This window comes from Urocitellus parryii, chromosome 1, assembly GCF_045843805.1.
Source record: "Urocitellus parryii isolate mUroPar1 chromosome 1, mUroPar1.hap1, whole genome shotgun sequence".
NCBI lineage: Eukaryota > Metazoa > Chordata > Mammalia > Rodentia > Sciuridae > Urocitellus > Urocitellus parryii.
In genome coordinates, this window is record NC_135531.1 from 239,575,119 (window position 1) to 239,863,476 (window position 288,358).

Here is a 288,358-nt window from a genome sequence, read left to right on the forward strand (position 1 = left end):
AAACTTCAGACCAGTATCTCTAATGAACATAGATGCAAAAATTCTCAATAAAATTCTGGCAAATGGAATACAGAAACATATTAGCAAAATAGTGAACCACACAATCAAGTGGGGTTCATCCCTAGGATGCAAGTTTGGTTCAGCATATGGAAATCAATAAAGGTAACTCATCACATCAATAGACTTAAAGATAAAAATCACCTGACCATCTCAATAGATGCAGAAAATGCATTTGACAAAGTACAGAACCCTTTATGTTCAAAAAAACTAGGGATAACAGGAACATATCTCAACATTGTAAAAGCTATCTATGCAAAACCCCAGGCCAACATCATTCTAAATGGAGAAAAATTGGAAGTATTTGCTCTAAACACTGAAACAAGTCAGGAATGCCCTCTTTCACCACTTCTATTTAACATAGTTCCTGAAACTCTAGCCAGAACAATTAGAGAGATGAAAGAAAATAAAGGGATACAGATAGGAAAAAAAGAATTTGAACTATCACTTTTGATAAGGACATGATTCTGCACCTAAAAAAATGTAAAAAATTCCAGAAAACTTCTAGAACTAATAAATGAATTCAGCAAAGTAGCAGGATATAAAATGAACACCCATAAATGAAAGTAATTTCTGTATATAAGTGACAAATACTCTGAAAGAGAAACCAAGAAAACCACCCTGTTTACAATAGCCTCAAAAAATTAAAAACTTGGGAATCAACATAATGAAAGAGGTGAAAGACCTCTACAATGGAAATTACAGAATGCTAAAGAAATAAAATAAAGAAGACCTTAGAAGATGGAAAGATCTCCCTATTCTTGGATAGGCATAATTAATATTGTAAAAATGACCATATTACCAAAAGCACTATACAAATTTAATGCAATTCCAATCAAAATTCCAATGACATTTCTCATAGAAATAGATAAAGCAATCATGAAATTCATCTGGAAGAGATAAGAAACCCAGAATAGCCAAAGCAATCCTTAGCAAGAAGAGTGAAGCAGGTAGCATCACTATACCAGACCTTAAACTATATTACAGAGCAATACTAACATGTCATGGTATTGACACAAAAAGACTTGTAGACCAACGGTACAGAATAGAAGACCCAGAGAAAAACCCACATAAATACAGTTATCTCATACTAGACAAAGACATCAAAAACATTTATTGGAGAAAAAATAGCATCTCAACAACTGGTGCTGAGAAAACTGGAAATCCATATGCAGCAAAATGAAAATATGCCCCTATCTCTCACCATGCACAAAACTCAACTCAAAGTGAATCAAGGACCTAGGAATTAAACTGGAGACCCTGAGCCTAATAGAAGAAAAAGTAGGCTTAAATCTTCATCATGTCAGATTAGGCCCCAACTTCCTTAACAAGACTCTTATAGCATAAGAAATGAAATCAAGAATCTTCACCATTTGTTTTTGGCATCTTTGTCTACTATGAGATAACTAGATAAAGCTTTTCAAACTGAAAAACTTCTTCTCAGCAAAAGAAACAATCAGTGAGGTGAATTGAGAGCCTATAGAATGGGAGCAAATTTTTACTACATGCACATCAGATAGAGCACTAATCCCTATGATATATAAGAAACTCAAAAAACTTAACACAAACAAAACAAAACAAACAACCTAATCAGTAAATGGGCCAAGGAACTGAACAGATACTTCTCAGAAGAGGATATACAATCAATCAAGAAATATATGAAAAACATATTCAACATCTCTAGCAATTAGAGATATGCTAATCAAATCTACTTTAAGATTTCTTCTCATTCCAGTCAGAATGGCAGCTATTAATAATATAAACAATAATAAGTGTTGGCACAGACGTGGGGGAAAAGGCACACTCATACATTGCTGGTGGGACTGCAAATTGTTGTAACCAATATGGAAATCAGTATGGAGATTCCTTAGAAAACTTGGAATGGAACCACCATTTGACCCAACTATCCCACTCCTAAGTTTATACCCCCAAGGACTTAAAAACAGCATACTACAGTGATGCAACCACGTCAGTGTTTATAGCAGCACAATTCACAATAGCTAAATTGTGGAAGCAAACTAGATTCCCTTCAGTAGATGAAAAAAGAAACTGTGGTATATGTACACAATAGAAAATTACTCAGCATTAAAAGAGAATAAAATCATGGCATTAACAGATAAATGGATCAATCTGGAGAATATTATGCTAACTGAAGTAAGCCAATCCCAAAAAACCAAAGGCCAAAAGTTTTCTCTGATATATGGATACTGATCCATAATGGGGCAGGAGGGGAGCATGGGAGGAATGGAGGAACTTTGGATAGGGCAAAGGGGAGAGTGGAGAAGGGAGGAAGCATGGGGGTAGGAAAGATGATGGAATTAGATAGACATCATTACCCTCTGTACATGTATGAAGACACAAATGGTATGAGTCTACTTTATGAACAACCAGAGACATGAAAAATTGTATTCTATATGCGTACTATGAATTGAAATGCATTCTGCTGTCATGTATAAGAAATCAGAGTAAATAAATACATTTTTTTAAAAATTACAATATGATCATGTGTGTTTATTTCAGTGTTTTTTCAGTTCATTAGTTACATCTCTCTTTTCCCATTTATATGGATTTCTTTTTAAAATTATGTTTACATTTCCACATTATATAAAAGTGTATAATCAAGAAAGCCTTTCCCCTTCCACCTAATTCTCTCCTAAGGTCCTCCTGACACTCATCATTTTGAACTATGATAACAATTGGATCCACCTAGTCAGCTATGGCAGCATGCGAATTGATTATTGCTTAGCACCACTCTGATACAATAGGATGATACACACCCTACAGATGACAGCTACATGTTTGTGTGGATATGTATTTATCTCCAAATGAAAACCAAAAAATATTTTTTTTAATCTCAAGGGTATTTCACAGACTTATGAGAATGAATCTGTGAATACAAGTATAAGAAGGATGTATTTTTCCAATTCTGTCTGAGGAGTTGTACCATAATACAAAACAAAGGAAGGAAGAGAGGGAGGGAAGAATGGGAAAGGCTGCCAACTTTATTAGCTTATTATAAACTGTTGTTCTCTGTTCTGAGACAGTAAGTACTTTCAATTGGGTCCACATCTGAAGAGTTATACTTTGAAGAAATAAGAGGTATTTGTAAGTTAAATTATAAACACAAATTATATGCTAAATACAATGTCTATGTGTTCTTCCTGCTGGTATAAAGGTGATTAAATGTAAGGAAAAAAACCCTGAATTTAATTAATATTTTATAAATTCTTCATTTGAATTTTGCTGTATACTCTTTATCTAAGGTTCTTAATTAACTGAAAATGAGTAGAGATTTGATAATAAATTATAAAAATAAATAGTAATTATCCCACCACCTATTTCCCGTGTCTCCTCCTTTCCTCACCTGTACTCCTCTCCAGCCAGCACTTCCAGGTCCTATTTTGCAAACCTACTCAATCCTTTTCTATCTCAAATGCCACCCCTTTGTTCTTCCAACTTACATCATATGTTAATTCCACATTTTTTCCTCTCCTCATATCTAACTTTCAAAATATCAAAACTTATTGATTTCTTCACAAATATTAAAATTACACTACAGTAAACTGACAACTTTGAGGTATATTAATATCCAGCATATTATCAACTCATTTTATTATCTGCAGATCTAACAGCTAAATAGTAAGTACCCAGTATCAGACAATTGACTTCAAATAAAAAAAAATTGACTCTCATTTTCTTAGGTTAGCATTTTATAATATAAGTCCTCTTCCTCACATTTGCTCCTTCCTTCCTTCCTTCCTTCCTTCCTTCCTTCCTTCCTTCCTTCCTTCCTTCCTTCCTTCCTTCCTTCCTTCCTTCCTTTCTCTTTCTTTCTTTCTGGGGGTGAACCAGGGAATGAACTCAGGGGCACTTAACCACTGAGCCACATCTCCAGGCCTTTATTGCATCTTATTTAGATACAGATTCTCAATGAGTTGCTTAGGGCCTTGCTGCTTTCTTTAATTAGAAATCGCTGCTATAGTCCGAGATGTCTTATGTAAACAGAAGAAAAGCATTACTCTAAAATATGATATTGAATATATTGGTTCGGACAAATAAAAAAAATCAAAGCTCAATAAGAAAAGTAAGAATATGTTCCTATGTAATTTTTTTTTGTATTTTAAAAATTGCTTTGGTGTAGTGGTTGTTTTGCTTTGTTTTTTTTTTTGAGTATGAATTTAAGTTTGCCGATGTGGCATGAGAGAGAAATTTCTAGTTAGTAATGTAAGGAAGCTCCTCATCAGCACATTTGCCTTAAGCATGAAAATCGAGTTTAGTTCTCTGACAATACCAGATGGTCTACTATCCTGCTACATGAGCTCATGGTCTGAGGAGAATTGTAACACGTAGCAGACTCAGCTCAGCACAGAGATGGATTCCAAATCCTCAGCAGAGTTCTGAAAGATGGCAATAATATTTTGACAAGGAAAAATGATACACATGATCTTGGAGTCATTTTTGTAAGCTCAAAAGGGTTCCACCCTTTTTGTTCATCTACATTTCCAGCATTGTTTCAAAGAGGTTGTTACAGTTTTGAGAAAAGCAGACAAAAAAAAATGTCTCTTATCAGGCTACAAATCCATGGAGAAGCACTGCTTTCCTTGTCTGAAGCACCACTCCCAGTTCCCCACAGACAGATAAGTAGAAATATTTGCCTCTATGTCTTTGAAAGACACAGGCAGATAAGAAATTTATTATGAGCTAGAGAAAATAAGAGGGGAGGCTAAGAATTTGTTTTTGAGTTGATTGGGAAGTCTGAAAGTATTAGAGGTATTGGGCATCTGAGGAAGCTTTACACACCATTCTACCAATACAAGTAACAATAAATGTTGGTGAGGATGTGGGGGAAAAGGTACACTCATACATTGCTGATGGGACTGAAAATTGGGGCAACCACTCTGGAAAGCAGTACACAGATTCCTCTGAAAACTTGGAATGAAACCACAATTTGACCCAGTTATTCCACTCCTTGGTTTATACACAAAGGACTTAACATCAGCACTATAGTGCCACCACCAAATCAGTATGTATAGCAGCTCAATCCACAATAGTTAAGCCATGGTTCCCTTCAACAATGGATAATGGATAAACAATGGTGACTGGATAAAGAAAATATGGTATATATACACAACGGAATACTACTCAGCCATAAAGAAAAATTAAATTATGGTATTTGCCAAAAGTGGATGGAACTGGAGACTATAATGTTAAGTGAAATAAGCCAATCCCCCCCCAAAACCAAAGGCTGAATATTCTCTCTGATACATGGATGCTAACTCACAATGAGGGGAATGGAAAAACAGAAGTACTTTGGATTAGACAAAGAGGAATGAAGGGAAGGGGTGGAGATGAGAATAGGAAAGATAGTAGACTAAATCAAATATTACTTCCCTATGCACATGTATGATTACACATCCAATGTAATTTTATATCATGTACAACTAGAAGAAAGAGAAGTTATACTTTATGTATATATATTATATGTCAACATTTTACTGTCATGTATAACTAATAAGAACAAATTTTTTAAAAAAGAAAGCCTTACATAGATAATTTTAGAACAATCGAGAACTAGATTAGAACAAGAACTAAAAACTTATAGACCAAGAGTTGATGCTACCTGTGGATGTAAGCAACTGAATAGTGATTGGAAAATAAGTAAGTAAAAATAGTTTAGAATCACTTGGTTAAAACTCAATCATACTGAGAGAACTTCTGTAAGTTTTCACATACATTTCTACTCACAGAGTCAGTCTCCTGGTGAATACCATGCTGGAGGGATCACATTCTGGCCTGCAGGGCATTTTTAGCACTCTCACTAAAATACAGTAAACTTATTTTATTTATTCATTTATTTATTGTGGTGCTGGAGAAAAACCCAGGGCTTCCTCTGTGCTAAGCAAGCACTTTACCGCTGAGCTACTACACTCCCAGCCCCACATATGGTAAATGTATTGATCAAATAATCTGTGTGTATTCACAAGGGTTACCTCTAATCTGATGGCAGCAAGGGAGAGGTGTGCATGTTATTTACAATGTATTTATTTAGTACCAGTTATGGGTTAAGGGGTATTTTGGTTATTGAAACAAGAGAGGGAGTTAAATATAAATTTTGAAATATCTTTGCTGAATTTTAGATATATTATTATTATCCTATTTAAACTTTCATGTCCTATTTATTTTCATGGGTAACCTAAGCTTGTCTTCCTTTAAGGACAGAATAAAGCATCATTCCACAACCCCCACTTCTATTCATTCTTACACATTCTCTCTTTCACTGTTGACAAATATCCAGTAGAGCTGGCCCTCTGTATCCAAATGTTCTGCATTTGCACGTTCAGCCAACGAGGAAATCAAAATATTTTTTAAAAAGTACATCTTTACTAGATATGTGCAGATGTTTTCTTGTCATTATTCCCTAAATAATACAGTATAGCAGGTATTTATACCACATTTATGCTGTATTAAGTACTTCAAGCAATCTAGAGATGACTTAAAGTATACAGAATGGGGGAAGGTTGTTCAGTGGGTATAGTCACAGAGAAAGAAGTTCTGGGGTGCTCAGCATAGTAAGAGGACTACACCTAACAAATTTGTAACTGTATATACTTAAAAGCTATAAGAAAGGATTCTGAATGTTTTCACCATAAAGAAATGATAAAGATATGAAAAATATCTATTTGACCCTACTTAAATATTATATGATGTATGGAACCATTGCATAATATCCCATTAATGTATATAGTTTTTGTTTTCATGTATCAGTTAAGAAAATAAATCTTCAAGATAATGTATACTTGAGGATATGCTTAAGTCATATAAAAATACATAATTTTATATAAGGGAATTGAGTACACCAAACTTTGATATTCACAGGGGTCCTGGAATCAGACTCCCACCTGTAATGAGAGATGTCCCCACATATCATAAGCTATGGGTTATTTAGTAAGCTTTAGGAGTCTGTATGTGAGTAAAACTAACAAGATGACTATTTGCATGACTCTTAGACTCCACCAGAATACAGGGAGAAATAATCACCTTAAATAATGCTTGACGACTGCTTTGAGAAAGGGCAAGTAGTAAGTAGGCACTTACTAGGAACAACTGACATTTTTATGCTTCAGGGAAAACTTCTCAGGGTAGGGCCATTGACAAGGAAAGATGGATTAGAAGCGGTCTGCTACAGTGGGTTCTGAGAAAAGTGAGTTAAGCAGGAAGTGGTGATCATCTGGAGATTAGGAAGAAAACTGGGGAGTTAGAAGAATTCAAAGTAATTTAGGAAGGGCAGAGTGAATCCTGGCATTCTGGGATTTGAGACAGGAAAATGAGATGAAGAAGAACGAGGTAATCCTTCTTCAGGTGTAGGGCTTTTTTCATCCTGAGGGTATGAAGTGCCATTGACAATTCATAAGCTGGCAAACGGCAGGATCAAATTTGGATTTTAGAACAAGTTCTCAAGAAAAGATACAGAAAATAATTGTATAATAAATATTGGAATCAGAACTAGAAACTCAGGATGTTGCAAAAATCTAGGCAAGAGATGGACAGTAGTGATAATCTCTGGAGTGGAGGTGGGGATAGATTTGAAATAATGAATACAATTTTGACAACATAGAATTCAAAGTGCTTGGGAAACCTCCAAATAATGTATTTACTATGTCATTGGATATATTGTTTGGCACTTAGGAGTGAAACCAGAGAATTTGATTTATTTAATCATTCATTCATTTAAATTTTTTTTTATAATCTATTATGTTCAATACTTGAGACTGAGTACTAGGTGCTAGTGCTATAAGAGAGAAAAAGAAACAGAGGAAATCCCTAACATGGAATTTATAATCCAGTTATAGAAATAGAAACATAAAAAGTTAATAAAATATGTGCTATATCAGAGAATTATGGTTGGTTGAGAAGAAAATAAAACAGGAAAGAAAGTGCAGAGAATCAGTAATGATGTGCAAATTTTGTTTATTGTTTTGTTAATTTTAAATTCATTTTTACTAGTGCATTATAGTTATATATAATTGTGGGGTAAATGTTGACACATTCATCAATGCGTAAAGCATAATTTGCTCCATTTCAAGCACTATCTTCACATCCCCCCAGTCCCACCATGCATGATCCCCTTCCTGTACTCTATTGGTCTTTCTTCTATTTACTAATATTTTTATTGATGGGTTATAGTTATACATAAAAGTGCGATCCATTGTGATATATTTATACATGCATATAGCATAGTTCAGTCAATATCATTTTGCAGTTCATCCCCTTTTCCATTTTTCCTTCTTTACTTTCAACCTTCTTCCTTTACACCACTGTTCTCCCAATTATTTTCATGAGATCCCCTTTTAAATTTTGTTATTTCTCTCTATGCATATGGAGAGAACATTGAACCCTTGGCTATCTGGGTCTGGAATATTTCACATAGAATGATGCTTTCCAATTCTATCTACTTACCAACAAATGCCTTAATTCATAATGGAAAAGTCCAATAAATATTCACTAGGGTTGTATTTAAGCAAAAACCTAAAGAAGTTGAAAGAGAAAAATCACACATGTATCAGGAAGAAGTGATCCAGGTGAAGGGACCAAGAAGTGCAAAAGCCCTGAACAGGATAATGCTCATTCTGTACATCATGCTGGTAACCACCACTGCAGACTATGCAAAATAAATGAATAAATAAAGTGATGGAGGAAGAAGAAGAAGGAAGGAAGGAAAGAAAGAGGGGAGAGAGAAAGAAGGAAAGAAAGGGAAGGAAAATACTTCTTTACCTTGGGTATAGGATACCTCAAATCTGCAATTTTGTTTGTGATTTCAGTTACCCATGTTCAGCCATGATCTAAAAATACTAAATGAGAAATTCTAGAAAAAAAACTGTTCATAAATTTTAAATTGTGCTCTATTCTGGATACATGTTAAAATCTCTGTCCTCTTCTGTCCTACCAAGGGCACGAATCATCCATTTTCTCCAGAATATCCATGCTGTGAATTCTACCCAACAATTGTCACTTGGTGGCCCTCTCTCTCACCAGATTGACCACTGTCAAATCACCAAGTTGCAGTGCTTATATTCTAGACATCCTTATTCTACTGAACATTGGTTCTAAAGCACAAGATTAGTATTTCTAGCTATTTGATGGAGATCAACTTTCTGTCCCTCTGATTTACATATGTCACCTTGCTTTCCTGCCTCCAGCCATGGAACAACACCTGGCCCTCAACCACAGCTGAGTAGAGACTATGTCCCTTGCTTTTGACATTCCAGAACTCTGAACTCAAATAGGCCTCTTTCCTTTATAATTTTTCCTATCTCAGGTGTTTACTTATAGCAACAGAAAATAGAGCAAACTTTCTAAGGACAATATAAATGAGATTTGATTGTTGTGTGTGAAAAATATAAAATTTGACAGTTAGATGAAGAATATGCCTGCCATAACTCAACAAAGCAGTTTAGTCACACTGCTCTTGAATTATAAATATTAACAATTTTAAGTTTTGTTAGATGATTACCATTATTTTAAACAACCCTTCATATTCTTATATTCTTAATAATCCAATTTCTTTGGATTCTTGGAATAAAAAAATATTATGGTTGATATGAGAAGGTAAGTTTCTCACTTCTTTTTTCCTGCTAGGCTTACTTCACTAAACTTTAAAAAAAATGGAAAGAAAATGGATGTTAGTCATCATTTAGGAAAATCTATAACTATATTGCCATTCAATATTAAATCCTGTAAATTAATCATGTTATTCCAACAGAAAGTAAACCTGAGCTTATCATAATAAAACAAACAAAAATAAATAATTAATACAGGTATTATAATCCTCTTTGTTTAATTGTTTTAAAAACACATATGAGGCCTACTCTCTCATACTTCCAAATGTAAAGTCATTAACATTGCTAACTTTGAGTACAATTTTTACATCAGATTACTAGAATATTTTTATCATCTCTTTTTGAAAGGACAAAAAAATTTTCACATGACATTTAAGTGGAAAGCATTCATATATCAGTTCCAGAATGAAAAGAATAAAGTGATCCGGTCACTTTCTCATTTCAATGACTTAACAACTGAGAAAACTCTTCATGTGCAATTTTATAAAAAACCAACTCTGGGTCTCTTTATCTGTTTTAACATAATGTGCTCTGGGAAAGGGATGATATTATTTTCAACCCAGAAAACAGACATGTCCATTTCTATGTGTGCTATTCAGAAAACTGAAATTTGACTACAGACATAAAATACATTGTAAGAATAAGAAGAAATTTTGAGGCAATATGTGAATTTTTTTTTATTCAAGGGGAAAATGCTTTTTGGAAAGTTTTTGGAATGTCATAAATATTTGAACTAAAACAAACCATATCAAATTATGTTAATTTTATCACTTCATAAGTGTAAGAATTTGTACCAAGTGGCCAAACAAATTGCTCAATATTAAGTAGATTATGATCTGTTTAAGTTTAAGAGTCGTGTATTACTTTTTTGTTTATGCTCTAACAAACTCAGTGTAATGCTTGATACCAGAGATTGTGTTGTGTTCTTGGCTCTTCTGGTCTTGCATGAGGAAGTTTTAGGCAAGTCATGAGAGTAAGTAAAACTATAGCAAATTTGTTATAAGAGAAAGGAGAAGGGGGGGGGAAGGCATTCTCACCTCTCAGAGAGGAAGCAATGATGTGTCCCCTTTGTTTCCCAGTTTTATTGGGGGTCTTAGGGACGTGTCTATAGAGTCCTACCTAGGTACCACTTCTTCGCTCTTGACTGATAGTATTGTATCAGATTTTTAAGTCCCTACTGAGCATGGTCTTTCCTTTAGGTACCTAAGTGGAAAGGGAACTTTAGTATTACGGTGACATGTTAAAGATCTAAAGGCAACTCTAGGTCACCGGTCCTGCCCCAGTGGGTTCTAACTGAAGCTTGCATTTCTATATGTCTATGGTTGCTGAACTTTGTTTTTAATTAAAATACCCCTGCAGATAACAGATTGTGTGCTGGGAATTAAATTATACCCTATTGACTTAAGCCAGGGCAGGGTCAAAATGGTCCTAGGTAAACTGCTTTTTTAAAAGAAAGCATGGAAAGAAAGTGATAAAGAAAATACCAAGCTGAGAAATGTTGAAAATTTTAGGGAATTGTGTTTTAATAGTAGGCCCAGTGTTCAAAATCATTCCCTTAACTTCATGTTCTTGTTGCTCATTTCCATCTGCTACCTATCAGGGCCTTGTATGCAGTATATATTAGAATAATATAATTAACTGATTAAAACCTGTTTGAAGAATAAATTAGAGGCCATTATCCACCTATAGGCATTTACATGAATTGTTGGAAAGCAATTCAGAGGCAATCTGAGAACTTGAACAACTTGAACGATGTCCTTGAAAACCCAAATCTAAAAATTGAGATCAATCACATCTCTTTCAAATGTGTAATATCAAAAAGTAAATATATAAGTAAAAATTGAAATCTGGTTAGCTGCTTTGATGTATTTAATTGCTAATAATTCTCGGTGTCCCCCTAGTTTTATTTTTTTCATTCCCTTCAACTGCTTTTGGGGCACTGGATAAGGTCTACATCAGAAGTGTTATTTGAAGCAAACATTTTTCTTTAAAGGAACTGGAGATTGATCAAGCTTTTGTTTGAAAAAAATGATAAAGAGAGAAAGTGATAAAGAGAAAACCAAGCTAAGAAATGTTGAAAAGTCTAGGGAATTGGGTTTCAAAGAAAATCCTATGATCCTTTTGGAAATATTTGCCTAAGTATGTCATTTCGGGACAGCTCCCTGCCACATATGTAAGTTTTGTTGGAAACTGTGTTCATTTCTGCACTGTCAGGATGGGATCATTTTGTACAGTTTACAACATGACAGGCCCTGAGGGGAGGGAAAGCCTATTCACTTTCTGCTTTTACTTGGGGAATGCAAGCTTAATATTGACTACAATAAAACTTGTATTATCCTAACAGATTCTGAGAAAGACAAAAAAAAAAGGATTAAAATATGTAAGTTCATAGATTGAGATTCTACTCATTTGGATAATGTCTATATGTCTATATTCTAATTTAAATTTCTGCCATTTCCACTCAAGGCAATATATTTAAGGGACTCTTCCTTAAATCCTACACATACTAAATTTTTTCTCTAATTATTTACTTTTATATTTACAAACACAACATAAAGAATGCATCTTTGACTGGATCCCCACATTGCTTTTTCAAAAAAACATTTTTGGATCTATTTGAAGGGTAGCTTTTAAAATGATTTTATGGAACATTCAAGAAATCAAGATCATTAATTTATGTTCTCATTTTGTTTTTTAAGGCAGTGTTGCACAATTTGTTAAGGCTATTTATACAGTAGAAATGTCAACAAATTGTTTCTGGCATATAATAAAAATCAAGCTTACTCTCAATGTATCTACCAAAAAAAGCATTGAAATGTTTGGGACAAATACATAGCTGATAATAACATTGAACAAAGCATAATAACTATTTTCAAAATTATTCCATTGAAGACAGAACATTAAATATATAGTTTCTGATATGCTTAAAAGCATTTAGAACTACTAAATTCAACATAATATATGAGGATTAAAAGATTGAACTCTGAGCCAGGCATGTGGAGCACACCTGTAATCCCAGCTATATAGGAGACTGAGGCAGGAGGATTGCCAGTTCAAGGACAACCTAGACAATTTAGGGAGACCATATCTCAAAATAAAATAAAAATGACTGAGGATGTAGTTCTCAGAGTTGGAGTAACCCTGGGTTCAAGTCCCATTAGAGAAAAAAGAAAAGAAAAAAAAAAACAGAATGGATTCTGGAACCAGACTTCCTATTTTTATACCTTGATTTTGCCATTCACTAACTGTGTGATCTTAGGCAGGTCAGTTTACTCACCTAAAACAGGTATATATATGAAAAAAAAACAGGTATAAAAGTAATACATGCTCACAGTATTATGGTATAGATTAAAAGAAATATACATATTATGTACATTAGAAATATATAATATATATATATATATTGGATATTTCTGTATTTCTAATCAGGACTATTTTAAATATATATATTTCTAAGATATATTTCATGTGTATGGATATTAGTACTTAGTTGTGTGTGTGTGTGTGTGTGTGAGTGTGTGTGTGTAGTGTTTACTATGTGCCAGCCCTATCCTAAGTTTATATATGTATAAACTTATGATCGAGGCCCATATTTATCATAGACTAGAATTAGTAAATATTAAGTACTCCATAAGAATTTCTATTATTATAATTAAGAGAGGCTTTATCATTTTTAACTATGGAAATTATCTACACTTATTTTTCCATGGCAACAAATTTCAAAACATGTAACCCTAATTCATTCATTAAATAGACATGAATTGAGTACCTTTCATTTCAGGAACTGTATCAGACATTAGATATTTAAAATTGTTCAGATTTTATTTTGGGGTAGTTGAAACTCCTTCAGTAACCATTTTTAGGACTAACTACTTAAACTGCACAATCGAAAACATTTTCTAAAACGATTTTACTTGTGAGAGTCTCTCTTCCTCTTCCTCACTTAATTCTAACTCTTTGTCTTTACTATGCAAGTAACATTTTCTGAGGAAAAAAAAAGTTATCTTTTGGATAGTGATCCAAAATAAACAGTTCAAATAAGATATGCTTTGGGAAAAACGTTAATAAACTTGCCTCCGGCAAATTATTTGAGTTTCCTTGTATTTCTTTCACTTGGCAGGGATTTTATTTTGATATTTAAGAATAAGGAATGAAGCAAAATGGCATGAGACCTAAAGATAGATGCCTTTATTATAAAGTGATGGATTTCTCACAAAAATCACTATTCAAGATTGAGAATTGGGAGTTCTTTAAATTTAAATTACTTAAATTAGACTGAAAAAAATAATGAAATTGCCAGAAAACATTGAATCATCAATATTCAAGTAGAATCTGGGCATGTCCTCAGTCAGCAAGCCCTTTCAAGCCCTGTTCCATCAGAGTGTGTGCTGGGTGCTAGAGAGATGGTGACCCCAGAGCAGATACAGCCCTTTCCCCATGGAACTTATGGTTGTGAAGAAAATACAAAGTAGCAATAGTGATTAAGCAAGTAAATTGTCATCATAAATAAACTCCAACATGTAAATTAGCCACTTTGGGAATGTGGTTATTTAATGGGGTCCATATTTTGGTATTCTTCAGTTTTTAAAATCTTAAGACTTCTTTACCCCAAACTCTTCTTACTCATTTCCTTTAGGTTCTAAACTTTTAAGAGGATGAAATGAGAAATGTTATCTTTCTTTCCCTCCCCAACCCCTACAAAGAGAAGAAGTTAACTCCACCAGTGCGGTTTCTGCAATAAAAACAAAGAAACCAAGCTAGCACTATGACGGATACACACATACAACCCTACAACCCGAGGTGTTGATTGGCTATCACTATTACTGTTGTTTCCTCTTTTTCACTTGTTACCTTATCTTCTTAATAACAATTAGGAAGAATTTTGCTAACTAGTGTAGCTGAAGTCATTAATGATTTGGTGACATTCCAAAATCCACAACCCCTAGGAATTTTCCTGGATCCCCTACTTGGAGAAACATTGCAAGCAACTTACAGCACACTAAATCAGAAAGGTTGGCCTGGAAAACCATTTATGTAATTTCTCTGCTTTCGTTTTGGGGAATCTTCCAAAAGAAGTGTCTAGAGAATCAGATACAATTTGAGCAGGGTATGCTAACGTGGCTTCAACAATGATTTTACTTTTCTTGTAATTTTGTACTCGACAGTCATTTTTTCCAGTGGTGTGTCATGCTGTCCCAGTTGACTGTCTGGCCATATTTTGCTCTGGTGTTTGCTGTAGCAAGAAAGTGCAGATATAAAATTACCTTCTTCAACTTAGTGTGAATTTCAGTGAAATCTCCCATGATGCACCCCTTCCCTTCCCCCCCATTTCTAAATCCATATGATTTCAAACAATTCATCAGTTCTTTATTTTTGAATAAGAAATACTAACACTTAGGTTTTTTAAACTAATCCAAAAGCCTTAGTTTAGCTATTAATTTCTCTTCAATTAGGTAGTCATCATAACAAATAGCTGGCAAACATATTTCTTTCTTCTTCTCTTTCCCTCCTCACCATAAAAGTGTGTTGCTTGTACAACATTAAGTTGGGAGGTAGGAAAAGTCAGGTAATTCTCACATAAGCCTCCCCAGTTTGATTACACATTGAATCCAACTGCTAACCTTCAGCTGTTGACCTCCCAGAGCCAGCCACACCCAAATGAAAAGTTCAGCAGTGATTGTTTCAGCTGGACACCAAGCAGTCATTAGCAGTGACCCAACCCTGATGCTGAATCTAGGTCAATGTGGCTGCCTACTCTGAAGCTAAGTTTTCCCTTACAATCAGAAAATGAATACAATGCCTATACACAGGAGACCTCTCTAAAATGGTATTACCTGATTTGCACGTGTCCTTGGCATACTCAGCCAAACAGACTGAAGTTTCCACAATTCTCCAGGGAACTTAAACCAATAAATCAAGCAACGAAACAAAGCTTTAGACATTTGTCTTACATTATGTGAGGGGTGTCTGTATTTGTGGGAGGGTAAGGACATTTCAGTTTTGACTTATTTTGTATCAGTTTTCTATTTTCAACAATATTAACTAAGCAAGGAAATTGACTCCAGGGGAGTGCAAACAATTTGAATTAAAAGTGTAAGAATTCCTCTTTGAAGCATGTTATTCTCATGATATACCATTATATACCATTTTATAAAATTTTACCTGCAAAATAAATTAAGGTAATGATGCATTTTAGTTAAATTTTTAATTCATCTTTAAATTAGCTTCTGACTGTTCTGTAATACCATCCTTGGTGAATTATTTGTGTTTCTTTTCATTTTACAAATTGAATGCAGTTTTAGTGGTCTCTTACTTGTGATACTGTGATCAACAGAGTTGGACTATTTTCCATTTGTTTGCTAATGTTCCATTGTTATTTTTTCTATTTTAGAAATAAATTTATAACATCTGGTAGTTTTAAAAATTCATTAGAAATCCAAAGATTTCCTATGCTTAAATGAGTGATCTTCCTTTTTCTTACTGATGGAAATACTGGTAATAATTACCTTACTGAAAATTACAAAAATGTTAAAGGATACAAATAAAATAGATCACTTTACATGTGTTTTGCTGAATTAAGTGTTTTATATTTTAAACCACATGTCATTTGATATTTTTTAATTGCCTATTATATGCCAGTCCATGTAATAGGTACTGTGGTTTAAAAATGTCAGTAAAGACCAATCTTGCCCTGTTTTCATTAGATTTCAGTCTAGTAATAGAGATGGAAAACTAAATTGAAAGAAACTAAGAGCCACAGGAAAAGTAAGCGAGATTTATTTCAATATAGATAATCAGAAATATTTTACAGATCAGGTGATTTGGGAGCAGAGTTTTGAAAATAGAGTATGATTTGAACCATAGAAATAATGAAGGATCATTTGAGACAGAAAGGAGAAGTCAAAGCATGAAAATTTCATTAATATAGATTGGGCATTGGAAGAACAGTGCCATTAGATTCATTAAGAAGACTGAATTGTACTTCAGTACAATTGCCTGAATCAGAATGAATTGTACATAGGGGATTACCTAAAACTGTGTTTAGTTTCTTGTTGAGACGGGAATGGGAAATGAAAAGAATAGCTATAGCTAAACATGAAAGAATAGAGTAATATTAATTTATTCAGTATATTCATCCAAATATTAGCACCTTGAATAATCAAGGTAGAATAATTTTTATGTGGAGACTTTCTACTTGGATTATTTCAATTTCATTAGTCAGATATTTTGACTGAATCATTTCATGAAATACATCTAATATCTATTAAAAAAAAAGAGGTTAGGCTAGAGACTGATTCAAGATCTTGATCCCATGATTTTTATAGAAATAATTGTAGTATTAAACATCAAAATATTTAAGATATTTCTATTCCAGTCCAGTCATTTGCTTTTATGTTTACGTGACTATGCATACCAGGAATTGTGCCTACTGCTCTGCATGACTTTAAAAAGCGGGTAGGGGTAGGAAATAAGAAAGGTCTATAAGCAGGAGTAAAATGAGTACACAAATAAATATACATACAAAGCAAAGATAACAACTGAGCATTGTCACATGAATCGTAAGACTCCAGAGAGCAATGTCAATGTCCTTGACACCAAAGAAAGACATTTGAATCAGCCTCTTTCCTCCAAGAGTTTAATGTTGGCATTACACGATAGGCCTATAACATGCACAAATATAGAGCTTCTTTAAAAATTATTTAACATAGAGACAAAAATGAAGTCTGCATACAATTAAGCAGGATGTTGTTTACATGTACAATAATACTAACTTGAAAAAGGCTAACTGTGGAAAATAATAACATGATAAGTTAAATATGAAAAGTTCACATTTACTTCCATTTATTTCTGGAGAGGCAGGCTGAGGAGGCTTTTACTTTTTGTGTTCTTAAGAATTACTTGTTTTAAAAGACCCTCAACATGGGACCCCACTGAGTATCTGAATATAAAGAACATTGATAGGAATTAAAATCAGTTTCTATTTAAAAGCATGCAAATTCAGAAAGTTTAGCAGTGACCTATCTCATTCTTCTATCAGAAGATCGTGATTTGGGCCTTCTTTTTATCTTCACCCAGAATTGGCTACATTTGAAAAGCTATTGCAGCTGTGTTGGATACTGCTGAAAATTCCAAAGTCTGACTCACATGACAAATTATATTTGATAGAGAGTCTAGTGGGATTTGCAGAGTGGAACTTCGATCTCAATAATAATTAAGTTAACTGAAGACCCTACAGGGAACTCCTGAACTCCAACAAGATGCTGCATCCCAGCCTCACTCAATCTTGCAAAATTTATAATGTAATCACACCATTCAAAGATGAGTCATTGTGTTAAGTGGAAAGATGCATTTTAATTTTCTATGATTTTTCAAATTAAAACAATAATGATGATCGCAAAGCTACCAATGAAACACAAGTATATGAAGACTTCGTTCAGGAAAAAACATGCATGTCAGAAAGCTTCACAAATAAAATAATTCAAAATGCCTATCAGTTTTCATTTCAGTGATCAAAAGTCTATGAATTAAATAACAGTTTTCTATCTATATAAGAGGAAACTCAGATGTTTATCCACTTCTGTGAAGGAAGATTGACAAAACAAATACAATTACACTGCAAACATTTAAGGCTATTCCTGAAAATTTTGTTTGCTCAATTTTTGTCAATCTTTAAAATATTTACATGTATATTTATTTATATTATAGCATATAAACACACACACGTACACCAACACATATAAACACATATGCAAACTCTTTCAATTTCCTAAGATTGTACTTCATCACTGAGTATAAATTCATGAGCATTTACTTACAACTACTTAAATTTTACTTAAATATAGCTTTGACAATTATTAAAGATAAACAATAAGACAGAAATCAGGAAAATAGTGATCTTTTAAAAATTGATCATTAACTCTATAGTTTCTATCCACCCTTTTACAATGCCCTGTTAGGAAAAAAAATACTAAATTATGTGCCCAATTTTTAAATTGCATAAAAAATATCATTACCATGATCAGTGACTAATCCAAGTGGAAAATACTGTAAAAAAAAAAAAGGTTTTGGAAAGTGTGCTATTTAATTCTAATTCCAATGAGTAATTTTGAGTGTCTCATAACCTCTTTGAACTTTCTATTCAATGTTGGGGTAATATTCAGCTGTCAACTACAAAGACAGAAATACTGAGTCTTAGGTTTAACAACCTAAAGACCAGATTGGAATAGAGATAGTAAGCATTTCCAAACAGATTGCTTTGTGGCACACAATTTTATAGAAAGTCAAGGAAATGCGTCTCTTGTACAAAAGTGAAATTTCTAGGGTAAAAAGAAATGATTATTAATATAAGAACAAAAATAATAGAACCCTGGGTACTAAGAGGAAAATAAAGAGAAGGGTCTTGAAGATTTGGTCATAGTAATCATTCAAATACTCAATGGTCATGTCCCACAAATTCTTGTTGTCATGTCCCAAAGTCATTTTCACTTAATTAGAAATATCTATGGCTATATAAGTCCCTCAACTACAGCATGATTTTTTTTTCACTTTGCACATACTAGTGTTTGTTTTAATGTTTGTTTAAATTATTTTAAAATGAATACAGCTCTTCACTGGGCGAGGTGGTGCATGCCTGAAATCCCACCCACTAGGGAGACTGAAGTAGGAAGGTCACAAGTTCCAGACCTGCTTGGGCAACTTAGGGAGACCATGTCTCAAAATGAAAAATGAAAAGGGTTGGGGATGCAGCTCATTGTTAAAACGCCCCTGGATTCAATCTCCAGCACAGCAAACAAAAAGAATACAGCTCTCCAAATATGGTTCCACCCATGAAGATTCAACTCCCTAGGAATAACAAAAAAAAAAAAAAAAAGTTTTACACTATATCCTATGATTGTATTGGTAATTATGCTAATCTAGTCTGTAATCATACTATGAATTTATGTATTTTGAAATGAATATAATCACAGGTACATTTTAAAGGACAGTACAGTTACATGAAATATAGGAAATGTCCATAAAAATAAAGCATCTCCTTAGCTTAGGGAAAAAAAGAAAAACAGACATAAAGCAGGCCAACCAAGGAGGAAACTTCTGCTTCATGTGTTTTTCATAGTGGAGATAATTGATTTTCTTATTGCTATTGTAGAGAGCACTGCTGACATTCACTGGCCTACTGAGTTCATCACAGCTGTGCTAATGCAGCTCTCCTAAACTCCACTTTCCACTGAGCTGGAAGACTTGAATTTTTGGTTGATAATCTGCCACACCCTTACTGTGCCTCATCATTTCAGCCACTCTCTTTGTTGAAAAGATAGCTAGATTAAGCAGTGCTTTGGTTGGTGTAGCTATTTAGATTTGTGTTAAACTTTCAGATGCAACCAAGAGATCAAAATGACATGTTTATGAATCCTGGTTAACAGTAGTAAAGTCAAGGAGGTATAGAAAAAATATCTGTGTCTAGATTACATCAGCTGCTGGGTTGCGAAATAGGAATCACCAATGTTCCACCCAGTTGTAACACCAATTCAGATCCACACCCATCAATCACTGTATTAAGAAACACTTTTACAGAGGAGAAGGAATAGAATCTGGGATGCAGAATACCAAGGGCCCCTATGTAGGACATTTAAATATTTTCAAAGTAGTAAAGAATGATAAATCAGAAAATCTGTAGAATGATTTCTCTAGCTCCCCACTATAAACCTTAACAATACAACAATGCTTCCATCTGCAAAATATCAGCTAACTTTCCTTAATGAGCATATCAATCAGGAATTTTACTTGTATATATAAAGCTTTTAGTTAAATGGCTAGACAAAGGAAGACATTTGGGAAAAACTAAACATGGAATAGTAAGTTTATATGCCATACCTGCAATAAAGTATAAAAGGTATATTTTTTAAGTGGCATTTATGATTTTTCACACTGGAAAATTTCATTGGCCATCTAACCAAAACAGAAAAATCTCTTTAATATAGATCTATGACATTTTTATTCAGATAGCAGACTCCATAAGAAAAAGTAATCACATTTCTGAATTTGAACACAAGAGAAATTTATCAAAGTATCGGATGGAGATGATCGGATGATGCTTATGACAATCTTTTCTCCCAATATCTCTACCATGATCCAGTAAAAAAGCTTATGTTTATGACCATTTCAATAGTTACTGTATTTCCCCTCAAGCAGCAACCCTCTAATTTAAAAACAGAATATGCACAAGAGTTGGTTTTGTTCTAGATATCTCCATGTAGATCATGTCATCTACATTGGCATATCTTGGTTTGTGCTCCCCACGACAAAAATATAAGGAAGCAAGTGTACTGTTGCCCATGCTTATAAAATTTATGGTGTCTGTATGTGTCTGTGTGTATATTAAAAATTGAGTAAATATCAAGTACCATGAATTAGGAGAAAGAGATGAAAAGAGATTTAAAAGACATGGTTTCCCTAAGGAAGAAATTTTTGAGCTGGGTCACTGTGAATTGACTTCCCTGAGTTGGTGTAAGATAGGAAGAATTTCATGTGCTCATGCATGGATGTGGGCATGGTTAAGTTAACATGAAAATTAAATGCAGATGACTTTGATGAGAGTTGAAATGCCCAGTATAGATTACAGAGATGAATTAAGGAATAATGGACTGAGTATTACGGTGTCAATAAACATCTTGATTATTTAGAAATATCTTAATACTGTAAACAAGCATATCTTTTCCTTCAGAAATTTATCAAAGATCTATAAATGGTGTTTACCCATCTTTAAAGTACATTTCAGAAATTACTCCTTAGGCAGATTCAGAAATATATTAAAAAATCTATGTTATTAGGACCTGGAAAGTATACATATAATAATCTAAATCTTGAAATATATGTATATATATATATATATATATATATATATATATATATATACACTAAACTTTATACCAATGCAGGCAAAATGAGAATTTTTTCTTGTACTCTTACTATTCCATGTGATAAACTCTTTCTTTTTCAGTTTTTTTAGAAAGTCAAGACATGAAAAGTCTGAATTTTTCTCAAGAAAAATTTGTTCTAGCTTTCCCCAAACAGCATATAAATTGGAAATCTCACAAAAAAGCACTCAGACTTGCTAAAGAAATTTGTGAGAACTAAAAACTGCTGTAGATTAGTATCTAGCTGTTAGGATTCCCTTCAAACATAGTTCAGATACTTAGTCCTTTGACAGGGTGGGTGGATGAGTGAAAAAAAGCAAACAGATGCATTTCTTCTAGCTAATCTCTTACAGTTCCCTATTTAAATTGAGTTAGGGTAGATTCTGGCAAAATCTCAATATCAAAATCTTCTAGGAAGATAAAGTTTGCAAAATTATTCATGCCTGAGAATGTTTCAGGCAATTTCTCAAAAATTTGCAGTTGTTAATGTTAAAAGGAGGAATAAACATACAGTGAGAATTCTCATACTATAAACACAAAGCAAAGCATTTCCATATATGTTCATAAGTTCACAAACGTGTATGTAAGGCTAAAGTATGTAACATACATAAGCAGATGCACACGAGCTCCAGATGTGCTATTTTTCTAACTCTGTGGGTTCTGTCCTCTATAAGAGAAAAAGAAATATTAATCATTTCTTTTACTGCTAAGGGGATGGGTGCTGCTCTCATATTTCAGAAAGGGGCTGGAAAGTGAGGGAAGCCAAACTTTTTCCTATTTAAGGCCAGAGCAAAGGAATCTCAGTGGCTGAGTTTTATGACGGGCCTGGTGCTGAAGGGCAGGGAACAACTGATGGTGCTACTTTGAACTGCTTTTCTTTTCTCCTTTTTGCACAAAGAGTCTCATGTCTGATATTTAGACATGATGAGCTTTGTGCAAAAGGGAACCTGGTTACTTCTCGCTCTGCTTCATCCCACTGTTATTTTGGCGCAACAGGAATCGGGTGAGTAGGTATTGATTCCAAGAAACTTTCTGAGGTTTTCGTCTTTATTTCTTACAAAGAAGTATAAAGGGGAAAATCAGCCTCCTGAAAGATTTCTCTATGAACTCTCAATTGTGACATGTTAACCTGAGCATAATTTTGCTTTTTACATTTGTTCAAAAGAATAACATCATGTTTGTATTTAGAAGTTCTCTATGCATAAAATAAAGATTTTCTTGTACTAACTTGTTTTCATGTTTAAGGTACTGGAAACTTTTAAAAATGGTTTTAAAAGGCTTTCCTCCTGGACTGTTAATGGCTTGGAATGCTTCCCTCTGCAGTCTGGAAGTTATTGGTTTCTTGTAATAATTTTATGTTCTCCTTTGTATGCTGGATTCTTTGTAAGGATAGAATGTTGAGTATTGTTTCCTCAATAAGATAAGACACTTTAAAAATAGCATGCATTAAGACTAGTCTAAAGGAAGTTATTATGAATCATTAAAATAGTTTAATATATTTCTGTAAAGTGGTAACAACAGAATATCTGTCAATGTTCCTGAAATGGGTTCAGAGAGGTAAAAAGTTTCAACGTTCCTGATTTTATTGTTTCAAGCACTTGAGTAGTTGATCAATCCATATCTTCTAATAGTTTATGGTTACAGATCTAGTATTTCCTGCATGTTCTGTATTTTGGCTGCACTTATATTAATGAAGAGAATACTTTAAAAAGTGTTTTCCACAGGAATGTTTTGACTTTTCTACAAACAAAGTAAAGACCATTAAAGTTTGCCTTCAAAAAACAGATTGACTATATTTTTCCAATATTTGCATATAGAAAGTTTAGATGTTTTAAACACTCATTATTTATGTGAAATGTTTTTGTAAATTTGTATGTTCCTTATAGCCATGAAAATACTGAACCAATTAATTGAAATAACCACTTCAATATTAAACTTAAAGATAACTAGACAAAATCATTAGTTAACAAATTTTCTTTACATATAAACATGTTTATTTTTTAATCTATAGTTTTTGCGATTAGTGTATAAGAAAAATTGTTTTTGATTTGTGATATCAAATATGTTTAGTATCTTCAAAATAATATATGCAAATGTGGGTGGAGGGAAATACCCAATGACAGTTCATTAGTTATATCATCCATGGCCACAGAAGAAGAGGAACACCCATATTCCTTGTTCCTTAGCCCCTCTCTCCCTTCCTTTTCCCTCCTCCTTGTCTCTCCACCCCTTTTGGCTCCTTAAGACATCCTCTGCCTTTTCCTTCCTCACTCATCACCCCACCCCCATTCTAGGCACAGCCCATCTCTCTTCATTGTTGCCTTCCCTTCCTCTCTCACTCCCTCCCTATCCCCATGAGAGCACCTCTTCCTCCATCTCTTCTCTCCCCTTGTCTCCTCATCCTTTCTCTCAAGCACTCCATTTTCTTTCCTTTCCTATCATTCCTCCCTTTCCCTTCCTATTCTGTCCCTCCTAGAAGATTCTACAAGTCTCAGTCCTCCCCTACGATAAGAAATAATTAATAGACCCCACCCCAACAAAGATTTTCACCTATTTTCTAAAGTTATTAATTTCTACTGATTTCTGGAGGAAACATCACAGAGTTCTCGCTCACTGACAAGACTACAAACTTGGGTTTGAGTTCAAAAGATCAGTTAACAATTTGTAATTAGCTAATGATTATAAGAGCTATGAGATATAAGCACTATGCTGTTTTCTTCTGAACTTTAGGAAGAAAAGGAGTGCTTGATACGTACATTGCCTTCACATCACATAAGTTCTTTTTGTTCACCTCTTTACATTTGTGTGCTCTTAAAAGAAGATGGGAGGGACTTTGTTTAACTTCATTGTTTGTGTCATGAAAAAAAGTTTAGATGCTTTAAGACACTGTGACTTATGTTTCTTATAGGTTTTATAAGAAAAACCTGCTGATGGATAAGCTTTGGGGAGGTTACAGGAGGTGGCTGAATACATAGCACACTGGGAGTACCCTGTAGCGCTGGGGTGGGGGTGTCTTGCAAATGCCCAGCTACACCAGGAACAGCACAGCGCTGAAGCACACGAACTGTGGTCTACTCTGAGGTTTTGGGAGCATTAAAAAAAAAAAAAAAAGTCTTAACAAAGAATTTTGGTCTTTTTACAAATTTGTGAAAGATTTATTTTATACATGTGCTTTATTCCAGCAATGGAAAAACGTGATCTGTTTTATATTTCTTGTGGTTTATAAACATGCCAAGCTTTAGGTGCAAACACGCGCCATCTAGCGGCTGATGGAGGCACCACTTACATAACCAAAATCAGTATACAGGGAACTCAGCATTTTATAGTGAGATTTGAAAATATCATATGTGTGAATTTTAAGTATTAAACATTGTTTCTTAAATAGATGAAATGTTACCAATAAAATATAGCCAAATACACACAAACAATGGTGACAATATTTAAAGACATTGGAAATAAAATTTGTGGACCATTTCCACATTTTTACATTTGACTTTTTAAAAATATTTTTTCACTTTCAGAGACTCTGATGTAACCCTTTCTTGACATAAGTATTTTACTCACTGCTTATTAGATATGTAGATAGATGTAGAGATAAATATTACTAATTAATACTGTTTCATTCAGGCAGGGACAGAAACAGTTGTAATCCAGTGTGTTCTTTGAATTGTTAAATTTTTCTACAGTAATAATTTGACTAAAAGGAGTTGTGAACCTTTATATGTTTATATATTTCAAAAATAGAGATTCAGTTTCTCATTTCACATCATGATAATCTATTTTCCATTATGCTTAAAGAAAAAAAATTGTAACTGATCAGTTACCATTCAAGTTTTCTGACTTGTGCTGTCCTTATTATTAAACATACTTAACTGATAAAAAAAACAGAGTAGCATTAATTCACAAGAAACAATTGTACCTTAAAAGAACCTCTCTTTTTACATAATTGTTCTCAAATCTGTGTCATTCATCTCACATGGGTCTAGTACTTTAGTTGAGTTCATGAAATTAGGTAATGACAGAGTTAAGACTAGAACCAAAATCCTGTTAAACTTGGAGGACACAAAGCATAAATTTAAAATACCTGAACTCTCTTATTTTAGTAATTGTTTTCACTGAAGAGAGATACGAAAAAATAGTACATGGCCCTAAAAAAATAGTTGAGTTAGTATATTTATAAAGGTGAAAAGGGATAGGTACTTCTATGTTTAGTATTTAACTTTGAACTGGTAAAACTGTTTTTTTTTTTTTTTAAGAAGAGACTCAGAGTTTATGCTTTAACCAGAAATTATCATGGTCCTGTGAAAAATGTACATTAGTAGTAAATAAAGAATTATTGAAAGTAAATTTTTGTGGGTTTTGCTCATGATACCTTGCATTTCTTTACTCCTTCCAGAATACTCGACATCAGATAATCTGAAGGCCTGTATGTAAATAGGTATCTTTGCTTCAATTCAAAACATATAAAAGATCAAAGCCTTTGCAGCAATGCAGAGAAAGAAGGAAAGACTGAGAGAATAAAATGCCTTTTAACTAATTCAGATTCCTGGGTTGATGTCTTATTCATAGATTCATTTTTAAAATTTTCAACTATTCTCTGTGATTTTACCAGAATTATAGTTGAGACTAAAAGATAGTTCCTCATGAAAGCCATTATTCCACACCTACAGAGTCTTATGCCAAGTCTTGAGCTGTCACTCAGAGGAGAGTACCATCTATCAAAACTCCATGATTTCCATTGTGGATGTTGTTGCTTTTGTGCAGAGTTCCAAAGATTATGTAGGCAGTTCTTTCATTTTGTAACATCAAGTGATATCACCACCTTGAAGTGATTAAAGTGGATTGCTTATGAGCTAAAGCTTTAAAGATGAAAGATGTTATTACTTTTGCTAGACAAGGGGAACATTTGTAAAGTTTCCAGGTCTACAATAAGTTTCTGGAAACATCTCAGTGAATTGTTTTCTATAAAACAGTTTCCCTAGGGACTTTTCTTTTTAGCTCAGTCCCATCATTTGCCACACTCAGAAAACTAAGTTGCATGGTGTTTTTAAAAGTCCAGAATTTTCAGCAGGGAAACTTTGCCTGTTTCATGTCAAGATGACAATGGAAAAAGTGAGTTCGCTTTTCTTACACAAATCATTTGTGAACAGCAATTCAGAGAGTTATATTAACCACTAGAATTTCTGTCTGTGCCTAATGAAAACATAGCAGAAGTGGATTCCTTTCAGATTAGCTAATAAAAGCCTTGTTTTTTTTCCATGACTGAGGTCAAACACTGCCATTTACATGCAGCCTTAATGAACAAAAAAGAAAAGTTCAAAGAGGACAAAAAGCTACCAAAAATAAAGGATCCAGAAATCCCTAAAAGTTAAATTTTCCTTGAAAACTAACATTGAGAAATTACTGCTTTGGAAAATGGTATGTGTTTTTCTGAAACTCTTTCCATCCCCCTAATGGTATTTTGTTGTGGAGGATTACAGATACTACAGTTCTTAAATAAATTAAAATCATAGAAACATTCTTTGGAGTTGTATGGTATGTTTTTAACGTCAGAGTATCATTCAGAGGAGAATTGTGATGAAGGTATATGTTCATTAACATGAACCACTTAGTAAGTAACTATATTTTCTGAAAATCAGCATCTTAGTAAGACAACCTGAATGTTTTTTTTCATTGGATGCAGAAACTTTGTCTATTTGTTATAGTTGTAATTGGAATCCTCCTTCTCTGTACGTAGTAAAATGGATGCTGTGCTTCTAAATCACATGTTGATCCTGTTGGTGGTCTGGATGCCATCAGGGTGGCCTTGGAGATATAACTTTTTTTCTTAAGGTCAAGAGAAATAAACAATAAAATTTAACTCCAGATGCTTGTTTTGAGACCAGAGAGAAAAGACATTATTCAGAGAAATATTACCTCTCAAAAAATCTGCTTTTTAGACTCTTATTTTAACCTTGCAGGATTTATAAACCACATGGGACAGAGTTTTGAAGCTTTCCTAGGTAATCCTTCCCAGTCTTTGAAAGCAGAAAGGGAATAGAATGCAATAGCTCAGAGTATTGAATGTAAGAGAAAGCCTTCCTAGATTAAAATTGTAGCTTTACCCTTGATGATGTAACCTTGGAGAAATTACTTACCATTTGTTTCAGCTTCTTCATCTGTAAAGTCAAGGTTATTGCAGGACTCATCTCATAGGGCCTTGATAGGATTAAGTCAAATGGATGTAAACCACTCAGAACAGTGCTTACAACATAGGAGATATTATAATATTCTGTCTGGTAATTCCAGTAGTAGTACTTGCAAGTAAAATGGTCTAAGAAAGAAATTACTTAGTGACTTAGTGGTAAGAAAGGTCAAATGTAAAATTTTTGCTATCAAAGTATAATTTAATTTTATATCAAAGTATAATTTAATTTGTCAACTGTAACAGAATAAATAGTATATTCTTCAATGCTTTCATATTTGACATTAAAATATATTACAGATACAATTGCTGATGATTAGATATAAGATACTTTTAGATTTCTACTATCTATTTTTACTTTAGGCAGAATAAAAAATTAATCAACATAAGAAAATTTTATTAGAAACACAAAATTATGTATCTATAAAGAATAAAGGAAACACCCAGAAATTACGATTCATAAAGTTTTGTTTCTTTTTTAAATTCTGATGGTGATAGAATAAGCAAAGTCTACCTTGACCATGAAAAATATAATTTTTAGATTGAAATTATCCATCTATATCATGTACATATTTTTTCTTCAGAATTTTTCTGTTAACTCATCTAACATATATGAATATAATATGTAAAATAAATATGTAAGCAGCAAAATAATTTCATAAAAATGTATATTTTCCAAACACTTGTGACATAATTTTAAAGAGAAATCAAACTTATTTCATTTAGATACTATATGAACTCCAAACACTCACATTTATAAAATATTCAAAAGTAATGGGAAAAAAATGTTATGGTAATTTACATATCACATCTGTAATTTTTAGTTTTCCAGATTGCACAGTACCTTTTCCCAGATGAGAATTCAGTAAGAAGAGGAAAAAAAGTCACTCATTGCTCAAATTAAATTACCTATTTGTTAAGAAGCTTCATGGAATATTATTTTTACTTCAAAATGGTATTGAGATAAGCATACATTGCATTATATTTTAGTTTAGTTATAAGACAAGTTTGCATGATTTAATATTAGAAAAATGGAAACAAAAAAGTTGGAGGTTTAAGTCTATTGAAATACATAAAATTATGTCATTGGCTTTATTTTTCTCTAAAGTTCCCAAACAGTGCTAGGAAAATAAAGAAGGTTAGAGTGAATTAAGATTAGAGTGAATCATTTTGTCTTATAATATAGATCTCTCAGTAAAGAGATGATTTAGTATAGTGCATCACTTGTGCAATTACAGGTAAATTTATTTCAGAAACTTACCTTTGAATAAGGAATAGAAATATCAAGTGACATGAGAGGTGGAGTTTTAAATTGCCAAATGGAACAGCAAGACTATCTTTAAACAACAACATTAAAGGAGGTAATTGTAAAATCTATTACCTTGTCCAGTAATAAAAATTAGAATGTTTACATTTTATTCAATATTTTTTCAAAAAATATTCAACTTATCTTTTATCAAAGTTACTCTGACAATAACTAAGAAAATGAGAAGACTTACTTCTGAATCTTATTTTCTATTCTATTTTTGAATAGTGTTAATAGCTACCAAAAGCATTTTATTCCACTTGAAGACAAAACATTCTTTTTCTTGGCTTTTCCATGATTTTTCCATGTACTGAGGGCCTAAGACATCTATATAAGAGGTTGAGCTTTTGGTAGCGTGTATTACTAACCATATATAGTCAGGCACAGAAATGACAAATTAGAAAAAGCTGTGCAATTCTGAAAAGAAAGATGGCTCTCCTAAAGGCAATTTCTTGAAAGGTTTTAAGTAGAAACTTGTGGTTGAACATCAGCCCTTTCTCTGTTTCTCCATTACCTTTTCAGTGGAAATTAAATGTTATGGTAGCAAGCAAGACTGTATTAATTTTTATGTTATTTTTTAAGCATGCCAAATTTATTTATTTATTTTTTTTTACTTAGAACAACATGACTTTCTAAAGTAAAACAAAGCATACACACATCATGTTAATTGTCATGAGCAGATCAAAAGAAAATGAACAGAGTTGATTTCCTAGAAGTTGAGAACAGAATGGTGGTTGCCAGGGGCTGGGAGAGGGGCAGGGGCCCAAGGAGAGGTGGTGAAGGGGAGATGAAGAAATGTTGACTGACCCATGGGTACTAAGCTACAGTTTAATGAAATAGGGTGTCTATAGATAACAACAGTGCACTGTACATTTTTAAAGAACTAGAAAGAATTTTAGAAGTTTTCACCATAAACAAATGATAAATGTTTGAGGTAATAAATATACTTAATTTAAATTAATAATAAAATAATGCATACAAGTATCAGAACATTAGATAGTACCCCATTGACATGTATAATTTCATGTTTTATCAATCTAAAATGAATTTGAAAATATGTTAAAAGAAGAAAACAATAAAAGTACTCTAAGATGATATTTATATTGAGGCTTAAATTTGGAAACAAGAAGCAAAATAATAATTTTTATATTATATAATTTTTATTTATATAACACTTGTGTTTAACCTAATTATAACAAATACATTTAAATTTTTAGTCAATATTTGTCTCTTTTATTTAATAGTTTTAACATGGAGAAGGAATTGGAGTAACTTTTCTAAATAGATCCTTTCTTCCTATTTAAAACTTCAATAAAACTACCATGTTGATTTTTCTTTTCTTTTCTTTCTTTTTTTTTTTTTTTTTCATTTATGAACTCTAGCCCACTCTGGGAAGTTGTAACACAAAATAAGAATGGGTTTTTAGACTTCTAGAATTGACCGAGAACTTTCCAGGTGATTCACAACTGTGTATCTAACTGTGACTCACTTTGTTTCTGCACAAATGTGTGGAAATGAGAAATAGACGCAATTTCATACTCCACAGAGTTTGCAGATACAGAGATCCTCCATTTTGGTGAACTTTTAGCTTAACCTTTAGACTCAAAGTATTTATGAATCTAAATTATTACTTCAAAAAGGCAGATGATGCCGGAGATACAAGAACTCCAAAAGGTGATCTTTGGGACTGTGTATAGTGTCAGCGGTGAAATCTCAGGACTACTGAAAGCTCTTTTGGTCAGTAGGCAACAACACAACATGTGATTTTAAAATACATGCCTCCTCTGAACCATGCCTTCTTCAGACCACATTTAATGTCCTTGGCTTTAAGAAAATAAAAATTTCACTGTCTCACAAAAGTGTTCAACAGTATATTGTTTAAAACTGCTTTTTTAGATGTTTTAAAACTTATTATTATTTATTCAATTATTGGCAAACTATCATAGTAATCTTCAAGAATTAAAGTTTGTATTTAACCACTATCCACACATAATGCTTCAAGAATTGAGACCAGGTTTAATTTTGACAGTTTCTAAGCTGATTCATTATTAATAGCAACTGAATCCAGGATCTTGCATATAATTAGGAATCGAGACTAAAATTTTGGTTGAGGCAAATTCTTTACCATTTTAAGCCACAAATACACACTGTCATGATTCGTATTTTTCCCTTTTATTTCTACTTATTCTTGCCAATATTTATTGTAAGAACATATCTCTCTTTCCCTCTCTTTCACTCCTCCTCCCTTCCTTTCTTCTCTCTCCCCCTCCTCTGCCATCACCACCACCACTTCCTTTTTGTGAATTGAAGACTTCTTTACATTCATATAGGGTATACAACATATTGCCATATAATATTGACCTACTAATGACAAACAGAGCTACCAGTGACATAGAGTGTATATAAGTTTTGTGAACGTCTTCCAGGAAATCTTGAAAGAGTTTTATACTGCCAAGATTAACTCATCTTTCCTAATTATTTATCAACTAAGTTAATAAAATATAGACGTTCTTTTGAGTTAGTAACAAAATCATCTTCTTAATTTAATGCTCCCATCTACTGTTAAACCCAAGAATAACAATTTGGATAGAAAGCTTATTTTCAATTGAACAATTAATGAATAAATAAATGTTTAAATGCTTGAAAGATATCCATGGAAAACATTTAAAAGAAGCCCAATAATATTTTTCATTTTAGTATAAATGAAATTAAAATATCTGTTATTTTAAAATTGACTATTTTAAGGAAAATTTCCTTTGTTGTGTCAATTTATGTTAATTAGCAGATTTGGTGTTTTAAGCAATCTCTCCTAGTCTTAGCAAATGATGTAGGAAAGATATGATTTTCTAATGAAAGGGAGAATACATTTGTTCCAAACTATCTCTACTTTGGGTGTTGTCAATAGCCATGACTGCATAACAAAAATAACATTGTACCCTGTAATTTACTCTCTACCTTTAGAGGATGGCTGCACCTATCTCGGTCAGACCTATGCAGCTCGAGATGTCTGGAAGCCGGAACCATGCCAAGTATGTGTCTGTGACGCAGGATTTGTTCTCTGCGATGACATACTATGTGATGAGGAAGCTTTAGACTGCCCCAACCCAGAAATCCCATTTGGAGAATGTTGTGCAATTTGCCCACCGAGTCCAGGACCTGTGAGTACCAAGAAATTTTGTACTTCTTCAAGATTCTGGTTAAAATACATGAATAGCTTCTACATAAGAGCTTCAAAAGAAATTTAAGTTATGTCTGTGCAATAGTCATTCCAGTATTATAAGTAAATGGCAATTTAAAGCATTTAACATGGTTTAACAAACAAACATGTAAATTGTGATGTAGTTCTTGGAAAATTGTTTCTATGTCTTGTTAAATCTGTATCTTTTCCATTTACTAGACTACCCGTCCTTCTCCTGGTCAAGGACGTCAAGGCCCCAAAGGAGATCGAGTAAGTATACATTCTTCAGGGGAATAAATTCATGTTATGATAATTATTTTCCATGTCCTTTCCATGTCCTTTTCAGATTTGAACTTTAATTAGTCAGACATTTTTCTTTAGTATTCCATATCTAAATAATGAGATAAAATGACAAACTAAAAATTCATAATTACTCATGTCAATATTCATATTGCCAAAAATTCATATAATGTCTTTATATATTATAATCAAATTATTCACAAATTTTGCATAAAAAGGCATTTATTCATTAGAAAAGATATCACTTGCACTGATTCCTAATGCCATAAAGCAGAGAAGCAAAAATATGATAATGATTCTTAATCACAAGATGTTTCACTCTTTTGGTTACTTTTATCCTTAATTTTTTTAGGGCCCTCCTGGTATTCCTGGGAGAAATGGTGAACCTGGTATCCCAGGGCAACCAGGTTCCCCTGGTTCTCCTGGCTCCCCTGGAATCTGTGAACCATGTCCTGGTGGTCAGGTAATGAATTATAGGACTAAAGATTCTCCTTAAAACAGAACCTAGTTTAGGAAAAATTAGAAAATCTTTATGTTTAGGAAAAATTAGAAAATCTTTATGAGTTTTAAAAAGAGTTTTCCAAAAAGCAATTCAGCAAGAAGCAAATAATATTGTCTAGCTTATTCTTATCCTGGTAGCCAAATAGAACCTATCTCTAGACCTGGAACAAAAATTAAAATAAGTTTCAAAAAATTCAATAAGTATATGATCATTTCTAATATTAGTTTTTTTCCCCCTGTAACAATGCTTAATTTGGGATACAACTATTAGGTGTATCTAACCATAAATCCAGAGATATAAATTTTATTTGTTTCATTAACTGTTTAGAAAAGTAATTTGACTTAACCAGTTTCCAGTACAAAATGAGAAGTTTGGATTTTATAATCTCAAGATTCTTTAAACTTCAAGTCTATGATTCTACGCAATGCTATAGATATTGCTTAGTAATAATGGTTTAAATGAGAGTATTTAAGATCGAAGAATTTGGGCATTAACATTGAATCTGTATTTAACAATTTAGTTGAAATATTCATGCATTATACAAGCAAGTGTTTTGTAGTATGTCTAATATCTAAAATTATAGAGAAACAGGACAAACAAGATAATTAGTATATACCACCTCTGTTGGCATGCAGAAGCCTTCTACCAGTGAAGAGTAGCTGTTGCCTGAACTTCTTCAAAGTGCTTTTGAAAATAACTGTGATCTATTTGTTAAAGTGAGCATGTTTCTCTAATCTCCGCTGCAGAACTATTCTCCCCAGTATGACTCTTATGACGTCAAGGCTGGAGGTTTAGGAGCAGGAGGTGGCTTTCCTGGTCCAGCTGTAAGTATAAATATTTCTCAGCATTTTAGAGTATTGTTTACCCTTCCAGTTTCTTAAATTTCAAATAATGTTCTAAAAATCTGGTATTTTGTGAACTTTTACAAAATAGCTTATCCTATTTTAAGGTTGTGAAAGAAGATGTTACATTATCTTGTTTCTTCTCTCAGTTTTTTCCTCATATATTTTCCTGCCAGGCCTGTAATTCCACTTCCTATATGACCACCTGAATGGGTAGGAGGTTCACCTGCTTACATGCTTCATGCTTGGGGCTCACACATTTTCTAATTTTTAATCAAATGTTGTCACATTTTGCTTCCACTTTTCATCTTTCTCACCCAAATTTTCAGTCTTATTTTTATATCTTTCATTCATTAAAGATTACTTTCTAGATAATAGTACGAGTAATGACTGTTCAATATCTCAATCTGCCTTGCCTCCAATTCTCAAAATCAAATAGAAATGTTACCAGAATTCATTGATTCTTTATACTCTACCTTAAATAATAATTATGTATGTGTACCTGAAGGACTTCCTCCAAGTAAATGACTTAGAGTTTTAATAGAAGAAAACAGCAAAAAGCTTTGAAACCTGGGCACCCATACACGATAACATACATGGTAACCCACAAAAAATGACCTTTGTTTAGAATAGCCTTTCAGGAGGATCAGTAATAGAGAAGGTTATGATTGTCATTGCAAGTATCTACCACAGGAGAGTAAATGGAATATGGCACTGAATTCTCTGGGATTGTAGAGGACTGCTGTCCAAATTACTGGACCTCATATCATGACTTCCAAAACAAGAAAACACAAACTTTTTACTGATCCAAGTGGCTTTTTTTTTTAAAAAAAAAAAAAAAAAGGCCCTTTTAGTGGGTAGAAAATAAGTTGCAAAAAGAATTTTTTACAAATCTGTAAAGTTTTAAGGGCTGTGACTTTTTTTGTATTTTTCAAAGCCACAAGGAGAATTTATGTGACATTGCATCTTAGCTAAATTTGCATTATGAATCCTATTATTTTAATTGGGCCTATAAAGTTAAATAAAACTACCACTTATGGACACTCCAGAAAAATGATTACAAGAAAAATCTTAATTGAAAACTGTTGTTTTATAAATTTATTATCATTATTTAGAAACAGCATACTACAGAACTGTTTTTTTAGTTTAGCTTTTATTTCTGAATGATGATAATCCATTTGTTGTAATTTTACAAATTATTGTTTTACCATGTGTGATGATTATCATATGCACATCCAAATCTCCATATCAATGCAACTCTGTAATATCTATACCAATAGATACTTATGAGGTTTGAGGTTGATTTAGATTATTATTTTAGAAACTCAGATCATAGAACTTATGATATGCAGATAAATATTTTCCCACACTGAGTTTAGCTACTAGATAAGAAATTGCATCCTCACTGATGCAGTATCAATCAAACACTGCAGGGATTCTCATAGCATTTTGTACTCATTTTTCTAGCTTTTGAATTCCCTTCTTTAAAGATAAAATTTAACATTTTATAAGATTTATTAATAATTTTATGGGTTCTGGGATAATTTCATCTGCAGTAATGTTTTCTTTTTAAGATCTTCTTTGAATATCTCATAAATGTATCTATATTAGTGAAGAGTTAACATATAATGAGATACAGTTGTTTGCATTTGAAAAAAATACCAGCATTCTATCTAAATTGTCATGTCTCTGAAGAACATGTACAGTGTACTTCATACTAATTTACTTTATATTTACATTCTAATTTATATTCCAGGGTCCTCCAGGTCCCCCTGGCCCCCCTGGTGCATCTGGTCATCCTGGTTCCCCTGTAAGTATGGCACTGGGGCTTTCTGCTTCATGGATGTACAAATTAATGTAGAACCTGCTATCATTTAGTTATTTTAGCATGCACAATCCTAATTAAAGGAAGTTTCAACCAATAAACTGACTATTTTTTTAAGTGATAGAATTCCAGATTTGATTCCTTTACACAAATAGTTACTAGCTATTAAAAACTTGGTAAAATTAAATCACATGTTTTATTGTCTATAATATGACTTTGAGTTTAAAACAATTCAGTTTCAATGGAATGATATGAATGGAATGGAATATATTAACTTCATATTCTAGTCTGAAAATAAAAGTTTGGTTTCAGTACTTATAAACTGGAATAAACTTGTTGACTGCATTCACAAATCCATATTTCCTACTATCTTCAAAATGCAAATGGCTAATATGAAGATTTTGTTACTTTAAAAATATTTACTTATTAATTATTCACCAGGGTTCGCCAGGATACCAAGGCCCCCCCGGTGAACCAGGGCAAGCTGGTCCTGCAGTAAGTAACAACTAAAGCTATATTTAATAAATTGACAACACAAGGTAGACAACCAATTTCTATAGGGAAAGTCTCTTCATTTTCTAAAATAGCCATAGATCTCTATAGAGTGAAGATTACATTTATGTTTAAGTTTTACACAATAAATAACATTTTTATGGTATTTGAATTGGTTTCAAAATTTTTAGGGATTCTTTGGTTAATTATCAAAATTGTCCACTTCATAGAGTAAATCTCTTAAATACAGATTTTATTTCTTGTAACGACTCAGTTCACCTATATATCTACTCTATTGGTATGCATGTACATATACATATTTATATAATAGGAATTAGCATAAAGAGTCTTCCAGACGATATAGTATGTAAATAAACAAGAAGTGGAGCTATCTTAATATTTCAAAATATTAACAAATATCTGCATATTTAGATATATTCATTATCTCAACAAATGTAAAAGAACATTTGAATATACAAATACATGCACATAGCATAAAATATAGATACAGGGGACTTAATTTTCATTAAAATAAATTTAATTAAAAGTAAAAACTTGTATAGAATAGATGTATAATACTAGCTCAGTAAGTATAAGTTTCATGATGAGAATCATTGAAAGGATTTTCAAAATGGTAGTCCCTTCTAGGAGGCACATAACGGGTTATAATAAACTGTAACAGAAAAGTTTATAAATATGTTTTTTATTTTCTTATTTTAGGGCCCTCCAGGACCTCCTGGTGCTATAGGTCCATCTGGTCCTGCTGGAAAAGATGTAAGTTTTTAAGGACTGGATGAGGATACAGCAAAATTCTATTTGGAGTGTTCTAAACAGCATATGCCACATAGCAGAATCTCAGAGGGAATAACATTTAAAATTTTACGTCTTAACAACATTTTAGCTCATAAGGGGTTGAGAATTTATACTATATTTACATAGTTATACATACCATTTGTTGAGTTCTAAACTAATAGAACTCCAAATGTACTTCCTAACTATAAAGAAGACTTATCCAGTGAATATATCATTTAAATGAAGGAGGTGTGATTTTCTTATGTGTGCCTCTTGTCATGAAAAAAATTGATAACAGTATTTTATTAGCTGTAAGATTCATCGATACCTTAATACTATGCCATTCTTTCTTCTAATTTCCAATGATAAATTCTTCTCACTAGGTTGAGGCAGGGGCATATCTCAGTGATGAGAGGCACCTGCATCATCTCTTTATAAGTTTATATCAGGGTAGGAGAAGTCCTCCTCAATCCTTCTACTAATAAACAACTCTGTGAGTTTTAGTGAGTTCTTCATGCAAATTAATCAGACCACTTGTTGTTTACAGTGTATTTTCTCATACAGGACTCTCATGTACTCTATTTCTCCATCTAGGGAGAGTCAGGAAGACCCGGACGACCTGGAGAGCGAGGATTGCCTGGACCTCCCGTAAGTCTGATAAATTAATCGTAATTAGCTTAGCTTGAAAATTATTACATGGCTAAATTGAATTAATAAAAAATAGAAAACATTTTGCAACTTAGCTGATTCTATTTGAAGGTTTGTTGATATTTTTTCTCATGTGCTACTTCTAGGGTATTAAAGGCCCGGCTGGCATGCCTGGATTCCCTGGTATGAAAGGACACAGAGTAAGTAGAATTTCTATATTACCTATGGGGTGCTCCATTTGGTTGTGTTTACTTACTTGTCTAACCAATTTTAGTGGACAATTCATTATTTACCAAAAATAGTTGATTCTGACAATTAGGTGATTTGATGTTTGTAAAATACTAACAAACTTATTTGTTAATCAAACTAAGAATTTTATGCAAATGATTGAGTTGATTGGAAGTGTATGGAAAGGCTTGGTTAAGAATAATTTACTTTTCTTACTATAACTGTCATAAAAAATTGAAGATATATTATTATTTAGTCAATATAAATTGAATTGGGCCTTTATCCTATGAATGCATTAGATAGATTCAACCAAGTCTAAAATTCTATGAACTAATGGGAATAAAATCAACACTAGTGTTTCAGTCTATAGTAAAGTCAACATTCTAAAATCAGATGAAATGGTTCTTTCTAGTTTCATTTTTTTTTTTGCTGTAAAATCAAATATCTTCAACCCATTTAAATTTTTATATTATTTAAATTAATGTTGTAAAGAGTGCTATGTAGTAAAAGCTAATAATACAAATTTAATGTAAAGTTTACCAATCATTCTGGATTGCAAATAAGTTTAATATGTTTATTTTTATATATTTCATAGGGCTTTGATGGACGAAATGGAGAAAAGGGTGAAACAGGTGCTCCTGGATTAAAGGTAAACTGTATTTCCATATGATCATTTTCATCTGATCAAATCCTATTTTTATAAGTAAATCAATTTAAATTTTAAAGCAATTATATTGTGGAGCTTAATTTTTTCTGAAATTTATCAGAATTTTACATGTTAGGAGCTGAATAATAGTGACTATTTGAGATACTCTATTAAAGTTTCCATGAAACAGAGCTTGAAAAGTCTAGATTAAAATGGTTGAACATTGCAGTGTAACTCATTAATTACTTATGTTTAGTCATTGTTCTTTTAAAATGCAGAAACTGAGATTACTGATAAAATAAAATGCTAACGAACATTTGATATCATTAAGATACTTCTTTTTCTTAGGTTCATTATATTTTCCATACCATATTTTTTTAAATAAAAGATCCTCTTTCTGTTGTATACAATGTTGACATATTTTATGTGCCTCTAGGGTGAAAACGGTCTTCCAGGTGAAAATGGAGCTCCTGGACCCATGGTAATTATGTTTCATGATAAAATTCTCATGATTACTATCAACTTCCACCTAACCCTAAACTTGCTTTTCTCCCTCCCAACTGTTGTTATGCATGTCAACTTTAAAGTAAGATCGTATTTTCAATTTCACTCTGCAGGGTCCAAGAGGGGCTCCTGGTGAGAGAGGACGGCCAGGACTTCCTGGAGCTGCAGTGAGTATCCCTAAAAGCACAACCCAATTATATGCCAGAATGACAAATAAGAGTCTCAGGTAGTCACACTGTGAAAATCTTCAGAAAAATATCTTTTCTGCAAGACTATATCAAAGTCAAACCAAGTAAATTTCTGGCTATAATTACATGAAAGTGAGTAAGATTTTGACAGCTATTATATCTGTTGATAGTATTTCTTTTCAAGATGACTTCGCATATGTCATGAGACCATTATATACGAATTCAGTTCTGAAAACACAGAATCTAATCCTTCTACATTTGATCAATGCTATACATATCAGAATTGTAGCAACTTGACCATAAAAATATATAATTAGTAAGTAGATTTTAATATACTTGAGGAAATCTCAACTCTCTTGAACTTGAACTTAAATCAAATGTTATTTGTCATCAGTTTTTCATAATTAAGAATATATTTGACTTGAACTTTTCTTTTTAGGGGGCTCGAGGTAATGATGGTGCTCGAGGTAGCGACGGTCAACCAGTAAGTAACTGTGCATAAGCCTGCTTTGCTCGAGGGTAACCATATATTCTGAACTGTAGAATATTTCACAATTAATATATATAAAATAATTCATATATTCAATTCTAATTGCCTATTTTTATAATGTAGCTTATCAATTTTTTGGTAGACCCTATACTCAACATTAGATATGTAATCATCTGCTTCAAACTGACACTGAGCTCATAAACAAAATCTAGGTTCTGATACATCTGTTATACTTACTGAATTGCTAACTTCTATATGGTCCTTACAATGTTGGCTAATATTCAATATGGGAGATGACATTTGAAAGAGCCCTACAAAAATGCATAACAATATTACCTTCATTTTGTAAATGAGAGCGCCAAAGCTCAAGCCTAATTAACCTACAGAAAGTCAGAGAACTTATGGCAAAAGTGGGGAGAAATCCAGATTTCCTAACTCTTCAGATTTCCACTCTTCTTATTGTGCCATGTTTCTCTACATAACATTCCTCCATCAATAATGAATACTGCTTTTATTTACATAAGTGTGTTCTGTATTTTATATGTGCTCACTTATTACTTACTTGGAGTATTAGGTTTCATTTGTTTGATTAAGAGCTCTTGAAATTTTATTTACTTTTTTTCAGGGCCCTCCTGGTCCCCCAGGAACTGCAGGATTCCCTGGATCCCCTGGTGCTAAGGTAAGCATGTATTTCTATAGAAGAACATGAAAGTATCTTGGAGACAACAAAAAACATTAAATTGCTTCTTGCAAATGATTTAATTAGTCAAATGGATCGCTTTTGTCTATGTAGAATTTTAAAGCTCTATTCACGACTATAAGAAAAGTGTTACCCATAGCATTCAGCTATCCTGATACCTCTTCCAGTTCCTTTTGCCTTGTCCCATCATCTTTCAGGGAAACAAAACACAGTCACATATTTACCCTTTTTCTCTGCCTTTGTGGTTAATGAATTTTTTCTTTAACTACAGTATGTAGTCATAGTACTACAGCTTTGGGATGATGGTTTTAAACAGGGTCAAAGTGTGAACTAAGCAATTAGGAGTGGCAAACACAATTGACTGCTTAGGGTTTTATCTCTTAGGGTGAAGTTGGACCTGCAGGATCCCCTGGTTCAAATGGCTCCCCTGGACAAAGAGGAGAACCTGGACCTCAGGGACATGCTGGTGCTCAAGGTCCTCCTGTAAGTAGTGAATATGGCCACTGCGAGGAAGAATGCTGCTACACTACTTGCAGAGGCATATCTTTCAATGTTGCCAGCAATTAGAAAAAAGTTGCTGAATGCTCTGCAGTGATTCTTCTGTGATAAATACTGATCGGATTAGTAGATAAAATGGTAGCTTTGAGGTTTGAACTACTCTAGAATGCATAAATTTCAAGTTTATATAACCCAGAATAGGTTGGAATGGGTAGGATAATCATCTGGCGTTTTGAAGAATGTGCCCTAAACTAATAATCAATCAAAAAATTTAAAAAATAACAAAACCAAACACTTCTCCTACTTATGTATTTTTTTCAATCATTTAGAAAAAGTATATATCATCTCTGATTTATTTAAATATTTTGGGGAACCACCTAATCTCTACAAAGTGTAATGACTGGTGATAAGTATATTTTAAAAACAAATGAACAATTCTAACTGTATATGAACTATTTTCATTATTATTAATTTGCTTCATTTGTGTGTCCTCTAGGGCCCTCCTGGGAATGCTGGGAGTCCTGGTGGTAAAGGTGAAATGGTAAGTTTCCTCACCCCAACATACACATAATTCACTAGCAACTCATACACATACAGATTACATTTGTGATATTTAAGTGAGATATTCAGAAGGGAAACTTCATGTTTGGCTAATATTTATGTTCTTGGGTTGTTCTTAGGGTCCTGCTGGCATTCCTGGAGCTCCTGGGTTAATGGGAGCCCGGGGTCCTCCAGGACCACCTGGTGCTAATGGTGCTCCTGGACAGCGAGGTGGTGCAGTAAGTGGCCTTTTTTTCTCCCTCTGTTGCCTAAAAGGTGTGGCTTAATTCTCACAATAAAAATATTAATCATGATTTTTTTGCCCCTATTCAGTTGAATAGATTTCACTCTGATGAAACACTGAATCATTTGTTACTGATGATGATTTTGTTATGACTCCTTCCTGTATCTTAATCTAGATTTTGTTTCACTTTAGGGTGAACCTGGTAAGAATGGTGCCAAAGGAGAGCCAGGACCACGTGGTGAACGTGTAAGTACTACCACAACAGATTTGGTTATTTCTTGGAGAACTAGCACATAATTAGCAAGTAAATAGGTAAAAATTTTGCAACTAAATTTAGTCATCAATCTTTTACTTTGGCATCATTTTTTAGGGAGAAGCTGGTTCCCCAGGCATTCCAGGACAAAAGGGTGAAGATGGCAAAGATGGATCACCTGGCGAACCTGGTGCAAATGGAATACCAGGAGCTGCAGGAGAAAGGGTGGGTTTTCCACTGGTCATCTGTAAGAGGCAGCCACTGTTTTTCTGATGTTGAATATTCAATCCTAAATATTGTTTAAAGCCTTCTATAGCATGACACTATCTATATTGCCACTCAGGAATTATGAAAAAGTTTTAATCCCTATGACAAAAATATTTGACTTTCATTATTTCCAGGGTGCCCCTGGATTCCGAGGACCTGCTGGACCAAATGGCATTCCAGGAGAAAAGGTAGATAACTTTGGTATTTATTTTCCTAAAGTCTAGTACTAGTACTATAAAATAAGTAATTCTTCAATATATAGCTTCCCACCAGTGAAAACCTAAATCTCTGAAAGGCAATGAATTTTAAAAATTCCAATGTAAAACTTGGAATGCAAAAGCCACTTTCCTGGCTTTGTAATTAAAGAATGTCACTTAATCTTAATCCGAATATTTTAACTTAACTGTGAGTTGGAACTCACTTAACACCATTGCAAAAATGAGATAAAATAAAATACCTGAAAATCCTTTGAAAGCTCTAAAGTAATATAAAAAATGATTTCATATCTTTAGAGATACTTGACTTTAAGTGTATGGAACTATATCGTTAAGCCAAATAAATATTGTTTGTTTTAAGGACGTTATGTTCATCATAGTTTAAAAAAAAATTTTCAAAATGGTAATTCATGCTAAAATAACTGCTTTTCTGAAGAAGATGTCAGCAACATATTAGCCAAATAAGTTCTATACTTACAATTTAAATATTGTTCATGTCTAGGCTAATGAAGGCTCTTCTAAAAGTTTGTTAATTTATTTCACTATTTAGGGTCCTGCTGGGGAACGTGGTGGTCCAGGCCCTGCAGGTCCCAGAGGAGCAGCTGGAGAACCTGGCCGAGATGGTGCCCCTGGAAGTCCAGGAATGAGGGTAGGGTTTTTGTTGGAGTGACATTTTAACTTGGTCAAAAGAAAGGCAAGATGAATGAATTTTTGTAAAGCTCATGTCAAAACAAAATAAAATTCTTTTAAGGAAATTAAGGCCAGGGCAGATTAAGAAAGAATAGAAAATAAAACACTTAGATGCTTTATAGAAAGAAAAAAGACAAAGTGTCAAATATGAGGCCATGTATGTAAGTTGAAATATCTGAATTGTATAAACAGGTTGTGTTGTATTTTTTAAAAAGTTTATTTTAAATCACTTGACAACTGATTTCTTTCATTTAGGGTATGCCTGGAAGCCCAGGAGGACCAGGCAATGATGGAAAACCAGGACCTCCCGTATGTACAATTTAAAAATATCTCATTTTATAAGCCCCCCAAAAAACAATGTAGACTTTAAACTGTCCTTGAGTAGATACCTCTCTATATTGTATATTTTGATCAGGTATTTATTAAACTTTGATTAATATAATTGTTTATTTCATCAGGGAACACAAGGAGAAAGTGGTCGCCCCGGTCCTCCTGGGCCATCTGGTCCCCGAGGTCAGCCTGGTGTCATGGGTTTCCCTGGTCCTAAAGGAAACGATGTGAGTTCCTTTATTAATTTATTCAAAAATTATATTACAGGAAGCCTTTGTTCTTATTTGAGTCCTTTCCTTAAAACATGGAAAAGTATAATTGCAGCATATAGGAAGGGAGCTAAATATATAATTGGTTGTGTGTGTATGTGTAATAAATGACTTAAAGTATGACTTAAAGTATTATTTCTATTAATGGATAATTTAAATGCTAAATGTATGTGTTTTATGGTTAAATAAGACCCAAGTTCAAGGTAAAAAAAAATATAGGAGGTAAAAATATATATATATATACCTTGAACTTGGGTTTTATTTGACCATAAAACAAATAATATTTGTTTATGGTCATCTGTAAGAGGCCATATGATATTTGTGATCTTTCTTTAAATTGGTAAATATTGGTCACTTTTTTCTTTAGGGTGCTCCTGGCAAGAATGGAGAACGAGGTGGCCCTGGAGGGCCTGGCCTTCCGGTAGGTACCTTTCATCTACTTATTTCTAGCCTTCTCCTAGATGCATTCATGTCCACCCTTAGGACTTCTCTTTGTTATCTAATTAACTGTGCTCCTCTAATTTGTTGTCTTTAGGGTCCCCCTGGAAAGAATGGTGAAACTGGTCCTCAGGGTCCCCCAGGACCTACTGTAAGTTGACTCACATAAATTAGAGATGGAAGTGGGGTGGAGTTTGGGTAGGGGGAAGACTTTGGACTCTCTCTGACACTGTGTCATTGTAATTTACCAAAGAAATTGTGAATTTGTTTAGTTATCTAGTTAAAAGCTTGCAATAGTATGTATGGTAATAGTCTTCCTTGGATTGCTTTCACAGCCCAGACTTCCCCTCTTCACACCCTTTTATTTTAAATTAAATTATAAGCCTGCCAAAATGTCAAGCTTAGACTAAGATGAAATGGCCTTTTGTAATGGAGTGTATCATTATATTTTTCTACATAGGGGCCATCTGGTGACAAGGGAGACTCAGGACCTCCTGGTCCCCAAGGATTACAAGTAAGATCTTCTTCTTTAGACATCACTGGTACTTGCTTTTACCAGACAATCATATAATTTGCTTTTATAATTATTTTGTTGAGTGAATTGGCTGTTCGAATTTTTTTGTGAACCTAATAGATTAGAATTTATCCAAAGTTTAGTTGATAAGTTTGTCTTCAGTCCTAAAATGCCGGTCAATGTTAAGAGGTTGACATGTCTTCAATACCTATTTCAGAATGTACACATTAAGTTACTAAGAAAGAATTAAACTCATAGCTCTGTGTGTTCACATTTATTTTTCATTATAATATAAATCCATGTAACTAAATTTGTCTTGCCATTTTTATCAACTCATTTTTATATATAGCAATAGGAAAGAGATTAGCACAGGCGTGGAAGATATTATTATCTCATCTTTGTCATTGGATTTTGAGTAGCACAAACTGTATATCTCTAGAAATACTATGAAAACTTCTTTGAATACCTTGAAGAAATATGCTTATATGGAAAGCACTGTTTGAAGTGATCACATAATACAAATATGTCTCTCTGTAGGGCTTACCTGGAACTGGTGGTCCTCCAGGAGAAAATGGAAAACCTGGTGAACCAGTAAGTGCCATTTTATGTTTAGAAACTTATAATAAATAGTAATCATGCATCAATTATTAACTTTTTCACTTTTTCATGCTATGGCATATAAGTTGTGATATTTAGTTTTGAAATATTCATTATCAAAACAAAAATGATAATTTAAAAATCACCTGGAATGTTTGAATTTTACTATAAAATAAAGGAACTAAATAAAGAGTACAAAACTTCAAGATTTAAACAATTTTACAAGATGAACAAACAAGGTGTATATATTTACTGCTTATATTTACATAATGCATTTTGATATGGACTTAATCATGTAATACCCACTTCCTAGGGCCCAAAGGGAGAAGCTGGTTCTCCTGGAGCTCCCGGAGGAAAGGTAATTTATCGGTTTCTCTCTTTTTCCTCATTATACAGTAATTCATTTGTAATGCATTTTAAGAATGTTAAGCCAGGGCTGGGGATATGGCTCAAGTGGTAGCACGCTCTCCTGGCATGCGTTCGGCCCGGGTTCGATCCTCAACACCACATACAAACAAAGATGTGTGTCCGCTGAAAACTAAAAAAATAAATAAATATTAAAAAATTTCTCTCTCTCTCTAAAAAAAAAAAAATGTTAAGCCAAACTAGCACTTCTTTAGAAAATCAACATTTTAAATGTTTGGTAAGTCCATTTAGGGAAGCTCAAGACATTTCCAATACATTAAATTTGCTTCATCTAGAAAATCCAATTCTCTGACAGTAATAATAAACAGTATAGAATCAGCCATGGGCTTGAAATCTCAAAAGGCAAATACTGCATTAATTCTCTATAGGAAAATTGTATTTGTAGAACGACTTCAAAATTTACCAAGCGAATAAAATAATAAATTTTTCAAAGAAAACTAATACTTAGGCAGAACAAGAATCTGACTTTCCTTGTTTAGTCTGTTTAAGTTTTCAGTTTCTATACAACTGATAAATATTTTTTACAAATATAAAAATTTCCAAACTGCTCAAAAATATCTGAAGAACCTAGTAGCCTGTATCAAAATTATATAATCTAAGTTGCCTTTGTTTTGTTTTTAGCACTGGATTTTCTAACTTGAATATTTGCATTTTCCTATGACAGGGTGATGCTGGTGCTCCTGGGGAACGTGGGCCTCCTGGGTTGGCAGGGACCCCAGGTCTGAGAGGTGGAGCTGGTCCCCCTGGCCCCGAAGGAGGAAAGGTAATGCCACAGAATTCAATTCCCCTATATTTTAGAAAACACATTTCATTTCTTTCTTTCCATTTACTATTCTCCCATAATTTCAGGGTCCTGCTGGTCCCCCTGGGCCACCTGGTGCTGCTGGTTCTCCTGGTCTGCAAGGGATGCCTGGAGAAAGAGGAGGTCCTGGAGGTCCTGGCCCAAAAGGTGATAAGGTACTGACACGTTTTTCTCTTAATTATGTAATGAAATAGATATTGTAGGTTAAAGGAAAGCCATATAGCAGAAATAATCTGCTTTCAAAATTAATGTTATCATTCTATACTAAGTAAAATTTGAGATGGATCAGAATGCCTAATCACAGCAAATCCTGAGGGTTGCTCCTCTTACTAGATTCTCACTGAGAATACTTACAATCTATCTGATGACAATTGGTTTTATTTGACAGGGTGAACCAGGTGGTGCTGGTGCTGATGGTGCGCCAGGAAAAGATGGTCCAAGGGTGAGCATTCACATTTGGGATTAACAGGCCTTATTCATGTGTGGTATGGGACAGTCCCTTAGTTCAGTTCCTCATAATAAATTTAGAACTATACTTTGTCCTTTTTCTCGGCATTAAAAGAACCCAAATGACTTGATTATGTAAGTTACTAGTTTACATCTATCACTACCTGATCATTCTTTGATGACCTAAAAATGAAAACCCTCGAAACTATGATAAAGGTCTAAAATTAATGTCATCATGAGACCTAAAATCCAAAATAATCAATATTGCTATTAAAAAACGTTTTTATTTTAAATAACATTATAATTCCATGGTACATTCATATCATGGAATACTATTGGCAATAAGTGGAACGAAATATTGATATGCACAACTTATACAAACCTCAAGGACATCACTGACTGAAGAAAAGTCAACTTCAAAGGGATACAAAGTGCATGTTCTCATTCTTGCTTAATAGTCACAGAATTGCATAATTAAGGAGTTGTGGATCATGTTAGTTGTTGTAAGGATTTAGGAACGAGAGGAGGTGGATATGGTCTAAAGAGGTGGCATAAGAAGGTGGTACACTGATGACATAGTGTCTTGGGGTAGTCATGGCAGGCAGCACATGATACAATTGTACAGAGCCATACACACATGACACACACAGGACTGCATAAGTAACTGCTGAAATCTAGATGGATTGCACCAATGTCAGTTTCTTGGTTTAATATCTTACTATAGTTCTGTAAGATATGAATATTGGTGGACAGAACTTCTTATCCATGTCTTTGTATCCTTCTGCAAATCTGTGGCCACTTCAAAATAAAAGTTAAAAACATACAAGAAATTATAAAAATCCTATTCACATTAACAAACATCTAGATTAGACTGGCTCAAATAAACCTAAGTTATTTCATAGACATATTTACTGAAATCCTCTTAAAGAAATTCATGTATACTTCACTTTTGACAGACTAGACAGATAAGCCATCATTCAATTATTTTTAAATGCCTAATCATTTATGTATAAATGGATATAGATATATGGATAAAACTAATATTTGTAAGTTTCAAAATGTAATGTGAGTGATGGTACTTTGAGTAAACATTTTAAATGACCTAGCAGTTGAATTAAAGGAATGTAATTTTAAAAAGACATTATGCCAAGATCTCTCATCACATCCTATTTATCTTCTACAATAGAGATAAAAATGATGAATGAATCAATAAACTGCTGCTGAGTCCTATTGTTTTCTAGGATCATCCTCAGAGAATCTGCTATTTACTAAACTTTTTAATCACTACACACAGTGATTAGCATAACATTCAAGCCATAAACGAAATCATATTATCTAGTTTATTTGATGAAAAGTTGTAAACATTCTCTTTGAATAATATGGAGAAAATGAAGTGTTTTATCTTCAAAATTTAAAAGTACATTTTTATTTTCCTCAGGGTCCTACTGGTCCTATTGGTCCCCCTGGCCCCGCTGGTCAGCCTGGAGATAAGGTAGCACATAAAACTGTTTGTTAACAAGAATAAAATGACTTAGACTTTTGGATGCATGATGGAGACAATATTTGTTTATTCTCTTCTTAGGGTGAAGGTGGTGCCCCTGGACTTCCAGGTATCGCTGGACCTCGAGGTGGCCCTGTAAGTGTTAAAGACATTTCAACCTATTTTCATACCTCACACAGGACATAGCTACTTGTTCTGCCTCCCCACTGCCCCGCCCCACTTTTTTTTTTTTTTAATAATTCTGCCCCAGATACCCTGAGCCTCAATTTGGAGTTCTATATTTAGGAACACATGACAAAATCCACAAGAGACATTTGTAAGCCATGCTTTCTTGCCTGAATAACTCTGGAAGAATTAAAATTGCCCAAGTAATATACACTTATAAATGAGTTTCTTAAACCTACAGAACCTTTACCTGACAGTCTTTCTAGGTTAAAAATTCTCTACCTCCAGGGTTAAGACTCAAGATAGATATCTAATAGACTTTTTTAATTAACTGATTTTTCAATAAACCGTTTTACCCTATTTTTAAATGCTTAGATTTCTGAAAGTTAGATAATTAAATGTGCTAAATATTTCAACATTTTAAAAGTTTGTGTTTTCTTGCAAATAATAACCATGGTCAGAGGCAGACAGAATCAATAGCTGTGGTGTTGTCTGCTCTGAATTTTGCTGAGACGTGGTAAAGACATCAGAAGTTAAACTCTGTGTGTTATCTTTGCACATTTCCTGTTTAAAAGAAAAATAAGATGACACAGGGGACAATAAGCACTGCCTGGGGGGAAAGGTCGTCGCTGTGACTAATGAGGATATTTTCCTCTGCAGGGTGAGAGAGGTGAGCATGGACCTCCTGGCCCTGCTGGCTTCCCTGGTGCTCCCGTAAGTATGCATGTTTAAACAAGTATATCACACAGCTGCAAAACAGAAATATAATTCAACTTTGGGGTTCTAGTCTTTCTTATAAGGCCACTTATTCCCTGAGAAGTTATTTTACCTCTATGTTTCTTTAATTCACATATATTCTCACTCTTTTTTTTAAAAAAAATATTTATTCTTAAGCTTTAAGTGGATACAATATCTTTATTTTTACATTTATGTGGTGCTGAGGATCAAACCCGGTGCCTTGTGCATGCTAGGCGAGCACTCTACCACTGAGCCACAACCCCAGCCCGTATATTCTCATTCTATTAAAAATGGAAATAAAATCACCTGTCCTGCATTTATGTCTGGGTAATGAGGCTAGAGCAACATCATGGATTTAAAAGTGTCTAAGGTCTTTAAAGTTCTTCCATTATCAGATGATGTTAATTAAAATTTTCTCTAAATTTAGTTTTTATCAAAGGAATTATTTCCAAATGCATAAATCCTTGGAAAGGCTTTCTTTCTAATGGCAAATTATGTACACCTCAGGCTTTCTTAATAAATTTTTTCTATCATGAGGATATTTTGATTGCCTTTACTTTGGCATGGATTCCGAGAGCTCGATGTTCTTATTTTATTTCAACTTCTTTCATCTGAAGAATGCTATATTCTGAAAAGAAATAAGGATTTGCCAAGTGTGTTGTTAAGGATGTCAGCCAACAGGCCTTTGTTTCTGCTTTCAGGGTCAGAATGGTGAGCCTGGTGCTAAAGGAGAAAGAGGCGCCCCTGGTGAGAAAGGTGAAGGAGGCCCTCCTGGAGTTGCAGGGCCCCCTGGAGGTGCAGGGCCTGCAGTAAGTACTCTCTAAGCCTTCAAAGGAAAACACAGGTTTATCAGGAATTTGGTACTTCATGTTGACACAGCATGCCATAATTTTCATAGTATAATTTTCATAGGCATATAATTCTAAATTTGAATCTTGGCTGCAGCAGTCTAGATAGGACCACATTTAATTATTATTAATTAATTATTTTAATCTTCATAAGTTTATTGGTTATTGAAGGTTAAATGCTTCTGTCAATTTTCTTTTTTTTTTTTTTTGGTGCTATACTCAATAACCCTTTTCTCCCTCCATTCATACAGGGTCCTCCTGGTCCCCAAGGTGTAAAGGGTGAGCGTGGCAGTCCTGGTGGTCCTGTAAGTATTGATCCTCTTAACTATTATTGAAAAGCATTGACTGATATAAAGAACTGTTTGAAAGACATTAGCGCCATAAAGTGAACATAGAAATTATTATCACTTATTGATGAGTAATAAGTAAATTTCAAGGAGATAAAGCTAACCATATGTGACTTCAAGGTAGAATGTTGATATCATCACATTTCTTATACTTTATATTTGTTTCCGGTGAATCATTACTTGTTCTACTTTTGAAATTAAAAAAAAATACATATATACTATTATTTCACAGGGTGCTGCTGGCTTTCCTGGTGCACGTGGTCTTCCTGGTCCTCCTGGCAATAATGTAAGTTTTTAATAACTCTTTTTTTCATTATGTACTTCCGAAAGAGCATTCATATAGCTATAGGACAAGAAACACATATTGCTACTTTCAATTGAGTCCCATACAAAATTACCTGAAAAAAGGTTTTAAAAAAAAAGGAAAGAAAAATTCACTTTTTCATTAATACTTAAATTTTCACATTTAAATTTCCAACAATTTTGTGTAGGGTAACCCAGGGCCACCAGGCGCCAGTGGTGCTCCAGGCAAAGATGGCCCCCCAGGTCCTGCAGGTAACAGTGGTTCTCCTGGCAACCCTGGAGTAGCTGGACCGAAAGGTGATGCTGGCCAACCAGGAGAGAAGGGACCACCTGGCGCCCAGGGACCTCCGGTGAGTGGCTTCATTGCTCTATTAATTGACAGTACTATTTTGCTCTCCATCATAAATTCAATAGAAGAAAGCATAGTCACATAAAGATGAACTGAGTCTTCATTGTCTGTCACAACAGGGAGCTCCAGGCCCACTTGGAATTGCAGGGATTACAGGAGCACGGGGTCTTGCAGGACCACCAGGCATGCCAGGTCCTAGAGGAAGTCCTGGTCCTCAGGGTATCAAGGTGAGTGCAGTCATCTTTCATTGGACTCTTGGTTTCTTTGATAGTATTCAGAGATCACCTCATCCTATCAAGTGTGAGAAGTCTTCATTTCATAGGTTCAAACTCTCTAAAGGATTCCCTTTTTGTATACTTTTAGATTTGCAGAAACACAAATTTTATTAAATGGTCCCAGGACACAAAAACAGGCAAATCATTATCAAGTTTTAAATATAAACACAAGCAAATTAATATCAAAGAAAAATAATCTTACCATCTCAAATACTGCTGTTAAGAAAGTTGTGAATATTCTTCAGCTTGTTGTCTGTCAATCTTGAAGGAAGTAACACTCTTTGCTTACAAATCTATGAAAGTCTTTAACTGATACCTATTATCCATCTACTCTAGTCATTTTGCAGTCTTCATTTACTTTTACTAGTATTACCATAATATTTTAGTACATAGCATTTAAAATGTTCCATTTGGTAAGTAGGGTAATCAAATTTCATTTTTATTTGTGCTCACATTATCACTGTAAGCATTTCTTTTGAAAATGTCAAGTAATATTGTCAGGAGATTAAAATTTAATATTAAGTGTACTCAATCTGTATGGTATAACCAGTAGATGTATAGTTTTCATATAGCAAAAGTATTCAATAAAAGCTAGTCTAATAGTCACCATAAAACTATAGTTCTTCGATGGTAAACCATTACATTTTGTTGCATTACTCCTGTCTATTTATACAACTCACTTTAGAATGTACTCTAAGTAAGATAATCTGTGTAATTATGCATTCCCTTAATATCCCAAGTCACTGGACAAATGAGAAAATGCAAGAAGCTTGCTCCCCCTCTAATTTTGCCCCATGGTGGGCATAGTGTAGGGAAAAGAACTTCAGTAGAAATTGAGTAAAACAAGATATTTCTATGAAAAATAAAGAGATGTTATAACACCATATTAATTGATTTCTTGAGTTAAGGTAATATCTTTTACTCCTCTGTACACAGGGTGAAAGTGGGAAACCAGGTGCTAGTGGCCACAATGGAGAACGTGGTCCTCCTGGACCCCAAGGTCTCCCTGGTCTGGCTGGTGCAGCTGGTGAACCTGGAAGAGATGTAAGTAGCAATTCTTAGGAGATGTTCAACAAGTCAGAATTTAGTCACTTACTTAAAGAGAAAAACAATTGAGCCTTAATATCTGAGAGTATAAATATGGCCAAGTAGCCAAGTTCTCTTTGCTTCTCTAATAATATATTCTTCCTATTGCAACTTAGAATAGCCTTTAAGGGCTCTGATCTTTAATATTGACCCAATAAATAATCATGAGAAAATATGAATTGTAGCTAAATTAAGAAACAAGTTAGTAGAGAGAGCCTCAATTTATGACATTTTTTTTGTATGAAATGTTCCTCAGTTATCTGCAATTAGTCATTTCTTAGTATTTTAGATTTTTAAATTAATGTTTTAAATTGACAAATCTTAATTGTATATGTGAATAGATTCCATGTGATATTTTGATATATGTATAAAATGTGGAATTATCAAGTAGACTTCCATTATCAGATCACTTTTTCTCAAACTTTTTTTTCCTAATTATATCACCTTATTCCACCTTATAAAATTTAGTATCCTATAAATACTCCATACCTGTTCAGGTGTTATGATGCTTTGAAGGGCCAAACCGCCTTGTAATACCTACAATTTATTGCCCAAGAACTGATTTCCACACCTTGAGAACTATATTGCCCCATTAAGAATGAGTGGTTTATATTGTATTTGGATGGTTTGAAGGAAGTTTATTTCCTTTCCCTCTCTCTCTCTCTTTTAATCAGGGAAACCCTGGATCAGACGGTCTGCCAGGCCGAGATGGTGCTCCTGGTGGCAAGGTATAACAAACACATGAATCATAAGTATGTGTACTATAAGCACGTGATCATCTCAGTTATTTTGGATCTGTGAATTTGTCCCCAGGGTGATCGTGGTGAAAATGGCTCTCCTGGTGCCCCTGGTGCTCCTGGTCATCCAGGCCCACCTGGTCCTGTTGGTCCAGCTGGAAAGAGTGGTGACAGAGGAGAAACTGTGAGTCCTGATCAGCACCGCCTCTCTTTACTTGTCTGTTTTCCTCAATGAAAAAGATTTGCAATGAGAAGATAGAAGGTCAAATCTTCTGACCAAAATATCTGTTCTGATTTGTGTTACAGTTCTTATACTAGTGGTTCTTAGGCAAATACAATAATCAAGAGGTAATAGGAGTTTCTAGCATTTAGTCAATGAAAAAATCCCTATCTAAAATCTGAAACAGTGTTAATCAGAACAACAATCTGTATGCTGAGTAAATACAAAACTAAATTTAATAGAACTGTTGTCTAGTTTTCCAGTTTAGACCCTCCCCCCCCCCCCGTGTATAGATACAAATAGGAAAAGGACTTTGAAGGACAAATCAAATTAAATTCTAATAATGAATGCTATTGTTCCTTCACAATGAAATTGTTAACTTTTCAAAACAAATTTGTACTAATGAATATAAACAATTCTATGTTTATTTGTTCATTTGTTTGTTTTTGTCCCAGGGCCCTGCTGGTCCTGCTGGTGCTCCTGGTCCTGCTGGTTCCCGAGGTGCTCCTGTAAGTTTCATTCTGTGTTTTAACTCATCATATAGTGCAGGAAATATTCTATTTTCTGGCATGGTCAGGAAGAGAGAATAACACAATATAGAACTTTGGAACAAATATAAACTCCCCTTTGGCGATACAGAATACAATTCAGGTTCTAAAAATTCCTTGAGGTCAAGGATATAAACGTCAGTTATTGGGATTCCATGCATTTAGTAGCACAAAGTTAAAGCAACCACAAAAAGCAGTCTTTATTGTTTCATGAATGTGTGAAGTGTCTGTTCATGGGGATTTCTAACTAGAATGCCATACAAGAGATTTAATTTCTATAAATTCTATTTTATTTTTTCAAAGTGTATGCATGTATATGGCCTTAATTTTAAACATATTTCTAAAGGGTCCTCAAGGCCCACGTGGTGACAAAGGTGAAACTGGTGAACGTGGCTCTAATGGTATCAAAGGACATCGAGGATTCCCAGGCAATCCAGGCCCCCCAGGTTCTCCTGTAAGTACATCCATTGTTAGAAAATCTCCTTGAATGCACTTAACTGATGAGTGGAGAAAAATTTAAAGACTGAGAAAACTTTCCATCTCTGAAAGTATATTGCCAGAAGGGATTAAAAATAGTTCAAGAATTTATTTGAAATAACACTAGGCATGGGTTCGATCCTCAGCACCACATGCAAACAAAGATGTTGTGTCCGCCAAAAACTAAAAAATAAATATTAAAAATTCTCTCTCTCTCTCTCTCTCTCTCTCTCTCTCTCTCTCTGTGTGTGTGTGTGTGTGTGTGTGTCTTTAAAAAAAAAGAAAAGCACATTTCATTAGGATCACCATGGTTTTTTGATCTGATAATAAATGTAGAGTTTCCTAAAAATTTTTAAGGTTGTCACTTATATTTATCCTTCTTTTCTTTCTAGGGTCCTTCTGGTCACCAGGGTGCTGTTGGTAGTCCAGGACCTGCAGGCCCCAGAGTAAGTACTACAGATATACATTGGAAGGTCCACATTTTAAAATGTTTTCACTATAGGAAGTTATTCTAACTTTATAATATTGTGATAATTTCTTAGGGACCTGTTGGACCTCATGGACCTCCTGGAAAAGATGGAACCTCTGGACATCCAGGTCCCATTGGACCACCAGGGCCTCGAGGTAACAGAGGTGAAAGAGGATCTGAGGTAAGACATCACTTGAACATGTGTATATTTAATTTTCTGCAATCTTCACATTTTCAGAAATTCTGTACAATATTATCAAACTGATGTATTGAGTTAAATACAAAGTAATAATTTGATTTAGAAAACGAGCAATAACTCGAAAACATTCTTGACTGCATTAAGACTTTTTCCTCCAAACTATAAGAACAAGGGGAAAAAAAGGTTTTATAGTTTGATAACTGGTAACTGAAAATAATGTTATCTGCTCAGTTAACCAAGTGAACCAGGCAAGTTTCGATCTCATTCTCTAGAACTCACAACTGGGATAATCATGGCAATTTGCATGTATGTAGTGAATTTACTTCTAAACTTTCACTGTTGTGATTCTTATATTGCTACTGATACCATCATTTCTAATACATTCCTGTTTCACACCTTTAAGGTAAACGAAATATAAACCATTATATCTACAAACTATGCATGGAGCAATGAAAACACAAATAAGTGATCAACCCAATGACTCTAGGCTAATGGAAAATTTGGGATCAGAACCTAGGTTTCCTTATTTTGTTCCCTCTATGATGACAGTGTTAGAGTTGTGTTTTCTGGGCTGTTTGCCTACATTCTTTATACAGACAAATGATAGAGTAAAATATATTCTTAAACACTACTTACATTTACATAGTGGAACAATACGTTTCTTGGTTGTGAATTATAGTTATTTAAGTTTATAATAATGTGACTATAAAAGTACCCAAGTGAACATTTGTTAAAGTAACTATGACACAACATATGAGTTGTTTTCAATGCATTTTCTTGGATGAGTGGCATAATCTTTCAGCGGCAACCAAGCAATAACACTTCAGTGATCCATGTTTTTACCTATTCTAGGGCTCTCCAGGACACCCAGGACAACCAGGCCCTCCTGGACCCCCTGGTGCCCCTGGTCCTTGCTGTGGTGGTGGGGCTGCCGCCCTAGGTGGGGTTGGAGGTGAAAAATCTGGTGGTTTTGCACCATATTATGGAGATGAACCAATGGATTTCAAAATCAACACTGAAGAAATTATGTCTTCACTGAAATCTGTTAACGGACAAATAGAAAGCCTCATTAGTCCTGATGGTTCTCGTAAAAACCCTGCTAGGAACTGCAGAGACCTGAAATTCTGCCATCCTGAACTCAAGAGTGGTATGTTTGAGAGTCTTAAATACTCATGGCCACAGGACTAAAGACAAAGCTGCTTATTTTAGAATTTGACAGAGAAAACTTTCACTATGAATGGAAAATATTTTTAAGCCAAATTAGTAAATACTGTTAACTGAATTGAAAATGCTGTGACAAAATATTTAAAGTGTAACATAAATAACTTCAAAATATTTCAAATATAGAAAAACTTAAGAACAATTTTGTAGAAATTGTAATGCAAATCATAGCTTAGTATATTTCTGAATATTATCAGAGTGATGTGAGTGATAAAGTGACATAATGTCATTGCATTCTCAGGATTAAATATGCATCATTTTAGTGTAATTTGGCTATTGCTATGTGTATGTATTATAATTTAACTAGTTGTAAAGTCTCCTTACTAAAAATTTCAAATTTAGAAACAAATGAAAAAATGTTAAAGAATTATACAGAATATTGTTATAGTGGAAGGTTTTTCACACATTAAGTTAACTATTTCTTAAAAACAAAATTATTTCAAGCTTGTAAGTATCTAGATATGGAGTATTGCCTTGGTCTGAGTCACTTGTATAAATTAATTAAAATAGCTTTAGATAGGTTGACATAATTCTGGATTAGACAACCAGCTTATTTTGTTAAACAAATTCACATTATATATTCACTCATTTTTTTAAAAAGAAAAGAAGTGAATTTACAACATCATATACACCAATCAAAAGTTCTTGGCTTAGTATATCTCCATTATTCAAAACCAAGACATTATATTTATTTTGCCATTTTCTACAGTTAAAGCTAACTTTTTACCTTGGTAATTTCATTTTAAATATTCTCTATATACCATACATAAAATATAAAACCATTAGCAGTTGACATTATTATGTCTTATCAGTAAACAAAGACATTCTGGTTCAAGTCTCATTACTGGATTTTATTAACAATACCTATTGTACTTTTTTTTCTTTTTTGACTATTCAGGAGAATATTGGGTTGATCCTAACCAAGGTTGCAAGATGGATGCTATCAAAGTATTCTGTAACATGGAAACTGGGGAAACATGCATACAGGCTAGTCCTTTGACTGTTCCACGTAAGAACTGGTGGACAGATACTGGGGCTGAGAAGAAACATGTCTGGTTTGGAGAGTCCATGGATGGTGGTTTTCAGGTAAGAAAGGACATACCTTTTGAAGTAAGTCATCCCTACTTACCCAAGATATTCTGTTCCTCCTAACTGTGCATCACAAAGCTATGTTAATTAATACATAGAAGAGTCCAAAGGATTTTGTATATTGAGGTGACTATGCTTTTATAACTTTCCTCTCAATAAGAGCTAAACTAGATTGAATTACTTTGCAGGCAAACATCTTTTTTTCACTTCTTAAGAATATTTTACTCTGGCACACCATAAAAAGATATTTATATTTATATATTAATAGCTTATATTGCAGCATTCATACTATTACTACATGAAGCTCTTACATGAAGGTAAAATTATAATGTTTGATCATTTTTATTTATTCCTTATTACAGTTTAGCTATGGCAATCCTGAACTTCCTGAAGATGTGCTTGATGTCCAATTGGCATATCTCCGACTTCTCTCAAGCCGGGCCTCCCAGAACATCACATATCACTGCAAGAATAGCATTGCATACATGGATCAGGCCAGTGGAAATGTAAAGAAAGCCCTGAAGTTGATGGGGTCAAATGAAGGTGAATTCAAGGCTGAAGGAAATAGCAAATTCACATACACAGTTCTGGAGGATGGTTGCACTGTAAGTAATGAGTTTTATCTACATAGTTCATATTGCAGTTAGCATTTCTTGATTAATCATTTTTTGAAATGAAAAAAAATAAAAACAACAGGGCAAACAAAAGATGACATTTGTTGTGAATTTGGCATAGCTTCTACCAATGCACTGCAGAGAACGTTACATACCACAAAAATAGATCTTAACTTCCAGGTGGAAAGCAGTAATATAAATTTTACTAGATAATTGGGTTGTGATAATTTTTATGGTTCTATATGTTCTGCATAATAGTTATTATATGAATTCAATGCACAATCTCTTCTAAAACTTCAGGTTAACTTCAAATGTATCTTGTGTTATTTGCATTTATGAACAAAGGAAGATCTTGCTGATAATGTTAGCAAGTTCCACTGGGGATGATCAGTCCACGTTTTAGTAAGCAAATATATGCCTGGTAACAATAACCAGAACCAGGCCTCTGGAGAACTGGGAGGACGGTGGCAATCTTTCTACTGGGTCTACCCTCCAGTCCCATGAGACTTTTGACTAAGAGTATTGTTTAGCAACTAAAGGATTAAAATTTTAAATAAAGCAGGTCTCATATATATAAAAGATAACATGGCACACTAAAACTTCCTGAGTAAAGAAAAATATTTTTCAATTTAGTCATAAGGAAATTTCTAAGTAATTGTAAAGTCATGATCACTTATACTTTTTTGATCTTTTTTACAGAAACACACTGGGGAATGGAGCAAAACAGTCTTTGAATATAGAACACGCAAGGCCGTGAGACTACCTATTATAGATATTGCACCCTATGATGTTGGTGGTCCTGATCAAGAATTTGGTGTGGACATTGGCCCTGTTTGCTTTCTATAAGCCAAACTCTATCTGAAACTCCAGCAAAAAAATTCCACATTCCATATGTGTTCCTCTTGTTCTAACCTTGTCAACCAGTACAAGTGACCAACTAAATTCCAGTTATTTATTTCCAAAATTTTTGGAAAAAGTGTAATTTGACAAAAAAGGATACTTTTTTTTTGCTGTTCTACAAATACAATTCAAATGCTTTTTGTTTTATTTTTTTACCAATTCCAATTTCAAAATGTCTCAATGGTGCTATAATAAATAAACTTCAACACTCTTACAATAACACTGTGTTACATTCTTGAATCCTAGCCCATCTGTACAGAAATAATTGTACTCACCAGTAAAAGATAATCTTTCTTTCTGAAATAGTCAGACATGAAATTAGAAATGACCTCCCTCTTTAACTACCTCAACTGGTCAGAAACAAATAAATTCTTTGAGTCCCAGAAGACTGAGCAATTTGTATAAGATGACCAAATGTATGAATCTCATTGATTAATTTCCTAGAATATTGGTAAAAAAAAAAAGGTAGTCCAAAAACTTAAGCAAACATTTTCTAAGCCACAGTTATCTTCATTTTGGCTATCAAATGCTCTTCAAGGTGCTTCTCTCTTTACTTGTCATTGTTGGTGAAAATGAAAAACATTTGGGAGGCTTTAAAGACACATGTTATGGTGCTAATGAACTTTCACTTTCAGAACTCTGCTTTAAAACCATGAATGCACAATGTCTGTACCTGTCTCCCATCAGAAAGATTAATTGGCATGCCACAGGGAATTTGTCCCTTCATCCTGTAAAAATCAACAAGGAAAAACAAATTACGGGGCTGCTTTTGTCACAATAACACGGAGAATGTTTTGAAATTTTCCTTTGTAAGCTTGTATGTGGTTGTTGATCTTTTTTTCTTACAGACACCCATAATAAAATATCATAATGAAACACTCCTGGTTTTTGTCACTGTTCACAGGTCTAACGAATACATGTCTACACCCAAGAACTCTAATGATTTTCTTGAAAAATAGATTCAATTCTAACTTTCAAGTTTAATAATACAACTTTTTGAGAATATGAAAGTATATAACATGTTCAGAATAGAGAGAATGCTCAAGAGGGAATCATGCAGATTTTTAGATCATATTTAGTGGAGTTCTTGGAGCATATTGAAAACTGAGAGCATTCTGTTTGAAAGGATTAGTCTCCAGGAATGGTAACATAGTAAATAGGGTGTCACTAAAGTGGGAATGATCAGGGAGGAAGCTGATCCAGCAAAACACTTTACTATTCAGAATAATGGAAAAATATCACATAATTTCACCCATATGTAGAATCTAAAAAAGTTGAACTCATTAAAGAGAAATAATGTATCAGTAGGGACTATAGGTGAGACAAGTTTAGAAAGATATTGGTTGAAGGACTGAAAATTAGAATCAGATTACAGGAATAAACTTGAGAGAGATTTTGTACAACATGAAGACTATAGTTAACAACAATGCACTGTATTCCTGAAAATTGCTAAGAGGGTAGATCTTAAGTGTTCTCACCAAAAAGAAAGAAGTAGATAAGGTACGAATATGCTAATTAGCTTGATTTAGCCATTCCACAATGTATACCTGTTTCAAAACATCATGTTGTATATGATAAATACACACAAATTTTATTGCCCATTAAAAGTTAAACTAATACTTTTCTAAAAATATTTAAAATAATTTCAAGATGAGGCATTTTCTACCATCTCTATATGCTGTCACTTTGACCTCCTGGGTCAGCCCCCTCCACCATCAAGTTCTTATCCTTATAGTCACCATGAATAAAATTAGTATGATATTGAATACTTAACTTTATAATTTGAGATTTAATCACTCTATGTCACTAAGAAAAACAATAATACTTTCAAAATTGAAAATTTACCTAATATCAAGACTCATTGTCTACTTCTCCTCCAACTTAGAAGCAACCAATGTTTACAGCTTCTGATGCATCTTTTGAGAAATGTTTTATTGAATTTAATTTTCTTCATTCAATAATATATCACAATATTATATATTATTTACATATAAGTTTTTAATGCATATAAATGTTTAAATATATACACAAAGAGGCAGTGCACACAAGCCAGTTGTATGGCTTAGCAAATTATATTTCTTAGCGTTTTATTTTAAACAAAGAGAATCATATGAAATACAGCGTTCCTTTCCCATATTTGTAACTACTATATCATAGACAGTAGTTTATTTTACTAATATATCCTTAACATATTATGTGTAATTGATACATAATATTCAGATAAAGGAAGACTTAAAATTATTATTCTTTCGCTTATTCATTTATTCAGTACCTACCCAAGCACTTAAAGCCCTATCTTACTGCTAGAAATTTGCAATCAATGTTTTATTTGAAGTTAGAAGCAATTTTCTTTTCCAGTCTTTAATTGAATTAGGATTTAGGCATGTGATCTGAGCTTGGTAAATCTGACAGACACACCCAAAAGTTTGAATCTGGAGATATTTGTATTAGTTTCTCATCACTGCCGTAGCATATTGCCACAAAGTTGGTGACTTTCTACTCCATATAATTTTTTTTTTCACATTTCTGGAGTCTAAATATTTTACTTTGCAAAAATCTAAACTAGGTCTTGTCTAAAATAGAAGTGTCCAGCAAGGCTATGTACCTTCTGAGAGACTCTAGGGAGAAACTATGTTTTTTTCCTCTCCCAGCTTGTAGAGGCTTCACAGATTCCATGGTTTGTGATCCACTTTCATGTTCAAAGCTAGCAATATTTGGCCAAGTCTTGCCCACATCACATCATTCTGATATTGACTCTTGTGCCTTCCTCTTACATATAAGAACTTTTATGATAATGTGGAGCCCAATTAGATAAACCAGGATAATTGTCACATTTCAGGGTCACCTTATGGCAGTCTTGATTCGAACCAGCAACTTTAATTCCTTCCTGGCTCATGCAATGAAAAATAGTCACAGGTTCTAGGAATTCGTAGATGAATTTACTTAAGGAGATACCATTCCATCTACCATTGTAGTAACACAAAAAGTATGAAGAATAGAAAAGACATTTTTGTGGTTGTCACAGCTGTAATTGAGGAAGTAAAAGTCAGATTTCAAACATAGTTTGAGCAATAGTGCCATAAATGACATCCACTATTCAGTGTTTATTCCAGAAATACCAGGTGCTTCTGGAGTATTATTTTGAAGTTTCCCTTGAAAACAAGCATTCACTTCATTTTTGTTGATTTTATAATTTTGGATTCTATACCTTTGTTTGAATTGCCCTGAATAAAATGCATTAATTGCATTTCAATATAAGTCAGTTAAAGTTGGTTTAGGATGTTTATATCTAAGAATCAAGATGGTAACTGTAGAGATAGCAGACAGTAGAAATGCAAGAAAATGAAAATATTTCAGGATCAACCATTTGTATTTGTTGGGGTAAAAGTAGAAAAAATTAGCTCATATCCAGGAGAGAGAATTTTGAAATCCATAGAAAGAGGGTTAATCCTCTATGGTCACACAAAGTGTTTTGCACTTTAAAGTCAAGTCTCAAGGAGACAAGGGTCTCCACTACACAATGATACATTTGATTTTACGAGAAACTGCAGGACTGCATATGAGTGTGGCTGTTTTTACTCAGTAATATAAAGAAAGAAAATGACAAGTTCAAATCCTTAACTTCTTGGCTTAAGGCACAAAAGGAAATCTCTGCCCTTTCTCTGTGCTTAAATAAAAACATAAATATTGTTTAAAAGTTTCATCTCTTTGTCCAAGAATTGCACAAAGGCCAAATATAAATCTTTACTCTGCAGATCACCAAACTTCAACATAAATCTAAATTTTCTAATTCTCTAGTTGATGATTGCTCCATATCTGGGAAGTGGCAGGACCCTTGAAGTTTGAATAAGGCTTATGGAAGAATCGTTTTGAAACATTTCTGTTTCACATTAAGTGTCTTTAACTACAAGACCCCTATAAAATAGGACCTCTATTCCCTGCCTGGTAATATCTCTGCTATTTTTAAAATGCAAGATGTTCATAAGAAAGGACTAATTCTCTTCATGTCTCATTCCCAGCACTGCTTATTGTCTCCAGATTTATAACTAGAGTCAGATTCCAGAATGAACTTTGAATTCCAAAAAGCCAATCTCAGGAGGCAGGAGGAGACTTTTATAAGAAAAAAAAAAAAGGTAGATGAATACTTTAGGTTTCGAAGAGGGAATGTAGGTAGAATACCATACTATCTACTATATGTTATTCCATGTTCAGTACTCTGCTAAACACTAGAGAAAAATATGCCACAGAGTCACTTTCCTTTACAAATGTGTTGTCTAGAATAGGTAAGTTGAACCCATATGAAATGGCACAGAAGTATTCACAGTATACAATTAAGTGCTTCATTGTGCTGGGCTAACCATAAGAGACAAAGATGGTGGAACAGAAAAGGGATTATTGCTCAGTAATAATTACATTGTTTGGACAGTTATTTAAGAAGATAAAACTTAGGATAAAATAGGAGTATTGTTTAGTTAAATGGTAGGAAAAGGAAGGCCATTTCAGAATAAGACACAAAAAAAAAAATGAGGGGAAATAGAAGCAGCCATGATTTCTATGTCCAAGGGACAATGAAGAATTCAGGTTACCCAAATTCATTCAATCCAGCAACGTTATTGAGTAATTACTAAGGGCAAGGTTTATAAAAAATACACAAGATTAAAGGAGAATGTGAAAGCATGAAATACAGCAATATATGATGAGATATACACTGTATGTCACAAGATTCAATATGTGTTATATTAGAAAGATGGAATGGTTTATAAAGGCACAAGGAAGAAACAATCACATCTACTTGGAGGCCCTCAAGAAAAACCCATGCAGTAGATGGTGCGTAAGGCAGACTTTAAGTGATAGAATGCTTTTGTTTAGAGAGGGAAACAAAATACCCCCAGAAAATACTCTAAGGAAAGGGATGCAGAGTTGAGAGTTATATTTGGCAATAATCCCAGTTTCAGAGGGAGTATAGGTTTCGTGGGATGGTATTATCAGCGATAAGGCCAGAAATAGAGTATAGACCAGAGAGCTTAAAATGGCAAAGTGATTAAATCTTATTCCATCTGCTTCTCAATGTAGAGTCATATAAAGATTTTGAATACCAACCAGAAGGTTGTGTGTTGTTTAAGGTGAGCACAAAGTCAAGGAAAATATGGGAGCCATGATCAGATTTACAGGCAATGAAGAGATACTGTCTATGTTTTCTGTTGCTAATAATACAGACTGCGAAGGTTATAAAGAACAGAGGTTTCTTTTCACTCACAGTTCTGATTCAAGGTCAAGGGGGATGCATCTGATGGATGCAAAAACACAATGTGACACTGTGTTTTTGACACTGTTAGTGTCACATTGTGTTAGACAAGAACAAGACAGAAACTTAGCCAAACTGGCTTATATAGCAGATCCACTCTCAAAAAACAAAAAACAAACAAACAAAAAAACACATTAATCTATTAATCACATGGATAGGGGGATAGGAGTAGGTCTCAGACCTTTCCCCTCTTAAAGATCCCACCTGGTCCCACTTCTTAACATCTCCTAACAGGGATTTAACATGAGTTTTGAAGGAGACAAAGCATATTCAAAACATAACAGATAGTTACTATGGAAGAAAGAAGCATGAATCTACACTTTAGAGAAGATGAAACTAAAGAACCTTAATCTTAACAAGTAGTAAAGGTTAAAATGTAGTAAAGGACATTTATTTTAAGGACTCGACTGAAGAGTCACCCTGTAGAAAGTTGTGCTGGGAAATTAGGTTAAAGAGGGAAAATGGGGACAGCTGAATAAGGACTTCAAAAGTCATGCAAGAGATGTTTCCTTTGAATAAGAACTAAGTGGACAAGTTACACAACTCCAGTATTTCTCACAGCTTCCTACGTGGCAGTTGGACCCGACAGTGATTCATTTGGAAGGGTGGCTGAACATGATAAAATATGTGACTGATTAGAGAATACTAGGTCAGGGGCGGCTAAATAGATTTGGAAATCATCCTTCTACAGATGGCCGATGAAATCATCTGGCTCCAAAACGAAATCATTAGGGAGCAAAACTTTCAAAGGAAAGGGGAAAAGGACAGCATGGTGTGTACATGGTGGAAAGGAGGATGTGGTGAAAGCGTCATCAAGAGTTTGATTTGAGAGCCTGGAGCGTTGAATGGATTAAGAAAAGGCGGATTTAATTTTCAGGGCCAACAAGGGCTTTGAGGCCAGCGAGGAACTGTAGAGGAGGGCATCATTAATGGGATTAACAAAAATGATTTGGGCCTGATTTTCAAATTTTGTCTTGAATTAAACCCTCCTGGAATCTATGCTTGGTGGAGTCAGCAAAAACACAATTTAAAATAGGCAGTCAAAGTCTCTAAGAGCCCTCAAAACAGCAATGTGCAAAGAAACAGGTCAGATGTCTCGGGGAGGGGCTTGAACGTCAACATCCTCTTGAATCTTTAAGGCTCAACTTCTAACTACAGATGTTTTCAATTTATGTTGCATTTTTCTCATTAAATTGACTAACGTTTGGGATCATTCTGTATCTCCAGCTGCCTTTCATTATAAGATCTATCTCCTAACTAAGGAAGGACTGGGAAAATTGTTCACATTACCATCACAGTTATACTTCCCTCTATTTATTACCATTTTAATCTCCAGTTTTTATCTTACATTATGTGGATGGAGACCAATTCCTTGCAATATTAATGACATTAAACCATAATTGTTTGTATGCATATGTGTTTGGTATGTACCCCTTAAATTGTGATGAATTGTGTTCTCTGAAAACCATAAATACTATCTTCAGAGTTGTGTAATTTGTAATAAAATCACATAAAATATTAATGAGAATTAGATGTCATTTGAGGTTTGGGGTTATAGCTTCAAAATAAAACCCAACAGGGAATTGCAAGCATAAATTATGTAGGATTGTGCTAAATTAGCACAATTTCATCTCTAGGATTCCCTATTATAACAGCCTCACAGCCTCGTTACTGTTTTTGTCTAGTTCCATTTTCAACCAGAACTTTTATCCTCAACTCTATTTTCTTGAATTTAATCATGAAACTGTGAAAATGAGAATAAAAGATACATGAGAGCCTCAGAAGTGACTTCAACCTTTCTTTTTCAAAGTTCCCAGTTACCTTTAACTACCAAGATTCAGGATTCTATGACTAAATGATAATGTTTCATCTCCTTTTACAAACACCATGAGTTTCCCATCCACATCAAAAACCCAACAACTACCCCGTGGGATGGCACCCAGGTCTTTAAGTATAACCCTGACCAATCGCTTAGTGGATACTCCAACAAACACGGCATGTACATCCTCCACCTCCTTATCCATTCTCTCTCAGTAAATTCCATCACCTTCCTCCAAATACCTAAACTAGAAACATGAATTATTCTAAAATCCCTGCTTCCTTGACTCCTCCCTCTTTCATCAGATTTTTTTATTCTGTTTCCATATGCAGCTCTTTCTCAGTCTGCAGTGACATTGACTTTTCTTTTTTTTTTTTTTTTTTTTTTTTTAAGAGAGAGTGAGAGAGGAGAGAAAGAGAGAGATAATTTTTAATATTTATTTTTTAGTTCTCGGCGGACACAACATCTTTGTTGGTATGTGGTGCTGAGGATCGAACCCGGGCCGCACGCATGCCAGGCGAGCGCGCTACCGCTTGAGCCACATCCCCAGCCCCTGACTTTTCATTCTCTGCTTCTTTTTCTCTAACATTGTTCTAATGAATCTCTTTGCTTTCATTCTCATTCAAATTAAAATTTCTTCCTGAGTATTTCTGTCAAGGTGATCTTTCTAACATGCAAATCACAATGTGTCTTACTTGCTTGAAACAATTCAGTATCTTTCAGTGAATATTCTGCTGTTGATTCTTTTTTCTTTCTTTCCTTCCCCACCTCCCCTCCCGCCCGTGTGTGTGTGTGTGTGTGTGTGTGTGTGTGTGTGTGTGTGTGTGTGTGAGCACTTTGGATTTTGTTTTAAGGTATTGGCCTGCAGGCAACATATTCATCATCCTTGGCCCATCCATGAAATGTGTAAAATATTCCCCAATGACAGTTACAAACACCCTTCTCACCCTTTCTGAGGGCCCTCTACAGGATATGATTTTACTCTCAATTGAGAATCACAGTTTCCTACAACCATCTCCAGAATAATTTCCAGTATGTGTAGCTTTATTCACAAGTTTCTTTATGTTAACTCTTCCATTTTTGTGTCTCCCACCAATCCTTTGCATGCAATCAATTGCCTACCCAGCCCACTAGGGGCCTCCCCTTGCAAGTCAAGACTTTGAAGAACTCCATGCCTTTATTTATTTTTCATGTCTGGCATACTTTATTTCTGAAGACTCCATCTTTATCCATCAGGATGCATTAAGAAAAAGCATCATTCAAGTAGACTTCTTTGCTTTCTCTCCTCTCCAAATACCAGCCTATTTTGAGTACCTATGCTTCCCCTGTACATTTCCCATTAATATCAGTTACATCACTTATTTATTCAGTTCAGCTGGTATGTTGGATGATTTAAGCATATTTATCCCATAGCATCAGCTCGGTAATAGTTTCACATTCTATGGCAAACACACCAATATCTGCCATGAAATTCACATGGAAAATGCATATCCACAACTTCTTCCCAGGCTGGAGTCTAAATCAATTTTCTGCCATTGTATAATTGCTTTTGTCATGTGAATTTTAAGTTCCACTCTATTTTAAACATTCATGTCTATGTACACATAATTTTTACAAGTTATTATTTAAGTTATTTGAAGTTACAGGTAAAATTGATAGCCGTGAGGCCACTATTATCTACTGCTCTTTCTCCTACTCCCTACTGGCTTCCAGCCCCAGGGCCTTCTTACATTTATCAAATCTCTGGAAAAACAATTTGAGAAGATGATTTTATACTTTCCATGATTCAGTGGAAGAAACAGACAAAAATGTTGATGAATGTTTTGCTGCATCTTCTTTTATACCTAATTTTATTAGTCATTTTTGTGTTTATCAAATTCTGAAAATTGAATTTTATACCTTATGGTTTCTCTTGATTTTTTTATTTCTCATGATATTGAATACATTTTACAGTTTAATTGACCTTTATATTATGGCTTTTGTGAATCACTTATATAGAACTTATATAGAACTTTTTACATTTTTCCTGTTTTCTCTGCAAGTAAACTATATTTAGAATTTTCTGTCATTTATGTTACAAAAAGTTTGCCTATTTCAATATGCTTTATGCATACTTGTTGAGAGTTTTACAACAGATTTAAAGGTATTTTGGGAGCTGGGTGAAGTGGCATATACCTGTAATCCCAGCTGCTCGGGAGGCTCAGACAGGAGGATCATGAGTTCAAAGCCAGCCTCAGCAATGGCGAGGTGCTAAGCAATTCGGTGAGACCCTGTCTCTAAATAAAGTAAAAAATAGGGCTGGGGATGTGGCTCAGTGGTCAAGTGCCCCTGAGTTCAATCCCCAGTACCAAAAAAAAAAAAAAAAAAAAAAAACCAAACCTGTATTTGGAATCTGGTATTTCTGCATTTCATTTTAATATTAAATATTTGTTGTTATTCCACTCCAAGATTATTAAACTACTTGATAATTTTATACTTATTGTTAGTTAGTATCCACATATTAGAGAGAACGTTCAGCCTTTGGTTTTGGGGGATTGGCTTACTTTATTCCATTTACTGGCAAATACCATAATTTCATTTCTCTTTATGGCTGAGTAGATTTCCATGAATATGTACCCTACTTTCTTTATCCATTCATCTGTTGACAAGTACCTGGGTTGGTTCCATAGTTTAGCTATTGTGAATTGAGCCACCGTAAACATTGATGTGGTTGTGTCACTATAGCATGCTAATTTTAAGTCCTTTGATTATATGCAAAATAGTGAGATAACTGGGTCAAATTGTGGCTCTATTCCAAGTTTTCTGAGGAATCTCCATACTGCTTTCCAGAGTGGTTGCAACAATTTTCAGTCCCACCAGCAATGTATGAGTATTCCTCCGCACCGCCCCCATACTCGCCAGCATTTATTGTTACTTGTATTCTTGATAATTGCCCTTCTGACTGGAGTGAGATGGAATCTCTGTGTAGTTTCAATTTGCATTTCTCTAATCGCTAGAGATCCTGAACATTTTCCCATATATTTGTTGACCATTTGTATCTCTTATTCTGTGAAATGCCTGTTCAGTTCCTTTGTCCATTTATTGATTGGGTTATTTGTTTTTTGGTGTTGTTTTTTGAGTTCTTTATATACCCTGGAGATTAATGCTGTATCTGAGAGGAAGGTGGCCAAGATTTTCTCCCATTCTGTAGGCTCTCTGTCTCTTCATGTTCTTGATTGTTTTCTTTGCTGTAAAAAAGTTTTTAAGTTTGATAATTTTATTAATTCTTGATTTTACTTCTCATGCATTAGGAGTCTTGTTGAGGAATTCTATTCCTAAGCCAACATGGTAGATACTTGGGCCTACTTTTTTTCTAGTAGGCACAAGGTCTATGGTCTAATGCCTAGTTCTTTGATCAACTCTGAGTTGAGTTTTGGGTAGGGTGAGAGAAAGAGGTTTAATTTCATTTTGCTATACAGGGATTTCCAGTTTTCCCAGCACCATTTGTTGAAGAGGCTATCTTTTCTCCTAAGTATGTTTTTGGTGCCTTTGTCTAGTATGAAATAACTGTAATTATGTGGGTCTTTCTCTGTGTCTTCCCTCTGTAATGTTGGTTTTCTTGTCTGTTTTTTTTTTTTTTTTGGCAATACCATGATGTTTTTGTTACTATAGCTCTGTAGTATAATCTAAGGCTTGATATTGTGATGCCTTCTGCTTCACATTTCTTGATAAAGACTCCTTTGGTTATTATGGGCCTCTTGTTTTTCCAAATGAATTTCATGACTTCTTTTTCTATTTCTATAAATATCATTGTAATTTTAATAGAAATTGCATTAAAAATGTATAGTGTTTTTGGTAATGTGGCCATTTTGACAATATTAATTCTGCCTATCCAAGAACATGGTAGACCTTGCCATCTTCTAACATCTTCTTCAATTTCTTTCCTTAGCGTTCTATACTTTTCTCTGTAGAGGTCTTTCACATCTTTTGTTAGATAAATTCCCAAATATTTTTTTTAGGATATTGTGAATTGGATAGTTTTCCTAATTTCTGTTTCAGTTGCTTTAATACTGATATATAGGAACACAATTGATTTATGGGTGTTGATTTTATTTCATGCCACTTTGCTGAATTTATGAGTTCCAGATGTTTTCTGTTGGAGTTTTTTGGGTCTTCTAAATGTAGAATCATGTCATCAACACAGAGGGATAGTTTGAGTTCTTCTTTTCCTACTTGTATCCCTTTAATTTCTTTCTTCTAATTGCTATGGCTAGAGTTTCAAGAACTATGTTGAATAGAAGTGGTAAAAGAGGGCATCCTTGTCTTGTTCCAGTTTTTAGACAGAATGTCTTCAATTTTTCTCCATTTAGAATGTTGTTGCCATTGAAGCTTTTTAAGATAAGTGTGTATGTTCATGTGTGTGCATTGTGTTGGTGGATGGGGAGAGTAACAAGTCACACATAAAGATCTATATTTCAAATTGGTCATTCCATCTATCATGGGGAGAGTGAATCAGAAGAGGGCACAGTGGGTATCTGGAAATCTGTTGGAAAGCTAATAAAAGAGTCCAGGCAAGAGATAATAAATATGTGGAGTAGGATAGTGGCGATGGAAATGAAGAGAGGGATACGGCATTACAAAACATTTTGGAGTAATATTGAAAATACTTGGTAATACCATGACTATGGCTTGATCAGTGAGAAAGAAAGGCAATAAGGATGACTCACAGGTCCCTAGCCCTCCTAAATGGTGGATGAAGAAGCTGTTGCCTGAGAGAGAAAACACTGAACAAAATACTTCTTTAAGGTAGAAATATCACTAATTTGGTTTGGATATATACAGTTACATACCTCTAAAACCCAAATGAAGATGGTGAGTTCAACATTTAAATGTGCATTCTTAAGCTCCACAGGGATGTTTGTGCTAAATATACACATTTAATTACTATATATATATATATATATATATATATATATATATATAGTAATTAAAGTCATGGGCATAGGTAACCATAGGTGAAGAGAGAATATAGAGTATGAAAATTAAAAAAAAAAAAGACCGACCTCTAAGGAAATACCAACATTAACATAACTGAACGAAATGATGCATTAACAAAGGCTAAAATAAAAAGTTGCTTTTGAATGAGCTGTCCATTTCAAGGCGTGTCCCCTGTGCTATAGGTTTGGGGATTAGTGTTGCTGGATCACTACTTGGTTTGCCACTGTTAGATCTCAGCCCAAAATTAACTTTTAAGGGAGTTATTTTTGGTCTCCCCTGAAATTTTCATAATCTCACATTAAAAAAATAAATAGTTGTCCTGAGGTTTTCTTATTTGTAGTAGGATAGGGACCTTGAGTGTGATATTTCCAATCATTGTTTTGTTGCCAGACATTTTGCACTTGTTTTTGGACGTATAAAAGCATTTTCTTGAGGAGGGATACTTGATAAAACTTCCTTGAATATCTTTTCAATTTGAAACAAATCACCTTAAACCTGTCCAGAATTTATCAAACTTTGTGTAATGAGTTTGAGGCTTTTTCAGCATTGTTTGTGTTCGTCTTTCCTTTGTGTTTTCTTCCTTTCTGTTCATTTTTATTTGTATTTTAATAAATCAACAAGTAATTAATACCACCTTCTACTCAAATGTAAAGCATTTCACTTTTGATTGTGTAGTGTTTGAGGTGCCTACAGGACATGAAGGAGTCCAATAGTCTAACCGGACCAAGAGATCTACAAAACAGGCAAGAAATCTGAAGGTTTTAGAATAGTCTGGACAGCCTTTTATTTGTAAGATTCCTGAGCTTCAAATAAGAATGGATATTTCCGTAGTTGAGAACTATCAGTGTTTCACTAAATAGAATCACCACATATTTCTGGCTCACCTATCTGAACTTGTGCAACCTGTGAAGCTTTTACCTACAAGAAATTCAACAAAACTTTCAAACTTTTTCAGCTATATAAATATCCACATTCAAGATACAGAGATCAAATACTAAACAACTTGGAAAAAATATGTTGTGAAATAAATACTAAAAATAAAACTGAAAATATTTAGGTTAAATTTCTGTATGATACATATCGAGACTTGTTTTATTAGCAGTCCATTCAGCCATGCAAAATCCATCTTTCCTTTTTTAATCAATATTGCTGCTGTTACCAATGCCCAAGCAGGTGTCCCCAGGGGATCCTGCTAAATTTAGGTTTGTGTCCTGAACAAAGAATTGAGTGAGACCCAAGAGGTTGGCAAGCAAAACAAAGGTTTATTAAAAGCAAAAGAACATGCTGAGAGAACAGAGTGGGCTGAACTGAGAAGTGTACCTCAAGACCCTGTCTACACAGTGAAGCTGGCTTTTATTGGGCTGTGCTTTTCCCTGGATGGACCTGGGTTTGATTAGTACCTTGATTGACAACTGATTTTGACATAATTTCTTCTCTACTGCCAGTTTCTTTCCCCCACCTACCTGCAAATGCACAGTGGGGGAGCAAACCACAAAGCTAATGATATGCTAACTAGTACCAACTTAACTTTAGGTCAGTCCCTCCCAAGATAGGGGACTTTCCCTTTAGGTTCTTGAATTCTCCTTGTGGTTGACCAGCTTCCCTTTTTAAGGGAGTGTTAGGTGGGCTGCAGGCATGAGGCATTACCCTAACTTCCACCTTTTCTATCTCTCCTTTCCCCATACCCTGTCTTTTACCTAACACTATCCTGGCATTTTATAAGGACTAAATATTGATGATTAGTGCCCTGTTGCCTTTGTGGATAATGTTACAGATAGATTTTCATTTATAAGCAGGTACATACATGATGGAAGATATTTGTTGTATCTTTCAAACAAACAGAAAATGCAGAATACCACAACACCTTATTATTATTATTATTATTATTATTATTATTATTATTATTATTTACTATTGGAAATTATATCAATCTACTGTGTTTAAAGGAATTCCAAAAAGCAAAAAAAAATGACTGACATGATGAAAGCGTACATTTAATTTGATGCTTTGCAGAGATACATGACCACAGTTGTGTGCATGGCTTATCCTTTGGATGACTCTGGTTATTTATTTTTAAATAATAAAATAAAAATGGAGCCAACAAATGCAATTAAGAAAAAACAAGGGACCTACATGTCCTGGTCTAAGAAACATGCAAATGTTACAAAGCATTCCAGATACAGTATGACAGAGGAACAGTGAAAAGGCATTAGAACAATGCTTTCTTTCTTTCTGAAATGGGAAGTCTAACAGATACATTTTCACAAATGGCATTGATGAAACAATGTTGATTTTTAAAGAATTTTATAGAAAGAATTTTAGCACCATCATTAAAAGAAAAAAATAATAATAATATTTTTTTAGCCCTGCCTATCTCCAGTCTTGGAATAATAACAGAAGCATAGCACCTTTCGGTATCTAAAATATGAACAAGAATACTAAGTCCATCCCAGCTTCTAGAGATGAGGTAGCTCATGCTAAGAAATGTTGGATCTTTTTTCCTATGAAAGTTCAAATTTCAAATAGTTTAATTCCAATCATCACGTTTGATTAGAGTCAGCTCCATAACTCTGGGTTTTTATATTTTTTTTCTTCATTATTTGCTTCAGGAAGATGAAATTATATTTATGTGGAGGAGCCTCAATCTTGGGTCCTGGAAATGTATTTATGAAGTTGTATGTGTAGTTATTTCACATTTAGTGTCTTCTTAAATAAGAAGAAGGAAATGTATTAAGTAGTGTATCTGTGTAATTTCTGTCAGTATTGATAAATTGCATCAAAAGGGAAAGGTACTTTTAAAATTGAATGAGAAATGAGTCTACATGTGTCATATTTTGCAAAAATTTGAGAAATGGGAGAAATTTAATTTTTCTCCTAAAATTGCACTGAATATGTTATTTAAAGATTCCATTTAATACAGTGATAAACTTGTATTTTTTTTAGCTTCTCTTTTAACACTAGTAATAGTACATCAAGACACACATGTGGGTTTCAATCCAAGATTTAAACATCTTGATTCTTTTTTTCTTGATGATCTGGGAATAAGGGATCCCAAAAGGGAACTAATTTCTATTTTTCAAACTGCAGCCAAGCAAAATAAACATGTGTTGTAGTTTTATATACCCCACTCTTTAAGCTACCTGCCAAGAAAAATTTCCTGATAAAAACTAAGCAACCTTTTTATTATATTGAAATAAATTGAAGAAAACAGATATTTATTTATTTAATGAGTTTACTTTTTTTAAAAGGTGATCTTTGTCATTGGTCATCATGATTCTAAACTTGTATTGAAAATTATTTTAAATCAATTAAAACTTGATGATTGTAAGTAAAATAAATATTTTGAAGGATAAGGAGGCCAGGCACTTAAGACCATATATACAGTGCTGATGCATGATCAGCCATATCTTCAAGAGTCTCAGGATCAACTTCAAACAGTCAAAGTTCTTGTGAACGGGGTGGTCATCATTGATGGTGATGCTCACTGTCACTGTCTGGGCTTGTGTTACATGAAACAGACTGGCCCAATTTCAATGCCAAATTCCTGGTCTGTGCCGCCAACATCCACAGGGGCAAGATCTATGATGGGCAAACGTGCCACATTCTGCGTTCTATATTCAAAGATGGTCTTGCCCACATTTCCATTTCGCTTCTAGAAATAAAGGGTGCAGTGGATTAATAGTAGATACAATTTTTTTGAATGTTAGATATAAACCTCCCCAGGCAACTTTTATAACATAAAATCAATTATTTATAGAATACTACTTAAATGTCAGAGCACTGGTAACCTCAAGTGAGGTACCAGCACACCTGGAACGTACTTCTTTCTAGGTAAATTTCCTTTTATCTTTAGCAGCTTCCCAAATAGCAGCAATATAAATTATAAAAGTAATTGGTTTTGTTGTCACAAGTAAAATTATAATTTATCTTATAATATCTTCCTTATTTTATATCTAGGTATGCCAGTGGGAGACAATCAGTGATTGACTATACATTTTAAAATCAAGGAACTTTACACATGGAACTGAGATTCAGAAAGTTAAATGACTTGCAGAAGAAACAAACAGAATTGAAAAGAATTGGATCCAATGTTAGGGTTCCAGCTCATTTTTTTTTTTTTTTTACTATTTTATATTAACACTTCCATCATGCTTCATGTGTTAATACCCATTCAAGTTGACCCTAAAGAATAACTATATACAAAATGCTGCTGAGCTTATATACAAGGCAAAACTGTCCCCACTTATAGTACTATGATAGTATGTTTTTAAAAAATAAGTTTGATCAGTGTAGATGAAAAGTACTTACAGAGCAAGTATCTTGAAGAACTGTGTATCTGAATCTCACATTCCCTTCTCCTTTGATTTCTAAATCATTTGCCCCTTTAAGAACCACAGCCTTCTTGAGGCTCTTGGCTTGCTCATCCATGTATCCTATACTGTTTTTACAGAGGTAAGTGATGTTCTGGGAAGCTTCTTTTGATAACAGGCGCAGGAAGGTCATTTGAGTGATGGCTGTATTAGGTGACAGGTGGTCTCCATATGCAAACTAGAAACAAAGTCTTTTATATTCAATACTGAAGAATTTCTTAATGTGTTACAGATAGATAAATTGATTTTAGCAAATCTTTAATTATTATATAATATGGCTCTCTAGCTATAGGTATAAAATGACCTGAAATTTCCAACATATTAACAAGTAATAATCTTTGTCCTTACTACCCTGAATGAGAGGTGATGAAACCAACAATAATTATAATTTTCCAGAGAAAGATTAGCTATTTTAAAATCTGCTTTGATCATCTATCAAAAAAAAAACTCATTACTGTCATTATTATTAAATAAGAATTAGAAATTAGCTATTAGAATAAAATCTTTACTACCTAATTATCATAAACTTGAAGGAAATATGAATTTAAAATTTTTCCTCTAGACAAAAAATAATTGACCACAAGCTCTTTTTTATTCATCTTCTACTTCAAGTTTTCTTTTCAGTGCTCCCATTTGAGTTTTTTACATAATTTCATATAAGCTAAATTACATTTCAACTGCTTATATTTAAGTTTTAAAATTTCTTGTTTATTAAATAATGGTAGATTCTAGCATATCCTGCTAGACTCAGGGTTCTTGCATCATGTTGATTCTGAACATGAGTTCTGGGGAAAGGTTAGGAGCAGAAGTGGAAGGAAAATTTCAGAGTTTGGCCATCATAAGGAGATCTGGGATGAAATATTAAAATGGAATTATCAAGGCCTGGTGAAAGTTTGAATACTAGACCATGAAAGGAGCAGAGGGTAGATTGGAACTCAGAAAAATATTAATCAAATTTATATAATTACACATATGCTTTAAGATTTAATAATACTATAAAATTGACAACATGACTTCATTATTAAAGATTATCTAATATTTACATATCACTTAGTGTATTCTAGATATTATACTAAACACTTATATTCATATGGACACTCTGGGATCTGAATTATTAGCCTCACTATAAGCTTGTAAACCTGAGGTTGCAAAAGGTTTAATCAGGTCATAAGGACAAACATCAGTAAAAGATCTAGCAAAGAGTGACCCAGGACTCCTCAAGACTGTCATTCAACTGTGGCAAGATCCCTTCAAGTCCATTCCACTGTCACTGCTGCGTCAATTAGAGTAACTAATCCTAGAAACAACTACTTCTCTACATTTCATCAATTGCAAATTATAATCCAAAATTTATGTCAAGCTGACTCATCATAAAACTTGGTTTATGCCTTGGTATTGCAACTGTAACTAAGGAAAATATGTCACTTTAAAATAAACCTGGTCAAGATCGAATAGTATTATTCTAAATAAACACAAAAATATGATAAAATATATAATCTTGAATAAACTATTCAATTACCTGTGATCCTCTATTCATATCTAGACCATACCAAACAGGTTTATTGTCAGGAGATTTGCTGGCCCACCAGGTTTTACGAGGTATACTGGATGGATTTGCTGAAATGCATGTTTCTCCTGTTTCCATATTGCAGTAAACTTTGATTGCATCTTCAGCTGATCCCTGATTGGGATCAATCCAATATTCACCTATTTTCCAAATGACAAATATTTGCTAAGTAAAAAAAAACCCTCAAACATGTTTATGAATCTCCAAAATAATTAACACAGAAATTAGAAATATGAAATTATCAATGAAGGTCTCTTTTAACAGAGACCATGCTTTAAAGAAGAAAATAATTGTTATATATATGGGGATTTACCAAATACTTGTCACTGCTCTAAGGTACTTTGCCCAACTGTGTACCTAAGTCTCAAAACATACATGTGAAATAAATGTTATTCCATTTTACAGAAGAGAAAATACAGCAAAAAGAGATGATATATTGTAAGTGGCTTTTGCCTATATAAGTGTGTTCTCGTTAAATTTAAAAAGCCAAAGTTTTTAAAGAAAATTATAATTGGAATGTAATGTGTATTATTTAAACTATGAATGAAATAAATAAATGAGTTGAATTATAATAGAATGTTATGAATCATCTTATCAGCCATTCTTGAAATCAATCTGCTCATATATAATAGGTTTTTGAAACAGGATATACCAAAGACAGTGCTACATACTAGACATATAATCAAATAAATTTAAAAATGTGTATTTGTGCATATATGTGTGTGTATATACATGAATCTTCCTATAAATATATGAAAAATCAAGTTTTAAATAGAGTGAAAGGAGAGTGGTGGGATATAAATAATTTGATAATAAAATTGGCTACTCTGGAAAGATGATATTTTTACCACCATTGTCAATGTCATTTCATAGTTAACTGAAACTCTTGAATATTTCTCAGCTTATTCCTATGGTCTAGGATCTCTCTTCCCCGGATCTTATTAGAACAATCAAAATAATAGAATAAGGCAAAGTTTAAGCATAGTTCATAGTTCAGAATTCCAAAATGCCTTCCAATCTTACTATTACTTATTCCTGCCTGCAAAAAAATTCCAGAAGTATGATTCATAGAACATTAAACTACATGAAAGGAATTCAATATTCAAGCAAAACTTTAGTTGACTCTCAACAATCCAACAATATATGGTAACATATTAAAACTCTGGAAGGTCGTTCAGGTAAATAAACGTTTAATTTGGCTTCAGCAAGTATTGTGTGTGTGTGTGTGTGTGTGTGTGTGTGTGTGTGTGTGTGTAGTTAGATAGATAGAGAGATAGATACATAGATATGAAATGTTTTCTATTCTCTGCAAATTACCACTGTTTTAGGACTTCTGGATGGAAATGGAACTATTCTGAAATTAGATCATTTATAGAATATATGCTCTATTACAGTGCATATCATCTTGCCCTATAATTTTTTCATATCATTTACTTTCTCCACAACTAAACTGTCAGAGCTCTGTGGCATGTGTATTTCTTTTTCTCTGTGTCTATCACTAATTAGAAAATTAATAAAATATTTTGAAATGTAGGTGAGAGCAACATCAACAGAAACAACACCCTCTGCTCAAAAGGGCCACTGTCCACTTACCACTTTGTTTTGTGGAATGGCAAAGCTTTAAGTCATCACAGGTCCGGGCTGGGTGCTTCTTGGAGCCATCAGGGCTGCGCATGGTTTCAATCTGACTACTGAGTGACTTCAGGGTTGCATGGACCCCTGGGTCAGTTTTGTTTTTGTCATCAGGAGCCGCCTGATCTTCAGTAAACTCAGGAAGTGGATCTGGCATGCTCTCATCATAGTGACCCATGATATCACCCAGGGCAGCTGTAAGGTGGCCAGGGGGACCTGGAGGGCCTGGTGGACCAGGCTCACCAGGAGGACCCTAATTAAAAAGAAATCAGAAAGACATTTAATATAATGCTTTTATTTTTATGTGGGTGTGGTACACAGAGATATGATGTGACACTCCAATTTGACAGTTCTGGGAGATCTGTCACTCATGCCCTTTTGTAAGTAGATGGTGCTGGCCTGCTAAGCTATAGCTTTCCAAGGATATGTTTTTCAGGAAACATATCTGCAAGTCAGCATCTGAGATAAATAAAGATTAAAGCACAAAATATTTGCTTTGATGTCTATCTTGAAGACACAATATAATTTATATTGAAAACATGCAAATATGTACATCATTTCAAAATTACCTTGAGCAAGATACAACTAAAATTTTTTCAAAGCATTTATGGGTGGAAGATGAAGAAAAGCTGCAGGGGCACAGGGTGCTGGTTCTATAAGGTGCATGTCAATACCAAGGAAATACCCACAAGAAACACCCACAAGAGAATTTCCCCTACTTTCTAATCAAAGGGAAGCAAAGGAAATTTTTTTATATGTGTGAATTACCATGCACATAAAAATTCTCTGTACTAATAAAATGGAAGAAAGTTCTCACTAGCATTTTTACAGACATAAAGAGCTCTCCTATACTTTTGTCAAATGAGAACCTTGGGTTAAAAGGAAGATAAGCTCAAAAATGTGGCAGGGACTACAAAGGTCTTCTCTATTCATTTCCTTCAGCAATTCCCAAGGACAAACTCAACAGCTTGAAAGAAACAGGCAAAAACCTGAAGAGACACAGTTCAAACCACACATAGAGCACAGCCCTGGGCATCAGAAGGCTGGAGTTCTAACAATGGCTCTGCCATTTGTTACGTGGCATCAGGCAAGTTGCAGCAGCCCCAGTGCCAATGCTCTCTCATTCTCAAAAGGGTCTTATAAATACATTTTATAAGGTCATCATGAGTACATACATTCCTTTATGCTAACCTTGGGAAATAAGATTCGGGTTTGTTTGTTTGTTTGTTTTTGTCTACCAAAGACCACTGAACAACAAAATACAGTCAACCAAGAGCTACATAAATCCAATACATTCTAATTATATAACTGTTTTCTATTCGCAAAGAAATTAATAGGAAACATTTTTCTTGACCATAAGAAACATAAGCCTATTTGACCCACACAACAAATAGTAAATATTTGGTTTAATGGCATTACCATTGAGGAGCAAAGACAAAATAAGGAGGAGAAGGTAAATTAGATTAAAGAAACACCCGGAGAGAAGCATAACTTCATACGCACACATGCGCATATGCACACTAATACATTTGCACATGAAGACCAAAGATGCTTTCCAAAGGTCTGAGAAGCTAAAGATTAGCTAATGCAGCTTATAACTATATATATATTCCTCAAACCAAAACTATAAGAATTTTTAATGAAAGGTTTTAATTAAAATTCTCTCTGAATGTCATTTGCAATGTAGAAAAATCTCAGTCATATACTTCATTTTCCAGCATTTTCATGACATACAAACTACATCCCACAGATACTTAAAATATGTAATCTAAAGCAAAGCAACAAAAATATAATCTTAACTTGCTATTTGCTTTCATAGTATCAGATGAAATCAAAGCCTGGTTATCTCTGTCAAAGCCTGGTTATAGTCTAAATGAGCTATATTAAAATATTTGAAATAGTTACTTATATAAACAAGCTCTTGTGTGGCTTTGAAATCTGTTTTCAGGGCCCCCTTAAGTCTCTTGTTCAACAGGCTACACAGACATTATCTGATGGAATCTAAGCTGTTTTTCTCAACAGCATTTCCTGTGTGTAAACCCCTATGACTTTACCTCTGGTCCTGCTTCTCCTACACTGCCCCGAACACCAGGAGGTCCGATTGGCCCAAGTGGCCCAGGGTTTCCTTCTTTGCCTAAAGGACCAACTGGGCCTGGAGGACCCTGAAAGAAAAACAATGACTCTGTTTTAGATTCTGTGGGAAAATTTTTTTTTTTTTTTTTTTTTTTTTTTTTTACAATGCCCCTCTCTAATCCAAGAACTACTGTGCTGATGGAGCTGTTACAATGATTTCTCAGATGCATTTTCTTAATGACTGATAAATGACCTTCTGGCACTTTTCAGCATTTACAATTTCATCAGACATGAATTTTCCTTCATCCATGCGTTGTAAAAGATCAGTGTAAAGTCTTTAATAGACTAATCATCTACTTTTATTGGCAACAATTGTTTCATCAAATCTCAAATAAATTTAGTTCGGAATTCAATTAATTCAGAATAAGAAAATGACTAAAGTTGGAGGGTTAGATATAAATTAATCTGGGGTGCTTATCCTGTAGAAACAGAGTAATTTTATACTATTATTTCAATTTTATCCATGATTTATTTACAATGTATTTAGACACAGTAAGATTCATTGTTAATTAATGTTTCTAATTTTTTTCTAGACTCCTTTTTTCTATTCACCTAAATAATTATTGTGTCAATTGTATTATTACATTAATAATTTATTACAGGAAGCATTAATATGAATGTAGACTTTCTAAAAGCTTCAAATATTGGTTTCATTTTATGATTTGCTTCCAAATTAGCTGCACACAAACCATTTCTAAGGAACTATCATAATACTATCATAATTACTTAAAGGACAAAATACATCCAGCTTCAAAATTTGTCTCCACTTCATGAGTAGGTCCAAGCTTAATGGAAATTTAAATTAACATAAAGCAAGAAGTGAGTAGATGAATATCTACAAATCCTAGGTCAGAGATTCCAAAGTGGGTCCATATTATTAGAGGATATTCCTACTTATATTAATTGCTGGCTGGTTTGTCTCATATAATTGATGCCACCTTCAGAGAACATGAACCAACTCCAGTTTTAATATCATGAAAATGAAACTGAAACATTTGTGTTATGTCACCAAAGGTGTTATTATTTGTACCTGCAACTTATTTACTTTTGCTACTTACTCTTGGGCCAAATGGACCAGGGATTCCAGCACTGCCTTGTTCACCATTTGGACCCTAAACAGGAATGAAATTGAAAATGTTGTTCAAATATTTAGATCTTGCATTATGCCATTGTCAGTTTTAAAATATGTTGTCATTGACTTTAGCAGTATCAACTACTAAGTCATCTATCTCTACAATGTTTCCAGGAGATGGTCACTATTAAAGACAACTATCCATAGGAGTAAAATGCAAGTAACATTTTGTTTTATATCTACCCTACAAAATTATAGCTTATATGTGGACAATTATATTGTATAATAGGTAATTTTGAAATTAAAATGAGATTTTAAAAAATTCTTCTGTGTTAACAGCAGATAAACATAAAGAATAACTTACAGGAGGGCCAGGGAGACCCTGAAGACCAGTGAAGCCTCTGTGGCCCTTCTGACCCCGGTCACCTCGGTCTCCACTATCACCTTTGTCACCACGGGGTCCTTGAGGTCCCTAGAAATACAGTTATGGCATGGATGTTATGTCTTGATACTACAATTTTCTGCAATTTTACTTTTTTAAAAAACATTTATATTTTAGTTGTAGGTTGACACAATACCTTTATTTTATTTTTTTAATGTGGTGCTGAGTACCGAACCCAGTACCTCACACATGCTAAGCAAGTGCCAAAAGCAAGTGCTCTAACTCTGAGCCACAACTCTAGCCGGCAATTTTACTTTTGACAACTGCATTTACCATAACTTTTAATACTGTATCTTATATGAATGAACATATTTACTTATCTAAAGAGCCATAGGATTTTTGTCTGTTATTTCCAAAGAATTGTAGGTGATCAGTTATGCTTTCCTAAAGATTCAGTTTTTAAATGGTTATCCTTTTTAAGCATAAAAATTAATTTATATTTAAATGAGATATTTTTAACTTTGATCTAACCTATTTGAAAGATTTTCAAAACATTACATTTCACTTATTTATCAGATATCATAATGTAAAAATATTTCCCTGTAAATAGATTCTTTGAAACAAAAAACCTCAAAGTACTTTTTTTTTTTTATTTGCCATGCTTCCTCTAAGAATGAAATGTTCATTAAATTTGCATACACAGTCAGGCATGGTGGCACACACCTGTAATCCTAGAGGCTTGGGAGGCTGAGGCAGGAGGACTGTGAGTTCAAAGCCAGCCTCAGCAAAAGCAAGGCACTAAGCAACTCAGTGAGACCCTGTCTTTAAATAAAAATACAAAATAGGGCTGGGGATGTGGCTCAGAGGTTGGGTGCCTCTGAGTTCAATCCCTGGCTACCCACCACCTTCCCAAAAAAGAAAAAGAAATTTGCATATGCAAATAAACTAAATGTCAGCTGTGACTATATTAAGAAAGGAGTAAATATTTGAGCAAATAAAATCAAAGTATCATCAATAAACTACCCTTTTCTAAAGAAAATACAAAAAAAAAGTTATTCTCATTTTTAACTTTAATATCTGTACCCAGATCCTGAATTTCTGGTCCTAAAAAACAAAAGAAAAATGAGGAATCTTGTTTTGTCATAGGAACTGCAACCTCAGAAGAGGTGAAAATTCTCTCATTGATTTGAGGTAGTCAGTTGTTGTTTTAGGTTCTAAGAAATAAAAACAATTCTAAGGGTTCAACGGTTCACAGTAAAGTGACAAGTGGCATAGTGTTCCCCAATATGAAGTCAGCTTCTGCTATCTTTAGAGTTCTCCTAAAACAGAACTGGAACCCTATGAATCTGCCTTTGGAAGATGGATGGAACCATCAAATCCACTGGTTCTCAGGTTAATGTTTTCCCTTATTGGTTTCTTTGGTTTTATTTTGCATTTGGTTGTTAATTTGGAATACCTAGTTGTCAGCCTTTTTATAATAAAATCAAAACAATTTTAGTAGCTTTTACATATTTTACATACCAATGTAAAGGTGAACATCAAAATTAGTCTGAATGTTTTTATAATGTTATAAAGGTTCTTTTATTTTGAAGTTGCCCCAAAATTTCGTAGTTGAGAATGAACTATAACAGAAAACATCTATTTAAATTAATTACAATTCATTTTTTTCATGAAAAATAAAGCTATAGAGTTTCTGTCACTGGTTAGAAAACTATTTATTTGACAGGTAGTGCTACTATGAAATCTTTTGCCAGTCAAGCTCAAATCAAAGTGGAGAGTCATAATATAAAAAATATGACCATGGTTTTATGGGTATAATTGTTTTTCATGAATATAGACATTGATGTATAAGAAATATGATCTATTAGACCACCATAAATATAAACATAAAACAATAGAACATCTATATAATAATAATTAAAAATCAGCCAAAAGCAAACAGCATAAAGATTGGAAACCATCCAAAGACAGTAAAGTTGAAAATAAAACATATTTAAATGGTGCTTTTCAAGAATACAAAGAGATTGCAGATTTGCTGTCCTATATGATTTTGAGAACATCTTGGAGAGCGATACGTTATTGTACCTATTATTCTGGGAGAAAACTGTGATTCTAGTCTTCACTGATAATTGAAACAATTATTAATGAGGTACTAATGTGATGTTTTGATACATGCACATATGATGTAATGTCTAAATGAGGAAAAATACATCCATCTCCTCAAACACTTATATTTCTTTATGGTAAAAACTTTAAAATCCATTCTTCTACTTTGTGAAATGTGCAGCACATTATTTTTATCTACATTCAGTCCACTGTTCAACAGCACATCAGAACTTCTTGTTTCTTTCCAACTATAACTTAGTACCCATTGAATAGCATTTCTCCATCCCTCCCATTTCTGAATCTTAAATCATACTTCTTCTTTGGAAGCATATTTTGTGTAAGAAAACATGCATTTGTTAAGAGAACAAAGGACTTACATGTAAACCACGTTTTCCAGCTCTACCTGGTGGTCCTATAGGACCCCGAGAACCCTAGAAAAATATCACACAAGTTGGTATTTAACAACATACATATATAGACACAGGATGTCAAAAAACATGTGTTTACAGTTCAGTGCCTGTATGTGTCTATATACACACTTATGGCTAATCCGTTGAGTCTGGTGAACATCTGTAAGAATGTGCCAACACCAATAATACTTTTAAAGGCAATTTTATTAACTGACTTCACTAAGTGAAGAATATCTTAGTTGATTACAAAAAGACATTACTTGCATAATCTGATACATACTTATTACATTTCCTATAAATCACAGACAGCATTTTCAGATAATTAAAACCATTGTATTAGGATCTTTGAACCCATATTTGAAATCAAATGATCTTAAGGCTAATATATATATTAATTCATAATTGGCTCCTTATCATTCTTTGTTCAGAGTCCTGAACCAAAAGCATACGCATGACTACTTTTGTGCACACATGAAGTTTATAATACAATGCTTAACTGACAGTGAAAAATTGACTGCCTTCTTACCGGATCTCCTCTTTGTCCTGCATCTCCTGGAGCACCAACAGGACCAGGAGTTCCAGGGGCACCCTGAGAGCCTGGAAGACCTGCAGGCCCAGGGTCTCCACGATCACCCTGATAAGAGTAGTCACGGTATTATTCTTTGAACACTTATTCTAAAATAATAGTATTTCATGTGTTTGAGCTCTTCACAATATGAAAAAATATATATGCCTCTTAAAACACTCTTACTTATTACTATACTTGTATTTACTAATTAATAAATAAAATTGAAGAGAATACATTTCTTATTATTTTTACCCACTCTCAGATTTCATCTCTCCCTTCACCTCTGCCCTATTGCTCCCACAAGAGAAGATTACTGAAGTATAGGAGAGGTCAATTCCAGAATTTAACATCTTTTCTAAACAAGCAGTCTTCAAACTGGAGTGTCTAGACACCTGAATACATACTCTTTCCAAAGAATGTGAAAATAAGAAAAATTTTAGGGAAACCACCTTCCATATTTGCAAAACCATACTTCTTTCAGAAAATTGAATTTTGAGCATCCTTTCCCACTTCCTCTTTAATAGTCACCCTTCTCCCATTTTATGAAAGAAAAGCAAATACCAAACCATCTGCAAACTTATGGTGCAATGTTTCAAAGAGTGAATACTTCTTGGCACCAATCTAACGGATGTTTCCAGAATATACTGTTTATTTGAAAATAAAGCTAAGATGGATTTGGGAAAGAAGGGGCTGCTCCTTACTATACCCAGATGACCCAGTTATGACAAGGCTCCCAATAATGCCTCCTAGAAGTCAGAGGTGAGATGATTTGAGTATGAACATATGTGGATATAATTATTTGACTTGAAAAACTGAGCTATACTTTATTTTATGACAGAAATTAAGTCTTATCTGACTGATTAACTTAGCAACCAAAATAAACTTTGGCAATTAGGTTAAAGAACAGACACATAATAAATAGAAGAAGCTAAATCGGAAACTACTAGAATTTCAAAGAAATACATTTAGAGCAAGTTTACATTTAGAATTTACCAGGAATTATCTCCACTGCAACTATTTAAACTTGTGATTTAATAATGGTTGGGCGGGGACAGCAACTTAAAATATATATAGGGGCTTATAGATTTTCAAAATTATTTTAATAAGTACAGCAGTAAGATCTTTAAAGGTTACTATACTACATGTATGTACTGACAAAGGGAGAAGCTACCGAAGTGAAGAGAATATGCAGTTCTAGAAGTTATGATAGATAAAGGGAGTCTTAGCCCAAGGTTTCCCATAGCTCTATCTTCCCCATTTTTTCAACATGAGGACATTCTTGAGTGCTGACCCTGTGCAAGTTTTTTAAATGTGTTATTTAGCAAAAAAGTACCTAATGGACTAGATATGAATCATATTTAATATGCAGAAATTTTTCTCAAGATCACACAGCTAATTACTTTCAGAATCAAGGCTCCATATTAGGTCTGCCTGGCTCCATAGTCCTTTCTGCTAATGAGGAGCCCTTGGGGTGAAAAACCATTATATCATAACACACTTTGGGGTAAGGAGTGCTTTTTGTCTTCAGTAGCCCAATATTCTAAAACAACTATGCAACTTCCAAAAGGGACTGAGCTTCAGATAAAGTCAAGGAGATTTTCAGTTCAGCCAATGTCTAATTTTAAAATAAATCATGTAATAGATAATGCTTAGAAAGCTTATATCCTCATAAGTCATTCACTTTAAGGGGTGAGTAGAGAAATCTAAATGTCACACAGCTCTATTTCAGCTTTTATACTTTACTGAATCTGTTTGGTATTTAGAACACTCCATATGTCTCCTTGCCCAAAGTCTTTATGTTGCACCAAAGATGAAAGTAATTTGTTTTCCTGCTTTGAATTAAATATGCCATGTTAATTTGCCATGTATGTAAATGTCACTTCACTTACAAGATTTTCCAAAATTATAACCTTATAAAAAGGTTTCTACTATCAGAAAAATCACAGCTGCATTGGAGTTATGAGAAAAAAAGGGTGGTTTTTTTTTAGTGTAATACTAAAATTTGAAGGATTTCAGGTTTATATGAGTCTTGATTGCTTTAATCAATGAATTGTTCTTACATGTTCTCCAACAGCACCATCCCGGCCTGGAGTACCATCGTTACCTGCTGGACCCTATGAGCAATCACACACAAAAAACAATTAGCAGTAGTGAAAAAAATCTCATTCTAATTGTCAGGAAAATGACAGCATGTCTTATACCTCTATTCTTTAAACTATAAACCAGCATTTATAGAAATCTCAGTAGAAAAAAAAGGCTTCTACCAGTTTTCTCTAATACTTTGAATTGCTTGTAAAATTAACATAGTCTTACTTTATCTAAAATTGTTCATGCCTAGTTCTTATTTTTAAAAAGGAAAAGAAATTCTCAAACACCTTGAAATAAACAAACAATAGCATTTTTCCTGTTGTATGTTTATTTGTGTTACCAATGAATGATTTTTCTTGTTACTTTTTGAGTTTATCCAAATAATAGTCTTAAGGTTTTAAAATCAAGTGACTTGTTTAGTTGATGCTACATTGCATTTAAAAACATCTAGTTTACTGTCCCTTATATATTTTGATTTTGTCAGGACCATAGTTTTGTTATTTGATTTTTTAAAATAGCTCAAAAAACTATTGATGATTTCTTTCAAGAAAATGTGACTGGCAAGTCACTCAGTAAAGTACTGAACAGATATTCCAACTTTAACTTCTCAAGTTGCCTGTCTGAAACTTATTTCCTCTCAAAAGAGCCTAAGGAACATGACATCAATAGTGTCACTTTATAGTGATATTTAAGTAGAGTGATCTCTACTTACTTTGCCCTTTTTACATGATGTAGAAGCTATATTAATCCTATCACCATAAAACTTGGCAATCCCATTATACAATGAAATAATAACAAGGGGAAAAATGAATAGCTGTGTCCTTTCACCTTGAAAACAATTTGGCAAAAGCTAAATCAACTAAAACACTCAGCTACAGACTAGACGAAGGTCAGTACAGACATTGCTTTTGTTCCCTTCTTCTTTATCCAATCATTTAGCCAACTCTTTAGAGAAGTATTTCAAATAACATCACTGACAAGCTTCCTTAAGGTCCTGTGTGCAATCAATTTCTAATAAAACAATTGCCCCATCACACCCAGAAAACAAAGGAGAGCTGTGTTCACTGTGACACTTACTTCTGGTCCAGGTTCACCTACAGGACCATTTGAGCCAGGGGGTCCCACAGGTCCAGGTGGACCTTTATCTCCTGTTGCACCAGTTGGTCCTACTTTTCCTGGTGTGCCCTGCAATTGTTGTATAAATATGTCAACCTCTAAAACCAGTGAAGAATTCCAATTCCTATAAAGACCACATTTATAGAAATGGTGCCATAGTCCCTCCTTCTACAGCAATAATTGTCTGTTAACCTATATAACCTGCATCACTATAATGCATGCCTAGATACATACCCACTTCTTCTCACATTCCTCCTGACACACCAAAGGAACTAAAAGGCATTCTTTGCCCACCAGCTTAGGAGTGCATTTTGTGTTTGAATCATGTGTAGTTAATTCTGGCTGCCCTTCTAGAATCTGCATTACTAGTAACATAAACTCAATCTATTTCACTCCTGCCTCGTCTGCTCAATATAGTACTGTATTCTGGTATTTTAGTCACTACCAAGGAATTTTACTTTCAGATCCTTGGTTCAATTCTGACAACAATAAGATATCCCTTAAATCCTAATTGACTGGTTTGAGATTTCTACCCAGATATGTCACAGTACCAAGATCCTGGGAGTACACTTCTCTAGCCACATTCCATATAAAAACATTATTAATTTTTTTCTCAAGTATTGTAAACTTTCAGTGGTGAAATTCACTCTCTTCAAAGCTAATATTGAATCAAATTTTCATCCATATTTCAAATAATATGAGATTCTTAAGCTCCCTCCAGGGAACAGGGGATTGTCTTCAGAGTCCTTCTTGATAATTCACCCACATCCACCTCTAATATTACTTCAGCTCAACTATTTCTTCTCTTCGGTAATTTACCGTGAAATATGGATGTTTTGTTAAGCATGTTTATTTAAAAAGATGCTACCTACTCACCAGGAGATTATCCCCCTTCTCTAGCTCCATGGATCTCTTTTAATCTTTGAAGAAAGATTTAAGAGTCACCAAAAGTCCAATTCCTTATTGGCTACTTCTCTAGTCCCAGGGTTAAACAAATACATTTTTCAAAGACTTTGAAAGGTAATTAAGCATTTGACATTTAAGATCAACTGGTTTTTAAGATAACTCAGAATTTATGTTGATTCAAGACTGTTTAACTCTATTCATTAAGAAAAAAATCAATTTTCTCTGCACAAATTAAATTGCATACATCAGATGAAATACTGTCGATTGCAGCGACTCACCGCTGGGCCGGGCAGGCCGGGCATGCCTCGTTCTCCACGTTGCCCAGGCATGCCAACAATCCCTCTTTGCCCAGTTGTGCCAGCTGGACCAGGAGGACCATCTGGACCCTAATGTTGAGAATAAATTCTAATTAAAAATTCTGCAGAGTAAAATCCATATCCAGGAAATTTACAATAGAGTGATTACAGATTTATAGGTCTGGGATATGAAAAAAGTTCTGTCTCACAAAACCAGTCTATATAAGAGCAGTCATAAATTATAATTCACACTGAGCCTCCAACTCTATTTAAAGGTGAAAATAGCACATCAAATGAAAGTGACCTTGAAAAATACTGTGAATATTGATTGAAAAAAAAGAGAGAACTATTCAAAAAACATTTTTTCTCCTTTTAAAAAGACAAAAATAAATTTTAAAAGTAAACAAACAGTATCTAACACATTCATATTTGGAGGCAGTTGGCTATTAGAGCAATAATATGTGTATGTGTATCTGTATTTAATTTAAATGAAAAATAATTTTTGATTTAGTTTTTGAAAACTATGTACATTAATTTTTTATATTTATGCAGATACTTTCTTTTTGAGAAGAGGATTTTAAATTAAGCATCTATGGAGCTTAATGCACTTACATGTGTCCACAATAATATTTCAGCAGTTTCTTTGTGACCATGATTATTATGGGTTTCTATGTGCAATATCTCAACAGGAGGGGGTCTGAAACAAAGATTCTAAACTTACAGGCTGCCCATCTTCTCCTGGGTCCCCTTTATCTCCTGGGCCACCGGGTGGGCCAGCTGGTCCTCGATCTCCCACTCGTCCATGAGAGCCAGGATCCCCGCGAAGACCTGGAGGTCCTTCCTTCCCTGGTTCCCCTATGGGCCCTGCAGGTCCTGGAGCTCCCTAGTATAATACAGAAAGGAACACCCAGGAGGGCAGAGTGGAAGCCCAGTAAGAAGGCTTGGTTCAGTGGGCTCTGCCTCAAATGCAGATGGCTGAGCCTTTTAGATTCATTTTTCCTGTTGATCACTGAGCATATTTAAATAAAAGAGAAAACAAAGAAAGCACAGCTGTACATTCATTTCCCATGAGAAAATCTAAATATCATTTGCAGACAAGTTCCTTTGAATCATTATTAAAAGAGTGGTAAAAGTATTTTGAAATTTTTTTCAAACTTAAGTCTCTGTTCTAATTATGAATATTTAATATTTTATTCTGTCTAACCTGATCTTATAATGACAGAATAACATTTATTACAAAGTTTCATAGATGTTTCTGGACTAAAGAAAATGATGATAAGTACATAATACTATTAGTACTTAGTACTCCAATAATCATGAAACTTTAGGGCTAAAAATGACTCACAAATAAGTCCCTCCAATAAATATTGGATTATTAAATATGAATTTGCTTTGATGAAACACCAGTAGGAATTGTTTGCATTAAACTAGCAAACAAGCCAGTAAGGAATTAAATAAAAATAATATCTCAGATATATCAAGTGTCTATACGTAATTACTTAGCTACCAATGACTTGAATCACTAAGTTAACTTACAGCAGGGCCTGGAGGTCCAACTCTGCCAGCAGAACCAGGAAATCCTGTAGCACCCTAAGAAATAATATTATATGATCAAATATTAAATAATATTATTTAATTATACATATTTTCCTGAGATCTGTTTTTTTTTCAAGGAAGACTTCAGTCTTTAGATTCCCTTCCATGTTGTGATCATATATTTTTTCTTCTCATGTATTATACATTTTTGAGAAATAGATTAATTGGTGGGTAGGGTCCTATTTTTTTTTCTTTCAACTTTTCATTTATCTTGAACTTACATAGGTAGGGCAAAGAACACATAAATATTTTCAATAATCAAATTTTTAAGTGCTTTCACATTATTCATTTACCCCTTTACTTGGGTAATAAATTATTTATGTTTACACATGAAGCAGTTGGGTCTCCAAGATTACAAAATTTATTTTAACCTAGATCGCCATCTTAGTCAAATACCCTTTGCTCTACAAAATAGCTGATACATAAAATAACATTACAGTTTCAGATGGAGACTAACTTTTACATGGCCAAGAAGTACTAGATAACTGAACTAGCTGTACATAATTCCTAGAATATCAAAATAACTTACAGGTGGACCCTGAGTTCCTCGTCCACCTTTTAGTCCAGGAACACCATTAGGTCCCTAAATTGGAAAGAAAATAAAAAGTACTGCAGTAAAGCACAATTAGTTTAATATACATACCAAACATTGAGTATTGGACTCAAGTTATAAGTTGTTGTTGTTGTTTTTAACTCACATGAGGGCCAGGGGATCCTGCTAGCCCTTGTGGTCCAGGAGATCCAGCATCTCCTTTCTGTCCTGGCTCTCCAGGTTCACCTTTTACTCCAGGCTGCCCATCAGGACCCTATATGCAATTGTACAAAGGAGCAACAGATTTATGGACAAAATATTTAATATTAATCACTAATAAAATTAGTTATATATTATGAAATAAAGCTTTGCATACAATATTAAAGTACAGGACAAAAATCAAAACCCTGATGAGATCTTTGAAGACAGTTTTAAAAAACTATAAATTATTAAAATTATAGTTACATAAGCAAACTCAGATGTGACAAACTCAATTTTTGTGCCAGCTTATGAAAAGCTGTATTGAAAATGGGAATCAATGTTAACAAAACCATATACTTCCCAGAACTTTAATATACCTTCAAAAATATGACAATGACATTTTAACTCATTGCTATAACCAGAGGAGTGTCAACTTATAAATTGAGGATATTTGAAAATTATACCTGGGGTCCAGCAAAACCAACAGCCCCAGTTGGGCCATTTTCACCACGCGAACCCTAAAAGAAGAAAAAGATTACTGAATCTCCACACATATTCTAAATAAGTACAATATTTTTAAATAGGGTGTAATAAATTCAGTGTACTTTGAAGCATATATATAAAGAAATTATACATTGCCAGAGGAAGATCCTTAAGGGTAATACAAAAAGACAGAGGTCATAGAACAAAATTCTGAACATAGAAGTCTCAAACTTTCTTATTTAGTAAACAAACTACCTACCTAGACTTACTAGATTGTGTAGCTCATAAATTTTTAAAGTTTAATTAGAAAAGTAAAGGTTGAAAACAAAACGAGGAAGTTATAAATAGCCTAAATCAGTAGGCATGGACATCACTATAACCATATGTAGGTAGATGGCTGATAGATAGCAATTGATAAGTTGTTTTATTGCTCAATCATACACTAAAAACCATCAAAATATTGTCACTTACAGGATTGCCACGGGAGCCAGGAGGGCCAACTAAACCTCGAGGTCCAGGTTCCCCCTAAAAAGCAGATTTTAGACAGTTATTGTCCAAGGTGAAACATAATACAATTGTAGAATGTTGGGCAACATGAATTGGTGGATAGTGGGTAACAATTATGAGATCTTCTACCTCAAAATTTTATGAAAGAGCCAGCGTTCAGACATTTAAAAAAATTGATACATAATAATTATTCAGAATAGTGGGTTTCATGTGGCATATTTGTACATCTATATAACATAAGCTGATCAATTTCACTCCTAAAATACCTCCCCTTTCCCTCTCTTCCTCCATTCCTCTATCCTACTGATTTCCCGTTTATTTACACAAGATCCTTATTTCCCTCTTATGCTTTTGAGTGCACAAAATAACAATTTGTGACTTACCTTTTCTCCAGTAGGACCTGCAGGACCTGGAGGGCCCAAGGGACCTGGAAGACCCTGTCAATGAATAGCATATACGCATACTGAGAATAAGAATGCACATAAATCTCCTTATTTAAGTAAGGAAACAAAGAAATCCTATTTTTACAGCTTATTTGTTTTTTTTTCAAATTATTATTTATAATACATATGACATAATGACATAATCTGTATATTTTCAAATTTTTTCTGTCTGCTCCATTACCATTTCCACCAGATTTTCCCAACAAAACCAACTCAACCCATACCTACATAAACTGTCTTTAAACATTAGTTCTAAAGTAATGTTATTTTTCAATAATGTTTCTATGTTTCTTAGCCTCTTTCATTTTGCTAATATCTATTTTGAAAGTTGAATATAGATTGAAGAAAAGGCTTTTCTTCTTTTATAACATATTCCTAAATTATAATTATAAAGATAGTAAACATTTAATTTTCTACATGCTTCTGAAATGAAAAAGAGAGTCACTACCCAGCTACACTGAAGCTTATGTGGCATTTTACATTTGGAGTGTGGGAGTTCTTCCTAAAACAATGTCTCTACCAATATTTGTGGATTGCCTCTTCATATGCAGCCCAAATATTCTTTCATTATTTAATTTCTGTAAATATTGCCGAAGAAAGTTAGGTCACAAAAATGACTTTTAATTTCATATTTTGACATGAATATGAGAAAACCATGTTCTTATATTCTCTGTATCAATAATGAGATGATATTTTTCTGTTAATTTACTCAAGGTAATTCTTTAAAAGATCTGATTAAATACAAAGATCACTTTGCTACTTATAGTCACAGATGCTTTTTCCATACAGAGAGCACATGCTATTGATTTTTCCTTTATTATATGATTCCAGCAGATGTTCTGTTCTCCCTCTTTCCTAACATAATGTACTGCCTTCACTACAACTAAAGAAGCCATTGCTTAGTGCCGAGCCTACCAAGTTGGCAATTCACAGGCACAGTAGACGTGCACTTTGGATTTAAACTCTAAATGTAACATTCCTTCCAACAGTCTTGTACTATTACTATACATTCCATAACACTTTTGATGTAGAATACAAACAATATTCTAGATTTACTTAAATTGCTTTTGAAATATTAAATCAACTATTTGTTTTAACAAAAAGGGAAGAGACAGCAAGTGTTTGTAATGCGCTAAATTTTTTCATAAGGATAAAGGGACAATATCACCTAAGATAAAAGTTTTCTCTATTTTACTCAATTTGAAGTACCAGAAAGTGGCTCAAGGTTATCTTTTTTTTTTAATGATGCAACTGCTACTGCCAGGGCACAACATGAAAATAACAGCAAATCATGTCTCACTGACACAGGAAAAATTCACAAAATATCGTGAACTCTTAACAGAAAATGCTGAGCATTTGAATCACTGTGCTAACCATTCTTCCATGAGGAAATAATTCATGTCTGAAAATATATTGTCCTACTACCCTGATTATCCTTGGACCTGCAAATATATTCTAATTTTGAAGACCTTAAATTTGTTAAATGTCAATTTTTTGACATGACATTAAACAATGCTTTGGTGTCAATCATTCTTCTTTTTTTATTTTTTTAGTTGTAGATGGACAGGATACCTTTATTTTATTTATTTATTTTTATGTGGTGCTGAAGCTTGAACCCAGTGCCTCATGCATGCTAGGTAAGTGCTGAGCCAGAACCCCAGCCCCTCAATCATTCTTCTTAACATTCCACTTATCCAGACTGTTCATTGATGAAAGCATAAATGATGAGTCACTGGGCAGTAATTTTCTCACCTATAATATTCAGTATATTGAGAAACACTTAACATACTTTAGCCACTATAAAATTCTACTTTGCACTGGAATGAGGTCTAGACGCTCTTTAAATCAACATTTCAACAGAATTAAACATTGCACATGAAATAAAAAGATGACAGAGAAAGATAAAGAGGCACCCCACTCCCTTAAATCACCATTCCACAGACATAATACATTTGTGTTTTATTTAATTTTTTCAACAATGACTACTTTTGGGCTTCCAGTAATTCGTGGTATGCAAATAAGTATCCATGACTGATTCACATAACATCTCAAATACCATCATTCTCTAAATTCTGACTACCAATGAAATGTGATAAACAATATTTTGAAAAATTAAGAATATTCATATACTACTTATAATGTTGGTTCCTCGCCCTGCTACAAAAAAAAAAAAAAAAATGCTCTCACTTACTCTTGCTCCATCGTTTCCAGCTGTACCTTCGGCACCTTTCTCTCCAATGCCGCCCTGGAAGAGCATAAAAAATACTTTATCCATTCAATTATCTCTTTCCCACACCTGTGAGAAAGTTTCATGGGTCCAAGGGCTTAATTGACTTCACAGCTGTGTCCCTTGAGCCTAGAGCAGTTCCTGGCACTGTGCACTTTCTCAAAAAATATTTATTAGAAGAATCAATGAATAGGTGATGTGAGACTCAGAATGGTAGAAGGAAAAGCCTGCTTAAGAAATCATTATTAGTAGAACATCTAAAGAAATGAAGTGGAATAAATAGATAAATAAAGAGACTTACTCGGTCACCCTTGGGGCCAGGAGTGCCAGCAATTCCTCTTTCTCCTGGCATACCCTGAAGACCTGGTGGGCCTGTATCTCCAACAGTCCCAGTCGGACCTGGACTGCCCTAAAATGGGCAAATAATAAGTGACCACGTTAAGACTAAACATGTGAAATTGCTGCTTCAGTAGGGCAATGGTAGTTAAATGTCAGCAATTTTACATAGTTCAACCTAATGTTTCCATTTTTATTTAGGAATTAAATCAGATTTGATTTTTGACTTTTGATTTATGCTTCCAACTTTTCTCTTTAGAGAAAATTAAATACCAATTAAAATAAACGTAATAGACTTGCATTTTTCTTTTTTTCCTTTATTGGCAACATCTTAGACTCATAAAGATGAGATTACATTTAGAGGAAAGAAATGTTGATTCCGTACTCTCTTAAGAAAACCTGTGTTATTAAGTTCTTTTTTCAGATAATTAGTGGTTAGATTAAACTCAATCTTATCCAATCACTCTGTTCCCTGAAGAGTATAAGAGCTATCATGCTACATGATCATGGAAAATTGTACTTCAATTGTGCATACTGAAGCTGGCTGCATTATTTTCTTCCTACCAATGACACTTAAAAGGGAAGGGTGCTGATTTCTCCTTTATAATGTATTCTATCTTCAGGGTTCAAAAAGTACATATTTTCACATGTGTAAAAAGAATTGTGCAACCAGAGATAAGGAAAATGGAGCATGTGATTAAGAATAGCTTTAGTAAAAAATGTGATTTTCAATTTCTTGTTTCTGCTTACTCATGGAAGCTATTAATAAAATGTATCTAAATAAGAATTAAGAATAGGCATGTGTGTGAATCATATCATCATATGCCTTAGGGCATTATCTCCCTTGCAGAAAAGTCTTCTTTTGAGCTCATTCTTTATTTGCCAGGAAAATGCCTAGTAGGCACTCATTAAATATTTGTTGAATAATAAAATGATAAAGTCAACTCATCTTGCAAAAAAAAAGTGAAACACATTCTAATACCATCCGGAACCTGCTAGGCAGTAATTTTAGAGCTTTTTAAAGTATGGAGATCAATGTGGTACTTACTTTTGGACCATCAGGACCATGTCCTCCAGCCATGCCCTTCTCACCAGGGAGTCCAGTTATTCCGGGTTCTCCTCTTTCACCAGGATTTCCTCTTTCTCCCTATGATAATATTAGAATGTCAAATAATTTCAATACTTCATCTAAAAATGGTTTTAAAATGTTTCTATAAATGGCATTTACTAGAGAAAAATTTAGAAGCGGCCTTGTTCATAATTCAAGTTTTTTAATTTGGTGCATAAATCAAAACTCCTTTTAAGATAAAAGATGCTGTTTTAAAATTGAAGCCAGTGGGAAGCAAAATTAATCAATAAACAGAAAATGCTTACTCTAGGTCCTAATGGGCCAACTGCTCCAGGGTCTCCAGGAACACCCTACAAATACAATTTTTAAAAATGCAAGAAAAACTTTAAGATAGCTCTAAGGCATTAGTAGAAATCTTTTTAGATCATACATCAAATTTATTTCTGAGTACCATTTGAAGGCTGAATAAGTCCATAATATTAAAGAAGGAAAACTACATATACTTTTAAAATAAAAGAATATCCATTTATTGAATAGAAACATTTTTCCAGAAAAATTTAAATTATATCTGAATGTTTAATTTTTTTGGCAATGAAAAAATGCAAAATATTCTGGCACAAAATTAGTATGGTATACTTTTTTATCGAAAGAATATATCCCAAAGCCTTTTATATCCCAATAGAACATAGAAAAGTTTACATAAAGAGAAATAATATAAAAAACAGTGAAGAGCTGATCTTCTAAATAGAACCAATTAAGTCCTACTTAATTTAGTAAATATTTTTTTAGACATATGTTATGGACAAAGCGCTAAGAGGAATTATGGGTTCTTCTGAAACAGCTTGTTCTCATTGTGACATGATCTTCCTAAAACCCCAATTTCATAGTATTATGAAAAGTCCTTCCATTCATTCTGCCTTTGCCATTGTTCATCCTTCAGATCTCATACAAGATACTACTTTGTCTCAGAAACTTTTCCTAGACCCTTATGTCTATCTGAATTAGGTGCATCTTTCATGTTTTCATACATATGCAATCTCCCCTATTATTGCTTTCAGAACATGCTGTATTGTAACTCTCTTCTTATTTTCTCCACCTTCTACCATTCTTAATATGATGGCAATGCCCATATCCATCTTGTTCCTCTCAGTAGAGCCAAGTATAAGAAATGTTCAGGAAATACTTGTTGAATGGTAACCAACAAATGAATCACTCAAAGAAAAAATAAATTAACTTATGTTAAAATCATTATATGTGTTTATAACTGTGTATAAATCCTCCAGTGAAACTCTATGGCTATGGTAAGGTATATTTGCTAGTTAAGGGCACAGTCTTGGAAAACAGAAAACCTGGGTTCAAATACTATCAGCCGTGTGACTTTAGGAAAGACATCTAGTATCTCTGTGCCTCACTGTCCTCATCTGTAGAATGGAGATAACTATAATACATGGTACATAGGATTCTTTTGAAGATTCAAAGAGATATATGGAAAAAAATCAGAACAGATCTTCACTCATAAAAAGTAATATCATGAGCCAGCAATTTATAGTGTTGTTATTATTATTATTTAAAATCTCACCTGATCACCTGGCTTTCCGCCTTCTCCAGGAGGACCTGGAGGCCCAGGAAGCCCCTAAAATGAACATAAGGAAATAAAATTTTGAATCTATGAAAATAAGTAGTCTATCAATGTTAACAATTCATCTTTTATAATTCATAGAACCTCCGTGATTATATACCCAGCAAAAGATATTATGTAGACACATTAAGCAAAACATGTATATAGATAAATCATGAAAGTTTTTCCAAACAAATTTTAGTGACTATGCCCATAAAAATGATAAGACTTACAGTTTAATAGCCTTGTTCAGTTATCAGGAACATTTAATTATTTTTAATTTGTTAATAGCTTTGTGTTTGATCAGTTTTTCAGGGGAATTCCATTCCTTTGAACAAAAATGCTTGATTTTATCCAAATATCTATCCCATCTACTCAAAGGGGGATGACTTTTTTGAAAATGTGAGAATTTCACATCATTCAACCTTAACTTTTCAGATCTTAAAACCATTCAATGGAAGAACAGAAACCTGAATTAGTGCATACCTGAAAGCCAGTGGGTCCTGGAGGTCCCTGTTCTCCTCTTTCCCCAGCTAGACCCTAAGTCATGAAGGAAAGAAAATCATGAATACAGATAGATTTATGTCTGCTTCCTGTTCATGGAAACAGCTTACTTCCAGTATTCCTTTCAGCATGTTCATCATGTTGGCTAAATAACAGACTAGAATTAAAAAATCTATCAAATGGTATTATTTGAAGTTTCTGCTGGTGAGAAAATATCATCTAAAGCCAGTGAAGAGAATGATGGCATGTTTTCCTTTTTTTGATCCAAACAGAAAATGTCTGGAGTCAATTTTCAAATTATAAGAAAGTTGGGCAAATTGAGCATGGAAAAAAATCCATCATTTTCCCATATCTAATCTAAAAGGATGATATTTTCTCTTGTAGTTTATTTCTATGTGCCATAAGAATTATTAATCACAGCTTCAAAACTAGAATAACTGAAGAAAGCAAAGCTGACATTTTAGAAACATAATTAAGCTGTTCCACACCAAAACCAGCAAATATGCCCAAATATTTCTGATAAACAACTCTAAAATCCTAAAATAAAAACCTAACCTCAAAGAATATATATTACTATTTTTATCTTTTCAAAAAAAAGCCATCTTAAATAAATTTTTGTAAGCTACATTATTGGAAGAAGATAGGTATAATTAGTATTTAAAATTTTAATAAAATATAAAATATTTGTCAAAGTCAATTGCAACTTATAAAGATAATAAGGTAGTCTTTGTCATCAGATTTTTAAAAATCTTTAAAATGAAAAGGCCAATCATTTTATTGTAAAAGGATGGAAACACCAGATCACAAGGAATCAGGTGATAAGATATAACTAAAATTTTTCTACCTCACACATTTGTATTCACTTTTCCTGAAATTTATTCAATAAGTATTCATAAATCCTGGACAAACATCACCAAGAAATTTGATTTAAAAATATAATCACTAAAAGGTCACATACCGGAGGGCCCACAGGACCAGAAGGACCAACTTCACCATCTTTTCCAGGAGCTCCCTAGTGTCACACAGAGAATTCATAAGATGAGACAATGAGAATTTCGACAGTTTCATATTTGTTTTTTTTAGCAGAAAATGGATAGTTACCCTTTGCCCAGGAACTCCAGCATTTCCTGCTTCTCCCGGTTTTCCAGGGTCACCCTAAAGAGTAGATTGAAGTTATTCTAAAACTCAATAATTTTTCTAAAAAAATATACCTTGGTCTTCCAATGCAGATTCTGCTGAGGTGGCATATATTATACACTGTACTCACACTGCTACCTTTCGGGCCTGGAAGACCCATACTCCCAGGCTGCCCTCTGATGCCTATGGAACCTGGAGGACCTGGTCGGCCATCCTCCCCTGGAGCACCCTATAGGATAGACAGGAAACATGTGAGTTCTCTCTTAATGTTGCATTCTAAATTTGTCATTTTCCTTTGTTTGCTATAAAAGTTATATAAATTGTAAATTACCCCATGGCTTTTTTTAGTGACTCAGAAAATTTGGATGGTTTTTAGAAAATCTCTTAAATCTTTGGAGTAATTACAGCACAGATTTTATTCTTACTGTATGCATAAGCCTTGTCCTCACACTTCCTGACATTCTCATATTCATAGGAAGAATCTTTCCTCCTTCTTTCATTTACTCTAGTTTGTGGTAATGAAAATTCAGGACTTTGTTTTACAATGCAGTATAAGGTAAGGGCTCAAAATATATCACCTCTTAAGAGTCATACCTACTTATCTTTTAAATATATAAAATTGGAAGAATGAGAACATTGTTAGTAGACAAATTTCACTAATATCAAATAGCATCATTTCAACTCTCTTCACTTATGGAATTTCAAACTCCAACATTTATTTCAATGAAATTTGATCTAGATTTTGTTCAATTTGAAAATATAAAAGATCTGAAGAATTTACTAGGTGAAGCATGAAAATATAACATCCATATAATCAAAATATTAACTTCAAATTAGTGTCATTTAAATTGCATATTTATTTAAAAATATCAAGGTAATAGCTTTTTATTTAAATTACTTACCAAAGGTCCAAGTTTTCCTTCAGGACCTTGGACACCAGGATTGCCTGTCAGACCCTGAAAATGAAAAGCACCTGTCAATTTGTTGCTAAACTGACATTTAAGTAAAGATTCTAAACAGGAAAAATAGTGTTGCATTGTTAAAGATTGAATAGATGGCCAATTCCCGAGTTTAAATAATATTTCCAATGATATTTTGTTAAAGTGAAATTTATCAGGAAATCTGTACCAAAGTCTAAACAAGCAGGGTTTTTTTTTTTTTTTAGCAAGTAATGAAAACAAGATTTTTTTTTCTCATGTCAAATGGCAAAGCTACTAGTACATCCTTATTTGAGAAACGAAGACTATAAGTTAACATGTTGTCTATAAGTGAAAAAAAAATTTAAAACAATATTTCAAACAATCAGATCAAAATCATAAAAACAAAATGCTCCAAGTTGTAAAAAAAAAAAAAAAAAGCAAAAGCAAAAAAACCTTCAATGGATAAACTAGGAGGATTTCTTTTGGGTTCATATACCAAATAACTCCAGGTTCTTACCCGAGCACCTGGAAGCCCAGGTTCCCCTGGACGTCCTGGGTCCCCTTGGCCTCCCTTAGGTCCTGAAGAACCTACAGGACCCCGTTCTCCTTGAGCACCCTGTTCCAAACCAAGAGATACTAGTTAGAAGAAGAAAGGAGAACAGGGAAACAAAAGCAGGGAGAGGTTAAATTCTTATTTTACAAATCCACACTAATATACAACTAATTTGTCAAAGATGTTACAAAGACTTCTTTGAAACAATGTTATTAAACATTTTGTTGTAACTTGAATTCATCTTGTAAAAGAGTGGTTTTCCCATCATTAATTAATCAAAGTTGTGTTTAGAACCTCACTCCAATAATTCAAATAGAATCTTGGAAGAGCTAAATTTCTGAGTAAAAGATATATATCAGCTAAAGTAAAAGTCTATTATTTTTTCATCTCTGGAATGTGCCTCAAAAGTCTGAAAACAAGTTCTCATAATATTTAAACCATCATCCTCCTGTCTGAGTCCTCTTAAAGAAAAACAGTTACACAGTTTAGGGACAGGCCTGATGTCTGCATCCACCTCCTTTCTAGATCTGGATTCATGCCAGATTCATCACCATACTGTACTTGGCCTCTTTTAAACACCACCCACGTGAGCATCAGCAATGTGGGGTGATCTCACCTTTGGTCCAGGCAAACCATCAGATCCTGGAAAACCACGATTGCCAGGAGAACCCTACAAAGGATGAAAAATATAATCTTTAAATTGCTATTGACAGTTTTGGAATATAGCGATTAATTTTTATTTTAATTATTATAAAATTTTAGGAGCCATTAGTATTGTTTTGTGTGAGAAGCCCTTGACAGCTCTGAGCTCTGTCCAAATTTTGGATTATTGTTGCCCCTTTCAGATCTGTTTCATCATACTGCAGTCACAGCAGCCTCTTCTGACCTTCACAATGACCAAATCCTCTCTGACCTTCTGGCTTAGGAGTTAGTTTTTCCTCTGCTAAGAATGTTCTTTCTTAGGTCTAAGGCAAAATTGTATCTTCTCAAAGGACCCTATTTCCTAAGCACCTAATCTAACATTATATCACTATCATATACTCTAGTTAACTCTTCACCATGCCAGCCCATTAGATAATAAGTGAATGTGTAAATATGTTTTTATTTACTACTGGCTTCTAATTGCATCTCCCCACCAAAGTAAACTAATGTCCGCACAAGGCTCAGACCATAGTAGACAGAAGTCTTCTAATGTATTCCAAGTACCAAAATCTCAAATTGGCATTTGGTAATGATTCAATCAATATGTGTCGCACAAATGAATGAGGAATGATTAGACAGTTGGCTCTTTTTATACACAACAACCATGTTAAACTGTTTTGAGGTCATTACAGTGGATCCCTTAAATGCTTTAGTTTTCCTTATTATCCCCAAACTTACTCATACAATTCCCCCATAACTATAAGAATGTATTTTGTTATTCAAATTCACCCTTTCTCCCATTGGGCCTGGTGGTCCAACTGTTCCTGGGTCACCTCGAGGGCCTCGTTTGCCTTCTTCACCAGGTGGGCCTATTGGGCCCTGAATACCATGTGGCCCCTGTTAAAAACATAAGGAAGTTACCAGAGGAGCTCTTTGACAAGTGGAATAGTTGGAAGACTCATTTAATAAAGCCAGTCACAAATCCTAAAGTATAATAAACAAAGTATTTTCATCCAAAGCTATTATTAGTCCCATTGTTTTTTAATCTCTTGAGCATTCTGAGATGTACACTTCCAAATAACATTTATGCTCTTCTAGTCTTTAAAAAAAAAATAAAAATAAAAGTGAAGGCTTACCGGTTCCCCTTTTGGGCCAGCTTCTCCTTTAAAACCTGGAACTCCTGGATCACCCTAAAATAAAATGTTAACTGTTGTAGAAACCAGGACATTTAGCAAGTCCAACCTGCTCTAATCCATTAGCATGAATAGGCCTGCATTTTTTTCAGTGTTTGAATCTATATTGAATTAGTAATGTGATTTTTAAACTTGGCAGATCTTATAGAATGTATGTGAATCTATGTGAACTTCAACAGTTTCATTTTTAATGTCATGTTATTTCAAACATACTAAAATACTTAAAAATTATTCCACTATTATTCAGATTTGATCCTTAAATTAGAATTAACAATGATGACTTCTATAGGTAATTTTACTTAGGGTTTACTTAAGATACAGATTTGTTTACTCAGAATCAAAACCATTTTTTTTCTCTTATTTATTGAGAATTTTGCAACTCCAAGTAGGATATTTCATTTTTTAAATGCTCTGGGAGTTGTGTATTTGTGTCCTTAAATATTAATTGGTATTTATATCAAAGGAATCAAATTGCCAAATTGAGAACATGGTAAAGTAAATTGTGACATATCAGCAACATTCATATTTTAATAAATCTATCACTAACAATTAAAAATAGTTTATCAACATGACCACCTTTTTTTGTAACATAATCTAAAATATTTGTTTAAAGTAGTACTGGGAAAAAAAGTATATTTTCCCCATCGAGATAAAAGCTATAAAAGCACAACTTCTCAATGTGTTTATTTCTTATGGACTTATCACAAATATATTTCCTAATAATTTCTGCAAACTATGGAAACTTGTTTAATAGAAACAGTATGTTGGAATCATTCTTCAAGAATAACCCTCAAGAAATATCTGTTGGACCTAATTTTAGCCAAATCATCACATAAATCCCTATAAAATATTTGCGTAACATTTATTATTTAACTAACCATAAAATTCTATGAGGTGAACTATGAAGTTATCACCATATTAAGTTTTAAAAAACCTAAAATTTAACTTACGGCAATAATGTTCAATTTAGAATTTAAACAACTCGCTTGCACATTAACATTTGGCTTTCAGAGATTTCAGATTCCAGACTTCATTTCCCTCACTTGGATAAGTCACATTGTCTGCTTCATTGTTTCATATTACCAGTTACTTCTCTAGGCACTCTTAGTTTGATAATACTACAGGATGATAGATGTTTCAAAAGACAGTACCGGTTGTCCTCGAATTCCCTGAGGTCCAGTGCTACCCTGAGGGCCAGGAGATCCAGGGGGTCCTGTCAAACCAGGAGGACCTGAGGTACCTGGAGAGCCCTGTCAGGAAGCAAAAGTGGCATGATGAGTAGAGACCTAGGTAGTATTGTAGGGCCAATATCCAAAGGATTGAAACTATTAGAATTTCACATGGTGTAAATGAAGTTACCTACCGTGGGGCCTTTGGCACCAGGTGTACCATCAGTTCCCATTGCACCCTAAAAGGCACATAAAAAGTTTTAAAATATAAGCTATATCTGGACACATATGGGTAGCATTCAGAAGTCCAATCATCTTCCCAAAGGAGAGAGGAAAAAATGCAAAAATCACATTATTCACCATTACATCATAAGAATACTTTTATGACTAATTACCTTTTCCATAATTTGGGGAAAACATGCAGAGTTGATATGGGAAATGTTTTTTTTTTTCATGAGTTTTAAGCACTCATTCAGAATTCAAAGAGAATATATTAAGACAGGTTGCATTTGTTCTGATATTATAATAAGTGTCCATCTTTCAGAGCTAGTGCTTAGATACACTAGGAACTTACAGGAAGACCTTGAGAACCAACTGGACCTGGTGGTCCAGTTTCACCTCTCTGACCCTGAGGACCTTCAGGGCCTCGTGCTCCAGTAGGACCTGCTTCTCCCTAAAGGAGTGCAAAGGGATATGTTAATTTAAGAAAAATATAACAGTGTCATGGAACAAAGTTGATTGCAAGTTTGTAGTTTTTCATTTTAAACCCAAATATTTACAGAGGCCAAGAGCACAAAGAGGTTTATCAAAGATGTGGGCCTAAACTAGCTTAAGGAATGGACTTACTACCTTTCTACCAGCCTTTTATGCAATTATGCTAGGGACCTCTTTCATTAGAATATTCTTCATATCCCAATTTCCAACTATAGAAATCCTACACATTCATCAGGGTCAACTTAAGTTCCCCTCCTCAGAACCTTCACAAAATTTGGTATTCTTCATACCAAATTATCAGATTTTTTAACTTATTATATTTAACATTTAATATAATCTAGATTCATAATCAAAAATTGGGAAGAATCCTATACAGGTAACACCAAACTCCAAGAATGAGAGTAAATATTCTAATTCCTACACATTTTGCTTTTAATTTGTTCTTAGAGAAATATTCATATGCGTCAAGCACACCTCTGTGTAAATAGCAGAAGCATATTCAGACTCTAACTCAAATCAAACAAAAAATAGAAAAATGGAACAGATCCATTATGTTTGTAGGAGTTGTTTCTGTTTAATGTAAACATGGACATTTCAAGTCCAACAAGGTACCACACAAGTAAAGTTTGATTGTTATCCAAGAATAAACCAAAGTATCTCTTTATATTTCTAAAACAACCCAAGATCAGCTAAAATGTGCTACATGACCCAAACAATGGTTCTCCAATTGACTTAAATTCACAGTAAAAATTGAAAAAAAAAAAGTCTATATCATCATTAGAGGGCAAAACATTGTTTTCTTGCTATATAAGTAATAAAGAAAAAAATCATGTTTATTAGTATAAATTTTACTCAATGTATAAAAATTCAATGCTATTGACCTTCAAGAAATCATTCATTCAGCAAAATGTAAAATATCAGGGCTACAAATATCTAGTTAGCTTGACAACCTTTGGCATTACAAAACAAAACAACACTTATCAAATTCACACACATACACATGCACACACACTTCTTTGATATAAATTAGATATTTTTTAAAAACAGCATCAAGAGCAGAACTAAGTGGTCAAGGTAACCTGATAATTACCTTTATTTAAATTCAACATAATGATCCAGATAGCAATAAAACTCAGAAAGCCTAGCTAGTTTTAAATCAGATAAACAAATAACTTTTAGTATAAGTTTTTCCCATGCAATATATGTGCAACATACCTATATTAAAAATTTATACTCTGTATCTGAAATTCAACTTAGTTCCTGTATTTTATTATATATTTGTGTGGTCTAATTCTAGATTAGAAAACTGAAATTGTTTAAGTGGCTCATCATTATCAACTAAATACAGTAAAACTCTATTACTCTTTATTGAAATGCAAAAAACTGGATGCAGAAAAACAAATACCCAAGAATTTTTATAGTGGCGTGGGTGAGAAGCAAATACAGGGAAACAATTTCTTAGACAAACAGGTTTGCTAGCTGTTTGAGTTTTATTAAGTAGCATTCCAGAGCTGACAACAAGTCTTACAAAAATCTGGGAGGACAGGGAAGTATCCAGAGTGATGGCTTATATAAAGTGCGATTGCTATTGAACTTGAAACTGCTTCCATAGGAGCAAAAATCCCTTTCTACTAATTTGTAGACTTTGGCTTTGTGAGTACTCTTTCTTTATTTCCCAACCCAGAGCTCAATTTTGGGGTGGAGGGTCTCATATGAAGAATGAAGGAATTTTGGATGTTTTTATAGGGATATAGAGGAGGTGGGGCAAGAGTAAATTGTATTAAGATATAGATTTCAGGGCTGGAGAGAGCTCAGTAGTAGAGCTCATGCTTAGCATGTGTGTTGCCCTGCGTATTAGCCCCAGAACCACAAAATGAAAACATTTGGACATCAGGAAGAAAATCAGTGTCAGAGGGGCACAAAAAGTTGCCCAAGGAAAGCAGGAATGATAGTGAAATGACTTAGGATAATATCTGAAGGCAGCTCCATCCCTGTGGCACAGAGTTTAGAGAGAGCATTGGAGAGAGCCTGCAGAATCATTTGACCTGATGATTCTGGTACTCCAATAAGTGTTTGAAATTTCAGGTCTTTTTGTTCTAACTTGAAATCCCATTTAAATAGCACTTTGCACTATTAATAAGAGACATGACACTATATTGGGGAGCATCCAATATGGTAAAAATATAGAGATTATCTCAATTCTAGGCAAAATTCCATGGGAAAGCAAGGCTTAAAGCGGGCTAGTTACCTGCACTTGCCATTGTCGTTTTTGTAAGGCTAAATAAACCTTGTAAGTAAATCCATTCTTCAAGATGAAACTCTTTGCCATGATTTCTTAGGGTGAGGGGCAATCAAATGTGTTGCTTACCATTTGAAAATACTGTTTTGAATTTATTCACTAATTCAGCTAATATAATCTTAATACCCTCTGCTAGGTCTAACCAAATGGTAACAGGTCTGTGAGTTGTGAAGGATTTCGGAGTCCAAGCACAAAGCAAAGATGATTATTCACTTTCCAAGGGAGGAAAGGGACCAGACACCACAGGCAGCATCAACCCCAAGTGGTGAGGACAGGGGGCTTACAAACAGGTCTAACAACAGAATAGAGTAAGTTTAGCTCTTATTCCTGTATTTCCCCCCCCCCCCCAGTTTTGGCTCTTGCCTAAGCCAGGGAAGTTCCTGGGGACTTTCTAGGTCCCCAGATAGAGGGAGCGCTTGTGACTTTTCTCTGATTAGCTTTCAGGTAACTGAATTGCTGACCTGGAAGATAACACACAAAAAAGAAGGAGCATCACCTTCTATAGACAAGATGGAGTGAGATCTCAAAATGAAGTCACTTATGCCAAGGGTCAAGTTTGATTTGAGCTTACACCCTCCTACTGTATTCCTTACATTTCTCCCAAAATACTGCAATTGTGACTCACTATGAATGTAAGTCATCCCAGCAGAATATTTTAATCTATTCCCACACTGAGAGCCAAATATCCTCCCTGCCCACGCCTTCAATGGCTGCAAGTGGGGTGGCAGGGTGATGACTGGCATTGTGTGAAAGAATAGCCTTTTCTAACAAGGTCCGATTTATTTTAACTTTCTATTGTGCAGAGCATTCTGCTGTTTATGACTCCCTGGCACTCTGTCCAAGAACTGAATTCTAATTCAGTTCAAAACTCTTTCTTATTCCTTATACCTGTTATGCTAGATTCCTGAAATGATAGATTCTTTGATAGTGTAATTGTATGGTTATGAGTAATTATTCTTCGTTACATTTTATAGAGTTACTTTCATTTTAAAATTCTCTTTATTTTCCTATCATAATGGACAATTAACATACTACTCTAGGCTCTTCACTTAATTAAGAAGGACTTCCATACTCTTCAGTTAATGCAATATCATTCTTTAATTTGGGACTCAAATAGAGTTAAACATATCAATTATGTTACCTTCATTCCAGGATTTCCTGGAAAACCAGAAGAACCAGGTATTCCAAGAGGACCCTATTAAAAGAAACCATAAAACTTATCAATTATGTCTCTAATACCGAATTAGGTCATTTTTTTTCATTACCTGATAACAATCTTTATTTTAACACATAATATAGGAATAATCTATTTTGTGCTTTCAAACCACAAATATAATAATGTAGTTTTATTATAAGTATCTTCTAACACTGATCAAAAATATTCTAGGAGACAAACCAAAAGTATTAAATACGATAATTGTATTTCCTTATTGTACCACTTAAGTTTAAGTCAGTCTCAGTCACAAATAATTCTGAACAATTGCCTCTTGAGATTCACTTTCTCTGTGTTAAACTAAGTAGCAAAGAGTTTTTAGAAAGTTATAATTTGTACCAAAATCTAGCATGTCATTCTATAAAAATGATGCTTAAAAACAACTCGGATATTTTAGAAGGATTTTTCAGAGCAATAATAAGTGGATATTTATCACTATCCTACATGCACAGAGTTTAAACCATTGATTTAAAAGCTAAATCTAAAGAAAATCAGGAGAATTCTATTCTACATTATCTTGGTTCTTCTTGAGAACCTTCTTGAGGACTGCATTTTAATTCCATCAATGTTGAATTAATGAAATCCCTTTCAAAGTATACTTACTTATTGTCCTGTATTTTGTTTTCTTTTCACAAGTACAAGGGAGTAAATATTCTTGGGGCAAATAATTACAAAATAGTAGAATTCTGTTGTTCTTTTGGCATATGGAAAAACTAAAAACTATACAAATTTTCTTTTTGAACATCTTTCAGTATTGGCTCATGTTGAGCAGAAACACCTTCCCCACCTCCATCCCCACCCCAACACGCACACACACTTTCTCTCTCGAATTTTCTTTTCATGGAGTTGTATTAGTACAAGTTAACTTGTGGAACTTGGCTCAACTTTTGCTGTTTCAAGAAGATAAAATTGTACAATTTGCACCACCATTTTCTAATTTGTTTTGAATAGCTTACATTTTTAAACATTTTTTTTACTTTTTATTAGTGCATGTTAATTACACAGAATAGTGGGTTTCATTGTGCCATAGTCATACCTGCATATGACAGATTTTGATCAGTTCTACTCCCTATCATCCACCCTTTCTTCCCCTCTCTCCTTCCCCCATCCCCACCACTATTAAAGTAATGTTATTTGGTGGGGAAAAAACATGTATGAATCAATTGTTCTATGGTTCAGAAAAAAACTATATTTTTAGGCTATCTGAAAATATTAATTTAGTTTGGTTTTGCCTGTAAAATTATAATTTAAATTCCCTTAACAAAATAAAAGGAGAGACTTAGATCCACTGGCTACTACTATAATCTGTGTTACATCCATAAGTCTCTTGAGACCCTTCATGATTCTGGGAACCTCAGCAGATAATGAGTAGCAATTGAGGCTATCTATACATTACAAGTAAGGAAAGGAATATTAAAAATGAGTAATATGTTAGAAATTTGTGAAATTACAAATTTTGCTTTTGTTTATATTTTACTACCCATAGCTAAATAAATGCTCAAATTTTCATCTTTAACTGTGAGTTAAAGGTTCATAATTTCAAAGGGCACCTATGAAATAGTGCAAGACTATCTATAGCAAAATGCAATAGCATTATCAATACTGAGCATAAAAAAACACTCTGTGTGAAATATTAGCATTCCCTGAAATCTTTTCATTTCTCATTCCATGTTATACTTTTACTCTCATGGCTTTACTTATTACTATATGTTAAAAATTCCCAAATCTACATTTGCAATTCAAATCTCTACCCTGAGTTCCACTCTTGCATATCCAATCACAAAATTAAACTAATTTCTTTCATCCTAAACCCAAACCCACAAGCTGTATCCTGTTGTTTCTTCCTGTATTTCAAATCTCAGATAAATTGTACAAAACTCCTTAAACCAGAAAACCAATAAGCTGTGGCATTTAGATGTTTTTAGCTCACAGATATGCAGCCTGCCTCCATTACCACTATAATAGGTTTAGTCTATATCTTTATCATTTCTCTCTAGGATTGCATTTGTGATATTCAACTCAGCCTTTGCCCTGTCATCTCTGACATTACCAGCAGGTGATCTTTCAGGTTATGACACTCCTATGTTTAAGATTCTGCAATGATCTCTCAATAACTACTTTAAGACAGACTTCAAAAACTCTTTAATAGAGTAAACGTAGCCTTTCATGATCTAGCTCCTACCTCTCACTCTAATTTTACCCTCTCAGCATTTTCCTGAGCTCACCATGTTTTTTCATCTATCTCTTGTTTGGAATGAACTGTATTCTTTTCTGTTTTATGTACTCATTTTTCAAGACTTTGCTTGAAAACTACTGCTTTTAAGTCTTCCTTTGCTTTCTTCTTTTACTGTGTGTTTAGGTAATTCCTCCGCTATCTCCTATACTTCATGTGCATTCTTTATTATAGCAGTTAGCAATAGTATTATGCAATTATATTTATTAATATATCCAATTTTCAAGAACAAGAATTGTGTGTTTTTCATCTTTTATTTTAAGTATGTGGAATAGTGAATATTCTGTTAATGTTTAAATGTATAAGCAGAATAATTGATAGACGAAGAATGAATGAATGAATATGAAAGTACAACTACTCACCATTGGCCCAGGTTTCCCAGGCATACCATGTGCACCTCGTTGTCCCTAATTAAAATGAAAAGGCAAGGTAAGATTACACTTTTTTTTTTACTTATAGTAATTTTTAATTTTTCCACTTCTTATATAAGGTTACATTTTTAAAGTATTTTATCACAATTCATTTGCTTTGTAAACAATTTCAAAATGTTAAAAGTTGAAGAATAAATATTAAAGTTAACAGATAACAACTGTCTCTGGATGAGTAGTAATAAAAATAACCAACTACGAAAAGCTGATAAGGTGGTAATAAAAATACCTATTCTTACAGCAATAAGAAATGAAAATCAAAACTGAGAAAAAATGATACTGAGTAAAATTTATTCTTTTTACTTAAATATATCCCATTCCATCCTATGAACTTAGGAACAATGAGAATTTCAACTTCTATTCTTTTTAACAGACAGATTAACTTAAGGAAGGAATGTCCTCCTTACAAAAACAACAACTTAGAAACAACATGTGTACACACACAAATTAATTTAGATGGAGTCTGGTCTTCACCCAGATCCCCTTCAGGTCTGAAGTACAATTCCATCACCTAAAAGTATTGAAGGTTGGTTCATGGTTACTCTTCCCAAGAACAGTCCTCAGTAAAGGGAGTCTCTCAAAATTTTGCCCTTTCTTTGGTGAATATAGGGGTACAAACGATTGACTTCCATTAAAGACAAGTCTGAAGAACTCCATAATTCCCCTGAGATTACCAAGGTCTCTGTTGCAATTGCAACACAATTCAATTTCTCCCTCTCGAAAACCCTTTTTCTTTTATTTAATCCTCCACAAGTATTAATTCTAAGAGCAATCCCCAGTGAATTTCCTGTCTACAATTGACTACTTTGAAGTTGCTTCATAGGAAACTTGACCTAACACTCTAGAGCCAGACAGAAGTGGTAAAATAAAGCTGACTCTAAATTAAATTTTTTAAGCTGGATTCCCCAGTGCACAGCTGGTGATAAATAGAGCTGGAATCAATCTTGGCGCACTGTGGGAGCACAGTAGAATATATTTTCTCCAAGAGTGAACTGAGATAGTACTGAAGTCTAAGGGAATAGACTAAAGATGTACTATCTCAGGCACCTGAGAAGGTTTAGAAGAAAAAGCAACCATAAATTTGATGGAATTTCATGGGTTGTGTTGAGCACTTTTATTGGAAAAAGATATTGTAAGGATGATGGTGATTGAACCTGGGTATGGGGTGAACGTTCTATCAGTTTTCTTCACGGTTCTTGGAATGTCAGGCTATGTAGACTAATATTCAAACTTGGAGTTTATTCCAAATATTTTTAAAAATTATTCCAAAATAAAAACAAAGAAAAAAAAGCAGATGACCTACTGTGATTTCTCATTTAAAAGACATATTCAGGGAAGCAAACCCAAAAAAAGGGTTGCAGTGCACATCTCAGCAGTACAGATAAAAGCAGGTATACTTACAGGAGCACCCTGGGGCCCAAGTCTCCCTCTTTCTCCTGGCATTCCTCTTGGACCCTAGAGATGAGACAGAGAAAACATCTCTTAAAGAGTCTAAACTGAATTCTAGGCTGATTGAACTATCTATTCCATCCAATTGAGATTTAATATAATTAGTTGCCAAATAGCAATGTTTTCAGGAGTGTGACAACTACCTGTGGAGACACCTACCCCACCACCTCTTAGATAAATAGATTTTATTTAATTTAGCTTTCAGAGGCCAAGTACATACTATTTGGCCAAGTATAGTACTTGGTCAAATACTGATTTGATCAAATACTGATTTGATCATTGTGATTAGAAAAAGATAAAGTCATTTAACACTCAAGAAAAAGGTGAAATTCAGAAAGGGCCTTTTCCCTTCCCATGGGCCCATTTTTTTTTTTTTTTTTTTTTTTGCTTGTCTGTCAGCAGTATTTCACTGACTAATGTACATTCTTCATGTGTTTTTATTTTGTCTCTTAAGCATTTTCTTAATGTAACCTTGAAAAGAAAAAATAACAAAACTGATACATACCAGAGGTCCCATGGCACCCATTGGACCAGTAGGGCCAGCTTCACCCTGAAGCAAAAATTGAGATTGCACAATATGAGAAAACTAAGTCAACAATAACATTAGGTTAGTCCATATATATACATTTTAAAGAGGACATTTATTTTCAGAACACATTTTATAATCTTTCAATGAAAGATCTCAAAAGTTTATATTATTGCTTTTCCATAAAATTAAGTGAAAATTTGATTTCACAGAAGTCAGTCTAAGGTAAAATTGGGAATTTAAACAAGAAAGATGGAAACTATCACACCTATTAATAAAGTAACTACATGTCAATCTCTGGTATGTCTCAAGCATAATTTTATAAAATTAACTAATATTCTCTGAAGATGTATTATAGAAAACTTAGAAATATAAACTTTAAAACCAGATGCTTTCTCATGTATGTATCTCATGATGCCTCACAATAAAAATCCCTCTGAACTTTCTTGATATTTTCTCTCCCTATGGAGATAAATAAATTTTTGGAATAAACAAGGCTATATGGCCCTAGAATTAAAAGGGGAGTAAACAACAGAACACATGTTAATTACCTAACCATTCATTTATTTATACCCCCTTTTTCTTGAAGAATTAGTTGAGGAGGTTCTGAAAAATACATAGATACTCAACGTAGGACTGAAGTACTGTAGTCCTGGTAAACTTTGGTTTTGTACAATTACCTTAGCACCAGTTGCTCCAACTTCACCTTTAGGGCCTTCAAGACCTTTGTGTCCCTGAGAATAAAAATAAATATATATATTTATGCTGAGTTTTGTTTTCAATTTTTAATACTTAGAAGAAGCAAAAAAAAAAAAAAAAAACTCATAGAAAGTGACTTATGAATCCCAGAGGCTCAGGAGGCTGAGGCAGGATAATTGCAAGCTCAAAGTCAGCTTCAGTAGTTTAGAGGGACTCCATCTCAAAATAAAAAATAAAAATGGCTGAGGATGTGGTTCAGTGGCTAAGTGCCCTTGGGTTCAATCCCTGGTTACCCCCACGCACACACAAAAAGAAACTGCCTAATTAAAACAATTTCAAATTTTAAGTTATTGCTCAAAATATCTTCAAATTCTCAACCTTTTTTGAAAGTTTACTCAGAGAAAATTGAAGTAGGTTTTATTATTTAAAAAATATTTTCAACATTTAGTGTTATCAATTGCCAAACATTCATGACTTTGTAAAAATTTAATCTATAACTACAAATAAAAATTTATATGGGCCTTAGAGGACACACAGAATTATAGAGTCCATAGTTACAAAATATGAGTTATATTCAGAAGTGATATGCAAAATACAATTGATCTTCTGTATACACAGATTCTACATTCATGGCCTCAAACAATCAAGTTTCAAAAGTTTTCAACCAGGTGCAGTGGTGCACATCTGTAATCCCATCAGCTCAGGAGGCTGAGACAGGAGGATCCTGAGCTCAAAGCCAGCCCAGCCTCAGCAAAACAGAGGCACTAAGCAACTCAGTGAGACCTTGTCTCTAAACAAAATACAAAATAGGGTTGGAGATGTGGCTCAGTGGTCAACTACCCCTGAGTTCCTTCCCTGGTACCAAATTTAAAAAAAAATTTTTTTCAAAGGAAAACCAAGTTCTCTTATTAATGACATGTACTCTGCAGTTAGCCCTACAATCAATGGTTGCAACTGTACTAAAAACATATAGATGTTTTCCTTATCATTTTTTCTTACCAATAAAGTGCAACAATTATTTATATAGCATTTATATTGCATTGGATTATTTAGGTATTTTAGGTAGTCTAGAGATAAAGTATATGGGAGCACAGTATAGGTTATATGAAAACACTCTGCCACTGTATATAAAGAGTTTGAGCATCTGTGGATTTTGGTATCATATGGGGGGGGGCACAGATGGTAGGGGGTGGCTGGAGTTGATCTCTAGGGATGTAGAAGTACAACTGTGCTTAATTACTAGACCAGCAGCATCAAACATCCTAATTAGAAGCTCAGCTACTCAATACAGAGATTAGTCAGTGCATAGTGATTGAATATTATCTTTCCTTTCAGATAGATAAATAGCTAGATAGATTATATATATGTATACAACATATAATAATTACACGTTAATTCTTTTGAGTTATAAAAGAAACATTCTACTGCCTTCCAAATCTGGGTTGGCTGGTCCCTCTACTTGAATCATGTCACTTATTCCACTATATAGTAATTGTCTATTTTATTAACTATATCTCTGCAAGCCAGAGACTTTTCTCATTTATCACTGCATCCCCTTTGGTATCACAATATACCAGGTACACAGTAAGAACTCAAATGATATTTCTTTTTAGAATCAAGTGAAATTTGAAGGAAATGTAAAAGAGAATTTTGATTTCAGTAACTGCAGATAAATGCTGCAATCATGGCTAGTTAAAAAAAAATTGACAAAGGGATTTGCACAGATTTAGAAGACAGTGTTCCCCACATCCTACTCATAATCCACAGTATCAGAGAATTCAGATTGAACTTACTCGGTGACCCTTCAGGCCTGGAAGACCAGGAGCCCCAGGAAAGCCTCGTGCTCCCTGGGGAAAAAAATAGATAAGGTATTTCAGCATCATTAGTACAAATAGGAAATTGTTTAATATACTTTTTTTCCAGAAAAACAAAATCTGAATCACAGTTTTCACTGACACACTAAACCAAAAAGAAAAGACCAGTATATGTTATCTGTCAATATATATCTAGGTGATCAAAAATTAACACAGCAAATGCACTGTTAGAAATGGAAACATGGCTTACACAGACATGGAGTAATGCCAAGTATTGATTTGATAACATTTTCAAAGTTTCAAATGATATCACTATACTGCAAGTAGTAGCAAGAAAAAAGAACAAGAAGAAGAAGAAAATACAAATGAACCAACCTGTTTAATGTCTGAATTGACTAGGCAAAAGAATAAGGAAAAAAATCAGGAGAGAAACTTAAGGGAAAATATGCTTTTCCTTTTTTATGTTGTGTTTTATATGCAATAGATAAATAAATGCATTTATAGTTAGTCAATGTTTTCTTTAAATTTTCTCTGAACTTGTGGACATTGCCAGCAGAATATGATAGGAAATATGGTATTATAGTGTGATTAGGAATTTTTTAAGTGAAGTATTCCCTGTAAGCTTTGTGGATTTATGATTGTTTAAAAACTAAACAAGGAAATGAAATATTTAACAAAAAGAAAGATCAGGAAATGTTAGAATGGTTTGGTTTCTTTATGTAATAATTTATAAATTTCTACTAATTCTATGAATACTCAATTAAAACACATTAAATTTAAAAAACAATAGAAATACAACAGAAAATCAAATCCAATGATAGGACTATTTTGAAATGATCCTTAAAACATTTTCCTCATTCTCTCTTAAAATTGATAATGACCCAGAGACTTTTCAACATGTTCTTATTGTCTACATTAATTTGGTTTTGCATTGACTTGACATTACCACTGCCATCAGCACATGTGCATCTTGATTGCATTAATTGATGTGATTAGTATTAATTTTCAATTATTATTACTATTAATCTTCATATTCCAGCCTCATGCCTGGTTAGTGGGATAATCATTGAATAAACAACTGGAGAAATGGTTTAATATTTCAAATTCTCATAGCACTTTACCTAAACCTTTCCTAAGGAATTTCTCTTGTTTTAGCACAGTCTTACACATGTAGTAAAATCCTTTAGCTCTTTACAGCATAGGCTTCATTCACTATTACTAAATGAATAAATAAGCAACTCAATAAATGAAATTCACATGATAAGATCAAAGCAATAATTCTGTGACATCTTTCAGTGAAAATATTTCTTTAATGTTTGGAGGATATCACAGTAAGGGTGCATCGAATGATGCTCTCTGAACAAATGAAGTCTCACTAATTCTTCTGTTTACACAACCCTGCTTAGGAATTCTTTCACCTCAAGAACGCCCTTTAAGTTTTTTTTATTAGAATCCCCCTTTTACCAAGATTTGCCTCTCTTCCATGGGGAACAAGCAACTCAGTGCACAGCCATTTGAGCCCAGAAGAGAATTACTGAGTGATGTTATTTCAAACAATTAGTTCACTTCAATTTTTATGGTCTGAGGAAAATCCTCATGTGATTGCATATCCCAAATATAACAAGAAAGTGGACCAGATGTAGTAAATGCTCATAAAGAATTCTCATTCTGCTGACCCAGGCCTGTCATCACAGCCAGTCACACGTTGTTGCACTGAGCTTGCAGAGTGCATCTGTGGTGTGCTGGCAGGGTACCTTTCCTCCTCACAGAGGGTCCATGCTGTGAGTGTGTACAAGAGTGCAGCAGGCCACAGGAGGGTCAAGTCTGGGATAGTGGAAAAGGACATCTGTGCTAATGACTAAATCTCATGCCTTTGTCTGCATTTACTTCCTGGGCAGATGGAGGGGCAAAGGAAAAACAATAGGGAGGTGGGGGATTGATCGCATATTTGAAACTAAATAATCCTTAGAGTCCTGTAAATTTCTGTTAAAGATCAGCATATTTTTTTAATAAAATCATAGCATTGAACTTCATCAAGAAAATAAACAGTAACAGAGTAATGCAGCACTGTTAGTTGCACTGAGTGGTAGAAACATTAGCAAATTATAAAAAATATAGTATATAGCTGACAGGATCTGTTTAGGGGATGTTGGGTGGGGAAAACCCATGAGAAGGATGTTCAAGGAGGATTTTTGCTTTCTTATCATTCTGTGATTTTCCTCTTTCCTGTGTAGCTTGGGAGGAGCTAGCAAAGCAATATGAGGGAGGACAGACAGATGGGTTCAGAGAATGTTCTAGTAGCCCAAGTTCTAAAATCTGGTGGAGTGAATTGTCATGGACTGGCCACTTAGATGAGTCAAGGGAGAAGAAAAGAGCTTTTTTAGGAGGTCTGGCAAATGTATATCAACTTGTCATGAGATTTCAGGGTCCAGAATATTAATCAAGAATTTCAGCCAACATTAGGATTTGGGGAGCAGCCAAGGAAATATCCTGTCCATGATTTATTGCCTTAGCCAATTAAAAAAATAAAACAGTCACTAAACTTTTTCAGACTATTCTTTTAGACATATGGGCTAATATAAAATGAAAAGATTTTAAAAGATAAACAGGATTCAAGTATCATAACTGTAAATAGGTCAAGCCAGATTCCTCTGGGGAAAAAAAAAGTTCTCTTTTTCTGAAAATTTGATATTCAGTTTGGAGAGTATCCATGTGAGGTTATGACATAATTTTCTGGCTCCAGGAGAGTTATTCATATGGCTCCCATGCAAAGCTGGAGATTGGAATTAGTTGTAATTCTGGCTAAATGTCCTATGACATTTTACATTTAGACAGAAAAGAACATTGCTAAATTGTCTGCATTTACTTAGGGTCTAATGCATATGCATACAATGAATTGCAAGCCAATGTTCCTTATGTTTTCAAGTTTACCTTTATGTCACTATATTGAGAAGTGTAAACTTACCGGTGATCCTGTAAATCCCACTTCACCAGTATTTCCATTTCTACCAGGTTCACCCTTTATGGAAGAAAAAAAAAAGCAAGATATGGAGGAGATGTAAAGGGATTAAAATGTTCTCTGAGACTAGATGACAAATGAATTGCAGATAAAAAGTCTTCTTTAGAAAGTTCATGCTTTCAGCAGGGGAAAAAAAAAGGAAATCTAGGCTCTATTTCTGATAGCAAGTCATTCTACAATTGATTTTGCAGAACTTTCATCAATTTACAGAAGAAATGAAGATGAATTATCATAGTCTGTTCTAACTCACAATTTTATGAACATCAATTATTACATGCATGACCATACCTCACCGAATTAAAGCATTGCTTCTTCAAATACTATTAACCATTTCTTTCATTGTGACAAAAAGGAATTACCAGAGATGTTTTCTTTATGGCCAAATTCAAGGTAATCTGCTTAAATGGATGTCACAGTTCACAAAGAGAAAATACTATACTGACTTAATTTTGTGTCAAATAGAAATTAATGGCGTGCCCTAATCTCATCCTCATCTTTATTACAACTAAGAAAAGAATCTTGCAAATCAAATTTGTTGTTGCATGATCTTCATTGATCACATACTATTAATGTTACAATTTATAGTTAAATTACCTTTAATTAAAATTCCAATTCAAGAAATTACTTTTTAAGCTTTTAGGAGCCATATTGGCACTCTACTATTAACATAATTTGAAAATTTCACTTAATTAAGACTTCATAATATCTCATAGAGAAATCTAAATGGAAATCCTGAGCAATATAGGAGACAGACAGTACCTAATAATATTATACTATCAAACTTAAGAACTCTTTTACATTTTTGTAAAAGTTTATTCTGAGTTCTCAAGTTAGATTGAATATAATGGAGGATAAAACTGTTGGGAAAATAAAATTAATTATTGCAGAGCACTCTTGTTAACATGCTAGCTCCTTCTTAGGCTCTTTAGAATTTAAAAGCAAAATGAAAAACAAAAGCTTACATCTTCACCAGGCTTGCCAGGAGGGCCCTCTGGTCCCCGAGCACCAATTGGACCCTAATGACAAAGCAAAACAGAAAGGAGGAAAAAAGAATATTTACCTCTTCCTGCCAATAATATAATCTAAAATTTGTTGAAACAATAAAAATATATCAGAGAAAATAGTTTTATTACAATTTTAGCTTTTATCTTGTATCCTTCAGATCATGTGCTCAAAGGTTTATTGCACTAATACACATATCTCAGTAACTGTCTACTATACATATCCCTTTGAATTTAAATACTCCACCATAAGAAACATACGGCTTAACTATAGTCCATGATAAAGTTCTCTCAAACTAAATTTTCATTTTTTACTACTTTAGAGAGGACCTTGAAAAATAAATAACTATATCATTATCAGGGTGGACCAGCATGTAACTGAGTATACAGGCTTACTTGACATTTACCATTGGTCCAGGTTCACCAGGTTCACCAGGAGGTCCTGTTGGTCCTACACCACCCTAAAATTGAGAGGAAAAATGATTAAATACAAACCAAAGGAAAATAGAACACCAAATCTCTATGTGGTTATTCAGATGGCTGGCACTTTTCATTTTCGTACCCTTTTGGGCAAGTCACTTAATCTATTTATAACTCAATTTCCTAATTTGCAAAATGAGAATAGCAATAGAACTTACTCCATTAGGCTGTTTAGATCATTAATGCAGGTTAATGACCTTGAACAGTGCTAGCATAGGATCAGCTAACCTAGACTGAGCTAAAGATTTTTCCTTTCTTTCTTTTCAGAAATCTTTTCCTGATGGGTACAGTGTCACATGTGTTGAAGGCCAGTCAGGCAACTTAGTGAGACCTTGTCTCAAAATAAAAAGTAAAGAGGACTGGGGATATAGTTCAGTGATAGCCCACCTCTGGGTTCAATCCTATGCTCCCCCCAAAAATAAAAAAAAATAAAGAAAACATTTCCTAATTCTTGTTAAATCATTGCAACAAATAAAATAGCTCTGCATCACAGTTTTACTGCTATTTGCTAGGCATAGAAAGAAAATACATAGTACTATGTTCTTTTTAAATATTCTATAGAATGATCACCCTGACTTGTATTTATAATAATATCACATGGTAATGCCATGATATAATCTGTTTTCATAGCCTTGAGATGGTACATAATCAATTATGAAAATTTTCATCACAAACCAAGAAAATGATTTGTTATTTCAGGGGCAAAGACACACAATTTCTGGTATTTGAGGGGAGTCACATAAAGAAATCAGATGATAAAAATTTAGTACAATGAAGAAACTTTGAAAAACTACTGCATATATTTTAAGTGAGTGAAAATTATTTAGTAGATTCCAAAGTGATCATTAGAATTATGCAATGTAAAGGCCTGCCCCAAATAGTCGTCTCACATAGAGCTTGCTTTCACATATTTCTTTACTGTAGTATACAATTTAATTAGAAAAAGACTTACTTGCTGTCCTTGTAAACCTTGAGGTCCCCTTGGGCCAACAGGACCCTTAAAAACAAATGAGAAGAAAAGTTGTATAGTATTATTCATAATGATTAATATTTTTTAAATGTTGGCTTGGCTTTTAGAATCTGGAAAAGTGAATCTTTGACAGGGGAATGATGACATTATCCATCTGCCCTCATCTGAAAGGCAGACAAATTCAGGGAGATTAAAGCTTGAACAACACTTGGAATGATTTCGTATACACCCTCAGTGTCATAAAGAGAAATAAGCATTATGCCTGCACCCAATGTCTTCAGGACAAGAATGTATAAACCAGAACATCTGAAGAGAAAAAGCTTAGCAGGCAAAAAGTTTTCAAACTGCCTGTTTAGTAGTCCTTCGACTTCACAGAAAATAATTCTTATGATGTAAATGAACAAGTCAAATAAACGTTTATCAGGTCAACAATATTGATAACATTATTTTCAATATCAGTTTAAAATTTTTCAGGGAACTGAGATTTCTGGATTATTTCTTTCCTTCACAACATACATTGAAAGGATCAGCATAGGCTTCTGTCATTTAAAATAAAATTATTACATTGAGGCACAGCAAAGGAAAGTAAAGTACAATTTAAGAAAATTTAAAACTGTATGACTATACAATTTTTAAAATGCCAGTCTTTATAAAGTCAAATTGATTCAACTAAAATCAAATTTGTTCTTATGGCCAAAAAACTGAAACTTCACTTTGCATTGATCAAAAATTTTAGCTAGTAATAAAATAAAAGCCCCTTTAAAAAATAAACACATATGTAATTTAAACTTCCAAAGATAAAAATTCATACATATTGGGAAAAGAAATCAGGAAGATAATTTCATTCACAATAACTACAAAAAATTAAAATATTAAAGAATATATCTAAACAAAGAGGTAAAAACCTCTACAAGGAAAATTACAAAATGCTGAAAAAAAAGAAATTGCAAAGAACACTAGAAGATGGTAAAAAGACATCAAGAAATGGCTCCATGTTCACTGATAGACAGACTTAATGTTAAAATGACTGTATTGCCAAAAGTGATCTACAAGTCCAAAGCAATCTCTATAAGTTATGAGTATATTCTTCACAGAACAAATAAAAACAATCTTAAAATCCATATGAAAGAACAAATGATTGGGACAGACAAAGCAATCCTGAGCAAAAAGAACAAAGACAGAGGCATTACAATATTTCACATCAAAGTACACCACAGAGCCTTAGAAATAAAAACAGCATGGTACTGGCATAAAAAGACACATAGGCCAATGGAACAGAATAGAAGACAGAGGAACACAGCTATAGTCATTCTTCAAAAAGGTGCCAATGACATGTTCTAAAAAAGAGAACCTCTTTTAACAAGTGGTTCTGAAAAATCTGGATATCCAAAAGTAGAATAATGGAACTCGATTTCTTTCACACTGTACAAAAGTCAGCTCCAAATGAATCAAAGACCTAAGTATAAAATCTGAAACTTTAAAACTGTTAGAAGAAAAAAAGGGGGAAACACTTCAACATACAGGCTCAGGCAAAGACTTCCCAAATGGGAAGGCCCATATAACTTAGGAAATAAGAGAAAGAATTAATAAATGGGACAGCAGGAAGTTTAAAAACCTGTACAACAAAGGAAACAATTACAGAATGAAGAAGCAACTACAGAATGGGAGCAAAACTTTGTTAGCTCATCTTCTCACAGAATATATATTAAAAATACTCAAAAGGTCAACATCAAAAAAACAAATAACCCAATCAATAAATGGACAAATGAACTGAACAGACACTTCTCAAAAGAAAAAATAAAAATGGCCAACAATTATATGAAAAAATGTTCAACATCTTTAGCCACCAGCAGAATGCAAATTAAAACTACATTGAGATTTCATCTCACTGCAGTTAGAATGGCAAATGGAAAAAAAAATCACCAAGAATACAAAGAACAATAAATGCTGGTAAGGATGCAGAAGGGAAAGGCAAGTCTTGTACCCTGTTGATGGGAATTTAAATCAGTTCAGCCACTACGGAAATCTGTAGAAAGGCTCCCCAAAAAGCAAAAAGTAGACCTATTGTATGACCTAGCTCTACCATTTGTCAGTATGATCCCAAAAAATTAACCAGCGTAATTTAGATACAAATATTTCCATGTTTAGTAGTAGCAACACAAATCACAATAGCCAGATTATGGAACCAACTAGGTGTCCACCAACAGATGAATGGACAAAGAAAATGTGGTATATCTACACAATGGAATTCTAATCAACCACAGAGAAGAACAAAATTATGTCACTTGCAAAAATATGGGTGAAACTGGAGTCTATGATTTTGAGCCAGACTCAGAAAAGTATCATATGTTTTCTCTTATATGTGTAAACTAGAGGGGGAAAACATTAGACATGAAAAGAAAATGCATGAAAGTAGAGGGACACTATTAGGGTAGAGGAAGGGAATCAGAGGTAGGGAGAAGGGGAAAATGTTGCAGAGTTTAGGGAGTGAAATTAATCAAATTATATTTTTTATGTATCTATAAATAAATAAATAAACTGCCATCAAAGGCAACATTCTATATAATTAGCATACACCAATAGAAGCAGAAAAAAATACCCAAATAACCATTAAATGACACCATATATACTAGCAATTTAAAAAACATACAAGTAACATGTAGGGTATCTATAATGCTGGCCCTAGCAGTGTAATTATCTGTGAGGTCTGACTTTACACTTCTTATTGCCTGAAATTCCACCAGTCTGGAATGATTTTGAATTATGTTGTGATCAAAAAAGTATGGGACATTTGGTTTGAAAAGTGTTAACTCATTCAATGACATTCCATTCCTTCAAATATCTGTGTTAAAGTACTTGCCCAGAAAACAAGGGAATCCTTTGTGCAGTTGACAAATTCCAAAGATAATAGAGATAATGAGAAGGCCCAAAGATAATAGAGATAATGAGAAGGCCCAGCTGGGGAACCATAGATTATTAGAGCAACCCGAAAAAAAATATCAAAATAAGTAGGAAATAAAAGAAATGGGAATGGCAAAATATCTCTGATTTCAAAATTATGCCAAATCCATGTTTCTAACAACATCATAAAACAGGGTTTTTTTTTTGTTTGTTTAAATGATAAAGGAACTATTTTGTTGTGTGAGAGTGGTGGTTATATGTCTTAAAATCTGTTTGTTTTCTTTAAACATGAGATGAAGTGTACAGACAGTTCTTCATTAATTTCACAAGTGCTTTGCATGTTTATGAATGGAACACCACTGGGCTTTTAGCTGATATTTAGTAGCCTTTGATAAATAATTAAATGGAAAGATGGATGGATGGATGGATGGATGTGTTTCAGAAGACCCATACCACTTCTTGAGTAGTTAACTCAAGCCTCTGTTTTTATTTTTTCTGCAAGTACTTTGACAATCAGTAAAATGTATGCTTACCACAGAGCCAGGCATCAATCCTACTTGACTCCCAAGTCCAGATTTTTCATCCAACCCTGCCATCTGAGCTGAAAAAGGCTATAAAAACAACGTGTTGACATTATTTCCACAGTAAAAGATATACATCGACATTCTTTTTAAATTGAGAAAGGTACTCTCTATAATTCTTACAGAATGACACTTCTAAGAATCATTTTAAACTTTGACTTTACAGCATGGAAAAAGGTTCAGGCTGTTTTCTACTGTATGTGCTTTCATTGTCATTCTTCTCCAGATCACTTCATAGGTACCCTGCTTCAGAGCAACTCTTACATAAGACAGGACACACGTTCCGACAAATCATGGATCACGCTTGTCAGTACTTAGTCTAATTGATTTCAGGTTTAAATCTCTTTATCTGATTTCTTCCTGTGGGTTAGAGAATGCCAAATACCCAAACAAATAATAAAAGAGGACTTTGAAAACATTTGTCCCGAAGATGCCAGAATCCACTTTAGACTATTTTATGCAGAAGGCATTCTACTTTATTTGTTCATAGAAAGTAAACTTTTAATTGCATTTGTGTTTGAAAAAAAATATATAATCCTTTTAGTGAACCTCAGAATATTCCAAAAACTAGGAACAGTTTTACCTATTGTCTTTCATATTTTAAAAAGCTCTGGCAATCAAATTGACCAAAATTGTTCCTCTATATTACAGCAGTTATATTAATTCCAAGATTTAGTGGGAAAAAGTTGCATGTATTGTTTAAAAAAATTGGCAATCCCTTCTACAATCAGTTGAGAGCAGATGTATGAATTGTTAAAAAATAAAAATGGTTTTCAGACTCCATATGTTCTCTTGTTACGCTGTGCAGTCTACTGCTCATTCACTATGCTGGCCTCAGAGAATTCAAAGGCAGAGACACACATTTTATTTTACTTCAGGCAGAAAACTAAAAATTGAGAAATAATGAGGCAAAAATTTTTAATATTAACTCAACAGCCTTATATAAGTCATCATAGATGGGTCTCCTCTCTTGGTGGAGGATATGGGGCAAATTTTGTCAGCCTTCTAACCTAGAGAATAGCAAGAGGATAAAGATAGAACCCGCCTTTAGTTCATAGGGGAAACAATGCTAGTGGTCCTTGAGAATCAGTGGAAACAACAAAGTTCACAGAGTCCAGAACTTACATTGAGTAAAATAATCTGAAGCAACACTTTAAAAGATGCTACTTTGAGTTTCCCAATTTCATGTTGTTCAGAGAAATGCTATATTCAATTAATAGCTGTCATGGTCCATCATCAATATGTGAACTGACACAATCTAAAATCATAATGATAAATTAGTAATTTAATATATTATCCAAATGTGACATTGACTCACCCTGCTCATGCCATCAGGTCCTGGGTGAGATGGATGTCCAGGGGGTCCCGGAGCACCAGGTTGACCAGGAACACCTGGCTCTCCATCAATTCCCTGAGGACCACGAGGACCCTGGAAACACAAACCAGTGGACATTAAAACCCACTGCCACATATTTACTTAGTATAAAGTTAAAGCCACAAATGCCTCGATGGCAATTATGCCAATTTTTTTTTTTTTTAATGAATGGCAACCTAGCCATTTAGAGTAATTTCATCATCTATGTTAACACTGTTGATTTCAGTACTGGTCAAAGTTTCATCCACTGGGACATAGTTTGAGTAAGAAGTTTACTTGACATGTTAAACCCCAAGTAATCAGTCTTCTTGGAATAATCATAAAATTGCTTTCAGTTCAACAGCATTCTAGAATGAGTTTTTTTTTTTAATTTGGTTGAGTTTCATTGCTCAAGGTTATTTAATCACCAATTCCTAAATTCATTCTTCTTAGATTACAGTTAAGTATGTATGTGTCTGCTAAACTTCTTTACTACTCCACCCTTCAAAAATGTAAGGGCCCCTTCATTGGAGTTTGTGGGTTTTTCCATCTAATTGTTTAATGCTTTACATAGTTTCCAGTGTATAGTAGACACTCGATACATGTGAAATACATTTTCATATGTCATTCTTCTTTAGCATTTCCATTCTGGCATATTTTATTTTCCTTCCTACTGCGAGAGGTAGACTAGACCAATGAGAAAACAGAGGCAAAGACACCAGGATTGGGTCAAGTCCAGGCCTCAGAGAAGTGAGCAATGATTTCTAGCTGCCAAATTCCACCCTTCTAGCCCACATTCTGAAGGCAGCTTGGGGAACAGCCACGTCCTCAGCTCTGAAAAAGCTCCACCCCTAACCTCAGCAGTCTCAGCAGTCTTGTTAAGTATTTTCTGGTTTGTCATCTTAAGAGTCTTAACAAGCTTTAAAAGGAAAAGAAGGAGGAAAGAAGTTATGACAGTGTGCTTTTTATCATTAAAAGCAGGGATTGAGAAAAATATGGAAAGCAAGTTAGAAGTTAATAGGAAAAGAAGCTTTTCATACTTAACTGAGTGTAGCTACTGGCCCACAGGGAGCAGTTCACATATGAGATGATAATGCAGTCAGAGACAGTGCAGGACAAGCTGAGGTGGTGGCCAGGGCAGTTCCCATATGATGACTTGGGGGAGGATGGTGTAATAGCTACTCATAAAGTAGTTTAAGCTATTTTAATGTGTCCAAGTATTCATATAGACATGTTTATTTCTTGGAATAGTAAGATAAATAAAAAATTTATATTTTCAAGTAGAAGTAGAAAAATAGTCTGAAAATTTTATGTTTTAAGAAATAATTTCTTGGAAAATTATTCTCATACTTTACAAATAAAATCCTTCTGACTTCTAAACTGCTGATAATGCACTTTATTTTTTTCTTTACACATAATAGAGGCTGATTTTGATTGCTATCTAGGACTCCTTCACAATATGGATATGGAAACTCTTGAATGTGCATCCTCATTGGGCACACAAAGTGTGACATACTCCTAGAGGCTGGTGTGGAAGACTATTACTGTGCTTTTGCAATATTTACTTGCTAAATGATAAACAGCTATTAAAATATACAAAAAGTGACCTAAAACATAATCTCTATTCCCAATGACATTTCCAAAGGCAAAATGTAAAATTACATTTAGTGTCCATATGACTATTCAGAAGTTTGGGTAATATTAGTTCTCAAAAATAGCTGTGCATTTCTCTAATTTTTAATGATTAATACTGAAAATCTCATCTGAAAACAACTCACATTTTCATTGATGGCCCATCCATTCCTTCATAGAATTCACTTTAAATAGTATACATGTATTATTTGTATACAAACTGAGATAAAAGCTAATAAAAACCTAATAGTGAAACTAATCCAAAGTGAACATAAAGAAGATTGCATGTAAGAATAAGAAAAAATATATAATATTGAGCATTTTACTGATAAATATTACAAATAAATCACAAGTTGTGAATCTATTAAAACACATTTTATATTTTAGAATGAACTGAATTACATAATTCTTTTATTAAGGTAAATGTTCTAATTATAATTTTCTCCCATCCCCCGAGAGACTAATATCTCTGGCTGCAACTGCAATAAAAAATACTTGTAGATGGCCACTAGGTGGCAGCCTTTAAACATTCACAAGGAGAAAAAATATTAATGACCCAGAATTATTGATTTTATTTGCTGCTGGATAATAGTGCCACACACAGACATATGCATGTGCATGCTCACACATTCACACACACACACACACACACACACACACACACACACACACTATAGAATGTTGATCTGGTAGTTAGTACATTTCCCATTTTACAGATGAGGAAACTGATACCTATGAGGTTAAGTATCACATGCAATTGGAATTCAGTATACCATTGACTATCTATCTCCTGATAGGTTTGTTACTAGTTTTTCACTGTGAACTTACCTAGACAGTATACTTAAAACTAAGGGCTTGTGATGAGAGACAGTCATGCTGATGGTTGGTTGGTGCTAAAGGCTTCATCTGAGTGTCTCTATACCAGTAGTTCTCAACCCAGAGCAATTTTGCCTGAATTTGGCAACATCAAGAGACTTTTTATTGTTACATTTTGATGGGATTTGGGGGTTGCTACTGGTATCCAGTGGGTAAAGCTGCAAAATATCCTGCAATGAATAAGGAGTTACCTGGCTCAAAATATAAATAGTGTTGAGGTTGAGAAACTGCTGCACATCTTAAGCCTTCTAAACTGTTTGATGATAATGGAAGTAGGAGGAGAAAAATGGAATTCATGATTCTTTTTTTTTCCCTTTTAACTAACTATTCTTGTTCATTGGTGCATTATAACTATAAACAATAGTGGAATTCATTGTGTCATATTTGTATGTGCACGTAGTTTGATTTCTCTCATTACCTAGTACCTTCTCTTTCTCTCTATTCCTCCCTCCCCCTATTCACTTGCTCAACTCAATTGATCTCTCTTCTGTTATTGTGATTGCCATATTTAGCGCATTATAATTATATGGTTCATCATAGAATATGCATACATAGACCTAACATAATTTAGTAGATGTGAGTCTCCAGTGCTTTCCCACTCACTCCCCTCCTCCTTCCGTCTACATCCCCTTCCTTAACTCTATTAGTCTCCCCTCGATTTTCATGAGGTTTTCTTCTTTTTTCCCTTCTTTTTCTCTCTAGCTTTCGCATGTGGGAGCAAACATTCAACCCTTGATTTTCTGAGTCTGAGTGGTGTTCTCCAGTTCCATCCACTTTCCCACAAATGACATTCCATTCTTTTATGACTGAGTAAAATTACTCCATACTGTATATATACTATACTTTTGCTTATCCATTCATCTGTTGATGGGTGCTTAGGCTGGTTCTATAATTTGGCTATTGTGACTTGCATTGCTATAAACAGTGCAGGTATTGCTATAATATGCTGATTTTAGATCTTTCAGATAAATACCAAGGAGTGGAATAGTTGGGTCATATTGTGGATCCATTCCTAGTCCTTTAAGGAATCACTTTACTGCTTTCCAAAGTGGTTATACTAATTTGCATTCCCACTGACAATGTAAAAGTGTACCTTTTCCCCCCAACATCCTCATCAGCAATTAAAGGGCTGTAAATGTAGCTCAGTAGAAGAGTCCTGCTGTATCCCCAGTACTATTTTTAAAAATTGGGGTATTATGATGCTAATACCACTCTATATTGTCACAGTGATAACTTCAGTCCAGTTAATCAGTTCCTAGAAGATTTAAAAACTCAAGCAAAACACTCTGCCTATGGGTATTTTGCGATATGCTGGTAGCTGGAAATCAGTCAGAGTAGTAAGAGTATTTATATTGGGGATATCAGCAAAAGTCACAAACAATTTTTTTTTTTTAGTTTTAAAGACAACCAATGATTAAACCCTTGCCATCAAAACACTACCTGCTAGAATTAAAAGAGGAAGAGATGCCCTGCTTGAGTATCTGTCAAGATTATCTTGCTTTCTCCTAAATAACTACTTTCCACTCTTTTCCCACTCACAAACTCATACACAACACACACGCGCACTCGCACACACACACACACATACCCAATTAGCATTGACTGTCTCAGGCCTAATTAAGAAAAGAAATGAACTACATCATATACTAAGGAGGGAAGAGAAGAAAAACAAGAAGGTTGAGGAGTAGACCCATTGGATACTATAAGGAATTTTGGAAGTCTGATCTATTATTCTTAGAGCAACTTCCACCTGCACTTGGACACATGTAGAACCATAAAACAGTAACAAGATGAAGCCATCAGCAAAAGTGCCCAGAGACATGATACAAATTTTGTCCTTATTCATATATTCAAAGTTGTCTGTTGCTTCCTTGCTTATTTCCTCCCATTTAGATACAGGTAAATACATACTTAAATGAATAGAAACACATTGAGAGTTAAGTTCTAGTAGACACCATCAGAGAGAAAATTAAGCAACCTATTTTTTTTCTGATGGGAAATGTGGGATAATAACAGCAATACATAAGTTAATCCAGTTATTCAATTTGTGAAAGACATTATATATTTGGGGTAACATATAAGAAAGAGAAAGAATTGTACTCCTAAGACTTAGAATAATAAATATTCTGCACAGATTGCTAATGAGAGAAAAATTTAAGAATATAAAATACTCTCATGTTTTATCTCAATGGTATAGAAGTAATTATTTTAATTTAAAAGGTATCCCCATTTTCTGGTAATAGAACTGTTGATTTTTAAAATTATTCCTTGATATCCCTGTAGCAGCTACTCAATTAAAAATGCAAAGTGCTACCTGGGAAGCAATGTGCAACCACTTGAAGGTGCATTTTATTCTTTCCTAATTCTCCTCCTCTGTCCAGTTTCATTATTCTTACAGCAGCTATAGATCACAGAGTTTGGATGTTTTATCTTGACAGTAAGTTATTAGCATTGTTTATTCATGACTGACAACTTCTGAAAACAACACGATATGTTTAACCATGTTTCCTTAAATTTTATTTATTTTAATTTGACATCACAAAGGACATAAAAATATCATTTGGATTATTTAATAAGATAAAAAGCAATTAATACATACTAATTTCTTCTGAATTAAGAGAGCTATACAATCACTTCATGACCTGAGCTTTTTGCAGTTTTTAATGTATGTAGCAGAAGAACAGTGCCCTTGCCACCCTCAGGGATCATGGCATAGAGGGGCCTGCTTAGAACACTTTACAAAAAGGAAGCTCCTTGTCAACTTACAGGTCTTCCTTTGGGGCCTCGCTCTCCTCTTGGACCTTGGGATCCTGGAGGTCCCTGAAACAGAAATGATGATTAGGTATGCAAACATTTATCTTTGAATGCATTTGTTTTAAAGACTTGTTAAATGAGATTGGAAAATGGAAACCTCACATTTTTAACTCAGGGCGGTTGAAGACTGGTGAACAAAGCCATGCACCTATAGAAATTCTGTATACATAGAAAGACTGTTTATCTTAGCTGTGAAGTTGAAGGTCTTTAAAGAATTAATACCATATTATAGCACCAGGGAGCTCAATAAGCTAAATACATTAGCTTGATTGGTAATTACAAATTTTTAAAAATCATTTTTGCTATCATCTACCAGGTAAAGCTTTTGCCATTAAATTCTGGGAACAGAAAGTTACAGTTCAGATTTAGAAAAATTATCAATTATCTAGGTGAGTATATAAATCCAAGATGGTATATTATACTCAAAATTGTTCATCACTGTTCAAGTTGCTGAAGAAAGCAAAACAAAGAATAGCCAGTTACCCTGCTACTATTTTATATACATTGACATCATTCTTTCACTTAACTTTAAATATTATATCATTTCCATTGTTTATTTAAGACCTACTTCTAATTTTCCATATCATAATTGCTGTCATCTCTCCCTTAAAATAATAAATGACTTTTGTATTTCAAAAGTGGTCTTATTGTACTGATATCTTAAAATAGGTTTTTTTTTTTTTTGGTTGATTGTTTTTGTTTCAGGGAAATGAAATTGCCAGGGGTTTTTATTTCTCTTTGAAGGATAATTTTAATAGATTTATGAAGATTAGATTCCACATTTACCCAGTTCACCAAATGGCACTTTGTTCTTGTTTTCATATATATTTATATATATACACACATATGTGTGTGTATATACACACACACATATATATATACATATGTGTATATATATGCACATATATACATATAATATATATGTGTGTGTCTTGTATATATATATATATATATATATATATATATATGCATATATAATTTTAAAATTTTTAATTTTTAATTTTATTTTTTTGTGAGAGAGACAGGGTCTTGCTATGATGCCCAGCCTGGTCCCAAATGCCTGCATTGAACCAACTATCCTCCTGCCTCAGCCTACAAAGTATCCAAAATTATAAGTGCATGCCACCATGCCCAATTCAACAGTATGTCTAGAAGCAAAAGCTTCTGAAGAATTACAGAGGGTATGTTAAAGTTGTACTAATATTTTACTTAAAATATATGTGTGGGGGGGTGTTATCCACCTAGTTAACTCTAAACAAAACAGAAATAGTCTTGAATGCGAAATAAAAATGTTATTTTGATATATAATTAGTCAAATTCTGCAGCAATACTAATATATGATTTAAGTATGTAAAAGTAGTCCACTCTGATCATGGTTCAACAATAGACATGTATGATCTGGTTTTGATGAACAAGGTCAATTAAAATTAATAATGTAATAGTAGATTGTTTTGTCTTTCACATAACCAACAAGCAACACTAACACATGAGAAGACATCAACTTCAACAATTTTTTAATTAAGTTATATCCTATGTATCATTCCTCACTGAGAAGGAATGCCTAAACTTGAAGATGGCTCAAGGCAAATCATTTCAAGAAACCAAATATCATTTTTTTTTTACATGTGGGTATTATATCTGTAAAGATTTCCAGTATCTTGATGAAAAGATACTTTTGATCTTTTCTTGGGCTGGTGCTGTATGGTATGATACCCTCTGATGATCCTGGACAGCAACAGTCAGCAACATGATCACAAGAGGAGCATCATATATCCCACAGCAAACTGCACCAAGCTGGGGTGTTCAGTAGGCCAATGTATTAAGTGCATTTTCAATTTATGATATTTTCTAGATATGCATTATGCATTTATTGAAACATCACCCCTTGTACATTGAGGAGCATCTGCACAGTAAAGACATTTAACAGTACTGTTGCTCACCAGGATATCGTCATTGTTACATCAAAAGATGATAATTATTTGTAGCTTGATTCCTTCTATATATGATGAGAGCTTGTGGGACACAGAAGCTTAATGATTACTAAAAATACTGTTTGAGGTGATGAGAATAACAAGATCTGTCACATTTACCTTTGAAAAATAATTTAAATGTTAACAAAGATTTTCAGTATCTCGGAAAGCACAATAGTATCATAAATACAGAAGGAAACTACTTACTGCAGGCCCAGGACGACCTCGTATGCCTGTTACCTAAACAATAAACAAGAAAATCTATAAATTTTATACCAAGATTCAGAAAAGTCAATAGTCACAAACAGGAATAACTAAAAAAGGGCAAAAGCACCATGAATTCTATTTAAACAACTTGATGCTAATTGATACCATTTCCTCCTATCTTTATCAGTCGAGATATTATCTCATTTAAATTCCAATATCAGGAGGCAGTACTGCTATAGTGATTAAGAGTACCAGTGCCAGACCCAAGAGTGCTGTGTTCAAATCCTGACACAACTCCTTACCACCTGGACTGACTTTGAATGATTACTTACCTTCTCAACACTTAAGTTTCCTTAAATGCATCTTAAATAAACATTTGTAGAACATTCAGAACCAAAGACAGTAAATACGCATAAGTGCAAAAATGATTTAAATGATTATTTTTAGGCAATCTTTGTGAAAAATTAGCAGATCTAAAAGAAAAGCAAAAATTCAAACACTGCCAAATAAATCAATGTGTATAATTTTGTGTCCTGACAGATTATAACACCTTTAAAATTAGTAAGAATGGTGATTGAAGAACTTTTATCCTACTTGATAATATATTTTTTGATCATCAATAAGTAAAGAAGTGGTAAGAATTATTACATAAAATGGGATTTCAATCAGGATCAAAACATCACATATTTCCCAAAGTGTGGAACTATAGTAATAATAATATTAAACTATTATAGTAATACTAATATTAACTATCAATGTATATCTATCTTCATGCAATATACTGAATTGTACAAAACTATATTTTTGTACCTTTTGTCATAGGATTATAAAAGGTAAATACGGATCATTAAATATTGCATTAATTCATCTCTTTTGGCTTGCTTGTGTAATACTAAAAGTTTAGTTATAAAACAATTTCCTTTTTTGAGAGGAATAAATTATATACAACTATATTATAGTTATATTTGAAAACAATGTATATATGTATACTTACAACAGGCACTAATCCTGGTTCTCCTTTTTGACCCTAAGAAGTGGGGAGAAAAATTTCATTCAGTACACTATAATGTCTTATTGGGTATGAGTATGTAATATCAGAATAAGCCATATGAACATTCTGGATTTCTAAGAAATGTAAAACATGACATGAGAAAAGAAAATGAACAATCTATATTTCGGGTACTTAGTCAGACATTATTCATGAAAATAATTACTACTCATCTGAAGGACATGAAAAAATTAATACAACATGTTTGAAAGATATAAAGTTGGTTCCCTTCAGTTTTTACCAGGATCAAATCCAAAAAATCAACGAGAGCAAGAAATAACTGTGATGAAAAATGTTAAAAAAAAAAGGACCATTGAACAAACTACCCAAAAGTTAAAGATACACAGGAAAATACAGAAATGTTTGTATACTTGAATTTCACTCTCTTAGTGTATAACATATGTATGGTTTCCAGTAACTTGTGAGATGCTACTCCTGAGCCACTTGCTTTCCTTTTGTAGAACTCATGGAAAAATATTAAAAATAGCAAGAGAAAAAGTGTGCTAACTTGATAAAAATAAAAGTGCAAAAGTGCAGTCATGGAAACATCAATCAAATAAGAAAATAAAAATAACATGGGACTATCATAACTTGAACTACATAAAGTCAAGTCAGTTTATTTGCTCTCAGAACAGAGGTAGCAAAAATAACAGAGATGGAATTTCTTTTGATTCCTAGAACTTCAGAATTTCAAAATTTGTACACACCTTGCATGATATCAGACACATAGGTTGAAGAATATTGGATGAGTTATACCTTTATATTCAATTTTATCACATATTAAGTCATATTATTTATTTCAGGAGTTGTCCTCAAAGAGATTTTATAGCTGGGCACAGTGAAGCACACCTATAATCCCAGGGGCTCAGGAGACTGAGGCAGGAGGATCACAAGTTCAAAGTCATCCTCAGCAAAAGCAAGGTACTAAGCAACTCAGTGAGACCCTGTCTCTAAATAAAATACACAACAGGGCTAAGGATGTGGCTCAGTGGTCGAGTGCCCATGAGTTCAATCTCCCATAACCCACTCCCCACAAAAAAAGAGATTTTATTCTCCTGAAGGCCAGTATTTTGTCTTAGTTTATTCTAAATTTTCAGTCTGGCACATAGAAGTTCTCTATGAAATAATTTCTTTCATCGGACAATTGGGGAGAGTGCATGCATATGAATTAAACAATTACACATCCAAAATGTAGTGAATGAGCTCTAGTGTGTTTAATTTCTTCCTTTCACATGTTATTCTTTTGTCTAATTAAAATTTATATGTGTTCATAAAAGGGGATTTTTGAAAGTAGAGAAAATATATAGTAAAAACTATCCTCCTCCATACCCAGGAGATAACGACTGTTAACATCCTGGCATTCCATATATATAGCAAGAGATTTCTTTGAAATGATGAATCATTTTGGTTTGCTTAGAAAGGGTACATATAATTTGTATTCACTGAATGAAGAACTTCATAAGAACAATATTGAAAAAAAAATGTTCCTTCTGGAATAAGTCTAGAAAAACAACTACAAAGAGGGAAAAAAAAAATGATTTCGCCAAAGTGAGAGAAGTGGAATAGCCTGAGAAGATAGTGGTAAAATTTCCATTCTAAGAAACCCACAAGCAAATTACAGATTTTATTCATGCTTTGTATTTAGGTTATGAAATTCTCTGATATATGTTTTAAGTAAACAGTAGGCTTTTTGATATATTACATAAGCATTCCATTGTTCCATAATAACATTAAGTTCTCAATTACCAATTTTTGATAATAAACTTCCCAATGATCACATGAACTTCTTGTTTTGGATATAAGCCACAAGATATAAATATTAATCTTCACTGTTTTTATTAATGTGGGTTTTGAATACATTATTTTATTTGAAATGAGGATTTCTAAAGTTTTACAGAATTTAATTTTCAGATTCACTGAGAAACAAAAAGTTTACTCAGATTTCAGATGAGAATTATATTCACTGATCAACTAATAACATGTAGATAATATTTCATAATCGTCATAGGATGTCTTCACCACAGAGGCAGAAAAGGTGTTTTTCTTCCCACTATTACCTCATCTGTATTATTTGCCTCATAAAAAGACATTTTAAAAGGCTCAGTAATTGGGATTAACTTGAATGAGTGAATAAGAATCATAAGTAAAAATCAATATGGATATAAACCAAGAACACACTGAATTTTTATAGCATTGCTCAGCTTTGCTGTTTCTGATCACACCTGATAAATGAAATCAGGCAAGCCAAATAGTGGCACATATTGTGAGTATGGTGAATGGCAGCTACTTTGAGCATATCCTTCACCCAGCTGTCCCACACTGCTTTTAGAGAAGGGTGTGGATGACAAGCCTACCAGATGCCTCTCAGTAAGTTGGGTAATTTCTAACCAGTTAGTAATTACAGGCAGTTCTTACTTTGTTATTATTTTCTTTTTGCTATTTCATAGATGAATCTATCTACGTGTCATTTATCTTTCCATCTATCTTTCATCTATCTATTTAGTTTGCTTAAATCCCATGTCAATCTTTTAAGTTTCAATTTATTCTAGCTTTCATATATAAAATAGGGTAAGTATAGGTATTCTCTCTTCTATGATAAATATTCAAATAAAAATAACTTTACTTGTGTTTACTTTACTTGTAATATACTTTTATGGTATTTCTCTCTGAACTAAAAAGTGCCAAGTTGTCTGGCCTATGCCCCAGACAACATCATTCTCATTGATCATGAAGCTATAGCATTACTTTATCTGATTATCTGATAAAGCACTTTAAGTTCCATTCTGTGCAAAAGTAAATAAGATGTAGATCAGCTTGTCATCTGTCTGATATCTGCCGTGAAAATTGAAGTCATTGCTCATTTCTACATTCTTGATCTCTGGGGAAATCATATTTGGATAAGACTGAAGCAAATACCACAACTTTTTAAGAAAACTAAGGAGCTGAGAGCAGAGACAAGGGGAAAGGAACTTGATGAGATTGTGTCCTGATGACCAGTGGCCATGCAGGTCCGCTGACGAGGGTCATGAGTGTCTCCCACCTTGGTCTTCATGACCATGAAGCTCCTCTCCAGGATTACAGTTTAACCTCCCTGGAGGCAGTGAAGGCAGAAGAGTGTAAGCTATGTATTTTGGTAAATTTTTCATCTTCTTAAACATTTTTTTTCAACTTCTCAAAATTTTTCAAACTTCTCAAATTTTTCAGCTTCTCAACTTTTCAAACCATGAAAAAGGAGCCACAACTCCACCAAAGTAGAACTAACATTCTTAATTCCTTCCTTTCTCTCATCCTCCTGTTTCTTCCTTCCTCTCTTCCATCAAATGTGTATTGGGCTTCTCATGTGTGTAAAACATACGCTAAGAATAGTGATAAGTACAAGAAGTACAAAGCTTGATAAAACACGTTCTCAGTGCCTGTGGAGTTCACAACTTTCTGGCAGAAACAGATATAAGAACAAAAACTAACTATAACAGAATCATTTGTAGCCTATAAGCATAGTAGCTGGACTGTGCTCATTTATTTTTCACAATGAATTTGCATGTTTTTTGTACTTTACAAAAGGTTTTCACCCATTTCAGAGCACAGTTCTATGTGGACAGTAGTAGAAAGAATTCTGCTTATAAAAAAAGAAACATGCAGAGTAAAACTCACCTTTCTTCCTCTGCCTATAAAAAGAAAAGAATAAACATATTATTTTGTGGAGAAACAATCGTTGAGAACATGCTAAATATTTAATAGGATTTTTGTGCACTCAGAATGTAATGTAAACAAATTGTCCTAATACCAGTAAGCAGAACTCAAAAGTTGTTATGAATCAGTATTTCCACCAAAAGCAAAATAATGCATCCTCTTTCTGACATGATGTTGATATTTTTCATATCATTTATATGACATTTAAAGTTAATTGAAGTGTGTGGAGTAAAGATTTGTTCCCAGGATGTAGGCTCCCTATTTATCTCTCTTATTGTTTCTTTTGCTGAGAAAAAACTTTTTAGTTTGAGTAAGTCCCATTTGTTGATTCTATTTGTTAACTCTAGCGCTATGGGTGTCCTATTGAGGAATTTGGAGCCCGATCCCACAGCGTGTAGATCATAACCAACTTTTTCTTCTATCAGATGCCGTGTCTCTGATTTAATATCAAGCTCCTTGATCCATTTTGAGTTAACTTTTGTGCACGGCGAGAGATAGGGATTCAGATTCATTTTGGTGCAAATGGATTTCCAGTTTTCCCAGCACCATTTGTTGAAGATGCTATCCTGACTCCTTTGATATAAGGGGTGTAAACAAGGACAGGGTAGGGACGAAGAGCTTGAGAAGAATATTTACAGTAAACAGGGATGAGAGGTGGGAGGGAATGGGAGTGAGAAGGGAAATTGCATGGAAATGGAAGGCGATCCTCAGGGTTATACAAAATGTCATATAAGAGGTAAGGAGGGGTAAGTCAAGAGAATACAAATGGAAGACATGATTTACAGTAGAAGGGGTAGAGAGAGAAAAGGGGAGGGGAGGGGAGGGGAGGGGAGGGGAGGGGGGATAGTAGACAATAGGACAGACAGCAGAATACATCAGACACTAGAAAGGCAATATGTCAATCAATGGAAGGGTAACTGATGTGATACAGCAATTTGTATACGGGGTAAAAGCGGGAGTTCATAATCCACTTGAATCAAACCGTGTAATATGATGTATTAAGAACTATGTAATGTTATGAACGACCAATAAAAAAAAAAATTAATTGAATTAGAAAATTCCTTATAAAATTATTAGGAATTATTTATAATCAATGTTCTCTATTGTTTTCAGCCTATTTAATGAATAAAGTTTTTCATTCATGTTTTAAACACAAACATGTATTAAAAGTGTCCAGTTACACCATGAAAAACCTTCTGTTCCATCATCTCTTCTCTATTTCTCTTCTGTCCTCCATTAGAAGTCACTTTTTTTAGCATATTGTTTTCAAGTTTCTTCTCACATATATAAAAATTTCTTCTTCCTGTTTTTCAATACTATCTTTCACTTGTCTGTATATCTCATAGCTATTTAAATATTAGAGAATTTTGCAGATAAATAAATTGTTTCCTTGTTGTTTTTTATCAAAAATATTTCAGGGTTCCATTGCGTGAACATAATAGAATCTATTAAACTGACATTTCCTTGATATGTCATGTTGGATATGTGTGTTGTTTCTAGTCTTTTGCTAATTTATTACTTAACTAGGACAGTTTGAAGTGTGAAGGTGAGAGTTATTATTTACTATTTACTATGCCAGGAAGGTTGGTACAATCTGGGGTTTTCACAGGCAAGCTTGGATAGACAGTCATTCTATTATAAATAATGCTATAACAAATAATGGTTATATACATGGTTACATGTAAGTATATTTGTAGGATAAACTCCCTAATGCCCTTTTGAGTCCCAGAGTATAAGCCTTTATAATTAGATATATTACCAATATTCCTTTTATACAGGTTGACTACTTTGTACTCCCACAATCAGTGCACATATTTTCTCACAGGCATTATGTAGTGTGCAAGCAAACATACTGATTTGGGTTAATCTGATATTTAAAATATGATAGCTCAGTACATTTTTAATTTACAATTATTTGATTATAAGAAATTTTTGAATGTTGTCATATTGAAGGACCATTGCTAAAAATTGTTAGTTCTTCCTGTCCTATGTTTATGTGATTTTTTTTTCTTTTTTTAATTTGAGTGTTGGGGATCAAACCCAAGGCCTCACGTATTCTAAGCAAGTGTTCTTCTGCTAAGCTACATCCCCGAGCCCCTCTTGTTCCACTTTCAAAACACACTGAGGCTGAAGATATAGCCAGGGGAAAATATCATTGATATTTTAATTATTTATATCTAGAATTTCTTTATATGTAAAGTATATTCTTCAGCTTGTCTATGGTATCACATTTACCAGTGTGTCCTTGTTCTCATAGATTTAACTGAACTCAATTTCCTTTTTACTCATAGTTTATTTATATAAAACTGTTTTCAGGAGTTTTTCATCATTTATCTTAAAACTCATTACACTTTTCCAGACCAGCTATTCTTAGGAAGTTGTATGTTGTGCCAACTTCTGATGTTTCCCATCATCATCCTCACTAGTAAAGGGGGACTTATCACTTATCCCCACAGGTTTACTTCATTTCTGGGCTTGTTTGAAGACTGTATATGCTTCAGGTAGCCCAAATATGTCTCTATTTTTTTAAATTCTTCCTATGTTTTATTTTATCACAGTGCTGAAAACTGAATTTAGGTATTTGTTTAAAGTACATTGTTACTATTGAATGATAACCAAGAGGAGAAGAGGTAAATGTAAAATCAATCTTACCTAGTTCATGAAAAGACAAATATGAACTTATTTTCCTTATGTGCAAATCTCCTTAACATATGTATTCTTAATCAAATACATACAATCTGCTAAAGACATATACTTTTTCTTCAAAAATGTTTTTTAAACCAGCAATTTATATTGTTCTTTTCTTTTAGAAATCCACTCCATTCTTTTGGCAACATAAAAAAGCAGGTTCATTTACGAGTCAATATAACAGAAGTACTCTGGCAAAAATTCATTATCATTCAATAGTAATAATGTACCTTGAACAAACATCTAAATTATGTTAGGAATAATTATTCTATGTCCTATAGAAGCACAGGTACCTAGGAAGATAAATGTGTTTTTTTATATCTCTTCTTGGGCACTAAAGGGGATTTTGCAGAAAACCAAACACTTGCCGAGTGCACTGGCACATGGCTCTTGGTAATCCCAGACTCTTGGGAGGCTGAGGCAGGAGGATCATGAGTTAAAGCCAGCCTCAGCAATTTAGCAAGGCCCTAAGCAACTTAGCAAGACCCTGTCTCTAAATAAAATATTTTAAAAGGGCTTAGTGGTTGAGCACCTTGGGTTCAATTCCCACCTCCAAAAAAAAAAAAAAAAGAAAGGAAGAAAAAAAAAAAAAACACTTTCTTGCAGGCATCCATTGTGGATATGGTAACAAATGTCCATCTTAAGAGGTACAAGGAATTCTTAATTTGGACATAATCACTCAAAATTCAGCAAAAGAATTCCTCTGCATATTTACAAAGACAAGAAATTACTGTCTGCTTCTATATAATATGAAGGTAAGCAGGTAGGCAAGAAAAATCATAACCCCCAGAGGCCACTGTATAAATTACTTTATTCTCTTGGATTGTTGAACCCTGAGAGCAAAGAACATTGAAACTAGAAAGATGACTCATGGAATCGATTCTCAGCTGGCCCTGAGCATTCTTACCAAAATTGGTGTTTCCACCTCCAGATACCACTGGGCAGTAAGCACAGCACTCCCCAGGGGGAGTCACAGCATCAGCACAAGGGAGATTTTCCTCACACTCTATCTTTTCACAGAGAATATGTCCTCTGTCACAGACACAGATATCACAAGGAGCAGGCTTCCAAATGTCCTTGTTTAAGTATATATGGCCATTTTGAGTGCAGGTCTCTTCATAAAGAAATTCATCTAAAGTAAAAAGAAAAAAAAAGGAGGTTAGTAATCTGAAATTTTGGAATTTCAGCTACTCATTAGTTTCTTACAATTAGAATGATCTAAATTATTTTCACTTTATTTTCTTATGTCCTCCACTAGATAATAAACACCAGATAGTTGTGGACCAGGAGTACCTTGTTCCTCAAGGCATTTCCAATGCTTAGCACTACATCTTTAGAAGAACCTCCTCTCAACATTTCTCAAATAGAAATGGAAGGAGGGAATCTAAATAATGGCTCGCTAATTCTTTTTATAATCAGACTTTTATTTTATTTTTGTGTTTTTTAATTTATTGGTTCTTTTTAGTTATGTACAACAATAGAATCCATTTTGATATGATTATACAAGTATGGAATATATCTTATCTAGTTAGAATTCCATTCTTATGGATGTACATGATGGTGAGATTCAATGTGTTGTTTTTATATATGTACATAGGAAAATTGTGGCAGTGGAATGAACCTGACATAATGGTTTGCTACCTTAATCTCACAGTATTAACTTTGGACTGTGAAAAAATAAAATTTAAATGTATATTCATAATCAATTTTTGAAAGATATCATTTGGAATATAAATATACTCAAATGATAATGCAGAACTAAATGAAAATTACTTACAGTTAGGATAGCCATGTTAACCCAAGAACATATCTATACAATTTGTATTTATCAATTATACTTATCAACAAAACCAGTAAAACATTTTTCTCAGTGCTTTACCTTCATATATTTGTTCTATCATGAGAGATATTTGGCAAATGAAAATCATTTCAAAGCACAATACTACATATACACAATTTGTAAGCTATTTTATAAGAAGGACGCTCTTTCTAGTCTGTTACGTCAGTATCAGAAGACTTTTACCACGTGGCACACAGTTAAAAAACAAAATATTGGCTGTATATTCACAATGCTATCAGAAGCATCAAAACCAAGAGGAAAAGAGGACTCATGTTTTGATGTGCTTTTCTGCAAGGTTATTGTGAAAATCAATGAGAAATGTAAATATCAAATAAGTAGCATAATGATTAGTTGAATAATCATTTTTAAACAACAGTGTTCCATGACAAATATTTCCAAAAACATGACCTGCATTAAAAAAAAAAAAAAAAGCGGGCGGGGAGGGCAGGATAATATCCATAGTTTTTTAAATTAAAAATAACTTCGTTCATTCAGCTTTATGATTGAGAAAGGCATATGATTTACAAGTATTAAATACCACGGTCTGAAAAATGCAAAACACTGTAAGCACAGTTAGCTTGTTCCTCCCTTCCACATCCTGGGTGGCAGCAGGTGTGGGGAAAGGGAGTTAACATTCACACACATTTATGGAAAGGCAAGTGGGTAAGTGTCTAGAAGTGAACATGCAAAATATTGAAAGCATATGTGTTAGGTCCTCAAAAATATGTATTACCATTGTGGAATGTAATGTCTATAATATATATATATATAATAGTAATATATGCCATATATTATACTGTGGGGTATTACTTTTATTTACATAATAAATAAAAATAATACATAAATTATAATCTATTAACATTAGTTGAATAGAATTAACATTTTTAAAATTTCAATATATAAAATTTATTATTATAATAAAATGTAAGATCATTGGAGACATATGTAGACACATGCTACATCACTGATGAAATAGATATTGGGGATAGAGAATATACAAAACAAAGACAATATGGCATGCAGTAAGGTTGACAAGTAGATATCACTAAAGTGTGTGGGAAACCTTTCAGGGAGTGACTCAATGCTGTTCTTCTGGTCTCCTTCCGGGTTGAATTAAAAAGACACATTCTCTCAGTCCTGTGCTAACACATAGAAAGGCAGTTTCTTCCGGGAAATTTAGGACAAGGTGACCTCAACCCAAGGGACAAAGAAATGGGTCACTGTATTACTTTCTTTAAATGGAAATGTTAAAAGGTAGTTTTATAGTCTGATTCATCTCTGGTCTCTCTCCCCTGAAAATTTATAATTAAATTTAAGATGATGGGGAAATTTAGTTGGAATGCTTTTAAATGGCAAAGAGATGAAAAACCACATTCACTGCCTTCTCTTGACCCACATAAGTATCCACACACAACACAGAGGGCTTGAAAACTCAGCAAACTCTCACTGTTCATGTCTGAATAAAAGACACATGCAAAGAAACAGTGGGTAGAAAATATAGGGTGTCCAGCAGCTTTCACAATCCCACATGGTAGTTTTGTACCATATGATTAGATCATCCCTTTTGTTTTGTACATAGATGTTTAAGTGAAAAGTAAAATAGAAAACAAAATTGTAGCCAATTTGTTGAAAAAAATTGCATGAAGTTGTAGTGACATAATAATTCACATATTTCACAGTAAAATAAAAATAACTAAGAAAATTTTCACATAATATTCTCAGAAATTTAATACTGTCTTCTTGAGTCCTCTAACCAAATCATAAAATTAACCCAAACTGACATCTGAAGCCTTGATCTAGGGCACAAAAGTAAAAAATACACATGTATTTACTTAAAGTATTTGTGTAAACAAGTATTTCATACAATATGAAAAAGAGCTCCAACAGTTTTTTCCTATTTGTATTTTTTGCTATTTCTGGTTAACTTTTTCAAAATTTAGAAGGACAGGCAGAAATCTGATAGTAGTTTCTTTATTTTGTAGATTCTGTGTTTGTGTACTTGCAAATTTTATCTTTCAAGCTACAAGATTCTTTCCCCCTAACTGAACATTTCAACAAATTGAATCTATGATGACTTCATCTCTGAAAGTCCTGGCACTGATACCCTAGAAAAGATGTATTTCATCTGACTACATTTTATTTGAAATCAACCCAATTGTCCTGTATGTTTCATATTCTCATAGATTTATCTTTCATAAATCTTATAGGCTTTTAAATTTAATTAAGATTCAGTTCTTAATCACTAGATGGCAGACCAAATCCACCACCTTATTATAATAGACAATTATAATAAGGCTGCTTGCCAGCTATGGGCTACGCCCTGTCTCTCCATTCCTTCCTATACAGTATTTTTTGTGTGCAGAAAAGCCTGTATAGACATGGCCACATTGAAACCTTTGGACTGACCCAGAGATAGGCAATTCTAAATCACATGGCTAAAGTTCTCACTTGTAGAAACTAAAGAAAATATTTGTACAGCTCTGATCATAGCACAATTATGCATTATGACTAAAATGTGGAAGCATCCCAAGTGCTATTAGCTTTTAAAACTTAACTAAAATTCTTCCTTGCACACGTAATGTAAAGGGGCTTGTGTGTTACAAGAATGTTAAATCTCTTATATAGATGAGTGTGTATCCAAATCATTTGCCCCTATTGGACTGTGAATTGCTTGGGAGCCAGAGCAGTGCCAGAGCAGTGCTCATCTCAGCAAGCTTTACATTTAGTATCTTTGATAAATGCATGTGCATCTTTGATGAATGCATAAGGAAATGAAGGAAGAAAATAACTAGTTCATCCATATGCTTATTAAAAAGATAGCACTTTTAGCTGTCTTCCCTGAAATTCCTAAAGAGGATTACATTTAGGGCTCTTACTTAGCATGAAAAGGAAATGGGTCACATGATCTTTCTTGCCAAGGGTGTCTCTGATGTCCAGTCTTCTGGGCAGCCAGAAAAGAGGAAGACTGTGTCAGTCATAACAGCTCATATTTTAAACAATCACCTTCCTGAGCCAGCTGACCTATGTTCCTTCGGGGATTGTGAAGGTCTGAATTGACATTATTTAAAGCTTCCCTGACTATGAAAGTCTTTCAACTGTCACAAAGGAGGTAGCAACAAAGCATCCCATGTATGACTCTGGACCAAGCCACAGTCAGCCTTCAACAATGCACAGGAAAACTCCAGCTGATGGGTGGGTTCCAGAGACTCTTCGAAGGAAATCTCTCCCTTCCTTCAGCTCTGTAGCAGTATTGAGCTCCGTAAGGGAAAAGCAATGAGGGAGAGCATTCATTTCTTCCTTTACAACCTAATGAACAAATGCCAATGATCCTGCCTCCATTATCTCTTTACCTAATCCTCAAAGTTTTAAAAGTTAGAAACATATGAAGCAACCAGTTGAGAGGTTCAGCTACATACTTTAATAATTTCTTTCCTCCTGAACCTCAAGGTCTGTCGGATGGTAGGTGGGTAGTTGGATAGGGGGAAGGCCTATGGAGGGATTTTTGTTTGTTTGTTTGTTTATTAAATCTCATATTCTTCAATCTACTCCACAGTTTTACTTTCTAATGATCACCCCTATATGTAAGTCTATTTCCAAGCTACTTATTCAAATTATTACTTTTTTATGTTCTCCTTCTTTCCTTGTACCAACTGAGTAAGAATAGCCATTCAATGATTATTTGAGTTGAAATAAATTTCTGCTCCAATAAGGGCAATCATATTACATTATAAAACAATTATAATAATTAACTTTGTTTGTTTGAGTGGTACTGGAGACTGAACCACAGAGCTGCATCCTAGCCCTTTTATTTTTTGTTTTGAAACAAGGTCTCTATGTTACTCAGGCTGGTCTCAAACTTGCTATTCTCCCACCTCATCCTCCAAAATTGCTGGGATTATAGGCATGAGCCATTGTCCAGCTTATTAGAAGATAACTTTTAAACATTTTCTTGAAATCCAAGAAAGTGAAAAGAAGACAAGTCACAATATTTCAGTGCAGCATACACATAAAGCATGTTTAAATAAATTGTGAAGATGGTGGCTTCTTCAATGAAGCCATTAAATGCATTTCAACCTCATGTGCAAAGGCTTTTCAGTTAACCAGTAAAACTGCTGTTTTTACTTTACTTAAAATGGAAAATATAAAAAAGAAAAAACTCATATTAGGGACTGCCTTGGTTTCTTTCCATGTACCACTGGGAAATCTAAATGTGGCCAAAATGTGAAACTGGAACTACAGATATTACACATGCAATGCTCGTCTACAATTCTATCTGGAAGAGTGAATTTCAAGCAGCTAATGCATTTGACATAGATTTTTTTTTTTTCCGAACACATGGCTCAAATTCCTGCATAGATGCAAAAACACCACAAAGAGAACTGAGTCCACCTTCTATTCTACCCACTAGCAAACCCTAGTCTCATGCTTAAATTTAATCCTCAAAAAATCCTAAGTCAGTGCATGTGCTATGACAAAGGCTGTGCCCCCCTAAATACATAAACAATTTTGAGTTGTTTTGAAAAAAGTTTGTCTAGTTCATCTCTCTCCACCATGATATTCCTTGATATAAAAGGGAGACCCAAAACCATGTTTAACTATTTCTCTTTTGAAGCATAGTCTCAAGGCTTCCATGGAGTCCAGAGATAAATTATGTAAGTAACATATCATTGTATAATATCTACTTTATAGATTTCCTTCATCTCCTGTAAGTCTTAGCTGCAATGCTAGTTTCTCCATAGAGCTTACTTTGACAATCTTAGAAAAGGCAGCAAATTACGCCCCCCTACACACACACACACAAAATAAATAAATAAAACATGACTCTCAATCCAACAATTCTTAGTCTTTCCCCACCCCTCTCTTTTTTCTTGATACAGGGATTGAACCCCGGGGTGCTCAACCACTGAGCCACATTCTCAGCTCTTTTTGTGTTTTATTTAGAGACAGGGCCTTGCTGAGTTATTGAGACCGGCTTTGAATTCACAGTCCTCCTGCCTCAGCCTTCAGGACCACTGGGATTACAGGTATGTACCACCACTCCCAGCTGTCTTTTTCTCTTTGATTTCTTCTTTTTTTCTTTTTATGTAGTAGTTATCACTTTCAAACATACCATATCATTCGATGTAGTATATTTAGTCCTAATATCCTAGAATAGTGTCAGAACTATAGTAGATACTCAAAAAATAGTTATTGAATTAATTTAGTGAATATTAGTTGTAGTTCAAGACATTTTAGGTGATACAGTTATTTTGTAAAACTCTTTGGTGAATTAAAAAGGGACTTCTATATCTAAAGCAAATTTTAAGAATAATAAGGAAATGATTCGGACAAAATTGGATACAAAATGATTTGCTTCAGACCTGAACTATTACATGGCTTTTAAAGAAAATCTTCTTTTTAGTTGATTATTTGGATGAGAGTCATAACTACAGGAATATAAAATACATTGAATTGTGAGATTATGTATTAATATTACAGATATTTTATCCTAAATGAACATATAGTTTTACTCATTTTTATAACTTAGAAGTACTATTGTGTTTTAAGATACTATTCAGTATGAAATACATACATCTCTATAAAATTAAATGGTTTTAAAGACAAGACATCATCAACTCTGTATCTTGTTATTTCTTCACAGTTTCATTTGCCTTCCCTTCTCATATTCCTTGTCAGAGAAAACTTGGCCTCTAGGGAATAACTAGATATTGTAGTCAGCTTATTTCTTCCAATTTTCATTCTTTATTCACTTATTCTTTATTCACTGCCCTTACCCTTTAACAAACTGAAATTTATTTTGCAATCAACTAAACATTCTACAGTTCTTAAAGGCTTTTTGATCTAATTCATTTCACTACTGAGGGTTCTGAAATATTTTCAAGGAAATTCCTCAAGAGAATTCAAAGGGCTGCCTCTTTCTTCACTATCTACCTGAAAATGCATGCTGGTAGTGGGGGATGGTGGTGGATATAGGGAGAGCAGGACTAGTATTTCCATCCAGAAGGTGTATTTGCTAATTTTATCCACCTGGATATATCTAGCGACCTCAACTAATACTCAATTTTGTTCTGATCTACATAGATACAATTTAAATCTACTTTGCAATTATTAAAACTTAGCTGGTATCAGTGAAGAATTGTTTTAGTCAGCTTTTTCACTGCTGAGACTAAAAGAACTGACAAGAACAAAGTTTATTTGGCAGTCACAGTGTCAGAGGTCTCATTCACAGATGGCCAACTCCATTGCTGTGGACCCAAGGTGAAGAGAACATCATGGCGGAAGGGTATGGTGAATGAAAGCATCTCAGAACATGGCATCAGGAAGCAGAGACAAAATACAAACCCCAAAGGCACACCTCTAGTGACCCACCTCATCCAGTCACACCCTAGCTGCTCATAGTCACCACCCAGTTAATCCATTCAAGTGGATTAATTCACTGATAGGTTAAGGTTCTCATAACCCAATCATTTCACATCTTAACTTTCTTGCCTTGTTTCATACAATGAGCTTTTGGAGGATATATCATATCTAAACCTTAACAAGAATGGAAAATAAATGGATTTGACCCTTCTTTCTGGCATTCCCATGTCACTTCCACAGAAAATTTCGGACTCTAAGTGAGACTACAATCATTCCAGAACCTAAGTCTATCTATCAATCTTCATACTCAATTTGTCCTTTATAAGGACTATTTATGATTCATAAAATCCAACTTATGACTTGTAGGTTTAAGACTTAATGTGTATCAATCTCAAAGTCAGCTGGATGTCATAAGAAAATTTGGTAAGAGAAAGAGAAATTGTTGCCTTCACTGGAAAATTATGTTAATAACTTTCTAGATGTACAGCAAAGTTCTTCATTGGGAAACTTCTGGACTTACAGCGTGAACAAAAGACAAGAAAAGCAAAGGGGGGAAGGGAAGGGGGTAGAGGGAGAGGGACAAGGGAAGGAGACCAGAAGACCAACAACTATGACATTTTCTTCCTTTATAATTCCACTTCATGGATGAAGATTTAGAAGTCTCTTTAGCAAACAACAGAATTAAACTAGAGATATTTTCTTATCCTATTATTTGATAGGAAAAATACAAATACTGAATTCCAAAGTTTTGACTATAATTTCATGTTCTTCTGAAGAGCTCTGTTTTCCTTAATAAATAAATGGAGACAAAATTAGAACTATTACAAAGATGAAATGTGAATATGCATAAATCTCATTAGAATTTCAAAAGCATCAGGCTATTAATAATTTAATGTTATTCCTTTCAGGTTTTTTAAATTTTGAATTTAATCATTATCATTTAATTCATATTTTAATTTTGTAACTTTCTCTACATATTTATGGGATGATTTAGAGTTTACAAAACTTGTGATAACTTGTTTATTCCAACTAGCTATAGAATGCTTACTTGTGCTAACACAGTGGTTAGCAAATATTGACATCAGGAAAAAATACAGAATACTTGTTAAACTAAGGACAGAATAAAAGGACATATTAATTAGATTGTTTGCCAGTTAACTACTTATTACTAAATTAATAAAACAAAATTAATAAAACAAAAGTATGGCTCAGTTCTCTACTTATTAACATATAGGAAAAGGCAAAATTCATGAGCCTTCATTTTTTGGGAAAAAGAAATATTCAGGGATATCACAAATAAATTTGCCATAAAGTCTTACTGCAAGTTAATCCCCTAAAATTGTCGATCTGCAAAAAGAAGTAGAAGCTTTACTCAATTTATTTAGTCAATATTTATTTCTCCATCAGATTTTAGTATATACTTGTCTACTAAAAGAGCAAACTTTGGATCAGGCAGTAAGCCATTAGGAGTCCATCTGTCTTGTCAGAAACAAACAATATACACAAAAGCTACAAAGGTAATGAAACATTCTGATAAAAGAATAATTTTGTACACATGTGTATTTCAGTAGTACATTCTGGAAAATTTACATACACATTGCTATTCATAAACTCAATTCTTTCTTTTTCTTTTAAGCTGAACAAAAACAATTTTTTTTTTTTAACCATTCTGGAGACTGGAAATTCTAAGATTAGGTCATATTGAGGGTCTAGTGTACTCAGGTATTCTGGCTTATAGACAACAACTTCTTGCTGTATCCCCATATGGTAGAAAGTGTAAACAAGTTTCTTTGCACATATTATTTAAGGTAACTAATCTCATCCATGAGGACTATGACTTCATGACCTGATCGCCTCCCCAAAGGCCCTGTTTTCCAATGCCATCACCTTGGGGATTGAGATTTCGTCATATGAATTTCCCCCCTTTTAAATTTGTTCTTTTTAGTTATACATGACAGTAGAATGTATTTTGACATATTTTACATACATGGAGTTTAAGTTCCCATTCTTGTAGTTGTACATAATGTGGAGTTACAGTGGTCATGTATTCATATATGAACATAGGGCAGTAATGTCCAATTAATTCTATCTTTCCTATTCACATTCCCCCCTTCCCTTAATTCTCCTTTGTCTAATTCAGAGTGCTTCCATTCTTCCCTTACCACCACCCCCTGTCCCCACTTTATTGTGAGTTAGCATCTGCATATCAGAGAACATCCAGCCTTTGGTTTTAGGGGGATTGGCTTATTTCACTTATCATGAAAGTCTACAGTTCCATCCATTTACCAGCAAATGCCATAATTTTATTTCTCTTTATGGCTGAGTAATATTCCATTGTGTGTGTGTGTGTGTGTGTGTGTGTATCACATTTTCTTTATCCATTTATCTGTTGAAGGCCACCTAGTTGGTTCCATAACTTAGCTATTGTGAGATAAGCTACTATAAACATTGATGTAGCCCCATCACTGTAGTATGGTGATTCATAAATTCAATGGTATTTTCTCATTAACCTCTATGTCTGTTGGAGATTTTTGAATTACTGATCCTTATCCTGAAAATCTTTCTTTGTGTTTTGAGAACTCTTTACTTATGGCTATTTATTTTCAGTAATTGCAACTAAGTCTTAAGAATACCAGTCTGGTGGGGAGGGTGCATGGAGCAGGAAAGATGGTGAAATTAGATGGACATTATCCTAGGTACATGTATGACTGCAGGTATGGTGTGACGCTACATTGTGTACAACCACTGAAATGAAAAGTTGTGCTGCAGTTGTGTACAATGAATCAAAATGCATTCTGCTGTCATATATACCTAATAAAAATAATTAATTTTTAAAAAAGAATACCAGTCTGAAGATTTCCTAAACTCCAAAACAAAAACAACCTTCAATCATTTTGGGAATAAAGATTTTTCATAAAAACAGATGTCAAATAAGTTAGGAGTGAAAGGAATACAGACTTCTGAATGACATTAAATTTTATTAAGACCTCATCAGCGACTTAACTGTCCTTCAGTGTCCTTTTCATAATGGAACATATTTTCAAACCCTTAGGATCTGGATAGTCTGAGTACACAGCAGGGAGAAAGGAGAAATCTCCAAATGTACATCATCCAATGAACCCTCAGGATATAGCAGCTAGAATGTCTAAAACCACAGTACTGAGATCCCTTCTGTGGGTTTAGTTCTCTTTGGATGCTTTAGTCTTCCAATGCTTTCAGCATTAAGAATGTTTCCAAATTATAAAATAAATGCCCTGACTTTTGAAACAGACATCAAAATAATATAATGCATGCATTTTGATGGCATTTTTTATTCAACAGATCCTTATTATCTGTTGCCTTGCCAAGCACTGAGAACCTAGAGCTAAGGTAATGAATTCCTTCCTACCTTTAAGAAGCTTAAAGACTGGCAAGGACTCCAGGGCAGTAGTTAGAACACTATTCTTCACATATAAAACTGGAGGCAAACCCAGGGTATTACACAACTTAGGACAGGCATCTCCCCTGTCAAGAGTTGTGTGATTCAAGTTCTGTCATTTCCTTATTTTCTTTCTTTAATTTATTATTTTGAGGGTTACTCTTTTTAAACTGAGAAAATTAAAATCCAAAGTGATTTCTTCCAAAAATTCATTTCCAAGCTGTATAATATTGCTATCCTTGGCTCACTCCTAGTAACTGGCAATGGATTCCTTTTCACTGCCAAATAAGAAACAGGGTACTTCCTCAAACCTATGATTCCTATTTCAATTTCTTTACCATTTCTCCCCTTGCCTAAGGGAAAAACAACAGCACTTTTGTTTCTAAATCAACCAGTGTGTCCAGAGGAGGTGCTTTGGAAGTAGAGCAGTGTGGCCCGTCAGTCAGAGGACCAGCCAGCCTTCCAGAAGCCAGGACAGCCATGCACAGCAAGAAAGGGAAGAATCATTTGTTGCTGATGACTAACTCTGGCTACACTAGGATAAACTATAAATGTGTTTTTCCAAGTCCGGTTCCACTGCCATTTTTCAAGTTGAGGTACAGAATTCTGGATCATGCTGCATTGACATTTTATTTAGTTAGACAAAAATAATAATAATAATAATGTATAATGTCTTGTCTGAAAGAATCTGAGTTTCTTCCTTGGATGCTAGTTTATAATTTAGTAAATACTACTAATAATAAGGATATCAAATACCTACTTTTATATTTAGAAAATCCATTTATACCCATTTAGATACTACTTACGTACTTATGAAGAGTCTACTTACTATAGCCTTGATTTTGTCCCATGCCTGAGAGATTCTAAAGTAAAAGATGTGCAATGTACTCCAGAAGGGGTTTTATTGAGAAAATAAATGGGAAGTACTTAAATATTAGGCTTTTGACAAATACTCACTAATTTTTCCAAGTGTATTTTCTTTCCAGTTATTTCCCTAATGACTACAATTAGTAAAGGCAGAAAAATAGTTTGTATAAAACACTAGGTTTGAGGATATAATAAATCTGAAAAGAGGAGATCACTATAAGCTGAAATTGTCCGTGGAGGGGTGAATGGAAGGAAGTGGGTTCTTGAGCAGGCCTTGGAAAAGATGAGGAATTTGAGATGAAGATGAGGAGACAGGGAAACCACATAAAAGAGGCAGGAGAGGATGGGAAACAGGTCATGTAGGTAGGATCAGGAGGGGATGGTTTAATTCCAGAAAAGAAGCGTTAGAATTCTTGTTTAAAATGATACCTCTGCCCCTAGTAAGGTTTTTTTGACTTACCACCTGAAATTTGACTATTCTTTTGTCTGTGCCCTGATCTCAGTTTTTCAATACACCTAACAAAGTGCCTGTGACATTCTGTGACACTTGTTTATTTACACGCAAACTCTACTGGGCTATACATTCATCCAAACAGAGAACATGCAAATTCTCTGTATATGATGTGTAGAATAATGCCAGATTCACTGGATGTAGAAGTCAACCAATAAATGTTTGTTGAATCGATGAATAAAGTTAATTAATAGAATAATGTGTAAGTGGCTTTCTGAGACATAAAAAATGAAATTAATGACAGATTGGAAGCAGGATGACACAAAAGACCACTAGTTGAAATGTTATACTGGATTTAAGACAAATGGTGATTCTAGGAATAAAGAGAAAGAGTAAACTCATGAAAAGATATGTAGAAAATATACAGAAATTGATTAACAATGCAAGGGATAAGATACTAGAAATTTTTTTTAAATAATTTTGGAGTTTCAGGAATGAATGGGGGAAGTAAAATTTATGTATTGAAGTGTGTTCCTCTAAAAAGATATGTTGAACCTAAATCTCAGTATCTCTGAATGTGACCTCATTTGGAAATAAGGTCCTTAAAGATAAAATTAGTTTAGAGGAGATTATATTGAAGGCCCTTAATCCAATAAAGCTGGTGTAGTTATAGGCAAGGAAAGAAGAGACCCAGAAACCTATGTATACATTTTTGCCATTTTAAGCCACACAGTTTGTGACATTTGTTATAGAAGAGCCCTAGAAGCCAATACAGATATCTAGAGCATAGGAGTATGGTCTGGAGACTAAATAAAATAAAAAGTTTTGGAAAGATAAATAAATTTGTAAAAATTCTAAATACTATTTGAGACATTTCAGGTTGTATCTTAAGGAAAAAAAATTAATTAGAAATATTCATTGCTGCAATTTACTGTGTTCTGAGTTATATTGAATGCCTTCCAAAAATTTTAATCCTAATAACCACTCTGGGGAGACTGGGGGTCAACCAAGATCACAAAGCACGTGATTGGCAGAGCCAATAGTCGAGCAGTCACGCCCTCTTAACCCTTACACTCTTATCTTTGACAACCAGACATCTGCTTCAGGGAGAGATTAAAGGAAAAAATGATCTTGCATAGATAAAATTTTAAAGTCACATACTGTGTAGATTTGAATAAGTAAATGTGATAAATTGACTAAAAGAGTCCACATGAAAGATAAAGAGCAACAGTCTATATTGATTCCAAAGGAGGGGGGAGGGGACAGGTAACACATGGTGTACTTTAGAAATAAGAAAAGGGAGAGATTAAGATGAATTTTGCAAAAGAATGAATTCATAATCAAAGAGAAGCAACTGAAACTTGAAATTAAGAATATGAATTCCATTCTTTCTATTCAGCTCCCAACTCTGAATGGTCAATATTTCATTTCCTGGTGCTTTGCTTGTGTAGCCACCAAATGTTACCATCCTAATATCCGGTAAAAATTCCCCTAGCTTTCCTGAGGCCTTGCAGGATATTGATGGAGGGAAACCATCTCCATGACATGAATAAACTTCCAGGCATTTTAATGAGAATGGGTAGTAAGTGATTGCATACCAACTATTATTTTGTTCTTTTTTAGATTAGTTTATAGGGCACAGGAAATGAAATGTTCCCCAGAATATTTAGTTTACACTCTAATCAACATGACTTCCTTCACAGCAAACAATATATGTTATGTTCTCTGTTTGATTTTAACTTAGCAGGTGATGCTGACAGCATCATTGAAGAAAAAATTTTTTAAAATTGAACATTGAAAAATAGAATTTAAAGTACATCATTAAAAGTACATTACATTCAAGTCTCCATTTTCTTTCATTTTTCTGAAGTCTGAACTAGTCTACAAAGTTCCCAACTGTATTTCCTTTGTTTTGTTTTTCAATTTAATCTTTACTACGAGATTTGAAAATAGAAACATTCTCCAAGGACCAAGCTACAGTTTTAGGGGTTTTTGTTTGTTTGTTTGTTTAATAACTGTCAGGTTAATCATAATCTAATTGACCAGTTATAAGGATTAGAAATAAAAAGAAAAATAGAATAAGTGTAATTGCACATTTTGTTTTATAATAGTAAAAGATGGCATGTGATCTAATAAAAATCGTAATCTGATAATTTGAATATTGATATAATAGAAGATAATTGGGCAAATTTAAATGTTTTTATGGTACCAATGACTGAGTTCTCTAATGGAATTTTCTGGTTCACTGCCACATATAAATGCTGATGGGATTTATTATGAGCTCAACCAAACTCATAACTATATACCTTATCAAATGATATGAAAAAAATGTGCTGGATACAAAGAAAAACTTATGTCACCAGCAGCATCCATCTAATGTTGTGGAGGTTCAACCATACCAGAATAAGATCTTTTGCATCATCTGGGATTGCCAACAGAGCAGTAGATTTAAAGATTATTATACCAGCAATATCTCTGGGAGTTAGAAATTCTAAGAAATAGAATCGTTCTTCACATTTATATCAAATTGGTATAGTGGTATGCATATTTATTCAGCATTATTCTAACTTGTCTCATAAAATCAGGAGAAAAATTGTTTGTCCTTTTTGAACCCTGGACTTTAGATTCCTTGGACTCTTTATTGAGTGAGTGAAGACGCAAACCAGAACCTAAAGGAATGTGAAATATGCACTAGATAGGGGCCCTGAAAGGCTTTGACAGAGTTTGGGGTCTCCAAAGAATAATCCACAGGAATGCACCAAGGAATTCTAAGGCCATGAGCAAAGAGACTAGATGGTCTTTATCCTTCCAACAAGTATTGAACACCTACTAAGATCATAACTTTATGCCAGCCTATGTATGATGAATTATAAACTCCATTATATATAGTTTTCCTAAAAGTCATTAACTTAAAAATTGATTCTTTTATAAGAACTAGGTTAGACTTGAATGTATTCTGGTTTGCTTAAACTAACAATCATTGAGCTTATCTATCTTTAAAGCAAGTTCAAAGCCAGTCTAAGCAACTTAGCAAGACCTTAATCAATTTAGTGAGACCTGTCTCAAAAAATAAAATGGTCTGAAGGTCTGGGGATGTGGCTCAGGGATTAAGTGGCCCTGAGTTCACTACCCAGTTTAAAAAAAAAAAAAAAACTAATATTAGTAAAGAAAAAAGTCAGGGCATTGATAAGTTAGCAAAATGCATGTTATCTAAGTCAGTTTATGTGTACATGTAGGGTATTCGGGTATTTACAATGGTAGTATTTCACATAATGGGAAGAGAACATAGAAAATTTACAGCATATATGATTATTAACACCAAATTCATGTTTTGTATTTAAAAATATCATTAAGATTTTATTAAAACTTTATTCCTCTTCCTTAAAATTAAAAGTTGTAAAATTTTATTGCTTTCCATGTTGCTAGACAAGAGTGGATTTCAAGAAAATATTGTAGCAATTAGAGGACATCAAGTAGCATATCCTGCAGAATGTCTTAAGAAGAAAGAGGAAATTAGATCTTTGGCTTCTGAAACTTAAGAGGAAAAAATTGTTTCCTAGAATGACAGTCCATTAGAGAGGTAGCATTAAAGTAAGATAATTTTTTAAACTAAGGGACTAATAACACCAATAACAAAAATGGTCACATTTAACAAATGATAATTACATAATCTAGTGTGCTATATAGAGGCTATGCCCTTGGCAGAATCAGGGAACAGATCAGGGTCTCCAAAGAACTATCCTCAGGAATATTCCAAGGAATGCTAAAACCAGGAGCAGAGAGAGTAGAAAGTCTTTATTCATTTGAGCATCTACTCTATGCCATTTCTCTAGTAGGTACTAAAGATGAATAACAACAACAAAAAAGACATCATTCTAATTCCATGTAGCCATAGTCTAAAGAGGAAGACAAGCAATTTAAGTACATAGTGACAAGTATATAATTAAATACAGGATGCTAAGGGAGCATGCCAACATTGTTTAAGACATTTTGTGGGACAGTGAGGTTAGCCTTTCTAGTAGAAGTGATGTGTCAACTGAGATTTGAGAAAGAAGTTAAATTTATCCAGCAACCATGTGTATTTCACTGTATGTAATTCTATATGTAATTCACTATGGTTAGAAGGAAGATAGAGAAATAAAAAAGAAAGAAGAGAAAAAAGACATTGAGTGGTGGGAAATGGGGCAGGCTTGCAGAAAATGTCAGCCTCAGGTATGTGCACCATAGATTTCGAATGCACTTTGGTGTTCTTTCTTCAACTCCATCTTCATTGTGAGTAGGACTTTGCCAATGCATACCAAGAGAATCAAGAATGGAGAAAGAGAAAATTTGCAATAAGCCTTCCAGATATATTTCTGACTATGAAACTAATCATTGGGAAATCCCAAAGAGGTAAAGTGAGGTAGGGGAAATGGAAATTAAGGAGTTGAGGAAACCTTGCTTTTGTCTTATTTTGCTTTTCTTACCCTGGCACTGAAAATTGCTTGCTATGTAAGCTTTGGCAAATGACCTCTTTGATCATCAAATTTTTTCATCTTAAAAATAGGAATAATATATCTTCTCTGAAGATTGTTCTCAAAATCAAATAGATGTGAAAGTTGTTTGAAAAAAAATGAATATGTATTACTCAAACAAAAAATGTTTTTACTTTGCACAAAGTTTCCCAGAGTGTCTTGCCTGCCTCAACCTCATTTATCTGTAGATATATCAAGTGCAGATTCATGTTCACATCACTCCCTCCCATAGGGTCCTATCAGAATCTGGAATAGAACAAGGATGGAGAAATCATGCATTACATTATATTTGGCGGAAATCCATTCACATAGGACTATGATCACAATAGAAACCTTCAAGTCTGCCCATATAAATAATATCACAAAACAGAAGACAAAACAACAACAGTAATAAGAATAGGGAAGAAATTAAATGTTTTCTGTAGGGCAAGAGGATTTTTTCTGATTTAGCATATGATACCCAGCAAAGCCACTGTAGCAATTAATTGATCCTGTTAATGCCACAAAACCTTGAGTACCAGCCAGAAGCAATACACCTGTGTTTAATTTAATCACAGATGGAGTTTTGAAGCCAATTGCATGGCATCTTGACAAAAGGCTTTTAAGTCAAGGAAGAATATCTTGCGATTTCTGCCAACATAACCCATATTTTGTCAGTTATAATTTTAAAAAGCAGGTGGTATTGTGCTTGCAGGATTGAGAGGCAAATCCCAGTATTATCTTTCGGAGCCATTTAAAGTTTCAGGTTATTTTTAAAACTGTATATTTATGATCTTTCAGTTCTTCTTTAATTCAAAGATTTTACCTAAAATCCGTCCCATAAAAATTATGTGTTTTGTGATTTTAAATACTGTGTGTCACTCAAATTGAGGGTTTTAAATCTTGTTTTAAATCTCAGCCTTGATTTTGTTTTAAGTTGATGCTTCTGAAACCTAGCTTTGCACTCAGATGATTTTTTTAATGCTGATTCCTAAACTCTACCTCTAGGGATTTTGATTTTGCTTTGAAACTGAAAATTAATATTTCTTGGAAATTTATCCAGTAATTTGCTGCCGCAGTTGGGAGAAATTACTCTTGTCCTTACAACAGCACTTCCAATAATGCACTACCTTCTTTAAATGGAAGACACAAGAAAACCATTATTCCTTATGTACAGTTGGTACCTTTCCTTCCTTATGTCCAGTTGTTAGAGAAAAATGTATTTTCTGCCTGCTCTTTATAACACAGAGCTAACTGGTATTTTCCTTCATAGGAAACTTTCCCTCTGAGATCTACCATAAACCTGAACTCTCAATAATCATCTATTTTAAGGTGCAAACAGGTTTCAATTAAAATAATTTTAATCATTAATACCCTCTGGTATATTGGGAATGAATCTCCCTGGATAGAAAAAGATCCAATTTATAACAGTGAGGTTTGAATGTGAATATAAGAAGTTGCAAAGCACTCCCAGAATCCAGTTGTGCTTTTATGGCCTCATGGTGTGTTTTATCACTGGGAAGAATTCACAGACCAAAAAAGAAAAAAAAAGAAATCTCAAGAAAAACACTTCACACAGAGATTTTAACAAGAAAAAACAACTACCTTATAGAAAACAGATGGCTATAGCTACTAAAGCTGAAAGGCTATCAACTAAGTCCTCAACCTGTTTTCTTATGCCTTTATAAACTGGCAGGAAAAAACAAAAATCCTTTATGTTTTACCAAAAAGATCCCATCCCATACCTAGACTGTTAAAGCTTGAAAAAGTGTTTTAAGTATGAAATATGTATGATGATTGAAGGATATTTTTTGTTCCCTTTGTTCCATTTCATAATGGACAACTTATAGTACATAGTCTAGGAAGTTATTTTCAAATTAGGAATCAAAGAGAAAATTAACTGTATTATACATTTATTCAGACTTCATTTCTGCTAAGATTTAGAGAAAGACGTTGGATTGTAATTTCAATGTTTACAAAAAAACATTATTAAAAGAAGAAATGTCATCTTTAAGTATTGTCACTGTAAAAGTAATTTCAACTTTTTTTTAAGCTGTCAAATGACTTTGACAGCTAAATTAACTGTAAAGTTCACGTAATGGGGCAATGATCTGTTTTGCCTATGAGATTTTTGATCAAATAACACACACAAAAAAGGTATTAAAAAGCATTACTTTTTGCCCTTTAAAAAATTTTCCCTTCAAACAATTTAAATTTTTTTCACAAAAATAAGGCAATTCAGTGAGAAATTTTCATTTTTGCTTAAAAAGTTCTTGGCTATACAAAAAAATAATAATTAATTATATTGTATTAAGACAACAAGTTAGAAAATCTTGGGATACTTTATTGAACAAAAGGTTTAGGGTCAAAGATGGATTTTTGAGCTGCTATTAGATACTGAGGGTTTCTGTTGAGAAAAAACCAGCAACAAAACCTGGAGCTCTAAACAAGACAATCTGTATGCACCAGACCAGCAGGAGAGAGAATATCTATGGTGATTTTTCATGCAATTATCCTCCAAGAAACACACTTTTATCCAAAAACATTCAAATCCAGAAACCAGCAACTTTAACGGTAAAAAGTACATTAAGGAATTGAATTGTAACAACAATTCTCTGGTGTGATTCAGTTTTTTAATTAAATTTACCTCTTACACTTGGTAAAACAAATTAGAGAAAAATGGAGAAATTCTATGTGTGATTCAATAATTATTGATTTCTCATAATATCAAATATTTGAAATGAATTAATACTTTGTGTAATTTTAAAAAAATAAATACAAATACTGAACTTTGGGTGAATTCCAAGGGAAATAAATTTGGATCATAAGGTATCCATTCATTCATAGAGTTTCAGATTTTGATTGTCATATATTAAAATGTCTGTTATTAGAAAAAGAAATAAGTCATGGAGATGTGCAGACTTGTGATTAAACATGCTCATAGCAAAGTTATCTGACCTCAAGAGGCCAGAATAGCCACGTTTTGCATCTATTTTTATGATATGTAATCATGGCCTAGTTTCTAGAGACATAAGTAGAAGTTTCCTACCACATCAACATTCCAAAATAACAGTATCATCTTGGTACAGACAACTTCATAAAAATCAGAGGAGAAAAAGAGAACTTGTTTTTGAAAGATTATAAACCTAAGTACATATTTTTTAAAAACCCATATTTCTATTAATTAATTTTGTGCCCTTAAAGAAATTGATAAACAACCTTACTAGCCATGGCTTCAAATATTAAGTAATAATTGATACTTTTATTGACGCCAAATACCATTAATATTTTTATAAGCATAATAGTGAAAAATGAGTGAAAATCAAATAATATAATGCATAGGAATAAAAATGCATTTTATATAATTTCTAACCATCCACCTAATTTATTGCCAAAATCAATAGAACAATGTTAATTGAGTGCTCATTGCCCATGAATCCCTGGTTGGGGTTTTGGAAAGAACAATTGAAAAGATACTTCAGCAACTACTCCAAGATAAAGAAATTAAAGATGTACAGTGTAGAGCTTAGTCTGCCTCATACTGAGTATGCTATTTAGGGAAACAAGTGGAAGAAATGCCAGAAAGTGTTGGCAGCCTCTAATCATAGAAACCCTGGGCACCAACTAATAGTGTTTCATTTGACTTGGTTGATGGTGATGTGATGTCATTGAAGTCTTTTCCTTTGTGGTGCTACAAAATTATCGAAGAATAAATCTCCTGAGATTCAAGAGTGAACTGAACAAGAGAGGTAGGAGAAATTCCAAGAAGCAAAACAGGTAGGTAACTTTATATGAATTGAAGAAGGTCTAGCCTAGGGACAGAGGGGGAAAAGGGAAAGTAGATAAAAAAGAAGATAGAAAAATCATATTACCAGCCAAACATTGGTGACAGAATCACAGAAGTTCAGGAACTGTTTCATAAAAAGACAAGTTTTTGGAGTACCTATCCTGCCTTGAAGACTGGAATTACTATTTCCCTGTTTTCTTTCAGGTGTCTCTTTCTGAGCAAGGAAGTAGAGAAAGATAAATGCATTCATTGCCCCTCCCCCATCTTAGTCTATCAAGGTCACACCCGTACAGAATCACTTCACCTTTCCCAAAAGTTCTTCTTTTAATAATTAAAAAAGAAATACCAAAATTACATATTGTTCAATGTTCTCTGGAATCCAGATGGGTTGCTGTACCTGGCATCTCATTTATAGCATTCTGAGTGTTATTAATACTGCTTGGTTAATACCACATCCTCTCACCCTCCAGTAGCCGTCACAGAAGTGACAGAAACTACAACTTAAGTCTGAAAATTCCTGGTAGTTGACAATGTAAATATAACTTCTTAGCAATTTCTATACTATATTATATAGGAGTACATAATTTTCAACAGTTTTGCATGAAGCAAATGCACATTTGATGAAAAGATTTTTTTAAAAAAACCTACAAAAAAACTCCTCTCTGGGAATTTCAAAGTTGCCAAACACCAAGTCAAATTCTGGGAAAATGAAGCAAATTATATCATAAATCACAAACGAACTGTTCTAAGGACATCTCTTAAGGTTTGCCAAAAAAAAAAAATGGAGAGATGGAGTGGATAATCAGGTCAAAGACTTACAAAATGAAATCCTCCTAATGCAAATTAATTTATTAGTAATAACACTAACTCCTGCATATCTCATTAACCTCCTGAAATGAATAGACTGAGAAGTTATGAGAATCATTTAGTTGCAAAGCTTTGGAAAGTTCTTGGCCTGTAAAGACAGTGTCTATACCTTCTGCCCCACAAACTTGGGTTAACTGGGATATTTATAATGTATATAATAAATCTTCAGTTCAAGACATAGTTTTTCATAATGTTATCTTTCTATTTCTATTTGGGGATTTCAGTTTATAATTATGGTTACCGGCAATGAATAAAGGACTGACTTAATTTAAAAAACACCTCAGTTCTAATTCAGTCCAACCAAAAGAAAAAAACAAAAAAATGGAACCTACTGTGGATGGTCATGATTTAGTATACTATTACCTCAACCCCTTCAGCAATTTGTTTTCTTCCCTGACCAGAATATTTAAGTAATATGTCATTTATGATGAAAATAGTTCATGACAAAATCTTGCTACACAGGCAAGATTTTGTAACAGTAACACAGGGCTTTGAGTGCTCCAAGAAGCTGCAGGGTACCTACCTGGTAAGAGAAATACTACTTAAGCTTGTAAATGAGGTACTGCAATGACTTTTGACAAATCCTATCCTTTTGTGTAACACATGTTGGTTACAGTGAAGTGAAAAGCAAAAGCTAGTGCTCTACTTGGTGATTTATTATTAACAATAGGTAGGTTAATGTCTTTCAATTGTTTCAGCTTCAGTTGAAAAGACTATGGGCATATCTATACATTTGGCAAATCTCCAGATTAAGAATTTGTGATTTAGGATGCTGCTGTTTATTATTCTATTTTATAAAAGATATTAAAAGATAATTCAGTTTCAAAAGGACTGGGTTTACAGTGGTGGTAGCATAGTGGTAATTGTTGAGGTAGCAATTAGAAGGTTGTTGAATACTTAATAGTCTCAATGCTAAGTATTGTACTGTAACATTCTTGATCCGCTTAATCTTCAACACACACAGTATCATCCCCGTAAGGTAAAATGACACAAGCTCACAGTAATTCCTATAGCTTTGAAGTGATAGACCCTGGACAGGAAACCAGATGGTATTAGTAAAGGTGAAAGCTCTTTCTTCAGTAATGAAGACTAGCAGAGGGACAGGTTCGTCAGACATACTCATTCCCTGGATGTGCCTTACTCGAGTTATGGTTTCTCAGCTCTGAAAATGCAGATTCTATTTTACCTATATTCATCAGATTTATTTTTTCAAATGCTAATCTACTGCTGCATATGTTCCTACAGAATTAATTTGTATTTAAAAATCCAACATATTGTTCTATACAACAGAATTGTTCCGAGTATATCTTCTAACGTAAAATATTTGATTAAAAATACATATAAATTTGTATATTTATGTGTGTATATACATGTAAACATCATTTTCTATGTGTATTATGGCTGTAAATATTTTATATGGTACTCATATTGGGAAGTTGTAGATTTTTTCTTTTTTCTATAAATAAATATATGTACAAAAAAATACCATACTCACATAAATCTGGTGAAAGCTTATGCTTGTATATTTTCATATATAGACAAATACACACAAACACTATAGAATCCTATGATGCACTGATATGGGGCATTCAGAAGTCGGAGGAGTCAAATTTCCAATGCTGATTTATTCTTCATACTTTTCAATGTTATTTTATATAATATTTATTGATTTTACATCATACTATATTAATTTTTATATTTGGAATTTGAACTAAATTTGCTCTTATTAAGTTAATCATAATTCATTTCTTCTGCCTACTTGCCACCAGTCCATTGTCTTGCCAAATATATTTGATTTGGTTCAGTCAGTAAAATACAGAAAGCAGAAAGCTTGCTTCATTCCCAGCAGCTTACAGTCTGGATTTTATTTTCATTTTAACTTGTGATCTAAACTTTTTATTGTCTAATAATATTCTTCATTTTGAAAAACAGAAGTCAAATGTCAAATAAAATGCTGGATTTATATTTCATATCTTAGCTTATGGGAAATCTTTATTCTATAATTAATGAAACTTTTCTTTATTCTGTCCCTTCTGAATAAACTAATTGGACTGATCTCCACAAGTAAAAACACACGCACAGTGCTTCAAATATAGAAGTAGAATGTGTACTACATATCATGACTAAATTATTTATCATTGGCCTTTAACCAAAAAAAAAAAATAATGTTTCAAGATGCAGGAAAATTGCCTGAGGAAAAAAAATTATATTCTTCCATTGTAGATGTCTTCTAAAATTTTAAAATCTAGGCCATACAGTAACAGCCTATTCATCAAAATCCAAAATTTCTATTGCTTCATATTTTTAATGAAGTCATTTTGTAGAAGTGGCAAGAAGGCTGATTTATGTTCCGATCACCACTGGAAAACCAAGGACTAGGGAACAAGTCCAAATTTAGTGGGCTGGGTTTATTTTTCTCTGGAATTTTAAGTAGTATTATTTTAATGTAGTCATAGTTTGTGTATTAAACAAATAGGGTTATTTTTTCATTTATACATAGGAAAATGCTCTATCTCATTTTCCAAATTTGTTAGCCATGGGTTCAAGAAATATTTTCCTTCCTTCTTTACTAGAGGAAAAACATCAGTCCGTGTGGGATGGGGCCTGGGATGGCTCCCCAGTGTCCAGAAGACAGTGAGGCTGGGATGGGGATGAGTAAATGGGCTGGGGAACTGGAGCTTATGCAATCCTTGCCAAGATTTGCACCACCATTTGGTATAAGAACACTGGTGCATAAATAACATGGGCTCAGACCTGACAAATTTTCAAAAGAATCTAGAAATCAATATTTGTATTTGTCATCTCTCAATTTTTTCACATTAGTGAAAGAGTTTTAAAAGTCCTTTGGGAGCCAAATAGAATACATGTGCAGACATAATTCAGCCTGAGGACTTCAGGGACCTCTGGTTTAGAATATATTTTAAAGATATTATTTCCAATCTCTACCTGGCTCTACCCTTATTCTATTATTTAATATGTCTTGATTGTCCTCTAGTTTGTATGATATTCCATATACAGAAAGTATGGGGGAAAACCAAGGCTATTCTCCTGTGCCTGCTTCCAAAATGTAAATAATCAGATACTTCATTGAAATATTCATAGACATGTATATATACACCTTTTGCACATACATGTATTTCCTTGCTATCAGCTGAGAGGGTGAGGAAGCAATGACTCCTCAGGACTTACAAAAACACCTCCGTTTCACATTGTGGTTTCTGATATCATTGTCTAATAAAGGTTCCTCAGAGAAATGGTTGATTCTAAGACTAGAGTAGGAAATATATCAGATAAGCCTGGAGCATCTTTTTGTTGTGTCTGAAAGTAAGAAATTATTAAAAACAAAAGAAAAATAAAACATAATGGCATATCAAAGGGATACAGGAGTCAATTTAAAGAGCTTCCAATGGTCAAAACAATTAGAACAATCTAACCAACTAAATAAGCAAAGCCATTTTAGATTACGACCAAAAGTATAAATAAATATCTGAGAGTCCATACTGATATGAATAAATAAGTAAGACACACAAATCTCCTGTGCAACATTACAAATAATTTGTGTAGATACTCCAGCCTCAAAAAGATAGAGCATAACTCCCCATAGTGACTTTCCTCTAAGAGTATAGTACAGAAAGGGAGAGCAGTACTATAGCAAAGACACCTGCCACACACTGCTTCAGTGAGGTGATCAAGTTTAGCATCACTGGTAATAAATCATGTTGACAATTGGGAATGACACTTCCATTAAGAGCTGCCTTCTAAACACCCATAACCCCATTCTAAATCATGAAACACACACACACACACACACACACACACACACACACAGGTTCCAATTAAGGGACATTCTATAAAATACCTGACCACTATTCCTCAAAACCATCAAGATCATGAAAAGCAAAGAAATTCTGGGGAAAGGATCTCGAGGAGAGTGACACCTAAGTGTAATAAGGTATTACCTATAAGACCCTGGAAAAGAAAAAGGTCGCCAGGTGAAAGCCAAGGAAATTAGAAAAAGTTTGAACTTTAATTAGGAATAAAGTATCAATACAAATTCATCAACTGGGAGTGAAAGAAGTTAATAAGAGGGAGAACTGGCTTTGGAGTATATGAGAACTTGTGTACTATCTTTATATTTTTACTATAAATATGAAACTTCAAAATTAAAAAATCGTATTTTTCAAAATTGATCAGATGTTAAAACATGGTCAAAGTACAATTGGTTAGGATTTCAGTATTGCCCCGCTATTAAGCAGTAAGGTAAAAAAATAAGCATCAAAGATTAAAAATTCATTTACACCAAAGGATATCTCAGACTTTAACATATACATACTCCATAAAACACCATAGAAGCAGGGGGAAAAAACCCAGCTGGGCCTGGTGGGGCAGGTCTGTAATTCCAATGGCTCTGGAGGCCTGAGGCAGGAGGATCACAAGTTTAAAGACAGCCTCAGCAACATCAAGGTGTTAAGCTACTCAATGAGACCCTGTCTCTAAATAAAATACAAAAAGGGTCTAGGGATGTGGCTCAGTGTTTGAGTGGCCCTGAGTTCAATCCCCGGTACTCCCTTAAAAAAAAAGAAAGAATTTCCAGTACTTTTAAAAACATGGTGGAGGTTTCCAGGCTAAACAGAACCCTTTGATTCCTAACCCAGAGCCCTTTCCTGAAGGATATGGTGCCTTTTTTTTCCATTTGCCTATCTTAAATGGATTAGAGAACTTTTCTGAACATTAATACATTTTAATCCTAAAGGCACATTTGGTACTTTATTATGAAACAAAATGTTTATAGAACAGCTAAACACAGAGATACCACTCTGCCTCAACAAAGTTAATGATAAGGATACAGAAAATATGTAGATATACACAGAAAACAAGAACAAATAAGAAAGTTTATATTTGCTCAGAATGTATAATGACATAGTCAGAGCTTTAAATTGCAAGCTACCCTCCTTTTAAGCTTTTTATCTTTGGTCCTTCCCCTTCTTTTTTACTAAGTACATTTCTCATTGGCATACACAAGTAGCAACTGTTTCTGGCATTAGAAAACCAGCTCTAGTACCTACCATCAGGGAAACACTGAGTAAGTCATTTATTTTTATAAGACTCACTTCTTCCAATTTAAAAAGAAAAAAATTCTTACGTTACATGAAATGCAATAAATTACATGAAAAAATCATTTCAAACTATTAAACACTATACAAATAGTTCTTGTTAGTTGAACTGAACTCAAATATTCTGTTTTAAAAAGTACTAAAAGTTATACCTTTCCCATTTCAAATTTAAGAGTATTTTAAAGATAAATCATCATTATTTTATTAAAAAGAACTGTAACACAGACATAGGTATTTCCTTTAAGAGACATGTGCTGGCAAGTAAGTTTTTCTGGAAAGTAAAACCAGGACTTTGACAGGCGGAGGTGGGAGATGGGTAACACTGATTCCAAATAATCTGGTATGGAGGAAATGAGCTGGAAATTTACACACAGCAGACCAATGAAATAAACATGCAGCAGAACATTAGTGAGTCCAGATGAACTAGGTCATCTGTAATAATAAGAAGAAACATTTATTAAATGTTTACTTTATATAAGGCAGTTTTCAGATATCATCTGGTTATCCAGGAACATTCAAAGAAGAAATTATGTTCCTATATTTTTTTTAGGAGGGAAAAAGCCTTTATTTAACATTAGTCAAAGAAACAATTAGTTGAATTGTCTTGGTTTGTCTAATCTTGCATTTGTGCATATATTTAAAAATATTTTTTTTTAAATCCTGTAAGTTAATGTCTGGATTTTCTTTTTTTATAGAGGGTATTCTCATTGTAGTAAAGTGTATTTTAAATTTCCAAGGGTGATCTGCAGTTCTCTAGGTATTGGTGAACACATTGTCTCACACTGTTTATACTTATCAAGATCACAAAATCTCTATTTTGCTATTTTAAGTTAAAGTGATTGAGATTCACAGAGGTAAACTGATTTTGCCAAGTTAATGAAGAGTCAGTTTTCATTCTTCTATGTGACCACCAAACAACTATCTATGTGAGAATAATAACCATTCCATCTATGTGATAGTTGTTTCTATCATTTTAAACAAAGACTATGTTATTGATTTATAATAAAGTATCCATATAACTGGGATGATTTTTTGTGTCTATATTTAAAGATTCCCCTCTCACTCAAAATACAATCATTAAGGTCATACGATAAAAGCAAACTTCAAATTTATCATACTCTCATATTTCCCCTCAATTCTTAGAACTTAGTAGTACTACATCAGAAGAGTGAAAGGCACTTTAAATTTCCTCTTGACTTTTCAGGTGTATTCTAACCTATAAATAAAGTTAACTGTCTAGTTGATGAGGTCAAAGAGATTATAGAGTTCAGTGGTGTAGTCATCTCTCTTACACTTAAAGAAATCCAGTTGTTCAATATATTTAACTTGCTTAATTACATAATGAAGTTTCTATCAAAGATAAAAGGCCAAAAGTTAAGCTTCATCAAACTAAGGAAAAACTATTGAGATATTTTATGGATCAAATCTTACAGATACTTTCAAACTCTTTTCTGGAATCTCTTACATCAATGCTGAGATAATACAAATTTGATATAATTAAGATAGATTTTTTTATTCTATGTAAATATTGCAAATACTACATACAAATGATAAGCCATATTTGGGTGGTGTACAGACTATTCTAAAATATTTAAGCTAAACCTATACATTTTGATGGTATGATTGACATATTGTTAAAAATTCTTTAAAATGGTAAAATCCTTTCTAGTTTGAAAGTTTTCTCTTCAAGCTAGATATCTCTAATCATCCATAATTCCTCCCCAAAACTTTTTGCTTTATGACAAATTCTTAACACTTATGATATATGTATACTGTGTATCAATATTTCTATACTGCACTCAACTAGCAAACTGTAATTATGAACTTTTCATATCCATGAACATCACTTACCATTATTTATGTGCATTTTCATTAAAATTATTTAAAGTTTCCTCCTTCATTTTTTTATTCCTCAGTTCTAACTAATTTCATATTTGAAAAGCTATATAGTGTTCCCTAATTAAACAGATAATTTGCAAATATAAATTGATGTATGCCAACTGAAATTATTTCATGTACCAAAAGTGACTAATGTCCTACACTTTGGGAAACACTCTCATAATTCACAGAATTTCAGACTGCATAAGTTTTAAAATTGGCTTATGCCATAAAATTCATAGGTAGATTGCAAATTGAGAAAATCAATTTATCCTAAAATTTATTGTTAAAGCCACCTTAACAATGTATACATGCTTCATAAGAATGTATAGTACATTGGTTTAATAACTAAATGTGCTTAGAACTCAATATATGGTAATAAAATAATAATATTTTGGATTGAATATCAGCTTCCACTGTCCCCTTCAGTGGGAGATTTTGTGATGTGTATAAACTGCAAAGAATGCACCAGATGCCTACAAATAGAGATACATAAAAATAAGTATTATTTTAAAATTAATGCACATCTCTGAAAGACTAATAATTTATAATATCAACTATTCCATCTCCTTATCTTCCAGAGCACACTTCCCCATATTTTATGCCTCTATGAAGTAAAAAAAAAAAATTCTATGCTTATTTTACCTCAATCATTGCCCTTTCTTTCTCTTCAACACCAAGGCATCCAGATTTCCTTCTCCTATTATTGCCCTGCAACCCATTTTAAATGCAGCAACTAAAACTGTATATATGTATTCTGAAGTGGCACTTCAACCATGTCACTTTCCTTAATTCTCAGCTTGTACTCAGGTGCACTCTGTCCCAATAAGAAATTCAATCCTTGTCCATGAAAATTGTGTCATTTTCTTCACTCTGATTGGCATTCAGGCCTCACAAGTCTCATCTACTCCTTCCTTGCCTACCTGGCCATTCTCTGATCTATTCATTCTCTTCCATATCTTCTTGTGCCAATTAAACACCTCTATACACCTCAGCCATAATACTCACATCTACCTCCGATGTGTTTCACATAGAAACCCTGGATGCTTAGCCTGTAGCTCCATGTCACATCTCCTAACCACCAAGCATCCTTACTCGCATGAAATATCTGTATTACTATTTGGAGAAATCTGTTACTTTCTCGGCAGTTCATACACATCACAAAATCTCTTGCTGAAGGGGACAGTGGAAGCTGATATTCAATCCAAGTTGTCCTTTGTGATTCCTACTCTGGGGCTGCACTGGAGGAAAGGATGCCTGTTTGGTTTTTGTTTTGGGGGAAGGTGGGGGACAAGGGTCTTGTCCACTTGTCTAGAATCACCCAAGATGGCATTAAAAATCCTACTCTTGTCTTATAATTGAGATTAATATTTTCTCTGAAGAATTTTTCTTGACTAATCCCATCCAAATATAGTCTTTCCCACAGTGTCTAGTAGTTTTCTTAAAAAGCATTATACTAGTATTTACTTAGCAATTAAGTCCTGAATATCAACTGAATCCCTAATACTGGGACTACAAAACAAAGCACAGAGGACTCTGTTATCAGACACTGACATTCTGATTGGAAAACCAAACACATATGTGGAATATTTCAACAAGTATACACCTTGATGTGGTGTGAAGGCAGTGTTCTAGATAATGGAAGAGATGCGTGAAGCTTAGACTAACTAGAAAAAAAACTTCATGGAAGAAGCAAATATTAAACTGAACTTTGAAAAAGAAATAAGATAGAGCTAGACTTCATGAAAAAATGAAGACATTATAGCCTCATGGAAAATGTCCTACAGGCTGTTTATCATAGGTGTTGTGTGTTCCTTCTTTAAAAAATAGATGCATAACCAGATTCTTGAATAACTTGACAAAGTTATGAAGATTAATATACTAGGATCACTGTAGTAGAACTTTAAGTCCAAACTGTTTCTCAGATCTTTAAGGGGGGAAAAACAACCTAAAGGCTTTGTCATCTGCAAACCAGATGGTTATGGAAAGGGATGTGGACACTCAGAGACATTCTTCTCCTTCAAGAAACCATTTGCTATGATGCAAGATTCCAGCCTCTAAAAACAGTGAGGACAAAAGCACTTGAGAGTTTTCCTGACAGTTCAAGAAATCAAAAGATAGATAAATAAAATAGAAAAAGATACAGTTTGACACACATTAGGAATAAAAATCAGAGTTAGTTTAGTTTTATCTAGTCATGAGAGAAAAAGTTTTGAGTAAGAATCTTCTCAAAGGAAAGAGTAGAAAAACAAATAATCAGGGCTTGTTTATTACAAATTTCAAATTAGAAAACCAGACAAATGGTTTTGTTATAAAGATATATGTTGGCATCACAAGGATACAGCGGTAGGCTACAATATACTTTTTGTAACCACATAATACTCAAAGAGTAGAATCAAACAAAAATAAGTGTGTATAATACATATATACATGTCACATGTGCATGTTAATATGATAACCTCTTCAAGTGTTTTCAAATAATCTGACAAAAAAATCCACTATCCATCATGCTAAGTTTATACGCACACATTTTATCAGCTTTTAAAAATCCCAATGAAAATGGGGAAATGGTGGGTGCTTATAATTCTAACAAATAATGTGACACACCAGATGCACTAACTAGTCTGTGTGAGTAGAATGTAAGCAGAACGTGGAGCCTGAGGTATAAGAGGCCTGACTTACTAGTGTAGATGAAGCATTCTCCATTTGGTTCTGAGTGGGAACAGATGCCTCATATCTTTTAGAAAGGAAATTACTTTCTGCAAAAGGGGAACTCAGCACTGCCAAATTAATAAGATAAGAGATTTCATCATCCTCTGGAATATATTAGAATGCAATTTTCCTCTTATTAGAATGATCCTTGCTGACTAGCCCTTCTTTGAGTTTAGAACCTCTTGGAAAACTGAGTTTACCTAGTCTGTAACCAGATTGCTTTCAGAGCATCATGAGGTATTTGCTTAATTCCTACATGTGTGGAAGAGTGGAAGTATGACTGATTCCATGTTCTCATGAAAACTTCCTTACCTCTGGCTCTAAATAAGTAAAATGTAAGGAGGACCTATGGATTCTTTTTTTAAATATTTTTATTAGTTGTTGATGGACCTTATTTTTTATTTACACATGGTGCTGAGAATTGAACCCAGTACCTCACAGATGCTAGGCAAGCACTTTACCACTAAGCCACAACCCCAGCTGACCTATGGATTCTTGCATTCAGAAAGAGTCAGTAATCTGACATGACGACTATAAATCTAATAGAAATCTTAGTACATGAGTAAAATAGTGTGAGAACTTACTTATATCAAGAATTTAGAACAACTTATTTCTTGAGCACCTTTTCCATGTTTATTTTTTATACAGATTCAGGCTGGGTTTATTGAATTTCCTAATTTAAAAGTGAAATACAGTAATATAAGTATATTAGAGTTCACTAAAATAATGCAATTAAGTTGAGCTTATAAAAGATTCATTCACACAACCCTAAATATCTTTTGAATATCTATTACAGCTGAACATAATATATGCAGGTGCTGTTTTTAAGGAAATAAGACAATGTCCCTCTGAGAATTTATAGAGTAGGAGAGAAAACTCACAAATAATAAATTATAATTATGTATGGTTATGTGTGGGAATAAAAGTATTTACTGGAAGTTATGGTGATATATAGCAATGACATCCATATCAAACTGGGAATCCAAATCAAATAATTTATGTGTTGCTCCTTGTATCACACACTAAATCAGAAATTTCATGAATGCAAAAAAAAACTTATCTGCAATTTCCCACTATAAACTTGGTGTCTATTGTGTTGCCTGCCTCTTTATGAGCACTTAAAATATTATTTTCAGAAAAAGAAAGAGCTGAATATTTTATCAGAAGGAAAGAATATACTTTAACAGCTGCTTAAAATATATGGGGAAGCCTATATGAAAGGTGATCAGACTACAGAAGCGTAAGACATAAGGAAAGATGTTTTCCTCTGAAAGGAAAGTGAAGGGAGGTGGGTGGATGGGCAGGGAGGAAAGATAGAGAAAGAAAAAACTGAAATCTTAGTTCTTAATACCAGGACTCTTCTTTAGGACTCTATATTTTCAGCGAAATAAATTCCTAAAGAGTTGGTATGTGTAGACTTCGCTGTGTACACGAGCAAGGTAGACTCTCACATCTAGACTCACAGAGCAAGACATTAGAATTACACAGAAGCCAAGGACCATGGATTTGGGGGAAGTTACTTTAACTGAGGAATGTCCTATAGTTAACATCTTGATCACAATAAAGACATCTGGATGACATTTGAATGGATGAACAATGAAGCTATGGAAGCATATTCCAAAAAGAACTACAAAAAGGTATAGACTCATGAAATGATATCATTTATGAAGAACTATGCTGCAAAAGAACTGAAACAGTTGTGGGCAAAGTAAGTGAAGATAAGGTAATTGAGAATCAAATGATGAAAGGGCTTGGTTATTAAACTAAAGAATAAAAATATTTTTCATACTACAGGGAAGCTTTTAAAGTAAAATCATTTGAATAGCATACAATAATTAAGAAAGTGAAAACATCTCATAAAGTAATAAGGTGTATTTTATTGTCATTCACTCATAGGCAGATAGAATGCACATTCAAATGCAAAAATAAAGAAGATCACAGACATCTATTTGCTAAAATTGGAATTCAGAGTCTAGACAGATTTGAGAAGGGATTGATGCAGGCTATATCATGGGTACCCATTTCTGCCTATTCACTATTCTCACAACAATTAAGCCAAACATTTGGCAGAAGGAAGAATGTCATATAAAATAATTTAATTTTAGGAATGAAAGCTTAGGGAAATGTGGCCATTATTTTTTAAAAAGTAAAAAGGAATAGTTTAAAATAAAATAAACCACAGACGGTCTGGAGTCTATTTTAAAATGCACCATTAGAAGCCCAAGATGAATTTTTTGTCATGAATCATAAAAACAAGCCAGATGCAAAAAAAAAAAAAAAATGCTTTCACAGCAAATGGTTACAGTAAAAGCTGCCTTCATGGAGAGAAATAAGCATAACATAGAAAGCTTGCCAAATCAAGGGGGGGAAGAGGGAAGCTTCTAAAACGTGACAGATCAGATACAACTAGAAACTAAACAGACCAGAAAAATATTTGTGAAACTATCTTACAAGGAACTTCAAAGCCAATAATGAGAAGACCCTTAAAAATTTTTAAAAGAGGAAGGAATCCAACCACAAAATCCAAAGGAATCCTAAATATAAAATGGTGTCTTTGGAGAATACTCAAAAATGGTTAGTTCTTTCCTGTTTTGATATATTTCCTTGACGATTTCAACACTCAAACTATACATTCAAGTAGGCCTGTCAGAAAACTAGGCAAATTATCAAAAACACATTGTTTTACTTATTGGAAAATTTAACACAGATAAATACCTGAGACAATAAAACATACACAAAAATGATGAAAGCATTTAAGGGTGAAATGTCAAACAGTGAGCTAATATGCATACCTGTCACACATGAACACATTAACAGAGCCAGAAAGACAAATTGCCCACATGATCCACATTCATAAACACAGAATCCCAGTGAAGAAACTGGAAATCTGAAACTTAATTCCACCCAGGCAATTTCATGGGATTTGTTACAAAGGGAAAGATAACCATGTACTTAATACAACAGAACTTGTAGAAGAAGGGGAAGGTGATATGTGATAACTTTATTAGAGTTGTCACACTAAGTGGACATTTGGACAGAAGTAAAATGGATGTAGTTTATTTATATTTTCAGAAGGAATAGGAGAGGAGTCATTCCAAGTCTACTTGAATATTGAGCCACCACAGGATTTAGAAAGATGTTTTGACTTTTGTTAAGAAGCTGGTTAGAGTCAGTCAAACAAGAAGCAAGGCCCAAAAGACTGTTTCTTAATGTAGTGAGTTTCAAATACTGGGACTTCCAAGAACTGGTATGCTATAATTGAAAAAAAAAATACAGTGCTCCAAGCTCTGAGAGTTCTCTGGGCTTATAAGTAATACCAACTGATATATATATCAGGGAACAAGATATACATATATATATATATATAGATATAGATATTTATATAGATATATATTTGTACTATAATAATTTTACCTTGGAATCCATCTACATTCAGGATAATGATGATGAGAAGAGGGCAAAAAAAGAAAGTTTATCTTATATCTGACATTCCTCTGATATTCTTTTAGTTTCAATTAAATGAGTTGGTGATGAATTTCTTCAAAATTTTATCCAAATCCTTAGAACCACATCTGGATAATCCTAAATTATACTGGGATTAAAACACTAAATTGTGACTGATTGTCCTTAGAAAACCCTGTGATGCTCCTAGTAGATAGATAAAGGACTAGTGAATTTCTTGGTGGAAAATATATCTTTGCATTGGCAGACAAATATGGTTCTATTCACTGGTGAAGGAAAATCCAAATTAAACCTAGATGACAAACTATATTATGATGAGAAAGACCTGAAGAAATAATCTGAGTTTTGCACAGTCCTCCCTGATGATAGTCCAGCAAGATGATCATTTTAAAAGTCAACATATTTTTTTTAGGAGAAAAAAATATACAAATAAGGAAGTATCTGTTCTTAGACCTAGCCATGAGGCTAGGTCTGGAATATGTCATCTGGCACAGGTTGCCACATTTAAAGAAGGATACAGAGAGATAGAAAGAGTCCAGCAAAAGGAAGCACAGACCTAAGAGAAGGGAAGACACTGATGAACTCATGCAGAAGACTTGGGGCTTCCAGAATGCGAACATATAGAAGCAAAGTACAATGTGGTAGGCCCATGATGTCTAGCAAGGAAAGAAGAGTTTGATATGTGACTTGAAAGGTGTAAATACAGGATTAAGAAGAAAAGAACACTATAAAGTTTCTAACAAATGTAAAATCCATATTTCTCTCTATTATGCTGTCAGAAAATTATAGAACATGGCAACAATTCAATTATTAAGTTAACGAATAAATATTTGACTAATAACTGAAAGTTTTAGCCTTCCATAATCTAAAAGAAATGTTAGCAAATAAATTTAATATTGGATCTAAATTCCACTAATTTCTGAATATAATTCTTTTAATAGTAATTTAAAATTCAATCTCATTTGCAGGGATCTTGTGATTACATTATATTAACAATAAACAATACCACATTATTAAGCCCCCAAGGTCACATATGACAAAAGTTAGCTATAAAAGTAAATTGAACTTGCAGAATGAAGAAATTATATGTGCATTAAAAATGGCTGATATTTTCAGTTGATTGAGGCCCAAATTCTATATTTCCACTTTCTTTCCTAATTATTTAGTGACTTCAAGATAGTTTGGAAACCTGGAATTAGAAATTTTTATTATCATGTCATCAACCTCCACAATAAACTCATGGCCTTCCATATTTACATTCCTCTTAGCCAAATTTTTCTAGAGAGAAATTCCATGGCAGTGTTTATTAAAATAGAAACTTTTATTTAGTGTTCTTTGTGCAGTCTTAGTAGGAACTTGAAACATACACTTTTCAAAAATGATATATGTGTTATATGACTGTATAATTTCAAGCTTAGCACAATGTAAGGGCTTTAAAGTTTTATGTGTACTCTCAGTTGTTATGCTTTGCTTTAATTTATGTAATTATGTATGAGGTCAATATGGAAAACTAGCCCTCACTCATTACTGGTAAACATTCCTGAACAATGTGTGTGCCTTCAGGAGTCAAACTAACAGGCTCACAGTCCACAAGGTCAAATGAAAGCAACCAATTGTTCAGCCACAAAACAGTTGTGATTGTTTCCTATATTACAATTATACTTTGGAGATGGCTTAATAGGCAATAAATTATACATAGAATGCTCTCAGATGATAAGCAGCTGAGCACAGGAAACGAATAGAGTTCACACTACTTGTTACATATCAGAGCATAAACACAACTCTTGTTCTGTCACATCCGTATAAAAACCCTTGGGACACAGTGCTTAGAAATAATTTCTACTTGAAATTCAATCAATTAGCATTCTCGGGGACACAAATTGTTTTTCAAGATGTAAAATGTACTTAAAGACTAAAATATTAATATGAATTGGCAGTGTCTCTGTGGGTTACCATTATTTTTTAATCTTATAAGAAAATTAGTCTAAATCAGTCTTGGATTTGTTCACCCACATTTTTTTTTAGATCCTTAAAAAATACAAGGTTTTCTGTGTACAATAAATATTCTCTTATACTCATTGGAACCTCTATTCTTCTCAGGCCCTTGTCCTGAAATGAACTTGGGGAGCTTATCTTTGGTTCTTTGAACATTGAATTCATTTACACAGAGCATAACAAGAAAACAAGAAGTATTTATTCCAATTTTTCAGGAATTTCTTCTATATCACCCGTAAGTAGCTATAAAGCTTCTGCATGGCTATTTCCAGAGATGGAGAATTTATCACCTCAAAGGGAGTCTATCATATTTTCAGTTAGGTCAAATTTACAAAGATCTTCCACAGACAGTCTCATGTGACGCATTAAAATGTGTTTCAATGTATAAATATGGGATGAAGTGGCAAAGCAGTCTTTAATGCAATTCAATGAAAATATCATGGATTACCTGGCAGCTCAAAATTAAGCACTTTTACTTTCTAACATAAAGCTCTACCTTAGCCTGTTGGTGTTAAGGAAAATAAATCTCATTTATTCTCCATTTATTCATCACCACTTGCACACAGATAATCCTTTCAACATTTTAAGACACTAAGTAACACCTCCCACATTATTCTAGTCTTTGATGAGATGAACTCAATACCTCTACCCTTTCCATTACAACAGAATTACCATATTCTTCCATGAACATGCTTACAAAAATGTACCTTCTTTAAAGTACAGTAATCTCCAAATATGTTATCCTTGGTTGCAAAGTACTTTTACATTTGTATTTAGTAAGTACGTAATGTCAAGTGATCCTCATAATGAAGACCCTTATAACCTAGATAACAGATTTATTTTTCAAGAAAATCAATAGAGCAAATAACTGGGTTTTGACTGTCCTATTTTCTATTGTTTCCACGACTAGAAACATGAATGCATGTTAAATTCTTAAAGAGAATGATAGTCTAGGTAATATGCAAATTAAATAAATATTTGACATACAGCTATAGCTTCTGAAAGATTCCATTTCAGTTCACTTCCTCACCTTTGATGATGGGTTACCAAAGTTTGTTTAAATTAAAATCTAAGCCATACCATAAAAACATTTCTCTGTAGTCCTTTTTCTCACCTCTTAACTATAAAAACTATCAGAGTACCTTCTCTAATTTACTTATCTATAATTATTTAATTATTTTTAAAGAACAAATTAAAAAAATTAATAACAAAAAAAGAGTAAGGACAGTTAATATGGAAAGCTGAAGTGCCAGAAAAGTCAACACACAATTTAATTTTTTAATTTGTTCTTTTTAGATGTATATGACAGCACAGTGTATTCTGACATATTATACATACATGGAGTACAACTTCCCATTCCTGTGGTTGTACATGATGTGGAGTTTCACTAGTTGCATATTCATATATGACTTTACAAGTTTCCCCTGCAAATTCATCGTGGAACACAGCCCGGTGTCCAGGTGTGGACAGAACTAGCTCCCCACAGGGATCTCTTCCTGTTATCCTGGCTCCTGTTGCTCTACCCCTTGGGAAAATCACTGGAACAGGAATTGAGTTTTTAGGTTCCAACTTTTGTAGAGGCTGGATTTTTGGAAGAGCCTGGCTTTTTTCTGGCCCATAACCAGGCTGAGCACAGAGATTGGAAAAAATTTCTACTTCAGAAAGGAGACAAGATGGAGAGCTTTGTAGAGGGAAGGGGGAAATCAAAACAATTTGGAAATGAAGGTCCAAGATCTTACCAAGATATGGAGGCAGATGAGAAATTGTATTTATCTTGAACTGCTTGGAAGTGGTTAACTTCTCTGAGATAGCAATTAATAATCTACATTTGTAAATCAACACATAGGTTTTTAAATGTTGAAGGCAAAGAGACACTATAGTATTCTGTAGGTGAAAGGAATATTTAAAGGAGAATGGATTTTTGTTTTGGTATTTTCTTCACCTTTTAGGAAACAATTCCAAGACAGAATAACTTGATTTGTAGACAGAATAACTAGTTGTCTGTGGAATTCTATTCTAAAACCTTTCAGAAAGTCAACCTGACCCAAAGCATCTATAATCTATGATTCTAACAACATTCCATTAAAGTCTCAGATATCTTCTGAAAATGTACTCTTTCTTTACTAGACAGAAACATAAAGTTAATTCTGGATATTGGTTGTAGGTAGTCACATGAAAAAAGAAACTCATGCATGCACATATTTCACAGACTTTGTTTCATGTGATTGTCACAACAGCCTTTCAGCAATGATGTTATAACCTCCACTCTGTAAACAAAGAAACTGAATTGTCCAGAGGTTAAGCAACTCAATACTACCTTGGTCATAAATAATGAATTCAGGATTTGAAGACAAATCCATTTAACTCAAGCATGTTTCTCTAACCTTATAACATCTAACAAACATATTAGCCAGGAAGAATTTATCTGATCAACATATTGACATCAATTGTTACAGGGAAGATGGTAAAGGTGTTACAGGAAATTGTGAGTGAGGTGCACAGCAATAAGCTCGAGTGTGTATCCTTAATACAGAGACACAGCTGTTCTCACTGCATGTAATTACTGGGGCTCCATATTTTGCTTTCTTGACTCAATTGTCTCCCCACTGTATCTATACTCTGAGGATTCTGCTTGCCCTGTTTCCTGTGTGCCTGATTCCACTTAGATCCATGCTTCGCATCACTTTTGGTTGTTCTGGCAACACATGTTTCAGTTTTCTGTAGCAGTTGCCAAAACAAGCATTTGAACATCTGGAAAGCATCCTCCATCACTTTCACTGGTAAGATGCATTTGCCTTAAAAGGTAGTTCCCATAGAGACCCCTGAGATTCCACATTACCTTTGAGTAACAGTTTTCCAATATTCCCTGGCTATGGAAAATTGCAATTCACTGACTGCAAACTCTGGCACTTTCCACCATGTTAATAATAACATATTGTATGAGTCAATGTTGTAGTATACTGAAGTTATACTGAAGTAATATATTTTAAAAAGGAAAAATTAATCCAAATGATCAGGCAAAGAAACACACACACACACACACACACACACACACACACACATACACACACCACTGAATTCCTCCTCAAGGAGATAATTATATCAGAATCTCTATTTTTTAGGTGATAGATGAAATCTGATATCATTAGCATAAACTGAAAAACACAAAAAAATGAATGTATACCAGCAACAACCACAAAAATACATGATGAAGACAAAGTTTCAAATTCAAGACTTAACAGCTAAAGAACTTAAAAGTTTAATAAGATGCTGCTCATTTGCTATGGGAGACATTATTCATGACTCCCACTGTGCTTCTTCCACCAATATGATGTGCATTGATGCCAGGGTTGAATCTGTTCCAAAGAATGATCAGGAAAATGTTCTTGCTACTAGACAATTGGGAAGTCTCTAGTGTAACAGAACATTGCCAGTTTCTCTCTTCCCTCATCCTCCCTAGCATCATGCAATATTGCAGATTAACTCTCCACCTAGAGAATTAATGGTCTCTAAAGTCATTACAGTGAACCATGAGTTTTTCAAAGAGAATACTACCAGGCTGTGAGTTCCATGAGTTTAGAATCTCTGTCATATTTCTATGTATATCAGGCATAAAACCCAATATAAAATTAGGCTGTCTGTAAATGCTTGATGAATGAATAAAATGTAGTTATATTTATCTTAAAATAAAACAATAACCATGACCCTAAAGCAGTCTACAGGACTTCAAAGTGCCCTACATCCCATCTACCTCTTTCTTCTATTTTATAATACATATAGCTCCACGGCTTGCCTTTCCCTTGGCCTTTCACATGCCAGAGTTGTTCTTCTCAGTCAGGTCTTCATTCCCACTGAATCTTTCACATGTATATTTGGGCCTGTCTTCAGAACAGCACTACCAAGACAGCTTTCATGATGATGGAAGTGTTCTGCTCTCTGTACTGTGCAGTGCAGTTAGGAGCTATACCGGTAGCAGTTTAGGTTTTAATTTATTTAAATTTAAGTAGCAGCATGTGGCTAGTGGATGTTATATTGAAGAGCACAGTTTCAGAATCTTAACCTTCAATTCTTTTATGGCACTAAATCTGAAAACATCTCTTCTTTAAATATATGTATTTTGTTCCTTTTATTGTCTTATCTCTCTGTGTTGTTTCCTGATTGCTAAAATTACAAAATACCATAAAATTATTAACTCAAAACATCAAAAATTTCTTTTTAGGGAAATATTTTTGACTGTGTATATTGAGGATTTGGGAATTTTAAAAAGATCTTATATTTATGATATTTGAGAATAAACTAAAATATCATTTTTTATATATTATCCTTTCATAAGGCCTTTTCAGGACTTCAAAATTTCAAATATGCTCAGTTTTCTGTTGTATATTAATGATCTTATCCTCACACATTCATGTAAAAAGAGTCTGATTATCCTGTTCTGTTGGAGAGAATGCACCAATGAAACATAGGCTTACATAGAAATAATGTTGCCACAAATCGATGCTTTAATAGTTAAAAATTATCTATTTTTGCCTATTGATGTATTTCAGCTACATTTTTCTGTTTAATATTTATCTAAGACTAACTCCTATTAAATTCATGATGTAAAATCACATTATCTTCTGAAACTTCTAAAGTAGCCAGCAGAAAATCCAGTATGATTCACACTGGGGAATACAATAAACATATTTCTATTAAGTTACTGTAATAATTTGCAATAAAATAATGGAAGTATGATTGAAGATTAGTTGCCATGGTAGCTGAAAAATAATGTCTTGCAACAAAATAAAAAACTCAGCTTAGACAACTGATAATGTGACAAGGTTAATAGTTCTTCTAAATACCTGTCTGCATTCTTTACCTGTCTCCTGAGTAAACAGGCTATACTGAAGCAAGTAAACACTTTGCAGTGTAATGAAACTGTCCATTGTGTTTGTGTGTGTGTGTGTGTGTGTACATGTGTATGTGTATACATATGAGTGTGTGCACGCTTATTACTGTATATTAAAGTTAATTAGCAGCCAAATGCCATCTACAAAATAAAAACTTCATTGTCCTTTTCTATCTATATAAGACAATATACCCACAGCTTGTAGAGATTTCAGCATGGAGATACGTATGTATATTCTACTTAAGCTTTGTGAGATAGAAGAAGCTCCAAAGAAAGCTAATGATAAAACTAGTGGATCATATAAAAAATGAAAGTTGTATACATTCACTATTTCTAAACATGTACAAGTAATAACACATATGAAAGTTTAGCTCCCGTTCAAAAAAAAAGATCAAAAGTGAAAAACAAAACAGTGATACAGAAGAATCTAAAATATTCATTGAATTAACAGGACGTGTTAAGAACATTTAAGAGATCTAAAAAGGACAAGAATATAATTTCATCATATATCTTCAGCGATAATCACAAACACACAATTCTGCCATCTCCTAGAGGTAGACATACTTGTAGTGACTGGCTTACATGGAATCCCAACCCAGACTACTGTCTACTGTAGAGTATTTTCACACATACCAGGAAAAGAATGCAATGTGCTTTGGATAAAAAGAAAAAAAAATGTGAGCTGATTTTTCAGTGGAACTAAATGTTTTGTGGTATTCTTATTTGAAGTAGAACTTTGCCAAGGGTTTGGTCAAAATGCCCTACTCCCTCTGGTATGTCCTGGTTTGATGAAACAACTTCATATTTTTACCATCAATGAAATCACTGGAATAATAAACCATTTTAAATGTGTATTACTCATACATATATCATTTTTTTCTTGACCTAAATAGGAAAAAAATGGCAACTATTTTTTTAAATCATTACCATTTTATATATTTGTTTCTCTTTCTCTCAAAATTACAAGTTGAATGAAGGTAGGAACTGTCTTATACACTATAATATCCATTTAGCTTAGCATAATATCTGAATCATAGTACATGTCCAATAAATATTTGCTGAATTTTATTATAAAGTCAAAGTTTTAAGATAATTATTCAATAATTAGTAGATGAGTTACTAAAAATCATCACAGAAATACCTGAAGATAAGTTCAATGATTAATACCATAATAATAACTTTATTAATATATGGAAATCTGTGTTTTATGATAACAAAATATTATTACATATTGATTAAATATTGTCAAGCCAAGGATTTTATTCACATTTTATTAAATCCACTCCATACAATATCTTTACTTTTTATCTTACTCTCACTACAAACATTTCCTAACACTAAAACATGTTTACACAATGCAAACACCCATAGATCACATTCATCATTTCATCACAATTCAAGAAATACTCAGAATGAAAAAACAAGAGACAACCAAAGGTAATTAGCTGAGTAGACTTTTCGTCAAATATGTGAACTTAAATGCCATTTTAAGAAATTAGTCCCCAAATGAATATATTACAATAAATAAGAAATCTAACTTCTGAAAATGTGAATAGGTTCTTTTACAGACACTATTTCCTCATCAGAAAACTCCACTGCCAGATCCAGTGTTTTCCCACCATCCTTATTCCCTTGGATCTTTATGGTATAGGTGCCACCCATCTCTTCTTAGGAAACCTTCTGATGCCTTCCACCACACTATATTCTCCTGCCTACTCCCTCTCTGAAGACTTCACACACTTCCTAACAACTCCAGCTGGACTCCCTGTTTCCTCAGCTGACTCTAGGATTATTCCCAAAAGTTTAACATCCTTTTTTGTTCAGTGCGTGTATTAGTCCATTTTCACCACTATTACAAAAAAAAAATACTAACAACTACAAAACTAATGTAGACAAACTTTGTAACGAAAAGAAGTTTATTTAGCTCACAATTTTCAACGTTGAAAGTCCAAACAGTATGGCACAGCTCCTAGCAAGGGGCCTCTTTGACTGTGTCACTTCATGGCAGATGGTAGTGACAGAAGTACATGTGTGAATGAAAGATTTGTCAAAACTTGGTTGTCAATATAAGTATATGGGTATATATCAGAATTCATTTCTATTTCATTGATTTGTCTTTTTTTATATACCATGAACACACTACCTTATTCACTGGAGCTTTATAATAAATATTAAAATCGGAAAAAAAAAAGAAAGATTACATCTCAAACCAAGCCCAAGAGAGAATCAGGAGTTGAGCTTGCTCTCATAACAACTCACTCTTGGGAGAACTACCTTAATCCCTTCCAAGGGCAGTCTTTTCAGCAGTAAGGACCTCCTAACAGACCACACTCCTTAAAGGTCCCACCACCTACCAATACTACCTTCCTAGGGTCCAACTCTGCAATAAATGTCCTTTGTGGGTAGGACATATTTAAATTTTATCCAAACCATAGTGGTGCTTATATAGCCGATTTCTTAGCCTCTTCCTAAGGTCAGGAACCAAGGATTCTACTTCAAATTTATCAATAAATATACAGATTGAGGGCACCATAGCACTTAGCTTGGTAAATAAAAATCAAATATTTGTTATCAACAGAGTGATGATAAATAAGCATGGTTCACACAAATTATTAAAACACTGCTGCTGGATAAATTTTTAACTCATTTGGAACTCCCTTCATGGAAACTTGAACAAATGTGTTGATCAAAAATGTCACCACAGCAGAAAGAAAAATATTTTCTTAGCAAATACACAGTTTCATTAGAGGTCAATCTACTAAAAACATTTGGTTCAGATGTCTGGTTTCTGCTTAAGCTATCCTGTGTCTATGTTGTTATATACCTATCAGTTCTCTTTACAAAAATCTTCAGCTAGCTGTGTTTCATATTGGCATCATTTCTATTTTTTCTGTTTTCAGTGTCTAAACTGGCACTTATAAGGTAGGGATATTTGGCCAATTAGGAATCTGTCACTGAATGCTAAACAAGCATTATTTGTTTTCCTTCCAAAAGTCATTTTTGGTTCTTGCCCTGTCACATAGCACACAGCCTGTAATTACATTTGTTTTCATCTCTGCACTGATTCCAGCTTACAAGGTTACCAATTTCTTTGCAAGTAAATTTTTAGTTGGGTAAACAAAAAAGCTCTTCATGCTTATCTGCAACTTTCAAGAATAAAATATATGTAAAATTAAACTCTAAACTTCTACAACATTGAATTATACTTTCCCCTATTACTGCCTGCCATGGGATGGTCTTACTGAAGTTTCTAAGAACAAAACACCAAACACAAATGATTTTCATATAGTGTAGAGTATTCGTAGTGACTAAAACTGTCCTCCTCCTTTCACTTTCTCCTGTCTATACTATACAATTAAAGACTCTGACTGAATGCTGAAAAATTTAGGTTCTCTATCTCTGTCTAACACCCTCTGCATTATTGGACATTTTTTCCATCTGTAATCTAAAGTTCTTAGAATATGTACATCAAGTGTACATATTCCATCCAGGCGCAGTGGTGCACACTTATAATCCCAGCAGCTCAGGAGGCTGAAGCAGGAGGATCCTGAGTTCAAAGCCAGCCTCAGCAAAAGTGAGGCACTAAGCAACTTCATGAGAACCTGTCTCTAAATAAAAATAGGGCTGCGGGTGTGGCTTAATGGTTGAGTAGCCCTGAATTTAATCCCCAGTACCACAAAAAAAAAAAAAGGAAGGAAGGAAGAACAAAAGAAAGAAAGTGCACATATTCCACGAATTATATACCTTACATATAGTGTAATACTACTATTTACAAAGGCAAAAAACTAAATATTAATGTTAACAGAGTATAGACCATTGGTCTGCACAAAAAAACTCTAGTCTTACCACTATAAGTAAATCTCTTTATTGTTGTGATTTGGTAACACTTGAATTTTTTAACAGTGAATTAAGGACGGGTTCAAGGGTAAAGCAGACATCATCCAAAAGAACAGCACATTGTCTAGTTGGGAAAGGAGACATTATATATTTTCATTGTTATGGTTTAGATCTGGAATAGCCCCCAAAAAGCTCATGGTGAAAGCTTGGTTCACAGTGTAGCAAGGTTCAAAGGTGGAACTTTTAGGCAAAGATAGGGACATGAGAGCTTTGTCCATTAGTGGACTAACCCATTTGATGGAGTAATCCTTTGATAGCTGAATGGAGTACTGAGATGGGGGACATAGTTGGAGAAGGTAGGTCATGGGGTTAGGGATATGCTCTGGAATGGTTTGTCTTCTGGTGCTCATGCTTGCTTGTTTCCTCTTTCTCTCTCTTCTCCCTCTTTCTACCTCTCTACATGCCAAAATACATCGTTCCTCCTCTAAGTTGTTCTTATTAGGTATTTTGGTCACAGTGATGAAAACCTGACCATTCCCAATTTATAAAAATGATACTGATAATTTTCATGCAATATTAGAACAAAAAGAAATAGGGTAGAACAGTTGCTCATAAAAGGTATCCCAGTATATGTAACTTAATATAATTGACGGATTAAAATAATTGAGGCAATAAAAATAGTTTATGTATGTAGACATGAATTATCATAACTGCCCATCTTAGAACATAAATATATTACCTTCATCTGAGAGTATAACAGCCTCTTTGTTTCTTTGTTCTAGTATCAAATACATAACATCTAATCTCCTTAAGGCTAACCCCACTACCTTTCCACCAAATATGTGCCTTGCTATAAAATGGTCAACTCCCATCCTCCTTTGTCTCTCCTCAACATATTCCTTTGCATGGTGCTCTTTCCTGAAGCCTATAAACATCTCACTGTACCACCTGATAACAAATTTAAACAAAAATCCTCACTTGACTCTAAATCCTATTCCAACTATGATTTAATATCTCTTCTTCCTTTCACACCTCACCTTTTTTATTAATAGGGAAATAAAAAAATTACCTATACTTTCCACCCCCACTACTAATACATACTGAGTTTTTAATCAATTGATAAATTATCAAAACTATAATAACTAATATCATTATAAATTCCATCCCATGCCCCAAGGTATTAGAGCAGTTGTACTTCCTCGCAAAACAATGCTAACTAAAGTTTCTGAGAACTTCTTCATGTATTTTTTTTTCTATCTACTTGTCATCTACTTGCTCTTCTCTTGTCTCGTTTCTGCTGATGGCTACACATCCATCATTTATATTCTGGGTTCATCTCCTGCAGGAAACCAAGCTATGTTCCCATGGGTGAGTTAGATCCTCCTCCTAAGCCACCCCTTTCATTATATTTATTGCACTGTGGTACAGCCACTGTTCATACCTTATCTCTCTCACATAGATTCTTTTAATATGGGATAGTGTGTTAAACATTTTTGTGTTCTTATGTCTTGAATAAAATCACAGTAAATAAAATGTGGGCAGGGGAAGTGATGACCAATAGGTACTAAGCTGTACTTAGATGGGAGTAAGAAGCTCTGATGTTCTCTTGCAAGGTAGTGTGAATATAGATGGCAAAAAGCTATAAATCAGGTGCAGTGATACACATAAGTAAGCCAGCTACTGGGGAGGGTGAGACGGGAAGATCACAAGGTTGAGGTCAGCCTAAGTAACTAAGCAAAATATATTTCTTTTGATCTGGATGGTCCAAAATCCAGGTACTTCTCTTTGTTAATTGTCAGTTCATTGCCTAATTACATTACTCACCCTTGCCTAAATTTTTATATATGTAGCAATAAACTAAAAAATATGGAACCAACTTTCATATAGATACTAGTGTCTTTTTTGACTAAAGCTGTATCAAAATAAAAATAAATAGGATTTAGAGTATAGATCATCAGTAGAGGCTAGCATGTGGGAAGTCCTCGGTTCCAATCCCAGTACCACCACCACCTCTCACCCACAAAAAGAAAAGAAAGACAAAAGAAATTATTTTGAATGTTTTTTGCCATAAAAAAGCAGTACATGTTTACTCTGATTACATAATATATGCATGCATCATGATACTCCATTAATATGTACTATTCTGTGACTTTATGTATCAGTTAAAAATAAATTTAATTTAAAATAGGAAAATTATAAAATTAATTTTTCCTCTCAATTAGTAATGAATTAAATACTTCCAAGTGTTTTTTGTGGTGCTTTAGTTAAAAAAAAAAAAGACACTAAATATAACTAATCTATATGAAAGTTGGTTCCATATTTTTTAGTTTATTGCTATGTATATAAAAATTTAGGCACTGGGATTGTGGCTCAGTGGTAGAGTGCTTGCCTAGCATATGTAAGGCACCGGGTTCAATCCTCAGCACTACATTAAAAAAGTAAATAAACAAAATAAAAGTATTGTTTCCATCTACAAGTAAAACGAATTTAAAAAAAAATTTAGGCAAGGCTGAATGATATAATTAGGCAATGAACTGACAAAATTAACAAAGAGAAGTAGCTAGATTTTGGACAATCAAGATCAAAAGAAATATATTTTTCTTGAACTATCATTCATAAACATGGATTAGTCATTGATATGCTTAGTACTGGATCTGGATCCAACTTTCTCAATTTGAGAGTTTTTGTCCTCAATTGTCACATGATATAACTAAGAGTCAATGGTATCTGTTACATAAGTGAAGCTACAACAATGGACAATGCCTAGAAGGATCTATTAAACAGTAAATGTACTGGAAGAGAAAGTATTATTTATGATTTAGAGAAAAAAGAGCAAAGGTATATAGGATATTTCAAAAGATTTCAAAGCATATGCACATTAGTCTTGGAAGAATTGAAGGATTTCCATGTGAAGGAAAGAATGGAATAAGATAAGGGAAATAACAGAGTTAATGCACAGAAATGATTCCACTCAGCTGTCCCCTCTACGAGCCTTCCCTGAGCTCCCAGCCAGCCCTTCACCTCTGAGGCAGTATGTGACAGGGACATCTTCCGGAGCCCTATCTCCATCACAGCACAGACCACAAAGGCTTGTGCTGGTCTTATTTGTCTCACCTTTACTAGATGATTAACACCTGGGAGAAAAGGATTAAATATTTTTTCTGCATCTTGCAGAACAGTGCCTGTTTGTGGAATTATGAATAAATGAAAGTAATCATCCCATAGGTTGCAGGGCAGGGTGGGGGGAAATACTTCTCTGTAGGAAGTCACCGAAAGTTGAAGTCATTATCATTTGAGATACAGCATCATTTCTTTGAATAAAATGCCAATTCTTAAGAATAATTCAAAGAAATTATAATGTACTTACATACTTTTATAAGGAATTGTGATGATAGAATGGGATTTATATTCCCCAAAGACATAAATTTCTGTCAAGTGTGTTAAAGTGACCAAGTACACCTCACTTGGTGAAGTATACATTCAGCCAGAACCTGGAAGTTTTTGCCCATTGGAATCTCTCATTTCATGTGGATGTGCACATTTCAGTTGTATGCTTTGTTTTTAATATCATCAGGCTTTTAATCCAAATACTTCATGCACTTGAATTAGACACACACTACTTATAAAGACATTTTTAAGAGAGAGGGATAGGGAGTCTTGTTTTCTGCTCAGAATGCTAAGAAGTGAAATTCTAGAAGGATTTGGAAACATAGATGTTTACAGGAATCATTCAATATTGGTGAGGGAAGGAAATGGGAGAAAGAAACACAGAAATGGAGTCGCACCTTCCCTGAAGGAAAGGGAGGGCAAGCAGCATACTCCCAAAGTTTTGTGCTCAAGAAATGTCAGTGGAATAAATCAAACCTTGTAAATAGTCACGTTACATACAAATCCCTCAATAGACTTCACTGTAATGAAAAATAAGAGAAAAATACAAAATAAGGAATCAAGAGAGTGTGAGAAAACCCATGACCACTTATTCATAACATTTCTTCCTCTGTTCCTCCTCCTTCTCTTGCTCTTGTATAATTATTATTATTTATTGATGATAGTGAAATAAAGGTTAGTGGGTTCACCTTCAGGAATAGACAGAAGAGGTAAAATCAAGGGAAAGAGTAAGTTACAAGGACTTAAGGGAACTCTATAGAGTAAAGGAAGTGTCAAGTGCTTTGATTTTGATGGTCTTTACCAGCCTATACTGATTTATCAAGATCTGTAGGACCACACAGCTAAAAAGGAGGTTTTAATAAGTGCAAAGTATACCTCAATAAACATCACTTTAAAAATGAAAAAAAAAAGAGAGAAGAAGATAACAACATTTAACAGGTTCATTAGGTTGTTTGGAAAAATAAGCAGTGTTTCTACCACAAAGACAAATTTATTATCTATAAAGAAAAGCATGCATATATTGAACTTTAACATAGTACCACTCTAAAGAACATTTAGGGAACTTTAGTTTTATTGTTATGATAGTTTAATACTTGATATGTTTACATATTTTTTCTAATTTGAAAATTCCAGCTTAACCTGAAACCTATAAAACATAATATCAGATTATTTTAGATTTTTTTTCCCATAATCATTTCCTATTTTACCTAGAAACATTGTGTGGAGCCCTTTGCTGAAAAGCAGATCATTTTATAAGGTTATAAATTGGAAGTTAGGTTTCTTAAGTAGACTATATTTAGGGAAATAACTATAAACCTGGATCCAAATTTTAAATCCTAACTGAAAGGTGAACAAATCTATTACCCACAGATATTATGAATGATTCCTCCAACTATTATACAATGTACTTGAGATTCTCCATAGTATTTTTTATTTGTTTTAATTAGTTACACATGACAGTACAATAATCTTGACATATCATACATTTGAATCAGATGGGGTATAATTTCTCATTTTTCTGAGTATACAAGTTGCAGAATCACATTGGTCATACAGTCACATATATACATACAGCAATAATAATGTCTATTTTATTCTGCTGTCCTTCCTATCCCCCCTTCCCCTCCCCTCCCCTCCCATATCTTCTCTCTACCCTATCTAATGTGACACACTTCTTTTTTTATATAACACAAATCTGACCTATGTAAATTTATGTAAATGTTCCATAGTCATAGACTTTCAGGGCTTAAAGTGGCCCTGGATAATACATCTTAAGTTTTACAAAGGAAGAAACTGAGGCCCAGAGAATTTAAGTCACTTCCCCCAAATCACCAAGTTAGTCCATGACAGAGCTGCAATTTGAATGCAGATTTCCTGTGTTCTGGTCCAGTTTTAATTTAGAAGCTTTTCATTAAAATTATTTCAACAATTCATTCATGAAAGAAAGTAACAGTATATTTACTTGAAGCCCTCATCTCTTTAACTGCATGTTTCTCTCTACCCAAGTAAAGAGTCTTAAAATATACCAGAAAGTAGACAGGCCTGAGAGAAGATGGGCCCTTTGTCTAAACACCTGGCTCAGATTGCTGGGGACATTTGTCACCAGTTTAAACTTCTTGCTCCAAGTCACCTTCTGACCCAAGGAAAAGAGATACAATGCCACAAACAGGCCCTGAGAGCTGGACTAGGATTTTGAGACTGGCTTCCTGAGGAGAGATGAATTAGGGAAAAGTAAAAACAATAGTGGATTCAGCCTTCCGCCAGGAAGCTACATTTTTGCTCATAGAAAGACTGTGTCCATCTGCTTTGTTTATCCTCAAGTCAAAGCCTCTATTCTTATTTTTTTTCCTATTAAATCCTGTTTGGGGACTTTGGGAGGTGTTCTAGGTTGTTATATAAAAAGGCCATTTTACTTTATTCAATTCAAGGTTTTAAACTTTTAAAATATGAACAGCTTTACTTTCCTTAACTTCTATGAAGAATCTTGTGTTCTTTTGAATTATTCATATGACTGTTTACTTCAAAGAACAAATTTATTTTGCATCTAGCTAAGTATTCATCCTAGCAGTGAATGCTAAAATAATAACAGTGTTCTTATGCAGGAATTTACATCTGACAAATAAAACTATTTGACTTATAAGACAGAAAATTATAAAGAATTATAAGTGAGAGAATTAAGGCTATAGTACTTACAAGCAGTTTATAAGGGAAGAGTCAGGACTTCATTCCAGTCATCTGACTCAGGTTTATGCTACTGGAGTCTCTTGCCAGATTGAGTTAGTGAGGCCAAGTGAACTCACATAGCTGCCTACTCCTCACTGGCCTCTCAGGGAAGGTGCATGCCATCCCTCACAAAGCATTGCCTGCAGGGTCAAATAAGTCTAGCATGACATCCTTAAAAACTCAGAAAAGTAAACAGAGGTTTTATGTATTGGGCATAGCTCCACCTTTTTCAAACAACTGAGCCAAAGTGCAAACAATTGATGAAAAAACTTTATATCAGAAAAAATAATTAAATTAAATGAGTATACATAATGTCAAGTTTCTGAAATGCATCCCAATACCAAAGTGTAACTTTCAGGGATTTTGCAGGTTTGCTTTTCCTGACTTGCTTTGTGAATAATCAAGAGTTTAGTACAAGCTTATCCCAAAGGAAAAAAACAAGAGATTAACAAAAATTCATTATTACCATTTCAAATTTCCTAGTTATACCCCTTGCACACACTCCCCCCAGTGGTTTTGCCCCAGGTACCTGGGATTCACTGCACCCCTATCCTTCCTCCTATCAAGCCTAGTAACTGGTCTTATAGAAATTATTTTAGTTATGAAAGAAACTATCAGTAATGGCTCAATCAGGGAACCCATCCTTAAAGTACTAACAACGTCAACATTTCCTGATGCCCATAAAGTAGGAAGCATTTAAAATATCAAGCATGATAAATTGTTAAATTGTTCAATATGAAGAAGAAACTGTATCTCAAAGAAGATTAATAACCTGCTCAAGGTCACAAATTTAGCAAAGGACAAACTCCAGGAGGCAACTGTGAGACTCCAAAGACACTGGCTTTGTTAACTGCTTTTAGAAAGTAGATGGAAAGGGAGTTCTAAATGAAGGGATTGCAAATTATTAAAAAAAAAAGAAAAAAGTAAATGCTTTGTGAAATGGTAATGGTTGGGAACTCAAGGAATTTCCCAGGGTCAAAAGAAATTGAAATGGCACTGGTTGGGAACTCAAGGAATTCCCCAGGGTCAAAAGAAATCTCACTGCTGAGTCAACATCTACTCCCACGGTCTGTAGACCTAATTGATAGTATCTTTGCCTTTGGCCCAAAAGAATAAAGATGTATCATTTTGGCACCTTTTATTTAATCTGAATTCATTATCTTTCAGATATGTAGAATTTAAAAAGTAGAAGTCAAAGAGTAAAAATTGAGAGATACCAAATTCTTTGAAATTCTCTGAAAAATCTTACATCATAAAGGTATGGTCATAGGGATTAGCACAAAGCCTCACAGATGCTATGGGAGCCAACTGTCAGCTGGAATTGTCTGCCTACTGCCACTTAATGCTTTTCATGCCCTCTTTCCTATCCTCCACATCCTGCTGATTGCCACAGTGACGTGAGATTTTACTCAAGTATAATTTGAAACTTGCTGTAAAAAGTCCTTAGAAAGAACATACAGATTTAATTTTTTTTAAGTTACCTAAGCAGAAAGGGGAAGGCATTGACCTTGCAGACAGGGAGAGAAGGACAGAGATGGAATGGAAGTATCGATTCTAAAATGGTTCCAGGGAATTTGTCACTTGGGAACAACGCCTTAAAGTTCAGTTGGCCATGATAGGTGACTTTGGACATATATGATGTGGCAATTTAGGATTCTATCCCAAAGAAACTCAAAAGTCCTTTTCAGAAACAGTGGGAATCTGGTGAGCAAATTTCAATTCTGAATATACTAGGCAGCTTTCAGTTCCTATTAGAATAGGATTGAAGGGATTATAATGTTTCTATTGTGGAACCCTCCAGGAATAAGTGCTCAGCATCTATGGCCACGGAATTTTATCCTCTTATAGGTGAGCAGAGCACCTCTGGGATACTGGAGTTTCTACCCAGAACCAGGTCAGCTGATGCTGATGCCAGAGAATATTGAGGAAAACATCCTAAAAGACAAATTACCATATAATGAGCTCACATTTCAAGGAAGTAATGTTATTAAAACTGTGCACTGCAGCAATAACTACAGAGGGCATGTGGAGTGCCTTAGTTCCCTATGGAGTAAGAAAGAAGTGGATACCCAAGAAGTATGTTTTCACAGAAAGTTAAGGAGAAGTCTATAATCTAAGGCAAAATTTGAGAAAGTGACATCCAGATGGTGCTGCTGCAGTGTGTGACCCTAGAAAGGGAAAGATGACTGCAGAATCCTGAATGCCTTTCCCTCCAACAGAAAAGAGGTTGAGAGTATATTTATCTAAATTAATTAATTAATTAAAATAAGCCATCTGTTTCTAGATTAATTCCCTAGAACTGGTCATCAGCAAGAGGCAGCTCAAGTGAGAAAGTTTATGAAACATACTATTTATATATTGAATATACTACGATATTATAAAATGTGCTATTTAATTTTAGTTTGTCATCCTCCAGATACTCAAACCCAAGCACCCACAGGGGCCCTTGAAGTATATTTATTGATTTAGCATTCTAGAACTAATTGTTTCAATTGGTCTCATGTAAATGAAAATTCTTACATCAGAATCTCTCACTTGCCTTGGAATGTTTAGTGCCTTTCTGTCCTCTCAAAGCAAGCAGAAGTCTTCTTTGCTGAAATATCAGAGGTTCTGTGTTTACAACCAAAGACTGAGAAAACTTCTGTGCAGTTTATCTTTCCATGGTAGATGCTTAGCCTCACCTCCACCAATCCACTGTACAAGAAATTCTAGCTAAAAATTTAGTCCTAACATGAGAAAGACGATTTAATAATAGCACAAGAAACTTGATGCTCTGAATTAAACTGTAACTTGTCGTTTCTTCAATATAAAGCTCTAGAAAGATTGAAAAAGAAAAAGCTTAAAAATACTTTCAAATTAGCATAAATGAATCTGATATGTTCTTTCTTCTCAGAAAAAAATAGCAGATAATGGTTCTTGAGATAAATGAAAATACTAAATCTCTATAAATAAGTTTTATTTGCTATGGAAACTGTCCATAAATTCAGAATTCCATAATGAGAAAATGTAAGGATGATGACCACACAATGACCATATTGAATATCAAAGATTTAATTTAAAATGTCAAGGTTATAAGTACCTGGTAAAATTATCTCTGCATCTCTCCTCCCATGTTAAACCCATCGTTGTTTTTTAAATTGCAAAATCTATAAAGAAAGCAAAGTGCTCCAAAGTTAGTAAAGTGTATAAATCATGTGGCTATATGCTACACCATTTTCTGCTTTCTGGAGTCAATTCACAAGAATCTCCTGGGAGTAGAGGGAGTGAAATAAATTAACAGCTTTTGGAAAATGCTGCAGAGCCTGGGAAAAGATGGTCACCCCCACTACTGTATCCAAATAGTCCTGGGAGCTGCCTTGTAAATCCCTGTGCAGTGAAGCAATTCCTCTCATTTCGCATGCAGCCCAAAGCAAGGCAGAGTGGATAATAAGCCTCAAATTTTTAATAAAGACTTTTATGACTATCATATTTTCATAAAATAAACTCTGAAGCAGAGTTGGTAGACAGATATGAGGTAGCACTGGGACATGGAGTGGGTCATGCTTGGCTTGCACACACTTTGAGAACAGTCACAGGCATGTGGGATGTGAAATAGGAGAGACCGTGATGCTTCAAAGAACAGAGACATTAGAAGTGTCCAGGAGGAAGAGGGCTTTGCTTTTACTTTCTTTTTTTCTTTTCAGTAGTAAACCAACATAAGAAGACAATACAATATATCCCTTCTATCCCAATAGCAAAAAAATTAAGAAAATTTAAGAGAATCATTAACACATAAAGTATTGATATACTTTCAAAATAAATAGTAGATAAAATTTGAATTTGAGTTCTACATTAGACTTTAATCTCTTTGAGAACAAAAGTTATTGCTTTACTTCTATATTATCTAACATATTGGTTCTCCTAATCAACCCAACAAGCATTTGCTATGTTTGCTATTATTATTAAATAGTAATGTAATAATATGAAATGCCTTGACTAAGCCCATTCTTTTGTTGGGAGCCACACTAACATGAAGGTGGTTTATACACAAAACTATCTCCATAATAACATTTGAGGTAAATATTATTAATCCAGTTTTATGGATGAAGAAATCAAGACATGGTGAAGTCAAGAAAAAATTGTCCAAGAATATGCAAATATACTTTGCAAAACCTGAAACTGAATTCTGTTCACTCATACTTGAATGATAGGAATTGTGGAGAAAATTTTTCTCAGATTTTCACAAATAATTGTCAGTTGGCATTTATGCAGAAAAGAGCTAACCAAAATGAATTTATGGAATTGACCTTATCTCCCAAGAAACACAGCATCTGTTAACATCAGCACACATTAAACCTTTTGAGAACACACACTGAAAGGAAAGGGGATATTTACTGTAGACTAGAACCCTCTAATTTATTAGAGAATAGAAGATTTGAAATACCACTTGAAGGAAAATGTCAATAGGCAGAAAGAAGCTGAAATTAGAAGGATGGGAGTACCCAATTGCAAAAATTAGATGTGGGAACAGTAAAAAAATAGCTCTGGTCTGAGAAAGGATACTACACAGTGTGCAACCATTAACAGTGCTAAGTAACAATAATAGCTATAATAATGGTTATTTGGTTAGAGGGAAGATGATCACAAATAGCCTTGAAAGTCAGCTGGATGATTCTGGCATTCTAGGTTTAACAAAAAGTAGATACACAAGGATTTTGTGTCAACATGGTGTGCTAAGTATGATGCAATAGAAAAGTCTGAGTAAATTATTAAACTGGGGATTGACCTGAGAAAAATAGGTCTTAGAAAGACAAATCTGGCAGGAACATGTAACATGAATCCATGGAAAGAAAGCATTCTCAACAGAATATGGTTTATGTAGTGTACCGAGTTTTGTGAGATGGTAAAGGAGGAACAATTAGATCAAAACTAAGGAGAAGTGTTAGTTCTGAGTGAGATCTGCACAGAGATTTTTAAAAAAGCAAAAGTGTGTGTGTGTGTGTGTGTGTGTGTGTGTGTGTGTGTGTGTTGGGAGGTGAGCACTATAAAAATTCTGTACTTAGAGGCAAACAATAACAACCAATGTAACTAAAATTCTAGAAATGGGCCACATCGTGGACAGTCATTTATGCCATGCTAAGATGTTTGAACATTATTGTTTGGTAAAGTTTCAGGAGCCAGAGAAGGATTTAAGGAAGGTCAGACTTTAGTTATATATCACACTAGCTGCAGATGGAATGCGCAGATGGGAAGGGGTCACATAAGAGGCAAGGAGGTCAATTCCTATGCTACTGTAGTCATCCAGCGATTGATGAAGACGGCCTGAACCACATTGTAGAAGAGATGAAGTAGAGGTGTTTCATAAATGTTTATCATGTAAAATTTTAGAGCTTAGGGACTGCTTAGAATTTTACTGATTGAATGTCCAGATTGGATGATGTTGCCATTATCTGATATAGATCTACATAAGAAAAATGACCCAGCCTTACAGAGAAGATTATTAATGGAGTTTTGGATACATTAAACTTGAAGTGGTTCTGTATTATTTAATATATTCTTGTGAAGTTCATGCCAAAAATCAGAACTGGAGAGATTTGATATTTATCTGCATTTAGCTGTGAAACAAGACTGACAGTATGTGAGATTCCTGGAGAGCTTAGGAAGAGCCCATCCAGAGAGAACCAACAAACCTATGAACATTTGAATAGCAAAGTGCTAAGGGAGGAAAGAGGGCAAGGAACCCATGGATGAAGCTAAGAGGGAAGGGTCAGAGAGGTGGGGGAAGAATCTCCAGCATACAGGATTTCAAGAAAGCTGGACCAGTCAATGCTGCCAAATAAAGGAGAAAGGCCTGATGAAATACTGAGAAAGCAGCCACTGGAAGAGCACAATGCTCACCCTCGTCCTACCAGACCAACTTAGGTGGAATCGGAGGGTCCAGAGTCAGAGTACAAGAGTCAGAGTGAGGCCATGGGAAGCAGGGACAGATGACTATAACGGTCCTTTAAAGCAGGCGGACTAAGGAAAAAGATAAGTGAGAGCTAGATGTGGGCCCTGGCAGAGAGCAGCACTTGTCTGCAGGTGAAATGGGGGTAGACGAAGGAAAGAGAGTATTTCAATTTATAGAAATGAGAGCACAATTGGGACAGCAAGATCCTCAATGAGATGAGCACAAACAAAACACTGGAGAACAAATTCAGAAGGTACTTCAAAACAATTCAAAGAGTTAGTGAAAATTTTATAAAACTATATACTAGGGTTTTTATCTATGATGATTGAAATAGATTGCCCTATCAATTTCTGTGTCTTGGTTACTCTCAAATTACCTTTGGGTAAATTTCCCAAGTGATCCTCATAAAAGTCCCATCAGATTGACACAAGTGAGCACTATTTCCTTAATTTCAATGTAAACCAGGTGCAGTGGCACAGGTTTATAATCCCAGAGACTCAGGAGGCTGAGGCAGGAGGATCACAAGTGCAAAGCCAGCCTCAACAACTTAACTACTGAGGCAATTTAGCAAGGCCCTGTCTCAAACTACAAAACAAAAGGGCTGGGGATTTGGCTCCATGATTTAGTGCCCCTGGGGTCAATCCCTGGTACCAAAAAAATTGTTTTCAACTTGAGGATGTGAAGGCCCAGTGAAGCTAAAGGACTCTGCAGGTTACAGAGCTGCTAAAGAGAACAATGACCAGGACCCTGGTGTTTTCTTCTGTGAGGTTTGGACAAGGCTTTCTGTACCCGTGAAACTATGTAGAATACTACAAGGCTGTGGTCCTATGTTGAAAGTGGTGTTTCCACCAACAATGTAGTTTATTGTTACCTTAAAACTGAATTCATGCTGGGTACAGTGGCTCATGCGGGTAATCCCAGTGGCTCCGGAGGCTGAGGCAGGAGGATTGCAAATTCAAAGCCATCCTCAGAAAACGTGAAGCACTAAGCAACTCAATGAGACCCTGTCTCTAAATAAAATATAAAATAGGGCTGGGAGGGATGGAGTTGTGGCTCAGTGGCAGAGAACTTGCCTCGCACATGTGAGGCACTAAGTTCGATCCTCAGCACCACATAAAAATAAATAAACAAAATAAAAATTTAAAAAAATAGGACTGGGGATGTGACTGAGTGGTTAAGCACCTCTGGGTTCAATTCCCAGTAATTAAAAAAAAAAAAAAAGCTGAATTCACAATTCTGATTAAATAGACATCCCAAATAGAGAAGGAAAAAAAAGAAAGAAAATAATGAGACTCTTTCTCCTTTCCAAACCTAAACTTTAAAAGAAAGATAAATATTTTTTAGTTTAATATTATATCAGAATGTTATGGGGACCAAGTTCTATTCATTTATTAATGTTAATAATTAATTTATTAATGTTGCTAACATTACTGCTTTCTCTGTAGAAGGCAAGATATGGATAAGGGAAACAATGTTTTACCGGAATTTCCCTGACATGTTATTCCTTAGACAATTCATTCAACATAAGATGGAACCATCTTGATTTCTTTTGAAGGTTTAGTTGTGAGTGTATCAATAAAATAAAATTAAAAAACCTAAGGCTGCCAATATGGGTCATACCTTTAAAGCAAAAATTCCCACTGAATTGACTGTCCCTGCCCCATACAAATACCAAGAATAGATTGCCTTGTAAATATAGAATATGACCATTCATCCATCTAACACGAAATTTAGATGAGTGCATGAAATTTACATAGAAAGAAACATAAAGGAAAACTAACTTGTCAGTATCTTCTTAACAATTCCATTTGAGCCCAGAAAACTTTTTCAAGATGTAAATTTTATAGTTAAAAAAAAATCAAATACCTCACATTTATTAGTAAATTGAGAATGTCTCATGCCACATCTTTGAGGAAGTTTCCAATTTCAGGGATATAGACCATATAGAATATTATGCCAAAGAATTAATCATGTCATTAACTCTAAGATAGACTTGTTTTGTATAACCTTGTGCAACTTACCCAAATGTATATCTTACATTAATTATTCACAATTCTAATATTTTCCCCTACCATTACTAGCTCTCTCAAATGTAAGCCTAAACTTTTCAATTTTGTGATCTCAGAGAAAAAAAAAAATTAGCTCCATAAGTTGGTAGTCCCTGTTCCAACATCTTACAAAGGCCACACAAGGCCTTCAACCTGGGCCAGGCTGAATGCTTAAAAGAGATTTCATTCTCTGACCACAGATACATGATTCCAAACTTGTAAGTCCCAGCTTCTCAAACCAAATCTTCCTCCTGATTTTGCATACACACACACACACACACACACACACACACACACACCATCCTGCATTGTGTGCATATCTAGAGTGATCAGCACCATGAATGTCAGGCCTATGGTGTCAGTACTGAAGGTGTGAAGAGCAGGGAGAGACAGGGAAGGTGGAAGGCAAAAAGTAGACATTCGCCTGGAAACACATTTGCTAGCGTACCTCCTTTGCAGAGTAGAATGGTAGACCTAACCCACCTTGAGGGACCTTTGGGTCTTGGCTGTTTCTCCAGAAATTATGGTGAATTTGCAATGGTTTACCTACACACTTCAGTCACCCTTATGAGTAAAGGGAATGACTAGTAAGTGAGACATCACCAAAACCTCAGAGTGTAGCTTTGGAACATAGAAGCCAAGGGGACTACATCCAGAGCAAAAGAAGTTTAGTCAGAGATTTAATATAAGTGGTTCCCAGTGTGAGTCAGAGCTCTCTGTAGAGCTTTGAAAATATGAAGATTCTTAGCCCACATATGTACCTACTAAATCAGGATATATAGACAGAACCTGTATAGGTAACCAGATCCCCAGTTCTGCAGTCAACTCAGCACTGATCTGTGGATTGCTTACCAACCAACCTGAATCATGGTTAAAGCACACACTGCATTGTTCAATATAAAAAATTCCACTAAACCTATCGGTCTACCAGTCTACATATGCATACTCTTCAGAATACAGCTTCACTTTCATCTGGACAAAAGTTCTAAATACATCTGAATTTACCTGAAGAGAAGTAGGAAGCAGAAAAACATGCAGCCTATTATTTAAGTGCCAGTGACTCTGGCTCTGCCGTCTGCTCGATAATAACTGATAACCAGAGTGCATCTGGCCACTCGAGGATATTCTGTTCATTCACACTACAAGATCCTTTCCAATTAAAGTGGGCAACACATATGCTCATGGCCAGAACTAGAGTTGCCTCCTAATAAATATTCTTCCTCATATCCTACATAGCAAAATTCTATTTAGTGGCATACATTGCCAGTTCTGCCCAGCTAGAAGGCTTTATTTCCTAGACTACCGTAAAATCTTGTGTGACCATAGATTAAATTGGCCAATTATAAGTTTTAAAAGACTTAAAAGTCTCATTTTTTTTAAAAGGATGGGGTCACAGCCTTTAGCTCCTCTCTCCTAATCCTCTTTTCACATGCCTGGAAAGTACATGTAATGGCTGGAGCTCCAGCAGCCATCTAGGGGAATAAAATCAAAGACTATACCCTAGGGACAGAAGATGAGAAAGAGAAAAATTTGAGTTCCTGAAGATTTTGTGGAATATACCAGCATTTTACTAATTATTTAAAAGCTTCTTTTACATAAGGAAAAAAACTCATATATACATACATACATACATACTACATTCTGATAAATACACCTGGACTCAAAACAACCATTATACAAGTCTGCATGTCCCACATGATCTACAATATCTATTTCAAGACTAATGAGTTTTAAATAATTTATGAGTAAGCAAGTATGTTAAACTATGTATTCACATATTATACCTCCTTTGAAATGATACCATTCAAGTACTAATGAGTTTTAAGTCTCTGCTTCTTCATAGTGGGATAAATGACAGTTATAACACCATAAAATGCAAGAGATCATAATATAGAAAGGTCTGTGAGCCCCTCTTAGTAATCAGAAATTGACTTGGGGATAGAAGACCAGTGCAGCGTTGCAGTTTGGGTGTTGGGAATTTATGATCCATGAGCCAAATTTGGCACTCAGATGTATTTTATTTGGCTTATGCAATACTTTCTGAAAATATTAATTTTGAATGCTTAAAATGGACATGCATCTTCAGTTCTTCACAAGCTCTATCATCCCCTATTAATGTACAAATACTCACTTGCTTCACTTGTTTATATTACCTGCCTGGCCCCTGGAAGCACCAAAGTTTACAATATTGGAAATAAAATTATATCTCGGCACCATTCCTTCTCTCCATAGCTCACCCAATGTTGAACACAATGATCTAAGATTATTTTCTAAGATTAAGTATGCCTACTTCTAATAAGAAGAATGTATATAGCTCCCTAGATGTTAGACTTTTATTTTCACTATAAACACTCTGGTATTTGCTCTTACAAAAAAACAAGTGTGGAACCTTCCAAAACCTCCCTACACACACACACACACACACACACACACACACACACACACACTTGAAAAATTGACTTGGTCATCTTGACCCATTTATTTTTGCTATTTAATAGTTACAACTGAAGTTAGCCCAACTCCTAAACTTTTTCTTCTCAGTTTTTATGAATTAAACAAAAATCAAATCAGCTCTTAAATTTTATGGAAAAGTAGTACCATTTGGGCCTAAAATGCTTAAAATTTTTTTTTATTTACTTTGATGTTATTCATATGTATTTCCATCAGGCAGACACTGTGTTTATGTTTTACATTTCTAGAAAATAACCCCAGTAAAATATACCTTTAAGTCATAAAAATAAAAGCTCATAAACATGCACTTACATACAATGACAGTTCTCTACATTTCCAAAAAAAAAAAAACGTATTTGTATACAAAGTTAATACTATGGCTTAGTTATACCAAAAAATTTGAAAAAAAAAAACATACTTTTTTAACATGCAAACCTTAGACATTTATTTTATTTATTTATCTAATTTTCTCTTCCTCAAACTCAAAAATCACATAGAGTTTCTAAATTCTGACAATTTTACTAATCTTGTAACATGCCTAGAGAGGGAAAATAAAGTATAGCAAGTATCCATTAGACATCAAAATATTCATGGTAAGTACATACAATATGTAAATAGCTTGGAACATACTGTATTCTGAACATTTTTCTGTATTATCCTTAATTAAGACCATAAGTACTCTTTTTGCTATTGAATTTTTATCACATGTATTAACGCAGGTCGATTAATAAAATAGAGGCATTTGTTCTCTATAAAATTTGATGTTTGGAATTCCAGTTTCTGTGCTATTTGATTATGTGGGGGAGAGGGGTTGGTTCAGGGTGAGGACTTCACTGCACTAAGCATCACATTCTTAACACCTATGTAAATCAGTAGTAAGGAAAACTAAGTTCTCCCTATTTTTCAGAAACACCTACAGAGTAATTACAACTATTTAGAAAGTTTGTTTTTTTTTCTTTTGTTTGTTTGGTTTTAACATATGGCCTCTCCTATATGCCTTTTGAAACATTTATTTATTCACATTCTCAATTATTTCTATGCCTTACAAATGTGATTAATTTTAAAATAAATTAAGGAAGAAAGTTGTACTGAAAGTTTAAAATTAAAGTTGGTCACTTTGGTGAGGGATTTCACAATCAGATTTTCTATTTCTATTAATTTTTCTATGTTTGTTCTCTTTATCCTAACTTCTACTTTCTGTTCAATTACCTCCCCTATCCCTGCAAACAACACGTTTTTCATGCCTTTACAAAGAAACTCAAGCGTTTTTACTTTTTTATAAGTTGCCTCATTTTTTTTGAATCATAAAAAAGCAACATAAAAAATTCCGAGATTTTAGAAAAGTGCCCCCTCTATGGGACTCCTGACAGATTGTTGAATCTTCAACTTCAGATTTTTATTTTCACTCTTTAAAAGTTTTTAGAACTTATGGTCTCTGCTACTTTTTACAAACATCTTTAGAGCAAAAGTACACAGGGGAGAGGAGCAAAAAAGAATATATAACACACACACACACACACACATACATGTATACACACACATATATACAAATGAATATGGAGATTATGAAAGACAGTAACAAGAAAGGATAATGCATGTGCTGTTTTAAAAGCTCGAGTTTGATGTTCATGGTCATGAAACTCTGTAAGGGCCTATTAGAAGAGTACTGCATGTATTTGAAACTTCCACCCTCAAGAGTCAGGATTTAACAATCAATGGAACCAATTAAAAATATGCTTATCTTCTCCTTTAGCCATGCAGTTTTGCTTAACCATATATCCCAATCCTAACATATGCAAATCACATGCGGAGGTGGGGGGGGGGGAATTCAATAACCAGGCAAGCAAGATTTGTCTTTAAAAGAAAAAACGAAAAGCAAAACAAAACCAAAGCTTGTGTCTGCGGGGGAAATGCCCATAAAAGTACTCCATGCCAAATAAGCTATATGTAAGGCATGCTGATTTCCTGCCTCCCGCCCTCCCACCGGCAACCACCACTGTCCTGATAATCAAGTCAGTGGGGTGGGAAAATACCACTGTTTAAGAAATCTGGCTTCTATCAGCCTCTGTCTTGGAGAAATAAAGGAGATTCCCTTTCGGTATGCAGAAATAACTGTAAGATCACAAACAGAACTGGGAAAAAGAAGTTAAGTTTCTGTAAAGAGAAAAGAATGGGGAGCCAAAGACAAAGAAATATCAGAGCTATCGGAGTTCCCGCAGGGGTTTTTCTAAACAAAGAATTTTATGAAGCAGCTGAAGTTCCGTACCAGAAAGACTCCACCCTACCCAGCTTCTGCTGAGACTTTTCCCCGCTCGGAAAGCTCCAGCCCACAGAACAGACCTCTCTGCAAACTCAAGTGCCCATCGCGCTCCGATTGAAGAAGAGTCTTTTAAACTTCCCACTCCCACACTCAAGCTAAGGAACCGATTCTGGGCTTTTCCCCCTCGAAGTAAGTAGTTAGCAGTGTCCCCTCCAAGGGCAGGTAGAGGCGCTCCCGATATACAAACATCCCCTTTCCCAGGTGCAAATCCTTCAGCCCCCTTCTCAAACTTCAAACCGAGCCTCCTCTTCAGGCTCTTCCTGAGGCTTAACATTCCACCTCTGTTCCCAAACCGAGCCATAAACACCGCAAGCAAAGCAAAAGGCAAACTCACCATCCCGGCCTCCTTGCTGGGCTTTTATTGAGACAAATTGCCCTAATAAAACAGTAAGAATGAGGAGAGATCTTGCTTCCACCCAGTTTGCCATCATGTCTAAATATTAGACATGTGGATCCTCCTGGGAGTGAAAAGTAGATTCTGGGGTTATTGTAGCACCATGAAGGCAGCTGTGGGCTCTTCTTTCAGCACCAGCACCAGGGCAGCCTCAGCAATCCCCCTTTTTCAGCACCAGCTCCAGCCCAGTCTGTGAAAACTTTTTTCAAGCGATGCAGCTTTAAATAGGAAGAATGCTGCCTCCACTTCTTTTCCTGCCCCCTTTCAGCTTGTTCAGGCTCATAACCATCCAGTGTCTGCCAAGCAACCGTCTGATTGATGGTAAACAACCGAATCAGAACACGCCTCTTGGTGCCTGAAACTGTCCCAATTTCATGTATGCTTTAAACACAGATGGAGCGAAATAACAGACACAAAACTTTTATTTCTCTTTCCTTTTATTTTTAAAGAAAGCCTGTTAGAGGAAAAGAATCCTATTCTCCCCTCCCTAAACTCTTTCTCCAGACTCACACCCCTTATTTTTTCCACTATAGGCTGAAAAAAGGACATAGAGAGGAAATGCCTAATTTTTGGCATTTGGGTAATTCAGGACTCTCTCCTCCACCTTAAACCTTTAAAGAGTCACATTTTAACCCTTTCTTTTGACTACATAGAAAGGATTCTTGTCTCCTTCTCAGATTGTGTTTCTTATCCCATACTCTGGAAGGGGAGTATTAGACTGAAGTCCAGGTAAAATCAGGTGGAAAAAAAAAAAAACCAATTTTAGGCAAATGAATTTGAAATACATCATACTTCAAATTAAGTTCTTTCCATTTCTCTTAAGGGGCCACATCTGCAGGTTCCTCTCTCACAGACAGTTTTATTGTGTAGAAAAATAATCTACTGAGCTCTTGCAGAGGAATGGGAAGAACGCTGCCTTTGGATGCAGAAAAGCTCAGTTCAAACACCAGATCTGCCACTCACCAATTTTGTAAATGTACACATAGTCCTTTATCTCTGTGCACTCCAATTTTCTTGTTTGAAAAAAGGGCTTTGCCCTGAAGAGTGCTCAGGATTTGGTGACACTAAAATGAGTAATATATTATTAACCAAGTTCCAAATTGCAAAGAGCTGCATAAAAGTAGATGGCAGTGTTATCAACCCTGGACCAGCTTTTCAGGAAATATGGCAGAACCAGTTGCACGTGCCTTTTAAGACCAATATCTGTAAACTTTTATGAAAACCTCAGGCCTGTCAAGATCTTAGTGACCCTCGGTGTGTTCTTTATAACTGAACAAAAAGAAAGAATCAGAATGGATGCCCCACACACTACAGGGTAGTCAGCTATTGAGTAATGATCAGACCCCCCACCCAGGACAAGGCCAAGTAGTGGAGGGAGAGGATGACACAAAGGAAATAAAAAGCATGCCCATCACCTTTAAGGAACAAAAGTAGATGCTGAGAAAATAAATTTGCATAAAACAAATAAATATGAGCCAGAGCATATACATATATGCAGAATGCATTAAGCATAATAGAAATATTGAGAAAAGAGAGGTTATTAAAATGAGATTAGACAAGTAAGGAATTACTATCTTTTTAAAAAAAATTCCTCTATCAGCAACATGGAGGATTCTTTTTAAAATATTTTTAGTTGTAGGTGAACACAGTATCTTTATTTTGTTTATTTGGGGTTTTTTATGTGGTGCTAAGGATGGAACCCAGTGCCTCATACATGCTAGGCAAGCGCTCTACCACTGACCCACAACCCCAGCACCAACTAGCATTTTTTCTTAACAAAAGAAATCCAAGAATCTTGCAGTTTAACTTTGAAGTATAATCTCTAAAGAAGTATTCCAGAGAAGGTCAACTTCCCAAGCACATCTAACTTTCTAACCCTGTACATATCAGTACAACTTGTCACTTGAGTAGTGTCTCATTTCAATGACTGCTATCACCACATGTAGGTCCCAAGGGTGCAGCCCTGCTCCCATTGAATGAATGGCTGAACGGAGACTCAAAACCACTCTTTTGCTAATTTTTTGTACAATACCTGAGAGAGGGAAAGACTTAAAAATTGTCTTGCTCTATATTAAAGAGAGAGACAGGAAAGACTTAAAAATTGTCTTGCTCTATATTGAAAAGAGAGACAGGAAAATAAAGAAATGCAGAGGGAAAATAGCTACACTCAGAACTTGCCAGTTCTATTCAACTATGAGACCATTTTAGACATCAATATCATTCTTCTACCAAAGGGTTAGCACAGTTTCCAAGTATCTCGTGTGGATTCCTTAATGAAGTGCACAGATAACAGACTTGTATAGAGAATCTTTAACTTTCAGAAACTATTCTCCATGCTGAGTGTACAAGATGATAATATTGCACAGTCTGTACTAGTCAGTGTACATAACAGTGTCTACTCAGATGAGTATCTTACTATCTGTTATTTAAAGTTATTATTGTCTTATTAATCCAGTTATTTTAGGCTTAACTGAAATCACATTTCAGTTTATAAAGGAAACATTAAAACACAATGCAACCTCTCATAAAACACAACCTCAACCTCCCCCCAGTTTCTGCCACCTCTTTCCATTATGGTATGATAAGGGTATAGCAAATATTTTCACGAAAGCTGAGATAAATTAGCATTCTATAATGTCCTTTTGACATCTATTGCAGTCAAGGCATAAGTAGTAAAATATTTTACCACTTGGGTTTTCCTTCCATGCTTGATTTTATAGGATTCTATATTACAATTTGGAAAAGACTAAAATGTACACAGGTGTTGACCAGGTGTGCATACTTGATAGAGGATGATGCTATTTTTTAGTCCTTGAAGAACTGATTCTAGCCCTCAGTGCTAGAGCAAGGAGCTCAGAATTCTATCCCAATTCCAATAAACCATCGCAACAGTTCACAAATTATAATATATATGTTGAAGTTAATATTTTTACCAATTCCTACAATGACCCTAAAAGGTATTTTTTTTCAGATTATATGTAAAGACTTTTGAATCAAAAAGCTTACATGCTCAATTTTTCTCAGCTAGTAAGTAGTGAATTAACAATTCTATTTCAGTGATGTCGCATTCCAAAGTCAATGTTCTCATTTGCTTCCTTAAACTACCAGACCCCATACTTCCAGACTCAGGAGAAAGGAAGGCTCAGCATTCTCTCACAGTGGATCTCTCACTCTCAATTCTTCATTCTATCCCTTCAATCCCCTCAGCACATTACTTTCTCAGGGTCCTTTCTCTTCTCTACCTTCCACATCTCTTCCTCTACTAGTCCACTTCCTGCAGCCTGTAAACCTGCTCCCTTCCTGTAGCTTAACTTTCTTTGAACAGGGGATGGGGGCGGGAAGGGAAGAAAGGAGATTTCCCTCAACCTCACATCTTTCTCAGTCTAATTTCTCCTCACACTTCTTCACCTCCTAGTCATCTTCCATGCTCTGCATCACCAGCACTGCCAGAGACATCAACAACTCTTTGCTAATAAGACCAAAGGTTATTCTTCTTTCCTCCCCATAGTGTTTGATGTCTGACTACTCACTCTTACTGAAACCCTTTGCTCCCTTGGCTTCCCTGGTCCCATGTATTCCTCTATGCTAATTCCTCTCAGAAAGTCATTTATGCTTGCCAGTGACTACCAACTCTTTTCCCCCCTGATCACACATTGTCCTTGGCTATGTAACTATTAGATCCTTTAATTTCATTTCCATTTCTGAGGGCTTCATTTGAACATCTTCCTCTAAACAGATCCATGAGACTCACAGTCCAAAATAGAATCATTATCTCCCATTGTTCTTTATGCCAATTAACACTATGGCTGTCCTCCTCATCCCATGAGAGGAGACCTTTCTTTCTCCATCAATCCACCTTCAATTGGTCACCAAGTCCTATCAATTTTGTCATGCAGTCCTTCTCTCAATTATATCCATTTCCTAAAAAATTGAATTCCAAGTGCTTACAGGATATAACATGATATTTTAAAATAATATCAAATGCCTGCTTCTTGATTCCCACCTCCTTCTTCTTTCCTCTTGCCTCATCCATAAGAACAGATCTTCCTGAGTCTCACAAAGCAGTTTCACACCATAGAATTTTACTCAGGTTCTGATCTTCATCTGAAATAACCACCTCCCTGGTCTAATTAATTCCTTCATTTAATAAATGTTTATTGAGTATCTATTATCTGCCAGGTTCTATTCAAGGACACTGAGAATATAGCTCTGAAAAACACAATGTCCCTGATGTTGTGGACTTTACAATTTTGGAAAAACAACAAGTAAGAAAATATGTGAACATGGCAATTTCAGACAATATGTCATAAAGGAAAGAGACATTCTGTTGTTTTAGATTTCTCAATGACAGGATGAATGCAGCAGAGGAGGTTATGAGGAAACACACATTTAAGGAGATAGCAGTGAAACTGAGACCTAAAATATGAAAAAGATTTGTCATTGAAGAAGTGGCGGGGGGGAGGTATTCCTGATAATGGAAACAGTAAGTGTAAATGTATATTAGTTTTCTGTTGTTGCCATAAAAATTACTATTGATTTTATGGCATAAACAACACATATGGATTATCTTATTGTTCTGTAGGGCCAAAATCTGACATGGATGCTATTGGGTTGAAACCAGTCTCAGCAGGGCTATGATGCTTTTAAGAGACACAGAGGGAGAATCTGCGTCCCTAATTTTTGAGTTTCTAGAGGTCATCCTCATTCCTTACCTTGCGGCCTTTTCCTACATCTTCAAGCCGAGACAAGGCATCCCCCTGATACAACTTTTATTCTCTGACCACAACCTGGAAAGGTCCTCTGCTTTTAAGGACCCATGTGACTATACCAAGCCCACTTGGATAATCCAGGATAATTTGCCCAATTGCAAGACCTTTAATCACATTTTCAAAATCATTTTTGGTATGTTAATATAATTGAATTCACAGGTTCCAGGGATTATGACTTGGGCATCTTTGGGAGCCATTATTCTTCCTACTCAAAACAGAAATAAGCTTTGACTAGACAAAAGTAGAGAGAAAACTAGATGACTAATATGGTATAAGGTTGAACACAAAGCTTATAATTTAAACATTATAGATAATAGGGAGAAGATTGAATTTTTTTCTAACTTCAATAAGAAATCATCAATGGGTTTTAAACAGAAAAATCACATGCTCCAATTTACTGACTTATAGAAACTGAATTGCATGTGAGAAATGTGTCACTACAAGGTAAAAAATGGAAGTGGAAGCACCCATTAGGTATGAATTTTAGTTCAGTAAGATGAAGATGGTTTGCATTAGGGAAGTATGGTAAAAATAGAAATGAGGGATTCAGGATAAATTTTGAAAGTAAATATGCTGATGAATACAAGTGTTAGAAAGAGGAGGAAACTAAAGATGATATTTCTGCCAACTGAGTGAATGATAAAGCCAACAAATCTCAGGCATCACCTCACCTAGTGAACCCCTTTGCTTCTTCAGGAACTGACCAACATGGTCTGTGTAGACTGCCCATAAAGATAGATGTTCATATCTGCTTCTACCATGCTTAAAGCTCCTTGATATCAGGGACATTGATTACTTATGTCTAGTAGTTCCATGTTGAATGCATATTGTTTGGGAATCAGAACACAATGATTGTATGGCCATGAAAGAAATGGCAATTAGCACATATAACGATGATCCCAAGATGTCAACCCTAGAGGATGAGGAAAGTGATAGTCCTAGTGGAAGAAATATCTATTCAAGGAAGATGAACTGGTAATAGAGCAGAAGGAGACCACATAACTGGTTAAGGGCATCTGTGCATGTATATGCTTTGAAATAGCAAACCAAAATTCTTGACCAGAAAAAGCCTGCACATTGTGATTATGCTCTCTTTCTGGCTAAAAGCCACAGTGAGAAAAATAATGGTAACAGTAACATAGCTAGAATGTGCAAAATACTTCATGTGTCCTATCCTGTGTAAGCACTTCATATATTTCAACTAAATCTTTAAATCAAATTGCTATTATTTTCCCTTTTTACAGGTGAGGAAGGAAATTGAGATTCATAAACAGTAAATAACGTGCATCAAGTTACATATCAAGGAATGACTAGATCTAGGGTTGAAATTCTGGCTGCAGAGTTTTTTCTCTTCTTAAGGAATTAGGTTCAAAGATATTATATAATGTTTATTTTCTTAGATTAAATTCTGTCACTAATTTCACACAAGTGACACGAGTAGAAGAATCACTCAAAATGTCTTTGGCACAGTGTCTTTTCAAGTAAATAAATATATGTACCAATTGATTTAATTATAAATTCTGTCTACACCCAAACTTCATAAATAAGTTCTCTATCTGAATGTTTCTACTGAAAATATATTTTAGATATTTAAGCATAAGAAGATAAATTTTTCATTTTGTATTAGAAATATCAACTTCATTCTAACATTTTTAAAATGTGAATTTTAAATATAATCTGAATAATTATACTTTAGCTATGTCACACTTTTAAAAACATTTTGCAGCTTTATATTTTAAAAGATGTGTTATCTCTTAGGACAATAGACAATCATATTTAGGAGTTATGAACAGTTTTGTAAACCAAGATCATACTTAAATTGAATTGTAGCATCTGACTCTTTATATACCACCCAATTCCACACATACTCTTTGAGGCTTGCAATAACCCAGTGGACTAGTATGGGTTCAATAATTATTCTCATTTTATGATTGGGATTCAGAGAAATTAAATGAATTGTCAAAAAAAAAGGGTTTCAAATATAGGTTTCCAAGTTCTAGCACTCTATTCTCTGTACTTGATTTTAAAGTATAATTCAAATTAAAATATAATTCAAATTTTAGGAAGGTAACTGCAAAATACTGGTTCTACCACCTACCAGCAGGGTGATCCTGGAAAAATTTTATATCTTTTCTTTGGCTCCAGTTTCCTCATCTGCAAAATGGGGATAATATCATCTACTTAATTGAGTTGTTATGAGTATTAAATGAGTTAAAATTTGTAAAGTTCTTAAAAAACTTTTTGGCATAGAGGCAATATTTTATTAGTGCTGATTAAGTAAAAATAAGTGTGTTCATGCTTGTTTTCAAAAACTCAAATTTTGTCATCAGTCTAACATTTAGTTACTAAAATATACTTGAGGATCAAAAACTAGATATCAAGAAGGAAGTTTAGCCAGGCTCAGTGGTGCATGCCTGTAATCCCAGAGGCTCAAGAGGCTAAGACAGGGGAATCACAAGTTCAAAGGCAGCCTCAGCAACAGTGAGGGTAAAGCAGCTCATTGAGACCCTGTCTCTAAATAAAATACAAAATAGGGCTGGGGGTGTGGCTCAGTGGCCAAGTGCCCCTGAGTTCAATCCCTGGCACACCCCCCCCCCATCAAAAAAGAAGGAAGCTTAATCACCAACCATATATGCTCCATCACTCTCTTGTTCTGTTTTTTTAATAACACTATGTATATTATGTATATGATTGACACAGAGCAAAATTCATGTAGTTAGGGGTATAGTTCTTTGAGTTTTGAGGAATGTGGACAATCATAAGATCACCATCACAATCTAGGATATTATTTTTACCTCCAAAAGGTTTCTCCATTTGGAGTCAACCTTTTCGTCCCATCCCAACCCTGGCACCCTTAATCTGATTTCTATTCCTGTAGTTTGAGGTTCCAGAGTATTAGATAAGAATCACACTGCACACCATCTTCTGTGTCTGCTTCCAAGATTCATCCATGCTGCTCTATGTATAAGAAGTTGATATTTTTTAACTTTTATATTTGTATTTTTAAATATTTACCTTTATTCTTAGTAATTAATCTATTATTTAGTTTAAAGCCTAATAAGCCTTCAAGCATGGGTTATTATTTGTATTGGAATAGATCATTCTCTGTAGCTAAAATGAGAGTCCATGAGTCAGGGCTTCCCCCGAGGGAAACCTTTTAGATGGCAGGACTAGATACAGACTACAAAGAAGAACTTGTCCAGAAGCTCACTGACACCAAAGGCATTTATACAAATAAGTTTTGTATAAATTTGTGCTATGCTCCACATCTGCTTAGAAGAAATTAAAGTATCAAAAGTCTTGAGTTGTTTCTGAGAAAAATTTGGAGTCATTCAGCCTATCAGGCTCTGAGCTCTCACATTGTTCAATTGACAATTATGTGGCTGCTAGAGGTCTGGGGAATGTGGCTTTTCTTGGTAGGGAGAGGGCAACCTAGGGCAGCACAACCATATAGTGCATTTATCACATCTTGTAAGTCCATTGGCACTTTGTTGAATATTTTAGTATTTCCTGGATATATTGAGGGAAACTAGCCTTTCATCCTCTTTAGTAACTTTAGTTCTGTTTTGAAAATCTATGGAATTCCCTGCTCTGACAAGATCCAAGGAGTTTTTGTAAAGTGACCCCTGAGAAACATAGAATTTTTGACAAATCTGACATTTTAAATGTGATTTAATTTGTACTTTTTTGTTTTACATTTTGTATTTGTGTCTAGTGTTTGGATAAAAATAATTGTATAAGCTGTTAATATATCACGAGGACTTAACATTTAACTTTTTGAAAATACTGTTAGACAATCTGAGTAATACAAAAGTTACCCCATCTCTCTCTCCAGTAATGATGTATCAGATGGGAAATGATCAGCAATGGTCAAATCTTGATTAATGCCAAAAAGCAGAAATTTCTGCCCAGAATCCCTACCAACACAATTCTTTGTAGTATGTACAAACTTTAATAATCATGAAGAAGCTAAAATGGCATTATTGATCTAAAATATAAGATTCATTTGAATTATAATTTCTATGAAATATCTTCAGGTTATCAAGTGAACTCAACTTGATATAAATATACAACTATGCATTGAAATAGGCTTCATAGTAAACTCCAATTTATGTATTAACATGTATTCACTATGTGTCCAAATTTTTCAATATTCTAAACATCATGAAAAGAATGGTTCATTGATTTTACTGTTCAGAAATCAAGAACATTTTGTATATTTAGCCCTAATTACTATTTAATTAAGACACTTACCTATCCATACACAAAAATATGTACATATACAAAAAGGTTTGGTGAAGAGCAATTCATAAACTTGATTCAAAGCATGTTCTTAAATTATTGTTGCCTCCTAAATCTGAATCCTCCTTGACACTAAGTATAAAATAAAGTCCCATGGGATTGCTTAAAACAAAAAGATATGTGTTACTACTAATATGTCGGAAATGCTAACACAGTTTTCACTTAAGTTGGACAACATAGTATTTAATTATTTTGTATGTGAGTGATACCTCATGAGATTTGAAGGAACACATGGATCTCATTTTGCTGTTTTACAGAGACTTACTTTTGTTTTCTGTGGAGTAACTGCAATCATAAGATATTATTATATGAGTGAGATTTTATAAGTGTTCCTTGTCTTCTCTATCAGCATCATCTCTACTTCCATGATTGTGGAATGAGAGGAATCTTGAAAATTGTTCCTGGAACATCTGAAATCTCTTTTTTATAAATATAATGCATAGCTAAAACAATCAAGGTATTCTTAGAACATTTGACAATATCTCTTCTTCAAAGTCTACTAAAGCTAAGTTTACATCTATTGATTGGTAAGAAGAGAACTTTTAATAGTTCATGCTTTACAGTCAGTCTTTGGAGCTGGTTCCCAAAGACAAAACATGCTAATTTCCTACATTAATTCTAGCTTCTACAAATTTTTAGGAATCTGTTAAAATCTCTAGTGTACTTCAGTTATTTGGAATAGGAAATTATTAGTAGTTGGAAGAATTAAAAAGTTACTGTCTCCTAAGGCATTAGCATCAGTCACCACACCCTTGTTTCAAATGTGCTTTGCTCATCCTAATGTGTTCGTCATACTTAAGTCAGAAGGGGGTTCTGGTTTCAAAAGTTGCATGTAATTCAATGTAATGCACATTCATTGAGAGATTAATTATGCAAATATGCATAGTACATAGTTCTAGTCTACTAATGGCTTACTGGGTTTGGTAGTAATAGACACAAACACTGATTCCTACACTATACAAAATACAAGGATGAGTTCTATTATAGAAATACAAAGTGCAGTGAAAAAATGGGGTAGAGTGAAAAGGTTCAGAGTCACAATAAATCTGGAGAGAGCTACTGAATGCAACAGAATTTAAATGGAACTTCAGAAAATGGACTATAATGCAACCAATATCAGTTGAAGAAAGGTTAGGGAAGCTAAAAAGGAAAACAGTTGCTCTAAGAAATTTTTAATGCCCAGCACAGTTATATCATAGGCTCCTCCACATAATAAAATGCAGTAACAAAAAATCTAATATTTTGGGGCTGCCGTTGTAGCTCAATGGTAGAGTGCTTACCTAGCATGTGTGAGGCACTGGGTTCAATTCTCAGCACCACATATAAATAAATACATACATACATAAATACATCTATAACTAAAAAAAGTATCTAATATTTTAAGTCTAAAAGCATAGAAATAGAAAGAATAACCAGGAAAACAATTAATAGTCCACTTCAATAAATCCAAATATTAACAGTGTTTCCATCTTTTAATGGTCTAACCAATGTTTCACGATAATTTCTATCTTATTATGTTTTAGAGTGCTGTTATTTTATTATTTCAGTAAGTTAATAGATTATTGCACTAGAGTCTTTGGAACGCTTTTATATCAGGGAGGCACAGGAAGACATCAATAACATTTTTACTTCTGCATGATTTTGTTTCTTATAGAACCACACCCATAATTTTGCTTCCAAAAGATGATATAACTCAAAAAAAATGTCATTGGATCAACAACCACACATAGACTTAAATTTTGTTTTTCACATAGTAACCTCACTTCATCTTTCAGACTTGCTCCAAAGTAGGCATCTTTGTTATCAGCTTGAGTCAACATCACAAAGAGAGAAAAAAAGTGCATGTGCAGGTCCTTCTCCTAAGTCTGAGAGAATTACTAGCAAATGAATACCTCATATAATCAAAGTAGTTTTAAGTGGAAAAAAATAAAATGAAGACTTGTGTCATTAAGAACTTAAAGCGTGCTAACTCAAAATGGATTATTCTGCAGAATGTTATCCCTGGCGGTAGGGCCATGGGAAACATGAGATTTGGTCCCAGGACATCTTCTCAGTAACTACTTTACACGACGAATGTCCTATATATCCGCAGAGCCAATTTTTTTATTTGTAATATGGGATGGTGAAAGCCCATTTATATTTTTAAATATTGTGGCAGGAGCTATAAAATGAGTTTTTCAGACTCTAATAATCAATTTTTTAAAAAAATCTGCAAACTATCATTCTTATTATTCTTTTTTTTATTGGTTGTTCAAAACCTTACAAAGCTCTTGACATATCATATTTCAAACATTAGTTTCAAGTGAGTTATGAACTCCCATTTTTACCCCAAATACAGATTGTAGAATCACATCTGTTACACATTCACATTTTTACATAATGCCATACTAGTGACTGTTTTTTTACTAATATATAGTACAACTAGTTTGAGAAGAAATTTATTCAATTCTTTGCTTAACAATGGACAATGTGGGGTTCTGAAGTTATTTTTAGCCATTAAAATGCAGTTTCACTGGGTAAAAGGACAAGAGCAGTGAGCAATGCAATTTTCCTTGGTTTGGCAGAGCTCTCTTCAAACTGCCTAAACTCAGAAAGAACTGCCAAAGTGAGCTCTGATCTAACAGGATGAGCAAAAAAGGGAGCTAGAATTTGGAGGGAATGGGTGAGAGAGAATAATAGTCTGACATCCTGCTGGGAAGAAAAAAAACTTTCCAATTGCTTAAAAGTAATACATGGAATCAAAATAGAATTCCTATACCATTTATGAAATAAGACCTTCAATTGTAACTAACTAGTATAAAAATATCCTTTCGATTAAATGTGGAAAATGCAAAAATGACCACTGCATCCCAAGTCTGCTTAGGTACTGAAACTTTCACAACACCCCACTTAACATTCTCAACCACCCAAGAGAGACATGAACCTCCTTCTACAGCCAATTAAAATTTGATGTGGACAGACAAGACTTACACAACTCATGAGTAAATCACTCAGGACTCAAACTCAAATCTGACATCCAGTTCCTCTTCTCCACAGAAGGGTTTGAGCAGTCCTGGTTGCCCTCAAAGCTTTCTTTTGGGGGGACAGGATAAGTGGAGGGGGCTAGGGTAAGAAGTCTATAAAAGCTTTCCCTTTTCCAACTTATGTATATGTATGAAGCCAGATTTTTTCATAAACTTTAAGCATAACAACATATGGCAACAAATTGAAATCAGATGCAAATATAAGAATTCTGCTGTATGCTATTAAGCCAGACTTTAAAGAGATTTTCAAAAAAATGTAAAGTAATGCTACTCTTCTCATTATTTTTTGGGGGGTTTGGTGAATACATTTATTTTCATAAAAATGCATTATTTATGTTGACACATACTGGTCTTATTACTGTTATTTAAAATTAATTGCTTTTTAAAAGCTCACAATATTTATTTAAGAACAGCAAATATTAATAGATAAAGTATATGAAAATATATTTGGAGTTCTTAATAATTATATGAGTACAAAGAGTTCCTGAGATCAAACAAAAAGTTTGACAAATACATCATGGTCCAAGCATGACCATTACTCATCTGAATTTTTAATATAGCATTTAGTTTTTCAAGTTTATGAAAGTACTACATGCTTTTCTCTTCACCCCTAGAGAAAGGAAAATGTAGAAAGTAATTTCATTGGTAAGCCCCCTTGTAATCATTGTTTAACAAAATTTATCTTCAAGGATTTTTTAAAATTTCAGAATATATTTTACATGCAATGTCTAACTTGATGTACTTTTCCTCCAATTAACACTATTAAGTACATGTTGCCACAAATTCTATGTAATGGCACGATAATAATCTATCACTGATTTATGATATGTCTAATCTGTAACTTAATCTATGTCTAATCTGTCTAACCCTAACCCTTTTGTTAAATTCTTTTTATGTTTCTATAAAAGACAGAACATCATAGGTCTTATCAATAATCAATAGACAACCTGTCCTATGGCCAACAGAAAGCACAGTAGAAAATGATAAGGATAAAAGACAATGTATTCAGGATATTTATTCCCCTTGCACTACCCAATCAGACTAAAAGAGTTGCTGAATTCCAGTGGAGTAGTTTTTTCCTACAGGTATATCACTCTACATTCTAATAACTGTTCTCCTCCTTTGTTCCTTCAAGCCTAGGTATCTTAAAGTGAGGCCCTTGGTGCTTCACCATTTGTTGATCCTACTTTGATGGCATAAAAAATAAATTGGTAGTATAAATAGTACATTATCTAAATAATTCAAATTAAGGAGTTTAGGAAGAGAATAGAAAAAAATGTACCTTTTCACATCTTTTATGGCTCAAAGTCATTAGATACTATTTTAATATTATTATAGAATTAGAGGGCTCTACATTTCTGATTGAAAGTTAAAAAAAGTGTCAAGCTCATTGCTCTCACCCTAATAATAATCCAAAAGTCAAATAATTTTCAAGATTATATTTTTTAACCTAGCACAAAAATGAAGTTCCAGGGCAGTTAAGTAACAATATGAAAAGCTAGAGTTGTAACTCAAATGAAAGGAGAAGAGAAAGATAATAGGACAGAAGAAATATTTGAAAAGATAAGGGTCAACATTTTCCCCCAAATAATAAAATATATCACAGACACTAATTCAAGTAGCTCAGAAAATTCCAAACAGTATAAATATCAAAGGAAAAATACCTGACACATCATCTATAAACTCTTGAAACTCTAAAACAAAACAAAAAGGAAAAAATCTTTAAGATAATCAGAATAAAAATACATAATGAAGGACAAAAAATAACACCAGACTTCTCATCAGAAACACTGCAAGACAGAAGACAAATGGAATGCCATTATTAAGTGCTGGGGGGGGAAATGCCAACCAAGACTTCTTTACTCAGAAAAAAAAAAAAAAACAGCTTTGAAATAAAGACACACTTTTCTCAAAAACAATAACTGAAATTATTCACTACTGGAAACCTGCACTACAGTAAATGTTGAAGGAAGTTCTTCAGCCAAAAGGTATATGACAGAAAACAAAATCTACACAAAGAAATGCAATCCCCGGAAATCATTAAAATGAAGGTATATATTTTACTTTAAAAACAAAATGAACTTTATTTAATAGTTTTACTCTAAAATATAATTGAATATCTAAGGCAACACTAATAACAATCATGGCATGTTAAAAAGTAAATTATGTGGTAAAAGTAGCAAAATGATATGAAAGAAGAACTGAAAAATACTTTTGTAAAATTTAACAATACATATCATAAATCCTACAGAACCACTAATAAAATACCAATAAATCCATAATGAGGATAAAATGTGACCATACAAAGTAGTTAATCCAAAAGCAAGCATACTAGACAAAGTGAAAGAGAGAATTGGTAAACTGAAAGATGGAACTTTAGAAAAAACATCCAGAATACAACACAGAAAATAAGAAGTAAGAAAAGGACATGAAATGCTCATCATCTCTAGCAATCAGAGAAATGCAAATTAAAACTACTCTAAGATACCATCTCCCTCCAGTGAGAATGGCAGCCATGAGGAAGACAAACAACCACAAGTGCTGGCGAGGATGGGGTGGGGGGAGGTACACTCATACATTGCTGGTGGGACTGCAAATTGGTGCAGCCAATTTGGAAAACAGTATGGAGATTCCTGGGAAAGCTGGGAATGGAACCACCATTTGACCCAGCTATTCCTCTTCTCAGACTATACCCAAAAGACCTAAAAACAGCATACTACAGGGACACAGCCACATCAATGTTTATAGCAGCCCAATTCACAATAGCTAGACTGGGGAACCAACCTAGATGCCCTTCAATGGATGAATGGATAAAAAAATGTGGCATATATACAAAATGGTATATTACTCAGCAATAAAATATAATAAGATCATGACATTTGCAGGGAAATGGATGGCAATAGAGCAGATTATGCTAAGTGAAGTTAGCCAATCCCAAAAAAACAAATGCCAAATGTCTTCTCTTATATAAGGGGGGTGACTCAAAATGGGGAAGAGAGGAAAAGCATGGGAAGAAGATTACCTCTACATAGGGAAGAGGTGTGGGAAGGAAAGGGAAGGAGAAAGAGAATTGCATGGATGGTGGAAGGAGACCCTCATTGTTATACAAAATACATGTTTGAAGATGTGAGGGAAAAAAAAAAGAATAGCATTACCCTAGATTAGGTAGAGAAAAGAGATGGGAGGGGAGGGAAGGGGTTGGGGAGATAGGAAGGATAGTAGAATGAAACAGACATTATTATTACTATGTGTATATATGTGACTGCATGACCAATGTGATTCTGCAACCTGGATACTCAGAAAAATGAGAAATTATATCCCATCTAATTCAAATGTATGATATGTCAAGGTCATTGTACTGTCATGTGTAATTAATTAAAACAAATTTTAAAAATACGAAATATAGAGATTAGAGTGAGAAGTCCTGTCATACATATAGTTACAGTTTCAGAAGGGAGTGATTGAGAGTATTGGAAAGAGGCAATAATAATAGATTATGGCTAATATTTTTTCAAAGTTGAAAATTATCCTAATTCCTTTTAATTAGAAAAATATGGAAAGCCTAAGAAGGATATTTTTTTTAGTTCATCAATAAGCACATTGTATTTAAACTACAATACATCAAAGACAAAATATTATAAAAGCAGCAGGAAGAAAAAAGACAAATTGCTTTAAAAGGAAGACAAATAAAATAAGAGTTAATTTCTCAACAATAACAGAAATCAGAATACTGACATTTTCAAGGAATAGACTTTAGGAAGAAAGCAAGTCACCTTACAAAAAAAATCTGAGCTAGAAAAAGGAAAACAGATACAAGGAAAAATGTTATACATATGGGTAAATCTAAATAAAAAGCCAATGTTAATAAAATATATAAAATAAAATTATATGTAATAAATATCAGTTTATATTAGACATGTTATGTGATATGTAACACATAGACGTATAATAAATACATAGTATATATAACATACATGCATAGGATTTGAAGAATTAAACATTTTAAATTACTATTTCAGTTGATATGAGGTTAAATATACTGATTTTAGATTGTTGATTTTACTACATGTTAACATATCTTTTAATAATTAAAATAGTGGAAATTACATACAATGCAATGATCACTTAAGAGGAGTAGAAATGTGAACAGAAACCAAAACATACTAAAACCCTCACTGAAAAGGTTATTGTAAACAAAAAAAATGGCAGAATAACTCAAGAGAATAAAGCACAATGTTAAAAAGTTAGTTTCCAGAAAACATAAATATACTGAATTATGCAGTAAAAATCCAAAAATTATCAGACCATATCTTGAGAAAATGTAGAATTTGAATGACCAGAAGACAAAGATAGGAAGAACAAGTATGAAGGATGGAATAACCTTGACTTACTGAAAAGCAATAGTAAACTGGAAAGGTGAGGCAAAGAATTCAAATTCTGAAGCAGTGGGAATTAATCTCTGCCGGTTTAGAATTCATGTGGTAGAAAACTGAGTGCTACTGAGCAAAAGAAAGACAAGGCAGAGCTAGTACTGAAGCATGTAGGATGAACTGACAGAGAAAGGTTCAATTATCAGATTCCACAACTCACTGTAAGGAAGGTGACATACACTTACAGTGTGCATTGTGAAATCGAGAATCATCACTAAAATAATTTTCTTTATTGGAGATTTGGCCAGACCATAGGTATGGAGACATGGGGACAGGAAAGCAGGACCAGAGACAAAACTCTATCACTAACCTTTTCTATGCACCACTTTCAATCACTCATATTTCACTACTTGTTAACTTAAACTTACCAATCTTAAAGTGAAATTCTTTTTTTTATAAAGAGTTTTTCTTAGTCCAATTTTCCAGAAAAATAGTATCACTAATACACTTAAAGCCTTTCATCTGCTGGATATTTTTTTCTCTAGAAGCATAGAAATGCATTAAAATGCTAAAAATAAAATGCAATTTTGGTAACTTCCCACTGGTTCACATAAAATAAAAATCTATAATAGAGTTTCTTTTAATGCATAATTTGGAAATAAGAGAAAGGGTAAATACTTCAAACATAGATATAGGTCAAGGAAATATAATGAGGATATATCATGACTATAATATAATCATCCTGTCTTATTTCTTTGCACCCTCCCAAATCTAAAAGTGGCATTGCTTTCAAGTTCTTACCAAAAAAACATAGAATGAACTTAAGTACAATGTAGTCAAGAACCAAACAACAGAACTCTAGCTTATAATCAACACACCCATCCCATAAATACAGGAGAAACTCTGGTGGATGGCAGAATTACAGGGAGCAGACCAGTATTTGCTTTGGCAGATGTAGAGTCTGTGCAAGTGGGAACACAGCTGTATGCAGAATATTTTAGTGTTTCTAAAACTGCTGAATTAGACATAAAGGAATATCCAAAGTTGCAATGTATCAGCAAATTTAGAAAACAGGGTGTCATTCTAATATTTAAAAAAAAAATATGGAGCAAGTGATCTGTATGAAGCATGTTTGTCACTTGTCACTTATAATACTTCAGCTTCATTATCCAGGCTGTATCTTTCTTACATGACTACTATTCTTTTCTCAACTTTGGATATTTATTTTTTTCCACAAGCTCCTGGAGCTGGTTACCTTTTAGCCTTAAAAGAGTGAATTAAACATATAATTAGTTACATATGTGTGGGAACCTTAATAAAACAAAAATATTCCACACTTAAGTTTAGGAAAGTAATGCTAGAAAATTATAGAGAATAAAATTAAAGAACTTAGTCCATGACTTTTCCTATAAGTGAAGAATTTTCACATAAAGCTCTTTAATTTCCCAGTTTAGTAAAATATGTTACTTAATGGAGAAATTTAGGTCTCTTGAGCATTTCAAAAATGAAATGAAATGAAACAGAAGCACCATGATATTCACCGAGTGGGCTTTGCCCAAAGATGTTTATTGAATGAATAATGACTAAATACCTGTTAGTGTCTTATTTCTCCCATTCTTAGAAATGTTAGGACTTCTCTCTGGGTTAAGTAATCACAAACTGCTGCAGCATACCCTGTTTCTAAATTATGAGCTCACATCATTTTAACTTCCCCACTGATTCAACGTCTTTGACCTACTTGTATTTCAATAATTGTTTAATTGACTTTGACTTACTTTCAAACTTTCAAATCTGTTTCATCTTTAAACTTAACTTTCTACACACTGAAATACCTTTCTAAGTCATTTTCCATTTTGATTTCTATCTCAAAACTGTGATAACAAGTGAATATCAAATCAAAGAGTATAAATAGATTCCATCCTGCAGACTAACTCCTGACTGATTCATAGGGACTGTCTGGAGCACTGAACTGGGAAGAACATGAGCTTATGTCTGCCTTGATTTGGATTAGTTACGTCTCCTATAGACTTAGAATGGTGGAAGGAAGGGTGGTGGAATGCTTGCCATGAATCTGTGACCCCCAGATCTCAGGATCTTAATGTTTTACCTCATAGAATTCTAAACTGATTAACACTAGCACACAAATTTCTGTAGCATTCTCTGTTTGCTGCAGTTTTTTATATCATGAAACATGGAAAAAGAATTCTCACACTGTAGTCCTAGCCACAGTGACTCCATCTTGCTTGGCTTATGGATTTTACCGATGGTCATTTCCACCTCCCACCTTCATGTTGAGGCATCTATAAAGAAATGAGGAAATGTAATTCCTTCTCACAGAAATAAGTAAACTTTTTGCCTTAAAAACATAGCTTGTTCTAATTCCTATTTTGTTAGCTAAAAGAAAAAAAAGTTATTTTTTAAGGCAAAATGTCTGAATTAATGAAAGAAAAATGATTTTCTGCTTGCTATTGGTGCTAAGTGCTTCACATAGGTTATCTCAGCACAGATGCTGAATCTTGCTGATGTTAAATAACATCTTCAGGGCCCCAGTGCTGGTTAGTAGCCATAGCAGAAAAGGATATGAGTCCAGGACATCAAATTTCAAGTCCCATGTTCTTAATTACAGTGTCAGGTTGTTTCTCTAAATGAGATAATGGCTCCCTAGTAAAATAATTGAACTGAATGTTAATGTTCAGAAACAGCAAAGTTTGGCCTTGGGATTAACTCCTGTGCTCATGTCAGCTAATGGCCTTTCCATGAGCCATTTTCCCCTTGTATGTAAAATGGAGATAATGATGAAAATATGAGAATTAGTAAAATAATTGCTTATAGAACACCTTACCAATTGTTGGTTATTTATAGCCGTAATTTTATATTTTATGAGTTCTATAAGAAATCAGATCTTTAGGTTTTTCTTAAAGCAATAAGTCACTAGAGAAACAAAAGTAGTGAACACTTATAAAGTAAAAACTTATATAACCTGGAAGAATCATTATATCACATTTACCAGAAAGATTGGGTGGAAGTTTTAAGTAATTACAGGGCCATTTTCTTACTACTTCAGCAAAATCCTTTTTTTTTCCCCCTAAAATGAACTGTTTTAAGTAGAAGGGCAATTAACCCCCTCCCCACTCAACAAACTATTCCTAGCATCTTTTGAGTTTACAGCAACCTTTTTAATGATTACTAGGTGTGTACATCACATCATAACCTCGGAGTGGAGAAGCTGAGTAGGGAACAGGAAACTGCAGAGAAACAGCTAATTTAAGTGAGTTCAAGCTTATTGGTGGACTCCAGAGAGTCCCCAACTGTAACCACATAAACAAATGGCAAGAGAAAGAGCATTTAACCAAGCAAATGCTGAAAGAAGTTTTGTAGGCAAGAGGGATTCAACAAAGAAGTACAAACACAATGATCCAGACCAAATTCCACATCATCTGTTACAACACTCTCAGACTTCTAAGGGCCCTACACACAGAGTAAACAGAGGGCTCCTGTGCTTTCATGTTAAATGTGCATGCCTTCTAGACGAGCGGCCTGCAAAAATAAAAATGGAAGCTACCTACATAATGGGATTATGTATGGAAGAAGTTATTTCTCTTAAAACCTGTCCTGTGATGAATAAAAGTCCTTCAAACTGAGTAAGGAATAGGTCTCTGTTAAAAACCAGGGAGTGCTTGAGCTAAGCCACTCATCCAGGAACTCATAGGTGAAATCCCTCAGTTGGAGAAAGCCCGGATCATGCTGGCACCCTGACCTGGCTCACAGATCCAAGTTCAAACACAACTACTAGAGATGTGCATAACCTGCCAAGTACAAACAACCTGTTTATCTTCACTCTTATTCTGTTCCCACTAAAGGAGATCTAAAGGAGATCCCTCGTGATCCCCTTTTGATCTGTACCACCACAAATAAAAGCAAGCACCAGCTTTTTCTTGGTTAGAAGTCAGACCCTTCTGATCGGCTCAACTGGTCACGCACCTACTTTGAAAATATATAATTCTTGCCTTTTTTGTCTTTATTTCTGATATATTACTTTCATAGCTTTTTCTTTTGCAGCCAGCTGCTCATCTCTTGCTCAAACAGGATGTGGGCAGGAATGCACATACTAAATGTTGGAAAGCGGACCCAAGCAAGAACTGCAAAGCAAAGGGCATGGAGCATCAGAGTCAGGAAGTTAGGAGGCAAAATGGGGGCAATGATAAGGGAACAGGGGGAGAATTTGGAGAGAAAAACTGAAAAAAAAAAGAGAGATTTTTTACCAGAGTTTGAGGAAACTGAACTTCATCTCATAGGAATGAAGAACCACTTGATGTTTCCTAGTGGAGAAAGAGCGTGGACATTCTAAAACACATGTGGTTTTAAATAAATAAATAAATAGTGGCTTTAGAAAGCAAGTTGTATTGGTCATATCATTTCCTATCCTTTCTTTTATATTCTGTTCTGGGGTGCTGCAAATTGCTTCCTTTGATCAGCTGGCTCTCTGTTCGATATGGCCAATAGTGGACTATAAAGGGAAAATGCAAGAATGGCAGAGGGAAAAGAGACTCCCTCTTGCTGTCTGTTCCATGTCTTTGTTGACATCACTCTATGGTAGCATTTGAGCTTCTTTTGGCCCTCCCATAATCATCGTCATCTGGCCCCCTGGAAGTATCAATAGCATCTAGAAATGCCTCTTCCTCTAAATTCTAGTCCTGCCTCATGGGCTTTTATTTAAACCTTCTAATTTCTGAAACCCCAGCCTCCTGCTGCCGTCCCCTCTGTTCTGGAGGTGGGTGAGGCTTATGCAATTATTTCTCTGGTTTTTGTTTTTTTTCAGTGCTCTAAGAACTGAGTGTCAATACACCATCAATTCTGTTATATTGAAATACCCAGCATGGCTTCTGCTGTTCTGACAGTACCCTGATTGGCATAAGTACTTTGTTGTGGATTAGAAATGGGAGGACAAGAACTGATATTAGAAAACCAGTTAAAAGCTTTACCAATACATAGGCAGATATAAAGAAAGTCAGTGCTATGGGAGTAAAAGTAAAAATGGTAAATAACAGCAGCTAACACTTATACCAGCACTGTTCCAAGTCCACAATCCCTATAAGATAGGTACTATATTAGTTCCATTTTACAGACAAGGAAACTGAGGCCCAGAGAGGTTCAACTAATGGGTCCCCAACCACATAGATAGTAATGATAGATAACTTCATCTTCTGGTTCCAAAGCCCTCCCTTTGGCCAATTTAAAAGGGGTTGAGTTCTTGAGTTATTTCTGAAAAAGGGAAGCAACAGTGTTTGGCCACTAATTCAACAGGAAGAATCAGGGAAAAAAAAAAAAAAGAAGTAAAAAAAATAAAAATAAAAATAAAATAAAAAACCTCCTGGAAACATTTAGTTTTGATGACAATAAATGATGAAAAAATGGGGAAAAAATATCAGATTTGTGTATCTGAAGGAATAGTTAAATTTTGAATATTTTTTATTCAAAATGATTATAGGGCATGTGAGGAGTGATGTTAAAAGTTGAATTTTAGCAGGGCATTCAAACAGGTTGACCTTAGAGATAAAGATTCAGGCCTTCAGAATAATAAGCTAGATAAAACCATGAAAAAACATGGTGACTCCTGCCCTCAGAAAGAGGCTGAAGGGAGCAGAGTTTTCAAGCTGTTAAATATAAATCTTTGTGGGTTTTTTTCCTCCATAAAGAATAGCAAACAGTGTTCAGAAAAATATATATATTAAGCAGGGAATGGAGACATGAGGGATTAAAAGAAATGTATGTGGTATGACGCATAAGAAAAATATGAAACTATCCAAGAGCTTCATTTTTTTTTAATGGAAGGAAACAAAAAGAGGAGGAAAAGACAGATAAAAAAGAGTTCAGAACAAAATGCCTTAGTTCCTAACTGAAGGCAGGATCGCCTAGATTGATTATACTCCTTAGAAGTGTTTGGCTGCAGAGACTGGGATGACATCAGCAAGCCAATCCCTAGCTGAGAAGAATGAGTCACATTTTCGTCTGTTTTCACTTGATTAAAATATTTTACATTTGTTGGGCTTGAAAAAAAAAAAGACAGAGGAAGCCATTGAAAATGGAAAACTGAAACTCCAAAGATGGTGAATTTCTGAATCACTAGAATTGCAGCATCATAGATGCTTAATAACTTTGATTTAAAGTTTAAAAAAAAAAATCCTGTTCAAGAAATAATTCACCAAGTTGCATAAAACTTTAGGACTTACTTAAACTTTTAATTCCAAATGGAGATCATTTTTTAAAAGTGTCATCTTGTATCATATCTTTTAAAATATAAAGACCTGTCAGCTATAAGAAAAATGGGTAGGATTTTAAGAATATCTAGAGTTTACGACTTGCTTTGTTCAGGTCAGTATGAACTGCTTATTTTGATGGTTCAAATGTATCTAAATATTTGCCTCTTTGGGGCAGAGCAGGCAGGAAAAGCAGAATGAAGGGGTGGGAACAGAGGTTTGCTTCTTTATAGAATCTATGTCAAGTAATCTGCAAAGAATCCATTTCCTGGCAAATGCCTGCTAACTGATTTGTCCATAATGTTGTTTTTTTTTTTTTTTTTTTTTTTAAACTGTGACTCCTAACACTGACCTTCAGGCCCCTTAGCAATGAGAGATATTTATAATTAGGCAATCTCACTTGGAAAAGAAATCCATGGCTGCTGGCTTCGGCAGTTATTTTTCTAAGTTTGTGAATTAGCGTGAGGCTCAAATCATATAAATGAAAGGAATCTGTAAATGTTAGGCCCTGCATAAACCTTAGATACTGTTGTTTTAACGGGCTGGAGATACAGAAATCAACTTACAAATAGGACTGACAGCGTTTAGCTCATTGCAATTCAAGAAAACATGCTGCTTTCCAAGATTTCATTGTTTCTTTTATCCTGTCATGATGTTAACTAAATATTGTTCATTGCTGAAACTTACCAAATCCTTCAACAATGACTAGGTGGGTCTCTCTAAATATAACCCAAAAGCATTCAGAAAAAAAAGGAATTAAAATTTATTCACTTAAAGTTTAAAACTATGTAATGACAAAAATAAATTTGGATGGAAAATGCTACATTGTCAAAAATCATTATCATTATTATTGCTATAACGCATATAGACAAAGAAACTAAATTTTTATGCCTATATCAATCATAATTCTTATATATCATGAAGAACAAGGCTAAGACTTCAGTAGAAAAAAATATGCAAAATTAAGAACAGGTCATATATAAAAGAAAAAAAATGACTGAAAACAAGTAAATAGAAACAAATAGATAAAAAGTCAAGTCCTGAAAATTTAAAAACAACAATATACCACTTCTAACTCAGATTGACAAAGATTCAAAAAGGAAAATATGGGGCAGGTGGGGTCAGGGGTACTCCTGGAAAAATAGATTAGCTGTGTAATTAGCAAAAGGAAATTTGAAGTTATCCCTCCCTTTTTTAATCAAAAATGCAGGGTAGTGCAGGACAAGGCTAGGAAGCAGGGGGCAAAGGGACCCCTGGTGATCTCAAAGCCTAAGGAGCCATTGAGAAAGCCACTGCCTACAAGTACATGTTGTTGGCATGTTTCCCCTAAGATCTCTTCTACATTTGTAAAGCTTTTGGTCTTCTTTTTTATTATTATTATTAGTTGTTCAAAACATTACAAAGCTCTTGACATATCAGATTTCATACATTTGATTCAAGCAGATTATGAACTCCCATTTTTACCCCGTATACGTATTGCAGATTCACATTGGTTCCACATCCACTTTTTTACATACTGCCATACTAGTGTCTGTTGTATTCTGCTGCCCTTCCTATCCTCTACTATCCCCCCTCCCCTCCCCTCTCCTCCCATCTTCTCCCTCTACCCCATCTACTGTAATTCATTTCTCTCTCTTGTTTTTTTTTCCCTTTCCCCTCACTTCCTCTTATATGTAATTTTGTATAACAATAAGGGTCTCCTTCCTTTACCATGCAATTTCCCTTCTCTCTCTCTTTCCCTCCCCCCTCTCGACCCTATTTAATGGTGATCTTCTTCTCATGCTCTTCCTCCCTATTCTGTTCTTAGTTGCTCTCGCTATATCAAAGAAGATATTTGGCATTTGTTTTTTAGGGATTGGCTAGCTTCGCTTAGCATAATCTGCTCTAGTGCCATCCATTTCCCTGCAAATTCCATGATTTTGTCATTTTTTAGTGCAGAGTAATACTCCATTGTGTATAAATGCCACATTTTTTTTATCCATTCATCTATTGAAGGACATCTAGGTTGTTTCCACAGTCTAGCTATTGTGAATTGTGCTGCTATGAACATCGATGTAGCAGTATCCCTATAGTATGCTCTTTTAAGGTCTTCAGAGAATAGTCCGAAAAGGGCAATAGCTGGGTCAAATGGTGGTTCCATTCCCAGCTTTCCCAGGAATCTCCATACTGCTTTCCAAATTGGCTGCACCAATTTGCAGTCCCACCAGCAATGTACAAGTGTACCCTTTTCCCCACATCCTCGCCAGCACTTGTTGTTGTTTGACTTCATAATGGCTGCCAATCTTACTGGAGTGAGATGGTATCTTAAGGTGGTTTTGATTTGCATTTCTCTGACTGCTAGAGATGGTGAGCATTTTTTCATGTACTTGTTGATTGATTGTATGTCCTCCTCTGAGAAGTGTCTGTTCAGGTCCTTGGCCCATTTGTTGATTGGGTTATTTGTTATCTTATTGTTTAATTTTTTGAGTTCTTTGTATATTCTGGATATTAGGGCTCTATCTGAAGTGTGAGAAGTAAAAATTTGTTCCCAGGATGTAGGCTCCCTATTTACCTCTCTTATTGTTTCTCTTGCTGAGAAAAAACTTTTTAGTTTAAGTAAGTCCCATTTGTTGATTCTTGTTATTAACTCAATCATGAAATTCATATGGAAAAATAAAAGACCCAGAATAGCAAAAGCACCTCTAAGTGTGAATCAGGCGGCATAGCGATACCAGATTTCAAACTATACTACAGAGCAATAGTAACAAAAACAGTATGGTACTGGTACCAAAACAGGCGGGTGGACCAATGGTACAGAATAGAGGACACAGAGACTAATTCACAAAGTTACAACTATCTTATATTTGATAAAGGGGCTAAAAGCATGCAATGGAGGAAGGATAGCATCTTCAACAAATGGTGCTGGGAAAACTGGAAGTCCATATACAACAAAATGAAACTGAATCCCCTTCTCTCACCATGCACAAAAGTTAACTCAAAATGGATCAAGGAGCTTGATATCAAATCAGAGACTCTGTGTCTGATAGAAGAAAAAGTTGGCTCCGATCTACATATTGTGGGGTCGGGCTCCAAATAGCTTCTGGTCTTAGTCCTAAGTGTTTGCTCCATTCTGAGTTGACTTTGGTGCATGAGAGATAGGGATCTAGCTTTAATCTTTTACATATGAATATTCAGTTTTCCCAGCACTCTTCAAGAAGCTGTCTTTTCTCCAGGGTAGGTTCTTGGCACCTTTGTCAAGAGTCTACTGTAGCTGTCTGGGTTTGCCTGGGTGTCTTGCCTTCTATTCCATTGGTCTGCACTTCTATTTGTACTCCAAGCTGCTGTCACTGAGGCTCTATATAATAATTTGAAGCCAGGTATGGTGAGGCCTCCAGCTTTACTTTTTTAGCTCAGAATTACTCAATCTCTTGTTTTTCCATATGATTTTAGTATTGTTTTTCTAGTTCTGAGAAGAATATCATTGGTATTTTGATAGGGATTTCACTTGATATGTAAATCACTTTTGGTAATATGGACATTTTAACAAACTGTTGGGGAGCATAGAAATTAGTACAGTCATTATGGAAATTAGTATGGGGCCCCTCAAAAAACTAAAAATGATCCAGCTACACCACTCCTCAAATCTATCCATGAGAGTTAAAGACAGCATCCTTTAGAGTTACTTGCAGTCCCATGTTTATAGCAGCACAATTGACAAAAGCAAAATTATGCAACCAGCCTAGGTGTCCATCAAGAGATGAATGAATAAAGAAAATTCGGTCTATATACACAATAGAATTTTATCAGCCATACTGAAAAGTGAAATTATGTCATTTGCAGGGAAAAAAAAGGATGAAACTGAGGAGCAAGAAAGACAAATGCCATAGATTTTCTTTCATATGTGGAAGGTTAAAAAAAAGGCAGATGGGAAGGGAAATCTCATGAAAATAGAAGGGAGATCATTAGGATAAAGAAGTGGACTGAGAGAGGTAACAAGAGAAAGCCAGGGGAGGTACTGGGAAATGAAACTGATCGAATTATTTTATATGCATTATAAATGTGCCACAGTAAAACACACCATTCTATATGATTAATATGCACTAATTAAGTGTTTTTAAACTCTTGACTAACCAATTAGCTTATTCTCAGAAATGAATGTATAGATTCCTTGGAATTTTGTGAAAGGTGCTTTTCCTATTTTATGCATAATATGAAGAGCTCCTTTACATATATCTTATGCTTGACATCTATGTTACTTAACACTTATTATCACCTTTTGCCAGGACAAAATATTGGTATGTTTTCCTATGTAATTTTATTATAACTTTAAAAGTTAAAAGTTCTTGAACTTTCTTTGAGCTAGATACTATTATCTTCACTTTAACATTGTGATATAAACTCAGGCTCAGAAAACTTAAGGCAATTTCTTCTTGACACATGGCTCATAAACAGAAGATCTTGGATCTACACTTAAGTCTTCTGACTCAATCACAATTGAGCAATTCAGGCTACAGGGAAACAAAATAAATATATAGCTATGAAGATTCCCTGAGGAATTATCACCTCCTCCAACTCAAGAGAATACCTGAAATTCAAATGCTACTCCAGTGTAACTGGCATAGTAATGAAGCTTGAGAATTTGTACTTTTCTTCTTTCCTCCATCCTTCTGCACTTTTTTTGATTGCTCACATAGCTCACCTGAGCAGCAATAAATAAAACGTGGAATTGGACTTTGAGAGAATCTCATTCCTCCAACAAAATATAAAATAGTGATTTTAATGGTGTTCAAATCTTATAACAAGCACTTTTTTTGGCCATATTTTTTAACAAATAGAAAAAGCAATTCAAATTTATTGTAATAGCACTAATATTATCATTTTCAAAATGAAAACAAACTTTTTTATTTTCCTAACTTGTACTATACAAATACAGAGCTGTGTAAGGTGATTTGAGTCATCACCCTGGTTTCCCAAGGCTCCATCTGCCTCCCATTTTAGTCTGGAATCTCTATGTAGAAACCCATCCCTTTTTGCCTAGTCACTAATTTCTGCTGGCTACCATTAGATTCATTTGACAACTCACTAACGCATTCACTTATTAATATTCTTTTCTCTAGAAGCTGGGGGATGGGAATTCAAAGATGAAAATTTTAAGTATCTGCTGCCTTAATATCTTGAGATTTAGTCTTTAAGTTTTAGGATATGTCCTAGCAATATGTTCACATAATCATAATTTTTTATAAAATCTTAAAAATAAGATATTTTATCTGTAATAAATTAAAATCACCAAAACTTTCTTTGTTACACTTTTGGTGTGGCAATAGGAATTTCATGAACCCAGCAAAGAAACTGAGTTGGGGGTACACTTATCTTGACTTAGTGGGATTTAAGGACATAGGTTCACATCCATTCCATATATAGTTGAATTACTGCTAGTAACCAAGTGTAGAAATAGTTTATAGAAATACTCCTACTTATTATATTACTAACCCTGCATTGTACTACAAAAATCCAGGTCTATAATTTATATATTAATATGAACATATCCTGTGGCACCTTGCAATGAAAATATGTGAGTAGTGGAGAAAACAAAAGGTTTAATACATAAAATACATGCATTTGGCGTGTGGAAAAGTCTTCCAATTATCATCTATAAACAACTGAATTTCAGCATTGAGTTCTCTCTGATGCCTAGTCAACATGGAAATCCTCTTCTGATAGCAATATATTTGATAATTCAGTGTTTACACCTATAAATGCACCCTCCATTCTTATGGGTCTTTCTTGGTGGGGGCACAGAAATGGAATTCATCACAAATCTCTATTTGTAGGATACAAACACACAGAAGTAGTGTCTTTTAAATTTATTATTTATTTATTTGTTTGTTTGTTTGTTTATGGCATGCTGGGGATTGAATTCAGGGGCACTTAACCACTGAGCCACATTTCAGTCCTATTTTGTATTTTATTTAGAGACAGGGTCTCACTGAATTGCTCAGTACCTCACCATTGTTGGCTTTGAACTTGATATCCTCCTGTCTCAGCCTCCTTATCCACTGTGATTACAGGCATGTGCCCCTGGGCCTGGCCAGAAGTAGTATTTTAGTTAGCTCTTTGCTGCTGTGACTAAAAAAGACCTAAACAGAAAAATTTAAAAGGAAGAAAAGTTTATTTGGGGGCTCATGGTTTCAGAGGTTTTAGGAGGCTGGCTCCATTTCTCTGGCCTCAAGGTGTGGGACAGTGTAGCAGAGGGAAACCACTTATACATCATGATCAGAAAGTAGAGAGACTCCACTAGCCACAGACAAAATATATATCCCAAAGCCACACCCTACCACTTCAGTTACCACTCAGTTAACCCCTCTCAGGGGATTTAATCACTGATTGGGTTAAGACTCTTACAACCCAATAATTTTTCCTCTGAACCTTCTTGTACTGTCTCACACATGAGCTTTTGGGGGACACCTCACATCCAAACCCTAACCAGTAGTAATAACAGAAAGTATCTCAGTGCAAGAAAATTCTTGCATTATTTTTATATCAGATTATATTAGATATTTTGCATTATATCTGATTTACCTTATCCTAACAAAATCTGGTGCAAAAACTGAAAAGAGCCAACAATGTACAAAATTGCCACTTATGTAACATATTTCTTTAAAAAGCTTGTGATCAAATAATGAAACTACTGCACAAACACATAAGTGATATATAATATAATACAGCAGCCATATAAAAGTTCATTTAAATTTTCTTGTTTATACCTTAATTTTAGGTTAATTTTGTGTATTTTCACATTTATGGATCATACTAAATTCAAATACAGTAGGAAGTATTCTAGTAGACAGCAAAAATTTAACATAAGGAAAATTATTTAAAACTAAGTTTAAAAAATTCTTCTTCAATATTTATGGTATTTGTCATATTTTTACAATCAAACTCAATGTCTTCTCTTCTCATTCTAAATAAATATTCACTTATAACAAATGTACTTTGTAATTTCATAGTCTTTTTCTTATGTAGACCTTCTCAAATTAAGTTCTAGGACTCAAAAAAAAATCTAGAATCTGTAGGGGAAAAAAGTAAATAAGTGGATAAAATTATCACATTTATTATGATGTAGGTGAGCAGCTGGAGATATACTGTAAAACATTTGTATATAACTTAGAAACAGTGATAGATTACCAAGAGTTGTTCATGCCATGGCACTGAAAGCTCTAAGTGAATCTGAAAAGTATGTAGTTTAACTTTTTATTGTAAAATATTTGAAATTTAGAAAAAAGTAAGCTTCTTGCTTGGGGTATACAATGAGTAAGAGAAAGTAGGCTTAGAAACCAGGTTGAAGTGCAATGTAAGCCTGGCAAATAGTACCTTGGGACTTTGGAGCCAAGGCAGCTTCACAGACATTCTATCTGTGCAGTCAGAGCCCAACTCTTAGAAGCACTCCATGCTAGATTAACAATCTACTGTCACCTTCTTGAAATTCTTAATAAAATTTAGAACAAAAGGATCCATATTTTCATTTTGCACTGAGCCCTACAACTTATGTTGCCAGTTTGTATGGAACACATAGTAGCCCATTACACTGTTCCTTGTTAAACTGGAATGAGGGCCTTTTGCCACCTGGCTGTCACCAGATACAGTGTCCACAAAAGGGCCATGAATTCAGGTAAAGAGAAACTCTGCAGCTGAGGCCCATCCTGCAGGAGCTGACAATTGGACAATCAGGCTTCTCATAGAGGGTCCTGAGCAGCATATTGTCATGTCCACCACAGGTTTAATGCTCATGTGTGTTAAGTCTACCCAAGTACTTTAATGATAATTTTAGTTGCCTGAGTATCTCCTTATTCATAGTAAGTATGTAAATACTCCTAAAGTTTAAATCATTTTTTTATCAATTCCTTAGTAAGAAAGTTTCTTTAGAAAACTCAAATTAGCCTGAAAATTATCTCTTCAAAATTATTTTAATTACGATAAATCGACAGCTTTAATAAGTTCACCACATTAAAATACCAGCAATTTTTTTTCTACATAGGTTCTAATATGCCAATCACTCTCAGGCTAACCAATACAAATACAAAAATCTTGGTCTCTTATTTTTTAAATCAAATATTACTTAGATATACTTTCCAAATACACTATTTCAAATATAGGCATATATTAGAAAGATCTTGAATTTAGGGGAAACTGGAAACACATTGGTAGTGTTGGTTACATATTAGGAAATAAACCATTATCAGTAGCAATACATAAAGTGAAAGGATGAAAACTAACAGTATTTTAGTATCCCAGTGTCATTTCAGGTGCTCCACAGTCTGTGAGCAAAGTCTAAAACAGGATGACCATGAGGCAGCCCTCCCCGCCCCTCTTGCCATGATCATTTTATTTCCATAGCACTTATTTATTTCTAACTTACCAATTTCACTTGTTATTTTCATTGTCTAGTTCCTCCCTGCCCAACATAAGCCCTTTGAGGTAAGGGCTTTTAGTCGGCTTTGTTTATTGTCATATCACCAATACAAAGAAAAGTAGATGGCCTACAATGAGAGCTCAAAAATGAGTTATTGAATAAATGAGTAAATCTAAAGAAATTTATTAAAACTTTCTTAGAATTGTGACTAAAAATATGCAATAGCAAAGGCCAAGAGCTGTTAAAACTATGTCTGAACAGAATTCAAAATGGAGCCACAAAAGCAATGCTCACTCTTTCAAGCACTCTAAATAATGAAAAATAGTTACAGTGAAAACTAATCTGTACTCTGGCTTCTCTTTGTGATGATTAAATCTTTTTATATTCATGTTTTTATTACAGTTTAAAGGCTACCTTACAAATCTGAGGCAAGCATAGAAAAGGTATTTGAATTTATAAGACTTAAGTTTCTATGTCTCAGAGACTGATAGCACCTTTTTTAAAAACATGTTCTTTTTTTTGTTCTTTTGAGATACACGAGAGTAGAGTATATTTTGACATATTCTAAATACACAGAGTATAATTTATTCTAATTAGGATCCCATTCTTGTGGTTGTACATGATGTGTAGTTTCACTGGTCCTGTATTCATATATGAACATAGAAAAGTTATGTCTGGTTCATTTCACTGTCTTTCCTTTTCCTATTCCTTCTCCTTCCCTTAATTCCCCTTTGTCTAATCCACTAAACTTCCACTCTTCTCCTTGCCCACCTTATTGTGTGCTAGCATCCACATATTAGAGAGAACATGTGACCTTTGGATTTTTTTTTTTTTTTGGATAGGCTTATTTCACTTAGCACAATAGTCTCTAGTTCTATCCATTTACCGGCAAATGCCATAATTTCATTTTTCTTTATGGCTGAGTAATATTCCATTGTATATATATACCACATTTTCTTCTTCCATTCATCTGTTCAAGGGCAACTAGATTGGATCCATAGCTTAGATATTGTAGATTGTGCTGCTATAAATACTGATGTAGCTGCATCACTGTAGTATGTTGATTTTAAATACTTTGATATATACTAAGGAGCGGGATAACTGGGTCAAATGGTGGTTCCATTCCAGTCTTTAGAGGAATCTTCACACTGTTTTCCATAGTGGTTGCACCAATATGCAGTCACACCAGCAACATATGAGTGTACCTATTCCCCCAAATCCTTGACAACAATTGTTGCTGCTTGTATTCTTAATAATTGGAAAAATAAGAGGCCCAGAATAGTCAAAGTAGTCCTCAGCAAAAAAAGTAAAGCAATAGGCATCACAATACAAGACCTTAGATGGAGAAGAATCTAGAGAATAATACCATTCTGATAATAAAACCTGGTTTCTATTTTACTGCTTTGGATATGATTAAATGCTATCAGGCAGCCTGAGGCATGTTTGGGCATAGAGAAATCAGAGATCAAAGATTCTGCTGGACTAGCCTGAAAGGCATGCTCTACACTGTCCTTGTGAAGTTCAGGGTCCACTTCTCTCCTGGATGCCTGTGGACAGAGAAAGGAGCCATTTTTGTAGCTGCACTGCAGGGGTCAGAAGGTATGGGAGCTGATGCTTGGGAAACTCAAGTTGGGCCCAAAGTGTGGGACTGGCAAACCCATACTGCAAAACAGATAATTCCTAAATAAGCAGAAGAGGGTCAGATGTGGAAAGAGGTTTACACAAGAGAATGCAAGTCATGGAAAGCCCCCCAGCTCACCCCTCCCCATCTAGTCCAGGCACTGGAAGGACCTGCTAGAAGGGCTGTGCTCACACTGCAATTTGAGAGATTGAGTTTGTAGAATAAACCCTAGAGACCAGGAAATGTGGAGTCCATGGATGGCAAAGGGGACAGAGGATTGGCTCCTCCACCAAAGGGTCTGCCAGCATGGACTGGCAATTACTGGGCCTTGGAAGAACTTATAAAAAGAATAAATAGTCATACTAACATTAACACTAAAAGCACATGTTTGGATGAAGTCTATATCCAAACATTGCACCTTCTTTACAAAAATGTATTTATTCGAGAAATGCAATCTAGACAAGTGTACATTTTAAAGAAAAAGAAAAAGGCACATAGAGCTTAGATAGGAATTGTTGGCTCCCAGTGATTGGTAATGTACCTAAGAAAAATTCATTCTCTTTTTTTTCAGGCTGTTTTCTCCTAATCTGCCCCTCATTGGCAGCAAGGGTGAAAGATAGTGCATGGCAATGTGGTAAAAGTTGGACTAAAGTTCAAGAAACTAATGTTGCACTCTGTGCAGAATAGAATTTTCTGTAATGTGGGTTTATTCAAAACTCAAAGTTAAGGACATTTATCTTCTGAAACATGAATGTGTTCATGAGATAGTTCCACTATCTCCTAAATCCTCTCTGTGATCCATAGACCTTGAAGCCTTGCAAAAAAATTTCTAGAGTATTACTAGCATGAATTACATATCAAGTAATGCTTAACTTTTTTCAACTAATCAAGATAAGTCACTATCATTTTAGTGCTAAATTTCCTCTTGTTCTTGCTTTTGTTTTCTTTTTTCAGGGCTGAGGACAAAACTCAGGAACTTTCCAATGCTAAGAAACTGCTCTGCCACTGAACTAAACCCCGAACCCCTTTTGTTCTCAAATGGATGCTAACTAATAAGTTTAACAAAGTGGGCCCTAAGCCAGATGTTCATAGTGTTAGTGTACCTCAGAGTCATCTGAAATGACTGATAGTATTGAAAATTCTTAGGCCCCTTCCCCCGAAATTCAGATTCAGTAGGACTAAGGTGTGGTCCCCACGTTAAGAAATATCAAAGCTCATACCTGTGAATTTAAAACTTTTGTTAATATTAGAAATACTATTAGAAATAATGTTATGTAGCACAGATAAGAAACATTTAATAATAAAACTATTATCAAGTATAATTTTTTTATAACATAGTCTCCAACCTCTGAAGGCCAATGAAAAGTATTTTCTCTCTTTTTATAGTTGTCTTCTATTCAGGAAAGGGGTCAGTTCAAATTCATTCTCCTGCAGAACTGAAAGAAACAGCTGTGTACTCATAAATGCCAGAACAGAAATGACTGGATGATTTCCTTCTTAGGCTACCAAGGATGGATCCTCAGAGAAACTAGTCTGGACACTTGAAAAAGCACTTAAGGACTTGACTCTGGTCCACTGGACTTTGGCCAAGGCAAACCTGACTGCTTTCCTCTTCAGAAGGGGCAGTTGTGTTTGTAGTTTAGGAAAGGAAATCACTTATGCCCAGTAGAAAGTCTCCCAGAATCCCAAAACTACAATTATGTTACAGGCCGAATATAGAACATCACTGAGCATATGAAAAATAGATCTCAATGACTTCACATGACATTGTTCTAGACTCCTATGCTGACAAATTTCCATTTACCCACTACAAGTATTTCTAGGATATATGTCAGAATAATTCATGGATAATGTTCAGGAACTATAAATAAATAAATTATAAATTTCTTCTATAAAGGCCAAGTATCTGGGTTTTGTCTAAGTCAACCCATTTAAAAATATATTCTTATGTAAATTAATTATATACCAAAATATCTTATTATGTTGTATTTATTATATAATATATTTCTCCAAATGTCTTAATACACAAAAAACTTCTACCAAAATAATTACTAAGTGAAGTCATCATGGAAAATGTATTTTTCCCATTCAAATTTAAAGTTATTTTCCAAATTATCTCACTCACAAGATTTAGTATAACAAAAACATATGCTTGGATGATATTTTATGTAAGTAACCAGTCTATCTATATTCATCTAATCCATAATTCATTGCTGTTTTTCAAAGTTCAGATAATTTTCTCCATTTATTGAGTCTCTGAATACCAGACCAAGCTAAACAACTGGAAGATCAAAAATAAACCATAAAGGGGCTGGGGTTGTGGCTCAGTGATAGAGCACTTGCCTAGCACATGTGAGGCACTGGGTTTAATCCTCAGCACCACATAAAAATAAATAAATAAAAATATTGTGTCCATCTACAACTAAAAATAAAATAAAATAAATAAAAAATAATAAACCAGGAAGTTTAGGAAAAAGTGAATCAGATCATAAGGAATCTTTGTGTGTGTTCATGAGAAGTCATGCAAGAATATTCATAGCACAACTATAAAAGCCCCAAAGCAGCAACCATCCAAATGTGTATCAAAACATAATGATAAATAAAGTTGTGGTTCTATTCATACAGCAATTACAATAAATGATCCATAATTATCCTCAATTATGCAAAAATCCTTCAACTACAATATTGAGTACATAGCCAATACTATGTTGTTGTTCTGTACTATATATTTCTATTCATATAAATTGAAAAATTAATCTTTAGTGCTATAAATCAGAATAATGATTAAAAGTTATAAGAGATAGTAGTGCTTGGAGATAAATATACAGGGAGGCATATAAGATTCTGTTTATCTGGGTCCTAGAACACGGCTCTGTTCACACTGAGGAAAGTTTTTACATTTATTATGCACAAGTGATCTGCACTTTTCTTTATGTACATTGCACATCAATAAATAGTTAATTTTAAAATATTCTGTCACATACCTGTAAGAAAAATAATATGAACATGGGTAAATGAGGACATGAGAGACAACAGCAGGGAAAGGGAGTAGTGGTGCCAGGAGAAACCAAGACAAAAACATAGATCAAAGACATTTCTTATGAAATGACGGCCTGTTTCTTCATGGAGGAAAGAAAGGAAACTAAGGATAAAATCTAAACTAAAATCCTTGGATAATATGAAAGATCAAAGCAAAACAGAAAACATCACCAAAAATTTTCTCCCCTAATGTGAAACTGTCAAAAATCAATGCAACTTAAAAGAATAGATGGCTTCTGGATCCTTGATTACTGTTAAAAAAATAAAATTAGTTCCCTATCTCACACTATATAATCTCCCCAGATATCACTTGCTCTTCCAACTTCAAAAAGATAGGTGAAATATAAAGGAGGATATAGATAAAATATAAAAGAGGAATCCATTCTTGAAAAATCAAAAAGTATAATTTTGAAAAATGCATAGTAATTCTAACAGTTTTTTCAACATGAAAAAAGTTCTACGTATTCAATGAGCAATAAATCAAAGTGAGAACATTTAAAAGAGAAAAACATTTAATAGAAAAACATTTGAAACTTACATGAAAGGCAAATAGTTCATATACTTGATCAACTAAGATTGTTTTTTAAACCAACAAAAATATTTTAACAGAAAAGCAGACATATCACAAAAGAAAGTAAGTATAAAATGAATCAACCTCAATGCATATCAACATGAGACAATTTTGAGATTATAACATTTCTAAGGACTATATTAACAAGCAGTGTTGAATAATACAGAACATAATAGAGGTACAAATATTAAAACTATCTTGAAGGACAACTGGTCCTACTAATCAAAACACTTCATAGTGTACATACCATAGGGCATTAAGCTCAGCCATCCACAAACTTCATAGACACTAAGGAAGAAGCAATTGGGTGGAACCAGTGATAACAGCAAATCCAGAACCTCAAAACTTGCAAGGGCTGCTGCTGGGGACAGCATAGATGAGGGAGCACATGTTTGGACTTCTGAGGACCTTTGATAAAACTGTAGTTTATCCACGATGAAGTCAAAAATAAAAAAACAAAAATGTTTATAACATACTGACCCAGATGGACTAGCTTACAAAATGGCAATCACCTTGCTAATCTTGAAAACAGTGCCTACTATTATTTTGTGCCCAGAAAACTCCTGCCACATGTAAATTATCAAAGTCAGGCTCTGAGAATCTTGCATTCAAATTTGGCAAAATGTCAATTTTGTTAAAAGAAAATTTGGGTATTTTGTTTTTTTCCAGTTACAACAAAAGGAATATTGTCCATGTTTGGGGGAAAAAATTAAGCAAAAAAAAGAATATTTTCAACTATTAAAAAAAAAAAAGAAGTAACTCCTCAAAACCAACCCTCCCCCCCCAAAAAAAAAATGCCACTTCACATGTTCTCAATTGGACACTAACCTTAGGAGATTTTTTTTTTAATTTTTTAAAATTGTATGTGGTTGTGCCATTATGTTATTTTTTCCTATACTTTTTTTTATTAGAGCTATATAGTTACACATGTTAGTTGGGTTCATCCTGACATTGTGTGGAAATCAATGTCAGTTCATGATCTCCACTTTTCCCTCCCTCTTTTTTCTTCCATCCTCCCTCCTCTACTCTACTAGACTTCCTTTTGCTCATCTATTAATTTATATTTGATTGGTTTTTTAATGTTATCTTATCCTTCCCTCCCCCTTTCCTTTATTTTACTCCAGCTTCCTCATATGAAAAAAGACATTCTACCTTTGAGTTTCTAAGTTCAGCTAATTTCACTTGGCATGATAGTCTCCATTTCTATCCATTTACTGGCAAATGCCATAATTTCATTATTTTTTATGGCTGAGTAGAGCTCCATTCTATATTTATATATACAACAATTTCTTGACACATTCATCTATTGACGGCACCTAGGTTGATTCCATAATTTAGCTATATTGTCATCATCAAAAAACACCTATGTGGTTTTGTTGCTGTAGCATGACAATTTTAGATTGTTTGGGAAAATATCAAGCAGTGGGATAGCTGGGTGATAAGATGGTTCCACCCTAGTTTTTTGAGGAATTTCTGTACTAGTCTACAGACCCACTAACAATGTACCTTTGTCCTCACAACCACACCAGCATTTATTGTTATTCTTATTCTTGATCATCACTATTATGACTGGAGTGAAATTACATCTTAGTGTAGTTTTGATTAGCATTGAACATTTTTCCATATATTTATTGGCCTTTTGTGTTTCTTCTTTTGAGAAGTTTCTGTTTAGTTCCTTTGCCTATTTTTTGATTAGGTTATTGGTGGCAGGGTGGGGGGGTATTGTGTTAAGTTTTTTGAATCCTTTGCATATTCTGGATATTAATCCCCTATCAGACTTGTAGCTGGAAAAGCATTTCTTTCATACTGGAGGCTCTCTCTTCATGCTCTTAAACATTTCCTTTGCTGTACAGAAGCTTTTTAGTTTGATGGAATCCCACTTATTGATGCTTGGTTTTATTTCTTGTGCTTTGGGATCTTGTTAAGGAAGCCAGTGCCAGCACCTATACAATGAATTGTTGAGCCTGTGTTTTCTTCTAGATATTGTAAAACTTCTGGTCTAATTCCTAATTCTTTGATCCATTTCAATTTGATTTTTGTGTAGGGTGAGAGAGAGTGGTCTAATTTCAAATTTTCACATCTAACTATCCAGATGACCTTTAAACCAAAATCCAACACTATTTGTTTAAAGGTCTGTCTTCTCCAAGACATATTTTTGGAATCTTTGTCAAATACCAGACAGCTTTAGGTATGTGGATTTGTCTCTGTTTTATTTCATTAGTCTTCATATTTATTTTGATGTCAATATCATGTTGTTTTGTTATTATAATTTCCAATCAGGTATTGTATTTGCTTTTCTTTCTTAATATTTCTTTCACTATTCTGGTTTTCTTATTCTTCCAAATGAATTCAAGAATTGTTTTTTTCTAATTTTTTTGAGGTTATAGTTAATGGGATGGTTTTCCTGATTTCTTCTTCAGCTGAATCAGTGTCGGAATATAGGAAAGCTATTGTTTTGTAAGTGTTGACCTTATATCCTGCTACTTCACTAAACTCATAAGCTTTAGAAGTCTTCTGGTAGAGTTTTTTTTTTTTTTCTGTGTGTGTGTGTGTGTGTCTTCTAGATATAGGATCATATTATCAACAGAGATAGTTTGATTTCTTCTTGTCCTATTTTCATCCCTTTGATTTCCTTTTCTTGCCTGCTCATCTAGCTAATGTTTTGAGAACTATATTGAATAGAAGTGAATAACCTTGTCTTGGTCCTGATTTTAAAGGAAATGCTTTTAGTTTTTCTCCATTTAGTATGATTTTGGCTTTGAGTTTGTCATTAATGGCCTTTACAATGTTGATGTAAGTTCCATCAATCCCTAGATTCTCCAACATTTATAACATAAACGGGTGTTGGATTTTATCAAAGGCCTTTTCTTCATCTATTGAGATGATCATGTGATTTTTATTTTTAATTCTGTTCAAGTGATGAATTACATTTATTGATTTGCATATGTCGAACCAAACTTGCATCCCTGTAATGAAACCAATTTGACTATGGTGTATTATCTTTTTGATGTGTTTTTTAATGTGGTTTGATAATATTTTATTAAATATTTTTGCATCTATCAGAGATATTGGTTTATAGTTTTAGTTCCTTGGTGTATCTTTGTCTGGTTTTAGTATCAGGGTTAAACTGACTTCTTTTCCTTTACAGTTTTTACTTTCAGAATAACCACTGAGTTAGATTATGTGGCACAAGGGTTACTGTGTACACTTTCAGGCTCTTGTGCACAGGCCCTGGAGTTAAACGTCTGGATTTAATTCCTAGCTTTATTAATAAGCTGCACAATGTTGGGCAAATTACATATTCTTCCTGTGCTTTAGTTTTCTCCTCTAAAAAAAATAAAGGAAATATACTGCGGGAAGCCATCCATGAAATGCATGAAGATCTTCTCTCAGCATGAAGCCAGGGAGATTTAGATTTGGCCTTGAGAACTGCCCTGGCTCTCCCATGGCAATAGATTGCCCAATGCACGTAACCTTTATCTCCACTCTGCTAAGAAGATCCCCCATAGTAGCTACAGAGATGGGCGTAACTGATTAGGAACTGAACAGCCCACCTTTAACCTTTTATGGTGAAGAATATTCTATGCAAAGTCTTTGATGTTCCCTGATATAAATAAAGCAGGCGCAGGCTCCATTTGCCAGAGTCTAGAAGCTCCATTGGTCTGATCGGTTTGCCAGTCCTGCTCCTGCTTTTGAAACTATTATCTGTGTTCTGTAGTTTTTTGCCATTCTATTTTTCTTAGCTTTTATTTCTCAGCCATCCCATTCCATCAAGAAAACCCCCATTTCCATCACCCACGTGGAATGCAGGGGGGAATATACCAAAAATGTTTTTATAAAAATTAATTACTATGGATGAATGCAAGTACTTAGTAAATGGTATCTGTAATTATATCTATATCTAACTATTTTCTCTACTACAGATACCATTCATAGAACATGATATGTTGGTGATCACACTCCCAAGAACTCAGAACACAAAATCATATGTAAGTAGCAAGACCTAATAATAAATAGAAGAATGATAGGAGAATGATATATCAGGATGAAAGAAGAGGAAGCCAAGACCCTCCTTCCTCCCAGAGAAACACCAATTCAACAACAATTCATGGACAATTCCCTTTAAGAGAAATTTAAAAACCCAGATAAGAGCTACCTGCATTCCATATCATAGTGGGTACTAAAATTTGTGGTACCCTTTCACTAAAGTCCATCATCCTAGAATAGCTCGTGTGATTGGAAGGAAATTCCCAGCTCCCTATTTCTCCATGGAGAAGGAAAGATAAGTCTGGATCACATATCACATATTCTGATTTCTCAGAGAGGCTACTGTCTTGCCTGCCTTGGACCACTGATACTCTGATTAATAAGAAGTGTTGTATAATACAGAGGCATAGTGGAAGTATAATCACTAAAACTATCTTGGAGGACAAATGGCCCAGTTGAATCAAAACACTTTATATACCACAGACATACTCTGATTCCTGTGAACTACTGAGGGTACAGAAGAACTGGACTGTGTGCTTCTGTTCCAAAGGGTCCATGGTACCAGACAGAGGCCAGTATACTTTCCAGGGAGGGGAGGAGAAAAATGGAACTTATGTCCAATAGTCCCACTTTTTAGGAGGTACCCAAGTGATTAATTTCTGTCTTGAATTTCTAATAGTGTAGATGGAATCCAGTATACTTTACATGCCTGAGAACCAGTGAAAGCAAGAAGATCTAAATGGCTTTTTGCAGCTTCAGAGGACTTAGTTAATCAGAGAGTGAAAGACTGTAAGCTCCTAAAAAAAATACAAAAAAGAAACAAGCAAATCCCTGTAATTAGGAATCTACGTACATAAGCCCAGAGAAGATACACACACTGGTAGAGTTTGAAAAGCCCTACAGAATTTCTACCTGGGCTGACTGGTAAAGGTCTTTCCAACTGTACAAAGCTAGTTCATGCCAGGCAGAGTCAGGTACACCTGTAATCCCAGCAACTTGAAAAGCTGAGGCATATAACCACCACCTATTATTCAGATACATTATTTAGAATAAACAGGGCTTGGATACATGCCTATAATTTTACCAACTTAGAGGCTAAAGCCTAAGCATCACAAATTCAAGGGAAAATAAAATAGAAAAAGAGCTGGAGATGTGGCTCAACAGTAGCACACCCCTAGGCTCAAACCCCACTACCATTAGAAAAAAATAAAAGCTAGTTAATAAAGACTGGGAGAAGCCGTTGTTTCTCTAAATGTTAAGACAATAACACAAAGTTATGAGTGACATTAAGAATCAGGGGAAAAAACTGTCCAATAAAAAGATCAAATAAATCTCCAGAAACCAACATGAAAAAACATGGACACACACGAATTACCTGACAAAAAAATTAAAAATAACCCTCATAAAGAAGCTCAATAGGGGCTGGGGTTGTGGGTTAGAGGTAAAGCACTTGCATTGCACATGCAAGGCCCTGGGTTCCATCCTCAGCACCACATAAAAAATAAATAAATAAAGATGTTGTGTCCAACTACAACTAAAAATAAATAAATATTTTTTTTAAAAAGGAAGCTCAATAGTGTCAGGAAACTGGTGCATAAACATAACACAATGACAATAGTAATTACTGATAGAGAATGCTGAATAGATTAAAATATAAACAAGATCCAACTATACATGGTCTAAAAAAGACTGGCTTTTGAATTAAGGACACACATAGGTTAAAAGAGAGGATTAAAAAAAGATATTTCATGCAAATTGCAACCAAAAAAAAGGAGGAATGGCCATACTTATTCTCCAAAATATTAAGTCAAAAACTGTAACAAAGGGAAAAAAACCAGAAAGAAAAAAGAAAATGGCATTTAATAACATTAAGATTTAAATCACTGGGTAAAGATAACAATTATGAATATATATGCAACCAAAATCAGAGCACCTAAATATATATTAAGCAAACAGAAAAGTGGATGGTACTTCAAGATAAAAGACCAATGGGGAAACAAAAGACTTGAATAACACTATAGACCAAACGGAAGTAAAGACATGTCTTGGACTGGATTCCTGGAAGCTACTGAGAACAAACAGGAGCTGGAATTCATGTTTCTGTTCTGAAGAATCCATGGTACGGCAGAGAGAGGCTGAGATACCATAATACATGTTCTTCTCACACAGAGAGAACACTCCATAGGATAGATTACATATTAACTCACAACCACAAGTCAAAAAATTTAATAAGATAGAAATCATATAAAGTTTTCTAAGCACAACAGAATGAAACTAGAAATCAACAGCAGAAAGAAAACCAGAAAACTCACTAAACAACACACTTTTGAAGAAGCAATGAGTCAAATAAGAAATCAAAAGGGAAAATAAAAAGTATTTTGAGTCAAATAAAAATGAAAACATACCTAGTTACAGGATGTAGGAAAAGAAGAAATTTTAAAAAATAAATGCCTACATTATAAAAGATCTCAAATAAGCAGCACAGATCTATATGTCAAAGAACTGGAGAAAGAAAGAAGGCTAAGCTCAAAGTTAGAAGAAAGAATAAAATAAATGACAAAGATTTGAACAGAAATAAATGAAAACAATAGAAAACATAGAATAGAAAAACAATTTTAAAAACAAGAAAATGAATTAGTATTTTGAAAAGATCCTTGAACTTCACAAACCTTTAATTAAACTAAAGAAAAATGAGAGAAAGCTCAAAAAATAAAACCAAAAATAAAGGAGAAGATGATACAATTTATGCCACAGAGAGAATTAGGAGAGACTACTATGAACCATTATAAGCCAATGAATTGGATAACCTAGAAGAAATGGATGAAATTCCAAGAGTAAATGATGAAAAAATAAAAAATCTGAACTGACATGTAACTAGTAAGAAGATTAAATGAGTAATCAAAAATTTCCCAAAAAAAGTGAAGCCCAGGACCAGATGGTTGCAGTGGTGAAATCTCTGAAATATTTAAAGAATTATTACCAGTCCATTTCGAAATCTTCCAAAAAATTTGAAGTGGAGTAAACATTTTTAAGCTAATTTTTCTGAGGTCAGCATACCCTGATACTAGAGCCAGACAATGACAAAAAAACTATAGGCCAATATCCCCCTGATAATTATAAATGCAAAAAAACACCCATAAAAATGAGCAAGTTGCATTCAGCAGCACATTAGTTTTTCAACATTGAGAATGATGTTAGCTGTGGGATTTTCATATATAGCTTTGCTTATCAGGAGGATCATACATAGTAACCAAGTGGATTTACCCCTAGGATGCAAGGGTATAAATATCAATCAATATAATTCACCATATTAACACAAAAAGGGTTATAAATCACAGGATAATTATATTTTACACATAAAAAGTTTTTGACACAATTCAACACCTTGTCATGAAAAAGCATTCAACCAACTAGTAACAAAAGAAAATTAATTACCTCAACATAAGCAAGACCAGCTATTAAAAAGCCCACAGCTACCATCATGCTTAATACTCAAAAATTGTTTTTTTCTCTCAGATCAGGATTAGAGTCACTTATATTCAACATAGTGCTGGAAGTCCTAGCTAGAGCAATTAAGCAGAGATGAAAGAGAGAGGGGGTCGGGAGGAGAAGGGAGGAAAGAAAGAAGAAGGAAGCAAAAAAAGAAAGAGAGGAAGGAGGGGAGAGAGGAAGGAAGGGAAGGAAAGAGAAAAGAGAAAAAGAAAAGGCATTCAAATCACAGTGAAAAGGGAAGTATTAAGTTTGGTAGCTATCATGTGGCATGATTTATATACACAAACACCTAAATCTGTATACCCAAAAAAGTATTGTTAGAATAAACAAATTCAGTAAAGTTCCAGATACAAAATCAACATACAAAAACCAGTTGTGTTTCTGGACACTAGCAATAAATAATTCTAAAGAAAATTAGGCAATCAATCCCCTTCAAAACAGCATAAAAAACAATAGCATCCTTAGGAATAAATTTAACAAAGGAGGCAAAAGATTTTTACTCTAAAAGCAAAAAAAAAAAAAAAAAAAAAAAGAAAAGAAAAGAAAGAAAGAAAAAAAACTAATGAAGAAAATGAAATAAGACACAAATAAGTGGAAAGACATTCTGTGTTCATGGATTGAAAGAATTAAAACCATAAAATGTTCATACTACCTAAAGTAAAGTACAGATTCATCGAAACTTCCCATCAAAATCTCAACTGCAAAAATTCTACAATTTATATAGAACCCACAGAGGACCCCAAATAGCCAAAAAAGATATTGAGAAAGAGCAGAAATAAAGAGTCCATGCTTTCTTATTTCAAAACACTGTAAATCCACAGGAATCAAAACTGTATAGCACTGCCATGAATATAGATCTGAGATCAATGGAAGGCAATAAAGAGACTTAACACCAAATTGGGTACATATGATCAAGTCATCTTTCAAGAAAACTGCCAAGAATACACAACTGGATGTGGCTAGTGCTTTCAACAAGGTGCTGGGAAACTGGGTATCATATGCAGGAAGGAAAAAATCAACAAAATTGAAATAAAGACTTAAACATAGACTAGGAATCAGACCCTCACCAAACACTAAATCCAGCCTCAAAAAATATTAGAAACAAACCTCTGTTTTTTTATAAGCTACTCAGTCTTTGATACTTTTATTGCAGTAGTCTGAATGGACTTAAACACTTAATTTGAAATTCAAATTTAACTGAAGGCTCTATACTTATTTGGTGGTACTAACTACTCTCCCTTAAGGAAGAGGTGATCTACAATGGAGGTGTTAGTTAAGGGGACAGAGTTTGGTTCAAGGATAAGGCTTTTAACTGAAGGAAGAATTGGTTTTGAGTATCATGGTGCCTATCCAAACATGTCCTCAAAGACTACAACCTGCATCTAAATACAGTGAGTTGCAACAGAAGGCTCTAAGCCACCACAGGGCATTGGAAATTCAAGGCATTAGCAGTATTGGTGCCAAAAGTAGTAATGGGAGATGGAACCACTGGCTTTCATAGTAGTAAGAAATGGGTGACTCAGATATCTGTTTCCTCAACATTAGACATCAGTAATCCTTTGCAACAAAACTAGTAGCTAAGTCCATAATGTAGCCATAAACAGTCAACTCCAGAAAGTAACTACAAACATCTTCCACACATATCCACAGCAATATCTTGAGTTATCATCAGTAACAAACTTCTTTGTTTGAAAGACAGGATATACTACCACAATGAGGTAAAGCAAGAGAGAAAAGAATAGCTGATATCTGGCAATTGATAGTGGGATGTGGGCCTGGAATAAGAGAAAAAATTCCTACTGAGAACAGGAGTGTAAGGTGGAGGAGTACTGGCAATCCTGAAGAGTGTGTGGGATCACACCTGAGCAAAAGGCTTTCTGTTGTAACTAATATGGAGACATAGTTTATGCCCAAAGTTATTCTAGCTTCAGAATACTAATATATTAATAAAATTTAAAAGAATAAATGGATTTCTGGCACACTAAGTTTTCTATTTCAGATTTGTCTCAAAACATAAGGAGAAAATTTCAGTCAAAAGCATGTAGTAATAATAGTCTCAGCCCAGGAATACATATGGTTATTTTACTGAGTGTACAAATCACTGTTTTCTTGTTGGCATCTGGACCTCTATCTGACTGCCTTCCCTTTGCTTCTAGGTAATTGGAGACTGAGATTCAGGAAAGATAAACAATGTTTTAAATACTTCCATTAAAGAATAAAGTTAATATTGCTTTCTAAAGCAAAGCTACATGTAGCCACAAGTTGGGATAAACAGGGATAATTAAAAATGAAACAGCATTTGTAATTCATGTGGCTACTTGTCAATGGCTATAAACATTTTAAATAGATATTAGGACCTGAGACCCTACTAAGAACTTAAAAAAAAACAGAATATCATATGGAATTAGATATACGTGATCATTAAATCCAACTTGGCTAGCACAGATTTATTTTTTTATTCAGAAAGTAGAGTCAAATGGAAAATGTGTCTATTTATTTTTCTACTCAATATATCTTATTCAAACTCATTTTATTTTAATTGTTTTTTATTGTTAGAAGACTTATCTTACCTCCTTTAATCTTTCAATTTTAAAGTTTTCTGTTTTATTTCTGTTTCTTGGCTGTTTTCTTTCTTTATTTTATATTTTCTATAATATCTATGCCAAGTATGTTGTAAAGCACATGTTGTGTTTGTAATTCCACTAGTGTTTACATTAGTATCTTTTAATGGCATCAGTTAAGCACGTGGTTGTCACTTTATCAAGTTCAAGAATGAAACATCCATTAACTTCCTCCTAAGAATCACAAAGTGTATAGTGAACTACACACTTCCTCAACCTAGTCCCATCCTCCCACAAACACCCTAGTTTTTATCATATGCTCTACAATTTTTTTTGTTATTTTCATTCCTGACTTTAAAGAAATAATGATGTTTCTTCTATAATTCTTATGACTAAATTCTATGTTTGCATAGACTCAAAGCTCATCAACAGCTCTTTCATACCATGAAATCCCCATTCAAGGATACTTTAGTTTTCTCATAAATTGGTTGAATCACGTATTTAAATAGAAATAGTGGTAGGGTAGTTTACAGAAATAATGTTTTCCCAAAATCTATGGGTGCATAAGAAAGTTTTTCTGTTTACTTTGCATGAGGTTGGGAACTTGATTAGATAGAATTGATGGCTCAAACTAATTCTCTGAAAATAAAGTAGATGATGTTCTTTTGTCTTCTGAACGTTAGAGGAGGAGGTGAAAAGCACAGGACTTAATGCCATATATATTTTTAACTTCAGCTTTGCTAATTACTTGCTAAGAGACCTTTGAAAATTACATAATAATACCTTCTCCTTATTTTCTAAATCTCAGTGTCTTTATCTATACAAGGGGTCTAATAGCTCTGCAGTTTGACATAAGGAATTAACAATATGATCTACATTAGTGTAGCTGGAAACATAAGCTACATATAAAGCTTTAATTTTCTTTCTGTCATATGAAGAAGTAAATAAATAGTTTAAATACCATATTTCACTTAATACATTGAAAAACGTGATATTCCAACATGTAAAATTAAACCAATACTGAGATATTGTATTATTTTTTTAACACTAAGTATTCTAAGTCTGGTGTATACTTTACACTTATAGCATATAGCTATAGTATAGTTATAGCATACACATATAGAATATAACAATGTGGAGCTGCCACATTTCAAGTGCTTAATAGCCACACGTGTGCAGTGGCTCCTATACTGTACTGAGCAATATAATATTAGTCAGTTGAGTTCTGTCATAAACATTCACTAAATTGACCATATTTTATTGTTTTATTTTAATGATATAGAACTGCCAGAAAAATCTCTGCTTTATTTTCTTTCCAAATAATTAGTTTCTTCTGCCTAACCATAAGCCAGAGTCTTGATTGTTTTTTCCAGGTTAAAAAACTTATAATTAAGCTTTTATTAAAATATAAAACAGAAAAGAGCACAAATAATAAGTATTTGGCCCCCAAAATATTTACAGACTGAATATGAAATCAATGCTCAGATCCAAAAAACTCCCCAATTAACTTCAAACACTATTTTAAATTTTAAATATGTTTGAACTTACTACAAACAAAAATATAAAGTGTGAATTTTTACATCTTGCATCTTAGGTCAGCATTCTATTTCACCTATATTGTTGCATATGAATTTTGAACTATAACATTACTCTTGTTTTGAACCTATTGTACAAGCATATCCTAATTTATTTACCCATTCTTCCATTATACTGTTGATAGACTTGAATAACAGTCATTTATTACCTAAGAATGAATATACAATCTGAGGAATATATCACTAGGCAATTTTGCTATTGAGTGTACTTACGAAAGTCTAGATGGTGTGGATTGACCACAGGAAGTGGCCTTTTGGTGCAATCAAAAGACACAGTAAATGTGAGTTGTATGAGGCTGCTGGAATAATATAGCATTCTATTTTACAGTGGATGTTTTTAATAAGTAGAAGTGGTAAACTCTAAAATAATGATTAAAATATAGCATAATAAATACATAAGCCAGTGATGTAGTTGTTTATCATTATCAAGCATTATTTACTGTACATAATTGAAATGGATGTGCAATACTTTTATATGACTGGCAGGACAGTAGGTTTGTTTACATCAGTAACAGAAAATCTATGAGTAGTTTGTGGCAATAGGACATTAGGACACCCATGATATCACTGGGCAATAGGAACTTTTCAGCTCCATTATGATCTTATGGAACCACCATCATAGGTATAGTCTGTCATTGACTAAAAACATCCATTATGCTGTTCGTGACTGCAATTCCAGTTAGGAGCTCGTGCAGAAAGATTTACTAACAGCAGGCCAGAGCACTGATTTTACAGGCCTGCACATACTTTTGGCCCTTGGATGACATGTGGAAACTTGGGTTTCATAGTAACCAACTGGTAAAAGTGGTTACTGCTTGTAAAAATAATATGGTTTATACTGAACACCTGCTTTCCTTCTTGGAGTCTGGAATTTCAGGACGTGCCAGACATACTGCATACTTGACCTTTGCCTACTAAAAACTTTGAGCACTGAATCTCTAGCAAGTTTCCCTGGTAGACAGCATTTCCCACATGTTGTCACAACTTGATGCTGGGGGAATTATGTCCTGTGTGATTCCACTGGGAAACTGCTCTGGGAAATTATACCAGTTTCCCTCTGGACTTTGGCCCCTTAGCCTTTTCCCTATGCTGACTTTGCTTTGTGCACTTCCACTGTAATAGATCATACTCATGAACATGACTCATGTCATGTTCAGTCCTGAGAATTCTTCTATGAATCATCAAATTTAGGGTCCTTGCAATCCCTGACATAGAGCTATTGCAGATAGTGTGGATGTTTTCATACATGCCTGTTGGAAAACATGGTGAATATACACTGAAGAGTGGACTTGTTGATCATAGGCTATGAATATGTTCAACACTACTAATTATTGACAAATATCCAACGTGGTTGTACAAATTTACAACTCAACACTTGTCATTGTCATCTGAGCCAATCTGGCAGATATAGAGTGACATTTCATTTGGGGTTTAATTTATAATTTCCCTAATGACTAAAGTTGAGATCTATTTTGTTGTTCACAAGTTATTTGAATATTTTTATGAAGTGACTATTCAAATCATTTGTCAATTTTTTACTGGGCTATCAATTTTTTTCTTTTTGATCTATTGGTATTTTGTATGTATTATGGATCTCCTTACATATGGGTCAGCTGGTATTTGTGTGTGTGTGTGTGTGTGTGTGTGTGTGTGTGTAACAAATATATTCTCTCCTCTTAATGTTAACCTGTGATAAGCTGAAGTTCTTAATTTTAATGTAATTCAATTTATCAATTTTTCCTTTATAACTTAGAGTTGGTATCTCTTACTTAAATAATATTTACTATCCCCAAACCATAAAGATATTCTCTCATGTTTTACTCCTTTTCCTTTTATTTATTTATGTATTTACTTATGTTTATTTATTTATTTTGTTTTTGGCATTTTTGTTGTGTGTTAAGTGTTTTTCTTTTTCCTTTGTTAACATAATGCATACTCATTGTAGAAAATCTGGAAAGTGAACACTAGAAAGAGAAAAAATAATCATGAAATTCATTTGGAAAAATAAGATACCCAGAACAGACAAAGCAATCCTTACTGAGAAAAGTGAAGCAGGAGGCATCACAATACCAGACCTTAAATTATACTACAGAATGATAGTAACAAAACAGCATGGTATTGGCACCAAACAGACATGAAGACCAATGGAACAGAATAGAAGGCACAAAGACAAACCCACTTAAATACAGTTTCTCATACTAGACAAAGGAGCCGTAAACAAACATTGGAGAAAAGATAGCCTCTTCAATTAATGGTACTGGAAATCCATATGTAGCAGAATGAAATTTAACCCTTATCTCTTATCCTGCACAAAACTCAACTCAAAGTGGATCAAAGACCTAGTCATTAGACCAGAAACCCTGCCTTTTAAATCCTTTTAAATCTATGTCTACAGTCCTCTGAAAACAACATTTTTATTATTGTGAAGTCTTTCATTTTAATTGAAGTCAAATAACTTCATAAGGATACAATTCACAATTGATCATTACCATTAACTTTTTAAAAAAATTTCAGTGTACCCTTCCAGTGTACACATTTACTGTTCACACCAGTTCAAGAAAATTTTTTCTTCTTAATGACATACCTCAATATTTTCCTATTCTTCTTGCTCTGTTTTTCACTTCAGAATAACTATTTCCTACTCTATATATGTTCTACTTGTGAACATTTCTTTAGAATTTTTTTTTCATATTTAATTCTTTTTTATTATTCTCTCAGTTTTATCTCCTATTTTATAGAATTCACAAAAGAGAAAGAGAATAAGGTCACAGAAATAACCATTGCAAGATAGTAACAACACACAAAGAAGAAGATAATGAATATGTCAATATTGCTAGTAAGAAAGATTTTGTTAAATTGTATATAAAATAATACTCTTACTAATTGGCTTGGAATTCAAAGGAATAAGTAATCACATTGATCTAGGGTTAGAAAGGAATACATCTCAAGAAGTTGATAAATTTGATGTTATCATGAGAACATATTGTCATAAAAATGTAAATATGCACAATTGATGGTATTTTACTTACATGGCAATGTATCTAATCACTGTGGACCAAACAAATTTGCAGTGACAGACTGTAGATGTGTAGTCAAATATATACTCTTATTTGGCACAAATTTTCCATTTGCTCATGCAAATTTATAAAGTAAAAAATTAAATAAATGTGAAAAGTAGTTATAACTCTACAATTGATAGACTTTGGATTTCACTGAAATTGAGTACATCAAGGTCCATGTTAAATCAAATAAATTTCAACATTACCATGTTACTCAAGGTTACATAAATCCATCATTCTAAAGTTTTCATATACTAAGTGAAAACAAAAATATTCTGGATCAGACTTTTGTGTAACAAAATATTTCTATCATTACTGAAATTATCAGTGGGATTCAGGAACAAAATAGACTTCCTTTATAAGATATTCCCATTCAAAATCAGGCATATATGCATATAATAAAAATATATTCTAATTTTTCAGAACATTTCCAGTTACATTTCTCCTCTTCCTGTTTGAGAATTTCACATTGTTCTAATCAGATTCCTTCAGCTTCCCCATTATAAATTTGATAGTGTTAGGTTTTTTCTTTTAATGATGGTGTTTCAAAATGCAAATGAGACAATCAGCAAGACCTCTCCAAAGAGGTCTCCCTGAATATCATCATTTTGACAACATGATAACAGGACTAAGCCTTCATTTTGTGGATTCAGAGACATATATTCTTTTTCTCCTGTACATTTAAAATGGATCTTATACCTAAATTATAAATTCAAACTTCAAATGGATAAAAATGTCAGTAAGAAATAAGATTCTATATATCACATTTTCTTTATCCATTCATTCTACTGAAGGACATCTAGGTTGGCTCCACAGTTTAGCTGCTGTGAATTGTGCTGCTATAAACATTGATGTGCCTGTGTCCCTGTAGTATGCTGTTTTTAAGTCCTTTGGATATAGAATGAGGAGTGGGATAGCTGGGTCAAATGGTGGTTCCATTCCCAGTTTTCCAAGGAATCTCCATTCTGCTTTCCATATTGGCTGCACCAATTTGCAGTCCCACCAGCAATGTAGGAGTGTGCCTTTTTCCCCACATCCTCATCAACACTTATTGTCATTTGTATTCTTAATAGCTGCCATTATGACTGGAGTAACATGAAATCTTAGAGTAATTTTGATTTGCATTTCTCTAGTTGCTAGAGATATTGAACATTTTTTCATATATTTGTTGCTTGATTGTATATCTTCTGAGAAGTGTCTTTTCAGTTCCTTGGCCCATTTATTAATTGGGTTATTTTTTTGGTGTTAAGATTTTTTAGTTCTTTATTCTAGAGAGTAGTGCTCTATCTGACAAAGAAAATGTGGTATATATACACAATGAAATATTATTCAGCATTAAAAGAGAATAAAATCATGGCATTTGTAAGTAAATGGATGGAGCTGGAGAATATAATGCTAAGTGAAATTAGCCAATTCCAAAAACCAAATGCCAAATGATTTCTCTGATTTAAGAATGCTGATCCATAATATGCTGTGGGGGTGTGGGTGTGATTAAATGAACTCTAAATAGGGCAAAGGGGAAATGGGAGGGAATTGTAAGGAGGGGGCATAGGTATAGGAAAGAAGGTGGAATGCAATGTTCATCATTACCCTAAGTACATGTATGAAGACACAATGGATGTGACTGTACTTCATGTACAACCAGAGATATGAAAAATGTCTTCTATATGTGTAATATGAATTGTAATGCATTATCTTGCTATATATAACAAATTAAAATTAAAAATATACAAAATTCAAAAAAATACACAAAATTATATGCATCACGTTTTCCACAGTCTCCCTTCTGAAACTCCCCAATTTCTGTCTGTGATTAGTACAACTCTTCAAGGCTGAAAATAATAAACAACTTAAACCTAAAAAAAAAAAAAAAGAAAAAAGAAAGAAAAGAAAGAAGATTCTAAGCAAAAATAAAATCTCTCCACACCCCTGTTCCTCTTTAAATCTACCATTTCATCTTTACCCTTGCTATGTTTAAGGAATCATTACTAATATGGAGTTAAATCAATCATCCTATTTTAATCAAAGACCAAAAAGAATCCTGATGTGAATTCTTCAATCAGTGTGTTCTAAATAGAATAGGACTTTGGGACTAGATGTACAATCTGCTTACTAGTATAAATGCTCAACACTAACAACATGCACATAGGGAGTCATAATGCCTATCTCAGTGGGTTCCCATGAGAATTACTTGAGATCAAGTGAGAGTAAATATCCCCTACAAACTGATGTTGTAACAATAAAAAGATAGAAAATAATAATGAAATTATAAAAGAAAAAATATCCTTTAATAATGAGTGAGGACCATTTGACAGCTGAGGGCTCTCTATAAAATAGTCTTACTTAATGTCCACAAATCAGTGGAGACATACACACCTTAACAGACACATGTTACCATTGCCACATACCCGATTCTGTCTCCAAAAAAAGCCATGTGGTTAAACAGGACTGTGAAACATGCGCCCATAACCTCCCTTTAAGACTTGCACACATATTAGAGTCTGAAAAGCTCCAAATAGAGAACTCCAGTCCTATGGGACACTTTTATATACAAAAAAAATATTGCCACACTAGGAGCAGAATACATAGCACATCACATTAGGAGTAATTTTTCAAATCTTTTTTTTGAGTTTTTAAACTGCCACAACACAGCAAAAAACTCACTGTATTGAGCCAGGATAGATTCTGAAGAAATATTTAAAGCTTTATTTCAAAGCATTAAAATCTATATGTAGTCTAATTTTTCTAGGAGTAAAATTAATTATTTTAATTCATTTGGAAATATCCTACTCCCCAAAATAAGAAACACTTTGAAAAACATAGCTCTTGCTACTAGCTCTAAAATACTATAAAAAGGCAATGTAGGGGCTGGGGTTGTGGCTCAGTGGTAGAACACTTGCCTGGCATGTGTGAGGCATTGGGTTCAATTCTCAGCACCACATAAATAAATAAATATATAGATGTGTTGTATCCATTAAAAAAAGCAATGTAAATATTCAAGCTACAAAATGTCAGTTACTATCGCAATAGTATGTACTTTTTTCAATGTTACAAATTAGTAGTTTTCATTCTTCAGATATAGTTGTGTATGTCATAATTTATATTTGTATAACAATGTTTAGCATTTTAGAGAAGTTTCCCTTATCTACAGCTATTTCCATGTTTTAAAAAATCAGAAAAGAAACAGATGTTGAATGGTGAAATATATTTTAAACTATTTCAAAAATATTTGGCAGCAGTTACAGGAGTGTTGGTAGAAGAAATGCTCTGTCAAAAAGGCAAGTTTATTTTTATGTACTTTCTTGAAATAAAAATAATTTAAAATGAGATTAAGGAATATTATTGAATGTGTATTACATACACATTTATTAATATGAAAACAACTTTTAGTGAATGTTATAATTCATCATGATTTTGTGTTCTATACCTACTCATAGAGTATATTGAAAACTTCAAGTTTATTCTGCTTTTTACAATCTATGACTTTTAAATTAGTTTTGATAGTTTCTAACCTTTCTGTTACCTTTTTATGTCTATCACAGCTTTCAAATTAACTTACACTTGAGAAAAGTGATTAATTCATGGCCCACTATTCTTCTACAATAATTTCTAAAAGATTCTTGTCATTTGAGTAGCAATGATAGTTTGGGTACATATCTCATAATTTTGCAGAATATGTTCATTTTATTCTTGGTCAAGATATGATTCTACATCATTAAAATAACTTTAAAGTATCCTTACAGTTATTTGGGTATACAACAGAAGAGACTATTTCAATTAAAAACAGGTTGTTATAATATTTCAAAAGATTTAGAAAAAATTACTAGTTGGCTTAACTCAAACTTATACTTTTTATTTTTTTTTTTTTACCACTTGTAACAAGGATAGCCAATTCTAAACTTTTCTTTGGCAAACTTAAAAAGGTTTTATTAAAGCAAACTTTCAGGAAATGAAGTTGGCAATAGATGGTAGGAATTATTATCTCAGGATTATATTTTCTTTGCTAAAATTCTCTAACATGTCTACTAAAATTTCAACTAGTAATTCAAACAACACGGGCACCACTCAATCTCAAATTGTCAACAGGATTGTAACCCGTGTAGTTCTTTTTGTATCACACCATGAAAATGGATATGGTTGAAAAAAGTAGGAAAAAATACTGTGTTTCACTTCTGATGCCCAGGTAAGCCATACCTTCCAATTAAAAATATATACTATAAGAAGTGGATGAACAATATTTAAAATAATTAAGGTGTTGGGAACTGGAATACATCCAGTAGCAGCTCCCATTTGTACAGGCTTTCTGTGTACACAGTAGCATTTCTAGAGCTTTGGATATATTCATACATTTAATTTGCATCACAAATCTCTGAAGCTGGTACGGTATTACCCCATTAATGGATGAGGACTAAAGCACTAAGGGCTTAAATAGAGGTGACAGAATTAGGACCCAGAAAATTTGACTTCATAATCCATTCTCTTAACCAAGTAACAAAGTTTAACCATATTCTTTTACTTCTCCAGAGAGTAATACCTAGCCAACACACCACATTTTTTATAACCAAACAATTTGTAGTCACTTTACTTTAACAGTAATTTTCTGCAACTATCATCCCTCCTCTATTATTTCCTTTACTTTCTTCTTGCCTTGAGGGATTAGTATCTCTCTTCCATTCCAAGGCTAGCAAAAGCTTTAGTTTATCAATTAATTCCATCTCCTACCAGATCCTTTCCATAATCTTAACTCATAACAGTCCTCAAACTCCTGCATAGTATTTCTTCCTTAGCCCAGATATATTTCCAGGTCTACATCCTTCAAGAAAATAAATCCCTCCATAGCCTGTTCCCCTTAGAGCTAAGGTCCCATCTTTAACTTCTTTACTCTTCCTATTTTTAAGGAATGATGACTACCATGGGGACAGAATAGTCCCCAAGTTTTAGCCAGAGATCAAAAAAGGAATTATGATGTGAATACATCAACTGGTGTGTTATAAAGAAGACAGAACTTTGGGACCAGAAGTCCACCCTGCTTATTGACATGAATTCTGGGCACTAATCACCTGCAGATTAGAAGTAATGATGCCTATTTCACTGGGTTGCTGAGGATTACATGCCATCAAGTGTGAGTAAACCCTCAAAATTGATCTTACAACAATAAATAGGAAAATATTTGTTGAGTATGAATTCTAATAATTACAGCATAAAAGAAAAAATATCCTTTAATAACCAATGAGACAAGAGGTCAAAATAAATGAAAAAGAAAGGTTCCATATGTGAGAGAGAAAGAGAAATGGAGATCAAAATGGAGTGAAAAGAACTTGATGTAAACACAAATCTCTAAAGGTATTCTAGAACCCATTCACTCAGGAAATATTTACATATGTAAATATGCAGTGTTTATGGCACCTAGGATTCATAGTGAAGTAAGCAGACAGAACCTCTCTGCCATTTTACTTTGCTCACTACAACAGAATATTCAAATAACTCACCATGATGGAGGGGTCTCCTTATTCAAAAGTCTTCAAAAGTTCTTCTGTGACTACTTAGTACATTTCAATTCCACTAACCAGTCATTCAATGTCATTTTCATTTTTTCAAAACTCCAATCTATGTTTTTCAGCTGAATTTTTTACTATATCAACTTGTTCTTTACATGAACTCTCAAGAAGTATTTTAAAAAGTGACATTTTAAAGAAACTCCAGAACTCCTCTGCAGTTTTTGAATTGTATATTTGAGTAGAGCTGGGACATCTAGGAGCCTTGAGGAGAAAGGAGTGTTATAGAAGACAGGGCTATGAAGGATAGTGGGACTGCAGTTAGATTACAAAAGACAATACATGTCACACTAAGAAGGTTAGATCTATTACTAAAGGTAATAAGACATTCTGTTTTAACAAGAAAGAATAGAGACCAAATCTGTGTTTTTAAAAAAAAGTAATTCAGGAAGCACTTGTAGGGTGGTTTTGAAGAGAAAATGTCTGGTGACATGAAAGGTAATTGAGAGAATATTGCCATAATGACAAGACATATCACAACTAAATGAATAATGTAAGGGAGCTGATGAAGTAAAGGATTCCATTTCTAAGAAATATTTCAGAGTTATTACAATGAAATCAAGGACAGATTGACACAATGATTTCATGGTTATGTGACTCCGAAATCATGTCATTTTTCTTTTTTCTCCTTCCTTCCTTCCTTTCTTTGTTTCTTTCTTTCTTCTTTTTTCTCTCTAGCCCAGGGCCTCACATGCGCTGGACAAACGCTCTATCACTGAGCTACATCCCTAGACCTAGTGGTTCTAAAATCAGACTGCCCTTGTCTCAAATCTGTATTCCCCACTTACTAGCTTAGAACTTAGGTTATCAAACCTACTCTGTCAAGGTACCATAACTTCCCTGAATTTATATATTCTCATCTAAAAAGTAGGGATAACCATCCTACCTACCTCCACAGAGTTACAATTAAAGTCAATAATCCAACCAAGTGCTTGGCACCAATGCTGGCTTATGAAGTGCTCTACAAATGTTAGGTATACATTGAATCCCTAACAAGTAGAGTAAGACACATTGTTCACACTTGAAGCCTCCCTCAGGACTTTGTGTGTGTCCTCTGATTTGTTAGTGTTCCTTACACTCTACACCTTCTACATTTTCACCTCTTTTGGATCACTTTTCATGCCATCTCTTTCCAGTTTCCATCTGTCAAAATCCATCATAACTGCAGTCCCCAGGTTAATCACATGTGAATTTTCAGCACTTAGCACATTTTAGATATTAATCAAATTTGATCAAAGTTTTCTGAAAACTTTATCAAACATAATTTTTTTCTGCTTCCAAACTTTCACAGGACTTTGTATCACCTTTTTTTTCCTTTTTTAAATCACTTTTGTATCACCTTAGCACCTTGTGTTGCATGTGAAGTTTTCGTGTATGTAACCAGATTCCACTTATTTCACCCTGAGTCATTTCCCCATTGAAAGTATTCTGGTGCTTTATTCTTGATCAAACTTGTATCTTGAAAGAGAAAATTCAATGCCTAGCTATCTGACAATTCACTCTCTCACTCACTGACAAATATAATTCAAAGAAAATCCAATAACAATAAACATCTTATTGCCATAAACCAAACATCCTTGAGGTCAATACTCACTTCTAATGTTTCATCATCCTGGAACCTCTTTCCTGGGTAGCAGTCTGAAAGGTGCTTATAAATACTCTTAAATTTACACAATTTGCCCCTCTGTTGATTGCTATGTACTACTTTATTTTATTCTCACAAAATTTTTCCAAAAATATAACTCAAAATGTCCTCAATTAATGTAATTTGAACTTTTAAGAACATGTTCTGCTATAATTTAACAGAGATGATAATTGTTTATCCTGTTTGAGTTGCATTAAACTTTATTGTATGGACAGGAATCCGAATGTTCCATGAAGGGAAATTATGAAAGGTGTAAATAAGTAAATTTACAAACCTAAGGCAGTTTGGCCAATGACCTCAGCAACACATGGCTCCACTAGGTGATCTTAGGCAGGACATTAAAATGTCTTGGGAGGGCAGCCAGAAAAAGGCATGAGCCAAACAGATTCTCAATACTTGATGGAAGTGATGGGGGAATGACAGGGGAACCCTTTCTGAGCATGCTGTGGGCTGACAGCAGCCAGATAGATGGCCACTTCTCCTGTGCTCCATCCTAGTGTGGTACTCCTTCCTGCCTACCCACTGGTTGGCAACTGTACCATACTAACTTCAGCCATTCCAGGCCCTATGGCACAGAACAGTCACTCTGACATTATATGAGAACCTGGCTGCCTCTGCCTGTCACTAGGAGCCAACAGACAGGAGTTTTCTCTTAGGGATTCCAGGAAATCTGTGAAACTGAGACCAATTAAGGAAGTAAACCACTTCACAGATTCTGACTTAACCTAAGAACAAAATTCCTATCATTTGAAGGCATCAGTACACATCTCTTTCATTGCAAAGACACCAGAATCACTCTATTTCATAATACCAGAACTGCTGCTCACAGTTATTTTATTAATTTATCATTTACACATAAATAGTACCTGCACATGCTATCCTACAAGCCTTCCCAAGGCATATGACTGATGGGTCAGAGAGCACAAAAGCAATGGATGAGTCTTCTTCCACCAAACAGAAAACAGGCAAGCCAGGGTCTTTCCCCCTTAAAAGAAATGTGTCTCTGATCCAAAGATTTTGAGTTGATGTGAACCTCAGAATTCAAACATAAATTCCAAATGTTGATTCACAGAATGTGTGATTAACTTAATTTAAAAACAGTTAAAATCCAAACACATTAAAACTCTTGTTCCAGAAAGACAACCATAGCACATTCTGCAAAGAGGAGGGTCACTGGAGAGGAAAATGTCCCTGATGCTTCAAAAGGAAGCCACACATGGTTAGTAAGACCCTGACCCATCTGGCAAATGGCACAACTGGTAAAGGGCTAAAGAAGCCAAGAGACTTCTCATAAGTTACCAAAGGTGATCTCTGAGGACTCTCAGCTGACTCTAAGAGTAGATAAGAACAAGGTCAATTTTGACCAAATTGGTCTTAAACCCCTGGCAAGAGAGTATAGCTAAAGCCCAGTCATGCATGGACATTTCAAAGAAAAGACAATGGTTTCTTTAACGTAACTTAAGACGTATACTTGTGTCAGCCCTACCAAAAATAAGTAAAATTGGAAGCAGAAAAGGAAGGGTTCTTGTGTGCGAGTACCTAAAATAACTGTCAGAAAGGATTATAGAGTCACAAGTTTGTCCTAAGTCAATTTGAGCCTGATCTCGTGGATCTGCAAATCTTGCTAATCTCTTATATAAATAAATTTGATTTGTTTTTCACTGGTATGATTATCTTGCCCTGATATTTAGCCCTCAGATTGGTCTACAAGATGCAATGTGGCACACAAATGTCCTAACTTTATCAAGAGATCCCTAAATGATACAGCTAAAGGGTTCTCTCTGTTAAACACACACAGAGATGATAATTGCTTATCCTGTTTGATTTGCATTAAACTTTATTGAGGTAATGCTAATGAGAAAGCTATTTTATAGAAATTAGTTGACATTAGACACCTTAACTACAGCTCAAGGGGATACCTGTTCCATTATAAAAACTAAATATTTGTATGTGTTTTTAATTATTCTGCGAATGTTTCTAAAGCCTTAAATTGCCCCCACTCATAAATCAATAACATATTGGATACCACCTTAAGCTTTGAGTAACTGACCTCACAGTTTTCGGAGATTGACTAAAATACTAATTGCTTTTGTGCTGTTTACAAAAAAAGTAAAGCTCTACTGTCTTGTTTATTGTTGTCCTATCATCATCCCTGTCCTATGTATACCTTGTTCAATCACCTGCCAACTGTCACCATGGACCCCTGGACTGCCATGATGCTAAGTACCCTTAACTGTCCATGCTCCCCCTGATAGAGGACAAAGAATTCAGTTCACTTCCCCCAACTTCACCCTCCCTCAACAGGAAGGAGTGGTTGTTGCCCATTTTTTCATAGGAATGTAATGCAGAAATTGACAGTGGGTTAATGTAACAGTGGTCCACTTTACACTTTGAATATAGTCCTTGCTGCTCTTTCATTACAACTGATTTTTAAAATGGACATGTTTCTTTCTCTTCCTGTCTCCTTAGTCCTTCCTAATCTTTCCTGCTTTTTCCCACCTTAGGTAGAGGTATTTGTTCTTGAGCACACATCCATAACAGGAAGGGAATAATTTGAACCTGAGGATGGTACCAGAAGACCTAAGAAATCTCCCAATTTAACAAGTGACAGGGAACACATGAAATGCAGCCTTTGAATCACCTATTGAAAAAGTTTCTTCTCAGCAAAAGAAACAATCAGTGAGGTGAATAGAGAGCCTTCTACTTGGGAACAAACACACACATCAGATAGAACACTAATCTCTAGTATATATAAAGAACTCAAAAATCTTAACACCAAAAAATGAATAACCCAAACAATAAATAGGCAAAGGAACTGAATAGTCACTTCTCAGAAGATGATAATCAATCAACAAACAGATGAAAAAATGTTCATCATCTCTAGCAATTAGGGAAATGCAAATCAAAATTACTCTAAGATTTCACGTTACTCCAGTCATAATGGCAGCCATTAAGAATACAAATGACAATAAGTGTTGATGAGGATGTGGGGGAAAAGGCACAGTCCTACACTGCTGATGGGACTGCAAATTGGTGCAGCCAATATGGAAAGCAGTATGGAGATTCCTTGGAAAACTGGGAATAGAACCACCATTTGACCCAGCTATCCCACTCCTCACTCTATACCCAAAGGACTTAAAAACAGCATACTACAGTGACGCAGCCACATCAGTGTTTATAGCAGCATAATTCACAATAGCTAAATTGTGGAACCAACCTAGATGCCCTTCAGTAGATGAATGAGTAAAGAAACTCTGGTATATACAACAACAGAATATTACTCAGCATTAAAAGAGAAAAATCATGGCATTTGCAGGTAAATGGAAATTCCATTGCAGGTTCCAATAAAAATTAAAAATTTCACTCACCAATTCATCCTTACAACAATAAAACGTGTGTAGTCATTCAATGTTCTTTCCAATGTACAGTAAAATTTATAGGGTAATCTTAAAATGGCATCTCTACCATCCAAATGGATATTTGTCTTCTCCAAACCCAATACCCAGAATCTCCTTTGATGGAAATTTTTCTGAAACTCACTATCATTTGGACAACCATTTGGAAAATGGTAATAGTCTCACAAAATAAAGTTATATTGCTCATGATAAGATATCTGTGCAGCCAAAGATTCACTGCCACTCAATAAATACTTTTTTAAATTTGGGCACAATTCAATTTTATAAACATTTATTGATTCTTACAACACCTATTAGAAGCATATCTCTGGCAAGTAGCCTAATGGGTAAAAGACACATGAAAATAACTTTAGTATAAGGGGGGATAATGTTAAGAGCCAGAAAGAATCAGTAACAGGCTTTGAAGGTAAAGTGGGAGAACTACACATCTTCATAGCAGGAAAGAGAATGTTTCATCAAGGAAGTGGCACTCTAATATTCTGAAAGATGAGCAAGATTGTGACAGGAAAGAGAGAGGAGAGCACTACTGGAACATCTCACCTTAAAAGTACAGAGAGGATGCAATGGCTGACAAACAGCAAAAAAAAATGCTGAGTACATGGAAGGCAGGAGAGAAGGCGGGACTCAAAAGCCACTGGGGGAATTATGATGACCTACAGCATTGGTATGTCACTTATTCACTGTATATGGGGGTGAATCTGTGTGCCTGTTACATCCCAGGAAGAGGATGTCCTACTGAAGATTTAATAAGTATTGAGATTCAGTCTTGCCTTCCAGTCTAGAAAGTTCACAAGGCAAGTTTAACATTTTTTCATTTCATTTTTGCAGGTATCAAGAAGGTTCTTGTGGAAAGAAATGTGATGAATGAGCCTGTATTTTCATGGTTTTTGACACATTAAACAGATTGGAGGTACAAAAAGGTTAGAACTAGGAAGACAGATGGGGTATGCCTTGAAGGGCACTCATCCTGCCCCCTTTCCCATGCTGTTTCCTTCCTGACAGAATGAGGACCACTAGCAGTACTATCCATAGATTCTCTTCTCAGTGTGAGGTAGAAAAATGACTACCAAGAGCCGAATTCCAAGGAGAAACCAGGCATGTAGAGCCCTACTCTTCCTGGTCTACTGGGAGAGCACCTGACCTTGGAGATTGTCCATTCTCCTCAGCTTCTTCAGGCTAGAAGTTTTCTGCAGCTGTCTATAACTGGGTGGATAAGTCTGGCTCATTCAAGAGTTTATCCTAGGTAGAATTTGGAGATCTTTGCAAATCAAAAACCAATGCCCTATAATCTTTGGCTGCACAGATACCTATCATGAGCAATATAACCAAAAGATAATCAGGACACCTGATTATTTTACTGGAACAGGATATGATAACTTTTTGTGGAAGCAACATTATTTATTTAAATACACTATTATTTTTTGGAAATATAAGTTATTTTCAAACTCCTGTATTATAATTTATATATAATTATAATTTACATAGTATAATATATTATAATTTATGTATGTAATTTTTCTATTAAAAACAATGCTGCAATTAGTGTCTTATATGTACCTCATTTCATAATATATCCCCTCATCCATAGATTAACAACCTATAATAAAAGGAGGTGTATATATATATATATATATATATATATATATATTCATAATTATAGTATATATTGCTAACTTGTCCATCATAGGGTTTTACTATTTAAGCATAGGCACACAAATTAGAGGGGCCATTTCCCTCATAGTGGTCAATTCTGTGTTTAGATTTTTATGCAGGTTTCCTTATTTTTAGAATAATTCTTTCATTGGGTGTTTCCTAATCCTGGAACATTGTAAAATTCAACTAATTATTATGTGCTGACCTTCTTAAATAATTCATGAGGTTTTAAAAAAATAACAGTTTTCTAAACATCAGGGTATATTCCCTATTTGATTATAATAGTTTACCTTAAGATAATTTGATAATTCTAATTTGGAATTTGAAATGCAAATATATAAAGAGAGATATATATATTTGAATTATATATATACTTGTGTGTATATACATATACATATACATACACATACACACATAAATAATGTAAACATAATATATATAAATATACATTCTATATAAATATATGTATAAAACATTTAGATATAATATTCATTACAACAGATGCAGTAACAAATGTCATCATTGTCAATTAAATACCTTCAATATGAGTGACATACAAAGAAATGGACCAGATCCTTGGGATAGAAAAACATTGTAAGTTATCCTTTCCCTCAAAGCAATTATCATACATTTGTAGTTGCCATAAAATATATTTTAAAAGTAAAATTTCCAAGTATAATATAACCCCAAATGGATGTGTCTGCATTTTACCTTACCCAATGGAAAATTTTTTAGCTATATATTATCTCTTATTAAAATAATCTAATTTCCTTTTATGTAAAATAAGTATATTTAAGTTTCTTGTGAAAGAATGTTTAACTGAGGCAATGCCTGTTACTTTCATTGGGAAGTTAATTTCTGTCAGTGCAAAACTATGGTTTCAGATTATTAAATTGATAATGCCACAAACTTTTAAAAAGCAATCTTCTGCCTCAAATTTTCTTCCACTGGTCCACAAAAACTAAAATATTTGGGCTGAAAATCACCCCATGGTATCTAGTTTTATATTCAAAATAATTAATGTCCATCTTTGCCTTTCTTCATATTTTAAGTGATTATTCTTTTCCAAGCATATATCTTAGCCAAGGACACCTGATTATTTTACTGGAACAGGATATGATAACTAACTGAGCACAAAGTTAAAGTATATATACTTTCTTAACATAATAATTCTGGTTCAGTATGCTGAAAAGTACAATATGCAATTTCATAACTAAACCCTACCCTCAAAATGAGAGGTTGTAAGGAATGTGATATGTGTTTGAATCTGTGTATAAAAAGAAAAATTTGCAATGTTAGGTTTTCTTTTCATTCACATTTGAGACTTGTTCTTCTTTTTTCTGAAAGAAGAATTCGGAGTCAAACCTGCCCAGGAAAAAGCCAACTGGCCAAGAAGTGATGAAGTGGAAGAGTAAGAACATGCATTCAGAAACTAGGAGAACTGGGTATCACCTTCAACTCTGAAAGGCAAATGACCGGGAAAACCACCTCCCAAACCCTTGACCCATTTCCTCAGCTGAAAAGCTTGACCAGATGGTCCTAAGACTCCTTCAAGGTCCAGTATCTTTGAATATATTCGGAAAATAGATATATTGTATCTTATTTTGTATCTTTTCTTTCCAACATACCAACAGAGAATATCAGAGAAGTAAATTGCATCTGAGTAGAATGGGAGTAATTTGTGACTTTCAATCCCCCTTTGCAAACCCTAGCCAAGTAATCTATAAAGAAATCTTGGTGAGTGTGCTGGGTCTGTGGCTCAGCGGTAGTGCACTTGCCTGGCATGTATGAAGCACTGGGTTTGATTCTTAGCACCACATATAAATAAATAAAATAAAAGTCTATCAACATCTAAAAAAAATATTCTTTAAAAAAACAAACCTTGGTACACTCTAGCCCATAATTACTTTTGATGACAGAACAGTTGCTATTCAAAGAAAACAGCACAGAGAAAAAACATTAAAAAGTGTATTAGTTTCCTTCTGAATATGTGACTGAGTTCTTTATGATATTCTAAGAGTTTCCATTTATAGACACTTGTAGTAATACTCATTCAAGTTCTAATTTTCCAAAGTTATTTTTAACCCCATACAGTATGATTGAATTCTTCACCATGGTAACCATATGTCATTAATTTTCCAAAACAACCTCAATTCCAATTGTTTTGTCCCAAATTTAGAACCAGTGTCAGACTTGATCTTTCTTTAGGGAATATGATTTACCATATATTCAGTTATTCCCTGTCTTTCTTCGATGATTCCAATAACAAATTTTACATGAAAAGAAAATTCTAAAAAGAAACCCAGGTTTTCAAAGTTCAAATGGACTCATAAGCTCTCATAGTGACAGAAGAAGCTGGAACCTGACATATGATTTACACGTTAAGTAGACATAGGTACCAGGAGATATTTGCTCCTATAACTGGCTACACAGAATTTAGAAAACCTGGAAAACAAAGTCAGGATGGCTCTATTGTTAATGTCGTTTTCAAGTGAAGATGAGAGTTCTTACTGAAGGACAGGAGCAAACCAATTCTAGGAAGCCATGCAGAACATACAAGGGCCTGAAGTCCCAACTGCTAGCTGGGAATCCACACGGGAAAGAGTTGGAATAGGGCCCAGTAGGTCCAGTATGGGACACGAGAACATATATGGAAGCAATGCAAGTGTTTATTTTTTAATTTTATTTATTTAATTTTATTTTATATTGGCCATAGACTGCATAACACTGTACGCCTAAATCCTTCAATATAAGCTCTAAAATATAAGCTGTTTTAAGCTTGGTTGTGTTAGATTCCTCTTTGAGAAACTGTTGAAAGCTATATTGTCTCTGAGGAAAAAAAAAAAACCTCATATTCACACTATATTTTATTGTTGTATTCAGGGGAATTACATCTTCCCAGAAAATCACAGATATCAATTCAAACCTTTTAGCAAAGAGAGATAATGTCTTTATAGGATAACCTAGTGGTGCAGAGGTCAGAAAATTCCAAGTATGGTTGGCCTTTATAACAATATGGATAGCCCAGTGATCAGAGGAGGCACCAGTTTCTAGAATTGAGAGGATAATACATAGAGTTAGCTTGTTTGGGGAACCAAGGATGTTTACTGTGAACTTCTGAGTGTCCCGTTTCACCTAGATAGTGACTCAGAGCTTAGACTTGTAGCATGAAAATCAATAGGCCTAGCTAGCTCTTGGGATTTAAATCTACTGAAGGCCAGATAATGATGTATTCAATGAGACTGAGGAAAACAAAGAATCCACTGCTTGTGCACTATGCCCTAAAACACAAACCAAAATAAAGTGGGACTTTTTTAAGGGTCAGACTTGAATAGTAAAGGTCAGAGGAGAAGGTTCTGCTAATGGCATTTGGCAAAAGGTAAAAGAAAAAAAAAGATGGGGAACAGATGTGCTCTCTTCAGAATCTGTAAAAGGGAAATTACATTACAGCAGTAGGAATTCAGGTTATATAAAAGAAAAATCTTCCATCCAATGAACTTTGTAAAGCAAGAGACCTGGTTACTGATTAACATTATATTATCCTTCCATGAAATATTTTAAAATACAACAGATATCTGTGTGTTTTCCATGCTATGAATATGTTTGTTAGAAACAAGAGTTCAGATTAGACATAGTGGAGAAATTCAAATTCTTTGAAAGACTGACATATCTATATACTTAAGCTTTATTTCATTATAAGAATTTTATAATTATTTTAAGCCTACTGAATTCCTGTAATCTGATGCTTCACCCAGACTTTTCTATACAAAATCACTGAGAATAAAAATATGCTTGATAAAATTCACAACATAATCACACATAATCCATTCAGCATTTTATATACTCATATTAATTTCTAACTAATTTCTATTAATAAGCATTAATATCTTTATATGTGCCTAATTAAGATTATAGTTTTAAGCAAAATGATTCTAGTATCCACATATACATATTGAAAATATTATCTGAAGTACATTATGGAAAACTATAAAGAAAATAAGGGAAAAATAAACATAAAAGAAGTTCTGGAAAGACTGTTAAAAAAGTAATGAGATTTACAGATTGACTAAAAACACCAGGAAACCTCAAAAGGATATTTGACATTTGGTCAGTCTGTCAGAAAAGAGCTGGCAGATGATCAGGAGAAAATATGACTAATAAGAGCCTCTCTCCTCTCTCATACAATGCATACGAATCAGATGTCTGCTGGTTATTTCTTGGTCTCAGTTCTAAGAGTCAGGAACTACTTTGTATATTTGGCTTCAGGACCCAGCTTAGATTTCCTTTTCTTTCAACTTGTAATGTGTGTAGCTCAAACTCACACAGAATTTGGGAAGACTGTTATGATCTTCCCATCCATTCACATCATCCTTTACTTTGGCCAGTTACTGGGGCAAAATTGCCATGTCTATCACCTACAGCGGAAGTTTGACCTTGCAGCCAAATATTAGGAAGCACAGTAGTGACTGCTATAGCAACAGACTAAACAGACTATCTAAAAGGCAGAGTTAGAAGAAGAAAGCAATTCCAAATACAGGAAGGGATAAAGTCAAAACTTTCCAACATGACCACAAAGCATGAAAACCAAGAGCATACACATCCTAGTTAATGGTAATCTTAACATCAACATAAATCATTGTTTTGTGTCATTTTTTACCAATGTTACTTTTATTAAAGTACTTGTTGAATTATTGAACTTAATTTGCGGTAAACAACAAATCAAAGAACAGCATCAAAATGAGAATCTTCATACAAAGTTTTTAAATACTGACCCCTTAAATAATATGAATAATTTGAAACTATTCCATTCCTTTAAAGATGTTTCCATTTAGCCTCCTATTTAGCAGAACCAAGTATAAATCATAAAGGAAAAAAAGTCAGCACCTGTCCAAACCCTGCCTACAGGTTTTTAGATTTTCTCTGAAAGTTTTTCATTTCTTTAATCCTTCCGCTATAACCTTCCTCCCTCCCTCCCTCTCTCTCTCTCTCTCTCTCTCTCTCTCTCTCTCTCTCTCTCTCTCTCTCATACACACACACACACACACACACAAACACACACACACACACACACACACACACACATCTTGTCATCCTCTTATCTGGAAAACATCTTTTTAAAAACTCATTTTGTACAAAAAAATAAGATCATTGCCAATCTTAGCCCACTGTATTTGTGAAATCAAGTAAAACTTTAAAACTGGAGAAGTGCCATTTATGTTTCACCAAATATTTATCTATTTTAGATTCTAAACCTTTCTAACTCAGTGTCTTCTTTTATTAAAAAAAAAAACCTTTTAAACCTTGTACTTACTCACACATCTGATTTTAGTAAATCAATACAATGTCCTAATTGCAACACAAACAAGAAATTTAAAATACATTTTTAAAATACATATTTCACTATGTAAATATTTGACCTAGAAAATAATAAGATTTTTATCTACTTAAACTAATATGAATTTAATAAAAGTAAGAAAATATTCATCTGACTGTTGCAGAATCTTTTATGTTCAACGTCTATATATACAGATTAAATAGACTGAAGGAACTTGGCAGTTACATTTCAGAGAAATTTTTGATGTATAAAACTACCAAAAATAGTTTGCTTTTGCATATATTATGAAGTTGTATCTAGGCTCAAATAATTAAAATGGATTTTTCAATTACATGAATGACTGAAAAGACTACTAAGACCTTTATCAAATCATGTAGGACATGATAACAATTCTTTTTTTTGCATTCTGGGATAGGTAATGTCCCCAATTCCAGCCACTAAATGGCAGTTCCAATTATTATAACGAAAAATGCTCTTACAAATATTCAAAATTACTCCATTAATTGTTAACTGACATAATTTCAGTCAAAATCTCACAAGAGTATTCTCTGTAAAATGAAAAAGCTTATAAAATGTATACAAAGTAATAAAAAAAACTGTGATCTTAATTCAGGGAAAGACAAATGAAGCAATGGAAGACAATGAAGAATCCAATAACAAATTGATCCATTATAAAATCTTTAAAGAAGGCACACTGCAGAGCAGTCAGTAAAAAAAAATTAAATTGAGAATTTAAATGAGTAAAACAAAATTTTAATTCTAGAAAAATTAAGTGTATTTCTCTCTTCACTGTACTTACTTAAACCAAACATAAACTATAAAACTAATTATGATGAAAATCATCTAAATAAATAAATAAAAAGCAACCCATACTTGCAGAATATTCTTGAAAATCATGTAACATAAAAGATCTGCATATTCTAACATGTGTCCACCAAGATACATATTTGAGAATATTGTCAAGAAGCAAAAATTCAGTAAAGTTCAGAAACATCAAAATTCCCATAGTAGTAAAAATAAATAAATAAATAGTGCACTTATATAATATACAGAGATGAAAGTGAATAAACTACAGCTATTTGAAGCACACAGATAAACCTTGACAACATCATTCTGATAGAAAAAAGGCAGACCCAAAGGCATATTTACTATATGATTATATATATGTACATGTATATATTAAATTCAAAACCATGAAAAACTAAACTGTATTTATTTAGAAATGTGCACATGGTGATAAAACTATAAAAAATAAAATATAGAGAGAATATGTATTCATAATAGTGATTAACTATAGAGCAGCGGTTGTAATAAGGGTTTCAATATGAGACAAACACATACACATTTCAATACAAAATAGGCAAACGACATGAATTCTCAGGCTCAAGAAAAACAAAAAAAAACTGAAATTTTGACTACGAATCTCATAGTAATACTGAAAAGAAAAATAATATTTAAAGCAACAAGAGGTAAAAGAAATATCAGAAATAGGCCAGGTATAAAATTAATCATTTGCATAAGTAATCATAGTGATAGATAGGAATATGTTGGGTTGGTACCAGTGCCTGGGGCACAGTAAGGGAGCAGGCAAACCAGGAAGATGCTTTGGAGTAGTGGAAAAGGCCAAATGTTACAAAAATCCCTTTGGAAACTGAGACCAGACACAAGATGTAATTCAAAATGAATTATTCACTTAGAAGAAACAGAAGTCATAGTCTCCTTAGATTTGGCAACAGTTTCTTATATGATGACAAAAGAACAATCAACTAAAGTAAAGTAGATTAACCAAATTCCCACAAGCTTAGCATCTTGAAACCACAGATATTTATTCTTTCACAGTTCTGGAGGCTAGAAGTTCAAACCCAAGGTGTCAGCAGAGCCATGTTTTACATCCATACAATGGAATATTATTCAGGCATAAAAAGAAATGAACTACTGATACATGCTACCATGTGGATGAACCTGGAAAAATCTATACTAATCAAAAAAAAAGCAAGAAGGCATAAAAGGCCAAATAGTATATGGTTCCATCTACATGAAATATCCAAAATAAGCAAAAACACAGAGACAGAAAGTAGAGTTATGTTTGCCAAGGAGCAGGAATGAGGGTGAAACAGAGAGCGACTGCTAATGGTCACAAAATATCTTTTGGGGGTGATAAAAATATTCTAAAATTACAAAATGATAATATTGAATTCTGTGAATATCCTAAAATAGCACTGCATTATAAATTTTAAAAGGATGAACTTATGGTATGTGAGTTATGCCTCAATAAAACTGTATAAAAAGTTATCTTAAAATATTGCATAAAAAGCCCTTTCTCAAGCCATACAGATAATGTATGACCAGCCTTTATACTCATAGGTTATGAATCCAAAATTTCTTGGACATTTACATAATGACATTTCTGAAAGTGCTTATAATAGTGTATATGTTCTACTAACAAGTTGGAAGCAATCTTGGTCTCTATCACGTTTATTAAAAATATGTGCCCAAAATATTCATTTCCAAAAACACATAAAAATGAAAAGATACACACTGAGTACATTTAAATGATTTTCTAAGACATGAGGAAGAAAATGGGAACAGTGAAGACAGAACCAAAAGAGATTAATTAATTTCTATGTTATTTAGCCATTATTTTAAGTGAGCAATAAAATTAGAATGCCAGAGAAATGAGAAGCCAGTATACTAAATTCAGAGCAGGATGGGAGTTGATGCCTAAGTCTGGATTTTTATATGATTCTAGAAGTATGATTCAAGGGCAGGATGACTTCATTTAATGGACCAGGGATAGAGTACAAACAGACATGTGTCTTGTGTTGTATTTATATTTATAGAAATGCTTTCAGGGTCAAAATAAGTAGTTTACCGAAAGTCACTAGCCAACTACAAAATGACTCCATCAAATCCAGTTGGCCAACAAAACCCATCACCACAAGAGTTTTGTCATTACATATATATTTGTATTGGTTTCATAATGCAATGCTCTAAATAATGTATTTGTGCTTTAAAAAACAGTCTTGGCCTATGACTTCTTCTATAGTATCTTTGTTTAACTAGTGAGTTCAAAGATGCATTCCTACCTATTTGAACTTTATATGTCTCTTTATCCAAAACTAGCATTAAAAATTATATTATCCATCCAGGCACAGTGGTGCACACTTGTAAACCTAGAGGCTCAGGAAGCTGAGGTAGGAGGATCACATGTTCATTGCCAGCCTCCGCAACTTAGCAAGGCCCTGTCTCAAAAAAAAAAAAAAAAAAAAAAAATTAAAAAAGAACTGGGGATGTTGCTCAGTGGTAAAGCAGGTTCAATCCCTGATACCAAAAGAAAAAAAAATTACTATTCACCACTTTTTTTCATTGGTAAATATTATTTCAATTTTGTTTTATTCCTACAGCTTGTGGTCACAATATTTTAAAATAAACTTTAATAATAAGCTCTTCATTCTATGATCTCTTTCTTTAGTCAGAATTATAATTGCCAAACTAAGAATTCTAAGGAAACTGGTATTATTTCCACATACACAAAAAAGAAAATGGCATCATTTTATTTATAAGGTATAACATTCTCTTCTGTTTGGACTAAGCTTCATTTCGTTGCCTAAAGTTGTCAGTAGTTCCAGCACCATTTCTCTGGCTGACTGAATATGTGGCAGAGGTTTAAATCGTTTCCAGACCTTGTGCTATTTTTACATTAGTCATCTGACCAAATTCTATTCAGCATACTCTTCAGTTAGAAACAATTTTTCAGACAAACATCTTACCTCCAACAAGCAAGAAGTACTCTGAATTGGTGGGTCTGAGTTTTAGAGGGAATTCATGTGTTTGACAAGTGTTAGATTTGCTCTTAATAAATTGTTATAAATAAACAAGATTTCTTCACTTGAACATATAGAAAACAATATGCTATTTCTAGGAACAAACTATGAAGAAAGCACTAGAAGGACTTTGTCAGTTAGTCAAAAGATGTATTATCTCTTTTTAGCAAATCATATTTAGGGGAAAAGGCCACTGTTAGTAGCTATTTTGTATAAATGTAATTCTGAATTAAAACATATCCACACACATTAGAGAAGCTGGAGACATTGTGTAGCTTTTGGTCAAGAAAATTTATACGAATCAGACTTTGGTGTTAGATCCAGTTTTGCTATTCAGCAGTTACTTAACCTCTCAAAGCTTTGCAGAGTAAAGATTTTTTTTTAAATAAGATGTCCATTTGTGTCCCCAAATTTTATGAGACTCTAAAGCCAAAGTCTAACCTTATCTTAATGGAATGCAATGAGAGATTCCATAGATTTGGTTCAGGACCAACTCTAATACCTAACCATTTCACAGTAAGGAAATTCTTCTTGGCTAACCTAAATCTTAAACCTTTCCAATATTTCTTTTTATAATGTGGTTAGAAAGCAGATAATTACTTTCCCTGGGATGGAAAAAATTAATTCCATACTTGAATAAAGCCAATAAATAAATCACACCTCACATTTTCTTCTCCAGACTGAATAGTCACAAACTTTCCTTTAAAATCTCAGTTTTCAACAATTTAACCATGTAGAGGCTTTCCTGGGAATCCTACTTCAATTTTTCTAGATTTTGACTCTGGAATTCAAAATCAGACAAGGAATTCATGGAGGATATGAGGAGAGTTGAGCACATGGACAAAGAGCATATATATTTCAGGAACTAAAAAAATTCTTAGTCCTTGTGTATCAGGACCACCAATTTTGCAAAATGATTATAACCTTCTCTTTGACCAGAATGTCATGTAAATGACTGGGTGGTTCTTCTCTACCATCCACAAACCAAAAGAAGGCACAAGAAATTCTTCTTCATAGTCTTTTAAGGAAGGATGGATTTCAAACTAGGTGGATCAAAACACTGGTTATTTTCTGATGTCCCACAATAGCAGTGTATATATGCTAGTCTTTTGTGCATGAAGCAGTTGATAAAATTATATTGACATAATGGAAGGCATGATGATGACATAAAGCATAGGAAGTTTTGAATGTGATGAGGTGTGACTTAAAATTTCTCACTCTCTCCCTTGGCAATACATGTGCCTTTCATGGGTTAATAATTTTTGTGGGCATTACTTTTCTCAGGTGCAATTACAAATCATAATCTATAATTTCACATCTATTAGAATGGCTATTATCAAATGGACTGAGGATCTCAACTGTTGTCAAGGATGTGGAGAAGTAGAGTCCTGGTACATTATTAGTAGGAATGTAAAACAGTTCTGCTATTATGGAAAAAAAATTTGGAGCTTCCCCCAAAAATTAAAAATAGAATTACCATATGATACAGGAATCCCATTATTGGGTATGTATCCACAGGAAACAAAATCATTATGTTGAAAAGATACCTACATTCTCATGTTCATGGAAGCATTAATCACAATAGCCAAGATATTCAAACAACTGAATGTCCATCAGCAGATACACAGATAAAGAAAATGCAGTCTATATGCACAAAAAGAGGAAATTCTGTCATGTGTGACAACATGGATGGACATTTTGCTAAGTAAAATAAGTCAGGAACAGAAAACCAAATCCGACATGAATCTCATTTATATACATGGAATCTAAAAAGGTCAAAGGCATAGAAGTAGAAAGGTGATTACCTGGGATAGGATGGGAAAGTTCAGATATTTTGGTCAAAGAATACAAAATTTCATTTAGGAGAACTAAATTCAGGAGATCTATTGTGAAATCTGGAGACTGGTTAATAACAATGTGCTGTATGTTTGAAAATTGCTGAGAGTAGATTTTAAGTATTCTCAACACACACAAAAAGATATGTCAGATAATGCTTATGTTAAATAGCTTGATTTAGCTGGTCGACCATACAGAAATATTTTTAAACAATATGCTATACATCTCAAATATATACAAGTTTTGTCAGTAAAAAATGGGATTGTTGTGAGACTCTAAAAAAAAAGATAATTAAAGCACAACCCAGGTGTGCATTACTCTCTATTCTAGCTAACTCTGGAACAATGCTAATACAAAATTAGATTGGCTCCTTCACAAGCATCCACAAGAAATCCACTTATAGCAACATATTATGATTTGGATATTTTTACTAAATATTTACAAGGTCTCAGGGGGTCACAGCACACAGCACATAGCACTTTACTTATATTTCAAAGAGAAAGCCTTCAAATTATTGGTAATCTACAAAATTTTGTTTCTAAATTATGGAATTTTAGAAGTAAGTGTTCTCTTTTAGAAGCAAAATTTTGTAGATTACCAATAATTTGAAAGCTTTCTCTTTGAAATATTACCAATTAATCCATTAACTGAAATCTGATTATATACAAAGTTTTTTGTTTCTAATTACTAATATTCTTGATTATTTGTAATAAGCCAACATGACAGACCAGTTAATTGTTTGTATTAGGGTAAACATTATAAAATTGTCACTTTTTAGGTCCAAATTGGCTAAATACCAGCACCTTCATATAAGTCAAACTAATAAATATCTGTCCATCCCAGAAGAAAATTTAACACATATTCTTTCCCATCAGTTACTCATAAAGTTGGTAGGGAATTGTGGTAATCTGTCTCATATAACCTATACAGATTGCTTATAATTTCAAATTTTTATCTCAGCCAAAACCAACTTCTACATTTTTTTCCTCCAAATTAGGCAGTCTGTGCTCTGAGGGCAGAGTTGGGGTTAGCTGAGTGCTGGAACTTTTATTCACCAACTGTAATGACCACCACATACTATTTACTGGATTACATGTCTGGTGAATGTCATACCCCCTGTAGATTATTTATGGTAAATTACCTCCTCTGTGGTTAAAGACATAGAAAAACCTGGGATTTTTTTTCTGGTTTTATGAATGACATCATATTTCTAAAAGGCAGCTAAATGGGTACTGGAGTTTCAAAGTAAATGCTTACCATATCGAATACAACTATTATCCAATTGCCATAGTTAAATTTCCTTAGGAATTGCTCAGGTATTACTCATATTACACAACTTTGACTCACTTAAGGCTCTTAAAGTAGGAAACTACTTCAAAAAAGATATTAAACAGAAGATGGTATATTTTCACACTGTTTCTAGAAAATAGAATCAAAACTTAGATTTAATACTTTTTTAAAATAGTTTGTTTCAAAAATGAAGTGTTTTATTTCATACTGACTAGCAGTTTCAAACTTTTTGATTTTTCATCCCATTTCTATTGCATTCATTACTTGAACTTTGTTTAATTTTCATAAATTATGCCCCAAAATTAAATTCTTAACTTATTAGCATTTAAATTTCTTATTTTTCTTTCATAAAAAAGGCATATTCAATGAATGTTTACTATTGTAATTTAAATTGATTTTTGAAGTAGAATAGATCTGTATGAATCTCAGCTTTGCTGTGCACCAAGTTTAAAATTTAAGACACTATTTTACCTCACTAGCAATTTTAATTTTCTCATTTGTAAAATAATAATAATTATTATAAATATAGAGAAATAAAAATAAGTTACAAGTACAAAATACATTACTTAATGACTGGTCTATATTAACCAAGAATAAAAGTACTAGATCTTAGTAGTATTAATATTATTTACTCAATAAACTCAAACAAGAAGCCCTGTAATTATAGACCTTTTAATTATCCAAAGGTTATCTACATATATGAATTAGTCAATCAAAATGGTCTTACTGAAGCGTATCACAGATTTTAAGTTGAATCAAGCTAGTAAGAACAAATATGACTTACTTAGCTAAATAGCAGATTGAAAATACATGGGCTGGGTTAATATTACCTGTGAGTTCAGATCAATCATAGTAAATCCTTACCCCTCTGTGTATTCCTTAAGAACAAAACATCACAGACATTATGAAGGTCTATTTAGCCATTTTTCTTAGGTTTAAGACTCAACAAGGCTTGGGGACTTTTCAGGCTGTAGCATGGGTTGGGAAAACACTAGAATTCCGAAACAAGAAGAGCCTTGCTAGCCACAAAGTACAAAGAGATTCTGTGGAAACACAAATATATTTTAAAATAAAACCAATATATATTGTTCCATATTGTCATGAATGTACTTATAGATCCAGTATCTTCTTCATCATAGACTCATTTAAAATATTCTAGAGGAATAACTAGTTGTTGACATCTATACATGTCTTCTTCAAATACATTTGACAAAACAGTAGTGATCCATCAGTTCCCAATAGCAATATCTGAATACGGTTTTGGCAGTAAGGAACTTTCTTTTTCCTTCTGGAAGAATTGAAGTCTGTTTTGATTGGCACAATAGGTTAAATAATGTTCCCAGAAGCATTATCTTTATTACTAAAAAATAAGGAGTTTTCAGGAAAATAAATAGCCCTACTCCCAGAATGTCAGTAGTGGACCCCTGAGAAAAGTTCAAACAAGAACAAGAAATCATAGAAACTATAGAGATGCAATGTGGTGTGGGTAATACTGGCCATAAAGCCATAAACTGCACTGACCAAAGTGGCCCTGGCAACTCTAGTCAATGTATCCAAGATGGTCAGTATGAAACTAACCTATGCAAAAAAATGAGGTAATTAAGTCTGTGGTCATGGGATTAAAGCAGGATCTCCTCCAGAAATGATACTACACTCCCATTATCAGTAGTTCAATATTGAGAATGAACTACAGTTCAATATTGAGAATGAAATACAGTTCAAAACACAAAGAAATTAAACTTTATGGGAAATTGAGCTTAATGCATTAGCTTCAATAATGGTGTGTAGCAAATAAAACCTGGGTCCAAAATTAGGCTCTGGAGCCAGCTAATTCATCTTTGTTTGAAATTTTTGACAGGAACAGAATGAATCAAGAGTAATGGATAAATAAAAGGTGAATTAGAACCTTAACAGCTATGCCTAGATAGAGGTAAATTCGTAGGAAAGATAATGTAAAGAGTGATATTTATATTTAAGTTAATGTTGGGTGGAATTTACCTTAAATATTTTATCAATGAATTCTTTTGTTCCAATTCAAGTTATCATTCAAGTATTATCATCTCACAATCCAGAGATAAAGGAGTTTAAAATCTGTACATCAAACAACTGACCAAAAAAAATGATATGTGGTTATGAATAACTAAGAAATAATGAGAGCTATGTACCCTGACTCTTATAAAATTTCAATGAATAGACCTGCTTATATAAGTAGAAACCTTGAATTTACTGAATCAAAAGTATCTCAAAAAATCAGACTCCAAACAGTGAATAAAGACTAATAAAAAGACAATTATCATCAACTCATCTTTCTGTTTGCTTCATGGGACAAAGAATCTCAGTTCCCATATTAACATTCTAATTATCAACTGCACCCTATTATTAGACTGTTTACCACTAACATATCCATTAAAACAATAAATTCAAATGTCTACAAAGATTAATTTATTCAACAAATACCTACTGAGTATATACTACATACAAGACTTTTCTAAGGATATATAAAAATGTATAAAACAAAGTCCCTGGTCTTTTAGGACTTTACTACTGAATATATATATATTTCATATATATATATATATATATGAAAGTAATGGTTGTTTATGTGCTAAACAGTTTAAACAGTTGTTTATAACTAAAAGAAGTTACACTCTATTTATGTATCATGTGTCAAAATGCATTCTACTGTCATGTATAATTAATCAAAACAAATTTTAAAAAAAAGATTATTTAGAATTCAAAAAACAATGACTAAAGGACAGGGGGTTGCTAGAAATACTCTTTGATGAGGTGATCTGAGCAGAGACCTGAAGGAAGTGAAAGAATGAGGCAAATGAATAACTGTGGGAAAAAAAAAAACATTGTAAGCAGAATATCAGAAACTGCAAAGTTTGTTAGACAAGAGCAAGCTGGGCATATAAAAATTAAAATCCTTCTCTCATCAGACCAACTAAGGCAATGGGACAGGGCTGAATATGTGGAGGGAAGAAATGAGAGAGAGTTGATTAGAGCATCTGGAAGGAACTACATGATAGTTTCATAAGCTGCCCAAGGATCAAAATGGAACAAATTCTAAAAAACAGAGCATCACAGCCAATCACAGAAATCTAAGTGCAGTCAAAGCATAGACTGTTGAAACTGGTAAGAAGAGGTTTCTGTGTGACCCTTTTAATATTCTCATTTCATCCACACACCACCAGCTGAACCCCAGGAAGCTCCCAAGTGTGGACTGCCCGCTGCCACCATTATCACCACCAAAGGAAAGCACATGTGTTGGAATTATATTTAGATAGGTGATTCAAAAATCCATTTATAATGACTTATCAGGAAAAGAAATGTGGTTTTCTAATTTTCAAGTTTAAAAGTGTGCCATCTTACACTGGTGCGGCAAGAATACAGCATCATCAGCATGTTCATGTTCACGAGATGGCCGCTTCACATCTAGTCCCCTATCTTGAGAAAGCTAAATTCTCCTGAATTCCCCAGTTAAACCTACACAACATACCTACTAATCTCCCATTTTTCTTCTCAGTGGTCATACCTGTATTAGCCTTGAAGAACCTGGAAGCTTTTCTCTCAATAAAAATGAATTCATCAGCAGTAAGGAATTATGATACAAGGAAAGAAAAGGAAAAATCCAGATTCCAGTTCATCAGCAAGCACCAGCGTGGATAAGGTGTTATTTGATCTAAGAATCCTTTATACAGCAGAGACAGAAATTGGAACCCTACATGCTGAAATATATTAACATTTCCATTATTAATAATAAAAACTTGAAAATACAATAAAGGTTTAAAAAATGCAATGACATATAATTCTCATGACATTAAGCTCTTATTAATCTCTTGAAATATATAGCATATGGTTATGTATTTTGAATACTTAAGTTGCTTCCCAATGTCTAGAAAGTTACTACAAAGATAAAATACTACTAAGCAGTTCAAAGGAAGCAAATTGTATTAAATAAATACAAATGTTAGAAAAAAGTATCAGTAATTCCACTTCTATATCTTCTTCCAGTTTATTGTCTGATGCAGTCACCAGCTGCACTTGTATTGTACACTTGTGTTGTACAAGTGTACTTGTACACTTGTAATGGCAAAAATAATAAAACTATGATCAGAATAGAGAAACTACTGCCAGAGAGGCTAGCACTAACAGATGTCATGTAATACGATATTTAAAATCTTTTTTCACCTATAATATATGTAAACAAAATGTATTTGTTTCTAGCACATGCTTATACAAATGTTGCCTTCCATTCTTGATTTATGTGTCTCTCTGTGAATGCCTGTTCATTTTTTCTAGGTCATTAATTCTGTTTTATTAGGAGGCTAGTATGTGTGGGTAGGATTAAAGCAAATTACTAGACTTAATACAACTTTACTGTCATGATATTTGAACTCTGTAAAAATATCTAAATTCTAGAATAATACAAACTGTTTATTTTAGTTATTACAAATAACATACATCATATTGTACATTGAAATCAATTGCTAGAGCAATAATGACTATAAAGTATGTAAAAATTGTTATGTCATTTGGAAGACTTGGTTAAAAATAAGAAAAATCTGAGAATCTATCACAGTACAGAGGGACCCTAAGGATACAAGCTAACTACCTAAAATGTGATATCCCAAAGGAGATCCTGGAACAGAAAATTTATATTCAGTTTAAAAACAACAGCAACATAACAGCTAAGGAACTCTATTAAATAAAGTATGGACTTTTCTTAATTGAAGTGCCTCAACACTGGTTCATACATTGGAACACATGTGCCAGCTAATGTAAGGCATTAACAATGGAGGAACTTGGGTGTGAGTATATAGAAACTCTCCGTGTTATCTTCACAAATGTTGTCAATAAAACAGAATCATTCTGAAGTTTATTTTTTAAATATAGGGCTAAAATTCACTATAGTAACTTCAAAAAATACCACTAGTCTAGAGTCAGTCTCTAATCTGAACCACATTCACCATTAATCTAAAAAAAGTACTAAAATTATATGTTACAAAAAATAATGCTGCTTTAGTGTAATTGGTCAGAATCAGAATCAAGATCCTTGTAGTAAACAGTACCTATCAGTCCCCTCAGGATTGACATCTTGAGCCAACAGGTTGGCATTTTTTCATCAAGCTCTTCTTCTCATAAGTAGAAGAATGTAATGTGTCATGCTTCACATAGGAAATATATAAATCTTCATCTTGATATCTCTCATGTTAAATTAGAACACTGATCATTATGGACATTTTTAACAGTGAGGCATGACTATAGTTGCTACCTCTGGTAGTAAATGTATCTGACCCTACCACTCACTGTACTTGTTCCCTTAAAGAAATCATTTAAACTTCCTCATTTTTCTAGTTTTACAATGAACATGGTAATTATATGCTTCACATAAAAGATTACATATAAATCATTTAATGTAGGACTCAACATACAGTTATCTCTCAAAAGTATTAGCCAGATTTTAATTTCTAAAAAGCTTATCTTTGCTTATAGTCATTAGACCTATGTACCAAATACTTCTGTCCTTATCCCCTTCCATTCAGGTACAAAGTAAATTTTACTTCTGATACTCTTCTGGTTAGGGAGGGAGGATGATTTATTCTGTCCAAAAGATTGTGAGCAAAATCAGTTCATATCACTTCCAAGTCAATAGAAGATCATGCAGAAATCCTTCCTTCTGACAAGGGACCATACAGATTCAGGGAGATGGCTTGCCATTCAGTCAACCTCAGTCCCTGACTAACATTAATAAATGATGTTGACATACAACATAGAGCATAAGTAGGAAGTAAGTCTTTTGGGTACTAAGCCACTGGGACTTGATAGGCATGACCTAGCCCATCCTATCTCATATATTATCAACATTAAGAGCAAACTTTGACAACATAATTCAAATGAATATGAATGAATATGCCATGATAAAGCAGACTTTTATTCAGATTGTTTCTGTTAACAGTACAGCTAAAAATGCTAAGAATGCCTGGTTCAAGTACAAGAGATAAAGAAAATTGACTAATTTTATATGAAA

General features: G+C 34.0%; 2 protein-coding genes across 2 annotated transcripts; one reads left to right on the forward strand and one right to left on the reverse strand.

Annotated features, from left to right (window-relative positions):
* The first annotated feature begins 22,412 nt into the window (after nt 1–22,412).
* Col3a1 (collagen type III alpha 1 chain) lies at nt 22,413–59,908 on the forward strand. The gene is made up of 51 exons (XM_026389035.2): nt 22,413–22,592; nt 32,041–32,237; nt 32,477–32,527; nt 32,910–33,020; nt 33,806–33,883; nt 35,658–35,711; nt 36,168–36,221; nt 36,939–36,992; nt 37,605–37,658; nt 37,805–37,858; nt 38,482–38,535; nt 38,969–39,013; nt 39,150–39,203; nt 39,664–39,708; nt 40,340–40,393; nt 40,799–40,897; nt 41,409–41,453; nt 41,593–41,691; nt 41,889–41,942; nt 42,067–42,174; nt 42,351–42,404; nt 42,982–43,080; nt 43,377–43,430; nt 43,580–43,678; nt 44,088–44,141; nt 44,256–44,309; nt 44,619–44,672; nt 45,210–45,263; nt 45,583–45,627; nt 46,360–46,458; nt 46,545–46,652; nt 46,886–46,939; nt 48,383–48,436; nt 48,527–48,580; nt 49,271–49,324; nt 50,050–50,157; nt 50,448–50,501; nt 50,776–50,829; nt 51,035–51,196; nt 51,315–51,422; nt 52,407–52,514; nt 53,231–53,284; nt 53,370–53,477; nt 53,969–54,022; nt 54,408–54,515; nt 54,931–54,984; nt 55,081–55,188; nt 56,059–56,353; nt 57,326–57,513; nt 57,879–58,121; nt 58,830–59,908. The coding sequence occupies exons 1-51, from the start codon at nt 22,511–22,513 to the stop codon at nt 58,974–58,976; spliced, it is 4,389 nt and encodes a 1,462-aa protein (XP_026244820.1). The 5' UTR covers nt 22,413–22,510; the 3' UTR covers nt 58,977–59,908.
* A 13,151-nt stretch (nt 59,909–73,059) lies between these two features.
* Nucleotides 73,060–206,775, reverse strand: Col5a2 (collagen type V alpha 2 chain). Its single transcript, XM_026389042.2, has 54 exons — nt 206,676–206,775; nt 142,421–142,645; nt 138,787–138,800; nt 135,082–135,114; nt 134,088–134,120; nt 131,863–131,916; nt 126,553–126,663; nt 125,187–125,264; nt 121,735–121,779; nt 120,710–120,763; nt 120,264–120,317; nt 119,248–119,301; nt 116,262–116,315; nt 114,450–114,503; nt 113,749–113,793; nt 113,196–113,249; nt 111,729–111,773; nt 109,062–109,115; nt 105,482–105,580; nt 105,102–105,146; nt 104,890–104,988; nt 103,682–103,735; nt 103,335–103,442; nt 102,520–102,573; nt 101,868–101,966; nt 101,333–101,386; nt 100,561–100,659; nt 100,395–100,448; nt 100,252–100,305; nt 99,276–99,329; nt 98,751–98,804; nt 97,477–97,521; nt 97,151–97,249; nt 96,068–96,175; nt 95,731–95,784; nt 93,480–93,533; nt 93,061–93,114; nt 92,571–92,624; nt 92,072–92,179; nt 91,903–91,956; nt 91,314–91,367; nt 90,499–90,660; nt 89,760–89,867; nt 88,537–88,644; nt 87,432–87,485; nt 85,330–85,437; nt 84,771–84,824; nt 82,270–82,377; nt 81,892–81,945; nt 80,755–80,862; nt 78,662–78,953; nt 77,021–77,208; nt 75,440–75,679; nt 73,060–74,783 (listed from the first exon to the last, which is right to left on the reverse strand). The coding sequence occupies exons 1-54, from the start codon at nt 206,770–206,772 to the stop codon at nt 74,637–74,639; spliced, it is 4,500 nt and encodes a 1,499-aa protein (XP_026244827.1). The 5' UTR covers nt 206,773–206,775; the 3' UTR covers nt 73,060–74,636.
* Between the last annotated feature and the right edge of the window lie 81,583 nt (nt 206,776–288,358).

Coding starts and splice junctions, on each gene's coding strand:
- Col3a1 (XM_026389035.2), top strand. CDS start 22,511: ATGATGAGCTTTGTGCAAAAGGGAACCTGGTTACTTCTCGCTCTGCTT. Junction 52,515..53,230: donor CTGGTGAACCTGGAAGAGAT/GTAAGTAGCAAT, acceptor TCTTTTAATCAG/GGAAACCCTGGATCAGACGG. Junction 55,189..56,058: donor GAGGTGAAAGAGGATCTGAG/GTAAGACATCAC, acceptor TACCTATTCTAG/GGCTCTCCAGGACACCCAGG.
- Col5a2 (XM_026389042.2), bottom strand. CDS start 206,772: ATGATGGCAAACTGGGTGGAAGCAAGATCTCTCCTCATTCTTACTGTT. Junction 87,486..88,536: donor TAGGTGAACCTGGACCAGAA/GTAAGTGTCACA, acceptor GATTGCTCATAG/GGTCCAGCAGGTAACGATGG. Junction 81,946..82,269: donor AGGGTCTCCCTGGCCCTCCT/GTAAGTTATTCT, acceptor ATTCCTGTTTAG/GGTCCAAATGGTGAACAAGG.